The following is a 288,358-nucleotide window of genomic DNA, read 5'->3' on the forward strand; positions in this document are numbered from 1 at the left end:
TATTAAGAGCCACATGCAAATTGGCATAGGGTACATTAAATAAATTAGAGAGATGAACATGTAACTCAAAGACTGGTGTAGGAGAAGTGGGTTCTGGTTTGTGGGACACTGGCACCAGTGCTGGGCAAAGTCAGGGGGTGTACCGTTGGGATGGTCTACACCTGAACTGTGCTGGGAACAGTGTCCTTGTGAACCGCATAACTAGGGAAGTAGAGAGGGTTTTAAGTTAAATAGTGGGGGCTTGGGATCAAATGTGGAAAGATGTGGTATATCAGAGAGTAGACACAAGGTAAGAGAGGAAAATAGTAATACGGGAAGTGAGGGTTGGAGAATGGAAGGAAGAGAGAAAAAGCCAAAGAATGCACCAAGAATCAAGACTAGATGTCACAAAGATAACAATAAGACAAAACTAAAGGCTCAAGAACAAAGTAAATGAATTGATAGCGCACATTGAAGTAAATAGATATGAACTGATAACCATTGCGGGACCACAAGGATTTGGTCCTGAATATTGAGGGGTATCTCACATTCAAGAAGAATTGGAGCTAGGTAAAGGGGCAAAGATGTTGATCATGGATGACATTTGTGTGATAGTTAGAGATGACCTTAGTTCAAGAGATCAGGATGTATAATCGGTTTGGGTGGAAATAAGGAATAGTAGGGGAAAGAAGTCACTAGTGGGAGTGGTCTATTGGCTCCCTAACAGTAACCACAATGTAGGACAAAGTGTACAAGAAGAAATATTGGGTGTTTGTGGTGAAGGGACAGCAATAATCATGGGTGACTTTAATCTACATATAAACTGGAAAAATAAGATTGACTGTTGTAGCCTGGATGAGGAGTTCGTGGAATGCTTTTGGGAGAGTTTCTTAGAGCAGTACATTCCGGAACCAAACAGAGAGCATCCAGTATGAAAAGAAGAAGAGTGGGTGTAAGACTAGTATTTTAAACTCACATAAGGGCAACTATGTGGGCATGAAAGCTGATCTAGCTGAAGTTAACTGGGATACCAGGCTAGGGGATAGATCAGTAGAGAAGCAGTGGCAAACATTTAGAGGGATTTTTCAGAATAAGTATATTCCTACTATGCAGAAAAATTCTAAATGGAGGACCCACCATCCGTGGTTAACTAAAAATGTTAGGGAAAGCATCAGACTTAAGGAAAAAGCATATAACTGTGCAAAGATGAGTGGCAGGTCAGATGATTGGTCAGAATACAATGAGCAGTCGAGAATGACTATAAGGTTAATCAGGAGAAAGAAATTAGAGTATGAGAGGAAATTAGCTAGAAATGTAAAAATGGAGAGCACTAGTTTCTACAGGTAAAAGAGTAGGTAAAGTGAGTGTTGGTCCTCGAGGGAGTGAGAATGGTAAGCTAACAGTAGATAATAAGGAAATGGAGGGTGAAATGAACAAATATTTTGCTTCTGTCTTCACTATAGAGGATACAAAAAACATTCCAGTAATAGCTGTAAATCGGGAGGTGGAGGGGAGAGGGACTTGGTGAAATTACAATCAGTAGGGAAGCAGTACTGAGCAAACTGATGGAGCTGAGGGCTGACAAGTCTCTGGGTCCAAACGGATTTCATCCTAGCGTCTCAAAACTGGTGGCTAATGAGGTAGTAGATGCATTAGTATTAATTTTCCAAAATTCCCTAGATTCTGGAAAGGTTCCATCAGACTGGAAAGCAGCAAATATGACCCCTCTAATCAAGAAGGGGGGGGAGGCAGAAAACAGGAAACTATAGACCAGTTAGCTTGATGTCTGTCATGGGGAAGGTGTTAGGGTCGATCATTAAAGAGGCTATAGCTCGGCATTTAGAAAAACACAAGGTAATTGGGAAGAGTCAGCATGGTTTTGTGAAAGGGAAATTATGTTTAAACAATTTATTAGAGTTCTTTGAAGGAATAACGTGCGGTGGTTAAAGGGGAGCCTGTAGTCGGACTGTACTTGGATTTCCAAAAGGCATTTGGTAAGGTGCCACATCAATGGTTATTGTGGAAAATGAAAGCTCATGGTGTAAGGAGTAACATATTAGCTTGGATAGAGGATTGGCTGACTCTCAGAAAACAGAGTAAATGCATAAATGGGTCTTTGTCTGATTGGCAGGATGTGTCGAGTGGAGTCTCACAGGGGTCTGTACTGGGGCCTCAACTTTTTCAATTTACATCAATGACTTAGATGAGGGGAGTGAAGACATGGTAGCCAAATTTGCAGATGACACAAAGAAAAGTAGGAAAGTATGTTGTGAAGAAGATATAGAGAGTTTGCAGACAGATATAGATAAGTTGAGTGATTGGGCAAACATCTGGCAGATGGAGTATAATGTGGGAAAATGTGAAGTTGTCCACTTTGGCAGGATGAATAAAAAGCTGAGTATTACTTAAACGGAGAACGACTGCAGAATTTTGGGGTATCTAGGTGTCCTCGTGCATGAGTCACAAAATGTTAGTATGCAGGTACAGCATGTAATCAAGAAGGCTAATGGAATGCTATCCTTTATTACAAGACAGAATGAACATAAAAGTAAGGCTGTTATGCTTCAGTTATACAGGGCATCGGTGCGACCACACCTTGAATACTGTGCGCAGTTTTGGTCTCCTTATTTAAGGAAGGATGTAAATGCGTTGGAGGCAGTTCAGAGGAGGCTTACTAGATTGATACCTGGAATGAGTGAGTTGTCTTATGAGGAAAGGTTGAATAGACTGGCTTGTTTCCACTGGAATTTAGAAGAGTCAGGGGTGACTTGATTGACGTGTATAAGATCCTGAACAATATTGACAAGGTGGATGTGGAAAAAACGTTTTCTCTTGGGTGAGTCCAGAACTAGAGGGCACTGTTTTAAAATTAGGGGTCACCCTTACAGGACAGAGATGAGGATAATTTTTTTCTCTCAGGGGGTAGTGCGACTTTGGAACTCTGCCTCAGGAGGTGGTGGAAGCAGGGTCATTGAATATTTTTAACGCAGAGGTAAATAGATTCTTGTTAGGCAAGAGAATCAAAGGTTATCGGGGATAGATGGGAATGTAGAATTTGAAATACAAACAGATCAGTCACGATCTTATTGAATGGCGGAGCAGGCTGGAGGGCCGTATGGCCTACTTTTGCTCCTATTTCGTATGTTTGTACCTACTGTCAGTGAAAACTGCTGTGTGATTATTTACTTGATTGTTGCAAAGTAGACGGGGGCTGGGTCCTCTGTAATCCTTTTGGGAAATGTACTATCTGATGTGAAATTGAAGGGCCTGGGTTTGATTGCTGGTCTCTGTTGGATTATATCTAATCCTAGCGGGACAACAGGAGATGCTTCTTCACGTAGCCTCAGCCAGAGTTGCAGCTCCTGACCACATTCCAGTGAACCCAGCTGGATGTGAAATGTATCTGGATGTTGAGTGAGGACAGGATCAGGCCTAACTGTTATGCCCACACTAGTGAATATCCCATTGAAATTTACTGACATGGATTACACAAAGAATAGCTGTTCGAATGGCATATCGAATCACCTGCTTATATAGAGGCCAGAAGGGAACAGAAGGTGGACATTTTGAACTTTCCTACGTTGAAGATCCATAGACCATTGGTGCCAAACAATCTGTTTCCGTGCTGCAAATGCTATGTCTAAATTCCTTGGGATGTTTTATTATGTTAAAGGTGCTATATAAATAGAAGCAGTTATTGTAAATTCTATGCCAGTGAATTAAACTATCTTATCTCAGTATACAACTGTGTAACAATATTTGGCCATCGAGCTTTTCTATGTAGTTATAAAGTTGGCATTTCTACTTGTGCAAAGAAAGCATGGGCTGCAACAACTTTCTCACTAAACACTATGGCCAGGATTTTCCTGCCCAGTCGCAGGAGATTCTGCAGCCCAGCCAAAAGCCCATTGACTTTTGACAGGATGGGACAATCCCAGTGGCGGGCGGGCCCAGAAAATCCCACCCTGTGTATGTTTCTTTGCTGATAACCATTTCACAGTCAGGTCCTCTGGTCTTGTATGAACAAATGCTTGATCTAGAAGGTTTAATTCCAGCTTGTAATGCACTCCCTTACTGTGGGTGATAAAAATCATTTTTAAACAAGCAAATTAAGTGTCATGTGAATGGCCACAGAATATATAACACATTCAGCTAAACATTGTGCAAAATGCAAATCCTGAAGGTAAGGGGGAACCTATCATCCTCTTCGAAACAGGTTCACAAGATAGGGAGCTTTTCATTTGTCCGTAGGAGAACTGTGCTGCCTGAGTATGACTTGGGGTTTGGAGTGTCTGCATCGCTTCTTGAATGAAGTGGTCATGCTGGAAATAATAAAACTGGGTTTGAATTGAGTGTGTGATTGTGCAAGACACCTGTGCAAAGGAAAGACAGGTTAGCATTTCAGGTGTCTACCTTTCATCAAAAGAAAGATGTCTGACCTTCATCAGGCAGTTCTGATTGAGATGCTCACTCGAGGCATTAATTTGTTTCACTTTGCAGGTGCTGACTGATGTGTTTGGCTCTTTTTTTTATTTTGTTTCCAGTGAAATATTTAAACTTCTGAATTCAGAATGATAAATCATTGCTGTCAACTGTTACTGAAGAGGTTCCACCCCAAAAGAAAGTGACAAAAGTAAATGCAATCAAGAGCTTGTTCTTTGTCATAGCAGAGAATTCACAACTGGGGCAATATTTTGCTCTGATTTCATAGCTCAGCAGCTAATCCCCTGTGGTCTTACATGAACAGCAGTTTTACCTACACCATAAAGACTGCCACAGGATTGTCAGCAGGAGCCCCTTGCTTGTCAATCAGAAATTCCTGTGCTCCAAAATCAAGCAGTAAATTTAGTGGATTAAAAGATAGCAGCAGACAGATTAGTTTTATAAAGATCTGGCTGTAAACATCAAGTCTGACAATCTCACAATGCAATATTCAGCAAACTATGATAATACGAGGATGAGGCTCTCCTTTCAAGTGAAATCTGTTCAAATACGTAAGAATGGATGAACAAAGTTTTTTTTCTCCCCCAGAATATATTATTAGTAGATGCATTTGAAAATAGATTCCAGTGGAAAATGGTGTTCCCAGAAAAAAAATGCAAAATCTGTGAAAATGATGTGTCATCCCAGTGAAAGGGGGATTTATTTCACCCTTTGCCTCAATCACGTTACTCATTTAAAATCTTAAGGGGAACAATGCTTCATCTGGATTGTCAGAAGCATAACCTGGGCTGCAGTTCAAAAGTTCCAACTTGCCTGCTAAGTAAGATAAGTGATTTATGGCACCTCATAATTTGCTAACTCTCTCATTCACTCAAACTGACATGATCTCTGCCTCCAGGAGTTTTTATACAAACTTGTGGCACTCAGGCAGAATATAGTAACACATGCAAAGTTTGTTGCAGGATGTCATGCTTTGCCATATCAACAAGAAGCAAGCACACATTACAGGGCAGGCTTGACCATAACTCAAGTATTTCAGAAACATGCAGTAACATATGAATCAGATTTTCTTTTACAATCGCAATAAAGATCTGATAAAAATGTGTCACCAAGTCTAGGAGTTCAGCCAATGTTTGACCAAACAGAATGACCAAACGTGCGCACACATAGGGATGTGTAACACTAATATTGGTTCCAGTTATTGATGAGACTTCCTGACAAAGAGTAATCGATGCATGGTTATAATGCTCTGTTTGTCATGCCTGACTCTCGTCTTTGCTCCTGGCAATCCTTCTGGGATTCATCCATCCATCCATGTGTCTTCTGGTGCCTTTTATAGTTGTCCCAGTGTCCAGTGGTGTACTCACACTGGGGACATTTGAACGGTTTCTCACCTGTGTGCCTCAGCATGTGGCGTTTGAGATTCATGCTCTGGTTGCAGCTGTAGTTGCAGATGTTGCACTTAAATGGCTTGTCGCCAGAGTGGATGCGTTCATGTCGCTTTAAGTTAGCCATGTTGCCGCAGGCATAGTTGCACCGATCGCACTTGAAGGGCTTCTCGCCAGTATGAATGCGGATGTGCCTCTTGAGGTTGTCGAGATGTGCTGAAGCATAGTCGCAGTGCGAGCATTTATATGGCTTTTCACCACTATGTGTTTTCATGTGCCTCACCAGGTGATTGGAATACTGAGAGACAAAAGTACACAGCTTGCAAGGGAAAACCTTGTCGACTTTTCCTGGGCTGGTTTGCCTTCCCCCCATGTCCTCTTCCTCACCCTCATCCCCTAATTCCTGGGTCAAGCCATCAAAGACACACCTTGGACACAGCTGGCTGACCAAACTATTCTCCTGCGCGCAGTCGTCCAGCACCATGCCACACTGTTGACAAGTGAAAGGAAGCAAAAGTTCCGGGAGGGAGTCAGATTCCTCCTCTCCATCCTCTGTGTCCAGTAGGCTTCCAGGTTCATCGGCATTCTTCAGCAAGTCGGACACATCGGAGTCTGCAAATAAAATGAAGTACTGTCAGTGATTCCCTTCACCAGCAAAATTGTACTGAACCTTCCCAGAGAAAGACCTTTACACTTAAACATGGTTGTGACTACACTAAATTCTGATCTTAAACCATAAAGTTTTTCTCCAGTTGTGTTCTCTGATCTACTGACCAACAACTTATATTTCTGTAGCGCCTTTAAAATAATGAAACATCCCACGGCACTTCACAGAAACATTATAAAACAAAGTATGATACCGATCTATACAAGCGGATATAGGTTAGATGACTAAAAGCTTGATCAAAGAGGTAGGTATTAAAGAGTGAATTAAAGGAGGAAGGCGAGGTAGAGAGGCAGAGGGATATAGGGAGGGGAATTCCAGATTTGGGGTCTGGACAACAGAAAGTACGACCAGCAAGTGGAACAATTAACATTGGGAACACACAAGAGGTCAAAATTAGAGAAGCACAGATATCAAAGAGGGTTATGAGATTGGGGGAGATTACAGGGATAGGTAGGGGCAAGGCCATGGAGTGATTTGAAAACAAGATGAGAATTTTAAAATCAGGACCAGACCCAATGTCGGTCAGTGAGCACAGAGGTTATAGGGACTTGCTGCAAGTTTAGAAACAAGTTGCAGAGTTTTGGATGACCCCAGATTTTATGGAGAGTAGAACATGGGAGGTCAGCCAGTTGGAATGCTGAGTCAAATGAAGCCAGGAATGAGAGTTTCAGAAGCACATGAGCTAAGAGAGGAGCGAAGTTACACATGTTACGGAGGTGGAAATAGGCAGTTTTAGTGATGGCATGACATGAGGTTAAAAGCTCATCTTAGCATCAAACGTGACACCAAGGCCAGAATATTACGCTGGGCTTGCGGGCGTGCACCCGACACGCCCAAGTGTGAAATGATGCGCGATGACGTCGGGCATGCATCCCGACATCATTGCACAGTCTCGCGATGTTTCGTTCGGCGGGCGCGCGTTGGAGTCGGCTGCGTGCCCGCTGATAATTAAAAGGCCTATTTAAGCCGTTATCAACCTCATTAACTTGAAATTTATGCCGCCCGTCCAACCTAACGGTTGGCGGGCAGGCGAAAAGGCCAAGCGGCCTTTACATTTTTTAGGAAACCTCATCCACGAGCAGGATGAGGTTTCCTAAAGCTAATACACATTAAATAAAAACATTATTTTGGAATTGAAAACATGTCCCATCTCATGTGACAGAGCCACATGAGGGAACATGTTTTATTAAATTTTTACTGTCTTTGTTAATTTTATTAAAAAGCGCTTCAATCTCCCTGAGGCAGCTCTGTGCCTCAGAGAAATTGAAGCGCTCTTTCTTGGCGCATGCGTGAACTGCGCGCTAGGCCCGCCTCTCCCTCCTCCCCCACTAGTACAGGCAGCGTTCAGCGCTACCGCTCGTGATCCACGCAGGGTGGGCTTTAATTGGCCCGCCGTGTGAAATCGCGGTGCGGAGCCGATCGCGGGCGGCGGCCAGCTTCCCGACCGCCCCTGCCCACCCCTGCCGAGCCCGCCCAACAAGGGAAAAATTCTGACCCAAGGTTGCGAACAGGACTGGTCTAATTTCAGACTGTAGCCAGGGAGAGTGACGGAGTCGGCAGCTATGGAACAGAGTTTGGGATTGATGAAAGCCAGTTTGCTACTATGATATGGGAGGGATTCAAACACGGAATTCCAGGAAAGATGGGAACAGATTTGGGAGGCGACAGTGCCTTCAAGTGCTATGGAGAAGAAAGGGAGGTTGCAGATGGGATGGTAGTTTGCAAGGTGATGGGGTAATGGGTTGTTTTTTTTTTGAGGAGAGGGGTGATGACAGCAGATTTAAAGAAGAAAGGGACAACACCTGAAGAGAGAGAACTGTTTACACAGAGGGGCCAGGAGGGAGATTGGTTGATCAGAAGCTTATTGCGAATAGGATAGAGAGAACAGGAGGTGGGTCTCATGGACAAGGTGAGCTCAGGAAGGGCATGAGAGGAGATAGGAAAGAAACTGGAGAAAGATGTGAGTTCAGGGCTAGGGTCAGTGCGGGGGGTAGCATTGAAGGATGTTTGATAGGCTGTGCTTTTGGAAGGGAGGGATGTGGCAGAAGCAAATGATCAGATGAGAATAAAATGGGACTTCAAATATTTATGGTGGTTTGTGACATTAGCAGCAGCAGGTTTATATAATATTTAAGCTTTTTGCTATTCTCAATCTCATGTGGAATTGATGAGTTATGTGTTAACATAAAAGGGAGAACTTTCTCCCTGTCGGGCAGGTTGGTTGGGAGCAGGTGCGGGCGGGCGGGCGTGCAGCTGATCGCCGCCCGCGATAGGTTCTGCCCTGCCATTTTACGTGGGTGGGCCAATTAAGGCCTGCCCAGCGTGACACACAGCCGGTAGCGGTCTCAGTACTACCTGTGCGGGCGGGGAGGGGAAGAGGGAGCGTTGGAGCCTATGCTCTTTCGCGCATGCCCGTGAAAGAGCGCAGAAATCTCCCTGAGGCACAGAGCAGCCTCGGGGAGATTAAGTTCATATTGAAATATTTAAATAAAGAGAGGTAAAAATTATTTAGACATGTCCCTTCATGTGACAGTGTCATATGAGCTGGGACATGTTTATGAAATGTGAATTAATTATTTATAGATTTTATTAAACCTTCAGGAAACCTCATCCCGCCCGCGGATGAGATTTCCTGAAAAATGCGAAGGCTGCTTGGGCTCTTTGCCTGCTCACCAACGTTAAGGTTGGATGGGCAGCATTGATAATTAGTTTAATTGGTCTTAACAGGCCTTTGACAGTGCTGTGGGTGTGCAGCTGCCTCCAGCACGCGCCTGCCGAATGAAGGATCTGAATGTTGCGCGGTGACGTTGGGACACACGCCTGACGTCGCCGCGTGTTATTTTATGCGTCGGCGTGCGGGGCCCAACCCCGCATGCCAACATGAAAATTCTCCTCCGAATAACTCACAGTACAATGATAATGATCTGTGCCTGTTCTCCTTTTCCAGTTCATCAAGAACATTAGCATGATGGTTTAATTATGTTATGACTTCATAATTATCCCATCTCTTTTTATTACCAATCACATTGTCTTAGTAATCATTTCTTGGTCATCAGATTACCAAAAATTACTTTTCCAACTTCAATGGGATATCAACTCCTAACTCCAACAGTGTGTTATACATCCACACCAGACCCACACAGGTAATCAAGGGCAAACTGCCAGAGTTCCCATCAGCCTGAAATCCAATTTATGATAAAGCCTGATAATTAACAGTTTTGGCCTACATAAGCTAGGGCTCCTGAGAAATCAAGTGTCAAGTTTTAGTAGATACATGAGTATCAGACCTCAACCAATGCAAGTTTCACACCGAAAGCAATTGTTGCTTTTGTCTCAGTCGTATTATATTGCTTCTACAAATGTGAAATAGTTCAACACTTATACCGAACTCGCAATAGGTTATGAGGTAATTTAAAGTTATACAGAGAGAGGAAGTTTTTGAGGCCTGAAGTGAGAAGAAAGATACTGGTGTTTGTAGAATTGGATCCCAGTGAAAGTCGATGCCTTTGGCAGGATAAAACAGGATTTTTAAAAATAATGAGCAAAGGCTCTTTCATATATGAATTATATTTCTGTGTACAGTGCCCTGAAAGATGGCAGTTTTTACTTTATATTTGAATAGAACTCCCTGCTAAATCCAGATTATTTACAAACTTTTAATGTGCAAAATACACTGTGTATTTCCACATAGTTTCTCTCTATTGTTCTTAATCTCTGGAAATCACCTGTGCAGATCAAACTACATCAACTCTGTTGGTGCTTCAGGTGGCAGATAGCATTTTATAGAAACAGTATTTGAATGTTTCCAGTGAAAGAGAATTGCGATAATATAATAAAGATATGGGCACCAGCCAAAAGTTCAGTTATAATGAGAGGCACAGAGTGATGGTTGGTGGCAAGAAGAACTTCATTTCAGTCAGTAATTTTTGAATGAAGGCACAAAAATTAATGGCACACAATTTGCTGTTCAGTGATGGTTTATGAGTCATTTGATAATATTAACAGGTAAAGGAAGCTGAAATTCAGTGAGAACTGGTGTAAACCTTTAATAAACTCAACTCCATTTCTTTGCAGGTGCTCATGCCGTACTGCTTAGTGCTGGTCACTCGCCAGGAGAATCACAGTCAGCAATTGAAAATGCATTTAACTTCGTCATATGCAGAAATTAAATAGTATGAACCAAAAAAGAGTATCGTGGCAGGCATATCAACATGTCAATGGCAAGATGTAAGCTTCCATTCAAAGAGGAGCTAAGTTGATAGATGTGTGAAAAACGGGAGATTTTAGCATAATTTTATATGAGAGTGAATTTTATGGCTCCCCAATGGCATATTTGAAGGTGGGGGTCATGTAAAATAAAACAGGTGACCAGCCTACCACCTTCCCACCCAGCCCCAAACTGCCCCCCATATTATGGGAGTGTGGGCAGGTAAGCCTTCAGGCATCCTGCCCGCCCTTAGGTCTATGAGGCCCTTAAGCGGTAATTAATTAAATAGGGGCCTCATTCTGCCTCTACCACAATTTTTCGGTCTGCAAGGGAAGGCAGGAGCAAGATGAGCAGTGTTGACAGCAATGGCTGCTGTGAGATAAGGGGAGTGCCTCCTTTAAGGGGGGTCCACTGTGCCACTAAGATGGTACTCCCTACGCCTTTGACCCTCCCTCCTGCCCTCTCTAGCTTGGCTCCCCGCCCCCGCTACCCCCTTACTGGGGTCTTCCAGCTGCGGCACCCAAATATCCAGACTTACCCGAAGTCCAGGAGGCATCTGTTCTTCTTTATGGAGGTTAGTTGCAGTCCCAGCAGTGACCACTACAGTCTTCTGGCGCTGCTGGTACTACAGAGCTGCCAGCCAATCAGATTGACTGGCAGCTCTCTAGGGTGAGACATCTTGTCCCTGAGGGGTGAAGTGTCAGTCTGCACTAATGAAGGTTGCCCCCAGTGTATTATGGCTTTGGGGCAGCCAGATTTCATGTCTGTGAGGTGCTGACCAACTTTTAGGTCGGGGGATGGGAGGGGGCGGTAATATGTCCCCCCATTGCTGTATTTAAAGTGGCCAACTGTCAGCATTTTGCACACATGTCATTGTTTCTGGCCTCCATTCACTCGAGGTCCCAAAAACTCCCCTTTTCTAAGTAATTTTAAATCAACTCATAACGTACTGCTGGTTATCACTTCTTCATAAGCGTTGAAACATTGCACATTTACAGAGGACAAATGATACATTGCATTCATTAGTCCAGTGTCAATGTCACCTGAAAATATTTTCTTGGCATAAACAGTCCAACTCTGACTAACCTATTTATTTTGTTGTTCATTGTCTGTTACCCTTTATTTTTTTTAAAAGAACGCTCATTATTTCAATAGCTGCTGATTGCAAAAGTTCAGTATTCGTCCAAATTGTGGATTGCATTGGGAGAAAGAGACTGAGTGAGGAGGCTGAATATATGATGTTGGTTGCCAGAAACAGTTCAGGAGTTGATGCTCTTTAATTACTGTCTGAGGAATCCCGGCAGATCTCAATTTGACCCAGGGTGGTGGTAGGGTGAGGGACATTAACTAAAGGCAAAAAGATGATACTCATAGACATGTATGTATATGCAGGGCACACAATGAGTTAAGAAAATTCACAAACGTTTTGTAATAAAGTTTTAGTTAACTTAATTTGGGAGGATATGTAAGCCTCCATGGTCCAAAATCATTTTCCCTTCCCCTCCGCTCCCCTTTCCCAATAATAGAAAAAAAGGAAAATCCTTGCATTTACATCACAGAATCACAGAATTGTTACAGTGCAGAAGGAGGCCATTTGGCCTATCGTGTCTGCACCGGCTCTCTGAACGAGCAGCTCACATAGTTCCATTCTCCCACCTTCTCCCTGTAATCCTGCACACATTCTTCCTTTTCAAATAACAAGTCTAATTCCCTTTTGAATGCTTCAATTGAACCTGCCCCCACCACACTCTCAGACAGAGCATTCCAGACCCTAACCATGCACTGCATGTGAAAGCTTTCCCATATCAGCACTGCTTCTTTTACTAATTACTTTAAATCTGTCCCCTCTCGTTCTAGATCCTTTCACAAGTGCGAACAGTTTCTCCCTATCTTTCCAGACCCCTCATGACTTTGAATATGTCTATCAAATCTCCTCTCAGCCTCCTTTTCTCTAAGGAAATCAGTCCTACCTTCTCCAATCTACCTTCATAACTTCAGGAACCATTTTTGGGAATCTTTTCTGCACTCTCTATAATGTCTTCATATCCTTCCTGAACTGTGAGGCCCAGAACTGGACACAATACTTCAGCTGAAGCTGAACTAGTGACTTATACAAGTTCAACATAACCTCCTTGCTCTTGTACTCTATGTCCCATTAATAAAACCTAGGATACCGTATGATTTATTAACCGCACTCCCAACCCTGTCCTGCCACTTTCAGTGACTTATGCACATATATATCCAGGTCCTTCTGCTCCCGCACCCCTTTAGAATTGTATCCCCTATTTTATACTGTCTCTCTATATTCTTTCAACCAAAGTGAATCACTTCACATTTCTCCGCATTGAACTTCATCTGCCACCTGTCCGCCCACTCCACCAACTTGTCTACATCCTTTTGAAATTCTACACTGTCCTCCTCACAGTTCACAATGCTTCAGAGTTTTGTATCATCCACAAACTTTGAAATTGTGCCCTGTACAGCATGATCTAGGTCATTAATATATATCAGGAAAAGCAAATGTCCCAACACTAACCCTGGGGGAACTCCACTACAAACCTTCCTCCAGCCTGAAAAACATCCATTAACCATCACTCTCTGTTTCCTGCCACTCATCCAATTTCATATCCATGTTGCTTCTGTCCTTTTTATTCCATGAGCTATAACTTTGCTCACTAGTCTGTTGTGCGGCACTGTATCAAATGCCTTTTGGAAGTCCATGTACACAATATCAACAGCATTGCCCTCATTAACCCTCTCTGTTCTCTCTTCAAAAAACTCCTGCAAGTCAGTTAAACATGATTTTCCCTTAAGAAATCCATGCTGCCTTTCCTTAATTAGCCCGCATGTGTCCATGTGACTATTAACTTTGTCCCGAATTATTGCTTGTAGGACTTTCCCCATCAATGCAGTTAAACTGACTGGCTTGCAGTTGCTGGGCTTATCGATACACTCTTTTTTGAAGAAGGGTGTAAGGGTGTAACATTTCCAATTCTCCAGCCCTCTGGTGCCACCCCTGAGTCTAAGGAAGACTGAATAATTATGGCCAGTGGCTCTGCAATTTCCACTCTCACTTCTTGCAGAATCCTTGGGTGCATCTTATCAACTTATGAGACAAATATTGGCATTAAAACACATGGACAGATACGGACAGGCAACCAAAAGCTTGATAAAAGAGGTAGGTTTTAAAGGAGGGGAGGAAGGCAAAGAGCTTTAAGCAGGGAATTCCAGAGATAGGGCTGAGGTAGCTGAAGCTACAGCTGCCAAAGAGCGATTGAAATTGGGGTTGCAAAAGAGGTCAGAATTGGAGGGATGCTGAGATCCAGAAAGGGAGCTACACTTTTATCTGTGGGAGGGATCATATGCTTTCTTTTGATTTTGCTCTTTGCAAACCGAAGGATAACTTCCCAAATTTTTCCCTCTCCACCCTGAAGTGAGTTGCAAATCTTATTAGTGTAAATTGGTGGTGAAGGTTTGTGTTTGCTTTATTTTACATAGAGCATCAAAATCACTCAACTCGGTAGGAGAGAAAAAGAGTATCAGATATTGTCAAGAATCAAAAAGTCTGTGCAGTCACTTTGCTTTCAGACAGAGCTGGTACCTGGGAAAACTAGAAAGAGACTCATCTGAAAACTCTACTTTTATAGCCACCAAATTGGCCATCAGGAGAGTTTCAGAATGATGGATACAATATAAAAGCAAAATACTGCGGATGCTGGAAAGCTCTGAAGAAGAGTCATAGGGACTCGAAACGTTAACTCAGTTTTTCTCTCCACAGAAGCTGTTAGGTCTGCTGAGTTTTTCCAGCATTTTCTGTTTTTGCTTGTGATAGATACAATATGTTATCCCGTGAATGATTTTGGTGCAGTTTATGTGATGGTTTTTTTTAAAAATTAGTATTTCTTTTAAATAAAATTAAGTTACCTACTGTGACTTTTCTAGAATCCTATCAATGTTGTAAAGGCACAGCTGGCAACAAATTTGGATTTAACCTGTTTCTCAATGGCCTAAGCACTTCGAGTCAGCTGCACTTCTCCTTCTAATGTAGAAATTTGCAGGTCTAAATTTGCATCCCACAATCCTGCATGTTATTATCCAAATGTTCTTCACCAGTAGAATTCCCATTTATAACTTTCATGACTCATAGAAGCAAAGCATAAACATCCATATTGAGACAGATCAGAATCAAGTTTGGGCTGCATCCTTAACTGTTTGTACAACACATATCTATTGCTGATCTTGCTTAGTTACCAAAATGTAAACAATATTTTAAAAAGCTTAGTTAGAATTCTGACATGACCCACAATTTTGTAGACTGCACTCAAGCAAAAAGAGCTAAATGAAATGACACATTAGCCATTCCCTGAGTTAGGCACACCTTGAGATACTTGCATTGTACAGTAAAGGTTCACTAGATTGGGCGTGGGAATGAGAGGGTTGGCCTGTGGTGAGAGGCTGGGCAAATTGAGTCTATATCCTCTGGAGCTTAGAAGATTGAAAGGTGATCTCATTTAAACATACAAGATTGTGAAGGGACTTCATAGGGATGGCACTGAGAGGTTGTTTTCCCTGGCTGGGGAATGTAGAACATGTGGTCACAGTCTCAGCATAAGACGGTGGGGAAGGGGTGGGGTGCGGTGATCATTTAGGACAGGGTTGAGGAGAGATTTCTTCACTCAATCAGTTGTGAATCTTTGAAATTCTCCACGCCAGAGGGTTGTGGACGCTCCATCGTTGAAGGCTAAGATTTTTAGTCTCTCTGGGAATCAAGGGATATGAAGAGCAGGCAGGAAATTGGAGTTAAAACTTAAGATCAGCCATGACCTTATTGAATGGCGGAGCAGGCTCAGTGTATTTCTATTGTTGTTTGGATTTCCAGCATCCGCAGTTTTTTGTTTTTATCTCAGTGAGCCATATGGTCTAATCCTATTTCTTATGTTCTTATGAGATGTTTCTCTTTCCACACTAATAGCACCAGACCATGGAATCAACCCTAACTCATCATTCCCTACACTGTTGTGTTGACAAAGAGGAATGTACTTTTGGAATGAAAAGTCAGTGCCTACAAAATACTGGAAATGACGTCAAATGTTTTAAAGAATTGTAATATGGCCAATTTCATTTTACAATTGAAGGAACCATTGATCAAATTACCTGAACTGACTTTACGTAGGTATGAAATAAAAACAAACATTAAAAATTCTGAAGAAGGGTCATACAGACTCGAAACATTAACTCTTTCTCTCTCTCCACAGATGCTGTCTGACCTGCTGAGTTTTTCCAGCAATTTTTGTTTTTGTTTTTGTTTCAGATTTCCAGCATCCAGAGTATTTTGCTTTTAGCTTTATGTAGGTATGCTAGGTTCTCTGAAATTCTCATGATTATCTTTGGGAACATGTCTTGTCCCGCCAGGGGTTTTATCCAGAATTTTACTGCATTGCTGTATGTTGTCCCAAATCATTACTAAAAGGCCTGAAATCTGATGTAATAAAAAAAAACAAATTCCAGCTTCCATTAAGGAGTGAGATTGACTATAGGCTATTGTTCAGGGCTGTTTTTCAGTAGTCCTATGTTTTCTTGAGTTGTCAATTTTTATGGCTATATCAGCTTTTTAAAAACTTGTTTGTCAGCTTTTCCAAGTTTAGTAGGTTGGCATATATATAGTTAGGTCTGAGTTTTTATCCTTGCTGCAGGTAGCGGGAGTTTGGAAAATTCCCGGTTCGGAGAAAGTACCCACAAAGGTCTTCAATGCCGGGGTACAGATGTGGGATGCAATTGAGCCAACTGACCCGGGTAGAAGTTCAGGGGCTGCCACAGGGGCTGCCAGGTGCTGAGGCGGGCTGTTTAAAATTTCCACCTGAGTGCTGTGAGACTTCATCCCAGTTAAAATAAAAACACAAAGGCACTCCAGCCCTCACCCTTCAAACCTCCTCACACTCCTCATGCCCATCCATGCTGCCTCATGCCCCCACGCCATGCTATACTCCCTACCCACCCCAATGCCCCCTCACACCCTCTATGTCAAGCTATGGCACTCCACCCACCCCCAGGGCCTCCCATGCCACACATGCTAAGCTATGGTTCTTCTATGCCCATTGATTCATTATATGCTGAATAAAACCAGTGAACCATATAGTGACAGTAGGATGTGTAAAAAAAAACTTTTAAAAAGTCATTGATTCATTACTATAGCAGCAGCCAGGAAGTGTGACTTGGTCTGTCATGGGAAGACCCATGGAAGAATTCGTTCAGTGGAATGACCACTTGAGAACAAGCATCTGCACGCGGGTCTTACTAAGCAACTTGCATTGTGAATATATACTATTGCTTAGTGGGTTAATAAAGGTTCTCCACGTAAAGTGGAAATTGTATCCAAAGTTGTTTCATGTCATATCATTTCATGTCATATCATTTCATATCATGTTTCATGTATGGGGTCTGGACTTTATAGGGTAGTGAGACCCCCTGTTTAAGAGTCCTGCAGATTTCTGGTGACCATGAAGGTAAAGAAATGGCAAAATGGACTTTGGATGGGTTTGTCACAAAATGCATGGCAGGGAAATTGCCTCTAAAACAGAGGTGGGTACAGGTTATCCTGGCAGGGGATGAACAGGTAGACAGGGCTGCACAACAGGGGCCCCCTTGTAGGCGTGCCTTGGGAACAGCAGTTTGGCATATCAGCAGCAGAGTAGGAGGTATGTGGTTAAGGCAGTAAAACTCAAGCACAAGTTGGACGAGAGAGATCAGAAGCTAAGTGATTGTGAAGCAGTTGTGAAGAAGGTAACCTGAAACAGGGTAATGAAAGATTTGAGCTGGACAGGGAACAGTGGTTAACTAAGTGTCTGAGAGTCAGCATCAGGTGTAATTGCAGAAGGGAATAGTACGTACGGTGGGGCCATCCCCAGAATCCCCGGAAGCTAAGAAAAAATAGGATGAGTATTTTTCACCCACCTGTGAGGCAGGATATTTGCCTCCGGCAGCTGGACAGCATAGGGAAACCCTGGAAGGGGGGTGCGGTGTGGGAGTTAGGGTTGCTGTATATAAAAAAATTAGAAGCAGTTGAAGGAAAAGGGAATCAAAACCACTAACATAATTTGTTCATCTAGCTTGCTTGTATTTTGAGTTCTACCTTAGGTTTTAAGATGTTAAGGCAAATGTTGCAAGAATGGAGAATGCAAAGGAAGTTTCTGATAATAATGTATGTGTGTAAGTTTTAATGTGTTATTTAGCACTTTGAGCTCATTATAGTCACATTTCTAGGCTGCATGGAAATATGAAAGTGTGCATGTGATTATTGAGTGTGTCTGTGTCAGTTTAATATTATGTAAACTTAAGCTGTGGCTCTGTGAGGAGCAATTAGTGTTGGGATTTTATGGTGTTAATTTATCTCTTCCAGATAAAAGAAAGGTTGAGGGGAAATGTAAGCTGGCTGTAGTGTTCTGTCTCTTTTGACACTGTGGCTGCAGAGATTGACGTTTTACCAAGCTGCAAAGACAAAGCACTGATTGCGCTGTTCTTTTGTGCAAAAGCAGCCTTCCTTTTGCATTGTGTTAAATATGCTAAGTTTTTTCTTGGCAATTAACTTTGTTTTGAGCTTTTAATTATAGGCACTTTAGAAGTTTAAGGAAAGAAGACAAGTAATGTAATCTGTGACCGGGACTTTCTGTGCCCACTGGCTTCGGGCGAGTTTGGTGGCGTGAGCAGATAAATATGGCAGGAATGCCAAAAATTGGTTTCACGGCATTGTGAAACCAGTTTGCGATTGTCCACTCCACCCGCCGATGGTGGGCTGCATTTCCCGCCATCAGACGTCGGGAATCTCATTGTAATACATCAGCATATCATTATAAGGCTGGTCTGTTGGAATCATTCCCTCCCACCCACCCCGACATGTTTCACAACAGCACATAAAACACACTGCATTTGGTGGGCTGCACTTTGGGGGGAATTTGGAGGTGACTGCACATTAACGTTGCAGAGCGCTCGCCCGGGTCACCTGTTGGACTTCAAGGTTGAGACGTGTTGGGGGAGAGGGCAAGGGTTGCCCTGTGGTTGAGGCAACTTGGGGGTGGGGGCAAGGGCTGCCCTGCAGTTGAGGTGACTTGGGGGGGTGGGGGCAAGGGCTGCCCTGCAGTTGAGGCGACTTGAGGTGGGGTGCAAGGGCTGACTTGAGGTTGAAGGTATTGCAGAAGCATGTGCAGGGTAGGGGAGAGGGGGTGTGGGCAAGAGAAGCGGCCATGCATTAGGGACACCTTCTATAAAGTGACCATTCCTCTGCAGCTGAGGCAGTTCAGATGCAGCCACATTGATATGATTGGAGTCAGGTCTCTAGCTTCTCTGCCCACTCAAGCAATGCAGAGGCATGAAAGTGCCACCAAGTGCTCCAGGGCTTTTCACCCCTCGGGCACAGACTGCAAACTAATGAGTGTTTTAGTGGACTGCAGAACAGTTGGACAACTGGGCACATTGTACAATCTCCTTGCTAAAGCTGGCCATGGAGCAGTCACTGCTGGAGGCGCTCACAGCCCCTTCCAATGTCATCATCCCGGTTTGGACCAGTGCCCCCATGGGTCAAGCTAACAGTGCAGCCTTGCAGCACAGGTTAGGAGAATGCCTGTGCCTGAGCTGAGAGCACTGCATGCAGTCCAGTGGGCAAAGCTGCCGTCAATCAATCAGGTGGAGTGGGACAAAGGAAGTTGGGGTTTTGGGAAGCCATGCAGAGCACTAAACTCTGGCCATCCAAGTGGTAGTCAGCAGTCTCCGGGATGCATTAAAGGGCCTTCAGATTTAACCAAGACAGGTTCTAAGTACACCCAAGCTAACCCATGCATCTCTCTCTTTCATCCTGCAGGAGGAGTACATCAGGATCATGGAGCCCGGTGAACTAGCTGTATGCCTCATGGCCTACAGAGAGTGAAGACAATGGAGAAGAGAGCGACTGAGGTGCCTGGCTGTGCAGAGGGAGGAGAAGCACCCTCAGGAAGAAGGGGCGGCTGGGGCTCCAGCACACGCCACCGAAGAGCCACAGTGAGCCGTTGTCGGTCAGCACCTAACTAAACCCAGGGTCTATAGACGCCACCTTTCATTCCTGCAGATGAGCGAGAACCAGTGTCGTCGAAGACTGCACATGTCTAGGGAACTGGTCAGTGACATCTGCCAGCTGCTGCAGGATTTGGTGCCAGGGGAACATGAACGGCATCCACTGCCAGTGGCTGTGAAAGTGACCGCGGTGCTCAATTTTTACACCAGTGGCTCCTTTCATGGCTCCACAGGTGACCTCTGTGGGACATCACAAGCCTCCACCCACAAATGTATCCATGAGGTCATGGATGCCATCTTTGCGAGGGCACACAACTTTGTGCATTTTGCCCAGGACCAGGACAGCCAGGATACAATTGGATTTGCCCAGATCTCAGGTTTCCCACAGGTACTGCACTCATGTGGCGCTCAGATCTCGTCGCAACACATGGTCAACTATGCTTACTGTAAGGGATTCCATTTGCTGAATGTGCAGCTGGTGTGCAACCACCACAAACACATACTGCAGGTCTGCGCATGGTTTCCAGGGAATGTGCACAACTCCTACGTTCTCAGTCAGTCACAGATCCCTGAAGTCTTCCAGAGTGCACAGAAGCTGCAGGGATGTCTCCTCAGGGACAAGGGCAACCCACAGAGGAAGTGGCTAATGGCACCTGTATGGCGGCCTCAAACTGCAGCAGAGCGAAGGTATAATGAGGCTCAAGCTGCAGCTCGCATGAGTGGAGCAAACCATCGGGATGTTGAAAATGAGGTTCCAGTGCCTGCATCACTCTCGTGCAGCCCTGCAATATAGTCCACATAGGGTGTCATGCATCATTGTTGCCCCCTGCGCCCTTTGCAGCCTGGCGCTGCAATGGGGAGAGGAGATGGCTGAGGAGGAGATGGAGGAGCTGGAGGTCTCCGATGAGGAGGACGCAGATGGGGATGAGGGTGAGGAGGTCCTCAAAGACGACGATGATGGGGATGAGGCCCTTGAAACTGACAAGACGAGGCAGGCACTCATAGCTGCTAGATTTGTGGAGGCTGATGATGACATGCAGTGAGGAGATCCTCACCTTGCATCTATGAACATTTGACTCCAGTCTGGCTTATGGCAGCGCACATACCCTCTGTGAGAATGCTCTTGTCATGGAGACGCAGTGGAGGCCCTAATAGTCACCCGATTACAGGAGGATGATGACATGCAGTGAGGACACTCCATAAATCTTCACATAGCCTCTGAGAATATTTGACTCTTGTCTGGCTGAGGGCAGCTCATTTGTGCTCTGTGATCAGTGTCATATCATAGAGACGCAGCCATGAAACTTTAAAAGCATCTGATCCTTTGTCAGCCTTCAACACCTGACCCCTTCAGGAGCACAGCGTCACTGGTCACAGATGCTGAAGAGGTGGGGACCAGCCCCACCTTAAAGGTGCTGAGAGCACACAGAGAGAATGACGGAACTCTGTGATGCCTGCCCACAACATTCTGGCAGCAATGACAAGCACCATCGAGTTGCAGGCATCAGTAATGTGTCCAGGGAGTGTGAGGCAGGACCATCACTTTGGTCTAAACGCCGCACAAAGCACAGGGAAGAGGCCCTGGACTGAGACACCTGTCTTTATCTTGTGTAGGAAGGTTTCAGATCTGAATGACACAAACACTGCTCATCAGAACAAGGAGCCATAGGCAGGGAGACATTCTTGGGAATTTATTAACAAACTGAATATCATGTACAAGTGATTAACACCCATGCCCAGGCTGCGCAACTGCATCTTTTTAACTTTCCTAACCCTGCTGCAACGTCTTGATGCTCCCCCGACATCCAAAGCAGAGGTGGAGGCAGCCTACTGACTGCTATGCCCTGTCAATGGTGACCTTTAGGCGTCCTCTAAAGGGCCACAACCTGGAGGGTCTCAGCCTTCTTTCAGGGTCCTGCTTGTGGCAGTGGCACCCTCCTTGAGCTGTGGAGCTAGAACTGCTGGAGTCACAGGAAGAGTGGATTCAGTTGGGCTGGACATTACCAGAGTCACTTGGGTGGATGGCCCCAGGATGTGATCTTCCTCTCTATGGGTGCCCAACGGCCTCTGGCTGACTCCTTGAGGAGCAAGTGTAGCTGAAGTGAGAGCGAGCTGCCCCGCACCCCTCTCGCATACATACTGTTGGAGGCCAACTATGGCATCAGCGATCGAGTTCAGCATGTGCAGCAGTGCAGGAGCAACGTCCAAGATTCTATTCTCCATGGCACCACCATCTTACCAGTGTTGACCTCAGTGCATTGGAACCCTGGCGCTATCCCTTCAGACTGAAGGCAAACGGTCTCTTCCATCGTGCCTTGCAATCTGAGGAGTGCAGCAGACATCCCTTCCTGATGTTCCCGAGTTTGCCATTGCAGTTCCTGCAACTGGGGTATGGCCGAATTCAGAGGCTCGTCATCTGACTGAGACTCAGCAAATTTCTGACCTCCAGCAGTCCTCTCAGTGCCGGACACCTGGGAAGTCCCTCCCACCGCCTGCTGTGGATTAGAAAGTGTGCTGTGCTCACCAGATAGTGTGGCTACTCTAAAGCTACGTCCCACCGAAATGTGTGTCTCTGCACTGGTGGAGGGTGTGGATGAGCGCTGTGATGGGATTTCAAGGTGGGTGCCTCCGGATTCCTCTTCAGAGGTTTCCTCGGGGCTTGATTGGAGGCCGTGGGTCATGACCTCTGTCAGTTGTTTCCCAGATGTGCCTGCAGAAGCAAGGGAAGATAATTAGTGCATGGCAGTGGCCTGTGAAACAGGACACATCACTCACAGCATGGTCGTCTGATGGATGTTACACTGCTGGATCCTCACTTGGTAGAGCGCCACTGCCTCACCGCCAGCTCAAGCACAATCCAGATCCTCGCCAGTCAGTTGGATGGCTCTGTTTTCAAAATCCATGCGGATCTTGATTTCAGGCATTCCTCCACCAATGTGCGACCTCTCCCTGTTGTTGTGTGCCAGCTTGTCCTGCATGAATAAAGATGGAGAGTGTAAGCAGAATGCCTACCAGGCCAGATGATCAGTATTCCTGGCATGTGTGGGTGTTGAGTGGTCCCATGGACGGGATGAGGACAATGAAGGTGTGTGAGAGAGTAAATGGTGATGTCCCTTTAACTGACAGTGAGTGAGGGCCCTGTGGATGTGTGATGTGTTTGTGAGTGTTTGAGTTGAGAGCGATGAGAAGAGTGACTTACCCTGGCGGAATGGAGGAGATCATCATTCATCCTCTTGCGGCACTGGGTGACTGTCCTTTTTTGCAGCACATTGGCGCTGACCACCACTGCCACCACCTCCCAAACTGGATTAGTGAGGTTGCTGCCCATCCTGCAGCCAGAGTGGGGGTAGAGGACATCCCAGCCAGCCTCCACTGCGCCCAAAAAGTGCTCGAGGAATGCGTCATTGAACCTGGGGGCTGCAATCATTTTGCCTTTCGGGGCCATGTCTTCTTCTTTGCAGCAGTCATGGGCTGGAAGCTCTGAGAGGTGTGCGGATGGCTACGCTTTAAATATGGCGCCTGGCATGATGAAACGGCAAGATGATGGAGTGGCAGACGAATGAGAGCCCACCCGCCATGGAAATGGCATGTTTCCTGGGAATGCATAATTAATATGGCAGGTTTGGGACGATACGGCATGAAAAGCCGCCATTGTTTTACCTGCCCTTAATGCAAATCTCGGATGATTCCGCCCTGTGCTGCTATTTTTCTCTGCTTGTGTGTGGAATAAATGGATTTTGTTTTCTTGTGTGAATGATTATTGTGTTTTTCAAGCTTTGGCGTTTTTCATCCCAAAATTTGCGATTTTGTGGTTGTAGTTTCAGTACTTCAAGTTTAACAAAAGGAAAGGGTAACTAATAAAGTAACTTGTTCAAGTTATGAACCTGGGGTCATGATTACTGGCCAGAGTCATGATTCCAGGATATTTTGATAAACATGTGGGAATTCTAATTTGGATTCGAATTCACACATGTGAGACCAGGGTCGCTTTTAACATTTGATCGTGTAAATTGGAATCAGGTTGGAGGCCTTTTCCAAAAGTTAAAGGGTTCTTTTTTGTTGGGGGAACCATTGGAGTTCTTGCACTGAAATAGTTGGGCCAAGGAATTTGTAAAAATTTAAAACGTTTTTTTTTCAGATGATAACAGGCTGAACTGGTTTGTGGCTACTCGCGGGATGCATTTTGTTCCTTGATTTAAATAAAAGAGGGGGAGAGAAAAGGGAGAGCTTGGAATTTTGAAACAATACTGAGCAGAACATTCTGCAGAACGCTCTGCAATCTGACAAAGTTGTAGGAAAAAATATATATCACAAGAGTTTGAGACCAAACAAAAAGTCTAAAGGGAGAGATTCAGATATTTACTTTATTAGAAAAAAACCCAGTTCCAACTCTAGCCACAGCATATGCCAATGCCTTTCTTTCACTTTTTTTTTAATAAAAGGGGTTTGGTAATGGCATCACTAGTCCATATAAGGGCTTTTGTCTCACCCTCTTTCAAAACTGCAGGAATGGCGCAGAAGTGACCAGGTGATAGTGCAAAAACTGAGGGGCTGGGTGTGTTTGATGTCCCTACAGCATAGCCTACACAACGGTGTATGTGGTATAGTTGCCCAAGCAGGTAAAATGGTGCTATGTTAGCCAGATGAAGTTAGCAATGTCCCAAACCAAGGTGCCTCGCCAACAGGAAACTCTTGTGTGCATGGTGGGCCAAATCATGACAATAGTGTGGGATTGTGAGGAGCCCCTACAAATCCCACAACAGGGTGATGATGATAATGGTGGTGATCGTATAAATGATGCAAATGCAAACCCACTATCACCCGTGAGACCCCAGCTACAGCTAAGATGGTCTTTGAGGTGGAATTAGGCCATGAGAGCTTCTGGTCACGATCTCCACTCTAGTATCACCACCTACATACATCCCAACACCACCCCTCCCACTCCACCACCCAGAGGAAAGAGCGGGGAAGTATAAAGAAAATCAGCAAGGAAGCTTGAATATGTGTATATATAACCAAGATTGCATAAAGTAATAAGTAACAATAATATGCCTGTGACCAAATCTGCTCACGGGGCAAAATATTGTTTTGTTTTCTGTTTTACAGGAAATGTTAATCTTAATGATAGCTGTGTTTAGAGAAGGAGGTGAAGGATATTGAACCACGACAGTATGGCCAGGATTTTCCCGTTGGTGAGCCGGAGGTGGGGCCCACTCGCCGAAGCGTAAAATGACGCGCGGTGACGTTGGGCGGAACTCCCGGCGTCACCGCGCCCCATTTAAGTTTTCGGGTAGACGGGGGCTCAGCAGAATCAGCTGTGCGCCCGCCGACCTGTCAATGGCCAATTGAGGCCATTGACAAAGTCGTTTAACTAATTAATGGACCTGCCCGTCCAACCTTAAGGTTAGCGGGCAAGCCAGGAGCCCTGTCGGGCATTAGAAAAAGCATGAAACCTCATCCATGGACGGGATGAGGTTTCATGTAGGTTTTTAAAAATTTAATTAATGTTTTTTAAAAAGTTATAGACATGTCCCAACTCATGTGACAGTGTCACATGAGGGGACATGTCAGGGAATTATTTTTTTCTATTTTTAATATTTTTGACAGTAGAGCTGATCTCCCTGAGGCAGCACTTAGCCTCAGGGAGTTGAGTGCGCTCTTTCGTGCGCATTCGTGAAAAAGCACACTCTCAGGTTTAGGGACTCCCCTGCGCCCGCACAGGGAGTGCATAGTGCTTCCGTGCAGATGTCACGTTGGGTGGGCCTTAATTGGCTCGCCCATGTAAAATGGCGGTGCGCCTCCAATTGGGGGTGCCGTTCGGAGGCACGCCCGCACTTCACCTTCCCCCCCAGTGGGGGGAAAATCCTGCCCTATAAATTTGTTCTGATCCAGAGAGATCATAACAAACACCCAGTAGTGACATTCCATGGTGCATGATTATTCGGCTCCAGTTGCTCCCCTATTGCACATGTGGCAACCCTAAGCCCACAAATCTGACACTCACCAGTTTTTGGGAGGAGGTCAAGTGTAAATACCCCAAGTCACAAATCAATTTTTCCAACCAGAAGCTATCCTGAAGCTATCCGGAAACAAGCCACAATAAAAAGAATATTCCCTCCATTAATTGGGGTGGTATACTTTGTTTCTGCTGTTCTGTTTTGTTTTGGCAGCATTGTAAGGGAAGTGGCATGTCCTGTATCAGCATGTCATGTTCATAACTTAATAAACATAAACTGTGCTCAGTGTGGAATCTTTTGGAACTAACTTTTTTAAATGGATGGTCTGCACAAGTTGGCCACCGAGAGTCATCTGATTTGGCTGTGGATTCAAAAACTGTCACACTGTCTCAAAAGGGCAAAATAACACATTCCAGACTAGAGGTGTCACTACCCATCTCCTGAAACCATACAAAAAGGTATTTCCTGACTTGAATGGGTCATTCTGAAAAAAGGTGGTGACTGTATCAAACCCCCAGGGTGAACGTCTACAAACAATAGTCCAGGCTGTGGCTAATCAATGTAAGGCCAACACCATATTTAGAAAGGAGCCGTGAGAAACCACAAGGTAGGATAGCCATGTTGGTCTCCCTATTCTGTCCTGAAGTGCTGTCTGCAAAAAGACACGACAACAACTCAACAACTGCAGAAACAGCAGCATCAGAAAGGGCAGCAACACCTGTGCCTTAAGAAGTGGAAATAGTAACATCATAAGGTCTCCAAGCTTGTCCCCTTTCAAGTCCGCCGATACAGCAAACTGACCTCCTGGTAACAGGACTAAAAGTAACCAACTTTGTGACCAGCTGAAAGTCCATCCCTTCAAGAGAATTCTCCAATGTCTCTGGTATATGCTTTTGGCAATTGAATTCACCTAACTACAGTTCAGAAGTGAAAAAGTTCACCTTCCTCAGGCCCATAACGGGTGGTTTCCAAGATGAGCCAATCTAAATTATGAAGTATTCTTTTGTTTATAACTTGTAAAAGTGCACTAATCTCTTGAACTGTATTTTCCTCAACTGTGTGTGTGTGTGTGTGTGCGTGCGCGCGCATGCAATGGGTGAGTGAGTGACATAGATTTAGATTTTAGGAGTGAACATGTGATTAAATAATCCTCTTTATTTAAACTCATGGAAAGCTTGCTGCTAGCCATTCAAATTATCTACACTCTCAGGGGTTAAAAAACACACCCCTCTTCCTTCTCAAAAAAAACACATGGATTATGCACAGTAAGGGAAGAGGACAGTGGTTTCATTTCTCTCTCATCCTGGTCTGCAAAGGAAGTTTAAGAAAGACAGGCATTGCTACTTTTGTTCTGTAGCATACACTCTACAATATCAACATTCCATTCCATGTTGCAAGCGCGACTGAATATCTTAAAGTGGTTGTTAATCTAGCTCTGTCTATTATGAACAACCGAAGGAACCTGCTGTTTGATTCAATCAGCCAATCATAATAAACAGAGTACAGTCTGTACTCAACTAGCCCGCGAATGCAAAACCCGAAAAAAAATGTCTACTGTTAAATGTGATTCAGTGATTGGGCAACACTTGCTATCCTAAGTGCGCTAACAGCCGCATTAACAATCACTTTGAGATAATCAGCTGAGCTTGTAATGCAGCTTTTTTACACTTGCCCAAAGCGACATACATTCATACACAGCGACACGTTCTTTACAAACAAAAGGAATATGTTCAAAACAAAAACAAAAATACCTGGAAAAACTCAGCAGGTCTGGCAGCATCTGCGGAGTTAACGTTTCGAGTCCAAATGACCCTTCAACAGAACTAAGTAAAAATAGAAGACAGGTGAAATATAAGCTGGTTTAAGGGGGGGGTGGGACAAGTAGAGCTGGATAGAGGTGATAGGTGGAGATAACCAAAAGATGTCACAGACAAAAGGACAAAGAGGGGCTGAAGGTGGTGATATTATCTGAGGAATGTGCTAATTAAGGGTAGAAAGCAAGACAAGCAAGGTACAGATAGCCCTAGTGGGGGTGGGGTGGGGTGAAGGAATCAAAAAAGGCTAAAAGGTAGAGATAAAACAATGAATGGAAATACATTTAAAAATAATGGAAGTAGGTGGGAAAAGAAAAATCTATATAAATTATTGGAAAAAAAGGCGGGGTAAATCGGAAAGGGGGTGGGGATGGAGGAGAGAGTTCATGATCTAAAATTGTTGAACTCAATATTCAGTCCGGAAGGCTGTAAAGTGCCTAGTCGGAAGACGAGGTGCTGTTCCTCCAGTTTACGTTGAACCTCACTGGAACAATGCAGCAAGCCAAGGATGGACATGTGGGCCTGAGAGCAGGGTGGAGTGTTGAAATGGCAAGCAACAGGGAGGTCTGGGTAATGCTTGCGGACGGACCGAAGGTGTTCTGCAAAGCGGTCACCCAGTCTGCGTTTGGTCTCTCCAATGTAGAGGAAACTGCATTGGGAGCAACGAATGCAGTAGACTAAGTTGAGGGAAGTGCAAGTGAAATGCTGCTTCACGTGAAAGGACTGTTTGGGCCCTTGGACGGTGAGGAGAGGGGAAGTAAAGGGGCAAGTGTTACACCTTCTGCAGTTGCATGGGAAGGTGCCATGGGAGAGGGTTGAGGTGTAGGGGGTGATGGAGGAGTGGACCAGGGTGTCCCAGAGGGAACAATCCCTGTGGAATGCCGCCAGGGGGGGTGAAGGGAAGATGTGTTTGGTGGTGTCATAAGCTGCAGTAGGTGGAAATGGCGGAGGATGATCCATTGAATGCGGAGGCTGGTGGGGTGATAAGTGAGGACAAGGGGGACCCTATCATGTTTCTGGGAGGGAGAAGAAGATGTGAGGGCAGATGCGCGGGAGATGGGCTGGACACGGTTCAGGGCCCTGTCAACCACCGTGGGTGGAAAACCTCGGTTAGGGAAGAAGGAGGACATGTCAGAGGAACTGTTTTTGAAAGTGGCATCATCAGAACAGATGCGACGGAAGCGAAGGAACTGAGAGAATGGGATGGAGTCTTTACAGGAAGCGGGGTGTGAGGAGCTGTAGTCGAGGTAGCTGTGGGAGTCGGTAGGCTTGTATTGGATATTGGTGGACAGTCTATCACCAGAAATTGAGACAGAGAGGTCAAGGAAGGGAAGGGAAATGTCAGAGATGGACCATGTGAAAATGATGGAGGGGTGGAAATTGGAAGCAAAATTAATAAAGTTTTCCAGGTCCAGACGAGGGCATGAAGCAGCACTGAAGTAATCATCGATGTACCGGAGAAAGAGTTGTGGGAGGGGGCCGGAGTAGGACTGGAACAAGGAATGTTCCACATACCCCATAAAGAGACAGGCATAACTGGGGCCCATGCGGGTACCCATAGCCACACCTTTTACTTGGAGAAAGTGAGAGGAGTTTAAGGAGAAATTGTTCAGTGTGAGAACAAGTTCAGCCAGACGGAGGAGAGTAGTGGTGGATGGGGATTGTTCGGGCCTCTGTTCGAGGAAGAAGCAGAGAGCCATCAGACCATCCCGGTGGGGGATGGAGGTGTAGAGGGATTGGACGTCCATGGTGAAGAGGAGGCGGTTGGGGCCAGGGAACTGGAAATTGTTGGTATAATGTAGGGTGTCAGAGGAATCACGGATGTAGGTGGGAAGGGACTGGACAAGGGGAGAGAGAATGGAGTCAAGATAGCAAGAAATGAGTTCCGTGGGGCAGGAACAGGCTGACACGATCGGTCTGCCGAGACTATCCTGTTTGTGGATTTTGGGTAGGAGGTAGAAGCGGGCCGTCCAAGGTTGAGAGACTATCAGGTTGGAGGCTGTGGAAGGAAGATCTCAAGAGGAGATGAGGTCAGTAACAGTCCTAGAAACAATGGCTTGATGTTCAGTGGTGGGGTCATGGTCCAGGGGGAGGTAGGAGGAAGTGTTTGTGAGTTGACGCTCAGCCTCTGCGAGGTAGAGGTCAGTGCGCCAGACAACAACAGCACCACCCTTGTCAGCGGGTTTGATGACAATGTCAGGGTTGGACCTGAGAGAACGGAGTGCAGCAAGTTCAGAGAGAGACAGGTTAGAGTGGGTGAGAGGAGCAGAGAAATTGAGACGACTAATGTCATGCCAACAGTTCTCAATGAAAAGATCAAGAGAAGGTAAGAATTCAGAGGGAGGGGTCCAGGTGGAGGGAGAATATTGGAGGTGGGTAAAAGGATCCGTTGAACTGGGGGAGGACTCCTGCCCAAAGAAGTGAGCACGGAGACGAAGGTGGCGGAAGAAGAGTTCAGCATCATGCCGAGCCCGAAATTCATTGAGATGAGGGCGTAAGGGTATGAAACTAAGTCCTTTGCTGAGCACTGAACGTTCAGCGTCGGAGAAGTGAAGGTCAGGTGGTATGGTGAATACAAGGCCGGCGCTGGGATTGGAAGACGGGATGGGGACAGAGGGACAGGCAGGGGTGGAGGGTCCTGGATGGGTGTTGGTGTCGATGAGCTGTGGGAGCTTGTGTTCCTTTGCACCTAAAAGAAAGAGACAAAGTTTCTTGTTGAGGCGTTGGATGAGATGAAGAATAAAATGAAACTGGGGGCACGCGCAGCTCTGAAAAAGGGTGTGGCGGTGTTGCTGGAGGGATATGTTCAAGCCAGGTACCTTTGTGAGTGCTTGGGTAGCCCATAGTTCCCCATTGCTTTCTCCATAGCAATGCCTCAGCCAATTAGATTTGACTTGCCAGCCAATCGACTCCCTTTTCTCCTGTAGTATAAATCGTCGTGACTATTCGAAATTTGGCATTCATGCAAGATGAAAATTTTCAGCAACGTCTCTCTTTTCAGCGATATTCAAGTTCTGTACTATCAAGTGAATATAATATTGTATATATTATAACAAAACTGCAACACAGCCAGTAATTCTGATTATTATAATAACAGAATCAGAATATGCAGGTTCATAAACTGCCTTGTTTTATTTCCAGCAAATCAGTGGAGGTGGGAGAGGATGGTGCTAATGTGAGTATGGAGTGTAAGCGGGCGTGGATGCAATTTTGTACTAAGTGGAAGGCCAACGATGACAGCGTTAAGTAGATGGACCTCAAGGTGATAAAGATATGAACTACGGTTTTGATGAGGTGACAAAAGGTGGGACAGGGGCCTGCAATGTTGCCAAGGCAACATTGTGGTTTTTATATCAGGGGGTAGTGCCTCTGCCTTTGAGCCCGAAGCTTCAGGTTCAAGTCCCACTCCAGGACTCCAGTTCCGAAGAGTCATATTGAACTCAAAACATTACCTCTGTTTCTCTCTCCACAGATGCTGCCAAACCTGCTGAGTTTTTCCAGCACTTTCTGTTTTTATTTCACTCCAGGACTTGTTGTCCACAGAAGGAGCATTCAGGACATGATTCAACAAGTTGATAATCAGACTTCATTACCTACCCACTATTCTCCAAAGGAAAAAATATAAAGCATAAAGATACAAAACAAACATATACATCTGATGCTTTGAATTTCAAGCATTGTCTGTTTCCCTCTCAGTTTATTACTAATAAATGCTCATGCAGTCATTACGGCACAGAAGGAAGCCATGTGGCCCATCGAGTCCATGCCTGATAAGATAATAAGATTTCTTATGAACACATGCATCTGCAGAAAAATTCAATAAGCATGTCAAACTTAGACCTGGTGTGATGCTCAGAATATAATCATGCCTTTGAGCTTCCAATTAAGTTATCTGTTTTATTTTCAAAAGAACAAAGTAACAAGGGATCATGCACTGATTCACTAACTCTGTGGAATACATATTTAGTCCTTGCAATTATTCTTGTGCACAATAAAAACAACTAAGATTTTTCTGATGTCTAGAAGCATATAAACAGGATTTCAAAGCATATCCCATATTAGTGATATCAACTGCTTCTATACAGTATTCAGCACAATTTCTGCCACTTAGGTAACAGCACCACATCTAATCCTTGTCTTCTTCACTAATAGTCACTAAAAGTATTATCTTAACAATAAGCAAGAACCACCAACAGTAAAGCATATAACCCACAAACCCAAGGCAGGTTGCCAACCTGTATGCTTTGATTGCATTGTTATAAGAACCAGACCTACTGGCTCTCATGCAGTATTTTTTTACAATCAAAACTTAGAATAGGTACTTGCACAATCCCAACATATCTACATATTATTAATGCAGTTAAAGCCATTGAACTTTAACAACGTATGGAATAATTCGCACCACCACCCAGTGGGAATCAGGCCGACTTTCCGGCCTGCCACCGCACTTCGTCTCCAGTATGGAAAATTCCACCCACTGTCTGGATTTCTGGTATTAGCTTTTTCAACTATGCTTTCACTAGGAATACTTGATTCTTAACTTTTGGTATTACGCTTTTCAGTATTGGCTGACAAAGATTTAATATATTTGTATGGAATTGTATTCTCTGCTACGTTAACGAAAGATTAACTTGTTTATTTCAAAGCTGGTGCAAAAAAAGATTTCAATCAGTTATGTTAAGCATTTATGGTACCTTTTTAAAGCTTTTTAATTATGTTAGAGCAGACAATTAAAAACTTTATAGGAGTGACTCCGTAAGAGACTCATAATTGTGTTGCTAAAGTTGGAATAGAGCTGTACTGACCAGAAAATTCCACAGTTTAATTCTTAGGGTAGAATTTTACGGTCCCCGCCAATGGGTTTGCTGGAGGTGGGACCCATAAAATTCCCTGAGTGGCCTTCCCGCTATTCAACTGCCTGCCCCCGACCTGCATGCAGTTTTACACAGGGGATGCAAGGCCTAGAGCAGTTTGCCTGCATTTGCCCCATTGAGGCTCTTAAGTAGCCAATTAAGGGCTGCTTACTGCCTGGCTTCAATATTGAGGCTGGTGGGAGGAGTCCAGCAACAGTGGGGAAGCCCGGAAGGTCACCCTGATCAGGCCTCGGGCTTCTCCCTCAAGGGCTGCCTTTCCACATCAGGTATTCAACCCCCCCTCCTCCTTACTCCCAACATCTGCCCCCATGGGTGTTCAATCTCCCCTGGCCTCTCTATCAAGACCCCCACCTGCCCTCCCACCAACCCACTAGGGCCACACCTCACCTCCTCTCCCTGGCGTAACTGGCTGGCAGTTTTCTGAAGCGGGACTTCCTGCTGATTGAGGGGTGGAAGTTGCAGTATAAAGGGTTAATGTTAAATATGTAAATATATAGTCTACATCATCAGTGACTTAAGATCACATGAGAGCAGTAAATGGAGAGGGATAGTTCTACGTAAAGCTTCAGGTAGAGATACCTAGTAAATAGTTAGCATAATGTTCAATAAACGATAGAGTTTGCTAACAGTATCGCCTCCAGCCTTATCTGTAATTCCAGGACTGTGACTACCACATACAAGACCAAAAACAACACTAAGAGATGATAGCAGTGGTTAGACACAATGAAAGGAGCAACCAGTGAAGAGGCCAGTGACTGGAACAAACGGCAAGGAAAAAGACTGTAGGACAAAGATAGTGCAGGAAAATCTTCAAATGTACTCCAGAAGAAGCATCAGTAAAAGGAAGACCTTTACCAGAGTGCTTTAACTATGTGGAAGGTCCAGATCAAGCCAAGAAGTGGCAAAATCAGTGTTGCAGGTTTACCAGGTACAGAACAGCATTAGGATTTGCAGAAAAGGCTAGAAACAAGCAGGTCAGCACCTCACTGTACACCATCGGCCATAGTGCAGACAACATTATGGTCAGACAGGCATAAACGGTGACACAGCATCATATGAAGAAGTTATCAAAGCTCTTTTGATACCTATTTTAATTCGTGGAAAAATACCATTATAGAGCAAGCAAAATTTAATAGGCACATGCAAAGACTGGGAGAGAGCATAGACTCTTTTATTAATGAGCTAAATCAATTAGCAGAAAATTGTGAATATGGAGCCCTGAAAGGCAAATTAATTAGAGATCACATTGTCATGGGAGTCTTAGAAGAGGTTCTTTCCAATTTTTTGCAGTCACGGGAAGAGGCACATGGTCACAGAGGGGAGACTTTGGCCTGAGTGAGACAGAGACTGACTGAGTATATTTCAGAACTTAGTTCAAAGTGGGAATTTGATGCATAGGGAGAAAGAAGTAAGGTTTACTACAAGAAGTGAAGTGTGCTGAGTGAGGAGTTCGGTGAAGGGGGGAGGAGGTGCTTTTTATCTTCTACTCTTTTTCAGCCTCCAGTATTTGATTTCCACTTTAGTGTAGCAGAAGGAGCAGGTAAACCAGTAACTGGCATTATTAGTTTTATCAGTATTGTGAAGTTTACTGGCAGTGCCGAAACCTATTGGGAAGTGTAGGCTTTATTAATTATGATTAATTAATTAGCAATTATTAATTCATTAACACATAATGGAGATGGCAGGGCAGGTGATGTGCTGTGATTGCTGGATGTGGGGGCTCCTGGATACTGGTGTGATCCAGGGTAAACAAATCTGCAGTAAGTGTTTGCGGCTGCAGGAACTTCGGCTCCGAGTTATTGAGCTGGAGGCCGAGCTGCAGACACTGCAGCATATCAAGAAGGGGGAAAATTATCAGGATACTTTATTTCAGGAAGCGGTCTCACCCCTTGAGATAGAGTCTTCTGATTTAGTCAGTGGTCAGGGACAGAAGGGTGTGACTGCAGTTGAGGCAGGTAAGGAGACCCAGGGGGCAGGAGTGCAGGAACTTCGGCCCTTGCAATTATCCAATAGGTTTGAGGTTTTATTAGCTTGTTTGGATGAGAGTGGGGGCTACAGGGTGAATGCGCTAATTAGCCATGGCACCATGGTACAGGAAGCCATTCAAGTGGGAGGAGTTACAAGGAATGTAGTGGTCGTAGGGGACAGTATAGACAGAGGGATTGACACTGTTCTGTGCAGCAAAGAGCGTGAGTCCAGACAGCTGTGTTGCCTGCCTGGTGCCAGGGTTCGGGACATCTGCTCGGGGCTGGAGAGGAACTTGCAGTGGGAGAGGGAGGACCCAGTCGTCGTGGTCTATGTTGATACCAATAACATAGGCAGGACAAAGAAGGAGTTTCTGCAGAGTCAGTATGAGGAGTTCACCACAAAATTAAGAAGCAGAACCTCAAAGGTCATAATCTTTGGATTACCACTTGAGCCAAGTGCAAATCGGCACAGGACAAATCAGATTAGGAAGATGAATGTGTGGTTCAAAAACTATGTGGGAGAAGTGGGTTCCCATTCGTGGGGCATTGGCACCAATACTGGGGAAAGTGGGATCTGTACCGTTGGGATGGCCTACACCTGAACCGTGCTGGGACCGGTGTTCTTGCAAGCCGCATAATTAGGGAAGTAGAGAGGGTTTTAAACTCAGTAGTGGGGGCAAGGTTACAAATTTGGGAAGATGTGGTAAATCAAAGAGTAGAGACAAGGCAAAAGAGAAAGTATTATTACGGGAAATAAAAAACAGGCCATGACAGGAAAGGATAGAGAATACAAATCTAACAGTAAATCAATTGATGAGACTAGAGGTTATAAAAAACAATAAAAGGATAAAACTAAAGGCCCAGTATCTGAATGTATGAAGCATTCAAAATAAAACAGATGAACTGAGAGTGCACATAGAAATAAATAAGTACGATTTGATAGCCATTATAGAGACGTGGCTGCAGGAGGATATGGATTAAGAGGTATCAGACATTTAGGAAGGACAGAAAGCGAGGAAAAGGTGGAGTGGAGCTCTGTTAGTTAATGAAGGTATTAGCACAATAGAGGTGGTTGACCTAAGTTCAGGAAACCAGGATGTGGAAAGATTTGGGTCTAGATGAGAAATGGTAAAGGCAGGAAGTCACTTGTGGGTGTTGTGTACAGGCTTCCTAACAGTAACCACATGGTAGGCTGGAGGATAAAGGAAGAACAAATGGGAGCTTGTCAGAAAGGCATGGCGATAATCATGGGAGATTTTAATCTATATAAAGATGGGAAATGATAGCCTAGATGAGGAGTTCATAGAATGTTTCCAGGATAGTTTCTGAAAACACCATGTTCTGGGGTCAACCAGAGAGCAGGCTATACTAATCCTGGTATTGTGCAATGAGATGGGATTAATTAATGATCTCATAGCGAAGGCACCCCTAGATAGCAGCGACCATAATATGATTGAATTTTACATTCAGTTTGAGGAGAGAGATGTGGGTCTGAGACTATGTTTTTAAACTTAAATGAGGGCAATTATGAGGGCATGAAAGCAGGGCTGGCTAAAGTGAATTGGCAAATTAGGTTAAGGGATAGGTCAATAGAGATGCAGTGGCAAAGATTTAAGGGGATATTTCAGAATACACAGAATAGATACATTCCAACAAGTAAGAAGAATTCCAAGGGATGGACCCACCATCTGTGGTTAACTGGAAAGGTTAAAGATAGTATAAAACTTAAAGAAAAAGGATATAATTGTGCAAAGATAGGTGGAAGGCCAAAAGATTGGACAGAATATAAGGGTCGGGATTTTCCAGCCCCGTCGCGGGCCGGACCCACCGCGGGTGAGGCAGCTCCCTAGCCTGAAGTCCATTGACCGGATGATCCCGGCGGTGGGCAGGTATGGAAAATTCTGCCCAAGAAACAGCAAAGGATGATTAATGAGGGAAAAATTAGAGTATGAGAGAAAGCTAGCCAGAAATATAAAAACAGGTAGTAAGAGTTTCTATAAATATTTTAAAAAGAAACGATTTAACAAAGTGAGCATTGGCCCTGCAGAAAGTGATTCTGGAGAATTGATAATGGAAAACAAGGAAATGGCAGATGAATTGAATAGGTATTTTGCATCATTCTTCACTATAGAGGGCACAAGTAACATCCCAGAAGCAGCTATAAATCAGGAAATGGAAGGGAGGGAGGAACTTAGCAAAATTACAATCACCAGAGAAGTGGTACTGACTAAATTGTTTGAGCTGCAGGCTGACAAGTGCTCGGGTCCTGATGGACTTCCTCCTAGGGTCTTAAAAGAAGTGGCTAGTGAGATAGTTGATGTGTTGGTTTTAATTTTCCGAAACCCCCTAGATTCGGGGAAGGTCCTATTAGATTGGAAGATAGCAAATGTAACTCCATTATTCAAAAAAGGAGGGAGACAGAAAGCGGGAAACTACAGATGGAATTAGTTTAACATCTATCATAGGGAAAGTGTTAGAAGCTATTAATAAAGAAGCTAGAGCAGGACACTTGGATAAGTTCAAGGTAATCAGGCAGAGTCAACATAGTTTTGTGAAAGGGAAATCATGTTTAACTAACTTATTGGAGCTCTTTGAGGAAGTAACAGGTGTTGTGGGTAAAGGGGGGCTGGTGGATGTACTGTACTTAGATTTTCAGAAGGCATTTGATAAAGTGCCACATCAAAGGTTATTGCAGAAAATAAAAGCTCATGGTGTAGAGGGTAATATTGGCATGGATAGAAGATTGGCTAGCTAACAGGAAGCAGAGAGTAGGCATAAATGGGTCTTTTTCAGGTTGGCAAGATGTAACAGGTGGTGTGCCACAGGGATCAGAGCTGGGACCGCAACTGTTTACAATCTATATAAATGACTTGGACGAAGGGATGGTTGCCAAATTTGCTGATGGCACAAAGATAGGTATGAAAGTAAATTGTGAAGAGGATATAAGGAGGCTATAAGAAGAAAGAGATAGGTTAAATGAGTGGGCAAAGATCTGGCAAATGGAGCATAATGTGGGAAAATGTGAAATTGTTCATTTTGGTAGGAAGAATAAAAGAGAAGCATATTATCTAAATGGTGAGAGATTGCAGAGCTCTGAGATGCAGAGGGATCAGGGCTTCTTAGTGCATGAATTGCAAAAAGCTAGTATGCAGGTACTGCAAGTAATTAGGAAAGCTAATAGAATGTTATCATTTATTGCAGGGGGAATTGAATACAAAAGTAGGGAAGTTATATTTCAGTTATACAGAGCACTAGTGAGACCACGACTGGAGTACTGTGTACAGTATTGGTCACCTTATTTAAGGAGGGTTGTAAATGAGTTGGAAGCAGTTCAGAGAAGATTTACCAGACTAATACCTGGACTAGGTGGGCTGTCTTATGAGGAAAAGTTGGACAGGCTAGGCTTGTATATGCTGGAGCTTAGAAGAGTGAGAGGTGATTTAATTGAAACATATAAGATCCTGAAGGGTGTTGACATGGTGGATGTGGAGAGAATGTTTCCTCTTGTGTGAGAATCTAAAACTAGGGGTCACTGTTTAAAAATAAGTGGTCGTCCATTTAAAATGGAGATGAGGCAAAATGTTTTTCTCTCAGGGGGTCGTGAGTCTTTGGAACTCTGTTCCTGAAAAGGCAGTGGAGGCAGAGTCTTTGAATATTTTTAAGGCAGAGGTGGATAGATTCTTGATAAGCAAGGAGATGATAGGTTATCTGCGGTAGGTGCGATGCAGATTTGAGGTTATTAGCAAATCAGCCATGATCTTATTAAATGGCGGAGCAGGCTTCAGGGGCCAAATGGCCTGGGAGATTGCCAAAACCACCACATTGTTTATCTCTGTGAACCACAGATGAAGGCAGAGATTTTGGAAGGAGATGTAGGATCATGTAAATAGTATTTATTGAATCAGGGACTTGGGGGGAGATGTAATATAAAGGGCTGATGTTAAATATGTAAACATCACCAGTGACATGAGATCACCTGATAGCAAAGCACGGAGACAGATAGTTCTATATAGAGCCTTGGGTAGCCTAGAGACTACCTTGTAAATAGTTAGCATAATGTTCAATAAAGGATAGAATTTGCTAACAGTATCCTGGTGATGTCCTGGTGACTGCTCCACTGGGTCGGAGAGCTGGGAGTGGGTTTTGGGGTGGGTCAACATGCCTTCAAGTATCTGGGGTGTTTTAGGGGTCTTCGGTCCACGGCTCATAGTAGTCGTAACCCTGCGTCTGATGGGTGTGAGTGCAGTCAGAGCTCATCTATTTCTTTGGATAGTACCAGACAGTGTCTGGACCAAATATGAGCATGGATACTCCATGCTAATGAGAATGAGGCCTTCTGCTTTTTGGTCCCAAATCCAAACTCGCTGGCCTAGTTTCAAAGATGGCAAAACTTTTGCTCTGCATCTGGTATTTTACCATTAGTGTTGTTTTTCCCAGAGGTTCAACTCCTTTGCTCTCACTGTGTTATGGTCAGCGGGGGAGATATGGTGCTGAAGGTTTGTAGACAATAGAGGAACTTGAGTTTTTAAACAATGGCCCAGAAGGAGTTCATCCGGAGGGAATCCGTTGGCTAGGGTGTAGCCTGATACTGAATGAGAGCTGAACACCATTCCGAATTCTTGGATATCAGCTCCTTACTGGTCTGGACTGTCGCTCAGCCTCCCTGTTGGCTTGCAAGTGAAGAAAGAAGCTGGTAACATAGGAGATCCCATTATTAATAATAGTGAATTGCCGAAAATGGGTGTTTGCAAATTGGGGCCCATTATCTGAAATGATTACATCCAGGAACCCCTGGGTGTAAAAGATGGTCTGCAGTGCCCTGATGATGGACTCTCATGTGATTGTATGAAGCCTGATTATCTCCAACCATTGAGAATAATAATCAATAACCACTTGATGTGGAAGTCAAAAAGGTTAAGCCCTAACTTCTGCCACGGGTGGTGAGGAAAGACAAATGGTACTAGGGTCCCATTGGTGTTGGAGTGTTAATGTGGCAGGTGTGGCAGGATAGGACAAAATCCAGGACCACTTGCGTGATGCCTAGCCACCACACCAATTGTCACTTTGCACTTAGTGATGCCGAGGTGACCACCGTGGAGGCTGTAAAGAATATCTTGTCACATGGGGCATGAAATGACCAAATGATGGTCGTAAATTAGGGGTTGTCCACAACTGTCAAACGGACTCGTTGCTCATAGTATTTGCAGAAAAGGTTGTATTTAGACCACTCTTGGAGACAGAACTACCATGCTTGAACACATTTGGCATCCTCTTTTTGGGCGCATCAAACATCCTGGAGCTTCATGGGCATTAGGCTCATGATGGTGGAGGAAAATGCTTCTATTTCTGACACTAATGTAGAATCAAGGACAATAGATTAGTCAACCGTGGCTCTGGGGAGAGTATCAGACGTGGTTTGTGACTTGCCTGGGACATTGACATATTGGTACCACATCAAGCGAGGTGAAATCATTAAATACGGATGGGCATTTTAACAATTTCCATGGGATTAAAGAGTGTTATGAGGGGCTTGCGGTCTGTTTCCACATGGGAGGCAGCCCCATCAGGTAACCAAAAAAGCGCTCGACCACCCATGTAACCACCAGTGCCTCCTTCTCAATAGTGGCAATCCTTCGTTAAGTTTCCACGAGGGCTCTCAAAGCAAAATAGGCAGGTTTTCTATCACTGTTCTTTAGCAACTGGATGAGAACACTGCTGAGGCTTGTAGAGGAAGCGTCTACAGCGATGACAGTGGGTAAAGTGGGGTCATAGTATCCAAGGAAACTAGTTGATCTTTAATGGACTAAAAGGCCTTGAGTTGTTCTGTGCCCCAGAACCACTGTTTGCCCTCCCACAGGAGATCCCTCAAGGATTCCGTGAGTGTGGTCAAGTTAGGGATGAACTTTCCCAACGGTTTACCATCCCAAGCAAATGTTCAATGTCATTGGTGCACTTTGGTGGGGAAACTCAGTAACGGCCTTTGTTTTCTGAGGATTCACTGTAATACCATGCTGTTGGATGATGTGTCCTAAGAATTTTATGTTGGTCCTGGCGAATTCACACATATTGTTCAGTATGAGGCCTGCTTTCTGGAGAGCCTTGAGGACCTCTCTTACCCGATGGTCATGTTCCGCTCTTGCAGAATCATGTATGAAGATGTCACTCAACGGCCGATAGCCCCTTATTTGCCCTCAAGGATTGTTGACATGGTACATTGGAATATCTTAGGGCAAGCAAAATGCCAAAAGGGAGACGGTTAGTGCAAAATCGACCAAAGGGTCACCAGGAGCCTAGAATCCTTGTTGAGAGGTATTTGCCAAAACCCAATGTTCGCATCGAGTTTGGTAAAAAGGAGTTATTGGCGAGCTTGGCCAAACTGTCATCTACCAACATCATCGGGTGACTTCCCTCTGCACTGCTTTAATCTGCTTAAGACGCACACAGAGTCGGAGGGAGCCATTAGGTTTGGGAACAGTGACCAACCGGAACAGCAGTGGGTTGGTTGTCTGACTGGGGAAATAACGCCCCTGTTAACATGCAGTCAAGTTCCTCCTTAACCTTCAGCAATAGGGGGCGTGGCACTGTCCTACATGGCATGGTGTCTGGGAGCAGAGAAATATGATAATCATTCTTCAGCCCTTGAAAAAGCTGTGGAAATTACTGGCAGAATGTAACCCTGGTATCCGATGGAAGAATCTCATCAACTTTCTGCATGATGCCTAACTGTACCCATGCGTTCCTGCTAAGAAGGGAAATACTTTGATTGGGAATGACATAGTCTTTGATCTGTCAGCCCTTGTGGCATAGTTTGGCTGAAATCTGATCCTCAACAAATAGCTTTGTTCCTCCCGGCTCCTAGAGTTTTTATATCAAAAGGCTAAACAGGAATTATGTAGAGCCATGCAAGGTGAGCGGCTAGTATAGATATACCCATGCCTGTGTCGAGTTTGAAGTGTATTGGGAACCATCATACCCCCAAATTGATGGACCAGAAATCTCAGGAATGATGCCGAACTTCGCGAAGGAAGTGTGAGATAGGCATTATTTTCTCATGGTGCTGTCATTTGCCCCATCTGTTGGAGACTTTAACTGAGCAGAAGCATTGGAGATGTCCCACTATGCTGCATCTGAAACACTTAGTGTGCCCTGCTGGGCAATCCTGTCGCTTGTGCTGTCGCCTCGTGCCAAAACTGTACACATTTCAAGATAGTGGCAGACCGGTTTTCTGCCCTTTGTACCCGTTTTGATGGGCTTTGGCATGGTGGAGTTACTGAGTTTGGACCTGCAGGACAAGTGGATTTGCTTGATGCCTCAGTGTGTAGCAAGGTGGTGGACCAATTTTGCTTGGTTCGGACAGGCCAAACAAGACGATGCTGTGTCGAGGACTGTTGTCGGTAAGGACTAGTTATTGGACCTGGAGTGGTTAAGAGCGAGTGAACAACCCTATCTGAAGCCCGGGAGACATGGGTATCAATGATCTGATTCACGTCCGGCCCCACAAAAGAAGGGAAAGAATCGACCTGGATTGGTTGTGTATGGGTGAAAAGGCCCAAGGTCGCTCTGAGCTGCAGGAAATTTCCATGGCATGTCTTCCAGCAGCAACCTCTATGTGGGCCTTCGAGGCTTGAAAATGGATGGGTTAGGGGCAGTGATTGTTCTTGCAGTGCTGCCATCTCTACCCCTCTGCAGTGAGGGTGTCACTGAGATGTCTGACAAGGTATTGTGCCGAGCCAGGGTCATGATTGCCTTGGACCATGGGGCTTCGTTGTATGGCACCAACAATGGACTAAATTAGTGCCACCACTGCTGCTGCCATGTTGTAGGATGCGCTAAGCCAGGATTCTAACAAGGAAGAGCTGTATCCAGGTATTTACTTAAAAACCAGTTTATTTACAATATGTACATAGTGGATTACAGGGAAGGCACACCGCCCCTCAGGGCTGCCTGGAGTACCTATCACATGACTGGATGATGTCAGTGCTACAAAATCATGTGCCTCATAGATTAGCACATCCATTCTGTTAACCCTTTATACTACACCTGCCATTTGAAAAATCCTGTCCTCAGTGTTTGCTGGTTTGCCTGATCCCAGTCAAGGTCACAGTGAAGTGCTACAACTGATTTGAAGAAGACTAACGCAGCACAAATTCAAGATTCGAAGCTGATCAGATTTCATGCTCCTGATCAGAATCCACCACCCCTGATGGAAATGAGTGTGTGTGGCTATTGGGTGAAGGCAGGATTAAATTCAACCCTGATGTTCCCTGTGGTCAGATAGCCTACTGACACTCACTCTAACAGCTCACACTTGAATAACGCAACGAATGCTAAGCAGTCATCTTCTATGGAAACGGTTGGCATTTCAGGACAACTATCCGCTAACTTGTCATGCTATTGAAAAATTGCCACATGAGCCACCGGGGCTCAGCATTAATGTGCATGTTCTACAGTATAAAATTGGGCAATACTCACTACTCACTAAGTTCAGTACGATAGATTTTTGGCATCAAGCAGAGAAGCCAAGCATTCCAGATAGCCAGCCAATAATGCTGCCTTGAAGTTGGGCCATATTAGCATATATGAGGCAAGCTACAGGCACAAAATGAGTATCCGGATACAGTTCACAGTTCCATTTGGGAGAAAGCTAGGTTGGGGTGAGGGGGTTAAGATTGATGGGCAGGGGTTGGGGTGGAAGGAGCAAACGTTATTCTTCTGGAGGCTGGAGAAGCATATTTGCTCCATCTAGTTGCCCAAAAATAACTTTCGCATTTATCTGGAAGGGCCTCTGCAGTTGTGCTGCTAGGTTTTACTGAACAGAGCACCCGCGGTGAACGCTCCGCCCTGTAGCCAGTTAAACTGGTATCAGAGTCCTATGTACCCTATACACAGGCCAATAAGGCTGCCACCTGATTCAGGTGGCACATTGGCTGCCTATTGTAGGCTTTGAAAAAAATGATAACAGGGTGGGAGAACCCCCTAAAGAAACGTAAACTTATATACAACAAAGTAATGAAGAGGAGTGATTGTCATTAATTGGGCAAATACAATAGGCACCATTCTTGCAGTGAAATCCCAGAAACCAGAATTGAATGAATGACCAATTTATCTTTTTTGATTGAGGGAGGAATGTTGGTGAAGCCACAAGGAGAATTTTCTGTAGCTCTTCAGATAGAAGCATGACATTTCTGACATGCACTTGAACCACAGAAACAGGAGTGTGTGTATGTGTATGGGGAGGGGCTTCTGTTTAACAATTCATCCAAAGGAAAGCATCTTACACAATGTGACATTTTCTCAATGGGACAGTGGAATCTCAGTCTAGATTATATACACAGGTCCTGAGTCAGAGTTCAGAATGCCAACAGCCATGCCAAACTAAAGAAACATCAGTGGCAATTCCAACCAAAAACTTTATGGATATGATTTTCTGAGTAGGGGCTGGGGGCAGAAAACCTCACCTATTGCCAGTGTGGGCTACAAAGTATGGGCATAGTTTCTACGGTTATTTATTATGTACCAATGACAGGCAAGGTCTCCCAGCATTAATAAGCACTCAGAAAGTTTATGCCCACAAGTCTTGTTATTGTTGTTCTATTTGAACAAAACTACCTAATCTTAGGTCCAGACCCCCAGCACAGCTATCATATCTTAATGAGAAGGAAACTAACTGCACTTCAGTGGGAATATGATCAACAAGAACAATAAACTGGAGATCCTATCAAAAGCTTCAGGTGTGGGTTATGGCACCAACCCATTTTAGGCTAAAACATCATTACTTGTTCATGTGGCAGTCAAGTACTCAGGCTCCTGATTACTTACTTATCAAGTTAAGAATTACATTATCCATTGATCTGCCAATGAAAATGTGAAATTTTGATCATGCACACCCACAATCAGCATTTTAAACAGAGACAACAGTTCAGTCCCAGCGTTCACTTGTTCATATTTGCTGATAAAAATCTGTGAGAGTTTAAGCTTCTATGATCCTTTAAGGTGATCCTATGAGCCACTGTGCCTCATTTCCTTTGTGTAATGAGTACTGAGCTACATGGGTTCTGCACTTGGCTGCACAGATCCCTGCTCATTGGTTCAGTGGGAAAGAGCAGAGTTGCAAGTTTACTGGAAAGTTTTGTGATAAAACTGATAGCTGCAAAATGTTTAAAATCAATAATTTACTGGTGTGAATGAAACTGTTAATGATTGTTATCTGAATAATGCTAAATTAATACTTCATTGCAGTGTGAATTGTAGTGTGATAGAAAAGTAAAGTAGTAATACAAATGCAAGTTTACCACACTAAAGCTTCTGGTGCACGAATCCAGTCAAATCACCCAGCCCACTTAATGGACTAGCAAATACAGAAGACAAATTATGTAGCTGGGTGCGTGCAAAGAAACCGAGCCATGGTTTTTTGGAGTGTCAGAAGTTTAAACTTATGCTGAATTTTACTGGAAAATGTGGTGAACTAGACGATGGGCCTTGAAGAAAGAAGACTGAGAACTGACCTGAGGTCACCAGCATTATGAAAGGGGTGGGCTGCCATGTTTGTAATTGAAATGCAATCATGTACTAAAGGTCCTATCTGGCTTGCCATAGTCAAGTGACCTCTGTCATGAGGGACAGGCTGCAGGCAGCCATGTTACGCTCAGTTCTAATAAACATTGTACTAGAAGCTGTGTAGTGTTTGAGCTCATAACATGGTGTCAGAAGTGGAGCCGAGATTGAGTTTTGAAAAACTGGAGAGAAGCCATAGCCACTGAAAGATTAACACAGCTTTTTTTTTTATTCATCCATGGGATGTGGGTGTCACTGGCTAGACCAGCATTTATTACCCATCCCTTATTGCCCTTGTTCAGAGGGCATTTTAAGAGTCAACCACATTGCTGTGGGTCTGGAGTCACATGTAGGCCAGACCAGGTAAGGACAGCAGATTTCCTTCCTAAAGGACATTAGTGAACCAGGTGAGTTTTTTTTAATGACAATCAGCAATGGTTTCATGTTCATCATTAGACTTTTAATTCCAGATGTTTTTTTTTATTGAATTCAAATTCCACCATCGGCTATGGCGGGATTCAAACCCAGGTTCCCAAAGCATTACCCTGGGTCGCTGGATTACCAGTCCAGTGACAGTACCTCTGCTCCACCACTACCTCCCCTGCTGAAAAAGCTACTGACATGGAAAAGCAAACAAAAAGAAGCAGGCTGTAAGTAAATCACTGGGTGAGTCAAAAGTGGCTGTTAATTTTCCTCCCCCAGCTCCTGTTGCAATGAAAGTTGATATGCAGCAGAACTGGCAGCTTTTCCACTTGCAATGGCAAAATAACGAGAATGCAACAAATTTAGTTAACAAACTGGAGCTAATACAAGTAGCAACACTTTTAACAATGTTGGGGAGGGATTGCTACAAATTATATTTTATCCTAAATCTCTCCGAAGAACAGAAAAAAAAAGATGACAGAAATCTTGAAAGCCTTGAAGGCATGCTTTGAACCCCAAGTGAATGTAAAGTTTGAATGTAAAGTATTCAACACTAGGGCTCAAAGTAAAAAAGTCTATTGATTAGTATGTGACTGCAGTAATAAAGCTCGCAGAATCCTGTGAATTCGGGCAACTAAAAGATAATCTCATTAAAGATAGTTTTGCCTTAGCCATAAGAGATCCTGCAGTGAGAACAAGTCTACTGCGAGAGGAGAAACTTACTCTCAAGAAAGTGATAGACATGTGCAGAAGCAGAGATTGTAAAACATCAGCTAGAGCATATGTATGGCAAAACAGACCAGGAGTTGCATTATGCTGATAGATGTTCCAGGCCGAAAGAGCAGTTGTCACCTCGATCATACTTGGTGGACATAAACGGCCAAACATACTGGCACAACCATAGGTATATACGAACAACAGAGAAGCTTTTCCTTCACTGTGGGCAGTGATCAGGAGGAAGGGATCTCACCAGCTGCACAAAGTACAGAATGACCATCACTCCCACAGGTCCACTGGTGTCCAACAACAGAAGTGGAGCAAGAACAACTGTTTCCATGGCAACAGGTGCCACAGGAATGACATTCCCTGAAGTGAGAACATCACCCAGACTAACAGCAAATGACAATGCACACACGTACCATTCAGACACCCGCACAATTTAACGACTATGTATGCAATGCATGTGCAGAGACTGACTAGAGTTTGTTAATGCATGAGAACAGTTGTGATATAGTGGGTAACTTGGGTAATTCACATGATAGTGCATGCAAATTTGTCTTTTCTTCATTATGAGAAAAGGGGTTGTTTGGGATTAAAATGCAATCATGTACTAAAGGTCCTAGTTAGCTTGCTGAAGTCATGTGACCTCTGCCATGAGGGACAGGCTGCAGGCAGCCATGTTACACTCAGTTCTAATAAACATTGTACTAGAAGCAATGTAGTGTTTGAGCTCATAACATGGTGTCAGAAGTGGAGCAGAGTTTGAACTTTGAAAATCTGGACAGAAGCCAAAGCCACTGAAAGTTTAATATAGAAATGTTCAAAGTTGCTAAAAGCTTCTGAAAAGCTACTGACATTCAAGAGGAAGCTAGATAAGCACATGAGGGAGAAGGGTGTGGAAGGATATGTTGATGGGGTTAGATGAAGAAGGATGGGAAGAGGATAGTGTGTGACATGTACACCAACATGGACCTATTGTGCTGAGTTGCCTGTTTCTGTGCTTCAAGTACTTTGTAATACTAAATATCTACATAAAATATAGATAGTTGTCAAGTAGGGTTAAATTCTAAATGGAAAGAAGTGAATGCTGGAAAGTTGTGTTGAAATAACATTTGTTTATATGGCACCTTTCACAGTCTCGGAACACAGCCAATGAAGTATTTAAAAAATTTAGTCACTGTTGTAATGCAGAAAACAAGGTAGCCAATTTGTACACAGCGAGCTCCCAGAAATGGCAAACGAGTATATGATCTGTATTTTAGTGACATTGGTTGTAGGATAAATATGGTGAGACCTCCCTTGTTTTTGCTCATTTCTTAGCTGGCATATATGATGATGATTAGTTGAGTGAGGTAGGACAGGATATCAGGTAGCACCTCAACCTGGCAAAGGGGACAACATCTTCAGGACAGATCTTTGAGTGAGAAAAGATGAGCAAGCAAAACTACAGCTTATATTTAAAAAACGAGAAACAAGTTGAGTAATGAAAAACTAGCACAGTTAGAAATGAATCAACTCAGTGAATTTCCTACTGAGGCTTACAACTATTGGGTTACAATCTCACAACCTCCTACATCTTCCTGCTTTGCATAGTTCAGCTTTGCACTGAATAAATTTGTGGTGGCCATCCAATGTTTTTAAGTTAATAAAGAAGCTGTTCCTTATATTAGCAATATTGTCTTCTCACCCCACCTGCAATGCCAGCACCACACCCCCACCACCCCCACCCAACAACTTTCTTCTGAAAGACTGTTTACAGCAGCCACCAAATTATACAGTTTTTGTTGAGGTAAAATGATTTTAGCTTCATGTCAAAGCTAACAGTATTGCATTATTTGGGTGTTAAGTCACATGATGCATTTCTGAAAGATGTGCGAGAGGAGGGGTCTCAAGTCTCACACAGTTTGAACTTCATACCCGCAGCAGTCAAGTTTAAACAGTTCGCTGGTGCTGCATCTTCCATTGTGACTGTAAATCTTTTTGTATTATAAGTGAGATCTCACCAGCTGCCCAGTTAAATTTAACTGGAATTCAGATTCTGGTGAGTGAAGCTGTATGTGTGGCTGCAACCACCCATGCACAAAACTCCATTGTCTCTAAACTGGCAGTATAGTTCTGCTGGTTCTGTATTGCAACCTCTAGGTACAAGTCTGTGACTGATCCTTGCAAAATAACAGGCCCCTTAATTGAAGGCTTTAATTTAAGTCATTAATTTATTTCTTCTGTGAATTTATTCTTCTCAGTGAAACCAGCAAGCGTTTCTTACTTGTATAATAATTGATTTTGATTTCCTCAAATTGGAATTCTTGGTGAGATTTTCAAAATTTCATGATTAAAGAATTACAAAATTGGGTATTATCAACAGAACTGCCTGCCCTTACTATAAAAAAGCATTTTGATAATGTATTGTTTAGGCTGTTATATACTTGTAAATACAGACATTTAGAAAGGGGAAAATCAATTGATTAGGAACAGCTGTCTATTTACATTGAATATACAGATTGAAGTTTCACTGTCACAAGTTGCATTTATATAACACCTTTAGCATAGGAAAACATTCCAAAGTCAGTGAAGTCCCTCCAGCATTATCAAAGAGGCCCACTGCTGGGAATGGAAACCAGTGAAAGATGCTATCCAAATGCAAATGGCCATTTGAAATGTGAAGTACCATGTTGAACATACTAAAACTGACCTAGATCAAGCAATATACATACATTTTGAAGTTAGAGCCTTAAAAAATGAACAGTAATTACCAATATTAATTGTTCATTAGTGCAATATTGTGATTTAGTTTGATCAGATGTTATGCATTGCACAGGGCTTGAATACTAATGGTTTACTTATGCTGAATCAGTTCTGAACCTGGAACTCATGACTTTCAAAACCATCATGTGACATATGGCTCATATTGGCAATGACTACAGTTTTAAAATGTGTCCTCATTTGCATGGTTTTCTATTTGTAATTAGATTTGTTCCCTTTATTTTCTCTCCCATCCTCAGGGTTCCTTTAGCTGAAAGACCTTGAGTGTATCATTGCCGCCCGGCTCCATGTTAAACACTCCCACAACTCCTTTCAATTTTGATTTCTATCTCACGGATAGCACTGCGACTGTCATGGTCAAAGTAACTAAATGATAACCTCTCTGATTGTGATATCCTTAACCTTTCCACAGAATTGACCAACTAATTCCTCTCAGGCACCTCTTCTCATACAGCCTACCTGTATGGGACTGCCCCTCCATGGTTCCACATGCCCTGACTCAGCCAACCCAACTACAGCAATAGTTTCTCTGGCCACATGCTCTCTAAATACCCATCTACACCCAACTCCACCAATGTATTTCAAAGTTACATCCTTAGCCAACATGGTCATTTTCCATAAGTACATTCATAATAGCAAGTTCTAATTTTCCCATCACATTCCTCAATGCTGTGCTATCAGACAGTCAATCTGATTTCACGGGGTGCATTTTACAGGGGCAGGTGGCGTGCTTGCCTCCCCAGTAGAAAAGTCAGTGGGCAGTTCACCAACTTTAAAACAGGCTACCCCGCAACAAAAATACGATAACATACTGGGGCCAGACTTAACAAGGTGAGAGAGGGACTTTTGACTCCTCAGGGACAGGAAGTCCTGCCTTTGAGAGCTGCTGGCCAATCTGATTGGCTGGCAGCTGAGCAGTCCCAGGAGCACCAGAATAAAGTAGTGATCGCTGCCAGAACTACAAGGGAGTCCTGAGAAGGTGATCATGGATACCAGTGTTTTTGGTTTGGGGAGGGATCAGGGATCCTAGTGAGAGAGGCGAGTGGGAGTAGGGTTCGAGAGGCGATGGGGGGAGGCAAATCAGGAGGTGAACAAGAGAAAGGAACTTGGTAAAATTGAAATCACTAGGGAAACGCTGCTGAGCAAATTGATGGAGCTGCAGGCTGGCAAGTCTCCGGGTCCTGATGGACTACATCCTAGGGTTTTAAAAGTGGTGGCTAATGATCTGGTCGATGCACTGATGTTAATTTTCCAAAATTCACTAGATTCTGGAAAGGTTCTATCAGATTGGAAAGTAGCAAATATAATCCCTCTATTCAAGGAAGGGAGGGAGCCAGAAAACAGGAAACTATAGGCCAGTTAGCTTATATAAAAGCAAAGAACTGCAGATGCTGGAAATCCAAAACAAAAACAAAAACAAAAACTGAAATACCTGGAAAAACTCAGCAGGTCTGGCAGCATCGGCGGAGAAGAGCACAGTTGACGATTCGAGTCCTCATGACCCTTCAACAGAACTAAGTAAAAATAGGAAAGGGGTGAAATATAAGCTGGTTTAAGGTGGGGGGTGGGGGGGGTGTTGGGGCAAGAAGAGCTGGGTAGGCCAGTTAGCTTGATGTCTGTCGTGGGGAAGTTATTAGATTCAATCATTAAGGAGGTTATAGCTCGGCACTCAGAAAAGCTCAAGGCAACCGGGAAGAGTCAGCATGGTTTTGTGAAAGGAAAATCACGTTTAACCAATTTATTGGAGTTTTTTGAAGGATTAACATGTGCAGTGGATAAAGGGGAGCCTGTAGACATACCGTGCTTAGATTTCCAGAAGTCATTTGATAAGGTGCCACATTAAAGATTATTACGGAAAGTGGAAGTGCAGGGTGTAGGTGGCAACATATTAATATGTATAGAAGATTGGCTGGCTGACAGAAAGCAGAGAGAATGCATAAATGGGTCATTTTCTGATTGGCAGGATGTGCCGTGTGGAGTCCCGCAGGGGTCTGTATTGGGGCCTCAACTTTTTACGATTTACATCAATGACTTAGATGAGTGAAGATATGTTAGCTAAATTTGCAGATGACACAAAGATAGGCAGGAAAGTATGTTGTGAAGAGGACATGAGGTTGCAGCAGATGGATATAGATAGGTTGAGTGAGTGGGCAAAGATCTGGCAAATGGAGTTTAATGTGGGAAAATATGAAGTTGTTCACTTTAGTAGGAAGAACAAAAAAGCCAAGTATTACTTAAATGGAGAATGGCAGCATAATTCTGAGATGCAGAGGGATCTAGGTGTTCTAGTAGGAGTCACAAAAAGTTAGTATGCAGATACATAAAGTATTTAAGGCAGCTAATGGAATGATATCCTTTATTACGAGAGGGATTGGACATAAAAATATGGGTAAAAGCAAAATACTGTAGATGCTGGAAATCTAGAACAAAAATAAAATACCTGGAAAAACTCAGCAGGTCTGACAGCATCTGCGGAGAGGGATCCAGTTGACATTTCGAGTCCGTATGACCCTTCATCAGAACTAAAACATATAGAAATGAGATGAAATATATGCTGGTTGAAGGGGGTGGGACAGGAGAGCTCGATAGAGGGCCAGTGATAGGTGGAGGCCAAGAAGAGACTGCCAAAGATGTCATAGACAAAATGGTGTTGATATTATCTAAAAGATGTGCTAATGGGGACATTAAGGGAAGCAAGCTAGTGGCAGATGGCCCTAGTGTGGGTGGGGTGGGGAAGGGATCTAAATGGGCTAAAGGATGGAGATGAAACAATAGATCAAAATAAATTTAAAAATAGGAGGGAAAAGAAAAAAATATAGTGTAAAAAAAATTATAAATTATTGGAAAAGGGGGAATCGGAAAGGGGGTGGGGATGGAGGAGACAGGTCATGATCTGGAATTGTTGAACTCAATATTAAGTCCAGAAAGCTGCAAAGTGCCTAGTCAGAAGATGAGGTGCTGTTCCTCCAGTTTGTGTTGAGCGTTGAGTAAGGATGTTATGCTTCAGTTATACAGGACATTGTTGAGACCGCACCTCGAATACTGTGTGCGGTTTTGGTCTCGTTATTTAAAGAAGGATGTAAGTGCATTGGAGGCGGAGGTTTACTAGTTTGATACCTGGAATGAGTGGGCTGTCTTATGAGGAAAGGTTGGACAGACTGGGCTTGTCTCCACTGGAGTTTAGAAGAGCGAGGAGTGATTTGATTGAAGTATACAAGATCCTGAGTGGCCTTGCCAAGGTGGATGTCGAAAGGATGTTTCCTCTTGTGGGTGAGTCCAGAACTAGGGGGCACCTAAAATTAGGGGTCACCCTTTTAGGACAGAGATGAGGAGAAATTTTTTCTCTGAGGGTTGTGCGACTTTGGAACTCTGCCTCAGAAGGTGGTGGAGGCGGTGTCATTGAATATTTTTAAGGCAGAGGTAGATGATTCCCTTGCCTAACAAGAATCTAAAGATTACCGAGGTTAGGTGGGAACTTGGAAATCGAAACACAAGATCAGCCATGATCTTATTGAATGGGAGCAGGCTTGAGGGGCCAAATGGTCTACTCCCGTTCCTATTTCTTATGTTCTTAGCCTGACCAGCACCAGACCATTTTCTTCCATCTCCACAAAATCACTTGCCACTTGTTAAAAGATTACCTACTCTTCTGTCAACTCCACACCCAATTTCTCCAGGTGTCCTGCCTGATGGCTTCCCAATTGTTACTCTCTCTAAACACCAAATATCCTCCCATCCAAATCCTGCACTTCACAAAATCCAGTTTGCCCATTATTCTAGTCCTTTTCAGTTTATGCTGTCACCCTATACCCAAAGCACCAATTTGAAAATTTATTGTCCTCATTTGCAAATCATCCTCCCATGTCTCTGTAACTCTTCCACCCTAATGTCCCATTCCAAGTCATTCCTTTCTTTAACTTTGCTTTCTGTGCATCACTCCTGCCTCCATTCAATCATTAGTAGCAGAGTATTCATCTGTCTCAGCTTCACTTTGCCACTCTCTCCCTACATCCCTCCACCTCACTTGTATTCACTGTTGTAATGTAGGGAATGCTCATTGTAAGCATGGCAGCCACCTGCTTTTGCATTATGAAATAAATAAAATGTAGCACCTTTACAACACCGACCCTGCAATATACTTTCTCAAAGGACCAACATGGCAGTAGTGCACCAGCCAGTGTGACACTCACTAAAGTGGGTAGGTTGTTGCAGGTCTGCACTAGCTGATCTCAGTTAGAATGGTGGCTGGTATTCTACTTTTTCCTCATATTTGGCTTCAGCATTCAGGGACACTGGGAAGATTGCATTTATTGCCCACCTCTGGCAGCCTTAAGATGCTCGTGATTGGTTTATTCTTGAACCACTGCAGTAATTCCAGACATAATGTTCCCATGATGCTCAGGTAGAAAATTCTAGAACATCAACCCTGCACCAAGGCGTGATAGGATACATCCAAATCAGGATGATGTGTGACTTGCAAGAGGTAAAGAAGTTCCTATGCTCCTGCTGATCTCATCTTTCTTAGTGGTAGAGATTCAGGCGTTGAGTAGTACTGTCAAACTAAAATGATGAATTTCCACAATACATCTTGCAGCCGTAGCAGTCTTCTATCAGTGTAAGTAGGTGCAACAAAACTCCATTTTGGGCACCCTGTGCCCTGAGGACACCTGACAAATGCTCAACCTCAAACCGGGCAACAATGAGCAGGGCAAGCACTAAGCCTGCTCTGCTCGCAATTCTTCAGTGTCCGATGCAGCTGCCAACGCAAGGTACTTTTTTTTAAAAACAAAATCTTCAAAAACCATTCTGTTCTCCCCAACCACAATGCCTCAACAACTACCACAACCCTCCCACCCAGGGGACCTCAGCTATTTACAATCTAATGACTTAGATAAGGAGACAGAAAGTAGTGTATCTAAGTTTGCTGACCATACGTAGGTAGGTGGGAATGCAAGCTATGAGGAGGACACAGTGGTGCTGCAAAGAGATATAGGCAGGCTAAATGAGTGGATTGTGGGAAGTGTGAGGTTATTCACTTTGGTTGTAAAGACACAAGTGAGCAGACATTATGTAAAATAAGTGAGCTGCCTGTGGAAGCGTGCCAAATATTTTAGTGAAGCCCAACTAAAAAAATTTCTCTCAAAGCTGATCAGAATTAATGACTTCCTGTCAAGTTACACATGGAGAATGCACTGTTTCTTGCGCAGAAATATTTGTGTATTGACATTAAATATTAAAACCCTGATGTTAACAGGGAAGTTGTGGGGGGAGTTCAAGGAAAACCCCCCACCCCCCAAACCAAACAGCCAAATGGCAGCCCAGCCAGGAAGGGGCGCAAGCAAAAGTTGGGTCAGCTCCCCTGCATGCTGAGAGTTGGGAATTAAGTTTGCCTTGCTGCAATAAAGAGGCGGGGTAGCCCAGTGGCATTGTGAGGCTGGAAGGAGCTCCTGCCCCACAGAGAAATTTGAAAAATAAATTTTAAAAATTCAATTTCCGGGCCTTTTGGATCCAGGTTTCAGCTCCTGACAAGGTTTGACTGATGGGTCAGCCAGCCCTGCTCCCAGCTCAGGCCTCTGGTAGATATTGCAGGTTAAGTGAGGATGGACCCAGTCTGTATATTTAAAACAGGACCCCACTCCTTCCTGTGGCTCTTAGGGACATGGCCAGAAGGAAACAGGATCAGTGAGGGTTACTGACTCCTTTTAGTTTGACTATCCACTTACTTGCTCTAGTCTCCCCTTGCACCCTGATGTCTCCACCCACCCGCCTCCCCATGCCAGGCCAGTTAAATCCAGAGCCTAGGACTATTTGACAGCTGCTCATTTGCTCTTTAAAGAAACAGCTGGAATCTAAACAACTTAGTGAGTTATAGTTCCATGCTTAAAATGTTGAAAAAGTGCAGACAGGTCAGCATCTGGGAAAGGTTAACAATTGAGACGTGATGAAAAAGGGCCTAAATATTAACCTGTCTTTCTCTTGCACTTCCATGATTTTCAGATATGTATTTATGTGGACCTATTTAACATAAAAGGAGACAAGGGAATTAACAGGAAAAAAACACTTATTAGCTGCAAAAGTATGTAATTTAATATACAAAACTGGCAAATATATAACATTAAAGATCAAGTACTCTATGCTTACACATCCCAATGATAGGAAATTCTAATGTAGAACATTTCATGAAAGACATGTACTTGTCATTGGGATATGCTGCCAAGCATTAGTAGACAGCCTGTTACTTCATTCAAAGTGTTGTACATTTCTGAAAGAAATTAAAATTGTTGCTAAGAAAACTGGAGAAATAAGTGGTTCAGGTGTGGGAAGAAAATTAGTGAAATAAAAGCTTGTATTTGCCTCTGCTCCTCAACTTGCATGGAACAATTCAACCTTCAGTAGCCTTGTTCCTCCTTTAAGTTTATGAGACCAGCAAGCAGAGACATCATTTGTCTGGTATTTTAATGCCCAACATTTGACTGTTATTTCTACTGTTTCCCTCATCACAGAGTTTCCTATACACTGTTGCAGGAAGAAAAATGATGAAGCTTGGTGAAATGAGGGTAGTCCATTAAAACGTCTAGTTGTCATACCGGTCTATGAGCAGGTCCAGTGACTAAAACACCATAATATTATAGGCTTTACAATGAAGAACCAGGATTTCATGTGGATGTGAGCAAGTTTTTTCACTGAAAAATTAAAACCAGTTTGCGCAAACCTGTAGTTAGAATTAAAATGCACTTAGCAAGTGAGGAAATACAATATTTCCATCCACCAAAACACACTTCACACAACCATTGTAAAGTAGAAGATCAGAAGAGCTGCAAACCAACAACCCAACATCTATTATGTAAGGGTTTTCCAGTGTATTCAGCGTATCAGATTCTGTTTTGAATTTTGACCTGCAGACTTGAGCCTGAAACAGCTAACCTTAGTGTCTGCAATAACTAGCTTGCTGATTTTCAGTTCTCAAAAGTGTAAGGACTATGCATAAACTAAAAGAAAATCACATTTTACATGCTAACCAATATAACATATGAACTGGGAGCCTTGAAGTTATCCAGTTCCTGGTCATTTAAAAAAACAGCAAGTGGGAAGAAAGCAATCCTAAATGCTTACAATGTGATCCTGGACTATGTACGTAACAGGCTTTTCATCTTTGTTCATGGCATGCAAGTGTCACTGGCAAGTCCAGCAGTTGTTGCCCATTCCGAATTGCTCTCAAGAAGGTGGTGGTGAGTTGCCTTCTTGAACCAGTGCTGTTAGCAAAGGAATTCCAGGATTTTGACCAGCGACAGTGAAGGAACAGCTATATTGTTCAAAATCCGGGTGTTGTATCGCTTGGCAGGGAGCTTGAAGGTGGTGGTATTCCTGTGCATCTGTTGTCCGTCCTTCCAGGTGGTAGAGGTCACAGGTTTGCAAGGTGCTGTTGAAGGAGCCTTGACAAGTTGAAGATAGCATACACTGTTGCCTCTGTGTATGGTGGTGGAGGGAGTGAATTTTTAAGGTTGGGGTGTCCGTTGAGCAGCCTGCTTTGTCCTGGATGGTGTCAAGCTTCTTGAATGTTGTTGGAGCTGCACTCATCCAGGCAATTCTATCACACTCCTGACTTGTGCCTTGTAGATGCTGGACAGGGTTCGGGGAGTCAGGTGCCACCAAACTCTCAGCCACAGTATTTTTATGGCTGGTCCAGCTAAGTTTCCGGAAAATGATAACCCCGGGATGCTGATAGTGAAGGGTTTAGTGATGGTAATGCTGTTGAATGTTAAGAGGCAATGGTTAGATTCTCTCTTGTTGGAGATCATCATTGCCTGGCACTTGTGACACGAATGTAACTTTCTACCTATCAGCCCATGCCTGAATGTTGGCCAAGTCTTTCTGTGCATGGACACAGACTGCTTCAGTACATGAGGAATGGCAAACTATACTGAAAGCTGTGCAATCATCAGCAAACATCCCCACTTCTGACCTTATGATGGAAAGGAAGTCATTGATGAAGCAGCTGAAGATGATTGGGCCTAGGGCACCACCCTGGGGAACTCCTGAAGTGATGCCCTGGGTTTGAGACGATTGGTCTCCAAGAACCGCAGCCATTTTTCTTTTTCTAAGCAGCTAATTAAGTTTTCCTGATGACCATTGAATTGAATTTTGCGCGGGCTCCGTGATGCCGCACTTGGTCAAATGATGCCTTGGTGTCAAGAGCAGTCACTCTCATGAATTCAGCTCTGTTGTCACGTTTGGACTGAGGCTGTAATGAAGTCCGGAGCTGAGTGGTCCTGGTGAAGCCCAAACTGAGCACTGGTGAGCAGGTTATTGCTGAGTAAGTGCGACTTGATAGCGCTGTCAACAACACCTTCCCTCACTTTGAGGCGGCTGATGGGCTGGTAATTGGCTAGATTAGATTTGCCCAGCTTTTTATGGACAGGTCATACCTGGGCAATTGTCCATATTTTCAGGTAGATGGCGGTGTTGCAGCTGTGCTGGAACAGCTTGGCTAGAGGTATGACTAGCACTGCAGCACATTCTTCAGTACTCCAGCATGGATGTTGTCAGGGGCCATCACATTAGCTGTATTAAGTGCGTTCAGCTGTTTCTTGATATCGCGTGAAGTGAATTAGTTGTCTACTATAGCACACAGCATTTGAATTATTGCAATCATATAATCCTTTTTAAGTTATAAGCTTGGTTCAATTTTTATAACCTATGTACTTTTTTGGTTACAGAAAAAAAATAATATTCAGATTCCATTTTAGTTAAACATAATACACCAAGATCCATCTTTTCTTGAAACCTTAACTGGAAATAATGTAAAGCAGTTGCTCAAGATTTAGCATCCAAGATTACTTTGTGTAGGTGGGTGATACCCAGGGCAAACCAGAACATCACTATGTTAGATTTTATACCTTTGAGAAAATGACATGACAATTATGAAGAGACAGCACTGCAAGGAAATAATTTTAGTGATTTGATCAGAACAAGTCTGCAATCACAGTTCATACTTAAAACAGGGACTTGCAGCTAACTTTAGTGACTAATACCTAGAATGAAGAGCTGTGGGCTATAAGCCGTAATCACAATGTATATGTTTCACTTTTGAGGGCTTTGTTCACAAGTAATCGCTGAGATACAGATCATTTTCCATGGCTTGTTATTAGCCCTCTTCCACATATCAGTCATTTTCTTGATATTTTTGGATAATAGTTTAAGAACCTTGCAAAAGTCCTACCTCTCTCAGATTCACACATTTATCATTTGCATAACAGTAATTGCACTAAGAATTTGGAAATGCAAATATATTAATTAGATGATTGTGTTTAAATGGCTTAAATGCTCACTTTTACAATAGCAGTCAAAATCTTAATCCAGTAGTTCACGCAGAAAAGCTACAAAACATTTCAGTAATGGCATTTCTAATAATCTTTTTCTCTGAAGAGTCGATATTATCTGCATATTATCTGATCTGCAACTACACAGAAATTGTTCTTTCAAAGAGTTTCTTAAAAGAAAATATACAGTACTGTAAATCTGAAATAAAAACACAAAATGCTGGAAATACTCAGCAGGTCAAGTCGCATCTGTGGAGAGAAATAGTGTTAACGTTAAGGACAATGATCTTTCTTCAAAACAGAAAGAAGATAGAAACATAAAAGCTTTCAAGACAGTGGAAGGGGGAGGGTGCAGGAAGAATAAAAGAGTGCGACAGGGTGGAGGGCAGGACAGGTTAACTGGAGGACATGAGAGATTAACTAACAAAAGATTTCATAATGCAAAAGCCAAAGAGTAGTGGGTACAGTAAAGGAACAAAGGCTGAGTCCAGATCAGGTGTGAATGGCTATATAGTAGCCACCTGAATGCAAAGGATAAAGAAAGAAACAAGCCAGCAGACAACAGAAAATACAAGATGGGGGCAGAAGCTATGATCTAAATTATTGAACTCAATATCAAGCCCAGAAGGTTGTAGAGTACTAAGACAAAAGGTGAGATACTGTTCCTTAAGCTTGCATTGAACATATGCAGAGCACAATGGATTAGCAGTTCATCGCTGGGCCACCTCGTTGCCTGGCATTGAACAGTGAGGGGGCTTTTACCTGTTCCATTTCAGACTTGGGCCAGTTCACCCCTCAAGCACACCTGGTGATCCCAGATTCCCCAAGGACTGCCATGTGGATACTGATCTTAGAAGGGGCACCTGATCGGTGCAGACAACAACAGTTCAGAACTCTAAGCTTCAAGCAATCCAGCAGTCTCAACCTCTGAGAAGTGGGATTACAGGTATGTGCAGCAGCACCTGAACAAAGGGCACAACCTTTGATGAACTGAGAGAGCACATAGAAATAAATAATTACGATTTGATAGCCATTACAGAGATGTGGCTGCATGGGGACATGGATTGGGACCTGAATATTGAAGGGTACAGGATATTCAGGAAGGACGGGGAGCGAGGAAAAGGTGGAGGGGTGGCTCTGTTAGTTAATGATGGTATTAGGTCATCCCTCTCTATTGTGCTAAGTTCAGGAAAGCAGGATGTAGAAACGGTTTGGGTAGAGATGAGAAATTGTAATGGCAAGAAGCCACTTGTTGGAGTCGTGTACAGGCCCCCTAACAGTAACCACGTGGTAGGGTTGAGCATAAAGGAAGAAATAATTGGAGCTCGTTAGAAAGGCACGGCGATAATCATGGGAGATTTTAATTTACATATGGACTGGAAAAGTCAGATGGGCAAAGATAGCCTAGATGAGGAGTACATTGAATGTTTTTGAGATAGTTTCTTAGAACAGCATGTTCTGGAGCCAGAGAGCAGCTATACTAGACCTGGCATTGTGCAATGAGATAGGAATAATTACTGATCTCATAATGAAGGCACCCCTAGGTAGCAGCTATCATAATACGATTGAATTTTACATTTGGTTTGAGGAAGAGAGGAGTGGGTCTGAGACTAAGTTTTTAAACTTAAGAAAGAGCAATTATGAGGGCATGAAAGCTGAGCTGTCTAAATTGAATTAGCAAATAAGGTTAAGAGATAGGTCAATAGAGATGCTATGGCTAATATTTAAGGTGATATTTCAGAATGCACAGAATATATACATTCCAGTGAGTTGAAAAAGTCCAAGGGATGGACAAACTATCCGTGGTTAACGAGGAAGGTTAAAGTAAGTATTAAACTTTAAAAAAAAAAGCTTATAATTGTGCAAAGACAGGTGGAAGGCTAGAAAATTGGACAGAATATAAGGAACAGCAAAGTAATTAGGAAAGTTAATAGAATGTTATCATTTATTGTGAGGGAATTGAATACAAAAGTAGGGAGGTCATGCTTCAGTTGTACAGGACACTAGGTAGACCACATTTGCACTATTGTGTACAGTATTGGTCGCCTTATTTAAGAAAGGATGTAAATGCATTGGAAGCAGTTCAGAGAAGGTTTACCAGACTAATACCTGGAATGGGTGGGTTGTCTTATCAGGAAAGGTTGGACAGACTAGGCTTGTAGCCACTGGAGTTTAGAAGAGTAAGAGGTAACTTGATTGAAACATATAAGATCCTGAAGGGTCTTGACAGGGTGGATGTGGAGAGGATGTTTCCTCTTGTGGAAGAATCTAAAACTAGGGGTCACTGTTTAAAAATAAAGGATCGCCCATTTGAAACAGATGAGGCAAAATTTTTTCACTCAGAGGGTCTTGAGTCTTTGGAACGTTCTTCCTGAAAAGGTGGTGGAAGCAGAGTCTTTGAGTGTTTTTAAGGCAGAGGTGGATAGATTTGGTAAGCAAGGAGGTGATAGGTTATCGGCAGTTGGTGGGATGCAAATTTCAGGTTACTATCAGATCAGCCACGATCTTAGTAAATGGCGGAGCAGACTTGAGGGGCTGAATAGCCTACTCCTGCTCCTTGTTCGTATGTTCCTGGCTGTTCCCGTTACCCTTTGGCTTTTACACGGTGAAATCTTTTGTTACATAATCTCTCCTGCCCTCCACCTATCACAGACCTTCCCTTTTGTTCTTCCTGTCTGCTCCACCTTCTACTGGCTTAAAAGCTCTTACACATCTATCATCTATCTTAACAGTGTTTCTCTCCACAGATGCTAACTGACTGCTTGAGTATTTCTAGCATTTTTTTTTTTGTTTTTAAAAATCACATTTTCTCTTTGCTTTAGGGATATACTTTTGGTCAAATTCCATGATTTTGCATCGTCTTTTGAGAGGTGTTGATTGGTCAGCATTCCAGTAACAGCACATCAAACATGCATCCAGACTACAGTATGAAATTTTGCTGGCTATGACATTCCTTGGCTTTTACATCACAATATATATTTCTGTTTCTGCAGCTGTGACAGCACACTAACTGATCAATCTAGGCTACAGATGCAAATGATTAATTATAAAAGGCAAAAATAAATTACCCTTTAAGCTCACGAACAAAACTTTCAAGTACTGATCTCTTATGCAGAAGTCTAGTTTCCAACACTATACCTGGATATTCTATTCCCTCCCCCTTCGGCAAGGAATCCACTGGATTGGCAGTACATGGCCTATAGTTTTGTTATTAACTAACAGTCCCATGGAAAATGAGATCCAAGAAAATCTAACTTTTTAAAAACCTTAAGATTAATACACGCTGCCAATTTTTTTTCTGGATCTTTTTTCTGGGTACCTTTGGATTTAACCAATGTTGTTCTTAATCATTTTGAAAATTATTGGAAATCATGATCAAAGGAATGTTTTTACAATGTTTCAGTGCGAAATAAAAGGAATCTGGTTATCAGCTTGGCTTCATATTATGTCAGTAAAATTGCAGATGTGAATGTGAAGCACAAAGTTATAGCAGCAACCCTTGTCACGAGGGCAGAACTTCATACAGTCCCCCCGCCAGCGGGTTTGCAGGTGGGAGGGGGAGGGCGAGGCAGCCTGTGAAATTCCCCAACGTAAAAGCAAAATACTGCAGATGCTGGAAATCTGAAAAAAAAAACAAAAATTGCTGGAAAAACTCAGCAGGTCTGACAGCATCTGTGGAGAGAAAGACAGAGTTAACGTTTCGAGTCCAGATGACTCTTCTTCGCTGAGTTTTTCTAGCGATTTTTGTTTTTGTTTGTGAAATTCCCCAGGTGGCCTTCCTGCCCAACCACGACCTGTCCACATATTTTGCCTAGGGCAGTCCGCCCGACTGCACCATAATTGACGAGCTTAATTGGCCACTTAAGAGCCGCTTGCCACCAAGTTACAATTTTTCAGTTGACTGGAGGAGTTCAGGGACTAGGGGCAAGGCCAGATGATCCATCTGCTGGAGCCAAAAAGGGAGAGGAGGACGCAGTCATTACTGACCTCCTTTCTAGATCGACTGCCATGCTCCATCTCCAGCTGCTGCTGCCCCCACCTGGCCTTGCCATCACTGCCCCAACCCACCGTAAGACCCCACACCTAGCAGGTCCTGTGGGCTCCGGCACTTATACTGATGGCATTGCTGGTAGTCCTAATAGTGCCCACTGCTCCAAATGATGTTGCTCGAACAGAGCTGATTGGCTGGCAGCACTTGGAAGCAAGACTTCCACCCGAGTGAGGGGCAGAAGTCCCGTCTTCAGTCAATTAATACTCCTTGAAGCATTCAATGGCTGCGGGACAGCCTGGATTGGCGGGGATGTATTCCCCTGCCGACTCTTCAGGTAGCAGGGGACACTAACTCAAACAAAGCAAAAGAAATAAAAATTGGATTGAGATAGAAAAGGAGGCAAAAATCATTAAAAGCTGAAGGAATAAGACTCCATACTTTTAAAGGTTAATTTTCAGTGACAGGGAGTTTGTTTGGCTGTAATTAAAGAGTAACACAATATTAAAAAGGATACTTAGATTTAAATAGAAGAGCCCCAACCTTCTGCATAGATAAAGGAGCTTGATGCTGTTCAATGTACTTCTATGATCAGCCACAGTAGTGAGGTGTCGTTTTCACAGTTTACAGAAAAGTGGCGCAACTCAGGCAACAACCTCCTGATTTTCATGCTTAATTCTGTATCTGCCCTCACCTGAGGTTGCTGTGCAATCTGTGCATGAACAGTGAGCTGTTATATTTTCAGTAAACATAACAGTATGCCCAGTAAAACAAACTGAAAATTACTATCACAGTATTTTGTTAGCTACTGACAATTTCAAGCTGCACTCGCAATTCTGAATAAAATTCTCAATTAGTTCCTTCAACATTTCACTTGCCTTAAATAAGGTTTTATTTCTAATGAAAGTGTTTATATTAATGAAACTACAGGCTACATATGCTCAGAACATGGTTTAATCACACTACTGAAAAAAATCCTACAGCAAGCTGCGTTTCTTTACTGAACAGCAGCAATGTGGTTAAATGCTTGTTTTTGAGAGTAAAATTAATCATTTAGAAAATAAGGTCATGCTCCTTTTTGCAGAAGCCACAAGAATAATTTGAGCAAGTGCTCTCCTGGAGGATGAACTCAGAAGCGAAAAGCTTGTTATTTTTGCAATGGTAATTGTCTTACTCAGCTGAATTTGAATGCAGCTTGCCAGCGCCTCAAGGTAAATGGAGAACGAACTGATCTTGAGATGCAACCTTGATTTGCCAATACAAAAATAGAAAATGCTAGGAACACTCAGCAGGGTTGGAAGCATCTTGTACAGAACAGCCAATATAAGCCACGCCTTTATGATCCAGATCCTTCATGTGAAGGCTTGATAAGTGATAGTGACACAAGTCCAGCATTCTCCTCCCATTTAAATCAACTCCACAACTTTATTCTTTCCTGCACTGGCTGCCAACGCCAAATAATTGCTGTTTAAAATTTTCACTTCAATATGCACTCTCAAAATTTAAGTGAAAACAAATGACCGCTGGCACTTCTTAGCAGAGCTGCATGTCAGTAGGGAACACAACAACTCCTACCTGCACAGATTTGATTGTCGAGCCTAGATTACAGTCCCCAAGTCAAAGCGTAAACAAGTATACTATTCCTGAGCTTTTTCGTACATATCAAGTTTCAATGAGGTTGCACCAATCTGTGATGAATTCAACACATTGAAGGGCACCACCTCTAACTGAAAACCAGATTAAATAACAGTGCTTGATGAATTGGAACTTATTTAGGGTTAGTCCTCAATTATTTAAAATTGAAATTAAAGAATACGTGATTTGCTTTTGGTTTTGCAGATATCTGGCCTGCTGCAGGGCAACTGAAATTCCCAGAGTGCTTCACACAACAACGCATAGGATGTTGTAGTGTTATTGCACAATAAACAGAGAATACGTACACTACACCCCAAATTAATAAGGCTTTTCGCCTTACTAGCCTGAAGCAGACATTCCATTTCCAGTGCATCTCGAACCATTTCCAGTGCATCTCGAACAAAACCAGAACTGTTCAAATTCTAATAAAGTCGGTTTAGATCTACTGTTAGAGCATTCATTCCAAACTGGCAGAAATTGCTAAATTTACAATTCATGGGAAACCCAATTGAGGAATAAAATGATGATATCCCAATGACATGTCTGCTGTAGAAAATGCAGCATTTAATTGACAAGCCGATACTTAGAATCAAAGAATGGTTACAGCACAGAAGGAGGCCATTTAGCCTCTTGTATCTGTGCTGGCTCTCTCTGCAGCAGCAACTCACCTAGCCCTCACCTTTTGCCCACAGCCCTGCAATTTTTATTCTATTCGGATAATTCTCCAATTCCTTTTTGTAAGCCACAGTTAAATCTGCTCCCACCACACACAATGGCAGTGCATTCCAGATCCCAACAACTCTGCCTGGAACTCTCATGTTTTTGAGCACCTTTATCAAATCTCCTCTCAGTCATCTCTACTTAATCACAACTGCTACTGAAAGTGGTTTATTTTGGCATATCAAGATAACAGCCAGGTCAGAATATGCATTTTAGAAGCACAATATTAAATGAAGCTCTCGAATCAAAACTAAATATAAATTGAAAAAAAATCACAATCCATGCTTTATTTTTTTTTAATGTGATTAAACACTCTATTCAGATTTAATCTAAATCAACAACCCCAGTGTAAATCTACTGTAGTATTCCTGGGAAAACTGAAGAGGTTCAGTTTCCCAGAAAAAGTACATATACAGCTTTGTATATTCAGCCAGTCACTGATCAATGCAAGACTATAATGGAACTGCAGTATCTCCCATCTGCTAAAGTACATTCAATTGGGCTATTTAGCTATTAATGCCTATTTACATCATTTTAAACACAATAAAACATAACAGAAGAAAAACCATGGATGAGGGAAAATTAAACCTCCAGTCCATCTCTCCAATACCCTAACTGTTCCATTATATCATGAATGCCCCTTAGTTTTATTCACTAATATACCATCAAACATTTACCATTCTCTCAGTAAAGTTCTTCCTAATAATCTATTTTAAATGGACTTTTCACTGACAAATTTATGACTTCTGGCTTTACTTTTGTGACCGAAACTTACTGGTTGCAACAAAAATGAGTTGCTTAAGACAGGTGGACATTCCACCAAAGTGACCAGACTAACAGGTTTCACTCTACTGTGTTATACAAACAAAACTTATTGATGTGCATAATGATGCATTTTTAAGATTTACAATGATTTCAAGTAAAGATGTATAAGTGGCACACAGCCTCTTGTTCATCAGAAACAAGTTTATACTATTTTGGCCCTGCTGAGTCTTTTCAGTTTCGTGATGCTGCTTGCACTGGAGGATTCCCTCATCCACAAGTGTTCACCACTACAACTTATGTTACTTCACTGTGACATGTAGTAGAAACATCTGCATGGTTCTATACCGCTCCTCATTTGTGTCTACCACGGTTTTGAATGCTGCCATCACTATGGCCCAACTTGTTAAACAGGCATCTCTGTCCTTTCCAATGGAGGCTTTCCCTTTATTGCACAATTAGACTTTAACTTATGTGAACCCTGGCATGTCGCTTGAGGTTGGTCATAGAAGCACATGAGTAGTTGCATTGGTCACATTGGAAAGTTTCTTTCTTTATATGGTTCCTCATATGCCGTTTGAGGTTGCCCAGTTGGGCAGAGACGTAGTTACACTGTGAACATTTATATGGCCTTCTGTAGTTGTGTATGTTCATGTGTCTTATGAGGTTGCTCTGGTACTGCGAGACAAAATTGCACAATTTGCAAGAGAAGACTTTCTGTTCTTTGCTAAGGCTATTCTCATTCTCCCCTTCTTGCTTTATTTCCATTCTTTCCATATGATTCTGTTTGTGGCGTTTAAAGGTTGCCTTGCTATTGGATACAAACTTGCACTGGATACATTGGTAGGATTCCTTTCCTGCATGTGTTCGAAGGTGCCGTTTGACATTGACTAATTGGGTGGAAGCATAATTGCACTGGCTGCATTTAAAGGGCTTTTCGCCTTTGTGGCTCCTGATGTGTCGGTTAAGGTTCCCCAATTCTGTAGTTTCATAATAGCAATGTGAACATTTATACTGTCTCTTCCGTTTCAAATTCCTTGAAACACGGTTGGGGAAAGAGCCACTGACCTCACAGGAGGGAGGGTCATTATCATTTTCAATGTTTTCTTCCTGTGTAGATAGACCATTCTCTATCTCTTTTTTTATGCTAATACTTTCTGGTTGTACCAGATCAGCTATTTCAGAAGGGGAGGAATCCAAATGGCTAGATGCTTGTTTCATATGCGTTTGCAAGTGCCTCTTCAAGTTTGCAAAATTAATGGATGCATAGTTGCACTTGTTGCATTTAAATGGCCGTACACCCAAATGAACCTGGATATGGCGCTTGAAGTTCCCAGATTGCTTGGTGGTATAGTTGCAGTGGGAACACTGGTACTCACTTTTGCTGTTGCTGTGTGTTTTCATGTGTGCTTTCATGTGCATTATGAAGTGGTTGGGATACTGGGTGACAAAACTGCACAATTTACAAGAGAAGATGTTTTCACTACTTTGATGGACAATTCTCTCTTCGGAAGGCGACTGGGGGTCACTGGACACAGAGCCCGTGCTGTGTGTTTTCATGTGCCCCATTAAATCATTCGGGTGTTGTGTGATGAAGTCACACAGATTGCAAGAAAAATGTTTCTGGCCATTTTCACTCTCTCTTTCTTCCTTGCACTGTGGTTCCACTTCATTGTCCATGTGATCCTGCAAGTGCCCTTTCCAGCTGGTTATACTGCAAGTAGAATAGGTGCATTGGCCACATTGGAAAGGCTTTTTACCTGTGCGAAGACGTTGGGCACCCATGTCTTTCCTGGTCACATCAGCATGCGTCTTCATGTGTCTTGCAAGGATGCTTGGGTACTGGGCTTTAAAATTACACAATATACAACAATAGGGTTTCTCGGATTTCACTGAACTGCTGCCTTCCCCCAAGAATGTCTTTTCTGTGTGAATTTGCTTGTGTCGCTTCAAATTCTCCATGCGGCTACAAGTGTAATTACACTCCTCGCATCGGAAGGGTTTTTCCCCAGTGTGGATCAATATGTGCCGTTTAAGGTTACCTTGCTGCACTGTTGCATATTCACAGTAGTGACACTTGTAGGGCTTCTCTGAATTGTGCGTTTTCATGTGCCTCATGAGGTGGCCTGGGTACTCCGAGACAAAGCTACACAGCTTGCAGGAATAAAGTTCTTGGGCTTTTTCATTCCCATTCTCATCATCTTCCAATAACAATTCTTTCTTGACATGACTCTCCTTATGTTCCTTTAATTCCACTGCACTGCTGCAGGTGTAATAGCAGATGCCACATTTGAACGACTTGGGCCGAGTATGCGTTAATACGTGACGCTTGAGATTTCCTGACTGGTGAGATGCATATTCACACTGGTCACATTTGAAGGGCTTTTCTCCCAGATGAATCCGGATGTGCCGTTGCAGGTTCCCTGATAAAGAAGAAACATAATTACAGTATGTACATTTGTAAGGCTTCTTTTCTCCACCTCCGATTTTCTCAGTGTGATTTTGCTGGTGCTGCTTTAGGTCTGCCATGTTCTCACAGACATGGTCACACATGCGACACTTAAGAGATTTTTTGTGTGTGTGGGTCTGTCTGTGCCTCTTAAGGTGCCCTGACTGATAAGTTGCATAGTCGCATTGGTCACATTTGAAGGGTTTCTCACCCAGGTGTATTCGAGTGTGCCTTTGGAGGTTCCCCAACAGTAATGATGTATAATCACAATATAAACATTTGTAAGGCTTTTCCTCCCCAATTTTTGATGCAACTTGCTCGGGGGTATGGTTTGAGGCTTTATTGGTGACACTTGGTTTATCCTGTAGGTCCTTTTCCTTATCTCGTTGAAGCTTTTCCTTTATGTGAGTCTCTTTATGCTGTTTTAAATCTAATAAGTTACCACAGCTGTAGCCACAGTTCCGGCATTTGAACATTTTTTCACGTGTGTGAGTGAGCGAATGACGCTTAAGGTTCCCCATTTGACAGGAGGAATAATCACATTTGACGCACTTGAAAGGTTTTTCTCCCAGATGAATGCGGGTATGTCGCTGGAGATTTCCAAGCAAAAGTGATGCATAGCTACAATACAAACATTTATAAGGCTTCTCCTCACTATTTGCTTTCATTATGATTGCATCTGGTTCATTATTTTGTAGTAAACTTTTGTCGTCTTTGTGGTTTTGTTTGTGCCGCATTAGGTCTGCCATACTGTCCCCTGTATAGTCACACTGGCTACATTTGAAGGATTTTTTCCTTGTGTGTATCAGCATATGACGTTTGAGATTCCCCATCTGACCAGATGCATAATCACATTGGTTGCATGTGAAAGACTTTTTCTGGGTATGAGTTAGCTTATGGCGCTTCAAGTTCCCTGACTGGCTAGTTGCATAGTAGCATTGGTCACACTTAAAGGGTTTTTCTCCGAGGTGAATTCGGATGTGGCGCTGTAGATTCCCCATTAATGATGATGTATAGCTGCAATATGAGCAGTTGTAAAACTTCTTTTCTTCGCTTCCTCCAGTGGCTATGCCACAATCTGCCTGCGAAGGGAAGGGCTTCTTTGAAGCAGTGCTCTCCTTTAGTTCCGATGGAGGTTTGTTTTTCATGTGCTTCTTCTTGTGTCGTGTTAGGGTTATCATATGATCACAGGCAAAATCACAGTAGCTGCATTTGATGGCCTTTTTCTGAGTTTGGGTTTGCACAAGTGTTTCTAATTGGTCAGATGCATTGTCACATCTCAAAGGCTTTGGGCCTTCATAATTCAGGAAATGACACTTAATCTTGTCCAATTGATTAGTTGTATAGCTGCTGTCAGAACATTTATAGAGTTTATCATCCAGCATTTGGGTTTTGTTCAGACTGTCACAATGCATAGAAGTTTCCTCAAAGCTACAATCTTCTTCCAACATAATGCCCACACCAGTTTTCATGCTGCTCTGACTGACAATACCATTTGTCTGCGGAGGGGAACCATCACAACAGGCTGAGAGCATTTTATGCGACTTTGGGGTAGATTCCACTTGGTTACCCGCCATCCCCACATCATTGTGCTGTTCCTTTCCAGTTTTGAGTCGTTTGCAGCTTGGCGAAAACTCCCCATTGTCATTTGCATGAATAAAATCCAATCTATCAGAACCTGCAAATAAAAATCAACACAAACCATCAGTTTATTGGGCACTGCCAGCTGGCAAAAACACCAATATAAATAAAATCCCATTTTACCAACAGAGCTACAGTACCAGAAGTTGTGATGGGCAACAATCACAATGCAGAGTATATTAATTCAGTATTATACTAATATGGTACATTTATTTTTCTGCATTTTCATTTCTAGTGCCTTTTTTAAAAAATGGGTTTAATGATAAAAAAACATAAATGCAATAATTAGAGTAAGTGATGTTTCAAATATAAGCTGCTATTTAGTAAAAGGCAAAACATTAAAAAATCTATTTTTCATGCAATAAATGTTGCATTTATTATGCACCAAGTTGTATTAGATCTAAGGGCCTCTATGGCAGAAAGTTAGGACTTTCATTTCTCATTCAGGTTCAAAGTTAACTCAGACAGATGGGGTGGAAATCTTTGGATTACATAATAGTTACTATATTTCAAAAATGATCCATTAGTTATGAAGTGCTTTGAGATATCCTAAAGGTCATAAAGCAGAATAACAAGCTTTTCTTTGCTGACTTTAAGAGTAATGCAATAAAAAAGATCTTGGATAATCTGCAGTCTACTGAAAACGAATGCAAATCCTGCCTGTAAAACAGCACCCAGAAACTCAAGATGGAATAGTGCCAGGGAAAATAATGATAAGACTTCTGTAACAGTAAGGAGGGAGGGATGCCTTTTAAGGAGTATGATTTGAAGAGGTGGGTGGGCTGGGGTAGTGGGTAGGGGAGTTGCAAATCATTCTTTTGGGGTGGAGTTAAAAGGGGCTTTAATCTAGATCCATGGGCTAGCTGACCCAAGGGTTTCACCAAAGATATTTGGGGCAAAAAAGTCAGTTCCTCACCACCTATGTGGGCCTAATATCTAACACTTTTTTTTAAAAAACCCCAAACAAAATATAAAATATATATAGCAATAAAAAGCAAAAAAGTGCAGCAGTTTATACAATGAGTAATTGTTCCACCTTATTTCTGTCTTCAGTATTCGCATTCAGAAATGCTCATCACGTGACTAGTGAAATCTCTTTACTGTGAAGTACACATATGAAGTACATAATCAGAATATGCCTGGCCAAAGTCAAATTTTAAACTGACAGCACAAATAAATTACCTGGAAAAACTCAGCAGGTCTGACAGCATCGGCGGAGAAGAAAAGAGTTGACGTTTCAAGTCCTCATGACCCTTCAACAGAGGTCATGAGGACTCAAAACATCAACTCTTTTCTTCTCCGCCAATGCTGCCAGACCTGCTGAGTTTTTCCAGGTAATTCTGTTTTTGTTTTGGATTTCCAGCATCCGCAGTAGTTTTTTGTTTTTAGCACAAAGGAAGGTTAGCCCAAATGGCAGTTCAGGGCAGAATGTGGCACACCATATAGGGAAACCAGGTGGGCAACCTGAGCTCACCGACTGCCTATTTCAGGAATTACTACATTTTCGATGAGGACTGGGCAACTCCACTTAGTCTCATTTTAGGGAAAGGGTTCAATTTTTTTTTTTCCCTGGACGATTTTCCAACAGGTATGTTACATTGGGAATTATGCAATTACATCATGCAATTACAGAAATAAGGGTTTTTGCTCTCTTTGTTGTTTCCTCCCTTTCTCAGAGTGCCATACTGGGGTACAATTCCATGGGAAAAAAACAACCTTCTACTATCAAATCCGGTACTAAATGTCAAAAGGTTGTTTTGCCTTGGTGGATAGGCAAAAACAGATGGGTTTTTTACAACAATTGATGACTGCCATCATGGTCACCATTACTAAGTCTAGCTTTCAATTCCAGATTTTTCATTAATTGAATTTAAATTCCACTAGCTGCTGTGGTGGGATTTGAACTAGGGTCCCCAGAGCAACAGCTTGGGCCACTGGAATACTAGTCCAGTGACATTATGACTATGCTATCATCTCCCCCTTATATACCTTGCTATGAGTCACTAGATAATGATCAGTAGTGTGGATCTTTGCTTATTTTTTCCTCCTTGGTCCAGGGACATTGAAGCTCTAGTTATACCTCTGTTCCTGTCCTGATGGAGATCTGTTCTTTCGGTAGGGCCAGGAATGGAAGTGTTGACTTTGCTGCTCTGTATGGCTCAGTAAGAATGTAAGTGCTACATTTAGATAGTGAACCATTGAGAGCGCTAAATATTTTGTAAATGTGTAAATCACTCAACTAGTAGGAGTAACGCTGGAATGCCAGCACTTAATTGGAGGCTCAGACAAAAATTCAAATTAAATCTTTGCTAGCACGTGAATTGCAACATCTTACGGGAAAAGCACTTTGCCAAATTGTTTCTTTAAGATGGCAGTTCCTTGTATCATCTGACAAATAGTTAAAGTAGTAGCATCAGCATCCATAAGTAAGCATTCTGCCATTCCCAGAATCCTAGGGTTAACTGAACAGGTAAAAAGAATGGCTTCAGAAGCGATTATAACCAGAAATATTGCTTCCATTGGGCTACAGGTGACACAAAACAGGGGAAACAATAATTTCCAGTTATGTTATCTGTGAAAATCACATCAACGCATCAAAATTTTCACAGAACTATGAGAGGATAAATTGATTAAACCATTAGCACAGCGCTCAAGCGCATTAAGAGGAGCAAATAAGGCACATATTTGTATTAGTGGGTACAAAAATTTGGTTATATTTGGTTGTCTGAGACACTGGCCAGACCCAATCTTTAAGGTTAAGTCTGCCTTTGAACAACAATGGTGATTCCACACATGAGGAATAAAAGTTTTCAGAACAGTTTAAAAACTGTAGCTTTTCTACTTTAGAAAAGAGAATACTGTGAGTAGTAGTAGTTGAAATATTGAAGGTTGTGGACATTATTGGGAAAAAAAGGAACTCATTGCTCACTATAGTGAAGGTTTCACAACCTACAAGTTAGGAGAATCAGAAGTAGGAATGGAAGCCAGATGACTTCAGAAGTCATTTCAATCAAAGGCCGATCATGCTGCAGAAAGCACTAAAAAAAGGTTATTGAAGAACACAGTATTAATGAGTTGAAGAGATAATTAAATGCATTTCTGGAAGGAGGAGATGAGGAAGTAGCAAGGAGAAGTTGATTTATAAAACAAGGAGCAGGTTGTTGGACCAAATTTCTTTCTCCTGTTCCAAAAAAATCTAGTATTATGATGTGAACCTTCTTAGTGATAGAACTGCAAGGCGAGAAACAATATCAGCGTAAAAAGGTAACAAGTTATACCTCATTACAAAAGTAGCAGCAGCTGGGTAGATAAGATAAGAATCTTATTCTACAACTAAGATAAGAAAAATAATTTACATGTAATAAGACTTTCATGTTGGTGAGATCACAGCTACAACCTAACAGCAGCTTTTAAAAGATACCACTTCAGGCTACCAACAAGGCTTGGTGCTTCAATGGTAAATTAAGCAAATCTTTAGTTACACAAAGCTAAGTCACTTCTAGTAAGGTGTAGTCAAACCTTAATAAAAACTCATGACATAATTAAGAAAACAAAATCATGTTGCCCATCACTGACCAGAAGTAACGCTACTCTGCTGAAATTTACTTTTTAAAAAAATTTTTCACAAAACAGTTAATCTGTAAATGCAAAGAAAATTTCTATTTCAGTTCAGTAGCGCTACTTACCATAGCAGATTGGTTTAGGCCCCGCGTATTGATCCAGGGTCGCTGAAGAACAAAGACCAAATAAATAAACAGTTTGTTTTCCTTGCGCAACCAAATTATTGTAGTTTTGAAAAAGCCATACTCTATATGGTTATACAACTGCCACGTTAGTCTGCTTACAAGTATAGAAAAATTCTTTTTAACATTGACGTCATGCAAGCCACTTCCTTTAGTTGAGTGCATGGAACCCTAGACACATCTCAAATACACTCGCTCCTTTTTTAAAAAAAATTCACAGAATGAGAATCACTGGCAAGGTGAGCATTTATTGCCCATCCTTAATTGCCCTTGAAGTGGTGGTGGTGAGTCACCTTGACAACTGAGGGGTTTGTTGGACCATTTCAGGGGACCAGTTAAGAGTCAACTGCATTGCTGTGGTTCTGAAGTCACATATGATCAGATTGGATAAGGATGGCAGATGTCCTTCCCTAAAACGGCATCCAGTGAGCCAAATGGGCTTTTACAACAATCCGATAGATACATGGTCACCATTCCTGATACTAGCCTTTTATTTCAGATTCATTTAATTAAATTAATTTAAATTCCCCAGCTGCGATGGTAGGATTTGAACTCAAGTTTCTGAATCATGAACCCAGTAACATAACCACATCATCACTGTCTCTGCTACAGGCATGATGGGCCAAATGGCCTCCTCCACAATTCTGTGATGTGATATAAATGCAAGGTTTATTGCTTTATGATGCTATTGGGAGAGGAAAAAGATTTTGGACCATGGAGACTTTCATATCCTCCCAAATTAACTAAAACTTTATTTCAAAACATTATTCTTAACTCATTATATGCTCTGTCTATACAGGTGTGAGCACCCACTCTCCAAATGACCAACTCACCTAGTTCCATTCTCCCACCTTCTCCCCATAACGCTGCACACACTCTGTTTCAAATAACAGTCTAATTCCCTTTTGAATACTTCAGTTGAAGCAGTCTCCACCAGATGCTCAGGCAGAGCTTTCCAGACCCTAACCACTTGCTGTGTGAAAAGGTTTTTCCTCATCACTATTACTTCTTTTATTAATTTACTGTTTTGGTTTCAAATTTCTAGCATCTACAGTATTAGTTTTTAATGTTTTGATCCAAAGAATTAATCCACCATAAATTTTACAACCCGACTGTAAAAAAAAATTCAAATTCCTCAAATAGTAAGCGGACAAAAAAAACTGCTTCTACAGTTTGCATTCCAAGTAATTGTGAATATTGTGATCCATTATTGCAAATTCTTTAGGCTGTGCAAATATGTAATCCTGTGCAATAATAAACTGCATTACAATCTGAAATCACACTAAAAACAATTCCTTTCTGCTGCAAAGATTTTCAAAGTGTATAGTAGGCTAGGTAATTAATATTCATTCATTCAGCATGAAATGTTATACCCAGAAGTTACTGTACTGCAGAGCGTTAGGACAATATTTAACTCGGAGACTTGATTCAAGGGCAACTAGGAAATTTTGCTCAAGACTATGTCAAGTAATTAATAGCACAAGAGACCATGAGATGAGCTGCTCCACATGGTTCAAGAGGCTCCTCATTCCATAGGTCATGAGGGCACTTCCCAAAAAAGATGTAATGTGTCCTCATTTTACCCAAATGCCAATAGATATAGTTACTTCCATGTAAATACACTTTTGATCCCAGAATTCTCCTCAACTGTTCCTATTTAGATTAGTTAATGCCCAAAATTTCTTCCAACGTCAGCAGAAAACTAGTGCCCAGTCATTCCTGTTGTTGGAACAATTTTACCATTCCAATTGCAAAGCGAATACCAGAGCAAATTCTCATATTTGCTTAGATTCAGAAACACAATTTTACTCCTTTCTGCACAAGCATGGTTGCTTCTGAACCAGACAAAGTTATGTCAAGTCTCATTCACTCCTGTTATATGGATTTCCCAGCCATGACACAGAACTTGATTTGTGAAGACAAAAGACCTTTTCAATTATTCATACAATAACACTTGATTATAGAAAAGACCACAAATCATCACTTAATTTAACCCAAAGACAGTAGCACATGACAGTACACTAAGAGATAGCGAGTGCAAAGATGACATGGTTTGACATTTCAATTTGTGAAGACATATGGACTGGAGCTGATACGTTGAAAAAGCTGTTCATACTCAAGCCAGTATGTACGATCATCAAACCACAACCCGAATTCAAGCATAATCTCTCCCAACAAATCAGACATTAATTTCTCAGTTGAAAACTGAAAAATAAAATTGCCTCTCAACTTGTGTCAATGCTGTTATAAAGGTTCTCAATTTTTATCATGAAGAAAAGCAATTAAGAATATCACAAGCTTGACAGGGTACATTGTTTCTGTACATCAAAGTCATCCCTAGCCATAACTCACTTAACACACAGGACAAAGTAAAAGGTTAGAGACATTAAGGTGATGATGGTGTAACGGTGATGTTACTGGGCTGGTAGTGCTCTGGGGACATGAGGTCAAATTTAAATTTAATCCATTAATAAATCTGCAATTCAACAATAGCATCAGTAATCAGTATCATTGTCATAAAAACCCATCTAGTTCACTAATGTCCTTTACAGAAGCCCTGGGAGACTCAACATTGATTCTGGACCCTATGAAGTCTCATGGCACGAAAAGGCAAGGAAACCTTCTGCTGACTGTCACCTATCACCCTCCCCCAGCTGATCAAGTACTCCCCCATGTTGAACTCCAATTGGAAAAAACACCGAGGGTGGCAAGGGCACAGAAGGTACTCTAGGTGGAGGACTTGAAAGCTCATCACCAAGATTGGTCCAGTAACACCACGACTGACCGCGTTGGCAGAGTCCTGAGGGACATAGCTGCTAGGCTGGGCCTGTGGCAGCTGATAAGGGAACTACAAGCGGGGGAAACCTACTTGACCTCGTCCTCACCAATCCACCTGTCACAGGTGCATCTGTCCATGATAGTATTAGGAGGAGTGACCACCATACAGTCCTTGTGGAGATGAAGTTTTGATGTGTGGCATCACCACTGTGCTAAATGGGACAGATTCAGAATAGGTCTAGCAGCTCAAAACTGGGCATGAGGCACCATGGACTATCAGCAGAACTGTATTCTATCACAATCTGTAACTTCATAGCTCAGCATGTCCCTCACTCTACCATTCCCATCAAGCCAATGATGAGCGCAGGAGCAGCACCAAGCATACATAAAATCGAGGTGTCAACCTGGTGAAGCTACAACACAAGACTGCATGCATGTTGAACAGCAGCATGCAATAGGCAGAGTTAAGCAATCCCTCAACCGAAACAGCCAGTCATGAATGGAGGTGAGCAATTAAACAATTAGGCAGAGGAGGCATCTCCACATTCTCAATGATGGGGGAGCCCAGCATATCAATGCAAAAGACAAGGCTGAAACATTTGCAACCATCTGCGGCCAAAAGTGCCAAGTGGATGATCCGTTTCAGCCTCCTCCCATGTGACCCAACATCATAGATGTCAGCCAACTCAAATCACTCCACAATGTTAAGAAACTGCTGAAAGTGCTAGATACTGCAAAGGCTTTGGGCCCTGACAACATTCCAGAAGTAGTACTGAAGACTTGTGCTCCAGAACTAGACATGTAATGCCCTGAGCCAAGCTCTTTCAGTGCAGCTACAAAACAGACATCTACCCAACAATGTGGAAAATTGCCCAGGTATTTCCTGTCCACAAAAAGCAGAGCAAACCCAATCTGACCAATTACCGCCCCATCAGACTACTCTCGATCATCAGTGAAGTGATTAAAGGTACCATCAGCAGTGTTGTCAAGTGGCAGTTACACAGCAACAACCCGTTCACTGAGGCGCAATTTGGTTTCTACCAGGGCCATTTGGTTCCGGACCTCTTTTAACCCTTGGTCCAAACGTGGACAAAAGAGCAAATTTCAGAGGCAAGAGTGACTGCCAGCACTTGACAGAGTGTGGCATCAAGGAGCCCATGCAAAATTGCAGTCAAAGGTAATCAGGGAAAATTATCCACTGGTTTGAGTCATATGCAGTACAAAGGAAGATAGCTGTGGATTGTTGGAGGCCAATCATCTCAGTCCCAGGACATCACTGCAGGAAAAACTCAGCAGGTCTGGCAGCATCTGCGGACAGGAACACAGTTAACGTTTCGAGTCCGAATGACCCTTCAACAGAACTAAGTAAAAATAGAAGAGAGGTGAAATATAAGCTGGTTTAAGGGGGGGGTGGGACAAGTAGAGCTGGATAGAGGGCCAGTGATAGGTGGAGATAACCAAAAGATGTCACAGACAAAAGGACAAAGAGAGGTTGAAGGTGGTGATATTACCTAAGGAATGTGCTAATTAAGGGTAGAAAGCAGGACAAGCAAGGTACAGATAGCCCTAGTGGGGGTGGGGTGGGGTGGGGTGAAGGAATCAAAAAAGGCTAAAAGGTAGAGATAAAACAATGGTTGGAAATACATTTAAAAATAATGGAAATAGGTGGGAAAAGAAAAATTTATATAAATTATTGGAAAAAAAAGGGGGGGGAAATCGGAAAGGGGGTGGGGATGGAGGAGAGAGTTCATGATCTAAAATTGTTGAACTCAATATTCAGTCCGGAAGGCTGTAAAGTACCTAGTCAGAAGATGAGGTGCTGCTCCTCCAGTTTGCGTTGAGCTTCACTGGAACAATGCAGCAAGCCAAGGACGGACATGTGGGCATGAGAGCAGGGTGGTGTGTTGAAATGGCAAGCGACAGGGAAGTCTGGGTAATGCTTGCGGACAGACTGAAGGTGTTCTGCAAAGCGGTCACCCAGTCTGCGTTTGGTCTCTCCAATGTAGAGGAAACCGCATTGGGAGCAACGAATGCAGTAGACTAAATTGAGGGAAGTGCAAGTGAAATGCTGCTTCACTTGAAAGGAGTGTTTGGGCCCTTGGACGGTGACAAGAGGGGAAGTAAAGGGGCAGGTGTTACACCTTCTGCGGTTGCATGGGAAGGTGCCGTGGGAGGGGGTTGAGGTGTAGGGGATGATGGAGGAGTGGACCAGGGTGTCCCGGTTGTAACGATCCCTGCGGAATGCCACCGGGGGGGTGAAGAGAAGATGTGTTTGGTGGTGGTATCATGCTGGAGTTGGCGGAAATGGTGGAAGATGATCCTTTGAACGCGGAGGCTGGTGGGGTGATAAGTGAGGACAAGGGGAACCCTATCATGTTTCTGGGAGGGACAGGAAGGTGTGAGGGCGGATGCACGGGAGATGGGCCAGACACAGTTGAGGGCCCTGTCAACCACCGTGGGTGGAAAACCTCGGTTAAGGAAGAAGGAAGACATGTTAGAGGAACTGTTTTTGAAAGTGGCATCATCAGAACAAATGCGATGGAGGCGAAGGAACTGAGAGAATGGGATGGAGTCCTTACAGGAAGTGGGTTGTGAGGAGCTGTAGTCGAGGTAGCTGTGCGAGTCGGTAAGCTTGTAATGGATATTGGTGGACAGAAATTGAGACAGAGAGGTCAAGGAAGGGAAGTGTCAGAGATGGACCATGTGAAAATGATAGAGGGGTGGAAATTGGAAGCAAAATTAATAAATTTTTCCAGGTCCAGACGAGAGCATGAAGCAGCATTGAAGTAATCATCGATGTACCGGAGAAAGAGTTGTGGAAGGGGGCCGGAGCCTGTCCGCAAGCATTACCCAGACCTCCCTGTCACTTGCCATTTCAACATTCCACCCTGCTCTCATGCCCATATGTCCGTCCTTGGCTTGCTGCATTGTTCCAGTGAAGCTCAACGCAAACTGGAGGAACAGCACCTCATCTTCCAACTAGGCACTTTACAGCCTTCCGGACTGAATATTGAGTTCAACAATTTTAGATCATGAACTCTCTCCTCCATCCCCACCCCCTTTCCGATTTCCCCCCCCTCTTTTGTTCCAATAATTTATATAGATTTTTCTTTTCCCACCTATTTCCATTATTTTTAAATGTATTTCCATCCATTGTTTTATCTCTACCTTTTAGCCATTTTTGATTCCTTCACCCCACCCCACCCCCACTGGGGCTATCTGTACCTTGCTTGTCCTGCTTTCTACCCTTAATTAGCACATTCCTTAGATAATATCACCACCTTCAACACCTTTTTGTCTGTGACATCTTTTGGTTATCTCCACCTATCACTGGCCTTCTATCCAGCTCTACTTGTCCTACCCCCCTTGAACCAGCTTATATTTCACCTCTCTTCTATTTTTACTTAGTTCTGTTGAAGGGTCATTCGGACCCGAAACGTTAACTGTGTTCCTCTCCGCAGATGCTGCCAGACCTGCTGAGTTTTTCCAGGTATTTTTGTTTTGGATTTCCAGCATCCGCAGTGTTTTGCTTTTACCTTTTACATCACTGCAGGTGTTCCTCAGGGTAGTCTCCTGGACTCAGTTGCTTCATCAATGACCTTTCTTTGGGCAGAAGAGCGGATTTTCGCTGATGATTGCACAATGTTCAGTGCTATTTGCAACTCCTCAGATACTGAAGCAGTCGGTGTCCAAAGACAGCAAGACCTGTGCAACATGCAGGCTTGGGCTGACAACTGGCAAGTAACATTTGTGCCACAGAAGGGCCGTGCAATGAACGTCTCCAACAAGAGAGAATCTAACCATCTCCCCTTCACATTCAAAGGCAATACCATTGTTGAATACCTCACATCAACATCCTGAGGGTTACCTCTGACTAGAAACTGAACTGGACCAGCCATATAAATACTGTAGTGGCTACCAGAGCAGGTCAAATGCTGGGAATTCTACAGAGAGTAACTCACTTCCTGAATCCCCAAATCCTGTCCACCATCTACAAGCCGTAAGTCAGGAGCATGATGGAATACTCGCCACTTCCCTGGATGAGCACAGCTCCAACAACATTCGAAGCTCAACAGCATCCAGGACAAGGCTGCCTGCTTAATTGTCACCCCATCCACCACCTTAAACATTCACTCCCTCCACCACAGTGGCAGCAGTGTGCACCATCTACAAGGTGCATTGTAGCAACTCGCCAAGACTCCTTTGACAGCCCCTTGAAAACCCAAGACCTCTACCAGCTGGAAGGTAAAGGGCAGCAGGCGCATGGGAACACGGTCAAGGACCTATCATATTTTTCCTAATATTGTTGTGGGATATTTTAAAGCATGTGTGTGTGTGTGTGCATGCGCGCGCGTGTATAAAATTTAAATTAAACTAGAGACAGTTAGACTGCAAGGTTTAATTTATCAAAGAAGTGAGATGTAAAACAAAGCATTTGGAATGGAGATCAGTAAAGTTAGGGTGAGGTCAGTAGATACAGTGTGAATGAAATGTGCATTTTTACATAAGTGGAGAAATGTTTGATTTTCAAAGGGACCATGAAGAACGTTTACAACTGTTACCCAAAAGTGCTGGCCATAATGAGAACATGAAAGATTGTTATATTCTGGGAAAAATAACTTCTAAAGACAAGTGGAAACAATGGGATTTACAGATCAAAAAGGACGAAACATATTTAAAGAAGGAAGGAAGGCTGTGCGGGGGGTGTCCATGTGAGATCTTGAAAGGTAACTGTGTGAAACAGACTTGGGCAAAAGCCTCTAGCCACCCTGCAGCAGTTTGCTATTCCAGTAACCAAAGTGGTGTTAAAAGCTTTTGGAAATCCATTGTTCAGTGGGTACTTGTGGTAAAATTGCTGGATAACTTGGAATCTATTTGGACTGTTGCCTTAAAAGGGGGGTGTTTAGTTAGGAGTCTGGTTAAGTAGAAATTTTGCAGCCTGTTATAACACTGTAACCGTGTAATCTTGTGTGTTTAAGTTTGTTCTTCTTTAGTTAATAAATTGCAAAATCGTTGTGCTAATGTGGCTAAGTTTCCCTTGTGGATTTTGTCAGCTTCCAGTGGGCTGGGGGGAGGGGGGTGCAGTAGCATAGTGGTATGGGGGGGGGGGGGGGGCAGTAGCATAGTGGTATTGTCACTGACTAGTATTCCAGAGACCAAGGGTTCGAATCCCACCATGGCAGATGGTGACATTTGAATTCAATAAGAATCTGGAATTAAAAGTCTGATGATGACTAATGTCTACTAATCTGCCGTGCTAATCTGAACAAGGGCCGATTAGGGATGGGAAATAAATGCTAGCCTAGCCAGCGATGCCCACATCTCATGAACAAATAAAAAAAAAGAACCTGGCAAATACCTGCCATATCATAACACCACCTCCTGCAAGTTCCCCTCCAAGCCCCACACCATCCTGACTTGGAACTATAATCGCTGCTCCTTCTCTGTCACTGGATCAAAAACCTGGAACTCCTTAAAAAGCTGTGGCTGCACCTACACCAGGTGGACTGCTCCACCAGGCAGTGACTCACCACCACCTTCTCAAGGGCAATTAGGGATGAGCAACAAATGAAAGAATTAAAAAAAAAGTGTAATTTTTAAGACTTGGAAGAGCAGAAATTCCTTGATGAATAAGGTGACTTTCTAATATCTTAGGATCTTTGATTAGGGTTTCAATCTAGCACAGCTAATAGGATGCAAGACTCCCCGGTCTGTTTCCTGCATACGAAATCAGTTTATACAGTCTCAACCCAATTTGCATGAGATGTGGCAAAACTCCCCTAATTCAACACTAACATATAATCTCATTCAGAGAGGCCATAGAGAGCAAAATTGGAAAAATTCATTTTGGTTTACTTTGATGAGAAAGGAGCAGAGTAAAAGGAACTTTCCCCTAGAGTTACCTGATCAGGGAACACTTATTGTTGATAAACAATGACAAAAATGGAAAACGTTCTACTCCTGACACTGAAGTCCTTTATATTACAGTATAAATATTTAATTATCAGAAATATATACATATTTAGAAAAAAGATTGTGTTTTTAGTGGAGAAAACCAAACTAATTTAAAGATATTGAGACAGGGAAATGTTGTAATAACAGAACAAAATCACCATAACTCAGTTATTTGAGGGGATAGTATTCATTTCTTTTTTCCTCTTTTGGAAAAATTAAAATTAAAGCTAAAAAGGCTGGAGAAAATCAATTTTTATGCAGAGCATGCATATAACCCCATATAATCCTTTTAGAAAAATCAATAATGAACTGAAAATATAAACTGGCGAATGTCCTACAAGGCACAATACATCAAACTAAATAAAATATCCCATGTCATTAATAGCATAGCTAACAGGCACATTCGAGATTTGCTGCAGCCATACTGCAATTCTCACCCTGAACTGAACATTTTCAGAAGGTTTTAATGGAAGGTTTACTATAAGGCAAAAGGTATATGGTCACCTTGATGACAAATGGTACACTGTTGAAAAAGAATTAAGCAAAAGCAATTTGTTGAAGAAAAAATATAAAGTGTCACAATAACTATGTAATTCAATAACGGATAATGTTAGCTCTTGGAGTAAGTGGAGATTGTTCTCCCAAGTTTCAAACTGTATCTTATTACAGTCCTTGAAGGTTACACATTGTTTGATGTACAAGCATCATTTCACAAAATCTTAAAATATTAAAAAAAAAGCTCTTCGCAATTCAAAAGCAACCGCACAACCACATAAACGACTTAAATCTTGGAAAATTTCATCCCTCAATATCCAGACACTATACAATAACTAGGAGCAGGAGTTGGCCATTTGGCCCCTCAAGCCTGCTCCCCATTCAATAAGATCATGGCTGATCTGATTGTGGCAATTATTTTACCACAAACCAGATATTAAAACCAATGTTGTACAGGAGCTCTTAGGATTATCTTTATAAAGAGTCCCTTCCTTTGGAATAAGTGTTGGATGTGAGACAGTTGCTTATTTATCAGACCCGATTCAACAGTCTACAGGATGTATGTTTTAACTTCAGTTTCTCCAGAACTGACTATCTGGCCGGAATACTCCAAATGCAGATACAAATGGTTGCAATATATTTTTCAAAAATGTACAATACTAGATTCAACAAAATAATTCAGAGCATTCCAGTATATGATGCATTCCATCAAGTATGGGAGTGGACATACTACAGTCTGAAGAAAAGACCTGAATCTGTAAGTTAAGAATAGCCGTTTTCTTTGAGTTATTGCAAAGAATATTTTCACATCCTCAAAGTTCTCTTTCCTAAATATTTACTGGAAAAACTAATAATAATTTTACCCTTTTAAATGATGACACAGAATCTCAGAGTGCAGAAAAGACCCTTCAGCCCATCAAGTCTGCATCGACACGTGAAAAACACCTGACCTACCTACCTAATCCCATTTACTAGCACTTGGCCCATAGCCTTGAATGTTATGACGTGCCAAGTGCTCATCCAGGTACTTTTTTTAAAGGATGTGAGGCAACCCGCCTCCACCACCCTCCCAGGCAGCGCATTCCAGACCGTCACCACCCTCTGGGTAAAAAAGTTTTTCCTCACACCCCCCCGAAACCTCCTTCCCCTCACCTTGAACTTATGTCCTCTCGTGACTGACCCTTCAACTAAGGGGAACAGCTGCTCCCTATCCACCCTGTCCATGCCCCTCAATCTTGGACACCTCGATCAGGTCGCCCCTCAGTCTTCTCTACTCCAACGAAAACAACCCAAGTCTATCCAACCTCTCTTCATAACTTAAATGTTTCATCTCAGGCAACATCCTGGTGAATCTCCTCTGCACCCCCTCCAGCGCAATCACATCCTTCCTATAATGTGACGACCAGAACTGCACACAGTACTCCAACTGTGGCCTCACCAAGGTTCTATACAACTCCAACATGACCTCCCTACTTTTGTAATCTATGCCTCGATTGATAAAAGCAAGTGTCCCATATGCCTTTTTCACCACCCCACTAACATGCCCCTCCGCCTTCAGAGACCTATGGGGACACACGCCAAGGTCCCTTTGTTCCTCAGATCTTCCTAGTGTCATGCTGTTCATTGAATATTTCCTTGTCAAATTACTCCTTCCAAAGTGTATCACCTCACACTTTTCAGGGTTAAATTCCATCTGCCACTTATCTGCCCATTTGACCATCCCGTCTATATCTTCCTGGAGCCCAAGACACTCAATCTCATTGTTAACCACCTGGCCAATCTTTGTGTCATCCACAAACTTACTAATCCTCCCCCCTACATAGTCATCTATGTCGTTTATATAAATGACGAATAATAGGGGACCCAGCACAGATCCCTGTGGTATGCCACTGGACACTGGCTTCCAGTCACTAAAGTATCCTTCTGTCATCACCCTGTGTCTCCTACAACTAAGCCAATTTTGAATCCACCTTATCAAATTACCCTGTATCCCATGTGCGTTTGCCTTCTTTATAAGTCTCCCATGTGGGACTTGGCAAAAGCTTTGCTGAAATCCATATAAACTACATCAACTGCACTACCCTCATCTACACACCTGGTCACCTCCTCAAAAAATTCAAATTTGTTGGGCATAACCTCCCTCTGACAAAGCCATGCTGACTATCCCTGATCAAACCTTAAAAATTTGGGTCAGAGCCCCTGCGATCTCCTCCCTTCCCTCCCTCAGCAGTCTGGGACACAAATCACCCGGACCTGGAAATTTGTCCACTTTTAAGCCTTGTCACTCGCTATATCAATTTGCTCAAGTACCTCAGTCTCTCTCCCCGAGTTTGATACCTTCATCCTCATTCTCTTGAGTGAAGACGTACGTGAAGTATTCGTTCAACACTCTACCGATGTCCTCTGGCTCCAACCATAGATTGCCCCCTTGGTCCCCAATGGGCCCTACTTTTTCCCTGGTTATCCTCTTCCCATTGATATACTTTAAGAATATCTTGGGATTTTCCCTACTTTTACCAGCCAGAGCTTTCTCATATCCCCTCTTTGCTCTCCTAATTGCTTTCTTAAGCTCCACCCTGCACTTTGTCCTCCACTAATGCCTCCGCTAATTTGCTTCCCTTGTACCTGCTAAAAGTATCTCTTTTCCTTCTCATCGCAGTCTGAACATCTCTGGTCATCCATGGTTCTCTGGGCTTGTTACTCCTTCCTATCACCCTTGAGCTTGTACTCTCCCCATTTCCTTTTTGAACGCCCCCCACTGCCCCTCTGTAGATTTCCCCACAAGTAGCTGTTCCCAGTCTACACTGGCCAGATCCTGCCTTATTTTACTAAAACCCACTCTTCCCTCAATCTAAAACATTTTTTTGCAACTTGCCTATTTCTTTGTCCTTAACAAGCTATCACTAAAATGCTCCCCCACCACCACCTCAGCCACCTGTCTGGCTTCATTCCTCAAAATTAGGTCCAGCACTGCACCGTCCCTTGTCGGACCCTCTACATATTGACCTAAAAAGTTCTCCTGTACACATTTCAAGAAATCCACTCCATCCAAGCCCTTAACATTATGTCTATCCCAATTAATGTTGGGAAAGTTGAAATCACCTAATATAATTACCCTATTGTTATTGTTTTTACACACCTCTGCGAATTGTGCACATATTTGCTCCTCGATTTCCCGCTGACTATCTGGGGGTCTATAATAAACAACAAACAATGTGGCTGCCCCTTTTTTATTCCTAAACTCTACCCACAAAGCTTCATTCGATGCTAAAAGTATCTCTTTTCCTTCTCATCGCAGTCTGAACATCTCTGGTCATCCATGGTTCTCTCCCCCCCCCCCCCCAAAGATATCATCTCTCCTTACTGCAGTAACTGACTCTTTTACTAATAATGAAATGCCTCCTCCTCTTTTACTCCCTCCCCTGTCTTGCCTGAAGGTTCTATATCCTGGAATGTTGAGCTGCCAATCCTGCCCCTCCCTCAATCACATCTCCGTGATGGCTAATATATTACAATTCCACGTGTCAATCCTCACCCTTAACTCATCTCATTTACCTGTAATACTCCTGGCATTAAAGTAGGGGCCATCCAGCCTTGCCTTACTCCCTTGAAACAATGCAGCTGTACTCCCTCTGATTTGATTGTTTTACTGTATTATGATGTATCCCTATTCTGCTAACATTCTATGTCCCCTCCCCCTGCCGAGTTAGTTTAAACTCCTCCCAACAGCACTAGCAAACCCGCCCGCAAAGATGTTAGTCCCGCTCTGGTTCAGATGTAGACCATCCCACTTGTACAGGTCCCACCTTCCCCAGAAACGGTCCCAGTGATCCAGGAATCTAAAACCCTCCCTCCTGCACCAACTCTTAAGCCACGTATTCATCTGCACTATTCTCCTATTTCTGAGCTCGCTGGCACGTGGCACTGGGAGTAATCCAGAGATTACAACCCGAGAGGTCTTGCTTTTTAGTCTACTGCCTAACTCCCTGAATTCTTGATGCAAGACCTCGCCCCTCTTTCTACCTATGTAATTGGTACCAACATGTACCATAACTTTTGCCTTATCGCCCTCCCCCTTCAGGATGCCCTGCAGCTGTTCAGTGACATCCCGGACCCTGGCATCAGGAGGCAACACACCATCCTGGAGTCACATTGACGGCCACAGTAGAACCTATCTGTTCTCTGACTATAGAATCCCCTATTACTATTCCTCTCCTCCTGTACAGACAGGCTGCTTGTGGTGCCAGAAGCTTGGCTCTGTCTGCACTCCCTGGAGGAACCAGCGTCCTCAGCAGCCTTCAAAATGGAATATCGATTTGCAAGCGGGACCCCAGGGGACTCCTGAACTACTTGCCTGTTTCTCTTGGACTGCCTGGTGGTCACCTATTCCCTTCCTTCAAGTCCCTTCAGCTGCGGTGTGACCACCTCTCTAAACGTGCTATCCACGATGCTCTCAGACTCGCCGATGCTCCACAGTGTCCCCAGCCGCCATTCCAGCTCTGAAACCCGAGCTTCCAGGAGCTGCAGCTGGACACACTTCCTGCACACATACTGGTCCCGGGCACTGGAAATGTTCCCGGCTTCCCACATGGAGCACGAGGAGCACACCACGGCTTTGAGCTCTCCTGCCATGACTTATCCCTTTAAATTAAACCTTTTAAATCAATTACTAGGGCCCTTCTTTCCTGATACTCGTTACTACATAGTATACAAACTATAAACCACAAAAAAGCCTTAAACTATAAGTGATAAAAGTAGTAAACACTTAACCGGCCTTACTCACTACTTACCAGTCATTCCTTTCCGTTGTAGCCTCTACTGCTGCAGCAGGGCAAGACCACTCTCTGAAGGTTTAAGAAGTTGGATAGCAAAGAAAAAATGCAAAGAGCACCAAATTCCCACTGTGCACCAAATTACCAATACCCACACTCACTCTGGCTGTGTCTCACTCAGCATGAGGTCTCTCCCCTGTTCGTGTGCAAGCACACTGACATTCCTCAAAAAGAACTAAATAAATGTTTGGAATAAATTAAAAAGACAATGAAAAAAGTGCTTGGATACATTATATTCAGGGGTCTTGAAGGTTGTTTGATTTGTGTTTCTAAGTATGTGGCATTTGAGATTCACACTCTGGTTGCAGCTCTAGTTGCAAGTGTCGCACTTGAACAGCTTGCTGACCAAGTGGCTGCTCTGGTGATGTTTCAGGTTGGCTATGCTGCTGTAGGCATAGTCACATTATTTATATTTGAAGGGCTTCTCGCGCGTGTGAATTCACATGTACCGCTTGAGGTTTACCAGCTGGCAGCTGAACAGTTTTGCTGTTCAGTCAGAGGCGGTGACCTCTTCCAATAAGTTCTGAAGGCTATATTTTGGGCAGTTTTGGTCAGTCATTCTGTTCAGCTGCTGTGGATTACTGTCCTTCACTAGGCTGCAGTTAAGACACGAGAAAAGGATAGACATTTCAGAATTTGCTTCTGCCTCTATATTTTTGGTGCATATGTACTGGTCTGCCTCATCTTGTCTTTAGTATTTTACAAATGGGAGGACATTCATCACTGCCATTTATAAGACAACCAAACTCTGAAACAACTGAATCTGCAAAGACAGTTGGATGTATTGTCTGTCTCCAAATAAAGTGCACTTTACTAAACTGTAATTTTTTTAAAAAAATTGAGCCTTGTTCTGTAGAAGGGGGAAATTCTGCCTTAAAATATTTAAACTAACCTGCATAGCTTTGTTATATGGTTCCACTTAATTTAGTGGCAAAACTTCCTGTTTGCTGAATGATAGTGATCCTTTTCTCTCAATCTGGATAGTCAGCATTTTAGCAGTTTCTCTATTAACAAGATAGCTGTGCTGAGATTTATCTATATAATCACTCCATTTCTTGTAATTTCACATTTGATAAGAAACTTCAACTATTTGAAAATATTTCCTCTTTCCTTTGCCTGAAGGTTTTGACTTATACTTGGGGAAGGCTCTCCGAGTCCCAGGCAATAAAGGAGGGAGACAGAAACTATAGGCCAGTTAGCCTAACATCTGTTGTTGCAAAAATGCTAGAATCCATTGTTAAGGAGGAAGGTACAAGCTATTCAGAAAAACATAATACAATGAGGCAGAGTCAACATGGTTTTGCAAAAGGGAAGCTGTGTTTGACAAATTTATTAAGAGTTCTTGCAGAACATAACAAGCAGGGTGGACAAAGGGGAACCAGTAGATATAGTGTTTCTGGATTTCCAAAAGGCATTGGATAAGGTACAAAGTAAAAAGTTATTGTACAAGAAAAGAGCTCATGGTGTTGCGAGTGATATATTAGCAAGGATAAAGGATTGGTTAACTAACAGGAACCAGAAGAGGGAATAAACAACCTTCAGGTTGTCAAACCAACTAGCAGAGTGCTGCTGAGATTGGTGCTGGGGCCTCAGCTGTTTACAATCGATATTAATGACTTGGATGAAGGGACTGACTGCATTGAAGACAAATTTACTGATGATACAAAGATAGGTAGGAAAGCAAGTTGCAAGGAGGATATGAAGAGTCTGCAAAGGGATATTTAGACAGGTTAAGTGATGGGCAAAAAGTTGGCAGATGCTGAGTATAATGTGGGAAAAATTGAGGTTGTTCACTTTGGTAGTAAGAATAAAAAAGATCATTATTTAAATGGAGAGAGACTGCAGAATGCTGCAGTAGAGAGGGATCTGGGTGTCCTTATACAGGAATCACAAAGTTAGGATGCAGGTACAGCAAGTAATTAGGAAAGCAAACAGAGTGTTGGCGTTTATTGCAAGGGGGTGGAATATAAAAGTAGGGAAGTCTTGCTACAACTGTACAAAGCATTGGTGAGGCCACACCTATAATACTCTGCACAGTTTTACGTAAGGAGACATATACTTGCCTTGGAAGCAGTTCAGAGAAAGTTCACAGGACTGACTGCTGGGATGAAAAGGGTTGACTTATAAGGAAAGGTCGAGCAGGTTGGGCCTATACTCATTGGAGTTTTATTGAAAAATTTAAGATTCTGAGGGGGATTGACAAGGTAGGCACGAGGAGGATGTTTCATCTTGTGGGGGGCAGCGAGAACAAGGGAGCACAGTTTAAAAAGGGATCTTCCATTTAAGACTGAGATGAGGAGGAATTTCTTCCGAGAGTTAGTCTTTGGAATTCTCTTCTACTGAGACCAGTGGAGGCTGGGTCATTGGATATACATATTCAAGGCTGAGACAGACAGATTTTTGATTGACAGGGAGTCAAGGGCTACGGAAAGGCAAGTGGAGCCAAGGCCACAATCAGATCAGGCATAATCTTATTGAATGGCGGAGCAGGCTCGATTGGCTGAGTTGCCTACTCCTACTTCTTAGGTGCTTATGGCACACTGCAGAATCTCACCTAAATCATGTACAAGCCCATGTGGAGGCATCAGTGTCAATCAATGCAGCCTTTTAGCTGAGACTGAACTTGTTTCCATCTAAATGGACACAAACATTCTAGTTGTAGCCCCTGAATAGAAATGAGGAGGAGGAACCTGGCACAATTCCCTTCTATCCTGTCCTGAAGCACCAAAGTCAACAGTAGTATCCAAAATGCTGCTTTACTAGAGCTTACCATAGACTAAGGATCAAAGCAAAGAAAGCAAGTATGGAACCAAGAACAGCAGATTGGAGCAGAAAGTTACAAAGGAACATGGACATAAGTAAATGAACAAAATTATGGCAGATGGAGTTCAATGTGGGCAAATGTGGATAATGCTATCTATCCCCTTTTCATCCAAGAAAGATGGATTGGTATGTTTTTGAAAGAGTGAGAAACTGGGATCTGCAGCTGGACAGAATGAGTGATCAAAACACCCAACATGTAGCTTACGTTTAATCAGAAGAGGACATACCTCTGATTGAATTACAAAGTTGTTCAGCTGCCAACTGTGCTGCTTCAATTCACAGTTACTGAGCCACCTAGTGAGGCACATGAAAATGCAGAACGATGAGGAGCTATACAAGTGCTTCCACTGCAATTATGCATTTGCCCAGCTGAAAAACCTCAAGAAGCACTTGTGAGTTCACATGGATGAGGAGCCCTTCAAATGTAAATACTGTGCCAATGCCTACCTGATAAGTCACTAGAGCAGCCATTTGGTCAGCAAGCCATTCAAACGTGACAGCTGCAACCAGAGCATGTCCAAGTAGACAAATTAAAAATTAGTAGATGGTTACAAAAAAAAAATCATCAAAATAGCTAAGGAAATGTTAGCCTTTATCTCAAGCTGGCTGCAATATTAAGGGGAGGAAGTTATGCATAAGTTGCATAGAGTTTTGGCCAGATCCCATCTGGAGTACCACGTTCAGTTTACAGCACTGCACTTCAGGAAAAACAAATTGGCCTTGGTGAGGGAGAACACAAAATCATGGTATAAAGGCTAAAATTAGGAAGACAGGTTGCATAAACTTAGCTTGTATTTCCTTGAGTAGAGAAGGTTGAGAAGTGATATGACTGATGTAAAATATTAAAAAGGATTTGATAGGGTTGATATGGAGAAACAATTTCCTCTGATGGGCAAATCAAGAGCGAGAGGACACAATGTTAATGTTAGAGTTAATCCATTAGGGAGCAAAATCACGAAGCACATTTGCACACAAATGGTCATGCGTATCTGGAATTCTTCTCTTCCCTCTCCACACCCCCAAAAAAGTTCGGGATGCTTGGAAAACTGGAACTTTCAAGGCTGAAATTGATATTTTGTTGGATAAGGTTACTTTGGGATATGGAGCAAAACAGAGTTAAATGTACGCATTAGCCATGATCTAATTCAATGGCAGAGCAGGCTTGATGGGGTGAATAGTATTCTTCCATTTATGTACTATATTCAACTCAAGAATACTCTCTCCATCATTACCTGGTCTGGCCTACATATCATTCCAGACCCACAGCAACATGGTTGACTCTTAAATGCCCTCGGAAATAGCCTAGCAAGCCATTTTGTCCAAGGGCAATTAGGGATGGGCAGCAAACACTGGCCTTGCCAGTGATGCCCAAATCTCATGAAAGAATGAATAAAATAAAACCAAACCCAGCATATTTAAAGAGGTGGCTGTAGAGATAGTGGATTTGTTAGTGGTCATCTTCCAAATTCTATAGATTCAGGAACGGTTCCTGAAGATTGGAAGGTGGCAAATGTAACCCCACTATTTAAGAAGGAAGGGAGAGAGAAAATGGGGAACTACAGGCCTGTTAGCCTTACATCAGGAATTTTAATGCTGGAATCTACAATAGAGGGTGTGATAACTGGGCACTTAAAAATTAATGGTAGGATTGGTCAGTCAACATGGATTTATGAAAGGGAAATAATTTTTGACAAATCTGTTGGAGTTTTTTGAGGAACTAATGAGCAGAATAGATAAGAAAGAACCAGTGAATGTGGTGTACTTGGATTTTCAGAAGGCTTTAACAAGGTCCCTCACAAAGGAACAAAATCAGGTGGACTACCTAGCATCGAGCTAGGCACCGGAAATGACAACAGCAATCTCAGCCCTGTTGACCCTGCAAAGAACTCCTTACCAACATCTGGGGGCTAGTGCCAAAATTGGGAGAACTGCCTCACAGGCTAGTCAAGCAACAGCCTGACATAGTCATCCTCACGGAATCATATCTTACAGATAGTGTCCCAGACACCACCATCACCATCCCCATCCCTGGGTATATCCTGTCCCACCGGCAGGACAGGCTCAGCAGATGTGGCAGCACAGTGGTATACAGTCGGGCGGGAGTTGCCCTGGGAGTCCTCAACATCGACTCCTTCCCCATGAAGTCTCATGGCATCTGGTCAAACATGGGCAAGGAAGCCTCCTGCTGATTATCACGTACCGCCCTCCCTCAGCTGATGAATCAGTGCTCCTCCATGTTGGACACAATTTGGAGGAAGCACTGAGGGTGGCAAGGGTACAGAATGTACTCTGGGTGGAGGACTTCAATGTCTACCACCAAGAGTGGCTCGGTAGCACCATGAGTCCTACGTGACATAGCTGCAAGACTGGGTCTGTGGCAGGTGGTGAGGGAACCAACAAGAGTGAAAAACATGCTTGACCTCATCCTCACCAATCTGCCTGCCGCAGATGCATCTGTCCATGACTGGGCGGTGGTCACTCCTACCCGTACTGTCATTGTGGAGACAAAGTCCCGCCTTCGAACTGAGGATACCTACCGTGTTGTGTGGCACTACTACCATGCTAAATGGGATAAATTTTGAATAGATCTAGCAACTCAAGACAGGGCACCTATGAGGCGCTGTAGGCCATCAGCAGCAGCATTGTACTTGAACACAATCTGTAACCTCATGGTCTGGCATGTCCTCCATTCTACCATTACCATCAAGCCAGGGGATCAACCTTGGTTCAATGAAGAGTGCAGGAGGGCATGCCAGAAGTAGCACCAGGCATACCTAAAAATGAGGTGTCAACCTGGTGAAGCTATAACACAAGACTACTTGCATGCCAAACAGCATAAGCAGCAAGAGATATACAGGGTTAAGCGATCCCACAACCAACGGATCAGATCTAAGCTCTGCAGTTCTGCCACATCCAGTCATTAATGGTGGTGGACAATTAAACAACTCACTGGGGGAGGAGGCGCCACAAATATCCCCATCCTAAATGATGGAGGAGCCCAGCACATCAGTGCAAAAGATAAGGCTGAAGCATTTGCTATAATCTTCAGCTAGAAGTGCTGAGTGGATGATCCATCTCGGCCTTCTCTGGAGGTCCCCAGCATCACAGATGCCAATCTTCAGCCAATTCGATTCACTCCACATAATAACAGAAACAGCTGAAGGACCTGGATAGCACAAAGGCTATGGGCCCTGACAATATTCCAGCAATAATACTGAAGACTTATGCCTCGACCCTAGCCAAGCTGTTCCAGTACAGCTACAACACTGGCATCTACCCGGCTATGTGGAATATAACCCAGGTATGTCCTCTGCATAAAAAGCAGGACAAATCCAGCCGGGCAAATTATCGCCCCATCAGTCTACTCTCCATCATCAGTAAAGTAATGGAAGGGGTTATAACAGTGCTATCAAGTGGCACTTGCTTAGCAATAACCTGCTCACTGATGCCCAGTTTGGGTTCCACCAGGGCCACTCAGCTCCTGACCTCGTTACAGCCTTGATTGAAACATGGACAAAAGAGCTGAGCACCCGAGGTGAGGTGAGACTGACTGCCCTTGACATCAAGGCCGCATTTGACCGAGTGTGGCATCAAGGGGCCCTAGCAAAATTGGAGTTAATGGGAACCAGGGGGAAAACTCTCCGCTGGTTGGGGTCATACCTAGCACAAAGGAAGATGGTTGTGGTTGTTGGAGGTCAGTCATCTCAGATCCAGGACATCACTGCAGGAGTTCCTCAGGGTAGTGTCCTAGGCCCAACCATCTTCAGCTGCTTCATCAGTGATCTTCCTCCCATCATAAGGTCAGAAGTGGGGATGTTTGCTGATGATTCTACAATGTTCAGCACCATTCGTGACTCCTCAGATACTGAAGCAGTCCATGTCCAAACACAGCAAGACCTGGACAATATCCAGGCTTGGGCTGACAAATGACAAGTAACATTCCCATCACACAAGTGTCAGGCAATGACCATCTCCAACAAGAGAGAATCCAACCATCGCCCCTCGATGTTCAATGGTATTACCATCACTGAATCCCCCACTATCAACATCCTGGGGGTTACCATTGACCAGAAACTGAACTGGACTAGCCATATAAATACTGTGGCTACAAGACTGGGTCAGAGGCTAGGAATCGTGCGAAGTAACTCGCCTCCTGACTCCCCAAAGCTTGTCCACCGTCTACAAGGCACAAGTCAGGAGTGTGACGGAATGCTCCCCACATGCCTGGATGAGTGCAGCTCCTACAACACTCAAGAAGTTGGACACCATCCAGGACAAAGCAGTCTGCTTGATTGGCACCACATCCACAAACATTCACTCCCTCCACCACCGATGTACAATAGCAGCAGTGTGTACCATCTACAAGATGCACTGCAGGAATTCACCAAGGCTCCTTAGACAGCAACTTCTAAACCCACGACTACTACCAACTAGAAGGACAAGGGCAGCAGATAGATGGGAACACCACCACCTGGAAGCTCCCCTCCAAATCACTCACCATCCTGAATTGAAAATAGATTGCTGTTCCTTCACTGTTGCTGGGTCAAAATCCTAGAATTCCTTCTCTAACAGCACTGTGGGCATACCTACACCATCAGAACTGCAGCAGTTCAAGAGGGCAGCTCACCACCACCTTCTCAAGGGCAACTAGGGATGGGCAATAAATGCTGGACCAGCCAGCGAAGCCCACAATTAAAAAAAAAGTGAAGTTATCCATTTTGGTGGGAAAACAGGAATGCAGACATTTCTTAAATGGTAAGAGATTGAGAAGTGTTGATGTCCAAAGGGACCTGGGTGTCCTTGTTCATGAGTCACTTAAAGCTAAAAGGCAGGTGCAGCAAGCAATTAGGAAGGCAAACAGTTGGGGATTTGACTTTTGGAGTAAAGAAGTCTTGCTGCATTTGTACAGAGCCTTGGTGAGACCACCTCTGGAGCAGTGTGTGCAGTTTTGGTCTTCTTACCATAGGAAGGATATATTTGCCATAGAGGGAGTACAACAAACGTTCACCAGGCTAATTCCTGGGAAGCTAAGATTGTACTACGAGGAAATATTGGCCCAAATTCTCTTCAGTTGAGATGAGAGATGATCTCATTGAAGCATACAAAATTCTTACAAGGCTCGACAGTTTAGATGCAGGAAGGATGTTCTCCCTGGCTGGGGCTTGCGGTGGGGGGGCGAGGTGGGGTGATCTAGAATTAGTAAACAGAGTCTCAGGATAAGTGATAGGCCATTTAAGACTGAGATGAGGTGGAATTTCTTCAATGAGGACGATGAATCTTTAAAATTTTCTACTCCAGAGGGCTGTGGAGATTCAGTCATCAAGTATATTCAAGACAGCAATTGATAGATTTCTAGATATTAAGGATATAGGGATAGTGCTGGAAATGACACTGAGGTAGAAGATCAGCCGTGACCTAGTTGAATGATGGAGCAGACTCGTGGGGCCAAATGGCCATCTCCTGCTCCTATTTCCTATGTTCTATAACTATATCTACTCTGTTTACCTCTATGGCCATAACATGGCTCATCTCCACTTTAGCAGTTCTCTTGCTGCAACCTCCCATCGATGCTTTTGTCACCTTCAGATTCAACCACTGGAATGCTCTCCTGCCCCACCTGCCATCCTCTATACTTCATGAAATTTGGCTCATGCAAACCTCTGTTGCCCATATCCTATTCCACACCAAGTCATACTCACCTATATCCCTGTCCTTGCTGACTGACAATTGACTCCCAGTCCATCAACACCTCCCACTTAAAATTCTCATTTTTGTTCCCATTCTTAAACCTCTTCATAGCTTCCCCCTGTTGTGACTTAAATAACATGCCTTTTGAGATGGGGGGAGCCCATATAGGCTATGCATAAGCACCCAATGCACCAAAGGTAATTTAATTGTTCAAATGATATCCAATTCATAAGACACCTAAGTGTAGACCAATATTTAGTCAGAAATGTACCACTGGTGAATATTTGATTCTTAATTAGTTTGAAGGCAAGTGGAAGAGGAAGAACTGAGTTTGATTAAACTTCAATATTTACTACATAATGGTTTGCCTGCTAAACTTGCCTGCATTTGCTTACATGACCTAATAGATTCCTGTTCACATATAAAGTAAAAAACAGAAAATGCTGGAAATACTCAGCAAGTCGGGCAGTGCCAGTGGAGAGAGAAACAAAGTTTTATAATTACTTGTTGACAATCGGTTCCACTTGCTTACTCTTCATACCTGGACTACAACGTCAGACATGTGATGTCTGTTATTCTTTGTTAACTTGTTTTTAACCATCCTCAAGGTCCCTTAGCTTATTAGCAGTCTACTGTTTTCAAAAGTTAATTAGTCGTGTTGAGTACAGATGCCAGGCTGCCTGCACTCTTCACCACGTGTCTCCACCATCCAATATTCTTCAGTATTTTGCCATATCACATACACACAATAGCACTTCACTCCCATCTTCTGCAACCTCTTATCCTCAACCTACCATAAGTTGTTTTGGCCCTATGCCCTGCAATTCTTCCCCAAATCCTTTCATGTAACCAGCTTCAATCACCTCCTTTAAGGGCCTCTTGAAATCTCATCTCTTTGACCAAGCTTTGGTCCACCCTCCTACTGTTTCCTTTGACTCTGTTTTTGTCTGATTACTCCTCTATAAGACCTTAGGGATGTTTTTCTATAGTAAATGCAGACTGTTTCTAAATATATCCTTCTAAGTTTCAATCACATTTCTAGCCAAACACTTATTTTCTTTTTTTAAAGTTGGTCTATTTCAATAACCTCTATACATCTCTGGCTTGACTATTTTATACAAGCGCATTCTGGTCTCATGAAAACAGTGAAAGTTGATAGCCTTCATTGAGTGTATAAGTGGGAGTAATCACACTCCCAAAATAACTCAGTACAACTTTATAGAGTGCACGGAGAATCCACAGTACTCGTCATCTCAATCGTCTATTTCCAATTTCAGTTCTCTCGGTCTAACATTACAATTTAAGATAGAAGCAAAATACTGCGGATGCTGGAAATCTGAAATATAAACAGAAAGTGCTGGAAAAAGTCAGGAGGTCTGGCAGCATCTGTGAAGAGAAACAGAGCTAACGTTTCAAGTCTGTATGACTCTTCTTCAAAGCTGAAGAGAGGCAGAAATGTGATGAATTTTAAACTGTTTAAGAGGGAGTGGAGCAGGTGGAACAAAATAGAAGGTCAGGGATAGGTGGGAGCTATGGAGAGATTTGACAAAAATGTCATGGATACAAGACAAAGGAAGTGTTAATGGTAGTGGTAAAGACTAAAGAAAGTGCTGATAGTGGCAGAAATGTAAGATAGCAGAATGTATTAATAGCAGAACAAGGGTCAATGCTTTGTGAAAGCAAAACATAAAAACAAGTGACAGATGGCCCTGTGTGGTTGCGGGGAGGGTTGGGGAAAATGATAAAAAATATTTTTTTACAATGAAGAAAATATACATAATAAAAATATAATTTTTACTCCTTTTTCCAACAGCCCCCACAACACAGCCATCCGAAATAAAATTCATTGCTGCTGGACTGTCATCAAAATTAAACTGGTTCACACATGTCCTTTCTTTAGACAAGGAAACCAATCAACATGACTTGACCAGGCATACAAGTGACTTCACACCCATTCTGCATGATTGGCTTGAACAACCTAACAAGTCACTCAGTTGTACTAAGGCCCACCAGCACAATGTCAGGGGAACTGGAGAGGAGTACCCATAAAAGAGACTGCGATTTCACCACTATCTGTTCATGGGCATGAAAAGTCAATTCCATTGCCAATGACAGAATCAGTAATATAAATAACTCTAATGACAAAAATCTGATATTTTTTCTTTCCACATTAACAGCAACTAAACGTTAGATTTATAAATCTATCACTTATGACCTCAAGAAATTATTCTTAAAGGCATTCCTTTCTTTCCATGTCTGCCTTGAGCTCAACTATATCCAGCTTAAGCAATTCCATTTGTTTGTATTTGATACAAATTCTTGTATCTCACCAAATGGCAAGCTGCATTGTCAAACTGTGTGGTTCAAATTTCAGACAATCATTCTTTGCTTCTCAACTTGCTCAAGTTTACTTATCAATTAACCCTTTAGGGCTAAACACCAATTCCCCTTTTTTATGTTGTAACCAATCCATTTTTAACACTTCACTCAATTTATATGTACATTCTATGTCAGCTTGGATCGGTTTGTAGTGCTGCCACCTGAGTTAGTAATGGGATTCAAGCGCGGCTTCAGGACTCGAGTGCAATACTGAGAGAGTGCTGCATTGTCAGAGATTCAGTGTGCTGGATGAATCATTAAATCAAAACCCTATTTTGGTGGTTAGGTTAGACATTAAAATCCCAAGGCACATTCAAAGAAGAGCACTGTTCCGAGCAACATTCTTCCCTCAGCCAACAGTATCAAAAGATCAGCTCATTGATCCCACTGCTGTTTGGATGCATTGCTTTGCACAAGATGGCTTCCACATTTGCCTGCATTACACTGACATTACTCAGAAATCCACTGCATGTTAAATACTTTGAGACATTCCTGACACAGTACAGCACATACAAATACAAGTGATTTCTTTTGTTGATGTGTCTCATCTTGCATTGTAAAGTTTAAGAATATGGTCTTCTCTTAGCTATCTTTTATCTTTGTGTTACTATTTCTCTATACATCTTTCCTCTGTTCTCTTTCACTTCCCTGTCTTAACTGCTGCTGAAACTCTCATGTATCCTTTTGTGACCTTCAGGCTGCAGTTTCTGATTGGAATTGAGGGGAAAATTTGGCTTATAGCCTTCAGCAGTTCCCCTCCCATCCCCTGTTATGTATTTCCCATTCCCTCACTGAATCTTTTATCTATTTTTTTTAAACAGTTTATCAAAATGAAAAGACTGAGTTGGAGCCAGTTAACAGTCAATTTCACAAAAAAAAGGAGAATTCATTTTTGCCACAATGGGAAGATAAAGAGGACGCTTTTGCATTTTGCTTGCAGAAAATATTAACATTTTTCAGTAACTGAATATTTAAGTTCACTGCACAGTTTTTAAAAATTCATACATTCCCAATTTCTAGCCATCATAAAAATGGCGTACAGGTTTTGGAATTAATAATTGCAATCCTTCATAGAAATATAGAGAAGTTACAACACAGAAACAGGTCATTCAGCTCAACCTGTCCATTTTAGCATTTACCCTCCAACAAGTTAATATTTCTAATCATATATAGCCATGAAGGCAGCATGCCACCACCTTCTCAAAGGGCAATTAGAGACGGGTAATAAATGCTGACCTGCCAGATGCCCATATCCCATGAACAAAAAAAAAAGTCTCACTGTTCCCATATTGCATCATCCCCTTTTCCCTCAACAATATCTAAAATCTAGCCTTAAATCTTGACATTATTCCTACTTCAACTACCAATCCTGGAAGTGAATTCTACAGCCTCATAACTTTATGTAAAAAAAGATTCTTCTCTTTGTTCATTGCTGATGGCTCCTCATTCTAAAGGACTGGATGATTGGAAATTGTTTGCTTCTGTCAACCTTGTCCAACCCATTTATGTCCTGCAAACTATATTGTTCTAAGAAAAAGTCCCAATCTTTTTTCAATTGTCTTCATTTTCCTCTTACCAGGCAGCATCCCAGTGGATCTGCAAAGTATCCTCTGTAAACCTTATTTTAATTCAGTTTGCTATTCTTCCCTAGATCCACACTATATTCCTTCACATTGAGCGTGGTATCTTCTTGAAGTATTTCCTCGTATTTACATCCACTGAATTTCCCCCATCTACCACATCTGTTACCTCCTTAAACAATTCAAAAAGGGAGCACAATTATTCTTTTTCAAATGCATTGAAATATTTCTAACTCTGCTCTTGATAGTTGTTTGGTCGCACAGATCTTGACTATTGCCAAAACAAAAAAAGAGACATGCTGTCGAAGCTTTTCGTGTTGCACTGATCAGGACTGAGTCGCAAGAATACCAATTGTAAAGGGAATAACAATTTATACTCCATGAGAAGAAAGTGATGATTGGTTGGCAAGTAGACTCCAATTGGTAGAGGCATCGCCACAGAGAATACCCCAGGGAACGGTTAACTACCAAGTTTTTAAAAAAAATCCAAACCAGGCAAATCGACTGATTGGTCAAGGCATTGCCCTGAGGAATGAACCAGGGAATGGCTGTCCCTCAAGCTTTCGTTTAGTTTAAAAAGATGCAATGCATGGGCATGCTCGTTCTGTCTGCAAAGGACAAAGCTCTGTGAATATATGTAGTTTAATATTAAATTGCTCGTCAGTGTAATTCCTAGCACAATCAGGATTGTTTAGCAAATGCTGTCCAATTACACAATGTTAGACACTACATTTTGACTTTTGCAAACACTGAGTGGTTGGGTTCGGTCAGTACTTTGCCTGTTGGGAACAGCCGAAGGGATGTGTTGTTTGATACGAACCTCCAGTCATTGGGAATTACGACCTACATACCTGGCATCGCACCAGCACAAAGCCATATACTACATTACTCATTTGTGATAGGTCGGGTGCCTTTTTGGCTCGACGGCAGCAGCTGTTAGTGGAGAATACCACTCGTATTGCTACTGCATAGGAGGCGCGTGAAACGGCTAGCTTCACCTGTTGCTCAAATTTTTGATACACCTTACACTTCCAGGGTAATCTGCACTTTTCAGGGCTGAAAGTAGTGGCCTTAGGCCCATTCATGAGTTTGTGCAATATACAGTGAGCAATGATCTGACCAGGGTAGCCATTACCCCACAGGACAGCTTTGACGTGCCTTATTTCAGCATCAAGCTTGCATGGTGAGCAAATGGTTCAGGCCCTATTTACAAAATTGCCGAAAAGGCCAATTTTATAGCATGTGGAACTGTAGGAATCCCAACTCATATTGACCAGTGAAGGTAGGTTTGCAGTAGACAGGAGGGGAGAACCCATTGGCACATTTCTCAAGTAGCACGTTGAGGAAAAAGAGCTCATTTGACAGGTCCATTTCAAACGTAAATTTGAGCGCAAGATGGAGCCAATCAAGGTCTGTTCTGATGAGTGCAAGACGAAAGGCTTTGCTAGCATGTTTCTTTTTTTAAAGCAATATCTTCTCTTTATCTGGATAGATCTTAATTAAAGGCTCTAATTTCCTTACCACAGAAGTAGTAAGTGGACTGTAATTAGTCAGACTTGCTGCCTTCCTTTTTTTTATTCAAGCACTGCATTTTCCACTCCCCAGTCATCCAGCATCCATCCACACAATTGAGCTTCAAACCATGATCAGCTGGGAACTCTATGCAGACTCAAAATCAAACTATTTGTGCTCTGTACTATATGCCCATATCAACCATATCTAAATGAAAAGCAGACTGATTTAATGTGTTTCAGTTATTATACCTAATCTGAGCTTAATCAGAGCAGCCCTGGGCAAATCAAGATAGTGTTGTTGGGTGGGCAGCATCCGGAGATAAAGAAACAACCAATTTTTCCATCAACTCTCAGATTTTATTTGAAGATCACCTGAAAAGGAGTTTCAATTGTCTTCAATCCTCCGCCTAGACACAAAAACAGAGCCTCCTTCATTCAGAATGATAGGATAGTTGGGTTTCACCACTAACAGTGCATCTATATAAATGATCAACAGGAGCAATGTTTACAAAGAGGTGAGTATAACTGCCAGTTCTTCCCTACCCTCGAGATATGGGTCCCACCCTACTTGCATTAACTTTCCATGAACATAATACAATATACAATGATGAAAATAAACTGAAGGAGATTGTATTTTTTGCATAGCATTGTTAATTTGGCTGACTGTTTTGTAGCTTTTATATAAAGGGGGAAGGGGAGAGACGCAGCTTTAGTTTTCTGCAATGCAAGCTATTTTTATATTAGCTCCAGCATTATCATTACTACCCTCTGATCACCACCATTTTTCATTTTGTTTCTAGCAGTGATTAAGTACAATATAGATTTAGCTAATCCAGAGAAAATCAAAAAGTGAATAACAGCAATGTGCAAGGGACAAATTGCCCTAGGTGTTATTCATCTAAACACCTGGTCCAGAGAAGATAAGTGCTCCCTTCTGTTACTTTGATTCATGGACGTCAAGTCCCAGAAGTATGACTCTCACAATCACATTTTGGGAACACACAAAAAAAAATGTTTTTCAAACCTTTTGAATCTTTTTCAAAGCCCATGATCTTCTCAGAATCTTCGAACTCCAGTTCTTGCCCCAGCATCAGGTCACTCTCCAGGACCAGTCCTTCAGGCCCATTCTCTTCACAGCCATCCTCTGACTCAACTGCAGAATTAAAAGAGCTCACTGTTCAGTCAACATCATCATGGGAGTATTCTATCACTTACTTTATTACCCAAGTATCTGTTTTGAAGTATAGAACTTCTAGTTAAGTTGAAGGCATTCTCTGGGGAACAGCAATGGTGATAGAAATTAAGAATGAGGGTCATGTACTTAAGTCCTAGGATAAAGTCAATCTCATAGGTATGGGGGGGGGGCAAATTGGCTTAGGGAGATCAGGAAATTAGGCATGTTTTTTTATATTCTTTCATGGGGTGTGTGTTGCTGGCAAGGTCATTATCTGTTGCCCATCCCCAAATGCCCTTGAGATGGTGTTGGTGAGTAACCTTTCTTGAACTGCTGCAGGTGGTACAGGTGCACCCACAGTCTGTTAGAAGGGAGTTCCAGGATTTTGACCAGCAGCAAGGGAACGACGATATAGTTTCAAGTCTGGATGGTGTGCAACTTGAGGGGTGAACTAACAGGTGGTAATGTTTCCAAGCTTCCGCTGCCCCTGTCCTTCTAGGTGGTAGAGGTCATGGGTTTTCAAGGTGCTGTTGAAGGCAGCTTTGCAAGTTGCTACAGTGCAGCTTGGAAGATGGTACACACTGCTGTCTTGGTGCAGGGGTGGAGGGAATGAATGTTTAAGGTGGTCAACAGGCTACTGATCAAACAGGCTTCTTTGTCCTAGATGATGTCGAGTGTTGTTGGGGCCGTAGTCATCCAGGTAACTGAAGAGTATTTCATCACATTCCTGACTTGTGCCTTGTAGATGGTGGACAGGCTTTAGCGAGTCAGATGGTGAGCCACTCACTCTAAAATTCCCAGCTTCTGACCTGCTTTTGTAGCCACAGTATTAATATGGTTAATCCAGTTAAGTTTCTGGTCAATGGTAACTCCCAGGATATTAATGGTGGAGGATTCAGTGATGGCAATGCCAATGAATGTCAAGGGCATCCTTGTACACAAAACAAAATTAACATACAGTACAACAACTTGTATTTATATAGTGCCTTTAACGTAATGGAATATCTCAAGGCATTTCACAGAAGTACTATTATGCATATTTTAGTACCAAGCAGATGACCAAAAGCTTGGTCAAAGAAGTAGGTTTTAAGGACTGTCTTAAAGGAGGAAAGATAAGTAGAGAGGCGGAGAAATATAGGGAGGAAGTTCAAGAGCTTAGCGTCTTGGCAGCTGGAAGCACTAACACTAATGGTAAAGGATTTAAAATTGGGGTGCTGGAGACACCAGAATTAGATGAACACAGAAATCAGAGGGCTGTGGGCTAGAGGAGAATACAGAGATAGGGAGGGATGAAGCCATGGAGGGATTTGAAATCAAGGATGAGAATTTATAATTGGGAACCAATGTAAGCTAGTGCACACAGCAGTGATAGCTGAATAGGGCTTAATGCATATTAGGATACGGGCAGCCTAGCTTTGGGTGACCTCAAATTTACAGAAGGTAGAATATGAGAGGCCAGCTGGAAGTACATTTGAATGGTCAAGTCTAGAGATAACAAAGACATGAATGAGGGTTTCAGCAGCAGATGAGCTGAGGCAGGGCAGAGTCTGGCAATGTTACAGAAGCGCAAATAGGCAGTCTTAGAGACAACGTGGATATGGGGTCAAAAGCTCATCAGATGAGGATTGATGAGGGTAGTGCAGAGGATGTCTATATGGATTTTATTAAGGCACTTGACAAGGTCCCATGTGGCAGACTGGTCAGAAAAGTAAACGCGTGGGAAGGTGGCAAGTTGGATCCAAAATTGGCTCAGCGAAAGGAAACAAAGGGTAATGGTTGATGGATGTTTTTATGAATAGGAAACTGTTTCCAGTGTATTTGGGGAGGGCAAACAAAGCTAGGGAATACACAATAATTGGGAGGATATTAAGAGGGGTAGAGGAAGTGAGAGACCTTGGTGTGCATGCCTACAGGTCCTTGCAGTACAGGTGGATAGGGTGGTAAAGAAAGCATATGGAATGCTTCCCTTTGTTGGACGAGGTATTGAATATAAAAGCAGGGATGTAATGCTGGAACTGTATAAAACGCTGGTTACGCCACAACTGGAGTTGCGTGTAGAGTTCTGGTCACATTACAGAAGGACGTAATTGCTCCAAAGAGAGCACAGAGAAGATTTACAAGAATGTTGCCAGGGCTTGAAAATTGCAGCTATGAGGAAAGATTGGATAGGCTGGGGTTGTTTTCCTTGGAACTGAGGACACTGACGGGTGACCCAATTGAGGTGTACAAGATTCTGAGGGGCCTAGTTAGAGTAGACAGGGATGCCATGTTTGCCCTTAGTGGAGAGGTCTATTACCAAGGGGCACAGGTTTAAGGTGATTGGTAGAAGGATTAGAGGGGACATGAAGAAAAACTGCTTCACCCAGAGGTTGGTGGGTGTTTGGAATTCACTGCCTGGTGGTGGTGGCAGAAACCCTCAGCTGTTTTAAAAGTTACCTGGATCTGCACCTGAAGTGCTGTGACCTGCAAGACTACAGACCAGGTGCTGGAAGGCAGGATTAGAATGGGCAGCTAGTTTTTCACTTTTTCTTTTTCGGCCAGTGCAGTTATACGATGGGCTGAATGGCCTCTTTCTGTGCTGTAAATTTTCTGTGGTTCTATGGGTCAAATATAATGTCAAGGTTGTGAATGGTCTGGTTCGGCCTTGAACAGTTGCCAGTTAAATGGATGGAGTCAGTGGCTAGGAAAGAGAGTTTGTCGCAGAGACAGAGGACAAAGACTTCCAAATATTTAAATCGGAGAAAATTTCTGTTCATCCATACTTGATGCTGGACAGGCAATTTAGAAACAGTGGAAGGGTCGAGAGAGCAATGTGATGAGGTGCAGCTGGGTGTTGTCACTGAACATACGGACACCAATGCTGTGCATCTGAATGATGTTGCTGAACAGCATCATGTAGATGGGAAATAGAGGGGACCAAGGATAGATTCTTGGGTGACAGAGATAATGTTACACAAATGGGAAGAGAAAACATTGTAGGCGATTCTCAGGCCATGATTAGATAGATAAGAATGGATCCAGCTGTGTACAGTCCCACCCAGCTGGATGACGAAGAAGTGTTGGAGGACGGTATGGTCAACCATGTCGAAGGGTGCAGACAGGTTAAGAAGAATGAGGGATAATTTACCTTGCCTTTTGTGACTAACTGTCATTTGTGACTTTTATAAGAGCCATTTTGGTACTGTGGCAAACACGGAAACCCAATTGGAGGAGGGATTCAAATACCTAGTTCTGAGGAAGATGGGCAGAGATGCATGAGGTGACAACATTTTCAAAAGACATTGGAGGAAAGGAAGATTGGAGATGAGGCAGTAGATTATAAGGTCAGAGGGTGCCAAGGGTTAGTTTTTTTTTGATGAAAGGGGTGATGACAGCAGATCTGAAGATCTGATCAGCAGATCAGATTAATTTTTGGTATGTGAGCATCGCAGGCAAGGCCAACATTTATTGCTCTTCAATAATTATCATCGAGAAGATGGTGAACCGCTACCATCCATATGGTGCTGATACACCCACTGTGCTGATTGGAAGGAAGTTCCAGGATTTTTACCCAGAGATAGCAAAGGAGCATTGACATGGTTCCAAGTCAAGTTCGTATGTGTCTTGGAGGTGAACTTGCAAGTGGTGGTGTTCCTATGCACCTGCTGCCCTCGTGGTAGGTGGTGCAGTTGATAGAGCCTTCATGAGTTGCTACAATGCATCTTGGATACGGTCCACACTTCTTCTATTGTGGTAGAGTGAGTGAATGTTTATGGAGGTGGGCGGGGTGCCAATCAAGTAGGCTGCTTTGTCCTGGGTGGCATTAAGTGGGAGTGCTTTCCAACACACTCCTGACTTGTGCCCTGTAGTTGTTGGACTAGCTTTGGGGAGTCAGGAGGCAAGTTATCACCTCAGAATTCCCAGCCTCTGACCTGCTCTGGTAGCAAAAGTTTTATACGGCTGGTCCAGTTCAGCTTCTGGCCATTGGTCTGAGAAGTTTTGAATAGTACTGAAACAAACAATGAACATCCTCCACTTCTGACCTTATGATAGAGACAAGGTCATTGATGAAGCAGCTCAAGAAGGTTGGGCCTAGGACACAACCTGAGGAACTCCTGCAGCAATGCCCCGGGACTGAGATGATTAGCCTCGAACAACCACAACCGTCTTACTTTGTGCGAGGTCCGATTCCAACTAGTGATTCCCCCGCTTCCCATCAACTTCAATTTTACGAAGGTTCTTTGATGCCACACTCAAATGTGGCCTTGGTGTCAGATCACCTCTTGAATTCAGTTTTCTTTTGTTCATGTTTAGACCCTGGATGTAATGAGCTCTGGTGTAGAGTGACCCTGATGGAACCCAAGCTAAGCACTGGTAAGCAAGCTATTGATGATTAAGCTTCATAGCACTGTCCACAACACTTTCCATCACTTTGTGGATAATTGAGAGTAGACTGATTGGGGGAGGGGAAGGGGGTGGGGTGTTGTAATTGGCAGAATTGGATTTGTCCTGCTTTCTGTGGCCAGGACATATCTGAGCAATTTTCTACATTCTCGGATAGACGCCAATGCTGTAACTGTACAGGAATAACTTGGCTATGAGTGCAGCTAATTCTGAAGCATAATTCTTCAGTGCTACAGCCAGGATGTTGCCAGCACCCATAACTTTTGCTGTACTCTGCGCCTTCAGTTGTTTCTTCATATGTGGAGTGAATCGGATTGCCTTAAAACTGATATCTGTGGTGTTAAGGGCCTTAGGAGGAGGCCAAGATAGATCATCCACTCGGTACTTCTGGCTAAAGACAGTTTCAAGTACTTCAGCGTTGTCTTTTGCACTGTCGTGCTAAACTCCGTCTGAAGAAAACTATTAATATCAATTAGTATGGAAGCCAGGAAGGGATGTTGGGTGGTCAGCAGTTTAGTGGGAATAGGGTCAAGGGAGCAGGAAGTGGTATAGCCAGCAATTAGAAAGGCAAATGACATGTTGGCCTTTATTGCAAGGGACCTGAAGTACAATAGTAAACAAGTCTTGCTACATGGAAGGCTATGTCGAGTTTTGGTCTCTGTACCTGAGGAAGGGTCACCAGATTGTTTTCTGGGACGAGAGGGGTGTTCTATGATGAGGCCTTTAGTAGACTGGGCCTGTACTCTCTGGAATTTACAAGAATGATAGGTGATCTCACTGAAACACACAAGATTCTGAGAGGGCTCGACCAGGTAGGTGCAAAGGGCCTGTTTCCCCTAGCTGGAGTCCAGACCTAGGCAGCATAGTCTCAGAATAAGGGATTGCCATTTAGGATTGAGATGAGGAGAATTTTCTTCATACGAAGGGTTGTGAATCTTTGGGATTCTCTAACAGCTGTCGATGTTCAGTCCTTGAGAACATTCAACGTTTTGGTCTTTAAAGGAATCAAAGGGTATGGGTATCAGACAAGAAGGTGGAATTGAGAACGCGAATCATCCATGATCTTATTGAGTGGCACTGAAGGCTCAAGGGGTCATATGGCCCACATCTGGTCCTTTTTTTTTATGTTCATAATCCTCAGCATATGTAAAAGCCAGCTTCATGCCTTCAGAAATCATCAGGGGTATATAAATTAAGAAGAGAAGGGAGCCAAGGATAGTACCCCAAGATACACCAGGAGTGATCATGCACACATACAAGGAAAATCTATTTGTAGGCACTGGTGAAGTGGGTGTAGGGACAGGTAGTATTGAGGAGGCGGGGAGGCTGCAGAAGGATTTGGACAGGTTAGGAGAATGGGCAAAGAAGTGGTAGATGTAATACAATGTGGGGTCAAAAGGTCATGCACTTTGGTAGGAAGAATAGAGGCATAGGCTATTTTCTAAACGGGGAGAGAATTCAGAAATCTGGAGTGCAAAGGGACTTGAGAGTCCTAGTCCAGGATTCTCTTAAGGTAAACTTGCAGGTTGAGTCGGTAGTTAGGAAGGCAAATGCAATGTTGGCATTTATTTCGAGAGGACTAGAATATAAAAGCAGGGATGTGCTGCTGAGGCTTTATAAGGCTCTGGTCAGGCCACATTTAGAATATTGTGAGCAATTTTGGGCCCCGTATCTCAGGAAGGATGTGCTGGCCCTGGAGAGGGTCCAGAGGAGGTTCACGAGAACGATCCCAGGAATGAAAGGCTTAACATATGAGGAACGTTTGAGGACTCTGTGTCTAAACTCGATGGAGTTTAGAAGGATGAGGGGGGATCTGATTGAAACTTACAGAATACTGAAAGGCCTGGATAGAGTGGACGTGGGGAAGATGTTTCCATTAGTAGGAGAGACTAGGACCCGAGGGCACAGCCTCAGAGTAAAGGGAAGACCTTTTAGAACAGAGATGAGGAGAAACCTCTTTAGCCAGAGAGTGGTGAATCTATGGAATTCATTGCCACAGAAGGCTGTGGAGGCCAGGTCATTGAGCGTATTTAAGACCGAGATAGATAGGTTCTTGATTGGTAAGGGGATCAAAGGTTATGGGGAGAAGGCGGGAGAATGGGGTTGAGAAACTTATCAGCCATGATTGAATGGCGGAGCAGACTCGATGGGCCGATTGGCCTAATTTCTACTCCTTTGTCTTATGATCTTATGATCACAGTGCTACAAAGCTGGATGGTACAAGACTGAGGAGAGATTGCATAGTCAGAAGCTGGGATGCTGAGGTGGAAAGAAGCAAACTGAAAGGGGAGGAATGAAAATAGAGCAGGGGCTATGGAAAGAGAGAAGTGTGTGTTTAGAGAAGGCAGAAGCCTTCTCAAGGGATGGACAATAAAAGCTACCCAGCCAGCAAAGCCCACATCCCGTGAATGAATGAAAAAAAAACAGCAGGGTAGTAACTTTGGCTTTAGACAGGAAAAAATTAATGAGCCCCTTGGATGTCTGAGGTCAGACTGGAAGAAGGATTTTGCTTGTATAGTAAACTGAAACTCTGCACAGAATTGATGAAAAGATCAAGGCAAGGGGAGTTCAGGGAAGTGGATGTGTGCAGTGAAGTGTTATAGAAGGGAAGCATATCAATACTGTTATAAATGCGAGACTTTATAAGTCAGTTATGTTTTAAGCTGTCTATAAAGCAGAGTAAGAGACTGTTTTGCATTAGCCAAGTAGGATGCCGAGGGGAACTGATTTTCTGTGGGAAGAAACAGGACTTGGAGAGTTAGGGACCAAGGAGACATCAGAGTGGACCTTACAACTGCAAGTCAGTTCATGGATACTCAAAAGGCTAAATAAAGCAGCTTTCAAAGGACATTGGAAGATTCACCCTGATGTGGTAGAGAGAAGGGAGCCTGCTGACAAGTTGGGAAGAGTGAGAGATTTAAATATAAGACGACATAGATCTTAACAGTGTGGTGTAACATTCAAAAGGGTCATAAAGTATTTTGATTGTGCTAATTAGTTAAGAGGAATATACATCTTCTGTAGCTTGGTGCAATATTTTCTCATTAATATTTGCTTTATCAAGTTTATGTTAATTTGTTACACAAGTTTTAAAAAGTGAAATCATCTTGTGGGTTCTTTCCATCAGTTGCTGGGAAATTCTTAACTTCTAAAAAAGAGATATCAGTCTCCATGGGGGGTCATAACAATAGCATTGTAATAGCTTACTTCTGATCTTTGAGGCTATCAAGTTTTAGATAACTTTTCAGGCACTATATGCCAACATTCTAAAATTCTGATTGCAAATAGAACTTCTTTATTCATTTATGGGATATGGGTGTCACTGGCTAGGCCAGCATTTATTGCCCATCCCTAGTTGCCCTGGAGAAGGTGGTGGTGAGCTGCCTTCTTGAACCGCTGCAGTCCATGTGGTGTAGGTACACTCACAGTGCTGTTAGGGAGGGAGTTCCAGGATTTTGACCCAGTGACAGTGAAGGAATGGCAATATATTTCCAAGTCAGGGTAGTGAGTGGCCTGGAGGGGAAGTTCCAGGTGGTGGTGTTCCCATCTATCTGCTGTCCTTGTCCTTCTAGATGGTAGTGGTCATGGGTTTGGAAGGTACTGTTTAAGGAGCCTTGGTGAGCTCCTGCAGTGCATCTTGTAGATTATACACACTGTTGTCACTGTGCGTCGGTGGTGGAGGGAGTGCACGTTTGTGGATGTTGTGCCAATCAGGCAGGCTGTTTTGTCCTGGATGGTGTCAAGCTTAGGGTGTTATTGTAGCTGCACTCATCCAGGCAAGTGGAGCGTATTCCATTACACTCCTGGCCTTTGTCTTTTAAGTGGTGGACAGGTTTGGGGAGTCAGGCGGAGAGTTACTCGCTGCAGGATTCCTAGCCTCTGACCTGCTCTTGTAGCCACAGTATTTGTATGGCTATTCCAGTTCAGTTTCTGGTCAATGGTAACCGCAGTATGTTGATATTGGAGGATTCAGTGATGGTAATGCCATTGAATGTCAAGGGGCAATGGTTAGATTCTCTCTTGTTGGAGATGGTCATTGCCTAGCACTTGTGTGGTGTAAATGTTACTTGCCACTTGTCAGCCAAAGCCTGGATATTGTCCAGGTCTTACTGCATTCTTACATGGACTGCTTCAGCATCTGAGGAGTCGCGAATGGTGCTGAACATTGTGCAATCATCAGCGAACATCCCCACTTCTGACCTTATGATGGAAGGAAGGTCATTGATGAAGCAGCTGAAGATGGTTGGGCCAAGGACTCTACCCTGAGGAATTCCTGCAGTGATATCCTGGAACTGAGATAATTGACCTCCAACAACCATCTTCCTTTGTGCTAGGTATGACTCCAACCAGCGGAGAGTTTTCTCCGATTCCCATTGACTCCAGTTTTGCTAGGGCTCCTTGATGCCACGCACGGCCAAATGCTGTCTTGATGTCAAGGGCAGTCATCCTCACCTCACCTCGGGAGTTCAGCTCTTTTGTCCATGTTTGAACCAAGGCTGTAATGAGGTCAGGAGCTGAGTGTAACAAATAAAGTGTAAAAGAATAGAGCAGCTGTAATTTTAAAAGACCACAAGATAAATTCATGTTTAAATCACCAACATCTACGCTGTCACTGTGATCCGGAAAGAACTTCCTCAATGTCCAATTACTTTTCTATGTTTATATTTTCAAGCATGTACCAGCATCCAAGAACCAGTGTTTCATCTAATAAACTATCCATTTCTCACCTCTAGCCTTCAACTTCTCCCGACATCTATTTTCTCGCTATTAACATGATAATTTCTATGCCTTCCTCTCGTGCTGCTCAATTCTTTCTTCCTGTATTCTTACTGCTTTGAAAACTAATTTCCTACTCAACTCATTCTTTTCTGGTACCTCATTGTGGTACTCCTTATATCCTTCAGTATTGGACTTCCATCAAACCTCAGGCTTTTAACACCAAAACTTGGTGTTATCAAAATGTCAATATTTCAAAAATTCTGATTCCAAGCAGAACTTATTGATTTATTTCTCTCCATTCAACCTTTATGTCCTTCACTATTGTGCCTTCACTTAAGGCATCTTACTTAAAGACAAGCCTGTGACCTAAACCACCAAGTATTTCTGCCCCAAAATACAAATATAGCCTAGGAACGTGCTATAATTATAGTTTTATACAAAAACATACTGTCTTTTTTTTTCTGTGATTTACCCTTGCTTCCAAAATGACATTTTAGTCAATCTATTTTACACTCAGTAGGGTTTCTTTTAGAAACAGGGTACAGCAAAATTGTTCCTTTTTATACTTATGCAAATAGGTCGTTAGTCAGTGGTCATTTTCATGGAACATGATTCACAGCTTAAACATCTGGGTTTTCCTACTCCAAGTTTTAGCTTAAATATGTAATGAGCTCCTGAATATGAAAGCTTAATTAAACAGGGAGGATGTCACTGGGGAACACAAGGAACAGTGTGCCGAAACGCCTGCCAACAGCATCTTCTTTTGAAGAGTAAAGAATGGAAAATGCTAAAATTCCAAGCCCTTCCTACATTTCAAGGCTACAGTTCTGCTACAACCAGTGGAATTTCTTTGGTGGCCTGCAGCTGGTCAAGGTTGAAGTGTAAATTCAATTCCCTTGTTTCATCCCACAAGCTTCCAGAAGAAATTTCAGACCTGTGTTTTCTTGGACATTTTTTCCACTATTTATGCTCTCAGGAGATGGTCATTTCAGGAGAAGTCCATGGGAATGTACCCATTTTTTTTTGGAAGCAGCAGATTCAAAAGGCTGAATGGTCTTTCAGCTTTCTTCTGTTGCTTGTCCTCTAATTCTCCCAATTATGAGCAGAAGGGGCAATGTTTAAATTAATATTGTCACAGTGGAATTTGCCTATGCCAGGTGCATTTTAATCTTAAACATTCAAATATTTCTACTATCATTCAAATCATTTTTTAACTCTGAAAATCACAAAGTACATGATCTCTAAACAGATGTACAGCACAGAAGCAGGCCACTGAACTCATTGCAAGTGCACCAGCTTTTTGCTAGAGTAATCCAAACTTAACCTCACTAAGACAACGTTCCCCCACTATTCAGAATGAGAATTACAAGAAACAACGAGACAACACTCAAAAGCCCAAATTAAACATTAATATCTTCATTCCGTTTGATAGGAATACTAGTTAACCATGCCATACACCCATTAGTCACAAATACATTAGGAATGATACATACGATCATCCAGTAGGAGTGATACATACGATCATCCAGTAAGCGGTCACCTCCTGTCGATGGTATTCTTCAGCAATTGACCAAATCGCATGGCTATAGCATTGAATCAATTATTTTTACGCTTTTCTTTCCAAGGTGGGCAGGATGTTTCATTGACAGCTGCATACTGCCCGATCAAAACCCAACTTAGGCTGCAGTTGTCCAATGGGACGTCTAATCCTTTGTTGAAACTATGGTTTTTAGAGTCCACCTTGACGTTGTACTGCTGTTTTTCTTGCATCTTTCTCTGCTTCGATTAATTATCTACTTTTCCCTTGAAATTTGTCAAGGTCTGTTCCTCATTCATTCCTTGTGGAAAAGCATTTCATGCTCCAAAAACCCTTTGCGCTAAAAAAATTTATCTGAGCCTCTCTCCTCACTCTCAGTAACTGAAAGTTGATCCCCTTCTCAGTAGGCAGCATTAAAATACTTCTTATTTTGGGAGTAAAACTGTACTTTTGACTCCATTGTGGGAGGGGGAGATCAGCAGAGATATGAATGTACCGGGAAGACAGTCAAATTTTATCCTGTTTTACGATTGAAGTGCCAATGTATTAACGTATATAATCTTACATTCAGTTATCCCCCCAATCTATCTGATAAGTCACCACATTAATGCTCAGACTGGAAGGATGATTATTAGCAGGATAAGCCCAATTTCCTTTCCTGGGTTTTTGAATTAACAATTGTGTAATGTGGATGATGCACATTCGTGTGGAGACTGAAAGAGTTATACAGAAGACAAGTTTGCTGCCAAAATTCTAAGTTGAAGGAAGTTGAACACAAGCAGGAGTATATGAAAGAAGAAATAACTTGTTGGCCAGGAATGGGTGGGACAAAAAAATTAACAGTTGTCAAAAGTAATAGTGTACTTCCAAGAATCTAAACGCTAAAAGCCAAGCAGAATGGTAATTAGTTTTCGATGACTAGCTTTAAATACAGTCACTTGATAGTAGACGGGGCTCATATTTATGATGAGAACAAAAGCAATCATGTGATAATGCCTCTTCTTTGTCACAGTCATATTCAAGATACCAGTTTGACACAGTGAATACTATTGCCCCCATGGTTAGAAAAGACGATCACAAAGTAAGTATAGACGATGAAAGACATGCTGTCCACATTCAGGAAAACGTATAGCCCTCACTCTTTATCAATGCAACCAGCCATCACTTTCATGGTTTACTTCCAATTATCCTAATCATCCCACGTGCGATCACTCTTTGCATCAACAATTTCCAGAGATTTATCCTAAGTTTGTCTTCCATCAGTTCGCACTTGTATAATCTTTTCCGGTGACTTAACTTGAAGCAGTGCTCCAGATTTACCATTTCTAGATAACTTTCTATCTTGTCCATCTGTTTGAGATCCTCCCAGAATCATTTTATTTGAAGATTTAACCATTCAAGTCCTTGCAATCTTTCCTCATTCCTAATCCTCCTGGTTCCATCTCTGCATTGCCTACAAGACTTGAATGTCTGAATCACCAAAATGGATGCAGTATTTAAGTTATACTGTGACCAGAGTATGTAGTTTTAGCATCTGCTAATACTAAATATAGCTGAGCACTCTACTCGCCCAGTTGAGGGTTACTGTGTAGTTTAAGTGCTGAATCTGGATCTCTTTTCACTTCACTATTAGCCAGTTGAATTGGTTGATTATATACAACTAAAAGGGAGTGGCAATCAAGCAAGATAAGGAAGCCAAACATCAAAAAAACAACGGATATACAATATACTCGGTGTGTATGTCATCCACTTTTCCATCTATTGCCCAATAGAGCGCAAAAATCTATCTATCTCAGCCATATGTATAATAGGGTGTACAAGATTATGAGGGGCCTGGACAGGATGGATAGGGAGCAGCTGTTCCCCTTAGTTGAAGGGTCAGTCACGAGGGGACATAAGTTCAAGGTGAGGGGCAGGGGGGGGATGTGAGGAAAAACTTTTTTACCCAGAGGGTGGTGACGGTTTGGAATGCGCTGCCTGGGAGGGTGGTGGAGGCAGATTGCCTCACATCCTTTAAAAAAGAGCCTGGATGAGCACTTGGCACGTCATAACATTCAAGGCTATGGGCCAAGTGCTGGTAAATGGGATTAGGTAGGTAGGTCAGGTGTTTCTCACGTGTCGGTGCAGACTCGATGGGCTGAAGGGCCTCTTCTGTTACTCTGTGATTCTGAACTCCAGAGAATATAGACCCAATTTACTCAGCCTACCATAGAACAACAATCTCATCCCAGGGACCAATCTAGCGAACCTTCACTATACTGCCTCCATTGCTCGTGTACCCTTCATTAAACATAGAGACCAAAAACGCACACACTACTCCACTGATTGTCTCAAAGCTCCATACAACTGTAACAAAGACTTACTTATTCTTGTACGCGAATCCCCTTGCAATGAAGGCCAACATGGAGCTGGAGGAGATTAGAGAGAGGAGAGGTGGGGCCATGGAAGGATTTGAAAAGGTGAGAATTTAAAAAAAAATTAAGATGTTGCTTGACTAGGAACCAGTCAGTCAGAAAGCACAGGGGCAATAAGTGAATGGGACTTGGTACGAATTAAGACACAAAAATGGTTTTTGGTGACCTCTAATCTAGAGGGTAGAATGTGGGACAGCAGCCAGGAATGCGAAGCACTGTACTCAGTATTTCTGACTACCCTGGCATCACTCTTCTAATGAAGATCCCATACTAATTTTTCTTCAGCCAATTTAATACTTATTGTCTAATCTTACTATTAGTACCCAGTACTTTATGTTTATGTAGCAATCTAATTAAGGATGTCATGAAATATTAATACCTACACTAGATTTATTCAAGAAACAAAAATTGGCAATTTCCAATTCCATAATAGTTAACATGGTTAGTATACATTGGCAATGTGTATAAATGCATCATGAAGTTATTTTTATATAAATATTTATACTCGGATACCCTTATTGTTCACACACACACGACTGGAACTCCCTCCTTAACAGCACTGTGGGTGTACCTACACCAGGTGGGCTGCAGTGGTTCCAGAAGGCAACTCACCACCACCATCTCGAGGTCAATTAGGGATCAGAAACAAATGCTGGCCATGTGGGAGCCCACATCGCATGAACAAATTAAGAAAAGAAAAAGGCTAAAGACAAAACCTATCACGTCAGAGTGGCGGATAGGTTGGGGAGGAAAAACTACTTGGAAAATAAAACATTACTTAAGAACATAAATTCAAATCAAGAATCCAATTACCAAATCACTGATACCAACACCCCGTACTGAGGTCTGCTGAAATACTTTTGCAGCACCCTCAATGTTCTTTCTGCCTTGCTCACCTGAAGGCACCTGTTCCACGGACAGCATTTTACTGTGCTAAGGGGCATTATTCGCAGCACCCCAGCTGATGCAGTCAGCATCGGCAGGCCATTGATCCACAAAGGACATCACAGCCAAGGCCAATCGTGGCCTCACTCAAAGTCTGCATGGCTGTACTTCCAGAGGAGTCACTGGGCAGACATCAGGGCTGCAAACCCTGGGCAATTTGCCCTACCCTATGCTACCCTCAGTTGTGATGGCTTGTAGTGTCTGACTGCTCACTCAGTGAAAACTGCAGATTAAAACTGGAATCTTCCTGATCACAAAACAGTATTTACCTTTGAGTCAAGTGGGAAGCCAGCTTCCAATCTTTAAAAGAATAGAAATACAACAAAATGCTAGGTTCGTGTCTAAAAATTGCTCCAACAGTCCACATCTACACAATCACTAAAAGCTAGTGCACCAGTAGACGAACAATCAAAAAAGATAATGCAATTTTCATCTTTAGATCAAGGAGGTACAAATTAAGTGCGCAAGTGATGCTTCAGTTGTACAGAGACGTGGTCAGATGCTCTACTGGAGTACTGTGTTTAGTACTCTGGCCACCATACCTGATGAAACATATCAACTTTGGAAATATTACATCACAGATTCACCAGAATGATGCCAGTAATTAAAGGGTTACATTTGGGCAGGCTTGCCTTTAATTCCCTTCAGTTTAGAAAGTTGAGGGGTGATGTAATAGGAACATCGGAGCAGGAGCAGGCCGTTTGGCATGCCCCTTATCCTGAGACTGTGTCCCCTGGTTCTAGACTCACCAGCCAGGGGAAACATCCTCTCTCAATTAGGTCTTTGAAATGATAAACATAAGAAATCGGAGTAGGCTACACAACCCCTCTAGCCTGCTCCACCCTTCAATAAGGTCATAGCTGAAACAAAAACAGAATTACCTGGAAAAACTCAGCAGGTCTGGCAGCACCGGCGGAGAAGAAAAGAGTTGATGTTTCGAGTCCTCATGACCCTTCAGCAGAACTGAGTAAAGTTAGGAGAGGGGTGAAATATAAGCTGGTTTAAGGGGAGGGGGGGGGGGCGGTGTGGTAGTAGAAACAAGCAAGCAGTGATAGGAGCAGATAATCAAAAGGTGTCACAGACAAAGGAAGAAAGACGTGTTAAAGGTGGTGATATTATCTAATTAAAAATGGATGGCAGGACACTCAAGGTACAGCTCTAGTGGGGGTGGGGTGGAAAGACTGACAGGGCATTACAGATTTAAAAATAATGGAAATAGGTGGGAAAAGAAAAATCTATATAAATTATTGGAAAAAACAAAAGGGAGGGGGAAGAAACAGAAAGGGGGTGGGGATGGGGGATGGAGTTTAAGATCTAAAGTTGTTGAATTCAATATTCAGTCCGGAAGGCTGTAAAGTGCCTAGTCGGAAGATGAGGTGCTGTTCCTCCAGTTTGCGTTGGACTTCACTGAAACAATGCAGCAAGCCAAGGACAGACATGTGGGCAAGAGAGCAGGGTGGAGTGTTAAAATGGCAAGTGACGGAGATTTGGGTCTTTCTTGCAGACAGACCGCAGGTGTTCTGCAAAGCGGTCGCCCAGTTTACGTTTGGTCCCTCCAATGTAGAGGAGACCGCATTGGGAGCAACGAATGCAGTAGCTAGGGGAAATGCAAGTGAAATGCTGCTTCACTTGAAAGGAGTGTTTGGGCCCTTGGACGGTGAGGAGAGAGGAAGTGAAGGGGCAGGTGTTGCATCTTCTGTGTTGGCATGGGGAGGTGCCATAGGTGGGGGTTGAGGAGTAGGGGGTGATGGAGGAGTGGACCAGGGTGTCCCAGAGGGAACGATCCCTACAGAATGCTGCCAGTGGGGTGAAGGGAAGATGTGTTTGGTGGTGGCATCATGCTGGAGTTGGCGGAAATGGCAGAGGATGATCCTTTGAATGCGGAGGCTGGTGGGGTGATAAGTGAGGACAAGGGGGACCCTATAATGTTTCTGGGAGGGAGGAGAAGGCGTGAGGGCGGATGCATTGGAGATGGGCCGGACACGGTTGAGGGCCCTGTCAACCACCGTGGGTGGAAAACCTCGGTTAAGGAAGAAGGAGGACATGTCAGAGGAACTGTTTTTGAAGGTAGCATCATCAGAACAGATGCGACGGAGGCGAAGGAACTGAGAGAATGGGATGGAGTCCTTACAGGAAGCGAGGTGTGAGGAGCTGTAGTCGAGGTAGCTGTGGGAGTCGGTAGGCTTGTAATGGATATTGGTGGACAGTCTATCACCAGAAATTGAGACAGAGAGGTCAAGGAAGGGAAGGGAAGTGTCAGAGATGGACCATGTGAAAATGATGGAGGGGTGGAGATTGGAAGCAAAATTAATAAATTTTTCCAGGTCCCAATGAGAGCATGAAGCAGCACCGAAGTAATCATCGATGTACCGGAGAAAGAGTTGTAGGGATCGTTCCCTCCGGGACACCCTGGTCCACTCCTCCATCACCCTCTACTCCTCAACCCCCACCTATGGCACCTCCCCATGTCTACGCAGAAGATGCAACACCTGCCCCTTCACTTCCTCTCTCCTCACCGTCCAAGGGCCCAAACACTCCTTTCAAGTGAAGCAGCATTTCACTTGCACTTCCCCTAACTTAGTCTACTGCATACGTTGCTCCCAATAGATAATATCACCACCTTTAACACATCTTTGTTCCTTGGTCTGTGACACCTTTTGATTATCTGCTCCTATCACTGCGCCCCCCACCCCCCAAACTTCTCTCCCCCCGCCTTAAACCATCTTATATTTCACCCCTCTCCTAACTTTACTCAGTTCTGCTGAAGGGTCATGAGGACTCGAAACGTCAACTCTTTTCTTCTCTGCCGATGCTGCCAGACCTGCTGAGTTTTTCCAAGTAATTCTGTTTTTGTTTTGGATTTCCAGCATCCGCAGTAGTTTTTTGTTTTTATCTCTAAGGTCATAGCTGATCTGATCATGGCCTTAACTCCACTTCCACTGTATGCCCTCTGGAACCCTCGACTCCCTTAACTATATTCACAGATTTTAGATCTACAGGGCTAAGCTACAATGATCTAGCCTCTGGTGCTCTCTGGGGAAGAGAATTCTAGAGATTCATGACCTCCAGAAGAAACTCCTCATCATCTTAAATGGGGAGATCCTTTATTTTGAAACTGTGTCCCCCAAGTTCCAAATTCTTGTCAGCATCTACCCTGACAAGCCTCTTAAGTTTCAAAAAGATCACCTCTCATTCTTTTAAACTCCAATGAGTATGGACCCAATCTGTTCAACCTTTCCTCATAAGGCAATCTCTTTATCCCAGAAATCAACATAGGTGAACCTTCTCTGAATTGCTTCTAACACGTGTATCCCTCTTTAAATAAAGGAGACCAAAACTGCACACAGTACCCCAAGCATTGTATCACTATTGCCCAGCATAGTTGTAGCAAGGCTTTCCTACTTTTACACTCTATCTCCCTTGCAATAAAGGCAAACATTCAATTTGCCTTCCTAAATACTTGCTGTACTTGCATGCTGACTTCTGTAATTTGTGTACGAGGACAGCCAGATCCCACTGTACTGTAGCATGCTGCAGTGTCTCTCCATTTAAATATTTTGCTTGCCTATTCTTCCCACCAAAGTGGATAAACTTGCTTTTCCCCACATTATACTCCATCTGCCAAATTTCTGCCTACTCACTTATCCTATCCACACCCCTTGGCAAACTGTGTCCGCCTCACAAGTTGCTTTGCTACCCATCTTTGTATCATCAGCAAATTAAACTACAATACACTGTCCATTCATCCAAGTCATATAGATTGTAAATAGCTGAGCCCCCAGCATGAATCCCTGTGGCACTCCACAGTGTGCAAACCTGAAAATGACCCATTTACCCAGACACACTGTTTCCTATTTAGCAAATCCTCTATCCATGTTAATGTATCACTCTCAACACCATGAGCTGTTATCTTGTGCAATAACCTTTAATGTGGCAACTTATGGAATGCCTTTTGGTAATCCAAATACACTACAACTGGTACTCCTTTATCCACCCTGCTTGTTACATCCTCAAAGAACTCAAATAAATTTATCACACATGATTTCCTTTTCATTAAAACCATGTTGACTCTGCTTGATTGTATTATGATTTTCTACATGTCCTGCTACTACTTCCTTCATAATGGAATCCAGCATTTTCCAATGACAGATAAGGCTTGTAGGGATTTTGGAGTAACTATTTCCTCTAGGGAGGGAATCCAGAAAAAGTGTGCATAATCTTAAAATTAAGATCTCAGCCATCTAGGAGTGAAATCAGAAAGCACTTTTTCACGCAAAGGGTAGTGGAAATCTGGAACTCTCCTTCTAAAGGTTGTAGATTGTTAATAGTTAAGGATATTGAGAGAAAGAGCAAAGGCAGGTAAATGCAGTTAAGGTACAGATTAATCATGATCTAAAGACTTGAGGCTGAATAACCTAGGTATCCTATCTGGTTATGTTCCTATCCTCAACACCTCCACCTCCAAGAGTCCAGCTAATTGGCCATATTACATGGCCAATCACAAAGAAGATCCTGTATCTTAACACAGAGTTACCTGTGGCTAACTTGATAGTAGAAGGTTCTGGGTTGAGTCCCACTCCAGGACATGTACACAACCATGTAACCAGTGCAGGACTGAGTGAGTGCAGCGCTCAGAGGTGCCATTTATCAACTGAGATCCTCTCAGATTAATGTAAAAGATCCCTTGGCAATATTCAACGAAGAGCAGGGAAGTTCTACCCAGTGTCCTGACCAATATTTATCCCTCAATCAACATCACAAATTAGTTGCTGCATTTCCAACATTATTGCAGTGACTACACTTCAAAAGTATTTCATTGACTGTAAAAGTGCTTTGAGACATCCGGTGGTTGTGAAAGGTGCTATAAAAATACCAGTCTTTCTTTTTCAGGGAAAATATGCACTATTTATTGAGCCAAGCTGCTACGTGCTGCAAAGATCAAAGCCACTAATTCCATTCTCATCCCTGGCCACTCACCGGAAGCAAAGCAGACACTATGACCTTGGAATACAAACAGAAAATGCTGGAAATACTCAGCAGGTCATGCATCACCTGTGGAGAAAGGAACACAGTTAATGTTTCACATCATCCTTGAAACATTAACTCTGTTTCTCTCTCCACAGATGCTGCCTGACATGCTGGGTATTTCCAGCATTTTCTGTTTTTATTTCAGATTTCCAGCATCTGCAGTATTCTGCTTTTCGACTGCGAACTTAGAATCCTGTTTGGCCCAAAGCTAAGCTTCAAAACCCACATTCTATGCATCACCTAGATCACTTACTCTAGTGTCTGTTATGTCTCCCATCTCGACCCTACTGTTGTTGAAACCATTATCCAGGGTTTGGTGAACCTGACTCAATTTTTCCAATTTTCTGGTCTCAACTCCCTTAGGGGCTCTAAATATTTTCAAAATTCAAATGCCCACACCTTGCTCTGGACTAAATGTTTAATCTATTACTCCCATCATACTGGGCCCCTTGGCCCTCAATGCAATGAACTGAAAATCCCATGTTCTCTCCTTCAATCCCACAATGGCCTTGTCCCACCCTGTCCCTGCAACCATTACATCTTCTTCCGCACCCTTAAAATCTGGTGTTTCCCACTTGGCTTCCTTTCTTCCTCCTCCACCACCGCTACCCCAAAACACTGGCTGTACAACCATGAATCAAACTTATCACACTGAAATTGCCTCCCTAAATCCTTACTTTTACTTACAGTCTATCTTTCTGATTGTGCTTTTAGAGATTCGAAGTCTTGCATTCTGACTCCTTATCCATTCCTCTGACTTTTTTCTGTCTGCCATATAGAAGGTTTATAGAAATTAAAGATACTGTTGATAAAGTACACCACTATCACGTGTCACTGGACTACTTAAACCAATCCAACTTTAACCCCATCACCTCCCATCACCTCAGTTTCCAACTCAAAGTCATTACAGGCCTCCATTAGTACATTACTTACAGACAGTGATACAGAAAAGAAATGCTGCAGATTCAAGTCAGACATGGTCTAAAAACTATATTCAAAAGTGGGAAGCATTTCCTCCTAATCTCCAGCAAGAACGAGTGAATAAACCTTAGTTAAGACTTTTGTTTTTCTGTTTATCAGAACCATTTTAACTTTAGATCAAGTCAGAATTCAGTTTACCAGGAGCTGAAGTAGCCCCACTCCTACTTCGCTTTTCCTCATTTACACAGACTGCAATGACTACTTACTTTTCACAGGTTGAGGATTGGACTGCTTTCTTCTGGGCATTTTTCACTTCAACTTAAGTTTGCGTTGAAACGTGTTGAGTTAAAAAGCAACATCCAGACACATCCAATATTTATCAACCAAAAAAAAAGTTGAGCTTAAATCTCATTTACTTCCTGTTTTAAACTAACAGCCATTAATGAAACACCAGTCCCTAGGAGAGCGAGTCCAGGAAGGAAACCCACCACTTCCTCTCTCCCTTGCTCTCCCTTCTCTAATGACCTCACTACGCACACACGCTACCGGCGATGACTTCAGCGCGCACGGCCGAGGCATGTTCTCTAACGTCATCTGCAGGACCCCTCCGTCCCAATAGACTTATGGGTATTGTAGTCTTCTGACCTAGGCTGTCAGCTGGAATGGTAGACTCCAGCCGGAACAAAAACCTTGAGAACGGAAATATCGAGTCGTTTCTGTAACGCACAAAAAATATTTTCTTTAATATATTCCCCCGGAGGTGAACTCGAGCTGTCGTCGCCACCCCAACGACTGCAATGACCAGAATGCATTGCGGCATGACGCCCCGCGCACCTGAGAATCTAATTACCATTAAAAAAAAAATAACGAATACAAAAACACATAATTAATAATCCAACTCCACTTCCAAAAAGTTGGGGATTTTTTTTTAAACACCCCGACCCCGGGTTGGCAAACCGGCGACCAAGGGAATCTTTGGAGCGGACGCAATGTTTACACACAGCGTGATGACGCGGATGGGTGCGCGGGTTTTGATGACGTTTTGTGGGCGGTGGATCAGCTGTTGCAGAATGTGAGCTGCTGGATCCTGAGCAAAGACAAGAACAGAGCAAGCAGCTGGGGGTGAGTACAGTACTGAACACAGCAGGCCTGGTTGCAATTGCAGCTTTGTTCCTCTCATTAACTATTAGCCTTAGTTTAGGATGGCTCAGAATTAAAACCAGTAGGTTTCTACGTTAAATGGGTAGATTTCTACGTTAAATTTTACGGATGCATTTTCTACCCATTAATAATTTCTCTCCCTTTCCCCCCCCACCCCCGCCTCGAATTGTGCTGAAGTGAAACCCAGCCGAATCTCATATATATTTCTTCACCAGTTTTACTGTGGCACTACGGATGTAACCTTTGATTTGGTGACCTGACGAGGAATGGTCTAGCAGGGGTTTTTTTTTGTTAACAGTTGCATACTGCCATTGACTTGATCTGATCTATCCCATTACTCGCTGTAGTCTTGAGGGTTTCTGTAGGTGCGTAAAATGCTGCAAAGGAGGCTCCCTTTGAGCTAAAATATTCGGTTAGTTCTGACTTCTGTTAGACGTTGGATTGACTTCTGTGACAGAGATTTAGGTTTGCGAAGTAACGAATGCTGGTAGGATAGTTCCTTTTATTGCCTGGGTGTTAGAATATATTTTGTATCAGTAAATTATTCATGTTAATAATCTTTACTCTGGGCAAGTAAATCTAATGACAATCTTCAATACTCTTGCTGCATCCTGACTAGATGCCAAAGATCCAATCAAACATTTGATTTTCTGTGGTATATCGTCTTTCACCTATTTAAAGTAAAGTAATTTTTGTCCTGGCTTATTTAAAGTAAGACCTTTGAATGAAGTAACAGCAAAAACTGGTATAACACAATAGTTATGAAATAAAAGTTCATATTTAGAAAAAAAGCATTCACTCGTTATATTTTAAATCACTGAAGGACAGCAGCTGCTTTGTACTTTGTAATCTCATGTGTTTCCGAGTGCTTAAGGTGTACGCTGATTATCATTATTTCAAGCTTTTAGTCATCCATGCTGTTGAATACAGAGTGTGAAGAGGAGTCACAAGGTAACAAATGTCTAGGGAACCTGAAATCTGATGATTAAATCACTGACAGCCTCTTCTTTGTGCAGATAGTTGTAGAAAGTTCACAGTTGTATCGTTTTGACCAACAAGTGGTATATAATATTGTACAAGAAAAATTAGAACAGGGCAAAGCCTTACTGAAGGAATCATCTTTTTTGACACATGGTTATGTCTATAGATCCTGAAAGCCCAATTATTTAGGCATAGTAGAAATAGACAATTCTTAATAATGGATATAGGATGTACAAATAGTAATTTGAGGACATAAAACCCGACTGTTCAGTAATTCTTAATAACTAACTCTCTGGTTTCTTCTAGAATTATATACAAGATGGGCATGTCTTTGTCTACTGATGAACTTTAGAAAAATACTTGGGGAAAATCTTCTTGTCTATAACTGACTGCCTTTTTTTTTACCTCTGCAACATTGCATGTTTATGCATCACCATTATCACCATCACCTTCACAGCTACTGGTTTGGTTTCTCTGAAGCTCTCCAGCCAGTCCCTTTGCCTCACTCTTTCACTGGTTTCCACCTATCCAAAACATTGCACCTTTTCCTACACAGTTCCACATTCCCATCAGCTCTCGCTCCCTGTGTCCTGGTATTTGACTTCTAAAATCTCATCCTTGCTTAGAAACTGATGACATTTTTATGCTCCCTTAGCATTTTCGTCCTGCTTTATGCCTTCACACATGCCTTTGTCCTTCTAACACTTCACCCATCATCCTTGCTCCAAAGGACTTTACCAACTTCTCATAGTGGTTGTATATGCCTTTTATTCTTTTCATGTATCTTTTTCGCTCTCTCCTTTTCCTTTCACCCCACTCTGAAAAAAAATACTGTGGGCCATTTTCTACATTAAAAGCCTGTTAGAAATGTAACTTGTTGAAGGAGCTGTCCTTTATATTGAAGCCTTGTTAAATGTTAAGAAGCACGTCTTCTTTATAAGCTGTGTTTTATATGACCACTTGTAACAAGTAAAACACTTGCCTGTTACTTTGTGTTATTTTTGAAATGTGCAAGGCAATATGTAATTGATCGTAAATACATTTGGATACTTAACATGATCCTGGTGTCAGCAGCTGTTTGATCAATGAATAGGTTGTATGTTGTGATGAATATAATGTGGAAATAGAGATTTGCACTTAAGATGATACTTTAATTTGTTGTACTTTTGAAGCATTATTTTTAATTGCTGTAACCATTAGTGACAGACCTGTAACCGCTAGTACTTCACCTTCATATAAGAGCCCAGAAATGTTTCCTTTGAACATAATCTTCGGTTGAAAGGATAATATTTTTGATCGTACTGCAGCCTTCTTCAAATTTCAAGTGGATATGTGGAAATACCTCATCGTTGTATTTCACTGAATTTCTGTTGACAGCATGGGAACACAGTGGGAATTTACTGAATATTAAGAGGCTAAGCTTGGGAGGTTTGGTTCAGTGGGGTTTGCATAAGTTTGTCCTCAAAGGCTAATTGGCAGTCATAGTCGTGGAGTTACAATATAGCACCAATGTTTTGAATTTGAAGTAATGATTTGCGCAAAAATGGTTTAATATGGTTACAATTTCATATCTGTTGGATAATCATGCTATATGTGCCATTTCGACTGTCTATTTAATAAAAAGGAAAAGATCATTAAAGACAGATGCAATGTGCATTTTACATTTCAGACCACGTGAATGCAAACTAAGGGGACCTGCTGTATTTGGAGACTAAATTAAAACTTTCAAAATAAAATGATATGTACTGTGGGATCCTATTTTTATATCTTTATCATAAGGCAGGATAGCTGCTTAAAAATGCTAACCTATCAGCAACAGGGCTCCAGGCAAGATGAACAATTTGACAGGACCCTTAGTTTCCAAGTCAGCTAGACTCCAAACCATACTCAAGAGTTGCATCAACTCTTAGTTACAAGTTGCTCCTAATGCAGTAACAAGCATGCATCAAGAAAAATGTATCAATGTACCCTGTTTCCTTATCACCCCTGTGTTCATTGGCCTGCCTTAGCCCTTGGTCAAGCAACATCTTGATTTTAAAATTCTCACCCTTGTTTTCAAATCCCTCCATTCTCTCGCCCCTCCCTAACTCTGTATGTCCTCTAGCCCTCTAATCCACCGAGGTATCTGCACTCCTTTAGTTATGGCTTCTTGTGTATCCCTGATTTGAATTACTTAACCATGAGCAGCCGTACCTTTAGTTGCCGAGCTCTGGAATAAACTCCCTACCCCTCCTTGGCTCGCTACCATGGTTTCCTCCTTTAAGACACTCATTAAAACCTACCTCTTTGACTTAAGTTTATGGTCACCTAACCTAATATCTCCTTACGTGGCTTGGTGTCATATTTTGTTTTATAATGCTCGGGTGAAGCACCTTGGTGCTTCAAGGCTTTATAGTAATATATGTTATAATCATGATACAATTGTGTGGAATTATCATACATTTTAATTGTATCAATAAACCCTTGAAATTTTCATTCAAGATTAAATAGCAGCATGATGCATTGATGCAGAAATTCATGGTACCATGGCTTCCTGTTACAAACTAAGGGGGAACACAGATTTCTCCAAGTACAGCAAACAGCTCTCAGCCGATGAGGAAGTGATGGCAAGTGAAGCCCATGTACTTCCTGGCAGAAAGAATTGGAGAACTGGATGGCAATCTGCACCTTTGCCTGTTTATTTTTCTTGATAAGTGGCTAAATTAACAAGAATCCTGTGATAATTGGCTTGCTGATTATTTTCAGCCAAGAAATTGTATGGTACATATAAGAAAAGGAAACACAGGAACTTCCATTCAAAATTGGTTGAGTTTTGAATACATGAATTTTTAAATTTGTCCTTCACAAAGCAAAAGGTCACTTGTGTTCAAGTTTTTTTATTTTGCAATAGTTTTGAGTTCCCAAGAACATTGCAAAAATTGGGACTGCACCAGCACTGCTGTTGTGCAATATTTCCTGGCATGCAGGCAGACCTATAGGGAAATAGATGTTGACCTGGTGTTGCTGGATTTTCAACATTTTATTTTGGATACCAAACAAAGTGGCACTTGCTTAGCAACAGCCTGCTCACTGACACTTGGTTTGGGCTCAGCCAGGGCCACTCAGCTCCTGACCTCATTATACCAGCCTTGGTATAAACACGGACAAAGAGCAAAACTGGAGTCAATGGGAATCGGGGCAAAACTCTCCACTGGTTGGAGTCATACCTAGCACAAAGAAAGATGGTTGTGGTTGTTGGAGGTCAATCATCTCAGTTCCAGGACATCACTGCAGGAGTTCCTCAGGGTAGTGCCCTAGGCCCAACCATCTTCAGCTGCTTCATCAATGACCTCCCTTCCATCATAACGTCAGAAGTGGGGATGTTTGCTGATGATTGCACAATGTTCAGCACCATTCACGACTCCTCAGATGCTGAAACAGTTCATGTCCAAATGCAGCAAGATCTGGACAATATCCAGGCTTGGGATGACAAGTGGCAAGTGCCAGGCAATGAACATATCCAAGAGAGAATCTAACCGTCACCCCTTGACATTCAATGGCATTACGATCGCTGAACCCCTCACTATCAACATACCATTAGACCAGTTCAGTTTCTGGTCAGCCATATAAATACCATGGCTACAAGAGCAGATCAGAGGTGAGGAATCCTGTGGTGAGTAACTCACCTCCTGACTCCCCAAAGCCTGTCCACCATCTACAAGGCACAGGTCAGGATTATGATGGAATACTCCCCACTTGCCTGGATGAGTGCAGCTCCAACAATGCTCAAGAAGCTTGACACCATCCACGACAAAGCAGCCAGTTTGATTGGCACCACATCCACAAACATTCACACCCTCCACCACCAATGCATAGTGGCAGCAGCATGTACCATATACAAAATTTACTGTAGGAACTCACCAAGCCCCCTTAGACAACACATTCTAAACCCATGACCACTGCCACCTAGAAGGACAAGGGCAGCAGATAGATGGGGACAGCACCACCTGGAAGTTCCCCTCCAAGCCACTCACCATCCTGAATTGGAAATATATCACCGTTCCTTCACTGTCGCTGGATCAAAATCCTGGAACTCCCTCCCTAACAGTACTGGGTGAATCTACACCACATGGACTGCAGCAGTTCAAGAAGGCAGCTCACCACCACCTTCTCAAGGGCAATTAGGGATGGGCAATAAAGACTGGCCTAGCCAGCGATGCTTATATCTCATGGGTGAATAGCAAAAAAAAATTAATTTCCATTTAAATCAGATGGCTGGTCCACAATGCCAGTATCTTGACTGAGCAGCAAATATTTTGGAGAAATCTAGCGCCATGACCTCGTCACTATGGAAGAGTGATGAGCAATAATAGAGGCTTTTCTGATGGCAGAGGGCAGATTTGACAATTTATTAGGTTTAGAATATTGACATGTGGTTTTGTATTGGTTTGAATTTTTAAAATGTTTTTCACAACAATATTTTCTTCAAACCCTGTTTGTGATATTGCCACATTGTGTTTCTCATTTGCAATGTTCAGCCTTCACCGTGGATGGTGTCAAGCCTCTTTTTTTAAACAGAAAAACTTTTTAGCGGCCTATAATGATGGACCTACATGTCAGCCGTGTGGTTTTCATTGTTTCAATTCCGACCTCTGTTGCATCTCGATCCAACACCGTCCCTCCCCGCCACCTTTAAACTTCAGCATCGTCACACTGCTCATCTCACAACTAATACTAAATGAGAAGAAATCCCCTCAATTAAGTATTGGGAAGACTGAGGCCATTGTTTTCAGTCACCAATTAATTGTCTGCTGCTGAAAGACATATTTTTTCTCTTTATGATTTGTAACCAGTTCAATCTTTTATGTCCTCACCCACTCTCTCTCCCCCCACCCCCCACAACCATCCTTTTTGTGTTTTTATAGTTCTCGGGGCGAAGGGGGATCAAGGGGTATGGGGAGAAAGCGGGAGCAGGCTATTGAGTTGGATGATCAGCCATGATCATAATGAATGGCGGAGCAGGCTCGAAGGGCCAAATGGCCTACTCCTCCTATTTTCTATGTTTCTATCTCTGTAACCCTTTCCAGTCCTACATCCCTCTGAGGTCTCTTCACTCTAACTCTTTTGCATCCCTGATTTTACTCCAGCATTGATGACTGTTCCTTCAGCTGCCAAGGCCCTAAGATTTGAAATTCCCTCCCTAAACCCCTCTGCCTCTCACGCGTGCTCTCACTCTCATCCTTAAAAATTACTACTTTGGCAAAGCTTTTGTACGTCCCTTTTTAAAAATTTACTCTTAGGATTTGGGTGTCGCTAGCAAGGCCAGGTCTTTTTACATATCCCTAATTGCCTTTGAGATGGTGGCTCAGTGTCAAATTTTGTCTGATCTAATGCCTGATGCCTGTTGGAGTTTTTTGAGGATGTAATTAGCAGAATAAATAAGGGAACCAGTGGATGAGGTATATTTGGATTTTTACAAGGCTTTCAATAAGGTCCCACACACTAAACAAAATTAGAGCACATGGGATTGGGGATAATATATTGGCATGGATTGAAAATTGGCTAACAGACAGAAATCGGAGAGCAGGAATAAACGGGTCATTCTCAGGTTGGTAGGCTGTGACTAGTGGGGTGCCACAAGGATCAGTGCTTGGGCCCCAGATATTAACAATTTACATCAATGACTTGGATGTGGGGATCAAATGAAATATTTCCAAGTTTGCTGATGGCACAAAAGTAGGTGGCAGTTTGAGTTGTGAAGAGGATGCAAAGAGGCTCAAGGGGCTTTAAACAGGCCAAGTGAGTGGGCAAGAACATGGCAGATGAAACATAAGGTGAAAAAATGTGAAGTTGTCCACTTTGGTAGGAAAAACAGAAACGCAGTGTATTTCTTAAACAGTTAGAGATTGGGAAGTGTTGATGCCCAAAGGGACCTGGGTGCCCTTGTTCACGAGTCACTGAAAGCTAGCATGAAGCTGCAGCAAGCAAATGGTATGTTGGCCTTTATTGCAAGAAGATTTGAGTACAGGAGTAAAGAAGTCTTGCTGCAATTGTATAGAGCCTTAGTGAGACCACGCCTGGAGTATTGTGTACAGTTCTGGTCTCCTTACCTAAGGAAGGGATACTTGCCATAGAGGGAATGCAACAAGGTTCACTGGACTGGTGGGATTGTCCTGTGAGGAGCGGTTGAGGGTACCAGGCCTGCATTCTCAGAAATTTAGAAAAATGAGGGGCGATCTCATTGAAACACACAAAATTCTTACTTGGCTCGGCAGAGCAGATGCAGGAAGGATGTTTCCCCTGGCTGGGGAATCTGGAATCAAGGGATATGGGGGTGGTGCGGAAAAATGGCGTTGAGGTAGAAGATCTAATTGAATAGTGGAGTAGGCTTGGGACCAAATGCCCTACTCCTATTTCCTATGTTCCGGTAACTCCTGTGAAGTGCTTTGGCACATTTTCTACAAAGTTAAAAATGCTACAAAAGCGCATGTTGTTGCTTTTGTCGAGTCACAGAGCCTTCATTCATTTTTGTCTCGCACTTTGGAATGCTTTCCCTAAAATCCCCCAGCTTACTACTACCGCTCCTTCAAATATCTCCTCAAAATATACATCTGATCATTCCTCTGGCCACCTTGGTTAACTCTTTTCCCCTCACTGCACATTATTCAGCTTTACCTCTTTGAAACACTTTTGGAATGTTGTATTCCATTCTATCTGTGACAGTAAAGGTGAATTGTTGTTTTGAGAATGTTTCATGCAATGGCACCTGTTTCTGTCACTAATATCCTGGTTCCATAGTAATGGGATAAGACAGTAATGCAGGCTTTAAGACAGAAAATTTACCCTATTGGTCACGTTACTCAGAGGAACAGTAGTAGGATCATAATGGCTAGAATTCAAGCCATTATGCCAAATGCCAAAACCTGAAAGGAAAAATTAAACTTAAAAAAACATTGACAGTATCAACTGTGCAAGAGACAACTTAGATATTTTTGTTTGTGGTAGTTTCATTGAAAAGTACTGTTAATTTTGGCTTCAAGCTTCAAAACATGATTTGCTCTGTTTAAAAAAACCTGGTCCCCATATGCCAATCCCAGTGCACATTTAATTGAGGAAAGTTAAATTTAAGTACAGATTTTTTTAAAAACTCATGGTTACAGTAAACCTGCCAGATTCCACACGGGTAACTGGGCCATCGGTCATGGTGCCTTTTATCAGATCAGTTCTGAAAGTAAAATCTTTCAACATCCGATATCTGTTTGTCACATTAGTATAAAATGGTAACTAACATTGCATCAGCTCGTGACACTGAAAGCTTCAGTATTCCAAGTGTCATTGCTTCCATGAAAGCTTTTTTCCCTCTAAAGAGAGGAAGAGGGGCTTAGAGATTTTTGTCATGGTGTCTTTATAATGTAGTGATTTTGACACATTTTATATTGTATTTGCAAATAAGGGGGAGAACATGTTCCAAGTACTTCAATTTCAATGAGAACATTGGGTTAGAGTTTTTGTTTTGGGTCAATTATGCTTGAAATTGCGTTGGTTAAATTGTTTCTAGATTCTACTGAAAATTGCATAATAAATTTAAAATCATCTTTAAACCAGGTAGCATAATTGAAAGTAATCATTTTTGTTATTTATTTTATTTCAATTAAAATGCAGTCTTTGTATTTCAGAGTGGTAAACTGATGAAGTTTCATTGATACTGCTTTTTAAAAAATGGTTTATAATGAAAATTAAACATGTTAGCAAATGTCTAATCCTTCAACTGTGAGTAATGTTATTTAAACTCACTGAAAATGACTTAAACTCTCATGAGTCATTGAAGTTACATTGGTGTACACTCGTTAGTTTCTTATTGAAGAAATATTTTTTGATATGAGAAAAACTTTTAAAAGATGTCTACGGTGACTCTGTACTCCCAAAAGAGTGCAAATTGAAGAACCTTCTTGATCTGGTAGAATTTCACAATGTCGACCGGGGAAGGGGTGGCCAGTTTTAAGGGTGATCAATTTTGCCTGGTTGGGGCCTAATTCTGGAGAATTTAATCTTATACCAGCATAACAGATTGCGGATGACGTGAGTATAAGTGGTTTTAACAGTTTAAATTTCCCAATTTCTTTGTGTTGGTTGGACTGCTTTTAGACCCATTTGTGCTAACATAACATGGAAATTCTATCCCTGTATCTTTTAAGTTTATGCTTCCTCATTTGTGTATATCCTGTTTATGGATCTTCTCCTTTAGTGGCAAGGTGAAGTGCTGGAGCTAATAAGTTTTTCCCCAGTGATACCTTTTTGTGCTTTTGGTTCTGAAATCACATATTCTTATATCTTACAGTCATTGAATTGTTGCTACTTTGACTAGCTTATTAAAGGCACAAGTATATTCTTCATCTCTTCAGTGTCACAATAATTTGATTTATCCCCATTCACTCTAAATCACTGTAACATTGGAGGTTAGTTTGCTAGTGAGAGGAGTTAGTCTTGATGCTGAGATCTCCGTCCTATTTTGTATTTTCAACATGAATGTTGCTGAAAAGAGAGACATGTTGGTGGAGCTTTTCATCATGCATTCATCAGGACAAATGCAAGAATGCCAAATGTCAAACTATTACAACAATTTATACTTCAGGAGAGAAGCGGTGTTGATTGATTGACAAGGCAGCTCTTATTGGCCAAGGCATTGCCAACGGGAACTATAGGCTTCCAATTTTTCCAGGTAATTCAAAAAAGGCGCAAGGCTTAAACATCTTTCTGATGAATGCAAGGTGAAAAACTTCAACATGTCTTTCTTTTCAGCGGTATTCAAGCTCTGTACTACCAAACAAAATAAGCAGTGCAGCTGAAATGTGTAATTTTTTGCTTGGTTACCTTTAGGCATGACCTCCATGGAAGAGGAGGATTTCATATATCCTGTTTCTTTTTTTGATCCAGCAACCTAAACTAACTAATATAGTTGAGGCCAAAACACTGTATGTTTTCAAGAAGGAGTTAGATATAGCTCTTGGGGTGAAAGGGATCAAAGGATATGGGGAGAAAGCGGGAGCAGACTATTGAGTTGGATGATCAGCTATGATAATGAATGGCAGAGCAGGCTCGAAGGGCTGAATGGCCTACTCCTGCTCCTATTTTCTATGTTTCTAATATTAACTGTAGCCTTGAATAAATGAAGTTATATGATGAGGCCCATATTATTCAGTGTATGGGCATTTCATTCTTTAGAGATAGTCAATACAATTGCAGATGGGTTAATTTGGCATTGGAGTGTATGAAGAAGATGCATGTACTTCCAAGTTTTAACAGCTCCTTGTGAAAGGTAAAATCCAAGTTGTCTTCAATATTTCTGTAGAAGGTGTAAAGATTATATTGAACCCTCGCATTTTAGTCATTACAATTTTGTGCTTCAGAAATTTTTTTACTGTTGGTATTAAAATATTTAGTACAATAAAATCATGGCCAAGTAATATTTTATTTTTAGTCCAAACTTGCAGAAATCCATGTTTCACTTGCTTGTTGTCTGATCAGTTTCTCTTGTAAAACATGCACAATTTGGAATAGTGCTTTTTTGTCATTGACTGCTTGTAGCAGAATGAAGAACATCAGGTCATGTTCAAAACTCTGCTTCCTATAGTTCTTCAAACATTAAATGTATTAGTGATTTGAGCAGACTAAAATTTATTTAATTTTCAACAATTTTTTGAGATTTGATTTGTGGATATACTTTGAGTTCACTTCTGCCTCCATTCTAATGTAATGTGAATATTGTTCGGTAGTTCTGTGTCAACTGCTTTTATTTCAATGTGCTCTTACTCTTGACCAGAGCAGCTCAGACGATTCACTGATGGAGAAAAGGGGGTTCATCAAGTAGTACATCTAGCAGATGGTGGCTGGTGGATTAGAGCATTGAGTGACAGCGTGTATATTCATGGCCAGAGTGTCTCCCTTGAACAGTGGGAAGGTGCAGAGTGGAGACTACTACTTTCCCACAGGGAGGGAGGAAAGCAAACTGGAGACTTGTTTTCTCAAGATTTCTAGAAGCTGCTTCACTGGAATTAATAGAACCTAGGAGTCATTCATCCATCACTGGGATTGTGTAAATTGCACAATTACAGTGACACATCAGAGCTGTATTGAGAATGCTGCATTGTCAAAGGAAACGTCTTTCGGATGAGAATTGGACATTATTTAAAGAAGAAATGGAAAACTCTCCCTGGCGACCTGTTCCATACTTAATAACGCTAAAACAGAATAATTATCTGGTTACGGAGGCTGGGTCACTGAGTATATTCAAGAAAGAAATTGATAAATTTTTGGATATTAGGGGCATCAAGGGGTATGAAGAGAAAGTGGGAATATGGTGTTGAGATAGAGGATCAGCCATGGTCATATTGAATGGCGCAGCAGGCTCAAAGGGCCTGTTGGCCTTCTCCTGCTCCTAGTTTTTAGTTTTCTATGTTTCTATGTCATTATTGCATTGTTGTTTGTGGGGCCTTGCTATGCAAAAATTGACTGCTATATTTCCTACACTTCAAAATTACTTAATTTTCTGCAAAGCACTTTGGAACATACTCACGTCATGAAACATGTAAGTGCAAGTTTTTTTCTTTTACTTAAAGAAAAAGTTTTTTTCCTCTTTCCCTCATCTCTTCCAAACATTCTCCTCACTTGTCCTGCAAACATTGACTTATCCTTTCTTTGGGAAGATACCCCAGCTGGCTCCTTTGATATGCAGACTGTCTTGAGTGTCTAGGTGATTATACTTCATGTAAGATGGCAAGCAAGGCAAATTAACAGGAGCAGTTTTGCCCTCGTTTGGAGGGGAAAAGAGCAGAATTTGGGCATCTCTTCCACACAAAGGGACAGAAGTCCAAGGGTCAACTCGCCATGGGCTTCTCTCATCCCCATCTAGTGGTTGATTGTTATTTGTTGAGTAGTACAGAGACCAGGTGGCTTGGTTGCCCTTGGGGGCCCTTTCTTGCACTTTCTTTCATTTAATATGTGGTAGAACAATAACTGAACAGTTCATGACTTAACTTTGTGTAACTATTTACGAATACAGCCATTAAGAGTCGTACAAATTTGACAGTTCGTATGCTCTTCCCAGTTAATGGCTTCATTATGTTTTCAAGCAGTAGCTCAGTAGCCCATTGCAACAGTTCTTTGTAACATTGCATTTGCATTATAACATTGCCACCACTGGCAACTCTGCAAGTGAATGACAGGGTGCTGGATCCTCTGGCACCAAGTACAGAGTCAGGTTTACCTGGTGCTGCAGAAAATAAACAGCTGCACTTGCCAGTGTTGAGTGATGTCAGGGACCGCTTTTTCCTGGCTCTTGGCAGACTTTGCATTTACAAGCATTAACTTGATTTTATAAGCCTTTAAATTTGTGAATATTTTTCAAAAACCCTTGCAATACTTCCATGAAGTGCATTCACTATTAACGCGTTTTTCACGGGATTTGAGTGTTGCTGGGCATTTTTGCCTTTGAGGAGGTGGTGGTGAGTTACCGCCTTAAATCACTACAGTCCCTGTAGCATAGGTACACATACATTTCAGAAGGAAGTTCCAGGTTTTTTGACCCAACAAGAGTGAAGGAATGGCAGGACAGTTCCAAGTCAGGATGGTGTGTGGCTTGGAGGGGAGCTTGCAGGTGATGGCCTCTACCCTTTTCCTTCTAGGTACAGAGGTCACAGGTTTGGAAGGTGCTTGGCAAATTTCTGCAGTGCGTCTTTTGATGGTACACACTGTTGCTCCTGAGCACTGGTAGTGAAAGGAGTGAATGAGGTGGTGTCAATCAAACGTCCTGGATGGCGTCCATCTTCTTGAGTGTTGTTTTGAGCTGCACTCACCCAGGCAAGTGGAGAATATTCCATCACATTCCTGACTTGTGCTTTGTAGTTGAACAGGCTTTGGGGAATCAGGAAGTGAGTCACTCACCATGTGATTCCAAGCCTCTGACCTCTTGTAGTTTGGGAGCAGAGTAAAAGACCTCAATGTGTTGATCTAAAACAGGTTTTTTTTTGTTGAATAAAACCTAATATCAAATTAACAGAACTCTTAAGCACGTTCAGTTAACAGACTACCATTAGATGTCCAATAATAATTTGTCATTTTTTCCCACTATTTAAAAAGAATGTGACCTGATTTCATTGGTTAGGATACTTTTAGAAGTTTAACAATTTCTTTCAGAAATTACTATCAGTATTGGTCTTCGAGCATGGCAATGAATTGGGAATTAATGGAAGACACCATGAGTAATTGATGTGGGCTACATGCATCAATACCTCCACATGATTTTATGTATCGAGTTAATTCATCAGTGCTGTATTTTTGTGGGGACACTGATGCAGTGCAATTCTAGGGAGTTCCTCCTGGAACTCTGGTTTGTACTTTGTCCAGTAAGATTAAATGGATTCCTCACTGAGTGGTTTGAGTCCTGGATGGAACAATAACTTTTTGATTTCTGCCATGTTCCTATGTTCCTTTTCTGCATTAGGTCTTAAAATGCTTGCTCAGTGGAAAAATGCCTTTTGAAAAAACTGCTTCTTGTGTTTCGTATTTAGATTTTAGCATCATCCATTCATCAAGAATTTTTCATAAACTGTTCTCTAAATTTACACTGAGTCATTACATATTTGAAAACATTATCATTGGGAGCAAGGCTACGTGGTAATATCACTTTACAGAATCAAGAACAAAATGTGTTTCATTCTCTGGTCTGGCCAGTTTCCAGTTTGAATTGCAGAGGGAGGAAGGTTTGGAAGCTCCAGGGCGAGAGAAACTTGGACTACTTGCTGTGGCATATTATGTGGAGTATTTTGTGGCCCTTTGGTTTCAGTGACAGAGGAGCATTGGCTTATCTACCATCTGCACCAGTGCAATTGGGCCTGGAGCCAACTTGTGAAGGAGTGAAAGCTGAGTGGGGTGAGGCAAGGATGTCCAAGTGTTGATTGTCTTTTATGAGGTAATTCTGCTCTTTCTTTGAGACTTTCTTTTGCTCTTTATGATCTGTAACCATGTTTTCAGCCACCTGGGAGAAACCCAAACTTAATAGTTGCATGACTGGAACAGATTCAGATGAAGAGGCAAAATGTATCGAAGGGTGACTTTGAAGGGGAATGTAGCTTTAAATGTATTACTTATTAGCAGCTTTGTGTCTGTGCCTCAGTAATTTGATAAAGAACAGTGCATTTATTTTTTGTTCTCCGTACTAGGAGCATTACTGTGAAATAACAACAGAACATTTCTAACACTCTGAGTAAAAACTTAGAAGGTCCCAAGTCTTAATCCTCACCACCGTGCTGTTTCCTGATGTCTTAAAAAGGTAGCCTCTGGAGTTATACAATTGAAGCTACTGTGCTTCATCCTGCGTTCCCGTTCCCTATTCCTGTCCATGCTGGAAATTGCAGATATATTTGGGAGTAGGCACTGAGAACAGAATTTGAGTTTGTTGCCATTTATGTTGCTTACACTCACTATTTCGTCTTGTACAGCACCTGTGGATCAGACCTTAGTAAGAGTGGATGCCTCCAAGAAGAGAGGGGGAAACAAACCTTTCATGTTATTACTCATTACCCCAGCGACCAAGTCCCGAGAAGATGTTTCTAACTTAAGCAAAAGATGTTTCTTCAAGTCACCAGAAATTGACCTCTAGGAGATGATTTGAGTTGCTGATTCTTAGTAAAGTGGTGTTTAGGGGTTGTTTGCTAAACATAAAACCAGAAAACAAGGACTTGGGACAAGGAGAGAGATTTCAACTACAGATGTTATCAAAACTTTTGTGAAGATGGGTTGTTTTGCCAATTGATGGGATGCCCCATATTTGGATTGGAATTGACGCTATCTCCTCTTAACTCCTTTTCTCCAGTAAATTATTCTAACAGCCTGATCAGGAAATGATTTTGATTACCCAAAGCAAGTAAACAAAATGCCTTCCCCTCACGCACATTAGGATTTGAATTTGCAGCCCTGTAGTCAGAAGGCTACACTGACCAACTTCTTTCAGCATTTAATATTCTGTCGATAATGAATTGATTATTTCAGTACTGTAGCCCAAACAGGTTCTGGACTACTAATGAAATCTTGTTGAGCAGTTCATGCATTTTTAACCCAACAGAAATATCATGTATCTTATTAATAAACTGAAGTTAATCTGCATCTCACTGTTTATGTTTTGTTGGAATGACATAAATGCTGTTTTGCAAAATAGTTTATTTAGTCTGCAGCTTTATTAGAGATCAAAACAGCCTTGGACAACCCTTCCATCAGCCAAATTGAGGCAACAAATTTACTAACTTAATCTTTGATTGCAAATTTATATCTGTGCTAGTCATTAATGAACTAATTACGGAAGTGTTTGCCTGTTTCTTAATCTTCATTGTATTGTTAGTGTAAATGAACATGGCCAGTAAATTGCACATATTCTTGAATATCGGACTGCAGTAATGTTTTATAGCACACATCCCATAACAGTTGTGCAGTTGAAGTATTTCAAGGCTGATCTGATCCCTCAAAAAATGTTTGTCAACTCTCTCTTGTAGCAAGGCTTTTGTTCAGTAATTTGTGGACCAGGTCATCCAGTGCCAGAGGCCAATAGCCTGAGCTTTGGACAGTTTAAGAAAAGCTTTCTGACCAACTAATCATATCTGATGATTCTCATTAGTTCAGTGATGTCAATCAAAAGGACACATTTCAAGTGCAGGTTTAGGAATTGGAGCTGACTGGCCCTTGACATTGGCATACATGATTAAATTTTGTTTCCCCCTCCCCAAACCATTTTAAGAACAAAAGATTTAGAAGAAAAGGGATCCAAGAAAACCTACATGTGCTTAGAGACCAATTTTGGTATAAAACAGCAAAGAACAATTGTAAAGTATACTGGTGGAGAAAGGGCAAAGGAGGTCAGAAAACCAAGAAAAAGCTGAAACTAGGAAATAAAAAAAATGAAGGGGAACTAAAACAGGAAATGGTTAAGTAGTAAAAGACAGATGATTAAAGTGTGCAGGAACCCAATTAATGGAAACTATTGGTTTTTATAGAACAGAGATACTATTTACTGGACAATGGATTTAGAATTTCTAATAATCAAACGTAGTGGTGGGGCATGCCCTTGTCCCCTTTTATCTTTTCCTCTTGTAGCTCCTCCCTGCCTTCAAAAACTGTACTGCTGAGTTGCACGTCTCAGCTGTGTCATTGTTAGAAGTGCCACGTGGAGTCTGGGCACTTTTATGCACTGAGGATGGGAAATTTGAGCAACAATTTTCCTGTCGTGTCCCTTCTGGTTGCCCTTTTAAGGCAGCACTGGTATGGGCCTGGGAGAACACACATGGTATATCTATTAATCAATATTTTTAAAAAAGCTTGCATCTAAGAGAGATTTGTCAACTTTTCCACTTGTAAATTCCTATGTCCATATTTGTAATGGAAACTGTCTATGTAAACTTGTCATGCTTTAATTATACTGTCCCTTGGGTAGAATTGCAGCACCACACTGTTGGGGGGCTGTAAATGAACCCAGCACAGTTTTACGCAGTTTAGCAGTCGTTACTGTTGGATTGTTGTTTTACAATTTTAAAAATGTTATTTATAAAAGTACGCTTGACTTGATAACAAAATGCAAAATGTTGGCAAGGTAAACTAAATGCTGTGTAGAAAAAATGAATGTCTTCAAATATAGTAACAAAAACTGAAGCCAATTAACTTCCACAAACAGCAAATACTCTGGAATCTTAAAAAACATATATTCTCTTCATTCAACTCAACTTGCAGACTAAGATTTTAAAGCCTGCTCATGTTTTAAAGATATCAAATCTTGTGTGTCGGGAAGCGTCAACCCCACACAAGTCGTTACTTTTGAAGTCTCATTTTTAAAAATCACCCATATAAATAAATATGAACAGAGCAAAGCCGACTTTTTCATTCGTGATGTAATTGTAAATTAGTTGGACAAATTATGTCCTTAACCCCAGCTATTAACTTCTCTCCAACTGTATAAATGTATATTCGTTCTGAACAATACTTTATACTTTTAAGTACTCGAGAGTTCGGCTGAAACCAAAGATCTAAAGAAGTAATCAGTTTCACTTCATACAGCATCTATAAACTTTTGAAGCAAATTTCAGATTTTAAGGTTGTGCCCCATTGTTCTGGACTCCCCCATCAGGAGAAGTAGTTTCTGCATCTACACATCATCATTTCAAAGATCTTTACTAGATGGCCACTTACTTTCTAAACTCAAGGGATACAAGCAACTTTTATATAGATTGACCTCACACTTTTAACCTTTTTAAGCCCTGGTATCATTCTGGTGAATCTTTGCTTTACCCCTCCTGAAGGCAGTTGTAGTCCTCTAGATGGGACCTGACCAAAACTCTCTGAAGCAACACATCCTCGCCTTTGAATTCAAGCCCCCCTTTGAGATAAAGGCCCTTTCAATTAACTTTTATTCTCTCTACATTTCTTTTCCCGTGATATGGATACCTAAATCATTTTGCTCCTTCACATCTAGACTCTCACCATTAAGAAAATATTCCAATCTATCTTTCTTAGATCTAAAGTGGATGGTCTCACAATTCTCCACCTTCAACTCCTTTTCCCGTTGATTTTCCCACTCAGTCTGTTTATGTTGCTTTATAGCTTCTCTCATTCACATAGCTTAAAGCAATCTGCAATTTTAGGGATACAACTCTCTCTCTCTCTCTCTCTTCCTCTCTCCCCCTCTCTCTCATCCAAGTTATATACATTCCATTGATCTGAGGGCAGCTGTTTTTCACTATTTTATGTCCTCTACCCCTCAAAAAGAATAAATACCCATGCTACAAGGTTGTTTCCAATTCCACGGGCTCTCATGTTTGATAAGGTTCTGCATGAGAGATTATCATCAAATGTCTTGGGGAAGTGTTTATAGACAGCATCCACTCCTCAATTCACTATACTTATGACCTTCTCAAAGCAAAGAACTAGATTAGTCAGATGCACCCTTTTTATATAGGAATGTTGGCAATCTGTGATCAGTTAGTACTTGCCCAAGTTCTCACTCACTGTCTCCAATTGTAGATTCTAGGAGTAAAGGCAAAACACTGCAGATGCTGGAGATCTGAAACAAAAAACATAAAATGCTGGGAAAACTCAGGTCTGACAGCATCTGTGGAAAGAGAGAGAGAGAGAGTTAATGTTTTGAGTCCATATGACTCTTCAGATCTAAAGGGAGGTAGGAATGTGGTGAAATATATACTGATTAAGGCGGGTGGAACATGTGAAGGCCAGCAATTGGTGGAGGCAAAGGATATATTGCAAAAGATCGCATAAACATAAGGTCAAAGGATTGTTAATAGTGGTGGTACTGGCTAAATGAGGTGCTAATGGTGACATTAAGCCATAGATTCTAGGAATTTGCACACAATTAATGTTAAAACAATGGAGGGGTTTCTCTTTCCTTCTCTTTAAATAATAGCAATTTTTCAAGGCCAAGGAACAATTCTTGAAACTAGAGAGCTTTAGAAAATTATGACTTGTGCATCTGCAATTTCCTCACTTTTGTAATAAGGTGGAGACCATCTGATCCTGGAGATTTTTCTACTTCTAATCCCATTATTTTCATTTTCTCCACTTTATTTAACTTGTGTTGAACTATTTTTGGGTTCAGTTGTATGGCTGGTATTTTATTCTCTTGCTTCGCTGTAAAAACAGATGGAAAACACTCATTTAACAAATCTACTTTTTCCTTAATAGTCATTATAGTCTCACCTATATCTATCTTTATTGAATCCACATTGCCTCTTACTTCTCTATTTCTCTTAATATAATTATGAAAATTATTCCTGTTAGCTTTGATATTCCTAGCGAGTTTTTTTTTCACATTGCATTTTTGGACCTCTTGTTACCTTCTTTGTATCCCCTTAGTGCTTTTATAGCTCTCCTTAGTTCCATCTTTCCTTGCATTTGTGTAAACATTTGCTTTTGGTAGTCTCTCAGCTCATTTGTATTGTACTAAATACTGCTTTGAATATTTCCCACTCTTTGACTCTAGGGCTACTAGTTAATAGTTCAGCCCAGTTTACTATCATCAATTTATTTCTCTACCCTTCAAAGTTTGCCTTAATTAAATTTAAAATCTTAGGTTTTTGACTCTCCTTTCTCTGCTCCAAGCTAATGAATTCAACCATATTAATAGTCATTTGGGAGTACAGAACTTGAGTATTGCTGAAAAAAAGAGACATGTTGAAGCTTTTCATTTTACACTCATCAGGACACTTCGCAGGTGCAAGATGAAAAGCTTCGGTATGTCTTTTTTTCAGCAATACTCAATCGTATTATTTTCAAGGTGCCCCCTTGAGGTCAGTTTGTCAACTAATACTTCTAGCGTTCTCTTTTCCGGAGAAAAGAGTCCCACCTTGCTTAGTCTGTCCTGATAGTTGCACCCTTTCAATTCTGGTAACCTCCTTGTGATTCTTTTCTGTACAGAGAGTGCTTCAATTTTTTTTGTGTAGCACGGAGACAGGAACTGCACCCAGTAAACCCAAGTGTGGTCAAAATATAATATTACCTAACACTTTTCTACTCTATTCCTCTAAAAATGAGCCCCAGTACTTTGTTTGCACTCTTCACAGCTTATTAACTTTGTGTTGCTCCCTTTTATGCCTGTATTCCCAGACCTTTGTTCCTCTATTCCATTTAATTTTTAGCTTCCAAGGAATAAGTGGCCTCCTTGTTCCTCTTCCCAAAATGAGCTACCTCACACTTCAGTATATTGAATTTAATTTGTCATTTGTCTGTAACTCTGCACATTTGCTTGACTTAAGGCAGTCAAATTTAGGAAGCTAGGTAGAAAATTAGCAAGCAGGACCTCAAATGTAGTAATCTCCAGATTACTCCCAGTATCACGTGCCAGTGAGCACAGAAATAGGAGGATAAGGCATATGAATGCATGCCTGGAAAGATGGTGCAGGAGAGAGGGCTTTAGATTCCTGGGACACTGGGACTGGCTCTGGGGGAGATGGCACCTGTACAAGCCAGACGGGTTGCACCTAAACAGAGCTAGGACTGAATTCCTTGTGGGGTGCTTTGCTCGTGCTGTTGGGAGGACTATAAACTAACTCAGCAGGGGTGTGGGAACCAAGAGAAAATATTAGAGAGGAGCACCAGGTTGCACAAAATACTGGGAGGGAGAAATAGCGTTAGTATTGAGAACAGTAAGTTAACAGGTGAAGTCAGGGTGAGGGAGAAAGTAACAAAATCTAAATCAGGGTTACTATGCATGTATGTGAATGCATAAACTATAGTAAATAAGATTGGGGAATTAGAGGCACAGATTTCCATGTGGAAATATGATGTTGTGGCGATAACAGAGACCTGGCTCAAGGAAGGGCAGAACTGGGTGTTAAATATTCCTGGGTACAAGGTGCTCAGAAAATATAGGAAAGGAGGAGAGGTGGTGGTATTGGTTAAGGAGAGCATTGCAGTGCTGGAGAAAGAGGACATCCCAGAGGGTTCAAGAATAGAATCAATTTGACTAGAGCTAAGGAACAAGAAGGGTGCAATTACATTGCTCGGTGCAGCCTATAGACAGCCAACTAGTGAGAAGGATGTAGAAGAACAAATGTGCAGGGAAATTAGAGAGATGCAGACATTATAGAGTAGTTATAATGAGTGACTTTAATTACCCAAATGTAGACTGGGAGAGTGGTAGTGTAAAGGGTGGCGAGGGGCAAAAGTTCCTAGATTGTGTTCAGGAAATTTTTCTACAGCAGTATGTTTCCAATCCAACAAGAAAAGATGCACTGTTGGACCAGGTTCTTGAGGGAAATGAGGTGGGCCAAGTAGACTAACTGTCAGTGGGGGAACATTTAGGAGACAGTGATCATTGTATTGTACGCTTTAGGATGATGATAGAAAAGGATGATAGGCAATCCGGAGTAAGAATAATTAACTGGACAAGAGCTGACATTGATGGGGCAAGAACGGAGCTGGGCCAGATAGACTGGAACAAAAGATTGGCAGGAAAATTGTAGCTGAACGATGGACTACCTTCAAAAAAGAATTGGCTCAAGCACAGTCAAGGTTTTTCCATCAAAAGGGAAAGGTAGGGCAAACAATCCTGGATGAAAAAGGAGATTGAAATTAAGATTAAAAAAAGAAAAAGTGTGCTTATGACAGGTGTCAGGTAGAAAATACAATTGAGAACCAAGAGGAATACAGAAGGTTCAGAGGGGAGGTGAGAAAGCATATTAGAGAAGCAAAGAGGGATTGTGAAAAAAGACTGGCAGCCAACATAAAGGGAAACCCCAAAGTCTTCTATAGGCATATAAATAGTAAAAGGGTGGTAAAAGGAGTAAGGCCGATTAGGGACCTAAAGGGGAATTTACACACAGATGAAAGGGCCACGGCTGAGGTACTAAATGAATACTTTGCATCCGTCTTTACCAAGGAGGTAGATGCTACCCAGGCCATGGTGTCAGACGAGGAAACTCTGTCACTAGGAGTGTTCAAAATTGATGAGAAAGTGTTGAATAGACTGTCGGTACTTAAAGTTGACAAGGCATTGGGACCGGACGAGATGCATCTAAGGATATTGAAGAAAGTGAGAGTAGAAATTGCAGGAGCAATTTCAGTCTTCCCTAGACTCTCAGGAGTTGCCAGAGGGCTGGAGAATTGCAAACATTACACCCTTGTTCAAAAAAGGTTGTAAGGATAAGCCCAGCAATTACAGACTGGTTTAACCTCAGTGGTGGGCAAGATTCTAGAAACAATTATTTGGGATAGAATTAGTAGCCACATAAAAAATATGGGTTGATAAGGAAGAGCCAGCATGGATTCCTTAAGGGGAAATCGTGTTTAACTGACCTGCCTTAGTTTTTTGAAGAGGTAACAGAAAAGGTCGCTGAGGGTAATGCTGTTGTTGTGGTGTACGTGGACTTTCAAAAGGCACAGTGAGATACAGTGCCACACAACACACTTGAGAAAAATTATTGCTCATGGAATAAAAGGGGCAGTAGCAACGTGGACACAAAATTGGCTGAAAAATCGGGAGCAGAGAGTCATGGTCAATGGATATTTTTTGGGCTGGAGGAAGGATTGTAGTGGACTCCCCCAGGGGTCAGTATTGGGACCCTTGCTTTTCCTGATATATATCAATGATCTAGACCTTGGTGTGCAGGGGCAATTTCAAAGTTTGCAGATGATACAAAGCTTGGGAGTGTCGTAAACTGTGAGGAGGACAGTGTCGAACTTCAAAAGAACATAGACAAGTTGGTGGAGTGGACAGATAGGTGGTAGATGAAGTTCAATGTGGAAAAATGTGAGGTGATGCATTTTGGTAGGAAAAACATGGAAAGACAATATCAAATAAAGGGTGAAATTTTGAAGGGGGTACAGGAGCAGAAAGACTTGGGTGTATATGTGCATAGATCATTGAAGGTGGCAAGGCAGGCGGAGAGAGCAGTTAATAAAGCCCAGGATAGAATATGCTTTATGTACAAGAGCAAGGAGGTTATGCTGAATTTATATAAAACACTTGTTAGACCTCAGCTGGAGCATTGTGTACAGTTCTGGGTGCCATATTATAGGAAGGATGTGAACACTTTGGAGAGAATGCAGAAGGGGGTTTACAAGAATGGTTCCAAGGATGAGAAACTTCAGTTACGAAAATAGATTGGAGAGGTTGGGACTGTTCTGCTTGGAGATTTGATAGAGATGTTCAGAATCATGAGGGGGCTGGACAGAGTAGATAGGGAGAAGCTGTTCCGCTCATAAAAGGATCAAGAACAAGAGGGCACAGATTGAAAGAATCTGCAAAAGAAGCAAATTTGACATGAGAAAAAAGCTTTTTCGCTTAACAGGTGGTTTGGGTCTGGAATGCACTGCCTGGAAGTGTGGTGGAGGCACATTCAATCGAGGCATTTGAGGGCAAAAGATGAATTTTTCAATAGAAACAATATGTCGGGGTAAAGGGAAAAGGCAGAGCAGTGGCACTAGGTCATAATGCTTATTTGGAGAGCTGGTGCAGACACGATGGGCTGAATGGCCTCCTTCTGTGCCATTAAAATTCTGTGATTCTGTGACTTGGTCTACTTTGATGCATTCATTTGCAAAGTTTGACACCATGCCTCCAATTCCTGAAGGTAAATCAGTTCTATAAAAGGTGAACAACAGTGGCCCCAGACGGAACCCTGTAGAACACCACTTCCACTTGCTGCCTGTCCTCTATTTTCAATTTTGTAGCCACTTTTCAATCCATTCTGCTACCTGGCTAACCCCACACTTTGACCTTTGTCATGAGCCTATGTGGCAACTTCTTGAATGTCTTCTGAAAGCCAATGTATGCCACATCCATTCAATAAGGTTGGTTAAACACGATCTATCATTCTGAAATCCACATTGACTCCTTTATTGTATTTAATTTATCACTTACATCAGGGTTTCTGTATTATGCATTAAGCTATGATACCACTAATGATTTATCCAGCATAGTTTCAGCATAGTTTCCCACCCACGGTCGTTGACAGGGCCCTCAACCGTGTCCGGCCCATCTCCCGCGCATCCGCCCTCACGCTTTCTCCTCCCTCCCAGAAACATGATACGGTCCCCCTTGTCCTCACTTATCACCCCGCCAGCCTCCACATTCAAAGGATCATCCTCCGCCATTTCCGCCAATTCCAGCATGATGCCACCACCAAACACATCTTTCCTTCACCCCCCTGGCGGCATTCCGTAGGGATCGTTCCCTCCGGGACACCCTGGTCCACTCCTCCATCACCCCCTACTCCTCAACCCCCACCTATGGCACCTCCCCATGCCCACGTAGAAGATGCAACACCTGCCCCTTCACTTCCTCACTCCTCACCGTCCAAGGGCCCAAACACTCCTTTCAAGTGAAGCAGCATTTCACTTGCATTTCCCCTAACTTAGTCTACTGCATTCGTTGCTCCCAATGCGGTCTCCTCCACATTGGAGAGACCAAACGCAAACTGGGCGACCGCTTTGCAGAACACCTGCGGTCTGTCCGCAAGAAAGACCCAAACCTCCCTGTCGCTTGCCATTTTAACACTCCACCCTGCTCTCTTGCCCACATGTCTGTCCTTGGCTTGCTGCATTGTTCCAGTGAAGCCCAACGCAAACTGGAGGAACAGCACCTCATCTTCCGACTAGGCACTTTACAGCCTTCCGGGCTGAATATTGAATTCAACAACTTTAGATCTTAAACTCCCTCCCCCATCCCCACCCCTTTTCCGTTTCTTCCCCCTCCCTTTTGTTTTTTCCAATAATTTATATAGATTTTTCTTTTCCCACCTATTTCCATTATTCCATTATTTTTAAATCTGTAATGCCCTGTCAGTCTTTCCACCCCACCCCCACAAGAGCTGTACCTTGAGTGACCTACAATCCATTCTTAATTAGCACATTCTCTTAGATAATATCACCACCTTTAACACGTCTTTGTTCCTTTTGTCTGTGACATCTTTTGTTTATCTGCTCCTATCACTGCTTGCTTGTCCCTACAACCCCCCCACTCCTCTCTCTCTCTCTCTCTCTCTCTCTCTCTCCCCCCCCCCCCCCCCCCACACCTTAAACCAGCTTATATTTCACCCCTCTCCCAACTTTACTCAGTTCTGCGGAAGGGTCATGAGGACTCGAAACGTCAACTCTTTTCTTCTCCGCCGATGCTGCCAGACCTGCTGAGTTTTTCCAGGTAATTCTGCTTTCGTTATAGTTTCTCCAATTCTTATTCTCCTCAGCATCTACCTGGCCTAACTTTGAGAAACATTTGTCCTCACTGCAATTTAGTTGGCTGATGCATTTCTTAAAACAGTGTGGTGTTCTGTTTTAAGATCCCTGCAAAACCCTTCTGTATAAAGTGTGATTTGCCTATATGCCTATGGGGGAATGCACTTTGGTGCTAGACTATATCTTGTCTGTTTTTTTTATCATACTTGCACATGATTAGCTATAATTTTATAATCCTAAAATAGTGCTAAAGGTTTAACTGCGTGTGGAAATCACCAATTGCAAGGAACAGAAGAGATGCCACTAATATAGATTTTGTTCAAATCATTTTGGTTGCCGCCTTGTTTTTTTTTGGCTAAGCTAGGTTCACAACGCATCCAATGGCTGCAAAATTCACTAAATATATATATTTACATACGTAGTAGCAATTGATTTGTTCAGAAGGTCTCCACTGATGGTTTCTGTTAGCCCTATGTTTGTCTAAGCAAATTAATAATTGGAGAAGGACTTGGGCAAGAAGGACTTTTAATTGGTCTTGATATTTTGTCATATATCTTGAATGATTACAGAGCTGCATTTATTTTCTTTATTTTTGAACTCTGAAATAAGCGGTGGGATGATTTAGAAGTACCATTCAAGTTCAGAAGGGAGTCTCGAGTCCTGAATTTAAGTGCACTTCTTTAGGCAGGATGTTTATACTAAGATATTTGGTGAAGAAAGAAAGATTCAGATTAATTTTATGTTAATGTCTCGAACTTTGGTGTAAAAGCACATTTTAAACAGGTGAATAATAAAGGTAAATAAACTATTTATAGGAGGGGCACAAACTTATTTATCACCCTGTAGTGAGTAACAAGACACCAGGAACGAAAAAGCAGTTACTTCCATTTAAAGGGAGATCTCTACAAACTGATTTCCAAAACCTTTCAATGGAGACTCCACTCTTTGCAATAGCATAACTACTGACTCCATACAGATGCAAAGCCATCTTTTTAAATGAAACAAATAGAAAGACGGTCCTTAACCAGAAACCAGAAATTTAGAAGTGGTTACAATTGACCCCAGCAGTTTATAAGAAGCTTCAAGCACATGAATTGCTTAATTAGTACTAAATGTCACTGCCATGCTAGAGGGACAAGGCACCTTTGAGTAAATTCATGGCAGGTTTGTGCTCTTTCGTTATGAACCATTTGTTTTTCTTCCCCCACTCTTTGTCCATATATTTTTTTTAAATGTCTTTTATTTTAATAGTGAGCAATGATGACCTTGAGGTAGTCAACCACGCAAGGCAGATGATCTAACATAAGTAATTGAAACTGCAGAATTGCAGAAATGATGACTGGCTAATGACTTTCTGCTGATACGAGGCACCCTAGTACTGCCTGGCTCAGCAGTTCATCCACATCAGTTTCCCACCGAAGCCATTAACGCTCGCTGTTCAAAAAAAAACATGCCAAACAGCTGTTAGAAGTTAGAGTACAGTAAACAGGGTTGCTACTTGTTAACATTTGCCAATGATTTACAAAGCACATGTGCATGAATAATCCATTTTGATTTCATAATTTTGGCTAGGTGTGTTTTTTATCCTTTTTTATTTGTTAAAAATATTTAACTTTTTAACAATATTATTACACCTTTATAATGCATTCACACTTAAAAAAATTACAGACTGGTTTTAACCTTGCTTTATAGTTCTAATCTTCATTGCACAAGAGTATGGTTGTTGAAACCTCTTGAAGGCAGCCTTTATAGCTCTTTCAATTTGGAAACGAAGATGTCTAACAGCTGGTATAGTTTCATCATTCATTGTGAGTGTTGCTAATCAAACTCTTGTCCATTGCAGGAAACTTTTTATTGAGCTGGATGAGGGGAGGATGGTAAATCTATTTTCTTACTTTAACCATGCCTCCAAGCCAGCTAGCCTGTCTTCCCCTAGCTGGGGTGACTGATATGAGACAGTAAGATTATGTTGTGGGTAGGCAACATGAAGCTGCAGTCTGCTCAGCCCTTCTACATTTAGGAACAGGAGTAGATGGTTCAGCCCCTCCAGCCTGTTCTATCATTCAAAAAGATCATGATTGATCAGTACCTCAGCCCATCTACTCATGTTTGCTTCATATCCTTGTCTTACAAAAATAAATTGATGATCTCTTGAAAATTTCAATTGACCCAGCAGTCATAGCTTTATCAGGGTTCAAGTTCCAGGTCTCCAACAACTTTGTATGAAATGGTGCTGATTTTGCTCCTAAATGACCCGGTTTAATTTTAAGGTGTCTTGTTCTGGATTCTCCCATCAGAGGAAATAATTTCTGTGTATCTGCTCTAGTGCATTTCTTTATCATTTCCAAGATATATTTGACATCACCCCAAACCTTTTAAACTCAAGAATACAAGGCAAGTTAATGCAAGTTGTTCTCATAGTTTAACCTTTTTAATCCTTAGTATTTTCCTGGATTTGCCCTGTAAGTTTTCCTCCTTAGTATTTTCCTGAATTTGTCCTGTGGTTTGGTGTCCAAAACATCTTGCAGCCCTCTGGATAGGCTGACCAATGCTCTGTGCATCACTTGCTCACTTTTGAATTCCAAACTCCTTGAAGTAAAGGTCAACATTTGATTAACCTTTTGAAAAATTATCTTTTTGTCCCTGTGCATTAGCTTTTAGTGGTGTGTGTACATGGCCACCCACAGTTCCTTGGTTACTCCACAGCTTCCTATAATCTTGCCGAACTATTTTAACACCTTAAAAAAAAAAACTTTTTTGAAATAAAATGTTGATATAGTAAAAGCTGATTGTTTCTACATTTGTTGCTTCATTATCCATTGAAATAATTTCACCTTTCACCCATAATTCAATATCGACAATTGTATTCACCTTGTACAGTAGCCTCAGTTTTCTGGTTGGTACTCTTCACACTCGTTGTTGGAAAATATTTTTTTTCACATTTGTATGACAATTTGCAAGCACCTGAGAATTTACAGATTTCTCATACTAACGGTAATTGACTTCAGGACCTACTAACACTACTTCCTGACAGTTCTTGAGCAGTGACCTTTTACAGAGCAATAAAGAATTTGTATTTGCCTAGCATTTTGGCGTCAGCTGTCCCTCAAGGATAACATCAACTCAGGGTCGTGAGTTTCTGCCATGGGTCTTCATGGCAGACCCATAGCATTTGCATTTTATTTTTGAAGTATGGAGCAAGATTTAAATACATTGAAAATCCATCCACTCGCCCAGTTAGAATTTGGCCAGTATGTTTAGTATATAGGCAAGTGGCAGCCAATTTGCACACAGGAAGATTCCAAAATCAGAAATAAAGCAAGTTGGCATTGAATTGTATTTTTTGGTACTGGTGGCTCTTGGCCAGGACATAGCGAGAGCTCTTTGATTTTTTTTTGATTCGTGCTGTGGATATTTTACATCCATTGGAACAGGCCTTTGAGCTGCAGTTTGACATTTCATCTGAAATCTGGCACTCCTACCAATGCAGCATCCCTTCAGCACTGCACTGAAGTGTTTGTCTAGATTGTATGCAGTGGAGCTTGTGCCCGTGACCTTCGGACTTGAGCAAATATTATCAACTGAGGCACAAAGTCATTTAGTAGCATTCTCGCCTCTGCCTTTAGTAGTTCATGTGTTCCACTCCAGAACATGAGGACATAACCTAGATTGAGCTTTGGAGTCAAACAACACCTCCTCTAATATATGTTGGGTGTCCGATTCATTTAAGCACGCTTTACCTTAAAAGTTTTTTTTGTTTGGCCAGGCAAATGTGAGATTTTAAAGAAGGCAACTCGAGTGGCATGTGTGGTACCTTCCAAGTCGTTGTACTGCCACAGAGGTGCACAGCTTTGAGAGGACATTGGTGTCAAATTGGAGTCAGTGGCTAAACATGAATATCAAACTTTGAATAGCTAGAAGATTTATCTGAATGCATTTGCGTGGACTCTTGTTATGTTGGACCTGAGTACCACAAAAATAAGCTACATCTGTTTTTGAGTGCGGGAAGCTGGTTAGGTAAAATGCTTCATAATGTTCTGTAGAAAAGTTCGAAATCTGGGCTCAATAGCTTAGTTGTTTCAGTTTTGCCTATTGTTTTGTCTTAATATTAATTTTAAGAGTCCAAAGCTCTCTGGGTATAAGAATAATCTTGCTAGAATTATTAGAATACTTCAACTATGTTATTACCCTATGCAATAGTTGTATAATTTGTATCTGCTCCAACTTTATGTGGTGGGGAGGGAGGTGGGTCTATTTCCATTCCTTTCTTCCTGTGAAGCAGCTTCCTGAATAGAATTATGTTTCTATATATAAATATACTAACATTAATGTTATCCAGTTGACTAAATGACATCCTTATGACTAAATGGGCTTAAGGATATTTTGTTTTTTTACTAATTCTGCCCACTCCTAGCAAACTGCTTGAAAGAGGGAGGGGAAATGAGATTGATGGTGTGCGTACCTTTTATACCATGACACGAGACTGGCTTAATAGACCAGCATTTTCTGTTTTTATTTCATTTTCAACGTCCGCAGTATTTTGCTTTTGTGTTGATGGATCAGCTGATCTTTGCCTGTCCTCTTTGGTATTTTCATATCTTGTTAGTTTAATCTGCATAATTTGTATCCAATCCACATGGTATGGCACTGGCACACCCATTACTGTACTAATTGCCAAAATGGTCCCGCTCACAGCAAGTTTAAATTTTAAGTGTTAATCTTGAGAAAAATAGCTCAAACTATTAACTGTTTATCCTGGCCAGTAATGCATCATAGTATTGAAGTCATGTTGACAAATTGCTCAAAGGTCACAAGTGATTTATAACTTGATCTAAACCTGTGGTTGCCTCTTTCTTCTTTCTGCCCACCCCAGTAAAACAGTTGTGGCCTTGTACCACACTCCATGGTACATGTTCTGTATCCTGCGGGAAATACAGTTAAAAGAAATCCAGTGTCATTCCAGTTCAGTGTAAACTCGTTTTAAATTTTACAAGGTGTTGGAATCTAGCTATTTCTATAACTTCAAACAAAAAATGGGTCGGACGAGCGAACGCCTCACTGTATCAGGAGCCACGGTTTTTGCTGTGTGTGTATTTTTAGATTTGCACGCAGGTTTCAGACAGATAAACCTTATTTCAGCCAGTCTTTCCATGTTTCACTGTACTTGAACAAATTATGATATTATGACTTTTTGAATATTATATGCAGGAAAGATAAATAATGCTGCTAATGTGCTATTATCGAGATGAATTGAATAATACTTGTAGTTTTGTACTTTTTTATTCAAAATTGATTCGATGAAATTTATTCATTCATGGAATGTAGGCATCACTGGCGAGGACAGCATTTATTGCCCACCCCAAATTACCCTCAGGGTGGTGGTGAGCCACCCCCTTAAATCACTGCAGCCCATGTAAGTCACATAATTCACAAGAAAAGATGCATTGCACGCAACTGTTGTCCATCCTGACTTGTCACTTGTATCCAATTAAATGTACTTTGTTACTGTAGTTCAGTTCATTGATTATCTGTTACATTGTTTTTGCTTTTATTATTCATCTAATAAACTTAATTTAAATTACGAATCCACATGCAGAACAATATTAGTAAGACATACTGCAGGCTCCAATTACGATTGATTGTAGTTCATGCTGTATAATTATGGAACATTAACTGGCTGCATCCTCCTAGGTAAACGATGATGTTGAACACTATTGCTATACCAGCAAGCCACTGCATTAAATACAGGCTAACTGTGTGAACTCTACATATTCCTATGGCCTAAAATATTCCTCTTATTTCCTGCCAAATCCACCTCCCACCACACCACCAACTACCCCCCACCCCAACCAGTTCACATCCCAGTTAGATGGTGACAATTCACTTTCACATTGGTCATTTCAGCTTACAACAACAATCATTTATATAATGCCTTTAATGTGATAAAACGTCAACAGTATGGAATGTAATACAAGAACACAAAATAGGAGCAGGAGTAGACCATCTGGCCAGTCGATCCTGCTCTGCCATTCAATATGATCATGGCTGATCTTGGGTTTTAACTCAATTTTTCCACCCATTCTCCGTATCCCTTAATTCCCTGAGAGACCAACAATCTGTCTATTCCAAACTTAAATGCATTCCAAGATGGGGTATTTGCAACCCTTTGGGGTCAACAATTCCAAACTTTCACAACCCTTTTGAGTGAAGTAATTGCTCCTCGTCTCCATCCTAAATGATTGACTCCTTATCCTGAGACTGTGCCCCCGTGTCTTAGACTCCTCGACCAGCAGAAACAATCTCTTAGCATCCACCCTATCAAACCTCTTCAGAATTTTGTAGGTTTCAATATGATCGCCTCTCGTTTTTCTAAACTCCAGAGAATATATGTTCAGTTTACTCAGCCTCTCGTCATAGGACAAACCCCTCATCCCAGGGACCAATTTACTTACTCTTCACTGTACTGCCTCCAGTGCAAGTATATCCTTTCTTAAATGTGGATACCAAAACTGCACACATTTTTCCAGATGTGGTCTCACCAAAACCCTGTACAATTGTAACAAGACTTCTTTATTCTTGTACTCCAATCTCCTTGTAATAAAAGCCAACATGCCATTTGCCTTCCTAATTGCTTGTTGCACCTGCATGCTAACTTTCTGCGTTCCTTGTACAAGCACACCCAAGCCTCTTTCGAACATCAACACTTAAAAGTTTCTCACTTTTTTGAATAGAAAAACAGAATTTTTTTTTCAAAGTGAATAACTTCACACTTCCCTATATTATGCTCAGTCTGCCATCTTTTTTGCCCCCTCACTTAACCTGTCTATATTTGTTTGCAGCATCTGTGTCCTCCCCATGGCTTTCCTTCCCACCTAGCTTGGTATCATCAGCAAACTTTGATACGTTACTGTCTGTCTCTTCACCTAAGTCATTAACATAAACTGTAAATAGCTGACGCCCCAGCACTGATCCTTGCAGCACTCCACTACTCACTGCCTGTCAACTTGAAAAAGGTACAAAAATGATAAAAAGGTAATAACAAAAGGTACAAAAAATCAGACAAAAATGACAGCTTAATGAGGAAATTGTGAGGTAAGGCGAGGGGTGTGAAGAAATGCCTTTACATTCCTTGGTGTACTGATGTGGCCCTCAAAGTGGCCATAAGTAGGCCAGCCTACACTGCATCATGGATGCTGCATGGGCTGAAGAAACAGGAGGAAGTACCTCAACTAATATAACTTTTTTTCTGTTCCTTATTCCTTGATGTCAATAAATAAGAATTTAGGAGAATGATACTTAATACTACCATGTAATTAAATACTGATCCTTTTTCAGGTAAAATTGGAGTGTTAGTATATTCTACCTAATTATCTAAGAAATTTAGCAGCATTTTTGAATAAAAACTTTATGTAATCGATGGTTTCCTTTTTACACAATCAAGTCAGTTTTTTTCTTTGAACAAAACATCTTATATAAAACTGAAATAGATTTGTACCTTGGCTGTTCAGTAAGACATCAATTCCTGTTATGAGAAATTGAACAGGAAATAATGGCCTTTTGAATTGCCTTTTTGGAGCCCTTGTTTATAACGTAGGAAACTGGCAGATTAGTGGGCAAGGCACCTGCATTTGAACATTACCGTTTACTGCAGTTTTGCTATATACGTAGTAAATGATTAAAGATTTGTTTTTTATGATGTTGCTTTTATTAACCCATTAAATTCTGAATTATTGACCAGAATAGAAGTGTAAAAACCCGCATAGCACTGTACTGTTCAATATCATGCTTGCACTGCTTGCTCTGCATAAAGCTACTTAATTATTATCCATGTTTTGAAGGGGTGAGATTTAGTGGAATTCTATGCACCATTGAGTTGCAAGTTTACAATAAACGGAGGATTATCCCCAACCACTGCACTGCATCTCACCCCACCCCAACACCCATGCCTTGTATAGTATATGCATTAAGTTAAGCTTTAGATCCAGAGTATAGGTTTGGCTGCTGGGGAAGAACAAGTTTTAAAAAATATTGCGAAAAAGCTGAATCAACACAGATCAACAACAAACTGAGACCTTGAATCTTTTTTAAAACTTGGTATAGTCTGAGAAGCTTGTACTGTCTGCCAACCACGTTCTACAATGGCAAAGGACCACAGCCAAGTGATGGTATCAGTTACTGTATCTAGGGAGTAAATGCAAATCCCAATCCCATGAGAAATACTTCTGGACTGATAGTGGAGCTTTTATTTCTCAGCAATTTTCCCTCCAGAACAAATAAAATATTTGCCAGGCTAGTCATTCACACTGCACTACTGTGTGTTTCAATTGAATTTTCCCAATGAATTTCCTTATGCAGTTGCCCAGAATTATTCCCATTTCATCAAAATTTGCATTTTGAGAACTGATCAAAGTACAAAATGGGAGAAGTAGAATACCTTAGCCGTTTGCATAATTTCACTTGACTGGAGTTTGGAGTTACCATTTCATAGTTCTTTGCAAATTTCATTCAAGTAATTAGACCACATTATCACAGTGTTTGTTAGTTTTAGTAGCTTTATGGTGACCGGCTTCATAAACATTTGAAGAAGAAACATAAATACATTTGAAACCTTGCAGTAGCAAGAATATGGCTTGCTTCAACCCTCGTCCAACAAGGTGGGTTGGGAAATTAAATACCAAGTGAATTTTGGCTTAATGTAGTTCAAATATATACAATGCAAATACGATTTTTAAAAAATCAATTGACTACTTGAAAAACTAATCTGTTGGGGAATCTACTCCTTCCAGCCTCACTGTGTACCTTAATCTTTTAAAAGATTGGCAGTTGTGGGCCAAACCCATTTTAACAGACTAAAACCACCACAAATAAAGCAATGGGTAGTATTAATAGTCTTTGCACTCCTGTATATATTTATTTTATTTTATTTAAGCTTATCCTCCATGACAATTTAGCTTGTTTTATATTGCATTAAACAATTGCTTCAAATGCAAGCCTCTCATGTGTTACTTAATTTTTAGCTCCTGCTATAAGGATGGGCTACTCTGTGGCAGTCATCTGTCTAATGAAAGAAGTCTTGACATTCTGTCGCACTGTCGAATGTTTATTTTTAAAATTTTACGGGGGAGCAGAGAGGGAGAGACTGACAGACAGCGGAGAGGGAGAGACTGACAGACAGCGGAGAGGGAGAGACAGACGGACAGCGGAGAGGGAGAGACAGACAGACAGCAGAGGGGAAGAGAGGGAGAGACAGACAGACAGCAGAGGGAAAGACAGACAGACGGGGAGGAGAGAGAGACAGGCGTGGAGAAGAGGGAGAGAGAGACAGGCAGGCGGGGAGCAGAGGGAGAGAGAGACAGACAGCCGGGGAGCAGAGGGAGGGAGAGACAGATAGGCGGGGAGAGAAGGGAGGGAGAGGCAAGTGGGGAGCGGAGGGAGGGAGAGAGAGGCAGGCGAGGACCGGAGGGAGGGAGGGGGAGGCAGGCGGGGAGCGGAGGGAGGGAGAGAGAGGCAGGCGAGGAGCGGAGGGGGGGAGGGGCAGGTGAGGAGCGGAGGGAGGGGGAGAGGGTCAGGCGGGGAGGGGGGAGGGGCAGGCGGGGAGCGGAGGGAGGGGGGATGGGCAGGCGGGGAACGGAGGGAGTGGGGGAGGGGCAGCCGGGGAGCGGAGGGAGGGGCGGAGGGAGAGGGGCAGGCGGGGAGCAGAGGGAGGGGAGAGGGGCAGGCGGGGAGCAGAGGGAGGGGGGAGGGGCAGGCGGGGAGCGGAGGGAGGGGGAGAGGGGCAGGCGTGGAGCGGAGGGAGGGGGAGAGGGGCAGGCGTGGAGCGGAGGGAGGGGGGAGGGGCAGGCGGGGAGCGGAGGGAGGGGGGAGGGGCAGGCGGGGAGCGGAGGGAGGGGGGAGGGGCAGGCGGGGAGCGGAGGGAGGGGGGGAGGGGCAGGCGGGGAGGGGGGAGGGGCAGGCGGAGGGAGGGGGGAGGGGCAGGCGGAGGGAGGGGGGAGAGACGGCAGGAAGATAGAGAGACGGACGGCGACAGGGAGCGGAGGGGGGGAGCGAGTGGCAGACGGCGACAGGGAGCAGAGGGGGACGGCGGGGGGAGCAGGAGTGGGAGGCAGACGATCAGGCCTTCTTAACCAGGAATGCTTTTGGTGTCATTGGGCACAGGTTCAATCAAGGTATTCAAATGTGAATTGGACTGTTCCCTGGGAAGGAAGAATTTGCAGGGTTATGGGGGAAGGCGGGGGAATGGCACTAAGTGAGTTATTAATTCGGAGAGCTGGTGCCCACACGATGGGCCGAATAGCCTCCTTCACTGCAACAATTCTGTGCTACTGCAGACTTGCATGTTTACTTCAGCAAATTAATCAATATTTTGCCTCAGTTTTCACGGTGGGGGACACTAATACCACCCCAATAGTAACAGGTAGTGGAGAGGGTATAGAGAAGGAGGAACTTAGAACAATCACCATCACTAGAGAAAAAGTACTGAGCAAACTATTGGGATTAAAGGGTGACAAGTCCCCAGGACCTGATGGCCTACATCCCAGGGTCTTAAAGGAAGTGGCAGTGGAGATAGTGAATGCATTGGCTATAATATTCCAAAATTCCCTGGATTCTGGAAAGGTTCCAGTAGATTGGAAAAATGCCCTTATTCAAAAAGGCAGAGGAGGCAGAAAGTAGGAAACTATAGACCAGTTAGTTTAACGTCTGTCGTTGGGAAATTGTTGGAATCCATTATTAAGGAAGTAGTAATGGGGAATTTGGAAAGTCAAAATGCAATCCATCAGAGTCAGCATGGTTTTATGAAGAGTAAATCGTGTTTGACTAATTTGCTAGAGTTCTTTGAAGATGTGACAAGCAAAGTGGATAATGGGGATCCTGTAGATGTAGCATATCTGGATTTCCAGAAGGCCTTTGATAAGGTGCCGCACAAAAGATTAATACACAAGATAAGATCACATGGAGTTAGGGATAATATATCAGCTTGGATAGAGGATTGGCTAACCAACAGAAAGCAGAGAGTCAGGATAAATGGGTCTTTTTCTGGATGGCAAGCTGTGACTAGTGGGGTGCCACAGGGTCTGGTCCTTGGGCCCCAACTATTTACAATCTATATTCATGACTTGGATTCAGGGATAGAGGGTACTATAGCTAAATTTGCAGATGACACCAAAATAGTGGGAAAGTAAGTTGCAATGAAGAAATAAGAAATTTACAAATGGATATGGAGAGGTTAGGTGAATGGGCCAAAATTTGGCAGATGGAGTTTAACGTGGATAAGTGAGAGGTTATCCATTTTGGTCGGAAAAATAAAATGGCTACTTATTATTTAAATGAAGAGAAACTTCAGAATGCTTCAGTGCAGAGGGATCTGGGTGTCCTTGTGCATGAATCACTGAAAGCTAGTATGCAGGTACAGCAGGTAATAAGGAAGTCAAATGGAATTTTGGCATTTATCACTAAAGGAATAGAGTATAAAAATAGGGAAGTGTTGTTGCAATTGTACAAGGCATTGGTGAGACCGCACCTGGAGTACTGTGCACAGTTTTGGTCCTCTTACCTGAGGAAGGATGTAGTTGCCTTGGAGGCGGTTCAGAGGAGGTTCACCAGATTGATTCCAGAGATGCGGGGCTTGTCTTATGAGGAGAGATTGAGCAGTTTAGGCCTATACACGCTAGAATTTAGAAGGATGAGAGGAGATCTAGTTGAGGTATATAAGGTGCTAAAGGGGATAGACAAAGTAGACATGGAGCGGGTGTTTCCCCTTGTGGGGCATTCTGGAACGAGAGGCCATGGTTTTAGGCTAAGGGGTGGTAGATTTAAATCAGATGAGGAGGAATTATTTTTCTCAAAGGGTCGCGAATCTGGAATTCACTACCTCAGAGTGCAGTGGATGCCAGGACGCTGAATAAATTTAAGGAGGAGATAGACAGATATTTAATTAGTAGCGGTTTGAAAGGTTATGGGGAGAGGACGGGAAACTGGAGTTGAGGCCGAAATGAGATCAGCCATGATCGTATTGAATGGCGGGGCAGGCTCGAGGGGTTGAATTGCCTACTCCTGCTCCTAGTTCTTCTGTTATGTCCTTATGTTATAAATTCTCAGTTGAGTCTGAGCTGAATCCCAGTTATGAAAGCTGCAGCATTTTAGTGGACATGTAACTGTTGTCATCTTAATAGCAAAATAAAGCAGCCTGCAAAAGGTTCTTTATCTTGGAGAAGGAGTTATTAAGCCAATTGAAAATTACCCCATCGCAGAGTGTGCTCCCTCTCAACCAGTAGGGTGACCTTGTGGAGAAAGACCTTAGCATGAAGAATATTTTCCTTTCCCAGCAGGAGGTCAATCTTGTGTAGGCTATGAGGTGTTTTTTGGGAGATATTGCTGGCGAGTGATCCCAAACATTTTCAAGCTCTTCCCACTTCAAAATATTGTGAAGCAGTTAGCAGAAGGAAACATCCGTGACACAATGACTTCAATTGGTACTAGTTTGCCAAATTTCTATGGTGTTTGTTTCAGCTGACTTTACATGAATGAAGGCAAACATCAACATTTTAGAGTTTGCCAAAAATGATGAGTATTTGGCCGCATATCAGAAAAGGAATCGAAGACCAGGTATGTCACAGAATTTGTCCAGTTTAGCTCAAGCTGTGCAGTTCCCATTTTCAAAATTGATTTTACCTTTTAATGCAGTTGTCAGCACACATTCAACTGCAAAAGAAAGAAATCCCTCCCTTTATGGACTCTGAACTGTCTGCATAAGTTTCTGAAGAGAACTTGGATTCAGATGAGTTGTATTTAAAGATGACAAATGTGCAAATGATTACTTCCAATTCACTTTGGAATGTGTTGATCGACCCACCAAAAACAAAATAGATGATTTCTGCAGCTTTTTAACAGTAATTTTACAGGTAAGCTCTTTTGGGCACAATAGTCTAGTGGTTATGTTGGTGGACTAGTAATCCAGAGAATGTTCAAAACCTACCATGACAGTTTAAATGCTACCTGAACAAAAAAATGAGGCCTGATGTTTTTTCACCACCCTGTACCCAATGAGATCAAGGGCTAAAATATTGGCAGCTGTGTACTTACCTCGCCCAAGTCGCACTTGTGATCCACAGCAATTGGGAAACATGTGAAGCCCTTGACCCAGGCAGACAGTGGTCTCATTGATGTACAAAAGTTGAGGTCTGATGACCTTCATGTGATTTTTTTTTTACATCACTTTGCGCTTTGCACTCAGACAGTTTCACCAGCAATACCTGGTACCAAGGAACAGCAGGCCGAGAAGATAAATTAGTTTTTCATGGCTTTCGTGGCCAGTAGAAGCACATGTGAATGCCCCACCTCCACCTCCACCAGCCAAGTTGAAGCAGAGGACGTGGTTCAGTTTAAAGAAAAATGACCACTGGGCAATCCGGCTGTTATAAAAACCCAATTCGTTCATTCGTAGCTTTTATAGAAGTAAACCTGCAATCCTAGCTCAGTCTGGACTATATGTCCAGCCCACAGTAGTTGACCTTTAATTCCATTCTGAAGTAGTCTTGCAAGCTTCTTAGTTGTGTCAAAAACTATTGTTAGCGCTTTGCCAGAGTTACCCAAATCCTGAGAATGTTTTTCTTTTATGTTCAAAGATCGTAGTGTGGATTTTCACTGTGCAGATACATGTTTACCTGTTGCTTTGACTAGCTAAAACCACAAACTAAACAGATTTACGGTTCAGTTCTCATAACATGCTCTCCCAAACTTTCAGTATCTGTCACTTAGATTAAAACTGAAGTTCTTCAAATGATTAGTCGTATTAATTCCTTGTAGCTGTTTGTATTTAAGGTATAGCTCGTTATACAGTAGGGTGTGGGCGGTGTGTAATTATTCCTCCTTTTATTCTTTTGCTGGCATTGAATACTAATGAGTGCATCAAGAAACGTGATGCTTGGAGAGGCTTTCTACTAATTGCAGCTAAAAATCGTATCCTGATCTTTACACAATAGTCTACTTACAATGCACTCAGTTCCATCTAATGCAAAATAATTGAACAAAGTTTCCCCATTAACTTTCTAAAATGCTCCTTTGATTTTGGTCTTCAAGACATTTGAGGCACACAAGCCCTTTCACTGCCTCTTGGTTGCAGTTAAGGAGAAATTATTGGGCTGACTTTTTAAAAAGTGGGAATACTAAGGACAGCTAGCTGAAGAAAAGATTTTGCATCGGTGGAATGAATGGATAGTGATTTGGTTTCTTCTAAAGTTCTTTGGGAGCAGATATTTGTCTATATGGAGCTGACTGTATTTTTGACTGATGGGTCAAATTACAGAACTGGTTCAGTTATGTGTTTCTGTTGTCACTCTTCTGGATTTGCTGTTCACCTTGGGCAAAATCCAAATTATTAGTTGCACTGGGAAAATCACTAGTGGCAAAAGTTTGCATATTCATTGTTTAAAGGTCATGATTGTGATTTTTGCTTCAAAAACTTGTTTCTTCCCTGCACTGCTGACCCACACTAGATGGCTGAGCATTGAATCTCTCTATGCCAGGAGAAAATGTCAACTTGCCACACCTAGCAGTGGTGGTAGCAGCATCTATTAACCTGTGCAAATATGTGTTGAACAAAACTGCTAGCTAAGGTAAATCTCCACAAGATGAGTGATGTTGTCAGCCACTCTTTCTGCATAGCACTTGTCATGTTGGACTGCCAACTGTGGCAGCTCTATTACAAGATGAGTCCAAGATTCATTAGAACCATGGATAAGTTTTACCCAGCAGAAAAGAAGCTGTGAACCATCGCTCATAATGTATTTTTGTGTGGTTGCAATGGACAGAGCTTCAGTAGAAGAGAGGTGGAAATTCTAGTACCGTTCTGTCGACATTTTATTCCACTTGATTCAACTTTACAAACTGCTTTGTCACTGGAATCAATTACACAAAAGATAGTTTAAAACCATTAGTTACTTTGTCTCAGTGGCACTAACAGGACACTCTGTTCTATGCCCATTATGTTGCTTTTTTCTGTATCTATTACCAGATAAATAACTTCAAAATTAACATATTGTGGTTGATTCAAAGGGGATAATACAGCCTGAACAACAACTTGAGCAGATTATTTTTCCCACAGTGTAAAAAATTGGATTGAATTGGATCACTTGTTGCAATTAGGATATCTTAATAATTGATTCTGTAAAAGTTGACTGCTGCAAGAGAAATTTAAATAAAAGCCTGCAGTTGATGGTGAAAGCATATAAACTGTATGATGCAGTTTTTGATTCAGTAGTACTACAACAATGGGGGAAGGGTGTGGTGATTACACTAGTGTGGAGAGCTCTAATTGTCTGCATCAGTGGGGAGTAAATTAAGTGAGCAGATTTTCATAATTCAGACATACATTCAATCAATTCAATCATGAGTAAATACATTCTGATTCTGACCCATTAAGTAAAATTTGTTTTATATCATGTTAATGGGTCAGTACTTATTTTTGGCCAGGCTATTGTAGCTCACTCTCCAGCCCAAAGATGTCACCAGTTCTTGTGCTTGCCACTGCGATTTCGTAATGATTGTTCTTAGAATTTTAACCTCTTCCTGTTTAATCAAGAGTGTGCATTTTTTTCAACTGTGAAGCTCTTATAATTTGTGATCAGTTCTGTTTATGTGCTATTGCTATCTATAGAATTGTAGAAATTGTTTTTAAAAGATTTTTGAAATTAATTTTGAGGTTTTGAAAAATTTTAAATGCTAGACCATTTTTGAACTCCAGCATGTGCTGCATTTTTCTTGGTGTGTGGTCACTTGTTTTGTTCCTTGTTTTTTCTGGAGGGAATGTTAAATTGAAAGCAAGTATATTAACTGCAGAAATTGATTATTGAACTGTGAATGCCAATAAATTCTGCAAACTTCTGTCCTGGCTCTTATCCACACACACACATTTTTGTGCCTTCCAACAATCCATGTTCAAATGTCTTGAGGAACATGACCTTGTAATGCTGCGGGTTTTATAGTTTCTTGCAGATAGAGGCATTCTGCAATGTAGAATAATAAATATATTATTCTAGTTCCTCATTCCCATTCCCAACATGTTGACTGAACATATCCTCTTGGATTCATGTAATCATTTCATCATTACAAAAGAATTTTAACATATGTGGACACTCCTTTTTAAAAAAAGCACTACATCCTAACTATAAATTGTGGACAATTAAGATGTTTATTACCGTAAAGCAAAAAAATATTTTATAATCTATGAAAGGTAACATGTCAGAAAATATGTTATTGTAAAGAAGAAAAAGTTTTATGCTTACTTCAATGTTAATAGTTGCTGACAACTGTAACATAGAGTAGAAGTTGCAGTGATTTCAGTGATCTGGAGTTGAAGACAAGTTTGGGTTCTTTCCTCTGAACATGCTGTTTTCCTCTCCAACCAGATATCAATAAGTAACTGAGCAGAAAGTGAAAAAGCACTTGCGTTGCCTGAAAATCCCTTGGAAAAGCGAAGGCTATGAATGAAACAGGGTTTTAGGTTTGTTGGCAGAACAAGAAGGCATCACCAGACCACACCTGATGGTATGTATGTTGTGTTACAAATTATCTACAATTAAGGGATTATTGGGGAGCTGCAAAGTTTCATCTTGGGCCTGGCTTAAGCTATCTCAGAGCACTTTTGCTGTTGGGGTCGTTACATTTGCTGATTTTCTAAACTCTGCCGGATTAGTGTGCAAATAATTTCTACTCAACATTCCAAGCAACCATTTGTATCTTGTAGTTGGTGACAGAGTAAAGATATTTGGTTGTTTTGTTCCTTGATCAGTCTGGCCCGACACAACGGTATTTGTATTTCAGTATCTGTTTGCATCTTATCAAATATATGTGGATTTTGTTCTTTTATTGTACTGTGATATTAACGATTCAGAATTTTGGAGCTTGAAATGAAATAAATTGGTATTTGTGACGTTTTCTGAAAACAAGAAATTCCCATGCAAGGAAGCTAAAAAATCTTGGTTTAACCCAAGATTGTGACTTTTTGTTTATGAAAGACTTTATTAGGTAGTGGAGTCTTTTTTAAACTACTGTCGAGAGGGAGAAAATAGGGTTACTGATGTCACTTGCATCATTAGCATTTCTTGCACTCACGTTTTGAAGCATATGGATGCTATGAGGTGTGACATCGCAGGGAAGCAGGTCGGTGATTAGCTTTGTTTATCTTTCAAAACTAATAATTCATTAGTAACTGAAAGGTTTTATTAGTGGGAGCAATGTTTACAAACAGTAAAGCTTATTGAGAGAGGCAGGTTTCCTTAATAATACATTGATTAAGGAAAATTAATTAATTAAAGCATAATAAAGTTGGGAGGGCAGGTGATGTGTTGCAACTGCAGAATATGGGAGTTCCTGGACACAAATGTGATCCAGGGCAAACACATCTGTAGTTCCTGTGGCTGGAGGAGTTCCTGTGGCTGGAGGAGCTCCAGCTCAGAGTCATTGAGCTGGAGGTCAAGCTGCGGACACTGCAATGCATCAGGGATGAGGGTGGGGAAAGTTACCTCAACATAGATAATAGACATAAAGGCTGACAAGCCCCCAGGAGCCGATGATTCTCGCATCTTAAAAGAAGTGGCTGCAGAGAAGGTTCCTTAGATTCTGGAAGAGTCCCAGTGAATTGAAAAATAGCTAATGTAGCACTTTGATTCAAGAAAGGAAGGAGACAGAAAGCAGGAAACTACAGGCCAGTTAGCCTAACATCTGTCATAGGGATAAAAGCAAAATATTGTGGATGCTGGAAATATGAAATAAAAACAGAAAACTCAGGTCTGACAGCATCTGTGGAGAAAGAAACAGTTCAGATTTTGACTCCGCACGACCCTTCTTCAAAGCTAAAAGTCATAGGGAAGTTGCTATAATCCATTATTACGGAGGTTACAGCAGGATACTTAGAAAATCCGAATTTGATCAGTCACAATCAACATGGGTTTATGAAAGGGAAATCGTGATTAACTAATTTGAGTGTTTTGAGCAAGCAACAAGGTGAATAAAGGGCAACCTCTAGATGTGACGTATGTGGATTTTCAGAAGGCATTTAATAAGGTGCCACATCAAAGGTTACTGCACAAGATAAAATTACATGGTGTAGGGGGTAACATATTAGCATGGATAAAGGATTTGTTAACTAACAGGAAGCAGAGAGTAGGGATAAATGGGTTATTTTCAGGTTGTCAATCTGTAACACGTGGAGTGCCACAGGAATCAGTGCTGGGGGCTCAACTATTTACAATCTACAGCAATGATTTGGATGAAGGGACTAAATGCATGGTAGTTAAATTTGCTGATGACACCAAGATAGCTAGGAAAGTGAGTTGTCAAGAGGAGGTAGCGAGCCTGCAAAGGGCTATAGATAAGTTAAGTGAGTGTACAAAAATTTGGCACATAGGGAGAATAATGTGGGAAAATGTGAACTTGTCCACTTTGACAGCAAGAATAGAACAGCAGTATACTATTTAAATGAGAGGGATTACAGAACCTCATGGTGCAGAGGGTTTTGGGTGTCCTGGCACCTGACTTGCACAAAGTTAGTATGCAGGTACAGCAAGTGTTTGGGAAGGCAAATGGAATGTTGGCATTTATTGCAAGGGGAATGGAATATAAAAGCAGGGAAGTTTTATAGCAGCTGTACAGGGCTTTGGTGAGACCACATCTGGAGTACTGTCTACAGTTTTGGTCTCCTTATTTGAAAAAGATATAATTGCATTAGCAGCAGTTCAGAGAAGGTTCATTCGACCCTCTCCTTGGGTGAGGGGCTTATCTTATGAAGAAAGGTTGAACAGGTTGGGGCTATACCCTTTGGGAGTGTGATGACATGTGTATATTTTTATATTTCTGTATGTATTCTATGTAGGTAAGGATAAAGCAGTGTCTGTGTGTCCATGGTTAGTCAAAGGTGAGGTTGTTGGAGTCAGATTGTCTGTAGAAAGTAAAGAATGAAAGACTAAAGGTGTTATCATCTTGCATTTTGTATTGAGGCCTTCCTTATGGCGGCTGTTAACTTAAGAGGAAACAGTAGATCAGAAATTAGTATTTGGAGATGAGTTTTGAAATTCATTTGTAGCTGTTGAATTTCAAAGGTATCTTCAAAAGAGCATTCACATTTTACTGAAGATTTGAGTAAACGGGCAGATGTTTTGAATTTTATTGATTCAAAATAGAGAGGAGATAGGAACAAGAAAGGTTTTAATATTTGGGAATGATATTTTAAGAAAATGGAGAACTAAGATGAAAGATGTGAAAAGGCTATTTATGAAAATATGGTTTCAGCTGTAGTGAGTTGCTGTCGGGGGAAGTCCCACTCTAGGCCAATTTTTGTGTCTTTGGAGTGTGCTGAAAAAGCTATCAAAGTCTTTTAATTGGAAAGAGCAACTCAATTTTGGGCCAGGAGACTGTGAAAGTTTTTTTTTTGATTTCCCTTTGGAAAACCACAGCAGCGTAGATAAAAGCAAAATACTGCGGATGCTGGAAACCTGAAATAAAAACAACGTGGAGTTGTTCTGGGGAGTCACAGACCATACTTGTGTTTAAAATGAAAGCAATTTCTTGGTTTGGGTCATATTTCCTGGACTTTATGTTAAAGAATCCGTAAGGGTTGTTGCCACAAGATGGTTTTATTGTGCACCTTTGATAAATCATTTTGGGGGTTATTTTTGTAAGATTTTTCTAATGGTGTATCTTTTATCTTGTGTATGTTAAAGTGTTATCTTTTCTATATTTTAATAAACATTTAATTCTTCAAATTTTAAAAGTCTGGAGTTCAGTGCTTTTGTTTTAAGTAGCTTTCCCTCGTTTCTACAATACAAAAAAAATACGATCAGACGAGGCAGATTTCAATCTGAGACCTGGCTTGTTCAGCATTAACATCAGCTGCGAAAGTAACAGGGGTCGAGAAGAATGGGAGGTGATCTTATTGAAACAAAGACTCTGAGGGAAACTTGATAGGGTAGATACCGGAAGGATGTTTCAACTTGTTGGGGAGACTAGAACCAGGGGACACAGTTTAAGAACCCAGGGGTCTACCGCTTTAAGACAGATGAGAATTTTTTTCTCTCCAAGGGTCGTTAGTGTGTGGAATTCTCTTTCCCAGAATGCAGTGGAGGCTGGTTCATTGAATTTATTCAAGGCAGAATTAGCCATATTTTTAAAAGACAAGGGAGTCAAGGGTTTTGGGAGGCAGACAGGAAGGTGGAGTAAGACCACAACCAGATCAGCCGTGATTTTATTGAATGGTGGTGCAGGCTCGAAGGGCTGAATGGGCTACTCCTGCTCCTAAATCCTATATTCCTATGATAACATTACACTACACGAGCCCTTTAAATGGTACAGCAGCCTGAAGTCAATTTCTTGTACTAAAGTAAACCTTCTTTGTTTTTATCAAAAGTTATCAGATAATAGTGGAGAAATGCGCAGGCAGTGTACTAACTCCACACTCCACTGCTGACTCCAGATCTGATTGTGTAAATGGGACAGACCTGTATGGAGGTGTATGAAGGATCTAGACTTTTAGCAATCTACTTTCATGACTGATCAACAGCTTAAGGTCAGCATTTATTGCCTATCCTTAATCGCCCTTGAGAACTGAGTGGCTTGCTAGGCCATTGCAGCAGGCATTTAAGAGTCAACCACATTGCTGTGGGCCTGGAGTCACATGTAAGCCAGACCAGTTAAGAACAGTCAATTTCCTTCCTTAAGGGTCATTAGTGAACCAGTTGGGTTTTTACGACAATCGACAATGGTTTCATGGTCATTATTAGACTTCTCATTCCGGTTTTTTTTAATTGAATTCGAATTTCACCGTCTGCTGTGTTCCTGGGTTCCCAGAGCATCTCTGGATTACTCGTCCAGTGATAATACCACTATGCCATCGCCTCCCCAAGAGTAATCATATTTAACAAGAACAAATAGATAAGGAATTGAGTAACTTTGGTGTTGTTGGTATTGTTCCTGATTTTAGTAGAGAGATTTATTTCAAGTGGGGATTTATCACTAATTCCATTTTATACAGAATTGATACCTCAAGTGTTGCAAATTAACACTCCTTGGTCTCTAGTCCATGATCTTTATTTGAAGATTGTGCTTAGATTCAACTAGAAAACCTGCACTAGTAGAACTAACTATTCTGAGTGGTGTTATCCACTTTCACATGGGATGTCTCTTTAAGTGAACTACCATAACATTATTGGATGAATAAGCTTGATACATTATTTGGAAATATTTGAGCATTTTGTGATGCAAGAATTTTTGTGTAACTGTTTTCCCCTCTGCTTTTGCTTTCAACATTTTCTAGGTTCCACGACGAAAATGGAGAAAACAATGAACATCGCAAGGTGACACAATCTAACATCCAACATGCACTGCTGTTTGATTCTGGGACTACTTAATATCTCAACTTGCTATGTGTATCCGTTCTGTGCGAAGCCATTTAAAAATTGGTGTTGCGATTCATGCTTCATGTAAGCTCAGTTGGACAAAACACTGGTTGCTTCAGTATTGCTAATTATATTTACGAACAACTTGCATTTCCTAAGTGGAAAAAGAAACTTGCCATGTTTTCTTTTACACTGTACCCTTGTAAGGATTTTGTCTTTCAATGATCGGTTGCTATTTGATTCCAAGATTGGTAGACGGTGGTCAACCCCTTTGGAAAACCATAAAAGTAGTAATCTTGACCAATTTTGTAACTTTGTAGTATATTTAAGATCATGAAAAGACCAAATAAACATCGACAGCTCCAATTCTTCAGCCTCTTCAGCAGGAAACCTAAATCAAAATCAAAGCTGGAGATGTCCACAGTTACAATTGAAGGAGTGCACACAAAAATGGAAAATGAGGATGAGAAAAAGATGTCCTCCACCAACAGGACAATGCAATCATCCAGTAATGAACAGTTGTTAGGCACTCTGGAGTGTCCACTCTGCCTTCTTAGCCAGCCTCGATCCCAGTTCCCAGAGATCATTTCTTGTCATCATCGTTCTTGCCTGGATTGCTTACAGCAATATTTGAAAATTGAAATTACAGAGAGTAGGGTCAATGTTGCCTGTCCAGAATGTTCTGAGTTGTTTCATCCATCAGACATCCGCATGATTCTCAACAATGGCACTTTGATGGAAAAGTACGAGGAGTTCATGCTGCGAAGGTATCTTGCATCTGATCCAGATGCCCGATGGTGCCCTGCGCCTGATTGTAGGTATGTCCTGCATGATAATCAATTTGATTTGTGTGTGTTTTGTTTTTTCCACCTAATTACAATATAAATGGGGGTAGAGGGAAGGATGATGCAAATCTAAGCTACTTTTGTGAATGACTTTCACCTACAACGAGCAGATAACTGAGTGTGCAGGTCCATAAAGTCAAATTGTTGATGTCAGTAATAGAATACAAATGTAAAGTAAGAAAATAATATAAGAAATATGAACAGAGCATGGCTGATTTTTGACCCCACTCCATTTTCCTGTCTGATCCCCGTGTCCCTTGATTCCCTTAATATCCAACAATCTATCGTTCTTGGTCTTGAATAGACTCATCAACTGAGCATCTCCAACAGTGAGGTAAAGAATTTGCAAAGATGCACCACTGTTTGAATCAAGAAATTTCTCCTTAGATTATGCCCCTGGCACTAGACACTTGGCAGTGGATTTTTAGTGTGGAAAACAGAACTGCTGCTGTCACATGTATGCATAAAATCCAGTGTGATGCCATCGGGTCATGAACCCGACATGAATGCACTGATTTCCCATAATATGGAAGTAAGGCGGGCGCCAAAATTGGCAGCCCACCTGCCATTGAAAAGAAATAAAGGGCAATTGAGCCTATTGACAAACTAGCAGACCCAAATAATACACTGCCCATACCATAATGTGGTTGGCAGTGGAAGGCAGCTGAGAGTGGGCAGGCCACTTTTTCACAACTCTGCTGGAAAAGTGGGAAGGAAGGAGGGGTGGAGGGGTACTCTGTGGGCATCAGAGGCAACTTCTCTCTCCCCAACCACCACCACCAGCCCCCAAAACCTGACTTCCCACTCCTTTCCGTCCCAAAAATCCTGGACTTATTCGAGTCTGGAATCCATGCTGTCTTCTTCCTGGGACTGCCAGCCAATCAGACTGTCAACAGCTCTCGCTGAGGGGTGGGAGTCCCACTCTGCTTGGTAAGGCTGCCCACAGTTCAATATTGCTTGGGGGCAGCTTTTTTTAAAGTTGGTTGGTTTGCGAAATCTGTGACATTGGGCCTTGCGCTTCATATGCTGGATTACAATATAAGACCATAAGGCGGAGGAGCAGAAGTGGGCTATTCGGCTCATCGAGTCTGCTCCACCATTCAATGAGATCATGGCTGATCTGATAATCCTCAAATCCACATTCTTGCCTTTTCCCCATAACCCTTGATTCCCTTACTGATTAAAAATCTGTCTATCTCAGTCTTGAATATACTTAAAGCCCAGCCTCTACAGTCCTCTGCGGTAAAGAATTCCACAGATTGACTACCCTCTGAGAGAAGAAATTCCTCCTCATCTCTGTTTTAAATGGGCGCCCCCTTACTCTGATGGACAGGCATAGGATCATGGTGCAATTTACCTTGGCGATATTCTGAATATCTAGGCCTTTGGAACATTTTTCATGTACAGCTACATCTTAAGAGAATTTGGAAAAAGTATTTGCAAACCTCTATATTGAAACGGAGAATGTTTTGTAGTGTAGAATGTGCTAAATTGGCCTGCCTTGCTTCTGCTATATTTAGGACTCCCTTGGTTGCTGATATTATATGGTCTAGTTTTCCTACTTTCTTATCAAAGCCATTTATATTTTTGAACTACCCATTGTCTTTTTCAGTGTTGTAATCTATTTGGCATTGTTCACCCCTCGTGGTAAAGCATTTCCGTATTCTGATAACATTGTTTTTAAAGGTTTTTTTTTCTAACCCAGAGAAGAAACAGAAACCTATAACTTTTAATTATGAACTCTTTGATTCATCTACCAATTGAAATAGTCTGTGTTTGATCAATCTATTTCTTTTTCATTTAGAACGCTTCCATCAAATTCTCCCTCGCTCTTGGTTTCAGGGAATACAAGCTGTAATATTTCTAACCTTTCTCCATAAGTTTGGAACCCTCATTTCTGGCTCCAAAATCTGTATTGCACTGTCTGGAGAGCGACGGATCCTTCCTATCTGTGAACAATCCTAAAAATGCTTGCAGTACGTCAGATGCGATCTGTCATATTGTACGTTATAACTGCTTTGCATTTGTATTCAATCTTCTCGATATAAATTCCAGTTGTTCCTCTCCTGGCCACCCACTTGTAAGGACTTATGCATGTGCACATCCAGTTTCCTTTGCTTCTCCACTCCGTTGAGGAATGTACTGTTTGAGGCATATTTCCATTCTTCACTATTCCTCCCAAAATGTATCACATCACTTTTTTTTCTGTATAAATGATAGCAGCCACTCACCTGCCCGTGCTTCCATGTTTACATCCCCCTGTAAGCTCCCACATAGTTCTTGAAAGTTTTCTACTTTTCCTAGTTTGTGATTGTCATCAGAGTTTCATATTTGTCCCTTTGTATCTAAGTGCAGATTATATCACTTAGTATTGCATCAGTCTCTGGTGCACCTCACTGGCCACTGTCTGAGAAGTTTCAGGTTACAGAACCCCTTTTCTGTTTGCATTTAAGCAATCTCTATTTACTTCATCACATTTTCTTATATGCCATGGCAACCCTAATTCCCTCACCCAATTTCTCAAACTTGCCAAATAGCTCCTGCAAGTCCACATAAACTATATTTACCCTTCCCCCTCCATAAGCGTTTTTTTTTACACTGACTATATTGTTCAGTCAAACTTGACCTGCTCCTCGCAAATCCGTGTTGACTATCTCTAACCAGTTCCTGCCCTTCTGAGTATTTATTTATCTCCAATTATGGTCTCTAGTAATTTTCCTATGCTGATATGAGGCTAACTAATTGCCTGGTTTATCATTGTTCCCTTTTGGATTAGAAGTGTAACATTGCCAGTCCATCCTCTGCAACTACCTGAATTTGCAAAAAAAAGTGAAAATTTGAAAAAATCTCCCTGCTACTCCCTCACTATCTTGCTTGTGTGTTCTAGGATTCATACAATTTAGTCTCAGACATTTAGGAATTTTCAGCATCTTTAGTCTTTTTAAAAAAAAACAATATCCTGACTGAAAGATAAAATATCGCAGATGCTGGAAATCTGAAATAAAAACAGAAAGTGCTGGAAGTATTCAGCGAGTTAGGTAGCATCTGTGGAGAGAAACAGATAACATTTCAGGATAACCCTTCATCAGAACTGAGGAAAGATTCCCCATTTCCTTTTTGATGCTAGTTGCCCTTTTCCTCCCTCATCCAAAAGTTTTTGAATACTTTCTTCAGTCTCGTTTGCAAATACTGATACAAGCTATTCATTAAATAACTGCCACTTTCCTACCTACTGTGATAAATTTGCAATGCTCATTTTTGACCAGTCCCACCACTCCATAATTGCTTTTACTCAACTTGCCTACAAAAATATTGGCCTTTCCTTTATGTTGCCAATGAAATTTATGTTTTGCCACTTCGAGCTCTCACCTCTTTTTTTTATTCATTCAAGGGATGTGGGCTGGGCCAGCATTTATTGCCCATCTCTAGTTGCCCCTGAGAAGGTGGTGGTGAGTTGCCGCCTTGAACCGCTGCAGCCCATGTGGTGTAGGTACACCCACAGTGCTGTTAGGAAGGGAGTTCCAGGATTATGACCCAGCGACAGTGAAGTTACGGCAATATATTTCCAAGTCAGGATGGTGAGTGATTTGGAGGAGAACTTCCCGGTGTGGCGTTCCCACGTGTCTGCTGCCCTTGTCCTTCTAGATGGTAGTGGTTGTGGGTTTGGAAGGTGCTGTCTAAGGGGCCTTGATGAATTTCTACAGTGCATCTTGTAGATGCTACACACTGCTGCTGCTGCTGTGCGTCGGTGGTGGAGGGAGTGAATGTTTGTGGATGTGGTGCCAATCAAGCAGGTTGCTTTGTCCTGGACGGTGTCAAGCTTCTTGAGCGTTGTGGGAGCTACAAGGCAAGTGGGGAGTATTTCATTACACTTCTGACTTGTGCCTTGTAGATGGTGGACAGGCTTTGGGGAGTCAGGAGGTGAGTTACTAGCCTCTGACCTGCTCTTGTAGCCACAGTATTTATATGGCTAGTCCAGTTCAGTTTCTGGTCAATGGTAACCCCACAGAATGTTGATAGTTGGGGCTTCAGTGATGGTAGTGCCATTGAACATCAAGGGGTGATGGTTAGATTCTCTCCTGTTGGAGATGGTGATTGCCTGGCACTTGTGTAGCGCGAATGTTACTAGTCACTTGTCAATACAAGCCTGGATGTTGTCCATGTCTTGCTGAATTTGAACATGGACTGCTTCAGTATCTGAAGAGTCATGAATGGTGCTGAACATTGTGCAATAATCAGCAAACATCCCCACTTCTGACCTTAAGATGGAAGGAAGGTCATTGATGAAGCAGCTGAAGATGGTTGGGCCGAGGACAGTGTTCCGAAGAACTCCTGCAGTGATGTCCTGGAGCTGAGATGATTGACCTCCAACAACCACAACCATCTTCCTTTGTGCTAGGTATGACTCCAACCAGGAGAGTTTTCCCCCTAATTCCCATTGACTCCAGTTTTGCTAAGGCTCCTTGACGTCACACTTGGTCAAATGCAGCCTTGATATCAAGGGCAGTCACTCTCGGCTCACTTCTGCGGTTTAGCTCCTTTGTCCATGTTTGAGCCAAGGCAGTAACGGGCTGAGTGACCCTTGCGGAAGCCAAACTGGGCACCAGTGAGCAGGATATTGCTAAGCAAGTGCCGCTTGAAAACACTGTTGATGACCCCTTCCATTACTTTACTGATCGAGAGTAGACTGATGGGGTGGTAATTGGCCAGATTGCATTTGTCCTGCTTTTTGTGTGCCGGACATACCTGGGCCATTTTCCACATAGCCAGGTAGATGCCAGTGTTGTAGCTGTACTGGAACAGCTTGGCTAGGGGCATGGCATGTTCTGAAGCACAAGTCTTCAGCATTATTGCTGGAATATTGTCAGCGCCCGTAGCCTTTGCACTATCCAGTGCCTTCAGCCGTTTCTTGATATCACATGGAGTGAATCGAATTGGCTGAAGACTGGCGTCTGTGATGCTGGCGACCTCCGGAGGAGGCCGAGATGGATCACCCTCTGCACTTCTGGCTGAAGTTTGTAGCAAATGCTTCAGCCTTACCATTTGCACTGATGTGCTGGGCCCCCCCGTCATTAAGGGTGGGGATATTTGTGGAGCCTCTTCCTCCAGTGAGTTGTTTAATTGTCTACTATCATTCACAAGTGGATATGGCAGGACTGTAGAGCTTGGATCTGATCCATTGGTTGTGGGATTGCTTAGCTCTGTCTATCACTTGCTGCTTATGCTGTTTGGCAGGCAAGCAGTCCTGTGTTTTAGCTTCACCAGGTTGGCACCTCATTTTTAGGTATGCCTGGTGCTGCTCCTGGCATGCCCTCCTGCACTCTTCTTTGAACCAGCATTGATCCCCTAGCTTGATGGTAATGGTAGAGTGGGGGATATGAGGGGCCATGAGGTTACAGATTGTGTTCAAGTGCAACTCTGCTGCTGCTGATGGCCCACAGCGCCTCATGGATGCTCAGTCTTGAGTTGCTAGATGTGTTCGAAATCTATCCTATTTAGCACAGTGGTGTGCACACAACACGATGGAGGGTATCCCCAATGTGAAGGCGGGACTTTGCCTCCACAGCGACTGTGGGGTGGTCACTCCTACCCATACTGTCATGGACGGATGCATCTGCGGCAGGCAGGGTTGGTGAGGATGAGGTCAAGTATGCTTTTGCCTCATGTTGGTTCCCTCACCACCTGCCGCAGACCCAGTCTAGCAGCTATGTCCTTTAGGGCTCGGTTAGTAGTGGTGCTACCGAGCCACTTTTGGTGATGGACATTGAAGCCCCCTACCCAGAGTATATTCTGCAACCCTCAGTGCTTCCTTCAAGTGGTGTTCAACGTGGAGAAGCACTGATTCATCAGCTGAAGGAGGGTGATACGTGGTAATCAGCAGGAGGTTTCCTTGCCCACGATTGACCTCATGGGGTCTGGAGTCAATGTTGAGGACTCTAGGGCAACTCCCTCCCGACTGTATACGATGTGCCTCTGCTAGGCCTGTCTTGCCGGTGGGACAGGACATACCCAGGGATGTTGATGGTGGTGCCTGGGACCTTATCTGTAAGGTATGATTCCTTGAAGAAGACTGTCAGGCTGTTGCTTGACTAGACTGTGAGGCAGCTCTCCCAATTTTGGCATCTCTAGAATTAGAATTAGAATTTTTTTCTATTCAGATAATGATCCAATTTCCTTTTGCAAGTCTCAATTGACCCTGCCTCCACCACAGTCTCAGGCAGTGCAGTCCAGATTCTAACCACTGACTGCGTGAAAATGTTTTTCCTCATGTTGCCATTGCTTCTTTTACACTTAGCCTAAATCTGTGCCCTCTGGTTCTTGATCCTTCCACCAATGGGAAAATTTTCTCTGCTCCTGCAACCTGTTTAGAATAGTACCCTTTATTTTATATTGTATCTCTACATTCTTCCTGCTAAAATGAATCATAGTTAATGTGTTGCTTTTAACTGCTCTTCTGTGCACGCTCTCCTTTCTTTACCTCATGGATATCAAGTACAATATACCACAACAATATAAGTACACATAAGTACAATATACCTGTTGGACAACTCAAAATTCTGGTCCCTTCTGCTGGCTCCCATATTGAACCCTCATTTCTTCATGGATAGGCTGCCATACCTCTGCTTCCCTATTTAGGTGATAAATATGTATTCCTGGAATATTTCATCCCTGGTATACTGCAGAATACATTCAACTAATGCTTCACTTCATTATCCTTCTGATACACTTTACATGTATATTCCTCTTGGATACTCTGTGGATCAGGAAGGTCCACATCACATAACCAGACTTATGCACATCAACTGCACAATATGCAAGCACTAAAGAATGTCACTTATCGATCAATCCTGGCCCTCTAGCTTCAGGTCAATATTGCCCTTAATGCCAGATTGTGAATTGGGTCGAGCACCGTCTGTTAAAAGTCTCCCATGTTTGTCCGTTACCAAAATACAGTAGGTATTGCTTTTTTTTAAATTAGCAGGAGGGACACCAATAATCTAGTAATGGATTGTTTAGGCTATAAGGAAGAGAAAGAATGGGTCACTCACTGCAGTCACCTTTTCATCGCAACACTTAATGCAGCTAAGTATTTTGAATACACGTGTGTTGTGTCGTTATTTTTGTCAGTTGGAAGACTATTCTCATGAAAGAATTAAAAAATGTATTCAACTTTTTATATTTCATCTTTTGTTTCTGCATATTGTACTGGACCTCCATGGAATCAAACTATATTAACTAATTGATTTATTACAGTCCATTCAAACTCAGTAATCGATCTCCCTGCAGTGTAACATTCCCTGTAAGGACGCTTTTGTGTGTAGCTATTGAACTTCCTTTTTTTAAATGCCTAAATTCACTGATGGATCCTCCTTAAATACTTAGTTCCCCAAGTGAAATTTTGTTTAAGGCAAACATACTTTTAAAAGAAAAACAAAACAAAAACCCTGCTTTATACTTTATAAAAATAATTCTGACACTTTGACTATTAGATTTTGAGCCTGGGAAATGTGAACCATAACTGCTTTTCAAATTCCAAATTCTTGGCTGTCTTCTGTTGGAACCCATATGGTTTTAGCTATGGCTTAGTCATGCCAATTAGTTCATTCTTAAATGTTCTACTACCTGGCCTTGTCAATCATAATATCACAATATCAAAGCAGGTTAAAACGATTTCATGCTAGAGTAGTAACTATGCATATATCAGCTGCTCAATCATAAAATGGAGCTTCTGGACCCCTAATCTTCGTATGTTTACGTTGGATGGATCATTAATCTAATAATTTAGGAAATCACAGTGAATAAATACCAATCCTGATGTAGAGTGTTTTTGTGTGTAATCCAGTGGGCTGCCAAAATATCGTATTGGCTAAGCAAAGTAAACTGATCTTTGTTGAGCAGATATATTTTGAATGGCATCTCTCACTGCCAACTAATCTGTGTCATCTAAGGATCAAAGGGTTCATTTTGAGTTCATAGAATCATAGAATGATTACAACACAAGAAGGCTATTTGGTCTGTCATACCCATGCTGGCTCTCTACAAGTGAAACACAGTTAGCCCCATATAATCCCCTCTCCTCGACTTTCCCTGTCCCTTCCAGTGCTTATTGAATTCCCTTTTGAAAGCCCTTTTGAAAGGATGGAATCTGCCTCCACCACACTCTTGGGTAGTGCATTCCAGATCCCAACCACTTGCTACATAAAGTTTTCCCTTGTGTTGCCTTTTTTTTGCCATTCAGCTTAATTCGATGTCTTCTGATTCTCAATCAATTTGCCAATGGAAACTATTTCTCTCTATTTTATCTAGACCCTCATAATTTTGAGCACCTATAACAAATTTCTTCTCAACCTTCTCTTTGTGAAGCACAGTTCCAGCTTCTCCAACTTATCCACATAACTGAGTCCCCTCATTCCTGGAACCACATTCATAAATCTTTCCTGCACCCTATCTTAAGCCTTAACATCCTTCCTAAAGTGTGGTGCCCAGAATTGGAAACAATACTCCAATTAAAGCCAAACCAGTGTTTTACAAAGATTCACCATAATTTCCTTACTTTTATTTTATCCCTCTATTTATGAAGCCCAGGATCCCATATGCCAATTTAACTACTTCTTCACACTGCCCTGCCACCTTCAGCAATTTGTGCACTTTTTTTTTCATCATTCATGGGATGTGGGCATCGCTGGCTAGGCCAGTATTTATTGCCCAACCCTGATTGCCTTTGAGAAGGTGGTGGTGAGCTGCCTTCTTGAATTGCTGTAGTCCATGTGGTGTAGGTATACTCTCAGGAAGTCAGGGATAGAGTTCAGGATTTTGACCCATTGACAGTAAAGGAACAGCAATACATTTCCAAGTCAGGATGGTGAGTGGCTTGGAGGAGAACTTCCAGGTGGTGATGTCCTCATGTGCCTGCTGCCCTTCTCCTTCTAGATGGTAGTGGTCATGGGTTTGGAAGGTGCTGTCCAAGGATGCTTTGTGAGTTCCTGCAGTGCTTCTTGTAGGTGATACACACTGCTGCTACTATGCGTCCGTGGTGGCAGGAGTGAATGTTTGTGGGTGGGGTGCCAATCAATCGGGCTGCTTTGTCCTGAATGGTGTCCAGCTTCTTGAGTGTTGAGAGAGCTGTGCTCATCCAGGCAAGTGGGGAATATTCCATCACACTCCTGATTTTTGCCTTGTAGATGGTGGACAGGCTTTGGGGAGTCAGCAGGTGAGTTGTTCATCGCAAGATTCCTAGCCTCTGACCTGCTCTTGTAGCCACAGTATTTATTTGGCTAATCCAGTTCAGTTTCTGGTCAATGGTAACCCCCAGGATGCTGATGGTGGGGGATTCAGTGGTAGTGCCATTCAATGTCATGGGGTGATGGTTAGATTCTCTCTTGTTGGAGGTGGTCATTGCCTAGCACTTGTGTGGTGTGAACATCACTTGCCACTTGTCAGTCCAAGCCTGGATATTGCCCCAGGCCTTGCTGCATTTGGACATGGACTGCTTCAGTATCTGAGGAATCGAGAATGGTGCTGAACATGGTGCAATCATCAGCGAACATCCCCACTTCTGACTCCATCAAATCTGACTCCATGATGGAAGGAAGGTCATGGATGAAGCAGCTGAAGTTGGTTGGACCTCGAACACTACCCTGAGGAACTCCTGCAATAATGTCCTTCAGGTGTTCCTGTTCTTGCTGCACTTTTAGAATCACACCCTTTCTTTTATATTGCTTCTCCTCATTCTTCCTAACAAAATTTATCACTTTACAATTTTTTGCGTTAATTTTCATATGCTACACATTCATCCATTCCATCAATCTGTGTCCATTTGAAGTCTATTACTATCCTCACGGCTCACAATATCTTTTCAAGCTTGAATCTTGCCGATTAGAAAATATAGATTTATTTCCTTGAAAACCTTTTCTTTGTCACATTTCATGCCAAATATAAACCAACTTTGGGGGAAATTTAGCATAAAAATGCCTCGACTAATTGAGTCAACCTTGCTGGTTTAAAGCTGAACAAGAGCTTGACAGTTAACTGTTCCCTAGTGCATTCTCCATGGGAATGCCTCCACCAATCAGAGTGCACTTGCCAACCATTCAGCACCCTCAGGCAGTATAAATTGTTGTTCCCTTTACTATTGGTATTCTTGTGAGTTGTTCTGATCAGGGCAAGACGAAAAGCTTCGACAGCATGTCTCTCTTTTTTTCAGTAATAAAAATTAAAATTTTATTCCTACTCTTGGGATTTTGGCTTCACTGAAGTGGTGGTGTCGTCATCCGGTTATTGGAGCCAACACTGCAATTCTTATCATTCTGTGAGTGCTGTGAAGCATATTAAAATTAATCCCTATTCTACCTGGTTGTCTGAGTTGGGCACCTTGCCTGTAAACCCATGTCAGTAGGTAGTTTAATCTGAGTTCAGCCAGGTATTACTTGCTGGGTGCACGTGCAAAACCTGATGCAGGCCTAAAGTGGAAGTTTGAGGGCAGTGATGCAAGGAGCAGGCTCATAAAACAGTACTAGATGTAATGTGGCACGGTGGCATTATGTAATGCTTTCTATGTGTCCTGCCATAGATGACGTTTCACACACAACTCACTAACGCTAATGGGTAATGAACCAAAGGTGAAGTTTAAGTATGTGCATCTGAAGTCCTCCACACTCCCTCTGCCTACTTACAGGTGAAATGCTCCACTTTGACATGATGTTTCACCCAGAAAGGCAAAGGAGAAGACTGACAACAATTAGCCTAGGACAAGCAGGTTGAAATGTCAACACCTCTGGGCTTGAAATCAAAGTTTAAGTTACTTGAAGTGCTGACAGACTGAATTGCTAAAACCGTTTTAATATTGGGCTAATTTTTTTTTAATGAATAATTTTCTATATTGTCCTCTTCCAGTGAAATCAAAGCCCATCATTTCAGCCATAACTTGGGTGGTCAGCCTAATGGTGGATCAGCTGATGTTTCTGCATTCATTGTAATCTATGACATAACCTGACGGAAAACTCGAGCTGAGAAAACTGCCAATTGAAATTGGACACCACTACTTAACGGTTTTAAAACCTGGCACAATGTGCCAGCTTAGTACAGATACTCAGGTAGTCCATTCCAGACCTGATCCTCAGCTACTTGGGCTACTGGGAATAGGTGATTGTGATACAGACTAACATGCCCAATTTTGCCTCATTTTTAATTTTGAATCATGGTTGGTAGAGGTGGGAAAGTTGTCGCTCGAACTGACTCTTTCAATTTTTCCATTCTGCTATGGTAAAATTACTTTTCAAGGAAGCATGTTTTGGTCTGGACTTTAACAGTAGAATAGAGTCATAAAGGCACAGAAGGCTGTCATTCAGCCCGTCAAAGTTCATTCTGGCTCTCCTTAGAGCAATCTAGTAAGTTCCATTCCCCTGCTTTATTCCCGTAGCTCTGCAAATCTATTTCCTTCAAGTTCCATCCAATTTCCTTTTGAAATCATTGATTGTTTTCACTTCCACCACCCTCATTAGCAAGTTTCAGAATATATTGCAATTTTGTTCATAGCTACCAGCAACATTCACCTACTTATTGAAAGCAAAGATCCAGCAAGCCATTTTTTTTACTGTGGTTAGATTTAAATTGTAGCAACTGTGATTTCCTGCGTTCTGTTTAGGCCAGTTCAGTGTATTGAGATATGCAATACCTCAGTGTATCTGACAGTGATTTTTGTAGCAAACCTAATTGCTTTTTTAAAAAAAAAGAAACATCTCAAGTTGCCAATTAATATCTGGCAGTATTTTATAGAAGCTTCCCATTTTAACCTCTTGTGTTCTAGCAATGCTGGCTTCTGACAAAGTAATTGAAGTAACAAAACACAAATACTTCAGAGCTTATTTCGTAGGCCAGACTGACTCTTTGCTGCATAACTACATATTGGTCAATAAACTGCTGCAGATTACCCGTTTGTGTAATGCTTATGTTTTTGTGGATATTAAGATGGTGAATGAGAATATGTAACACATCTCGTCTCTACAATAAGATTTTAGTCACTTACAATTTACAACTGATGTTTTGTGCACTCGGACTCTCTACAGTTATGGAGTAATTGCCAGTGGCTGTGCAACTTGCCCAAAGCTGACATGTGAGCGGTCAGGCTGTGCGACTGAATTCTGTTACCACTGCAAACAACTTTGGCATCCAGACCAAACCTGCAGTGAGGCTCGTAAGCAGAGAGATGTGTTCGTGGCGGGAATAGAAAAACACTCTACCTCTCTTATTCACAGTGAAGAATCAGACAATGGTAAATATTGCTTTTCTTGCAAGGCAAAAATTTCATGGAAGGTATTTTCTTTAAAACTTGATATGTAAAGTGTGTTAAAATACATTGCTTCTAACAGGATCTAAACAAATAGATTACAAGTGACTAGAATCACCTACTGTGGTTCATCAGCAAGGTTAAATATTAGCTAGCCTCTGTGTATAATTATGTTTATGTTTTGTGTCCATCAACTCTAAATTGTATTTGGTTAGGTTCCACTAAAAGTTGTAGGAAGGTGACTGAATTGTAGAAGTCAACAATAAATGAGACTTTTATACAATTTTACACAATTGTGTAAGTTTATTTAGAGGCATCTAGGTTGCTACCACTCAGGCTTTTGGAAAGAAGTCACACAAACTGTCAAAGAACCTGGGACTAGAGTAGTTAATATTTTCACTGGGCAGAAGGCTTATCAATGTGTGATTGGAGAGATCATTAGACTGTATTGCAGTCAGCATAAATCTTCCATTTTTCTTTTCTGAGACTGATATACTGTATAGAGATATTCCTCCCTGTTCATTGTGAAACAGAAGTTGAAAGATACAATCTAGAACAGTTCAGTCAGACAAATTTTCCCAATGTTACATGCAACAAGAAATGAAAAAAATTTGTGCTAGTGACATTTTTTTCTGCCATATTCAGTATTTTGTTTCTACCTCGCTTTGCATGAGTATTAGCCAAAACTATTAAGAATGCCAAAGACAAACGTCTACATTCCATTGATGAAATCGATGTTAATCTAAACAGGAAAGTTTGATTTGTTTTTGCTTCTCACATATGAAATAGGAGCTGGAAAAGGATTTGCCTCAGCCTTAATTTCAAGTTGATCTCTCTATCATCTTTGCACCATATCCCTTCACCCCCTCGTTCTCCTGTTGACTCTAATGGTAATAACCATTAGTTACAGATTATCTAATTGATAATTTGATTTCAAAATATTCAGTCATGGAAGCAGATTCGGTAGTCACAGTCCTGTGATCAGATCAAGCCTGATTAAGGCACCTGTGATTCCAGTGGTCACAGGGATTCCCATCTCATGGTGCCTACTGTCTAAGCTTTATGAAGGTTTGATTTGTCTTCATCTTACTGACCTAAATAATTCTAACTGCTGCTAGTTGGACTCTTGCCCTCATTGAAACACTGTTTCCTTGTTCCCAGACCCAGAAGGAATCCTCACTTGGTTGTTCCTGCCAGCACTGCCAGCATTTTGACTGGAGGCCACCAAATTTTATTTGCAACTTGTGGCAGATATTTCAGTCTGATTAAAGCTGTCTCTTTACCATGCTGGTAAAGATGGATTTCCCTACCCGCCACCCGCCTCCACCCCACCCCTACACTCTACCCCACTCCCACATTCCACCCCACTCCAAGGCTAGAATCACACTTAAGGGCAGGTTGAAGGTAGTTCAAAAAAAGGAGTCATCCAAATCTCTGTTTGGTCTCCCCAGTGTAGAGATTGGCGTCAGCACAACGTAACAGACTGACGAAAGTCCATGAATTGATGCCCTACATGAAAGCAGTTGCTGCCCTGTGTGAAAAGAATTTTTGGGATGCTGAGTACATTGTAACTTGTCTATCCTGCATCACTTGTTCAGGAAGACACACCCAAGAATGAGAGAGTATCAAAGAGAAGAACAACAGTGATGTGGGAAGGTGGCTGAAAAGTCCTTTTGTTTATTCACTTGAGAAAACATCACTTTCTCTTTTCTTCTAAACTGAGCAAAAACAGGGAGAAAATTTTAAGGCAGAAAGGGAAAGCAGGAAATTAACAGTCTGAGAGAGGCTGTTGCCAGGATTTAGTGCTAGCAATGGGGGTCCTCTGCAGTGGGAGCCCCATATCTCTTCTGTGGAGGAGGCCCAATGCAATTTAAGTGCCAAACTGAACATCATAGGGCCTTCCAAGCAATCAAGCACCCAGTGGGGTGGAAATCCCACCCCTGAGAGCTGCTGGCCAATCAGGGGGCTTCTGTTAGGAATGCTCCAAGCCCCAGCCTGAGGACTGATGCTGGATCCCTGGACATAGATGAGTGGAGTGGGATGGGGTCGCCAGAGAGGGTAGGGGCAAGGGTCAGAGGCAAGACCCCCCTCTCTCCCCTTCCTGATGCTAGGGGTCTCTATCGGGACTGAGTGCCTATCAACGTAGAGTAAAACCCACCCCCACAGCCTCCCAAGGAAGCCGCAGGCAAACCCAACAGGGCTTGCCGGGCGGTCTTATGAGACATGAGAGAACCATGCGAGTTCCGTTAAATCCATGAGCCACCATTAAGTTCTGGTGGGCTCAAGGATAATTTCTGTCAAGTGGCTTATTAATGAGCCTACCACTGGCAGACAGGATTGCTGCATTGGGCCCTTCCTGCCTCCAACTTAACAGGAGGCAGTTTTCCTGACACCGGGAGTCTGATGTGGGCACTCCTGCCATGATGCCCGCTCCAGCAGGCTCCATTAAATTCTGTCCTGTAAGTGCTTCTATTGACCCCATAAAACCATGATCGTTGAATAATTTTAAATGTAATTACATTATGTGTGATGAACACTTTAATCACAGAAAATGGTTCATCTTCAAGGACTAAGGACATTCTGGAAGAATTTGTGTTTTAAAAGACACTGTTCCTAAAAGGGTTAATGCAAGAATTCTGCTTTTCTTGAAAGAGACATCCATTTACAAGAAAAGGTAATTAAGCAGTTGTAAAGAAACTGGAAACCTCTTGACCCTGGTGGACTGTGTACAAAAGGGGTCACATGGTAGTTTATGGCTCCGGGGGAAAAAAAGGCCATGCCTGGAACTGTGTTTAAAAATTGGTCTTGGTTTTGCTTTGAGAAGAAGGAGGACCAACTGCTTGTGAAGGAAGATAGCAGCCATTTTGCAGTATGGATCCAGTCCACAGCCGAAAGTGAATATAAGCTGCTTCTAAGTTGATCTAAATGCTGGAGTTGAGTACCTGCAGGTTTTCCTCGAGTCCGCCTGAAAAACGGTGCAAGAATCATCGATTGTTTTGTGGGTCAGCGCCGAGAGATAAACTGCATAACCTGGACATATTTCAACAACTCCATCTTTCCTTTCCCCTTGAATCATTGCCTTTTAACCTTTGGAAGACTTCCTCTTTTTTTCGGTGTGTGTGGGGGTGTGACTTAGGCCATCTTGAAAGAGTAATTGGTATACTAACATATTTCATACTGAATGTTAATAAGCTTTGCCTTTATTTGACAAGACTGGATTTATAATAAACTAATAATTTTGTTGTTTATTGAAAGAAGCCTGGTTAAAGTCTCTCTTATTCTGGGTAGCAATAGCAAAGGTAAACAATTGGCCATTTGGGAAGTGAATCAAACTTTTAAACTAATAATGCGACCTGGTGAGTTAGTGGGGCTAGTTAAACTGTGCACTCCTCCCATCCTGGTCATAACATATGTTTTATGTACTGGAGTAAAAACAACAAAACTGGAGATAAAAATAGAATGCAGGACTTCACTCTTCCATAGGGTAATGTTGTCTCCAACTCCCTTCCTCCCTCTTACCCAGAATTAAGAACCAACTGTTTGTGTTTCTCTACTGGTGTTCTGGAGAGTGATCTAAACCTCTTGAGCTACCCCAAAATCAGATTTTTTTTTTTCCACAGCCTCTTGAAACATCACTCCATTGTTTCATCAAGGCTATTTTGTCAATGATACAACAGCATGATTCTTGATTCCTTTCTTGCAACACCCAAAAAAGTGTGGAGCAAACTAGTTAGCAGGATCTCATATGGTCATAAGATCTGTGCCAGAGAGATAATGTATTAAACAGTAAAACCTGTTTTTCAATTATTGACCTTCTTCCTCGTTTATCCTTCCCCATTGTTGAATATTTGTTGGTAGCTTCCCCGCTGCCTCTTGTTGTCACCTATAATTAATTGATACAACAATGGACCATTAAACTTCAAAAATGGCAATATTTGGTAAACAGCTACTCAAATGTTCACCTCAATATCTTCAGTTTGCTCTGAGAAGACCATCTATTCCTGCTAAGCAAGTTAATCAAGTGTAAAAGCAAAATACTGCGGATGCTGGAAACCAGAAACAAAAGCAGAAAATGCTGGAAAAACCCAGCAGATCTGACAGAATCTGTGGAAAGAGAAAAACAAAGTTAACATTTCGAGTCAGTATGACCCTTCTTCGGAGCTGAAGAGAAGTGGAAATGTGATGAAATTTATACTGTTTAAGGGGGGTGGGGCAGGTGGGGCTGGATAGAAGGCCAGTGATACGTGGGGACAAAGGGATTGACAAAGATGTCATGGATAAAGGGATTGTTAAAGGTAGTGATTAGTGCTAAAAAGGTGCTAATAGTGGCTTAAAGGTAAGAAAGCAGAATGTGATTATAGAAGAACAAAGGTAGCATTGTGTGAAAGAACAACATGGAACAAGTGACAGCCGGCCCTATAGGGAATGGGGAGAGGGCAGTGGTAGGGAAAGAAAAAGGATAGAAAATGGGATAAAAAAGGGGATAAAACTAAGGATAAATGAATAAAAAATAAAACAAGTAGGTAAAAAATAAAAATGAATGTAGAATAAAGGGGATAAAAAGGGGGTGAGGATGGAGGAGAGAGTTCATGGTCTGAAGCTGTTGAACTCAAAGTTAAGTCCAGAAGGCTGTAAGGTGCCTAATCGGAGGATGAGGTGCTGTTCCTCCAGTTTGCGTTGGGCTTCACTGGAACATTGCAGCAGGCCAAGGGTGGACATGTGGGCATGAGAGCAGGGTGGTGTGTTGAAATGGCGAGCGACCGGAAGGTCTAGGTCATGCTTGCAGACAGACCGGAAGTGTTCCGTAAAGCGGTCACTCAGTCTGTATTTGGACTCCCTGATGTAGAGAAGACCTCATTGGGAGCAGCGGATGCAGTAGGCCAAATTGAAGGAGGTATAGGTGAAGCGCTGCTTCACCTGAAAGGAGTATTTGGGCCCTTGGATGATGAAGAGAGAGGAGGTAAGGGGCAGGTGTTGCACCTTCTGCGATTGCATGGGAAGGTTCCATGGGAAGGGGATGAGGTGTTGGAGATGATGGTGGAGTGGACCAGGATGTCCTGGAGGTCCCTATGGAATGCTGATGGTGGGGAGGTGGTTAGGGGAAGATGTATTTGGTGTTGGCATCATGCTGGAATTGACAGAAATGGCAGAGGATGATCCTTTGAATGTGGAGGCTGGTGGGGCGAAAAGTAAGGACAAGGGGGGCCCTATCATGGTTCTGGGAGGGAGGGGAAGGTGTGAGGGCAGAGGCACAGGAGATGGGTCGGACACGGCTGAGGGCCCTGTCAACCAGAGTGGCTGGGTAACCTCGGTTAAGGAAGAAGGAAGACATGTCAGAAGTGCCATATGGTATGTTCATAAGTATGCACGGCACAAGGGATTTTTAAGGGAAATCTCGTGACCTGGCTGAATTTCGTTTCAACCCAAACAGCAATAAGACCTATCTTTCTTATGAATGTTGTCTTTAGGGATGCAATATTGCAGATGTATTCCTTGTATTGTTCCTTTAAGGAAAGAAAGTCTGTGGATGGGAAGAATAAGAAATTACTGATGGAGATGAAGGGTGGGATTTTCCCCTCAGTGCACTAAGTGCGGTGATGGGCGTGAAATTCGGCGCTTTACCCGCTGGCTGCAATGGGGGGTTTACGCACCATATTGTCTGCTTCCCGCCTCATTAAATATGCATGCATGGGAAACATGCCAGATCGCTGGCGGGTGGCCTCTGATTCACCTGGGCCGCTGTGAACTTTCCGTTTCCTTGCTCCGGGCGCCATATTTAACGTGCAGCCGCACACAGCGTTCTCTCTGAATGCACCCCAGGACTGCTCCACTGGAGACACAGCCCCGAAAGCCAGGAAGAGGCAGCCCCCATGTTCAGTGACGCTTCACTGGACGCAGTCGAGGCCTGTCATGATGTCCTCTATCCCGCTTTGGCCGCAGGAGGCCCAGCAAGCTCACCAACCTGGCTTGGGAGGCGGTGGCAGCGATGCTTGGTGCCAAAGCTGCACAAAAGATGTCAGGCACCCAGTGCAGCAAGAGCATAATTGATCTTATCCATGCCACTAGGGTACACTGGTTCATATCCCAGCACAGCAGCTGGTTAATTAAAATCAATTGAAAAATCAGGAGTATAAAGCTAGTCTCAGTAACGCTGACCATGAGACTATCATTGATTGTTGTAAAAGCCCAACTGGTTCACTAATGTTCTTTAGGGAAGGACATCTGCCATCCTTATCTGGTCTGGCCTACATGTGATTCCAGACTCTCAGCAATGTAGTTGACTCTTAATTGCCCTCTGAAATGGCCTAGCATTCCCCTCAAGGGCAATTCGGGATGGGCAACAAATGCTGGCCTTGCCAATGACGCCCACACCCCATGAAAGAATGAAAAAATTGAGTGAAAGAACCATTTCAGCACTCTCAATTCATATGTTCACAAGCCCATCACATTGGGATCTCACTCACTGCCAACTCAAAGGACCTCACCACTCCCTCTCACACACATACCCTCACATCTCCATCTGGATTCATCTCCTCTGGAGATTGTGTCCTCATCCCATCCATGGCTCCCCTCACCACCCACAGATGCAAGGCATCCTATCATCTGCCCTGGCATGTAGCTTGCTAATACTTTCTCCATCTGTCTTTATGCAGGACAAGACAGCACACTAGTGCAGAGAGAGGTCCCTGATGGGGATTGGTGTTCTGGCACCCAAGGTCATCTCTCAGTTCGGAAACTGAGCCACTGAGCTGGCCGGAGAGGATGTGGATCATGCCTGCAGTGACAGTGAGGTTGGTGGCAGACACTTACTTGAGGATCATGCACCAGCTCATCCCTCAGACAAACATTCTGTTGAGTGCATTGTCCTGTTTGAGTTGACTTCCATGCTCTAATTATCTCTCCTTTCTTTCATACTAACCTCAGCTAAGCGCCCAACGGCCTCCACAGCCAGGCCCTTAGCTCGAACCCTGACAATAACTCGGATGAGAATCGTGAGGGCACCACAGCAGAAAACCCATCACAGCGCTCACCTACACCTTCCACCAGTGCAGAGATGCACACCTTGATAGGACCTAGTTCTAGAGCAGGCTCAGGGTCACGATCTGGTAAGCATAGCACACAATCTGGTCCACAGCAAGCGAAGGCAGGGACATCCAAGGTCGCTGGCACTCATGGACTGCTGGAGGCCAGGATCCTGTTGAGTCTAAGTCAGAAGATAAGCCTCTGGGCTTGGTCCTAAATCAGTTGGTGGAGCTGCAGTGACAATCACAGCAACATCAGGAAGGGATGTCAGCTATGTTCCTGAGATTGCAACAGATGATGGAGGAGTCCACCTGCCTTCAGTTTCCTGTGATTTTTAAAAAAATATTCATTCATGGGATGTGGGCGTCGCTGCCTAGACCAGCATTTATTGCCCATCCCTAATTGCCCTTGTTCAGAGGGCATTTAAGAGTTAACCACATTGCTGTGGGTCTAGAGTCACTTGTAGGCCAGACCAGGTAAGGGCAGCAGATTTCCTTCCATAAAGGACATTAGTGAACCAGATGGGTTTTTGCAACAATCGGCAATGGTTTCATGGTCATCATCAAACTTTTTAATTCCAGATTTTTATTGAATTCAAATTTCACCATCTGCCATGGTGGATTCAACCCGGGTCCCCAGAGCATTACTCTGAGTCCAGTGACAATACCACTATGCCACCGACTCTACTAAAGGGCCAGCATGCCAATGCACCAAGGTCAACACTGGCAGGATGGCAGCTGCTATGGAGACCTTGGTCCAGGGCATTGGTCCTGCATTGGTGCACAAGTTGCACTCCATCACTGTAGCCCTTGGCATCCATCAGTGGGCATGCAAGAGAGGTGCAAATCTCCTTGATATCACTCCAGCTGCCCCTTCTCAAGGAGTCAGACAGGGGACCTCCAACACCCATAAGGAAGAGGACCAGCAGGTGGGACACCCTGGGGCCATCCACCCAGGTGACTCCAGGAGTGTCCAGCCAATCCCCATCCCCTCTTCCTGTGACCCCGTCACCTCCAGCTCCACAGACCGAGGAGGGTGCACCTGCTCCACAGCAAGACACCCAAAGCAGGCTGGGGGCCCTCCAGAGTATGTCTGCCAAAGTAATCACAGACAACAGGGTGTAGCAGTCAGCAGGCTGCCTCCAGCTCCACTGTGGATATCGGGAATGCACCCAGGGGTAGGGCTAGCAAAGTTAGAAAAATGTAGGAGCACAACAGTGGCACAGGTGTTCACAACATGTATATCATGTTCACAAATGTAAGTATAATTACACTCATTTCACATCTCCTCTTCTGTATGTCTCCTTTTTATGATTGGCTGTGTTGCTTTCAATCAGGTGTGATACCATGGTGCCTCCCCCCACTGATCGGAGATGTCACTTTCATGGGCCTCTCGTCTATGTAGTGTGCTTCCAGATCACCACAATATGTGCCCCTTTTTTTTTAGACCATTCTCTACATTAGTGATGCCTCAACCTTAATGTTAAGTGTGCATGTGAAAGGGACCTCGTTCACATGCTTTGCAGGGTCATGTCATTTTTTTTGGCTGTGTAAGATTGAGGCAGAGGTGTTCTAATATCTTATATCTGCATTCTTGAAAGGTGAAAGTGTAGTGTACAAGGCGAGCTATGTTTACGCATGGAGAAGGGCCATAAATCATGCAACTCCATGTGTTTTCTGGCATCCAGCAGGGTTTCCATGCTATGAACCCGTACTCAGAGCTCATGTGCGCTGCTGTCTGTCAACTGCGTTTCCGACTTTCCAAGTGTGCATCTGCTAAGCTCACCAATAAGTGGAAGCACCTTGCCATCTGTAATTGTTTGTATTGAGGCTGCAAGGCGCTCATTGCATGTTATGATGCAGCACTGTCGGTCCCATCACCTAAGCACTCGCCAAAATGTGTGATGCTAATTGCAATTGGTGGTCAACAGAGCCTTTGAACGTGCTCTTGAAGTACACATCGTGACTTTAGATAATGCTGAGAGGAGCAATGGGATAGGAGAGAGGATGTACTGAAGCTGAAGCCTGCTCTTTATTAGTAATGACTTGTCACCTTGAGGGCCTCATGGTGTCTGAGCATTTTGGAGTTCACAAGGTCCAGGGCTGTCCACGAGGGCACAATGTATATCTTAAAAGAGGAGGCATTTCTGGCATGCAAGTGGTTCAACACCGCATTTTCAAGTGGTCCATATGCATAGTAAGGTGAGGATAAAAATGAGCCATCATTCCTAACTGAGAGTGCTGGATGCTAATGTGATAGAGAAGAAGGTGACACAGAGGACTGCATCATCTCTGAATAGATGCACACCTACAGAATGTCCTCAGGGCCTTGGCCCAAGTGTGACCTATCAGTTTCACCATCAAGGTTACACAGAATGCGTTGTCCTGTTGGTGGAGATAGATCTCTTTGAGGAGCTTTGTCAAACTGAAGGCAAACAGCTACGAGCCCACTGAAGATAGTGGAACAGCTCCTGGCTCTTGTAGGCTATTGTTGCGACTGGGATGCTGGAAAGATGCTTGAAGAGGCATCACCTTCTGACATCTGATGTCGGGACTCTCTCCTCCAGTTAGGACCTCATCTCAGCAAGGACACATGCACTTGAGGCCTCATCATCCTTCAAAGAATCAGGATCATGTGAGTCTGATGTGTAATGTGATCGAGAAGAAGGATAGAAGGAGGAGGAAAGATTATTAACTCTAAAATTAAAGTGCGTGGTTGAAATGAGAGGAATAGCAATGCTGGTGTTAATGTTGGCCCATGATGGATGGCACTTGTCCATGAGGGTACTCAATGTAACTCGTCATCCTCCTCATGGAATCTGGTGGCTATGATGGCTCCATGCGCCCACCTACCTCATCTAGCCCATGCTATGGCCTGTTCCCCTGCAGCCTCGGCTTTCTCGAACTCAGTGCCCTCATCCCCTTTGATGTCTTCCTCATCGGAGGAGACGTACAGCCCCCCCAGCATCTGGCAAGTCCTTCCCCTTTGAAGCGCCAGGTCGTGCAGCATGCAGCAAGCCACAGTGATCCATGTGACCCTCTGGGGACTGTACTGGAATTCTCTGCCTGATCTGTCCAGGCATCAGAATCGCAACTTTTAAGATCCCTATGGTCTGCTCCACCAACGCTCAGGTAGTGGCATGAGCATTGTACCTTCTCTCTATAGGATTCTTCAGCTGCCACACAGGCATCATCAGCCATGTCCTTTGTGGGCACCCTTTGTCACTAAGGAGCCAACCCTGGATCCTGTGCAGTCCTGCGAAGATGTCTGGGATCTATGGTGTACTCGAGATATATAAGTCATAGAAGTTTCCTGGGTATCTGGCGCAAACGTGCATGATCAGTTTCTTGTGATCACAGACCAGCAGAACATTGAGCGAGTGGTAGCCTTTCCTGTTTATGTATTGCAGTGCCCACTGTTGCCAGGGAGCTTTTATAGCCACATGAGTGCAGTCGATGGCACCCTGCACCTGTGGGAATCCAGCAATGCCTAGTGCTCTGGAGTCCTGGCTTGATCTCTGTCGAAATTGACACAATTGTGGGTTTTGGCAAAAAAGGCGCCTGTCACCTCATGAATACATTTTGTGCATGGATGCTTGAGAGATCCCACAGAGGTCCCCAGTAGAGCCCTGGAAGGAGCCACTGGCGTAGAAGTCGATGTGGCCACTACCTTCAGAGCCACTGGCAATGGATGCTTTCCCAGGACCCATGGCACCAATTCCTGGAGGATGTGGCAAATGTGAGTCACCAGATCCCTTGACACGTGGAGCCGTCGGTGACACTGTCTCCCACTCACCTGCAGATAAGACATGCGAGTTGTGTACACCCTTGGTCTTGCGAGGCGCCTATGCATGATGTCCCTGTGAGCCTCACCCTCTATCTGGAGGGGACCCTGCTGCCCCTTCGCATTGAGGGTTTACCTCCTCCCTTGGGAGCTGACACCTCCGTAATAACCTTCTCCTTCTCTCCTGTCCGTATGTGATTATGCAGACAGCGATAAATCCAGGCTTCATCTTCCTGATGGCCTCCTCTCTGCAGCATCAATGAGTAACAGACATGAGTCAGCATCAGACTGCAAAGGTCCTATTTCTGCCAATGACTCGTCAGTGAATGTGGGTTCAAGGGCTTTGTTCCAGTGTTGGAAACTAATTGCCCCAAAAATCTAGGCCAGTGCAGGGCTCATTTCAAGGCGCGCCTCCCAACCCACCCCCCGTCTGCCACCCTTTACATAGCTCTTCATTTTAATTTTGCACTGCTGTACTGCATTATCACTACAGGTTAGAAGATGGTGGTACTGTGGTCTCACTACCAGACCAGCTTGGACCCTCTCTGTGTGAATGTGGAAACTCCTCCCATTGTCCCGGAGGAGCTTAATATTCAGGGTTCCCTCCCTCCAAGAACCTTTCCTTCCCCCGTATTCCTCGATTCCATTGTGATTGTAATAGATATCCCTTTGTTACCCCCAGAACATGGTGAGCTAGATGTGCTTGTGCCCCATGTGGACCTCACCCCTCTCCATCTTGAGGGCACTTGCACAGTCTGACATACGCCCCCTCTCACAACCCCCCCCCCCCCCCCCCCCCCGACACCCTTGAATGTCCCTACAATACCTTTTCCCCATCCAAAGGCTGCACATGCCTCCCCTGACTGTATGATATCTGCAACCCAGTATGATGGCAGATACCCACTGGACCAACGCGCATTGCCCTGCGTACAACATCCTGCGCACGACTGAGACTGGACTGACATGCCTTCGCCCTGCCTGGACTGGGACAAGGACAGTCTTTGCAAGCTCAACATTGAAGCGCGTCTTCACTTAGCGATTCTTCCATTCTGGCCCAAAGTCATTTATGCCATTCTGTGACCAACACTCTCCCCAACCTGATGCTGAGGATGTTTCCCGACCGCGCTATGCCCCCAGGTCATGTGTTGAGTGCAACCTTCCCCAGTCTTGCCCCCCAGTAGAACCCTTGCCCTGTAGTATGTTAAAAGCCACCCCCACCTTACCACTGGTGTGGTAAGTAGGGACTTGTGTAGGCAAAATGTAGGATGAATATGTCTATTTTAGTTGGTTACTTTTGTGTTCTGTAAGACCAGACAAGAATATTGCTGTAAGGGTGAATGGATAATGAGCTTGCGGATTTTGGTCTTCTTGGCCCACCTTCGGGCTAGGAAAACAATAGAATTGTCCTTCAATTTTCTGTCCATTGAGTCAATTGTCGTGTACATAGGATTAATATTATTTGCTTATTTAAATGATCTACCTTTCAATTTTTACTCAATTTCCAGAGCAGGAAAACGAAATGGTAGAATGTCAATTTAAACAATGTACAGATATTCTCGTTTTAGCAGCTCATTATCAAGAGAAAAATCAACTGTTCATATTCTGTCTGTATAATGGCAATTTTTGAAATGCCTGATGTACTCTTCTCAGCTTATACAGCAATCATCTATGTTTAGTCAACAGAGGCTACAGCTGTAGCAACATGCATGCTTCATTTACTGATGAAGGTGCTATTCATAGACAGTTTGTACATACCTTCATCTCTGTATTTAAGATGTGATATTAAGGTGAAGCATGGAAAATCTGAGTTATTTTTATATCTTTGCAACACATTAACTTCGTATGTTGCACAATAATCTTAGTAACCGATATTTAATGAATTTTGCTTGTATTTTTCCTTACTTAAATATAGACTTCAGTATTTTATTTAAGCGTGCACGTCTTTTTATAACCCTTTCTCAATTGTTTCCCTCCCCAAACTTGGAATTTTCCAACTTGTTAACAGGCTTGAATCCTCGACAATGTATCCGTGCAACCAAATGGCTACAGAGAATTGAATAGCTTAGGAAAGAGACAAATTGAGCAAATGGCATTCATCAAAAGGTCCTCCTGATATTCCCACCTCCCAGTGAACTCCCTCATCCTATTATAGCTTAGTCTAGACTAGAATTTCCTTGAACAGAAGAAATTCCTTATGAACGGAAACCTGCATGTTAAGTCTCTGCCAAGCATGCTTTAGCTTAGGCCATGTCTAATGATTAAACCCTGCACCATGCTAATTAATTTACTGAAAAATATATGTGATTCCCACCATGCTCTCCTGTCACCTTGGAAGATGAAAAATAATACCTCTTTAGCCCACTAAGTACAGGCTAAAAATAATTGTACAATGTTATTTATGGCTTAAAATAACTGTGCAGTGTTGTTTATTGATAAAATTAATATAAAGAAGCAGAAAGACTGCAATATACTAACTTTACCATAAGCAAATGTCATTTTATGCAAATGAGGGTGACAGTTTTAAACAAGGATCACATCAGATGTGTAATTCTTGTAGGTCCCCTCAGTATGTTATTAAAATCACAGTCAATACTTGTAAATACCTATAATTCTTTCTTTCTTGATTCCTGTTATCCCATGTATGTATAGAGACTTGAGAAGACTGAAGTAATCGAGAGGATCCCTGGATTATAAGAGTAACTTTTCCTTTTAAAGTTTAAACAGAATTTTTGATTATATCACTGATCTGCTTTGATTTAATTAGCAGCAAATGAACAATGACGTCTCACTCTGACAATGATACTAATCCTAAATTACACTCCACAATAATTTTCACTTTTTACGCACCCTTCAGTAGGAAATTTGCAATCGCGGAGCACCACAGAAATTGCATCTCTATTGGCAAGCTGTACATAGTGACACCTTTCAAATCTTTTGCCCTATCCATCAAAGTATCATGTCTTAATTGATCTCTGATCAAAAGGCATTTGCCCTTTCTTTGCACACTCTTCTTCCTTCCATTTTGAATTTGTGAGGGACAGGGGAAGAGAACAACCTTAGCTATTTTAAAATCATATAAAACAATGGTGCAAAAAAGCTTGTGTTTGTCAAAACCCTTCTTCCCCAGCTTGTGGGGTATGGTTCCAGAGACACAGGTGATCCAGAACCTTACCTGTGTGTCCATTCTTTGGGAATGAATCCAGAAGTGAATTTCAGTAAGTCAATCAGTTCAAGAGTATTGTAAATGTCCACAAGGCTCTTCTCACTTGATGCCCACATATGACCACGTCCACTGGGTGTTGTTGATAAAAATCAAGGGGTGAATCTTTGACTGAACCCCTCTTCTGTCTGGGATTACTGCCTTGTAAAATTAATTGGGCTAAACTAAGACTGAGGAATTCCCAGTCTGCATAGCTGTTACATCACATGATATATTTAGCATTTGAGCTCAATGTTTGTACCAGTTTTGAACCCATAATATTTTACATGTTAGGCAAATGTGATGGCCAGTCTATAATGAAATTATGTCCTTAGTGGGCTATTGTATTAAGTTTTCCCTCAGTTTAGGAAAGTTAAATCTACTCTGAAAGAGAAAATGAAGATGTTCTGGCTTGAGGGGAGTGGGGAGGTGGGAGAGGATCAATTAGCATAGATTTGTCATTGATGTTTTCTTTTAATTATGATTTTAGATTTGTTACTTATAAAGTAAGACTCTGTTTCCATCTCCCAATCCCTCAATTTTGTAGCGGAAGAAATCAAGCCTTGTGCACGTTGTGGTGCTTTTATCCTGAAGATGAATGATGGAAGCTGCAATAGGATGACATGTGCTGTGTGTGGTTGCCAGTTCTGCTGGCTGTGCATGAAGGAGATTACAGATCTGCACTACCTCAGGTATGGCAACAGACTTACAACAATATTTATGACTGCTACTAAATATGTTGCTTTCATCCCACACTCACTCACTTTTCCAGAACTGCTTTATCCAATTCAGGTTTGCAGGGAATCGGAGCCTATCCTGACGGGCAGCGGGTGCTAGGCGGGGTACGCCCAGGAGGGGATGCCAATCCATCTAGGGTGCACGCGCACACACAAATTCATTAAGGGGCAATTTAACTGTAGTCAATCTACCTAACCAGCACATCTTTGGATGTTGGGAGGAAACCAGAGTACCCGGCGGAAACCCACGCAGACAGAGGGAGAACGTGCAAACTCCACACAGACTCCTAAGGTCAGAATCGAACCCTGGTTCCTGGAGCTGTGAGGCAGCAACACGAACCACTGCACCACCTAAGCCCTTGTTTACACCTCTGTGACTCGAAAATGGGAACTGTCAGTATTCTGTACTGTGACGGAAGTGAATGGAAGCAGTCCCATTGCCATGCATGGCCCTGCTGCTTTGAAAGATAGGAGAAAAGCTGTACTGTATTTGTTACATCTTCCTGTCCCTGCCCAATCATCACTCCTGTGTAGCAGGGCAGGGAAAATGCTACCTTCACTGCATCTAAATATTTTCTGTGAATGTGCTTTCTTGCATTTGATTTTTCTCTTTCTACCTCCTCCCCTTGGTTGCAGAAACGAACCCATTTCTAGCCTTCACTGCTGAAGTGTCTCGCCATCTGGCACTGTATTAAAACTCATTCTGACTGCAGGCACATGGGTAAAAAATATTGGTCAATAATGATTTCTAAGGAGCACTGGATAAAAGTATTGGTCAATAATAGTTCCTTAACTATAGCTGGAAACTATGCTGACTATATCTGGACAAATTATATATGATGAAGAAGGTACTATGACAGTGCCAGTCTGAACTATTCTGTTGATGGTCAAGAATTTTCTTTTTCTTCTATTAAAAAATACTCCTTTTTAATTCAAAAAATCTTTCTAATATTCTCTGTATAGTCTAGTAACCCATTCTGCTTGCTTATAATTTCTAGGAGGGGGAAATCATGTAACTCTGGAGCACTGCTGACACAACTAAGCTATGTCAGTGTAATTTGGTTTAGCTTTCATATGCCACCCCCTGCGAGACAACCTATTTATACAGTACATTTATATTTCTAGCTAAGGATTAGGCCCTTTTGTGAGGTCAGCTGATATGGTTCTGTATGTGATTCATCCTTCTCCAGTTCTCATACCGGACCTTGGATGGGGTACTTTGTACATGGAATAAAGTTTCTATGTTTGGAGTGTGAACAAGATTTTACAATAGAATTGGTTTGAAATATGAGGGCAGATCTTACATGTGCTATTGCTGGGACTCATGCCCATTGATTGGACATATTTGGTGATCACCAGTGTACTGTGATATTATTTTAATGGATAGAAAATTTTGATTTTAGCTGAGACTTCCCACCAGTAGATTGCATTGGTAACTTGGTGTGCACAAGCTGGTTCAATGATATGTTCAAGGCAACTAATGCAATTCTGTTTTCTGGATCACTCTCTGCCTCTCTTTGAATTTGCCTCTTTCACCCCCACTTCTCTGTCACTCTTTTGCCACCCTTTTTTCTCTCTCTCTCTCTGTGCCTCTCCCTGTGTGCGTATCTCTTCCTCCCTCTATGCATCTCCCTCCCTCCTTCTGTGCGCCTCTCTCCCTCCCTCCCTCTGTGCGCCTCTCTCCCTCTCTCCCTCTGTGCGCCTCTCTCCCTCCCTCCCTCTGTGCGCCTCTCTCCCTCCCTCCCTCCCTCTGAGCGCCTCTCTCCCTCCCTCCCTCCCTCTGTGCGCCTCTCTCCCTCCCTCCCTCCCTCTGTGCGCCTCTCTCCCTCCCTCCCTCCCTCTGTGCGCCTCTCTCCCTCCCTCCCTCCCTCTGTGCGCCTCTCTCCCTCCCTCCCTCCCTCTGTGCGCCTCTCTCCCTCCCTCCCTCTGTGCGCCTCTCTCCCTCCCTCCCTCCCTCTGTGCGCCTCTCTCCCTCCCTCCCTCCCTCTGTGCGCCTCTCTCCCTCCCTCCCTCTGTGCGCCTCTCTCCCTCCCTCCCTCTGTGTGCCTGTCTTCCTCCCTCCCTCCCTCTGTGCGCCTCCCTCCCTCCCTCCCTCTGTGCGCCTCTCTCCCTCCCTCCCTCCCTCTGTGCGCCTCTCTCCCTCCCTCCCTCCCTCTGTGCGCCTCTCTCCCTCCCTCCCTCCCTCCCTCTGTGCGCCTCTCTCCCTCCCTCCCTCCCTCTGTGCGCCTCTCTCCCTCCCTCCCTCCCTCCCTCTGTGCGCCTCTCTCCCTCCCTCCCTCTGTGCGCCTCTCTCCCTCCCTCCCTCTGTGCGCCTCTCTCCCTCCCTCCCTCCCTCTGTGCGCCTCTCTCCCTCCCTCCCTCCCTCTGTGCGCCTCTCTCCCTCCCTCCCTCCCTCTGTGCGCCTCTCTCCCTCCCTCCCTCCCTCTGTGCGCCTCTCTCCCTCCCTCCCTCCCTCTGTGCGCCTCTCTCCCTCCCTCCCTCCCTCTGTGCGCCTCTCTCCCTCCCTCCCTCCCTCTGTGCGCCTCTCTCCCTCCCTCCCTCTGTGCGCCTCTCTCCCTCCCTCCCTCTGTGCGCCTCTCTCCCTCCCTCCCTCTGTGCGCCTCTCTCCCTCCCTCCCTCTGTGCGCCTCTCTCCCTCCCTCCCTCTGTGTGCCTCTCTCCCTCCCTCCCTCTGTGCGCCTCTCTCCCTCCCTCCCTCTGTGCGCCTCTCTCCCTCCCTCCCTCCCTCTGTGCGCCTCTCTCCCTCCCTCCCTCTGTGCGCCTCTCTCCCTCCCTCCCTCCCTCTGTGCGCCTCTCTCCCTCCCTCCCTCTGTGCGCCTCTCTCCCTCCCTCCCTCCCTCTGTGCGCCTCTCTCCCTCCCTCCCTCCCTCTGTGCGCCTCTCTCCCTCCCTCCCTCCCTCTGTGCGCCTCTCTCCCTCCCTCCCTCCTCCTGTGTGCCTGCCTCCCTCCCTCCTTCTGTGCGCCTGCCTCCCTCCCTCCTTCTGTGCGCCTTCCTCCCTCCCTCCTTCTGTGCGCCTCCCTCCCTCCCTCCCTCCTCCTGTGTGCCTGCCTCCCTCCCTCCTTCTGTGTGCCTTCCTCCCTCCCTCCTTCTGTGCGCCTGCCTCCCTCCCTCTGTGCGCCTCTCTCTCTCACTCTGGCGTATTACTTGGACCATTTTGACCCCAAACAGCCCTCACTTAGCTGCCAGGAGAATAGTTGTAGACTGAAACATAGAAAATAGAAGCAGGAGTAGGTCATTCGGCCCTATGAGCCTGCTCTGCCATTCACTATGATCATGGCTGATCCTGTAGCTCAGTGCCATACTCCAGCACTCTCCCCATTCTCTTTGGCACCTTGAAGTATAGAATTCTATCTATTTCCTTCTTAAACATATTCAGTCACTTGGCCTCCACAGCCCTCTGTAGTAGAAAATTCTACAGGTTCACCGCCTTCTGAGTGAAGAGGTTTCTCCTCATCTCAGTCCTGAACGGCCTACCCTGTATCCTGAGACTATGACCCTGTTTTGGTAGACGCCCCTCCCCCCCCCCCAAACCAGAGGAAACAATATCCCTGCATCTAGTCTGTCCAACCCAGTTAGAATTTTATATGTTTCAGTGAGATCCCCTCTAATTCTTCTAAACTCCAGTGAATACAGGCATAGTCGATGCAATCTCTCCTTGTACGACAATCCTGCCATCCCAGGAATCAGTCTGGTTAACCTTCGCTGCACTCATTCAGGTTCACAGGTGAACCTGTGGAATTCTCTGCCATAGAAGGCTGTGGAGGCCAAGTCATTGAATACACTTAAGAAGGAAATAGATAGATTTCTAGATCTCAAGGTGCCAAAGAGAATGGGGAGAGTGCTGGAGTATGGCGTTGAGCAACAGGATCAGCCATGATCAGCCGAATGACCTACTTCTGTTTTGATTTTCTATGTTTCAGTCTACAACTATGGCGAGTACATCCTTTCTTGGGTAAGGAGACCAAAACTGCGTGCACTAGTCCAGGTGTGGTCTCACCAAGGCCCCTGTATAGCTGCAGTAAGACATCCTTGCTCCTGTACTCAAGTCCTCTTGCAGTCAAAGCCAACATACGACTTGCCTTCTTAATTGCCTGCTGCACCTGCATGTTTGTTTTCAGTGATTGGTAATCAAGGACACCCAGGTCTCTTTGTACATCAACATTTCCAAGTCTATTACCATATAACTGATACTCTACCATTCTGTTTTTCCTATCAAAGTGGATAACTTCACATGTTATACTGCATCTGCCATGTATTTGCCCACTCACTCAACTTGTCTAAATCGCTTTGAAGCCTCTTGACATCCTCCTCACCACTCGATCCCACCTAGTTTTGTGTCGTCAGCAAACTTGGAAATATTACATTTGGTATCCTCATCCAAATCATTGATATATATTGTGAATAACTGGGGCCCAAGCACCGACCCCTGTGGTACCCCACTAGTCACCCCCTGCCATTCTGAAAAAGACCCATTTATTCCTACTCTTTGTTTCCTGTTTGCTAATCAACTCTCAAACAATGCCAATATATTCCCAGTGCCACGTGCCAGCAAGCACAGAAATGGGAGAATAGCATAGATGAATACGTGGCTTAAGAGTTGGCGCAGGGGGGAGGGTTTTAGATTCCTGGATCACTGGGGCTGTTTCTGGGGAAGGTGGGACCTGTATAAGCGGGACGGTCTACATCTGAACAAGAGCGGGACTAACATCCTTGTGGGTGGGTTTGCTAGTGCTGTTGGGAGGAGTTTAAACTAATTTGGCAGGAGGAGGGAAATCAGAATGTTAGCAGAATAGGGACACATCATAATACAGTAAAACAATCAAGTCAGAGGGACTACAGCTGCATTATGTTTCAAGGGAGTAGGGCAAGGCTGGATGGCCTCTACTTTAATGCCAGGAGTATTACAGGTAAAATGGATGAGTTAAGGGTGAGGATTGACACGTGGAATTGTGATATAGTAGCCACCACAGAGATGTGGTTGAGGGAGGGGCAGGATTGGCAGCTCAACATTCCGGGATTTAGAATCTTCAGGTGAGAAAGGGGAGGGGTTAAAAGAGGAGGCGGCGTTGCATTATTAGTTAAGGAGTCAGTTACTGCAGTAAGGAGAGATGATATCTTGGAGGGGACATCAAATAAAGCTTTGTGGGTAGAGCTTAGGAATAAAAAAGGGGCAGCCCCACTGTTAGGTGCTTATCATAGACCCCCAGATAGTCAGCGGGAAATTGAGGAGCAAATATGTGCATAATTTGCGGAGGTGTGCAAAAACAATAACAATAGGGTAATTATATTAGGTGATTTCCACTTTCCCAACATTAATTGGGATAGACATAGTGTTAAGGGCTTGGATGGAGTGGATTTCTTGAAATGTGTACCGGAGAATTTTTTAGGTCAATATGTAGAGGGTCCAACAAGGGACGGCGCAGAGCTGGACTTAATTCTGGGGAATGAAGCCGGACAGGTGGCTGAGGTGGTGATGGGGAAGCATCTTAGTGATAGTGACCACAACATGGTACAATTTAAGCTTGATATGGACAAAGAAATAGACAAATTGCAAAAAAATGTTTTGGACTGGGGGAGAGTGGATTTTGGTAAAATAAGGCAGGATCTGGCCAAGGTAGACTAGGAACTGCTACTTGTGGGGAAATCTACAGAAAAGCAGTGGGGGGGCTTTCAAAAAGGGAATGGGGAGGGTACAGGCTCAACATGCTCCCTCTAGGATGATAGGAATGAGTAACAAGCCCAGAGAACCATGGATGACCAGAGATATTCAGGATACGATGAGAAGGAAAAGAGAGGCTTTTAGCAGGTGCAAGGGGAGCAAATCAGCGGAGGCATTAATGGAGGACAGAAAGTGCAGGGTGGAGCTTAAGAAAGCAATTAGGAGAGCAAAGAGGGGATATGAGAAAGCTCTGGCTGGTAAAAGTAGGGAAAATCCCAAGATATTCTATAAGTATATCAATGGGAAGAGGATAACCAGGGAAAGAGTAGGGCCCATAAGGGACCAAGGGGGCAATCTATGGGTGGAGCCAGAGGACATTGGTAGAGTGTTGAACGAATAATTTACATCCGTCTTCACCCAAGAGAATGAGGATGAAGGTATCGAACTTGGGGAGAGGGACTGCGAGGTTCTTGGGCAACTTGATATTGGGAGTGACAAGGTATTGGAGGTGTTGGCAGGCTTAAAAGTGGACAAATCTCCAGGTCCGGATGATTTGTGTCCCAGACTACTGAGGGAGGCAAGGGAGGAGATCGCAGGGGCTCTGACCCAAATTTTTAATTCCTCTCTGGCCACGGGGGATGTGCCAGAGGACTGGAGAACAGCTAACGTGGTTCTGCTATTTAAAGGGTTGTAGAGATAAGCCAGGGAACTACAGCCTAGTGAGTCTCACATCAGTGTTAGGGAAACTATTGGAGAAAATTCTGAAGGAGAGAATCTATCTCCACTTGGAGAGGCTAGGTTTGATCAGGGATAGTCAGCATAGCTTTGTCAGAGGGAGGTCATGCCTGACAAATTTGATTGAATTTTTTGAGGAGGTGACCAGGTGTGTAGATGAGGGTAGTGCAGTTGATGTAATTTATATGGATTTCAGCAAAGCCTTTGACAAGGTCCCACATGGGAGACTTATAAAGAAGGCAAATGCACGTGGGATACAGGGTAATTTGATAAGGTGGATTCAAAATTGGCTTAGCTGTTGGAGACAGAGAGTGATGACAGAAGGATGCTTTAGTGACTGGAAGCCCTTGTCCAGTGGTGTACCACAGGGGTCTGTGCTGGGTCACCTATTATTTGTCATTTATATAAACGACATAGATGACTATGTGGGGGATAGGATTAGTAAGTTTGCGGATGACACAAAGATTGGCCGGGTGGTTAACAGTGAGGTTGAGTGTCTTGGGCTACAGGAAGATATAGACGGGATGGTCAAATGGGCAGATAAGTGGCAGATGGAATTTAACCCTGAAAAGTGTGAGGTGATACACTTTGGAAGGAGTAATTTGACAAGGAAGTATTCAATCAATGGCATGACACTAGGAAGTTCTGAGGAACAAAGGCACCTTGGCGTGTGTGCCCATAGATCTCTGAAGACGGAGGAGCATGTTAGTGGGGTGGTGAAAAAGGCATTTGGGACACTTGCCTTTATCAATCGAGGCATAGATTACAAAAGTAGGGAGGTGATGTTGGAGTTGTATAGAACCTTGGTGAGGCCACAGCTGGAGTACTGTGTGCTGTTCTGTTTGCCACATTATAGGAAGGATGTGATTGCACTGGAGGGGGTGCAGAGGAGATTCACAAGGATGTTGCCTGGGATGAAACATCTAAGTTATGAAGAGAGGTTGGATAGACTTGGGTTGTTTTCGTTGGAGCAGAGAAGACTGTGGGGCGACCTGATCGAGGTGTACAAGATTATGAAGGGCATGAACAGGGTGGATAGGGAGTAGCTGTTCCCCTTAGTTGAAAGGTCACAAGGGGACACAAGTTCAAGGTGAGGGGCAGGAGGTTTAGGGGGGATGTGAGGAAAAACTTTTTTACCCAGAGGGCGGTGACGGTCTGGAATGTGCTGCCTGGGAGGGTGGTGGAGGTGGGTTGCCTCACATTCTTTAAAAAGTACCTGGATGAGCACTTCACATGTCATAACATTGAAGGCTATGGGCCAAGTGCTGGTAAATGGGATCAGATGTTTCTCACTTGTTGGTGCAGACTCAATGGGCCAAAGGGCCTCTTCTGCACTGTGATTCTGTGATTACCCCCAATCCCATGTGCTTTAATTTTGCACACTAACCTCTTGCGTGGGACTTTATCAAAAGCTTTCTGAAAATCCAAACACACCACATCCACTGGTTCCCTCTATCTATTCTGCTAGTTATGTCCTCAAAAAAAACTCCATTAGGTTTGTCAAACATGGTTTTCCTTTCACAAATCCACATTGACTTTGTCCAATCCCGTTGATATGTTCTAAGTGTCCTGTTATCACAGCATTTATAATGAACTCCAGCATTTTCCCTACCACTGATGTTAGGCTAACCGGTCTGTAATTCCCTCTTTTTTTTTCCCTCTTTTTTAAATAGTGGGGTTACATTTGCCACCCTCCAATCTGCTGGGACTGTTCCAGAATCTACAGAATTTTGGAAGATGACAACGAACGCATCCACTATTTCCATGGCCACCTCCTTTAGTACCCTGGGATGTAGATTATCAGGCTCTGGGGATTTATCACCTTTCAGTTCCATTAATTTCACCAGCACTTTTTGTTTTAGTAATATTAATTTCCTTCAATTCCTCCTCCTCACTAGAACCTCGATTCCCTAGCATTTCTGGGAAGTTATTTGTGTCTTCCTCCGTGAAGACAGAACTAAAATAGTTGTTTAGTTGCTCTGCCATTTCCTTTTTCTCTATTATAAATTCCCCTGCTTCAGACTGTAAGGGACCTACATTTGTCTTCACTAATCTTTTTCTTCTTAATACTTACAGAAGCTTTTACAATCCTCTTGTATGTCCCTTGCAAGTTTACTCTCATACTCAATTTTTTTCCGTCCTAATGAATTGGTTGCTGGACAACTGACAAGCATGGGTTTTAGCCCTCACTAGATGATTAGCAGGCACCAAAAGCACCTCACAGGTAGCACAGTTCATTAAATGTGTTGGTGCCTAGACATAGCTTTTCTGACCATAGTATGGACACAATCACAGCCACCTTGTATCCCATTGTCCAGTGATTCTGCTAGTTAGCAAAGTGAAGCTTTGATAACAGCAGCTTGTGGCTCTGCAACCCAGTTGTAACAACATTGTCCGTGTTTTCTTAATGTTCCAGCTATCCAAATCCAACATATACTTGCAGAATTCAGGTCCTCACATGGGGTGCTTTGGTAAAGAGCTGTATGTTTCATGAGTGACTCTTCTCTAGGATGCTAAATGATAGCTTGGTGTAGTCTGGGACTATCCGTCACACACTGAAGACATTTCCCCTTTCTTTAAAATCTCAAGCATCTGCCAGCTTGGTCCTAGAGGATTGTTTGGATATAAAAACAAAAAAACTGCGGATGCTGGAAATCCGAAACAAAAAATAAAAAATACCTGGAAAAACTCAGCAGGTCTGGCAGCATCGGCGGAGAAGAGTACAGTTGACGTTTCGAGTCCTCATGACCCTTCAATAGAACTAAGTAAAAATAGGAGAGGGGTGAAATATAAGCTGGTTTAAGGAGTGGGAGAGAGAAAGGGGGGTGGTTGTTGGGACAAGCAAGCAGTGATAGAAGGAGATAACTAAAAGATGTCACAGACAAAAGAACAAAGAGGTGTTGAAGGTGGTGATATTATCTAAAAGAATGTGCTAATTAAGAATGGATAGCAGGACAAGCAAGGTAGCTCTAGTGGGAGTGGGGTGAAATAAGACTAAAAGGGCATAAAAGATGTAGATAAATGATCGGTGGAATACAATAAAAATAATGGAAATAGGTGGGAAAAGAAAAATCTATATAAATTATTGGAAAAAACAAGGAGGAGGGGGAAGAAACGGAAAGGGGGCGGGGATGGAGGAGGGAGTTTAAGATCTAAAATTGTTGAACTCAATATTCAGTCCGGAAGGCTGTAAAGTGCCTAGTTGGAAGATGAGGTGCTGTTCCTCCAGTTTGCGTTGAGCTTCACTGGAACAATGCAGCAAGCCAAGGACAGACATGTGGGCAAGAGAGCAGGGTGGAGTGTTAAAATGGCAAGCGACAGGGAGGTCTGGGTTATGCTTGCGGACAGACCGAAGGTGTTCCTTGTTTGGACATGTCTTGTATACTATTTTGAATAATGGTGTGAAGGACCAAACTGCCATTCTCAGTGCAGGGTGTGTCCCGAATTAAGTTGGCATCCTTTGGAATCTAGTTAAATCAACAATTGCTGAAGATGCTCCTTGTGTCCTTCAAGCAAAACCTTGTTCAGATCCCCTGGTGAGGAGAGCAAAACTGTAATAATTTGAGAGCACCCACGAGTTTGACCCATTGTTCAAGCTGGTGGGTAGAGCACAAAAGACAGGCAACTGAGTCTGCCCACAAATATTATCTATGAAAAGAAGTGCTACAGCACATTGAGAAATGTTCAGACCAGGCACACACACCCATTATCTCCCTTACGGTAATATCTATCACAGTGTTAATGAGATGGGTGATGTTGGAAAAGCATACCTCTGACTTTTGAAAGAAATGGTTCAGTAATTTTTTAATCTAATCTGTCCTAAAATAGATATTGGATTTTATCAAAGACTGGAGCTCTATCTCCAAGATTTGTCCATGTATTCCCATAGTTTTTAGCTTTTCTATGAGACATTAGGCCAAAAGCATTTTGAAAAAGGCTAAAAACGTTACAATTGTCTTTCCTCACACCTTCTGATGCTCTGTAATTTCTCAGAAAGGCACCAACTGTCTTAAATGTTAATCCTAGTTGAAATCCATCCTCCTCCTCTTTGATTATCCAGGTTATCTGATAAATTGCAGTAATCTATATACATAATGACAATGGTTTGTACAGGAGAAATCCATTTTGTCCAACTCCTTGGTTATTTTTATTCTGAGATTCTGGAACTAATAGCCTGTTACCCTCTTTTCTAATAGGAATGTGTCCAGTCTTTTTAAAATAAAAGACTGCAAAATTCAATAAATTGCTGGCAGTCTCCTCCACAGTTTGATTATACTCTGATTACTCTGTCCCCTAGTCCTTAGTCATTTTTTTTTCATATCTATGAGAATCTTTTAACAGTTAAATAAACTGTTATAAAAAAACACTACACCATGGCTCAGCTTAGTATCAATTAGCACTCTTCCTTCTCCACTTTCACTTCCTGTCCAGGGGAAAAAAGAATTTCAAACTGAGAACTTGACTAAGGTCACTGAGCTTTATAAATTTAGTTTTGAGTATCTATTAAACTGTCATTTACTGATGTTTTCTTTGGGACACAGAAGAACATTCACTTCCTGATGAACGCTACACAGGAATTAATTCAGGTGACTTAAAAGTATCTGAAGTCAATTTTAGTAACATATTATCTGCCATCTATAGGCCACCGTGATGCCTTGTTGTGCAGACGCTTGGATGTCTGTTTAGCAGGCGGCTTTAGAAGGAGAAGGGAAATCCAACCTGCACAAGGAAATGTGTAAAATATGAGGTAAATGAGAAGGTTTGAGGATTCCAAGGTTTGGCTTAAGATTGTTCAACAATTAAATCAGTACCTTTAGCCTAAGACTATAACAAACCCCAGCCAAGCCACAGTGTGTATATTATTTGCCTATCCCAGTCCAGCTAGTAGTTTGCGCAAGAAAATGTTCTGACTCCAGAATAGACCCCATGCTCAACCATTGATATTGTAAAAATTAATTTTTACCAGTTCACTAACTGAACTAAGAAACCACTATGGAAACAATGTTCTTGACAGGAGTAATTCTGCAGCATTTGTAGTAATTGTTGGGGCCCTGAAGTAGAGAACAACCAAACACTACTCGAGAACACATAAGCACACACAAAACGTGCACTTCAGCTTCCAATATAGCAACATTCACCAACTTATTGGAAAACGCTCCTATATGGGTGACAAAACCTCATGTCTGCAACAGACATTTGGCCCTTTGCCAAAGCAAAATATGCAAACATCTGTTTGAAACCCCTTTCCTGGATGCAGCCAACACCAAATCTGCTGTGCTCAGAATAACCATATCCATGCAAGGCAGCCACCAAAAAGGTAAGTCCCAACCACCTTGCAGACACCGGATTGGTGTCCACGGCTTGCTAGCAATATGCTGATGAGCCCCAAGGTGCATTTTCAGGTGATAAGCTTCAATACCATTGTACTTTATGTACCACTTTATTTCCTTTTTAAGTAGGTTCGCTAATACACATACTTCCTGCATTCATGGTTTGTGGAAGTCACAAGACTTTGTTTCCTTAGGAACACGAACTCATGTTAACTTTATTTGTTTCCTTATTTTCACAGTCCCTCTGGCTGCACATTCTGGGGCAAGAAACCCTGGAGCCGGAAAAAGAAAATTCTCTGGCAAGTGGGCATGTTGGTTGGTGCTCCAATTGGAATTACGTTGATTGCTGGCATTGCTGTTCCAGTTATGATGGTTGGGCTCCCCATCTATGTTGGCCGAAAGGTAAGAGAACATCCGATCAAATAAACATGGGCCGTCATTAAGGCCCTTTAGACTTGGCAAACTTTCTGTTAAATTATCATTGGAATACCTTCCTTCTGCTTTGTTGGCGCTGTGGGATTGCAGTATTGCATTTCTCTATAGACTTGAAGCTGCTGCAGTTAGGAGTAAGTGTTAATGGGTGGAATTTAATAAGTGTGACGTGAGTCTCACCCACTGGTTGGAGAACAGGTGGGAACTCCACATTGCTTTTCTCTGGGAGGTCTGATTAAATTATCAGGTAATCATGCATTTACTTGGATAGCGTCAGGCCTCCCACTTAAGTAAGACCTTAGGGTGGAATTCATGTCCCTGAGACCTGCCGGCCAAACAGAGGCCAGCAGCTATCTGGTACCAGCAGTAGTGGCCTGCAGGAGAGTTTAACCTTGCATCCCCAGGCAGGCGAGTGTGGGTATCTTTGGGGAGTAGATCGCAGCTAATGGGAATGGAGGGGACTTGACTGCAAGGCCAGGGGGCTGGCTTCCTGCAGGGGGCCTCCCTTCCCAATGCCAGGTCCCTCTATTCGGCACAGAGTCCCACCCCCGTCCCACAATAGGCCACTGGCAAACACGGCAAGGTTTGCTGGGTGACCTCCCCAGATGGCAACTCCCCTGCCTTGCGCTGGTTGAATACCAACGGTGGCGAGATGAGGCCCCTAACTGACTAGTTAAGGGCCTCCAGGAGGTGAGGCCATCCTCCATCCATCCCACCCAGAGCTTGAACGAGTCGGGGGGTGGGGGTGGGGGGAGGAAGTTGGGAAGGCCGTGGGGTCCCCACTGCTCACTCTCCCCACACCCAAACGAACGCCACCCCCACATCTCCAAACTCACTTTCAGGATGTGGGGGGTACTGTGGAGGCATGAAATTCTGCCCAATGCCTTTCCTTCCTCTGTATATTTTACAGCTGCCAGCAAAGGAGAAAGAGCTGAGGGAAAGAGGGAAACCTGCAGACTCTGATAGCAGCATACACTTTGTCTTCCCTAATGTATCCCCACCATCCACGCTCCAAGTAGAAACTTGAAAATACCGCTTCGCCACTTCCCCTCACTGAGAATCACTGGAGCCATTTGTCTTTCTCTTTTTTTTTTTGCCCTGCTAATTTAGCATTTGCCACTTACTCAGCTAAGTAACATTTTAGCATGAAAATAAAACAGAAAATGCTGTAAACACTCAGGTGAGGCAGGATCTATGCGGAGTGAACAGAGTTCATGCTTACCCTTGTACAGCTATTGCAACATTCTGCTTCCTGACCTTAATGCCACTATCAGCACCTCCTTTAGCCAGTACCACTGCCATTTACACCCCTTTCTCCTTTCGTTCATGACATCTCTCCTTTGCCTTCACCTATTGCTGGCCTTCTATCCAGTTTCACCTGCTCCACCCCCCTAAAACAGTATAAATTTCATCACATCTTTACTTCTCTTTAGCTCTGAGGAAGAGTCATACCGACTCGAAATGTTAACTCTGTCTTTCTCTCCACAGATGCTGTTAGACCTGCTGAGTTTTTCCAGCATTTTCTGTTATTGTTTCAAATTTCCAGCATCTGCAGTATTTTGCTTTTATCTTAGAACAGAGTTCATGTTCATAATTGTGCTCATTTTCTCTGACCTCAATTTGAGCTTCATCTACTGTTACTCTTTAAGTAGTTTTCTGAATTTGCTTTCATAATGTCGACTGTGGCTCAGTTGAGTGCACTCTCATCTCTGAGTCAGAAGGTTGTTGGTTTAAGCCCCACTCCAGGACTTGAGCGCAAAAATCAAGGCTGGTGCTCCAGTATTGAAGGAGTGCTGTGTGACAAGAGGTGCTGTCCTTCAGAATAAATGTAATGGGAAGCCCTGACTATTCTCTCAGGTGGATGTAAAAAATCCAATGGCACTATTTAGAAGAAGGGTAGGGAGACTATTCCTGGTGTCCTGGCCAATAGTTATTCCTCAATCAATGTCATACGAACAAGGAGCAGGAGTAGGCCATTCGGCCCCTCGAGCCTGCTCCGCCATTTAATAAGATCATGGCTGACCCGATAGTAACCTCAAATCTGCATCCCACCTACCCCCAATAACCTATCACCCCCTTGTTTACCAAGAAGCTATCCACATCTGCCTTAAAAATATTCAAAGACACTACCTCCACAGCATTTTCAGGAAGAAAGTTCCAAAAGCTCACGACCTTCTGAGAGAAAAAACTTCACCTCATCTCCGTTTTAAATTGGTGACCTCTTATTGTTAAACAGTGATCCCTAGTTCTAGATTCTCCCACAAGAGGAAACATCCTCTCCACAACCACCCTGTCAAGTCCTCTCAGGATCTTATTTTCAATCAAGTCACCTCTTACTCTTCTAAACTCCAGCAGATACAAGCCTAGCTTGTCCAACCTTTCCTCAGAAGACAACCCACACATTCCAGGTATTAGTCTGGTAAACTTTCTCTGAACTGCTTCCAACTCATTTACATCCTTCCTTAAATAAGGTGACCAATATTGTACACAGTACTCCAGATGTTGCCTCACTTGTACTCTATATAACTGAAACATAACATCCCTATTTTAGTATTCAATTTCCCTCACAATAAATGATGACATTCTATTAGCTTTCCCAATTACTTGTTATACCTGCATACTAGCCTTTTGTGATTCATGCACTAGGCCACCCAGACCCCTCTGCATCTCAGAGCTCTGCAATCTCTCATCATTTGGATAAAATGTCTTTTATTCTTCCTGCCAAAATGGACAATTTCACATTTTCCCACGCTATATCCCATTTGCCAGATCTTTGCCCACTCACTTAACCTATCTGTCTTTTTGTAGCCTCCTTATGTCCTCTTCACAACTTACTTTCCTACCTATCTCCGTGTCATTTGCGAATTGGGCAACCATCACGTCCGTTTGGGGGAGGCGATGGTGTAGTGGTATTGTCGCTGGACTAGTGATCCAGAAATCCAGGGTAATGAATCCTGCCACGGCAGATGGTGGAATTTGAATTCAATAAAAATCTGAAAATAAAAGTCTAATGATGTCTATGAAGCCATTGTCGATTGTCATAAAAACTCATCTGGTTCACTAATGTCCCTTCCCTAGGAAGGAAATCTGGTCTGGCTGACATGTGACTCCAGACCAATAGCAATGTGTTTGACTCTTAAGTGCCCTCTGAAATGGCCTAGCAAGCCACTCAGTTGTATCAAACCGCTACAAAGTCTCAAAAAAGGAATGAAACCGGACAGACCACCCGGCATCGACCAAGGCACTGGAAACGACAACGGCAAACTCGGCCCTGTTGACCCTGCAAAGCCCTCCTTACTAACATCTGGGGGCTAGTACCAAAATTGGGAGAGCTGTCTCACCGTCATCCTCACGGAATCATATCTTACAGATAATGTCCCAGACACCACCGTCACCATCCCTGGGTATGCCTTGGCCCACTGGCAGGACAGACCCAGCAGAAGTGGTGGCACAGTGGTATACAGTCAGGAGGGAGTTACCCTGGGTGTCCTCAACATTGACTCCAGACCCCAAGAAGCACCAGGTCAAACATGGGCAAGGAAATCTGCTGATTACTACATACCGCCCTCCCTCAGCTGAGAATCAGTGCTCCTCCATGTTGAACACCACCTGCCATTCCTGCACATTACTGAGAACCAGTGTCGCTGACGACTGCAGATGTTTAGGGACCTGGTGGCTCACATCTGCCACTTACTGCAGGACTTGGCACCGAGGGGACATGGAGGGTATCCACTGCCAGCGGTTGTGAAATTGACCACGGCGCTCAATTTCTATGCCAGTGGCTTCTTTCGGGGCTCCACAGGTGACCTCTGTGGGATTTCACAATCCGACACCCACAAATGCATCCATGAGGTCACGGATGCCATCTTCCCCATGGCACACAAACTTTGTGCATTTCGCCCAGGACCGGGACAGCTAGGATGCAAGGGCCATTGGATTCGTCCTGATCTCGGGATTCCCACAGGTGCAGGGTGTGATTGACTGCACTCATGTGGCGCTTAGGTCTCCAGCACTACACTCAGTGGACTTCATCAACTGCAAGGGCTTCCACTCACTGAACGTGCAGCCAGTGTGCGACCACCAGAAACGCATCCTGCAAGTATGCGCATGGTTTCCAGGGAGCATGCACGACGGCTGCATCCTCAGTTGATCGCAGATCCCTGCAGTCTTCCAGGGTACACAGATCCTCACTTGGTAGAGCAGCGCTGACCTTGCTGTCAGCACAGGACTGCTTCCGGTCACCGCCAGCCTGCTGGATGGATGTTTTCAAATTCTGTGAGAAATTTGAATTCTGGCATCCCTCCACCTGTCCGCGACCTTTCCCTCCTGTTGTCAGCTATCTTGTCCTGCGTGGTTAGAGATGGGGAGAGTATCAGGACACCTGCCGGGGTCGATGATACGTATGCCTGGCCTGTGTGAGTGGTGAGTGGTCCCATGGACGGAATGAGGACAGTGACGATGTGTGTGAAACAGTGAATAGTGATATCCCTTGCACTGGCAGTAGGTGTATGGTGGGTCTGTGAGTGTGTGAGTTGGGAGTGATGAAAAGAGTGACTAACCCTGGTGGAACAGAGGAGATCTGTCATCCTTTTTGCAGCACTGGGTGGCTGTCCTCCTCTGCAGGGCGTTCACACTGACCACTGCTGTCACCGCCTCGCAAGCCGGGCTGGTAACATTGCCACCCATCCCACGGCCAGAGTGGGGGTAGAGCACGTCCCAGCGGGCCTCCAAGGCATCCAGCAGTCATTCGAGGGACCCGTCGTTGAAGTGGGGGGCTGCAGTCTTTTTTCCTTTCGCCGTGTATCCTAGGTGGCTGGTGGAAAAGAGCGCTTTGCTGGTGGCTGCCTTTTAAAGATGGTGGCCGATGTGATGCAACAGCGGGGTGATGACGAGCGGGCGAATGAGAGCCCGTCCGCCATGGAAATGGCACGTTTTGCGGGAGTGAATATATAATGAGGCTGACTCAAAAAGATACCATTTTCATTGGCTGGGAGGACTCCATTTTACCCTCCCTCCACCGCACTTAGTGCAATTCTGGGAAAATTCAGCCCATAGTCTCGGACCCACTCCTCTCTCCCTCAAACTGAATGTAAAATTCAATCATATTATGGTCACTGCTACCTAGGGGCACCTTCACTATGAGATGATTAATTAATCTATCTCGTCGTACAATACCAGGTCTAGTATAGCATGCTCTCTGTTTTTTTGGCTCCAGAACATGCTGTTCTAAGAAACTATCCTGGAAACATGTCACAAAAAAACAGATTATCTGGGTCATTATCACAATACTATTTGTGGGAGCTTGCTGTTGTCAAATTGGTTGCCATGAACACTCTTCAAAAGTACGTTGTTGGCTTGAAAGCAGGGTTCAAAATACATGGGGGCAGTAGGCAAATTCGCTCTCGCATGCCCCTAAAACACCCACAAAAAATCAATATCGGGAGTGACAAATGAGAGATAAGTCACCTCCATACATGGGAAAGACAGAATCTGAGGAGCTGGTCCTCCAATCACAGATTCTGTCTCTCCTTTGCTCAGTGCTCCACACACAGGTTCCCTCTCTCTTGCTCTTGCTGCTGCTCAAGTGAATAGAATCCATGATTGGAGGAGGAGCAAAGGTGGGAGAGAAGGAATATGTGATTCGAGGAGCTGGAGCTATTATTCTAGCTGGTCACGCTGCCACCATCACTAATCACTTGAGAGGAAGCTATTTTCAACTACACAAGAATTAGGAGAAGGATTAGGTCATTCAGTCCCTTGAGCCTGCTCCACCATTCAATAAGATCCTGGCTAATCTGATTATGGCCTCAACTCCACTTTGCTGTCTGCCCCCATAACTCTTGACTCCCTTGTCGATCAACTGGAATGTATTTTATTACTGGAATGTTTTTTATATCCTCGAGAGTTAAAACAGAAGCAAAATATTTGTTCATTTCATCCACATTTCCTTATAATCTTCTATTAACTCCCCACTCTAAGTCTCTAGAGGACTAGCACTCACTTGACCTACACTTTTCCTTTTTAAGCATCTGTAGAAACTCTTGCTATCTGTTTTTATGTTCTAGCTAGCTTCCTCTCATATTCTAATTTCTCTTTCTTCATAAACCTTAGTCATTCTCTGCCATTCTTTATATTCTGACCAATCATCTGACCTGCCACTCATCTTTGCGCAGTTGTATGCTTTTTCCTTGAGTTTGATGCTTTCCTTAGCTTCTTTCATTAATCACAGATGGTTGGCCCTTCCCTTAGAATCAATGTATTCCTACTACAAAGAAAAATTCTGATTATTCTGAAATATACCCTTAAATGTCTGCCACTGCTTCTCTACTGATGTATCTCCTAGCCTAGTATCCCAATTAACTTCAGCTAGCTCAGCTTTCACCCCCACGTAGTTGCCCTTATTTAAGTTTAAAATACTAGTCTTAGACCCACTCTTCTCCCTTTCAAACTGGATGTAAAATTCAATCATTTTGTGGTCACTGCTACCTAGGGGTGCCTTCACTCTGAGGTCAGTAATTAATCCTGTCACATTATATAATACCAAGTCTAATATAACCTGTTCTCTGGTTGGTTCCAGAATGTGCTGCTCTTAAAAAAAAAACTATCTCAAAAGCAATCTAAGAACTCCTCATCGAGGCTACTACTACCAATCTGATTTTTCCAGTTTGTGTAGAGTAAAACCATCCATGATTATTGCTGTCCCTTTATCACAAGCACCCAATATTCCTTCTTGTATACTTTGTCCTACATTGTGGTTACTGTTAGGGGCCTGTAGACCTTTCCCACTGGTGACTTCTTTTCCCTACTATTCCTCATCTCCACCCAAACTGATTCTACATCCTGATCTCCTGAATCAAGGACATCTCTAAATATCACACCAATGGCACCCTTGATGAACAGTGCTACCCCTCCACTTTTACCTAGCTTCCTATTCTTCTTGAATGTCATATACCCTTCAATATTCAGGACCCAATCCTTGTCATCCTGCAGCCATGTCTCTAATGGCTATCTGATCATATTTATTTACTTCAATGTGCGCTATCAATTCAGTTACTTTGTCATGAATGCTATGCACATTCAGATACAGAGCCTTTAGTTTTGTCTTTGTTATCGTTGTCTTGACTATTTGTGTATTCCTAGGTTTTATCTCTCTGTCTCTTCCTGCTATTCTATAACCTTCATTTGCCATATTACTATTGTGGTCTCCTGCGTCAAATCTACCTCTTGATTTGCCACATTGACCCGAGCTTGATCCCTCACCCACCTTGTTTGGTTTAAAGCCTTCTCAACTTCCCTAGTTGTGCGATTCGCAAGAACACACATCCCAGCACAGTTTAGGTGTAGACCATCCTAACGGTATAGTCCCTACTTTCCTCAGTAGTGGTGTCAGTGCCCCACGAACCAGAACTCAATTCTCCCACACCAGCCTTTGAGCCATACTTTCGACAAGAGTGAATCTAACCATTGCCCCATGACATTCAAAGGCATTATCATCGCTGAATCCCCCACTATCAACATCCTAAGGGTTACCATTTACCAGAAACTGAACTGGACTAGCCATATAAATATTGTGGCTACAAGAGCAGGTCAGAGGCTAGGAATACTGTGGCGAGTAACTCACCTGACTCCCCAAAGCCTGTTCGCCATCTACAAGGCACAAGTCAGGAGTGTGATGGAATACTCCCCAATTGCCTGGATGAGTGCAGCTCCAATAACATTCAAGAAACTCGACACCATCCAGGTCAAAGCAGCCCACTTGATTGGCACCCCATTCACAGACATTCACTACCTCCACCACCGACTCACAATGGCAGCAGCGTGTACCATCTACAGAATGCACTACAGGAACTCACCAAGGCTCCTTAGATATCACCTTCCAAACCCACGACCGCTACCATCTAGAAGGGCAATGGGTCGCAGATACATGGGAACACCACAACCTGGAAGTCCCCCACCAAGCTTCTTACCATCCTGACTTTGAAATATATCATCGTTCCTTCACTGTCACTGGGTCAAAATCCTGGAACTCTCTCCCTAACAGCACTGTGGGTGTACTTACACCACATGGACTGCAACGGTTCAAGAATGCAGCTCACCGCCACCTTCTCAAGAGCAATTAGGGATGGACAATAAGTGCTGGCCTAGCTAGTGAAGCCCACATCCCCTGAATGAATGAATAAAAAAAAGCTCATGTTAGTTTCAAGCCCCATAATTTTCAAAGAGTGAAGCCCATGTTGCATGAAATGCTTGTTGATAATTTTGTGCTTGTTGCCTGTTCTAATGGTACTAACTTATCCTGTAAGTCCAGTCCTTAAAGTATTTCCTGTTTCCCCTCTATACAAGATCTGGAACTGTTTGCTTGGGATTGCATAGACTACATTGTGTTATTTGCATGTAATCTTTTGATTTATAAAGGCAGTTTTCCTTGTTTGTGTTTTGTGTCTTTTTTAAGACCTTTTAAGTGTTTGCATGTTTCACATTGTGTCCTCACTCTGCCCCTGTTTTTTTATTGGACCTAAATGTAGGGAAGGGGATTATAGCTTCATCTTGTCTGTCAGGCTGGGGAAATGGTATTATGCATATTTCATACAGCCAGCATACCTCTGTCTGTTTCTATATTTGTGTACATACTTTTAACAATGGATATTTGGAAGTATGGCATTAGGGAGGGAGTTACTGTTGGTCAGTTAACCACCTCTCTCAAGTGATATGTGTCTTTAACATAACTACGGTGCTTCTGTGATAAGAGGTTTTAATCCATGTCTCATTAAGGTACGGATGATCATATGAGGAGCTGCATTAGCATGGGGGAAAAAAAATCACTGGAATGTGCAGTATATGTGAATTAAACCATATGTCATCTGATGGCTGTCTTGAATTAATTTGTGTGTATACCCCTTGTTGCACTGTTGGATCTTTGGAAGTCAGTACCCTGATGTGTTTATCCGCACTCACTTTAACCAGAACTATTGAGTGGAAAGAAACTTGAAATTGGTCCAACAAAACCAAAGAATATAGGCGAGTGCTAATTGCTTGCAATTAATTTTTAAGAAAGATTGCGGATGTGAGACTCATTCCCAATAAGTTACCTTGTGCCAAATAGCTAGAATTTTCATTTTGGAAACAGAGCATGGGGGATTTAATACAGTCTTCGGTATCTGTGCTACCTTATCTATCTAAAGAAGAAAACCCAAAAAAAAAGTTCAAAACAAATACAGAAGCTAATGCTACTACATGACTGCATCACCTAATAGTGAGAATGAAAAAGGAGACTCTGAATATCAAGAAGTAGCCCTCAAGAAAAGCCCTGAAAAAAAAACACATTTTGACCCCTGCTGTAAAGGTGGCCATGAAAGGCACTATGTAAAAGCAAGACTTTCTTTTTTGATTTTCTAGATGGAGATTGTTTCATGTACTTCCTATGCAGCACTGCCAGCTAGCTTCTGCTGTGTTTAATGCTCTTGATTGTGGTAGTATTTCACCAAAAAGAATCCAGTAAACCTGCAATGCCCTCTTAAATGGGTGTTACCAATAGGATCTTAGAAGGGGCTACGTAGTTATTAATATGTGCTACTTTGCTCAGATTTGAAACAATGTGGATTTTTAAGATAATTTAAAACTAATATAACTAAAGTTCATTCTTGTACCTTTTTAGATTTACAGCCGTTGTGAAAGTAATAAGATATCAAAACATAGACGGAGACTTGCTGTAGCTGGAGGAGTGGTTCTATCCATTATTGTGTCCCCTGTGTTAGCTGCAGTGACAGTCGGTAAGGTTAAACTTCAGGACCAGAATATTAAAATGGTTCTTTAACTAGATAAAATGGCAAATGATGGGAGATAATTTTTTGCTTTCTTCTAAATGAGGAAAAATTTTATGTGGACCCTTATCTTGTATACTTGGTGATGCATGCACCTAAAAGCTCCGCAGGTTACCATGCTCCCAATTCAAAGTAATAGCGATGTAAGGTTTTTCCCTACTTCATTTAAATAATGTATTTGTCTTTGCATATCACTGTTAACACAGTTACTTGTTGAAGTTACTCTCTCCAGCAAAATATTTCTTTCTTCTTTTGCATTTAAGGTATTGGTGTGCCTATAATGCTTGCATATGTTTACGGTGTTGTCCCAGTGTCGCTGTGTCGCAGTGATTGGTGTGGAGTTACGACTGGAAATGGGAAAGGAGTAAAGATTGAAATCGACGAAGATGCTGCCTCTGGTAGGTGTGGCTAACATTTATTTCAGAAAAGTTGTGCAGTTAGCCTTATTCTAAGTACATTACAAGCATTTAACTCCCTTTGTCATAAATGCATTCAAGTTTCAAACTATAAAGAGTGGAAATCCCGCACCTTGGTCACAGATCATCATCATAAGTAACTTCAATGTTTTTTTTATTCATGGGATGTGGGCATTGTTGGCTAGGCCAGCATTTATTGTCCATCTCTAATTGCCCTTGTTCAGAGGGCATTTAAGAGTCAACCATTGCTGTGGGTCTGGAGTCACATTGAGGCCAGACCAGGTGAGGATGGCAGATTTCCTTCCCTAAAGGATATGAGTGAACCAGATGGGTTTTTACGACAATTGGCAATGATGGTCATCATTAGACTTTTAATCCCAGATTTTTGCTGAATTCAAATTTCACCATCTGCAGTGGCTGGATTCGAACTGGGGTCCCCAGAGCATTACTCTGGGTCTCTGGATTTCTAGTCCAGCAACAATACCACTGCTCCATCACCTCCCCGTATAATCTGTGTCGCTAGTGACAAAATATTGCAGGGTGCACAGGAAAACAGTCTAAAAGCCATACAGAAAAGTACTCCCATTCCATATTTCATGTTTAACATAAAAGAAAGGTTTTGAGTTTGTCAGGCCCAACAAGGTGGACTTTTTTTTACAGATCAACCTACATGCCACCTCAACATAGTGTTCAATCCCCTCTGTCTCAAAGCATTCAATAGTATTTGTATTTTCAATTCCGTTACCTTTGTTGATAACTTATTCCACGACTCTAATATCTTTCAGATGGAAAAGTTCTGCTTGGCTTTTATTCCCAGTTAAAATGGTGACACATACTAAATAACACAAATATACTGGATGTAGCTGTAGAATACCATGAAATAACTGCGTACCTGTCAAGTAAAGTATCAAAATCAGTCAAATATTTCAAATCTTCCGCCTCCCTAGTAAGGAATGCAAATTTTAAACATAATATAGGTCAAGTGGAGAATAATTCTTCTTTTGAACCCATCTCCTTTCCAAAGGAGCTTTCAGGATATAATTATCTTCTATCAAAGTCCTATTTATGAGCATAAAATGAACAAAAACAAACCACTGGCTGATTTCAGGATGTACTGTGGACAAACTCCCATGGTCCCTGTCTGCCAAAACCGTGCTTTACCTGAATATATAATGTGTATATATTATAGATATTGAATATACCTTGTACATTGCTCACTAAACTAAGAGTGTCACTTTTAAAGTTAGTATCCCATTTATCCTATCATCTTGCTTCCTAGCTCCCATTCAGCCACATAATAAGCATAGGAAACTATCTTCAATTCCATGTACTTCAATATTAGCTGTCAGTCTCCTTCTGCAGGACCTACCGCTTTTCCTTCAATTGCTTCTGAAGAAATGTATGTTGCCTTTGCCCTGAAGCTAACGATTAAATAACACAATATACTATCCTGTGTAATTGTTGCTAACTCGAGAAGAGGCTTCATTTTGTTATGCCCATAAACAAACATAATTTGCCTAGTCCTCCAGCTTGTCAAATAATGGGCGAGGTTGCCTTTGAACAAGAAACAGACCTTGTTATTTGTGATCGCCACATGATTATCACCTGAAAACATGGCATCAGTTTCCACACATATGCTGACAACGTGCAGCTCTTACTTTACTATCAATGCTCTTGATCCCACCGCTATCTTTAAATTGGCAGCTTGCTTATACATGCAATACAGGATGAGCAGAAATTTCCTCCAGTTAAATATTGGGAAGATCAAAGACATTATATTTGGTCCCTGCCATTAACTCCGTTCCACAGCCACCAACTCCAACAAACCTCTCCCTGGCAACTGTCTAAGGTTAAACCGGGCTGTTTGCAAAAATGAAATATTGCGGAAATCTGGAATAAAAGCAGAACATGCTGGGAATACTCAGCAGTTCTGGCAGCATCTGTGGAGAGACAAACAGTTAATGTTTCAGGTCTGTGACTTTTCATCAGAACTGGAAAAAGTTAGAGATATAGCAGGTTTTAAACAAGTACGAAGACAAAGGGAGGAGCAGAGAGAAAACAGCAACAACTTATATTTATTTGGCATCCCAGAATATTGGCCTTGGCAGCATACAGCTTTTTAAAAGTTGTGGTATAACATTAGGGTGTGTGTGGGACAGCCACTCACCTTTTCCATTGAATTTTATACTTCCTTGTTTCTGAGAAGCCTTGGAACAAAGCATTATTGAGATTGCAAAAACCCAAAGACATTCTAGAGTCAGAGTGAAGAAGCACCAGATCTCCTGTCATCCTTTCTCCCAGCCTAAAAGTGGGCTCATTGCTTTATGACAAACTCTACTGTTTGGTCTAAATATGGTGCAGAGAACGTCTGTAAAATTTCAAAGTCAATTGTAACATCATAGCTTACAGAATTGGCCAACTACATAATTTCCAGAGCAAGACTGGAACATGACAATGGTGTAAATGCCTTGCATCACATTATTTCCATCCAGTTTATATTTGACTTCTTATTAACCTTGAATTAAAAAATTGACCATATGACCATATGACTTTTTTGTACTTGAACCTCTGACATAATTGTCATACGTTTTGAAAATAGAATACCCCGATGTGTCCTTTTTTGGTTGGAGGGTATCTTTCTTTTATGATTTCTTTTGTCTGGTCCTAAACTTTTTTAATGTTGATATTATATAGAATGGTGAAGAGAGCTTATGTTGTAAGCTGACATCATTACAAAGTCCATTGTTAAAACAAGTTGTTTCTGGAAAATGTAGGCTTACCTTTTATAACTGTTCCAACTGTATTAAGTATGAATGCCTTAAATGTTCTACAGTTAACGAGCCACGGCCTAGACTACATAATCACAGCATCAGTGGGAGCAGTGTGCAAGAGGTGACCAGTGGCCTGAGTGCAAGTGGGAGCAACCTAGACAGAGCAGGTGTCAAATTAGAAAACGATCAATCAGCGAGCACAGTAGCATTAGCAGGAAGCATGCTGAGTGCAGAACAGGATTCTTCAAACAGGTGAATATATATTAAAGTCATTTGAAATGCTTTTATAAATTTACCTGAGTAAATTGCCCTAACCATAAGCTTCTGGTGAGCCAGGAATCGCAGATAGCATTTAAAGGCTCTGTTCTGAACATGGATTGCATGAATTATATTTAATCATTACTTCTGTCAATGAATTGATTTGTCACTTGCAAGACTGATTGTCAAAGCTGTTTTATTTCGAATAAACTGTACTTGAGCTCTGCCTAAGCTATCCAACAAGCTACAGTTGGAATCCCAGAACCAAGCCCCTGCCAGCCAAATGACAACAATGAAAAGAAGTTATTTCACCCCTTTCCTCTTTGTTCTTTTCACCCAGGCAACATAAAACAAATGTTTTTTTTAATGTAACTACATCCTATGTAAGTGTTTTGTGTGGGTTACTAAGATGCAAAATGCCCTAGTACTGCCAAGCCTACATGATTTAATGTACAAAAATAGAAAATGCTGGAAATTTACAACAGGCCCAGTAGCCAAGAGAAAGGGAACATTTTGTCTGGAATCACTTCACCAGGTCTGACTCTGTACCTTTGATTTCCTGTTCCAGATGCAGATTGACTTGATGTTTCCTGGCAGCATTTTTCTGTTTTTAATTTCAGATTTGCAGCATCTGTGTTTTCTTTAACCTTTGCTCTTAGCTTTTCTGTTGTGTGTACTTAATGATGCCGCAATGCGTTGTGCCTTTGGCAACTTAATAAATGTTGCTTTTGTTTTAGGGAAGGAAAGAACATAGAAGTCCACGTAGATATTGAAACAGAGCCCGGCGGAGCAAAAGATCGCAGCAGCAGTAGCTACCTATCTGTTCACAGTTTGTCTATGGAGTCACCAAACTGCTCAAGAGAACTGTTGTGTGGCACCAGTCCAAATACCGAACGGATTTCCATTCAGACCTGTGTTTGAAAGAGTTTAAGCCTTGTTCCTTTTTAGGTGCAGTAGTTTCTACCCCCATAAATCAAAGATTAAAATTAAACGAATATGCGGAATTGCTGAGTTTTCACATCTGTAAACACTGATTAATATCTCGACACACCTAGTTACAAAACAACTCCAACCTGCCCACATACGTGCAGCATTCATCGTGAGCTTCCTTATTTTTTTTTTAAATTCTTGAATTTTAATATTATTCATCTGATTTTTGCCTGAATGTTGACAGACTTCCCAACCCACAGGAATGTTTTTGTCCTGCCTGTTGCACTTTGTAGCACTCCACTTTCAGCTGCATGTGAGGCAGCATTGAACGTAATTTCTACTGTTTGCCACCATCTCCAGTTGAGCAAAATGTTGACTGTTTGTCTAACCCAAGTTCAAATAAGTATTTCAGCAATAAAAAGGTAAGAAACTATTATAGAAATGCTAACATTAGTTTGATTTTCCACCCCATTAAAACAGCAAAGTTATGTTCTGAACCAGTTTAGCACTTGTTCGCTGATACTGGAAGCATAAATTATAACTCAAAATCCTTGATCCATTTTTTTTATTCCCCTCCATCATTGGTGTTCTGATAACATTCCTTTTCCCTGATTTTATTTTTCTGAATTTAAAGTTCCTTAAAAAATAGCCCTGAAATATCTAGGAACTAAAAAAAAAAAAATTAAAAGCCTCTTGTATTAAAAGAGGACTTTAGTTTTCACCCTTTCCCCAAACAGAATCTTGTTGCTACTGGTTGCTTTGATTTGGGTATAAAGGCTATAAATTGAGGGAGCCAGTGGAATGGGAGAAATTCTCACTGTTCTGCTCAAATGACAGTTTTATTCCATAATGTGATGAGGACTTCAATATTTTAACAATAATTGGTTCAATATAATTAGAGAAAAACAAATCTGTGTATGTTTATATTTAATGGGAAACTACATAATGAAACATTGCAGATTTTGTGCACAATTTGAATAAAGCTCTGCAGTCATGGAATGAAAATCCTGACTATGCTTCAAACAGCAATTTCTTCAGTGGCATGAGATAAATCATGGTGTTTATCTTCTACAGATGAGCATGTACGTATCATGCAGGTTTCCCCAACCTCCTCTGGAAACCCCCATGAAACAACTGTTTGGAGTCCATTACATTGTTTCCAGGGGTGCCCAGCTTGTCTTCCACCAGAGTTACAGTGGGGAATTGACATTACGCTCACAGAATTTAGGGTAATAAAATGTATGCACTTTGTGTTCTCTGTCTCGCGCACACATGTGCTTGCACATGCATGCGCACACACCCACAGTATCGTCAGTTGCTTGCTATATGCAGTTGCTGACTGATTATTCTCAGTTTGTACACTAGTTATGCTTCTTGTATTAGAAGATCTGTGTTAGTTGTGCATTGCATGAGTTCAGTGATATAGATTTATGTCCATTGGGGCTTGGATCCCAGATGGATCACTATTGAGAATTCAATAATAAAGCAAAATATTCTATCCCTTTGAGCCTAATTTAAAATTTAGCTCTTTGAGGACAAATGACTGTTCCAACACATCATTTGTCCTAAACTAAGCTTTGTCATCCTTGCCAACAACATATGTGCTTCCCTTCCCTTCTCAAAGAATGGGACAAATTTGTCCTTAGTTTTAAGAAACACTACTGATTATTGATGTAAAAACTCAGCTTAACATTCGGTATATTCTTTCCAAAGTCTATAATTATTTTCTGATAATGACCACTGGAGGGGGTGGTTGTTCATTAAATTACTGCAATACTTAAGCTGCAGATGTAACAGTGATTTTCTGATCATCTTCAGGATTGAATGTGCCACCTTCTGGCTGTGGCTCAGTGAAAATCCGTCAGAATCCACTTTAACCTCTGTGCTCGATTTCAAACCATGACAACAGCATGCTGGCTTTTTAGTTCTGATACTGTGCTGTGAAATTTGTCTTCTGTGTGCAATGAGAAAGAGACTAAATGCAAACATGCAGTTTCATTACTGGCTGAGCCTGGAATTGTATGACCAGTGTAATTTTTTTCGTGCCAACTTTAAAGGCCAATTTGCTGGAAAAGTATTGCTATTGTGTAACCAGAAGTACTCATGAAGTATGGAATCTTGAGTTGGCGCAGCCTTTCCATGAAGTGTCAGATTGCAGTTCGCTGTAAATCCAGAGACCACAAAGTGCCAGAAATGTTTGTTTTGGTATGTGGAATTCTTATAGAGAAGTTGAATAGACTCGACTTTAAAAAGACTTAAATCGTTATTTGAATGTATGCCGATTAAAGTGAAAGCTTCAAATGCTCAGCAGATAACATTAAGCTGCAAGAGTTTGGAACAGCATGTTTAATATCTCAAATGTGCGTAATAACAGCAAATAAGTTACTGGGTGTTATTGTTGAATTTAATATGTCAGCTTTAGCCTTATATCAGCTAGGAGAAAGTGTTATTTATGTGATTAACCCTGATTCTGGGAGCCAGATGGTCCCCTGATGATCTTTGTATAATAATTGGCACATTACAATCTGCATATCCTAAATTATAAAACATTTTGGCTGCAGAACATTTTGAGCATGTCTCATCAGAGTTGAGGACCCTTATTCTGCTGCCGTATTGGATTGTGCACCACATACACTAGTTCTATCTGCAAGATACCAGTTCCATATCTTAAAGAAGCATTCCTTCATAAACAGGACATCAAGTGCTCACATTGTTAGTGTCGTACAATGAAAACAATTCTTTAGAATTTCAGTAGTATTGCTTGTTTTAGAAACTGCTACATTTATTTAAAAAAATGAATAACAGTGCTCAACACCCAATATTGCCAGGTGTACATTGCATCATATACTAACACCTGATATGCTGCTACCTTAGCCCGTGAGGATTATATTCGGGCCACTGTGTGTCACATCCAGGTTGCAAAGGTAAATGGTAAACCCTAAAAAAATTGTGGATTCTTTAATTAAGGATGCCTTGCATTAGCTAAAATTTGATAAACAGCTTTTCTTCATGACCATTTATAAGCCATCAAGTGAACATTTTGCAGTACTTTTGTGTGTTTTGCAAAGTCTGTTATCAAGGAATGCTCCTCATAAAATGCATGATTTGCTTAATTTCCATTCTCATGAACTATTAAAGCATAACTCAATTTTTAAAAACATATATCGTCACTTTTCATTATAACCTCTGCTTTGCTATGATCTGAGCATAACCAATGTGCACATGTCAATATGGCAGCTGAGATGTTAAAGTTATTTGCCATTAAACCTGATATCATAATTGTAAGCTGCTCCTCAATGTATATTACATTAGTATAAGAACTATATGTACCTATAATTCTCTAGTTCATACACTTTTGAGAGTGGATGCAGTCGTAAAGAGGTAGTGCAGTCTGAATTTCTATCATAAGATGCACATTGTGTAATATATAAAATCTGAAATGGAAATGCCTTTAATATAAAAAAACTTGAGTGAGAAAAGTTTTGAATGCATGTCCTCGTAGTACCTGAAATATAATGTTGACTTTGTTCTGCTGAGGGCTTTAAAACTATTGTTATAATATACTGTAGTCTTTAATTGATGAAGTTGCAATGAATTCTGTACTTCTCCTTAATTTTATTTGTGAACTATAAGAATAATTCCTGATAAATATCAAAAAGTATGAATTCGCAAAAAACTTGTTCAATATTCTAAGTGATGCCTTCATTTTAAAAACTTGTATAAATATGTATTAGTGATCAATGGATTTTTTTCCATAAGCAATATTTTTAAAATCCAGCTCTAAAGGATCATCTGTTGTCACTAAACTGTACAAGGTTGGAAGTGTACTCAGTTCAGTCATTGAGCAGTTTCTGCCCAGATTCAACACATGTTCAACTTGCTTCAACATATTTTTCTGGACATTGAAGTTGAACTGTCTGGGACAATTTGAGTGGAGCAATTTGGATTGAGATCTAAACAAAGCTATTTCTGATCTGGGCGTAATTGATTTTACTGGTTATAGTTTAATGAAAAATGTACCTCCTGGTGTTCCTCCTTCTGATGAAATCATGTGCACAACAAAACTGGTATCACTTATATTCATAGTAAATTGATTTTTCACACTCAAGTTTGTTAAATTTCTCTTTCCTCACCTGGAAGATAAATTAAATCCATCTAATGATGATGTCTGTCCATGAATATTAAATTTTCAATTCTAATTTTTAAATGCTTCTCTTGACTTAATGATTGTTGTTGTCCTCTCATCAACAATTGAGCTCCTTTCTGACTGGGAAACATGATTTCCCTCCATCTCAACTGTCTTGATCTCAAACTTGTTACGTGCATTTTTACTTTTAAAATTCCACTTTAGATTTTAACTTCAGAAGGTTGTTTTTCACTCACTTTAATCCCTTTGAGAACAGACATACTAGAATTTGTTGAACACCCATAGATAAAGTTCTTTTCTGTTCTTATTTTTTATCATCAATAAATACCTTGATTTAAACATTATTACCTGTTTTTTGTTCCTGTTGAAGCTAAAAATTAAGCAGACCTGTCAATTTTTAACTCCTCAATGTTTCTACTTTTGATGCTTTCAGGAGATTTAAATATGTGACCCTTGTTTGTCTAGCATGGGCATAGGAATGGCAGTAGGCCATTCAGCCCCTCTAACCTGTTCTACTATTCAATCCAATCAGAGCTGATCTCTATCTCCACTCCATTATCCATATCCTTGGATACACTTGCCTAACAAAAGTCTATCATACTCGGTCTTAAGTTTCAATTAACTCAGCATCCAGTATCTTTTGAGGAAAGAGTTCCAGATTTCCACTCACCTTTATATGAAAAGGTGCTTTCTCATTTCATTTCTGAATGGTTAGCACTATTTGTAAGACTCTGCCTCCCTATTCTCAATACTCTCCTACCTTATTAAATCCCTCGATCATTTTAAACATCTCAATTCGATTTTCCTTCACCTTTCTAAAATCAAGAGAATCTCAGCCTTAGTCTGTAGAGTTTTCTCACCTTCCACTATACAAAAATTATTTGTCTAACAACTGAAGTAAATGCGGAAGTGTTTTTTCAACAAAACTGAATATGGAAAGAAGCAGGGTAGGGGAGGCAGAGGTGAGGGAGACTTTGATATCTTTCTGGATGAATGAATTAGGATGGGCTGAATGGTCTGCCTTGTTTTTAATTATCTTCTGGAATGATTAACAGCAAAAACATGAATACATTAATTCTACTTAATACCTTAATTTTGTTATGAATTGCATCTTCATCCACAGTTGTTAAAAAACAAAGCTATGTATTTTGTTGAGTCAGCATTGAATTTCTATCTCTTTACAATTTTAATCTGGGAATTCGATTGTTTTTGTTTCCTTTCTAATGAAAATTATCTATAACCTATCCATTCACATTCTGAATGCATGGGAAGCTTAAAAACTGCTTTATCAAACTATCTCCAGATTCAGCAAGGGTATCCTCGCCTCCTTTGGAATTTTGTTTCTTCTTTGTGGCTAGGCAGTCCAGAAACCATGGGTACGTTAAAGGACTATAAATGGCTTATGCCCCCCAAAATCATCATCTGGATTTTCAAACTTTTTGCAAGTGTTTTGTATTTTTTGTTAGACGCAGGTAGAAGCAGGAAGGATGTTCCTGATGGTGGGGGGAGTCCAGAACCAGGGGTCACAGTCTGAGAATATGGGGTAGACCATTTAGGACTGAGATGAGGAGAAATTTCGTCACCCAGAGAGTGGTGAGCCTGTGGAATTCGCTGCCACAAAGTAGTTGAGGCCGAAATACAGTATGTTTTCGAGAAGGAGTTAGATATAGCTCTTGGGGCGAAAGGGATCAAAGGATATGGGGAGAAAGCGGGAGCAGGCTATTGAGTTGGATGATCAACCATGATCATAATGAATGGTGGAGTAGGCTCGAAGGGCCGAATGGCCTACTCCTGCTCCTATTTTCTGTTTCTATGTTTATTACCTTGGTAGGAACTTTCCATTTATGTAAATATAATTACTCATTAAGCTCTTGAATAGTGCTAAGTGAGTGCAATACCAGAAGTGCTCCTGAATGCACTAGTACTAGTAACAGGGTAGTACAATAGTACAAACTCGTATTGAATCATAATACCATGTACCATGGATCCATCCCTTTGCTTGTTGCTTGGGTAAACTATTTTTTAATTTGCAATGATATTTGCATGTCTGTGCCTTTTCTTCACATTACAATTTAATTCCTTTTTGAACGTTAAGCCAACTCATCTTACCAGGTTATTAAAGCATTTTTTTTTTATTTAAAAGCTTTTGTATTCTTACAAAATAATGTTTTTATATTCATTCATGGAATGTGAGCATTACTGGCAAGGCCAGCATTTATTTTCCATCCTTAATTATCATCACCACCTTGAACTGCTGCAGGCCATGAGACGTTTGTAAACTCAGTTCTATTAGCGAGTGGGTTTTCAAGAAATTTGACCCAGCAATGATGAAGGAACAGTGAGATATTTCCAAGTCAGGATGTTATGTGACTTGAAGGGGAATTTGCAGGTGATGGTGTTCCCATGAGCCTGCTGCCCTTATTCTTCTGGGTGATAGAGGTCTTGGGTTTGGGAGGTGCTGTTGAATGAGCCTTGGCGAGTGGTTGCAGTACATCTTGTCAGTGATGCATGCTGCAGCCAATGGAGGGACTGAATGTCTAAAATAGTGCATGGGTGCCAATCAAGTGGGCCCCTTTGTCCTGGAGAGTGTTGAACATCTTGAATATTGTTGGAGTCACACCCATCCAGGCAAATGGAGAGCATTCCTCCACACACCTGGCTTGCATCTTGTAAGACAGTGAAGAGGCTTTGGGGGAGTCAGGAGATGGGTTGCTTACTGCAGAATACCAAGCTTTTGTCCTGCTCTTGTAGCCGCATTTATGTGTATTTATGTGGCTGGCCCAGTTAAGTTTCTGTTAAAAGCTATATAAGGATCCTTTCTCCGTCTTTCTGAGCTGGGGGGAAATAAAGGATGTTCTGCAAGTATAAATCTGTGTAATAATAACCCACTGAAGATGCACATTTAATTGCAGTGTATATTTTTTCAATTTTATTAATTAAAGGAAAATAGATCCTGAATAACACAGTAGTAAGTGTTTGAATTTGTATGGATGGACTATTGGCAAATATGAATTAAGAATGCAATGTATAAACTCCAGATTGTATGGGTAGATTCTTTTTGTTAAGCTGCAGCATGGCACTTCACAGTTTGGAAATACAATTTGCTCTGCCGCTTTTCAGCATTGATCTGTATAAAACAATGTGAAGCTCATGATTAGAAAATATGGCACCTTGAATACTTGGGGGTTGATAGTCAATATTAAGATCATACTATCTATCAGTTTAAATTCAGGACAGTACATTATATATGAAATATTTGACTTTGGGTTGCGTTCTGCACCGCATTGGCATCCAAGTTGTCTTTGTTCTTACTGATCTCTCAGTAGAAATTGCAAAAGAAATGCAATAGACCTTCAAGTTTAAATTGCTACAGCGCTGATGGTTCACTAGAATTTTGTTTTCCGTGTAACTGTTTGCTTGTCAGCCCAAGCATGTACCTGTGATGGTGTGCTCTGCTCCTTTACTAGTAGCAGTAATATTAATAGTCGTTTGGTAGTACAGAACTTGAGTATTTCTGAAAAAAGAGACACATCTAAGCTTTTCATCTTGCACTCATCAGGACACTTCGCAGGAATACCAATATAAGGGGAAAACAACAATTTATACTGTATGCGATGTGAGTGCTGATTGGCTGCCAAGTGGCATTGCCATGGAGAATGCACCAGTGATAGTGACCGACAGTTAACTGCAAAAACAAAAACAAAAATACCTGGAAAAACTCAGCAAGTCTGACAGCATCTGCGGAGAGGAACACAGTTAATGTTTCGAGTCCATATGACTCTTCAACAGAACTAAGGAAAAATAGAAAAGAGGTGAAATATAAGCTGGTTTAAGGTGGGGTGGGACAGGTATAGCTGGATAGAGGGCCAGTGATAGGTGGAGATAACCAAAAGATGTCATAGACAAAAGGACAAAGAGGTGTTGAAGCTGGTGATATTATCTAAGGAATGTGATAATAAAGGTACAGATATCCCTAGTGGGGGTGGGATGGGGCGAAGGGATCAAAATAAGCTAAAAGGCAGAGATAAAACAACGGATGGAAATACATTTAAAAATCATGGAAATAGGTGGGAAAACAAAAATCTATATAAATTATTGGGAAAAAAGTGGGATCAGAAAGGGGGTGGGGATGGAGGAGAGAGTTCATGATCTAAAATTGTTGAACTCAATATTGAGTCCGGAAGGTTGTAAAGTGCCTAGTCGGAAGATGAGGTGCTGTTCCTCCAGTTTGCATTGAGCTTCACTGGAGCAATGCAGCAGGCCAAGGACAGACATGTGGGCATGAGAGCAGGGTGGAATGTTGAAATGGCAAGTGACAGGGAGGTCTGGGTCATGCTTGCGGACAAGGTGTCTTCAATGTAAAGGAAACCGCATTGGGAGCAACAAATGCAGTAGACTAAATTGAGGGAAGTGTAAGTGAAATGCTGCTTCACTTGAAAGGAGTGTTTGGGCCCTTGGACGGTGAGGAGAGGGAAAGTAAAGGGGCAGGTGTTGCACCTTCTGCGGTTGCATGGGAAGGTGCCGTGGGAGGGGGTTGAAGTGTAGGGGGTGGTGGAGGAGTGGACCACGGTGTTCCGGAGGGAATGATCCCTGCGGAATGCCGCCAGGGGGGGTGAAGGGAAGATGTGTTTGGTGGTGGCATCATGCTGGAGTTGGCGGAAATGGTGGAGGATGATCCTTTGAATGCGGAGGCTGGTGGGGTGAAAGGTGAGGACAAGAGGGACCCTATCATGGTTCTGGGAGGGAGAGGAAGGTGTGAGGGCGGATGCGCAGGAGATGGGCCGGACACGGTTGAGGGCCCTGTCAACCACCGTGGGTGGAAAACCTCAGTTAAGGAAGAAGGAAGACATGTCAGGAACTGTTTTTGAAAGTGGCATCATCAGAACAGATGCAACGGAGGTGAAGGAACTGAGAGAATGGGATAGAGTCCTTACAGGAAGCGGGGTGTGAGGAGCTATAGTCGAGGTAGCTGTGGGAGTCGGTAGGCTTGTAATGAATATTGGTGGACAGTCTATCACCAGAAATTGAGACAGAGAGGTCAAGGAAGGGAAGGGAAATGTCAGAGATGGACCATGTGAAAATGATGGAGGGGTGGAAATTGGAAGCAAAATTAATAAATTTTTCCAGATCCAGACGAGAGCATTAAGCAGCACCGAGGCAATTATTGATGTACTGGAGAAAGAGTTGTGGGAGGGGGCCTGAGTAGAACTGGAACAAGGAATGTTCACATACCCCATAAATATACAGGCATAACTGGAGCCCATGTGGGTACCCATAGCCACACTTTTTATATGAAGGAAGTGAGAGGAGGTTAAGGAAAAATTGTTCAGTGTGAGAATAAGTTCAGCCAGACGGAGGAGAGTAGTGGTGGATGGGGATTATTCGGGCCTCTGTTCGAGGAAGAAGCGGATCCCGGTGGGGGATGGAGGTGTAGAGGGATTGGACGTCCATGGTGAAGAGGAGGCGGCTGGGGCCAGGGAACTGGAAATTGTTGATATGATGTAGGGTGTCAGAGGAATCACGGATGTAGGTGGGAAGGGACTGGACAAGGAGAGAGAGAAAGGAGTCAAGATAGCAAGAAATGAGTTCCGTGGGGCAGGAACAAGCTGACACAATCGGTCTGCCGGGACAGTATTGTTTGTGGATTTTGGGTAGGAGGTAGAAGCGGGCCATCCGAGGTTGGGAGACTGAGGTTGGAAGCTATGGAAGGAAGATTTCCAGAGGAGATGAGGTCAGTAACAGTCCTGGAAACAATGGCTTGATGTTCAGTGGTGGGGTCATGGTCCAGGGGGAGGTAGGAGGAAGTGTCTGCGAGTTGATGCTCAGCCTCTGCAAGGTAGAGGTCAGTGCGCCAGACAACAACAGCACCGCCCTTGTCAGCAGGTTTGATGACAATGTCAGGGTTGGATCTGAGAGAACGGAGTGCAGCAAGTTCAGAGAGAGACAGGTTAGAGTGGGTGAGAGGAGCAAAGAAATTGAGACGACTAATGTCACGCCGAAGGTTCTCAATGAAAAGATCAAGAGAAGTTAACTGCCAAACATTGTTTGAAATTTAAACCAGACAGCTTGACCCTGTTTGGTCAAGGCATTGCCCTGAGGAATGAGCCAGCGAATGGCTGTCACTTATTTTGCTTAGCTGAAACAGGCACAATGTGTGTACGTGTCCTTTCTGTCTGCAAAGAACAGGGCCCTGTTTATTAATATATGTAGCTGCCAATATACACACACATGACACATTGAGAGCCTGACTGACAATCTTAAATTGGTTGTCAGAAATTCTTAGCACACTGAGGATTATGTAACAAATGTTGTCCAATTGTAGAACCACATCTAATATTGGACATTGCTTTCAGTTTTGCAAGCACTGGCTGGTTGGGTGCAGTCTGTACCCTGCCCATTGCGAACAGCAACGGGGACATGCTGTTTGATATGATCCGCCTGTCTTTGGGACATACATACCTAGCATCACACTGGCACTGAAATTCATATTACTCATTTGTGTGATAGGCAGGACGTCTTTTTGGCTTGACGGCAGCATCCTGTTGTGGTGAATACCACTCATGTTGTTACTGCATAGTAACAGCCTGAAACAGCCAGCTTCACCTGTTGCTCAAATTTTTGGGGTGCCTTGCCCTTCCTTAATAATCTGAGGTATACTGAGCACTTTTCAGGGCCCAAAGTGATGTACAGTGCTCAAGCAGTAATATTGGTGAAAAGTGGCCTCAAACTGGAGGTTGTCTATGGGGCATGGTGGAAGGATCAGTGACTCTCCATGATGCTGGCACATGAGGACATGGAATCCCTTAAATGGTAATTTGATAGGGCTCCCAGCCTTCCAGTGTGCCACCATGCAATACGTGCGTGACATTGGGACAAGCTGCTGACAAGAGTTCCCATGTGCTTTCTCTTTTTTTGTTCTTTCACAGGATGTGGACGTCACTGGCTAGGCCAGCATTTATTGCCCATCCCTAATTGCCCTTGAGAAGATGGTTGTGAGCTGCCTCCTTGAACCACTGGAGTTGGCGCTATTCTTGGGTTATTGGTGATGGACCTCGCCTTGGGGCCACCAGAAATCTGAGTGGAAAAATAAAGTGCATCTGTGAGATGAAAGAAACCCTCCTTTATGGTTAGCCATGTCCTTTTCTCAATGATCATCAAGGCTTAACTGAAACCTGCATTAAGCAGCCAAGCTATCTATCTGCTGACTAAGTCCCATGGCACGGGTGGGAACGGGCAGAGGCCGATGGGAAATCTCACGGTATCTTCCATCCCTGGCACCATTAATTATGCAGCCAGTGGTTTCCCAACGTCTTCTGTGGTGGGGTGGGCTGAATGGCGTCTTCATATCCAGGCGCCGTATTTAAAAGGCGCCCGGACCTCTTCACTGTCAATACAAAGTACAGAGGTGTCTGGAAGAGGAGGTGAAGGTACAGTGCTGAAATTTAGTGATGCCTCACTGCGCGTCCTCCTGGACCATGTCCAGGCACAGAGGAATATATTGTACCTGGCTGGTGAGGAGGCTGAGCAGGGAAACGAGCAGGTAGCCGATGCTGCGTGTGCCCAGACTGTACAGAAGAAGTGAGCAAAAGGATGGATGACCTTTTCTCATTTGCTCCACCAGACTAAGTAAAGCCTCAGCTTGTTGCATAAACCACAACAAGATCAATATGTCAGTGGCAATGGCATATTGGTGCCTCAGTGCCCCCCTGCAATGCATCCACTCCGTGGTAGAGTGAGCACTGTGCCTCATTCACTGCTGGACATACAGAGAACACTGTTTGGAAAGGAGGGTGGGGGATGGGTGGAGAAATTGACCTTAGGTGCAAAGGGCACCAGCAACCTCTGCAAATCAGCTGCCTGTCTGAGCCGCCTCCTCGCATGCGGATGGGCTCAGCACTCTGGAGGGAGCTGGCCCACAACCCTTCCGGACAACTTGCAGAGCAGTAATGCCCTGCCACACAACAGTACGCTATCCTGTGGAAGTACGAGAATGAAATCAAATTGCAATGTTCAAATGGATGCAACATGTAACTCCTCTCAAACCCATCTTTTCTGTTGTCTTTGAGCAGGAGAAGATAAGGCACAACCAGTGAGAACAGGAAAAGATGGGAGGTGGGGAGTGTCTACATCTGAGGCCTCTCATGGAGTTTGAAAGAGGGCAGCTCAGCTGGCAGGCGTGGTGCAGGACCGGACAGTGGATGATGGGGAGCTCGGACTTGGGCATCCACCCAATAAGGATCCATCCATGGTATAGAAACCTGAGGGTCAAATGTGCCTCCATGTTGGAGGCAGCTCATGCTGTTACTTGCACTCTGCTCTCTCATTTATAGCTACCATGAGAAAGAGGCCAAGGCTCGAGGATGAGGACTCGCTGTCAGGCCTCAGCAAAAGCCCTAGCCCAGAGAAGAACCAGGAGAGAGGAGTACAGAGGGGTCACAGCCGACACCTGTAGAGGTGTCACAGCAGACCCCTGCATCCTCCACCAGCCCAAGGACACATGTCTCAGTGGGTATTGCTTCTAGCTTAGAAAGGCTCTCATAATCTGGTGGTCACTACACAGACATATGTCTGCAGCAGGAGAAGGCAGGTTCAGTCAAGCTCTCTGAGGACTGCTGGGGAAGAGGCATCTGCAAGGTATGAGCCCAATGATGAGTCTCTGGAATCGGCCATCCAACTCGTGGTGGAGGGGTCAGCAGGAGGCTGAGCAAAATCAGGCAGAGGTGTTGGAGCAACACGCAAGTCGAAGGAATCCATCCACCTGCTCCCTGAAGTGGTGCCCATGTGCATGCACGAAGGCTGCCATGGGAAGAGTGGCAGACGCCATGAAGAACCTGGTCCAGCAGAACGCCCATTTTCTGCCGGAGAAGTGTGCAGACCTACACTCCATCACTGTAGTCGTGGGTGAGTTTTTGCAGTGGCAGCTCAAGAGGGGGACAGGCACCTTTGATCTCCCTCCAGGCGCCCCCTTCCTCTCAAGGAGTCAGGCTGGGGCCTTCAAGAACCCAAAGGGAAGAGCAGAAACAGCTGGACACCCCTGGGTCATCTGCTCAAGCATCTGAGGTTGTCCGCACCCTCCGAATCCCCTTTGCCTGTGACCACTTCAACCTCATCCTCTGAGACCACATAGCAAGCAGCTGGCCCACAGGAAGGCAGCTAAAGCAAGCCGGGGTCCTCCAGGCCTTGGGTCTTCAGGGGACAACTCTGCGGATGTCAAGGGGAGCAAGGTAGTACGCCTTGGAAAATAAAGAAATTTTGATCACAAATGGTTGCACAGGTGAACACGATTGTCACAATTCTACCTTCTGTAAATAGAATCAACTCACACTGCTATATTTTCTCTTGTCTTTTCTCAGCGTGGTTCTAAGGCTTTTACCACTCCCCCCCACCCCCGCCACCCTGCAGCTATCCTGCACACACCCAAACCCCTCCCCACCGCCCAAGGGAGTCTGCAGGGAGAAGGGCCTGTAGCGGGTCCTTTGCAAGCCATGTGCAAATGCTGTACCACGCCCGCTGAGCCTTCACCAGCCAAAATCTCATATCCCAGGTCCCTAACTTAGTCAAAACTGCCTGCTGGGCTTCCCTTTTCAGTTGTCCAGTTGAGGTGACCTGCATTTCCGCCCACCCACTTTCCCAACTCCCATGCGCATCACAGCCCACCCAACAGGAGGCTCTGTTTACCTTCGATTTGACCAGCATGGTAGCTGTTAGCTTTTCTCTTTACTCCAGCACCAGCTCCCCTCCCTCAGTCACCCATGCCCTTTCCCCCATTACCATTGACCACCCCTCCAGCATCACCTTCGACCTCCCAACTATCACCCTCCGATCTGAACTGTTTTCCTTTGAAAATGTTCAGGCTAACATTCATGTTCCCTTGCCCAAAGATTTCACCCCCGTGCGCATTGACCTGCCCAACCTTCTCCTGCCCAACCTTCCCAACTCCACGTCTATCTCCGAGTCCACAAGAACGACCCTCACTGCCCCTTCGCGCAACACTATTGCACCCTCACCGTCCCACTCTACCGGCTCCCTCTGCCCCCATAACCTTGACCATTCCCTCCAACCGTGCCCACCCTGGAGTTCGCTCTCCAGGAGTCAACGGTTGACTCCATTAATCCCTTCCCTTCCTGTGAGCTCCTTCAGCTGGACATTCCATCCCCCATCTTCACACCCGGGTGACATAATGCCGCCCCCCCCCACCCCCCCAACACCTGGATGACATTACGTTCCTCCCTTCACACCTGGATGACCTTACGTTCCCCCCTTCACACCTGGATGACATTACGTTCCCCCCTTCACACCTGGATGACATTACGCCCCTCTCCCCTTCACACACCTGGATGACATTACCCCACCCCCCCCTTCACACACCTCAATGACGTTCCAACCCTCCACACCCCTTAATGCACCTGGACATTACCCACACCCCCCCACCTAGTAGCCAACACAGTCCTTACCCAACCTCTCCATCCGTTCCCTATACCACCTGGCTACGCCCCTGCAAAATCCTTTCTTTCACCCCACAGCCACAAACACCACCCCTCCCCCACCCTCGAGACCCCACCACATCTGCAATCCCCTTAGCCTTTTTTAACCCAACACCACCTCCCCTCCCAACAACACTCCATTACCACCCAGTGACACCTCCTGCTGCCTTCCATCCCGCAGCTCGAGGATCCGATCCCACGGCGATGTCCCTGGAAGAAGATCCGAAGTATGAGCAAGGTTACTGCGTGGAGAACTCCCACCTCCTGGAAGCCGCTTCAGGAAGGAGACATGTGGATGAAGCTCCACACACCCTGTGCTCCACGTGGTGCTCCAGGGTCCGCGAGCTGGAGGCCTCCATCTTGTCCTCAGATGTCCACGAGTTGACCAAGGTCCTGAAGATAAGTCCCGATTTTTGCATGCCATGTTGGTCCAGCCTTGCTCTGCACTGGCGTGTTTTCCTCATCTACAGAGGTTTCCAAAGTTTTTAACATTGCTTAAGTTTTTCATTTTTGAGTTTATAAATCTTCAGCTGCCTGAGGCAGTTCTGTGCCTCAGGGAGCTTTCATTGCGCACACCTGCGCAGACTTCCACGCTCGCCCTCCTCCCGATTGCGGGCGGCGGCCTACTTCACGACCGCTCCTGGGCCCGCCTGCCTGCCCGACACGGTGAAAATCCTGGCCTTAGTGTTTTTCAAAAAAGCAATATCCTCAAATTTGCTCTACCTAACAGATGTAGGTCTGTTTCTTTTGATTAAATTTACTCAAGAATACAGATGCAAATCTAATGCCATAAAGCACTCACAGCATAACATCATGTAACTATCAGTCACTTGTTGACTTTGCCTTATAATGAGTCTTGGAGTGTGGCTAGGTAATCAGGAGGAAGACCTCAAACCAAAACATTTTCCCCTATAGGGGAAGAAAAATCCAAGCCAGCACACTGATCTGATATGGTATGCAATGGTGTTCTAACTCGTACTACCAGTGGCATCACATAAGTGAGAGAATGAGAGTTGATTTTTCCAAGTTCAGTCAGTTTATGATCTGAGCTGTGCCAAATGGAAAGGTGCCAAGAAGCTTTTCTTGGTTGGGGGGTGGAAAATCTGTTTCTAAGTGGCCTTTGTGCTCTCAAACAAACACCTGAAGGGCATATGAGAGGGCGGTTAACTGGAGACTTGGCAAAATGCTACCCACCCTCTTTACAGATCAGAGGGATGATTCCCTGGAGACTGCAGAAATGCTGAGTATAACTAGCACAAAGAAAATTATATAAAAGCACTAGGTGGATCATCAGGCTGGCACTTGGGTAACTCAAAAATTTTTGAACTCTCGACTGAATAAGTTCCTTAACTTTTGGATTTGGAAGCCACAAAACATTGATGTTGTCATGCGATGGGGAATATTTTAGAAGTACCCATTTTAATAGAATGCTTTTGATTATAATTTTGTTGTTTGGTTTTAATTATTTGCGTAATCAGCTGCAGTTTCTTTCTCACAGTTGCACTGAGAATTTAAATGCAATTGATTAATAGTCTGGAATGGTAAGCTAGTCTCAGTAATGGTTCTATGAAACCATCATCAATTGTCATCGTTTAGGGAAAGAAATCTGCTGTCCTTAACTGATCGGGCCTACGTGTAACTCCAGACCCACAGCAATGTTGTTGACTCTTACGTGCCCTCTGAATTCTGCCCTCAGCTTATCTATGTTTCCTACGAATTTTCCTCATTTTAAATGTTTGTATGCAATACTTTTCATTTTAAATATTTATGGCCTGGATCTCCTGCAAAGCGGCAATCTTTGTCAGATTGCCGCACTACTCGCAATTTTCAATCCCTGACAGTGTTCTACGTTTCTGGCCAGGTCTTCTGAGCCTGGATTCTCCAGAAATATGGAGGCTATAGTCCCATAAAGAATTCCCTCACAGCTTTGTAAACTCAGGGGGAAAGACACCACCTTTTTATGGCACTAGCCTCTGTAAGATAAATTTAAATGTCCAATGTGAACGTTGATGAATGAGTGAGTAGTTGAATGAGTGATTGGGCAGGGTGGCAGATGGGGGAGGTAATTGGGTGGTGAAGTTTGTCAGGTCTGGTCGGGGGGTGGGGTGAGTAAGTCAGGTGACGGGCGGTAGTCAGGTCGGGCCAGGAGAGGTAGTCAGTTTGGGGATGGTCAGGGGAGACAGTGGCGTAGTGGTAACTGAATTAGTAATCTAACAACCCAGGCTAATGCTCTGGTGGCATGAGTTCAAATCCCATCAGGCAGCTGGTGTAATTTGAATTGTTAACAAATCTGGAATACAAAGTGAGTCTCAGTAATGGTGACCAGGAAACTATCATCGATTGTCGTAAAAACCCATCTGGTTCACCAATGTCCTTTATGGAAGGAAATCTACAATCCTTATGTGGCCTGGCCTACATGTGACTCCAGATCCACAACACTGTGGGTGACTCTTAACTGCCTGCTGAAAGAAGCCACTCAGTTCAAGAGCAATTAGTGATGGGAAACAAACTGGCCTTGCCAGTGACACCCACGTCCCATGAAAGAATAAAGAAAAGGGCAAGTCAGGTGGTGGGGGTTGTCAGGTCTGGTCGCGGTGATAGTTGGATGTGGCAGGGTATAGTTAGGTGGTCAAGTGTTATTGTGGTCAGGGCGGGGGTTGTTGGTCAGTCAAGTTGAGTCGGGGGGGGCGGTGGGTTGGTAGGGTAGTCAGGGGAGTAGTCTGATGTCGGGGTGCAGTCATGGAGGTCAATGTGAGTGATTGGAGGGTCAGTTCTGTAGTTACCCAAGCATTAGAGTAGGATTTTTCTTAGAAACATTTCCTGGTTAACTATCCATGTAAGTCCCACAGACTTTTGCAGAGGGTCAGGAGCCAGGGAATTACCTGTCGGAAGTTGAAATATCCTGGGCAATTCCCACGGAGGTCAGCTGATCCTTTCGCACACCTTGGGACATATGTCCTGTCTATGAAGAACTGGAGATGGGAAGGTTTGGGTCAATGTTTTAAATAATCAAAATAACTAATCTAATATAAATTATATAGATGTATTGGGTAGCATAATCCAATATAAATTAAATACAGAATATAAATTAATATTGTGTGAATACTTACTTATATAATTGCATTTAACAGCATTCACCAAGGAATTCACCAAGGCTCCTTAGACCTTCCAAACCTACGACCACTACCATCTAGAAGGGCAAGGGCAGCAGATAGATGGGAACACCACCACTGGAAGTTCCCCTCCAAGCCACTCACCATCCTGACTTGGAAATATATCACCGTTCCTTCACTGTCGCTGGATCAAAATCCTGGAATTCCATTCCTAACAGCACCGTGGGTGTACCTGCACCACATGGACTACAGTGGTTCAAGAAAGCAGCTCACCACCACCTGCTCAAGGGCAACTAAGGATGGGCAATAAATGCTGGCCCAGCCAGCGAAGCCCACACCCTGTGAATGAATTTTTAAAAAATTCTTAAGAGTTTCACCTCTCATTTAATTTTTCATTTAAAAATCATAGCTGAGAGCTTACCATATAATTTGTGATGGCTTTTCCCACTGCTGTGTAAATAAATTAAACATATTTCCATCCCACACCAGCCTGCTGCATAATTAATTTAGAAAGCATTTTTATATTCTTAATGTGTTTTAGGAAGGCCATGTAATATTTGTTCCTTTTAATTTAATAAATCCTCTAAACTAAATGCCTGTTCATGCTGCAAAGGCAAGTTCGGGAACATCAGGAAGGGCTTTCTGCTGCACTCCTCAGATTGCAAAGCACGATGGAAGAGTTCGTCCACCTTCAGCCTGAGGTGATAGCGCAGGCATGTCAACGCACCGAGGTCAACACTGGTAGGATGGCAGCCGCTATGGAGACCTTGGTCCATGACTTTGCACGGGCTCAACTCTATCGCTGATGCCATAGTTGGCCTCCAACAGTATATACACAGGAGGGGTGTGGGGCAGCTCAATCTCACTCAAGGAGTCAGCCAGAGGCCCTCTGGCACCCTTAGGGAGGAGGACCTGCAGGCGCACACTCCGGACCCATCCATCCAGGTGACTCCGAGAATGACCAGCCCATCTGGCTCCCCTCTTCCTGTGACTTCAGCAACTCTAGCTCCACAGGCTGAGGAGGGTGCCACTGCCACCCAGCAGGACCCTGAAAGCAGGCCGGGGCCCTGCAGGTCTCGGCCCTCCAGAGGGCGCCCGCCAAAGTCATCACAGACAGGGCTTCCACACCTCTGCTGTGGATGTTCAGGTAGCGGCAGGGTTAGGACGGTTAAGGAGAATGAGTTGCACAGCCTGGGAATGGGTATTAATCACTTGTACATACTGTTCACTATTGTCTATAAACTCCCAAGAATGTCTCCCTGCCTATGGCTCCTTGTTCTGATGAGCAATGTTTGTGTCACTCAGATGTGAAACCTTTCTGCACAAGATAAAGGCAGGTGTCTCAGTCCAGGGCCTCCTCCCTGTGCTCTGTGCGGCCTTCAGAACAAAGTGATGGTCCGGCCTCACACTCACTGGACACATTACTGATGCCTGCACCTCGCCGGTGCTTGTCATTGCTGCCAGAATGTAGTGGGCAGGTGCCAAAGAGTTCTCTCAGTCTCTCGGTGTGCTCTCAGCACCTTTAAGGAGGGGCTGGCCGCCATCTCTTCAGCATCTGTGAACACTTATGCTGTGCTCCAGCTCCTGAAGGGCTCAGGTGCTGAAGGTGGACAAAGCATCAGATGCCTCAAGTTTCATGGTATGACCCTGATCACGGAACGCAAGTGAGCTGCCTTCGGCCAGACAGGAGTCAGACATTCTCAGAGGCTGTGTGAAGATTTGTGGAGTGCTCTCAATGTATGTCGTCATCATCCTCCAGCAATCGAGTGACTTTTAGGGCCTCCACTGTGTCTCCATGACAGGAGCATTCTCACAGAGGGTATTCACATTGCCATAAGCCAAACTGGCGTCAAACGTTCACAAATGTGATGTGAGGAACTATGGGGTCACTTCACTGCATGCCGTCATCTTCCTCCACAAATCTAGCAGCTATGAGGGCCTCCCGAGTGTGCCTGACTCATCTAGCCAGTGCAAGGGCCTCATCCCTGTCATCATCACCTCCAAGGATGACCTCAGCTTCATCCCTGTTGGCATCCTCCTCATTAGAGGAGACGTGCAGCTCCTCCATCTCCTCCTCAGCCAGCTCCTCTCCACATTGCAGCGCCAGGTTGTAAAGAGAGCAGCACTTGACGACGATGATGCATGACACCCTCTGCGGACTGTAATGCAGGGCTCCACCAGACCAGTCCAGGCACCAGAACCTCATCTTCAGCATCCTAATGGTCTCCTCCGCCAAGTTGCAAGCTGCAGCATAAGCCTCATTATATCACCACTCTACAGTCTGAGGCTGCCTCACGGGTGTCATCAGCCACAGTCTCTGCGGGTAGTCATTGTACCCGAGGAGACAACCCTGCAGCTTCTGTGGACCCTGGAAGACTCCAGGGATCTGTGACTGACTGAGGATGTAGGTGTCGTGCACACTCCCAGGAAACTGTGTGCACACCTGCTGGATGCATTTCTGGTGGTCACACACCAGCTGCACATTCAGCGAATGGAAGCCGTTGCGGTTGATATGTAGTCCACCATGTGTAGCGCCGGAGACCTGAGCGCCACATAACTGGTAGGTGTGACAGACTAGTAGTCTTTGGCGACACGAGCTCTTGATCATCTACAAGAATGAAAGACGGCACCTATAGACCCTGGGTGTCGCTAGGCGCCAACCAGCAACTGCTCGCTGTGGCTCTTGGGTGTTGTGTGCGGCAGTCCCAGCCGCCCCTTCTTCCTGAGGTTGCTGCTCCTGCCTCTGCGCAGCCAGGAGCCTCAGTCACTCTCTCCTCCGTCGTCTTTGCATTCTATAGGCCAGCAGGCATACAGCTAGGTCACCAAGCTCCATGATCCTTATGTTGTGCTCCTGCAGGATGAAAGAAAAAGACACGTGGTTAGCATGGGTGTACTAAGAACGTGCCCTGGTTAAGTGTGTTGGCCCCTTAATGCTTCCAGGAGAGTGCTGGCCACCACTTGGAAGCTAGAGATTAGTGCACCGCATGGCTGCCCTGTTAGCTTGAACCATGGGGGAGACTGGTCCAAATCGGGACGCTAACATAGCCAGGGGCTGAGTGCGCCTCCAGCTGTGACCATTACATGGCCAGCTTTAGTGAGAAGATTGTACAATATGTGCCGGGGCTGGGGGTGGGGTGGAAGCTCTGGAGCACTTGGTGGCACTTTGATGCCTCTGCGTTGCTTGAGTGGGCTGGTAAGCTAGGAGCCCGACCCCAATCAGGTCAATGTGGCTCCACCTGAACTGCCTCAGTTGCAGAGGAATGGTCACTTTCCACAATTTTCCCAAATGTGTAGCCACTTACCTCATCCACCCTACACCCTCACCCCGACTGCTTGTGTGCTACATTCAACAGCAGGGCTGCCCTTGCACCCCCCCTTCCCCCTGTCACCAATCGCCTCCGAGGCAGGGCTTCGCTTAACTGCCATGCCCCCCGCCACCAGAAGCCTCAACAGCAAGGATGCACTTGCCCCCCACCCCCTCAAGTCACCTCCGAGGCAGGGTGGCACTTAACCCCAACCGTGATGTACAGGCACCCCTGAAGTCTGCAAAAGCAACAAGCGACCCTGGTGAGCTCTGCAGAACGTTGCTGTGCACTCACCTCCAGTTCATCCAAAGTGCAGGCCGCCAAGTGCACATTGCCTCTGTGCTGTTGTGAAACACATCGGCGCGCTTTCCCACCGAACGGAACGGACGATCCAGTGGGAGTGCAAGAGCCTGCTATTCCGAAAAAGACCCATTTATTCCTATTCTCTGTTTCCTGTATGCTAACCAATTCTCAATCCATGCCAATATATCACCCCCAATCCCATGTTCGTTAATTTTTCACACTAATCTCTTATGTCGGACTTTATCAAAAGCTTTCTGAAAATCCAAATACACCACATCCACTGGTTCTCTCTTATCTGTGCTGCTAGTTATGTCCTCAAAATAGGACGTAACTAATGGTATATAGTGGTCAATAGTGGTATTGTCGCTGGACCAGTAATCCAGAGACCCAGGGTAATGTTCTAGGGACCCGGGTTTGAATCCTGCCATGGCAGATGGTGGAATTTGAATTCAATAAAATCTGGAATTAAAAGTCTGATGATGACCATGGAATCGTTGTTGTAAAAACCCATCTGGTTCACTATTGTCCTTCAGCGAAGGAAATCTGTTGTCCTTACCTGGTCTGGCCTACACATGACTCCAGACCCACAGCAATGTGGTTGACTCTTAAATGCCCTCTGAAATGGCCTATCAAGCCATTCAGTTGTAACGAACTGCTACAAAGTCACAAAAAAGGAATGAAACCAGGCCGGACCACCTGGCATCGACCTAGGCACCGGAAATGACAACGGCAATCTCGACCCTATCGACCCTGCAAAGTCCTCTTTACTAACATCTGGGGTTAGTGCCAAAATTGGGAGAGCTGTCTCGCAGACTAGTCAAGCAACAGCCTGACATAGTCATCCTCACAGAATCATACCTGGCATATAATGTCCCGGACACCACCATTGCCGTCCCTGTGTAGGTCCTGTCCTACTGGCAGGACAGGCCCAGCAGAGGTGGTGGCAAAGTGGTATACAGTAGGGAGTGGGTTGCCCAGGGAGTCCTCAATATCAACTTTGGACCTCATGAAGTCCCATAGTATCAGGTCAAACATAGGCAAGGAAACCTCCTGCTGATTACCATGTACCACCCTCCCTCAGCTGATGAATCAGTGCTCCTCCACGTTGAACACCACTTGGAGGAAGCACTGAGGGTGGCAAGGGTGCAGAATGTACTCTGGGTGAGGGACTTCAATGCATCACCAAAAGTGGCTTGGCAGCACCACTACTGACCGAGTTGGCCGAGTCCTAAAGGACATAGTTGCTAGCTTGGTCTGCAGCAGGTGGTGAGGGAACTAACAAGAGGGAAAACATACCTGACCTCAGCCTCACCAACCTGCCTGCCACAGATGCATCTGTCCATGACAGTATTGGTAGAAGTGACCATTGCACACTCGTTGTGGAGATGAAGTCCCACCTTCACATTGAGGATACCGTCCATTGTGTTGTGTGGTACTATCACCGTGCTAAATGGGAAAAATTTCGAACAGATCTAGCAACTTGACGAGGCATCCATGTGGCACTGTGGGCCATCAGCAGTAACAGAATTGTACTCGACCACAATCTGTGACCTCATGGCCTGGCATATCCCCCACTCGACTATTACCATCAAGACAGGAGATCAACCCTGGTTCAATGAAGAGTGCAGGAGGGCATGCCAGGAGCAGCACAAGGCATACTAAAAAATGAGGTGTCAACCTGGTGAAGCTATAGCACAGGACTACTTGTGTGCCAAACAGCATAAGCAGCAAGTGATAGGCAGAGCTAAGTGATCACACAAACAACAGATCAAATCTAAGCTCTGCAGTCCTGCAGAGCTTAGATCTGATAGTGGTGGACAATTAAATAAATCACTGGAGAAGGAGGCTCCACAAATATCCCCATCCTCAATGATGGGGGAGCTCAGCATATCAATACAAAAGATAACGCTGAAGCATTTGCTACAATCTTCAGCCAGAAGTGTCAAGCCATCTTGGCCTCCTCCGGAGGTCCCCAGCATCACAGATGCCAGCCTTCAGCCAATTCGATGCACTCCACGTGATATCAAGGAACGGCTGAAGGCACTGGATACTGCAAAGGCTATGGGCCCTGACAATATTCCGGCAATAGTACTGAAGACTTGTGCTCCAGAACTTGCCATGCCCCTAGCCAAGCTATTCCAGTACAGCTACAACACTGGCATTTACCCGGCAATAAATGCTGGCCTAGCCAGCGACGCCCACATCCCACGAACGAATTAAAGAAAAAGACTGGCGGATCATTATCAAGCAGCATGTCCCAGCCATTGTTCACAATGGGCAAGGTACAGACCATACCCGACCAGCCCCTGCTTGCAAAACTCAAAACAGTGTCCAGCATTAGATGTGATTCCACGATTGGACAACATTTGCTAAACAATCCTTGGTGTGTTAAGAATTACAATGACAATCAGGCTTGCAGTGTGGTGCATTTGTGTGTACTGGAAGCTATATAATTAATACACAGGGGCCTGTTCTTTGCAGACAGAGAGAACATGTACACACGGCATCTGTTTCAGCCAAACAAAATAAGCGACAGTCATTCGCTGACTCATTCCTCTGGGAAATGCCTTGACCAATCAGGGTCAAGCTGCCTGGTTTAAATTTCAGCAATGTTTGGCAGTTAACTATCAGTCACCATCAATGGTGCATTCTCCATGACAACGCCTGTACCAATCAGAGTTCACTTGGAAACCAATCAGCATTCTCCTCTCATATAGTATAAATATGTTGTTTCCCCTTATATTGATATTCTTGCGAAGTGTCCTGATGAGTGCAAGATAAAAGGCTTCAACATGTCTCTTTTCTCAGCAATACTCAAATTCTGTACCAAATGGCTATTCAGCAAATTGTCAACTGCAATCTGAGCTTCACACTAGATGTCAGCATAACACTATACTGAAAACCATCTGCCTCCCTGCAGCAGGCTTCACTTTGTGAATTAGAAGAGTCTTGAGTTACTATCAATAAAATGGAAGCCGAGAAGCAATTCAAGCAATTGAATCCACGGAAAGTATGTGGCCCAGATTAAATCTATGGATAATTTCTTAAGGAATGTGCTCATCAGTCAGTAATTCTTTTTTTTCTGGTCTTTCATTTGACACGCATGCTGTATCTCACTGTTGGAAATCAACCATCATTCTCCTGATTGCTAAGAAGCCATGGCCAGCTGAGCTGAATGATTACCGACCAGTTGCTCTTACATCGATAGTCATGAGCATATTGTGTCAAAGCATCTTTTAGATCCTCTTGTTCCACATATTGATCAGTTACTGTTTGTCTGTCAATCTCATAAACCAGTGGACGATGCGGTTCTAATCTTGGTCCATTTGATACACCAGCAAATGGATAGATTCAGCAACTATGCCTGTGCTACCTTTGTTGATTTCTCTTCAGCTTTTAATACTAGGCAACTATTTAAGTTCATTGAAAAATTGAAAAACCTTGATGTCAATCCTACTCTCCTAATTTGGATCAATGATTTCCTTCACAACAGGACTGTTACGACCAGTCCCCGGGCTAGGTTTTCCCAGAAAATTAATATTCTTTTGATTAGATCCGACAAATATAAAACTCTTCTATACGGCTGTAGTTGAGAGTGTATCTTTTTTGGATGCCTCACCTGGTGTCTTAGGAAAGTAGACTTTAAGGATACAGAGATTATTGAACCAGGCAGGAAGTGTATTTGAAGAGCAGACCTTTCTTGAATAAATTGGTCTCGAAGAATTTTGATGAAAGTAAAGAGTGTCATGAGCAATGAGAACCATTCCTTGTTTCAGTGTTACTGCTGGTTGTGTTCAGGGAGAAGGCTACAATCTCTCAGATGTAGGATAGATTGGTTCCTGAACTCATCTGTGCCCTTCTGTATAAGAACTTCTAACAAAAATTTGATGTATGAATGAGGATATGCACTCAGGGTGGGACTCACTGATTAATTTAATGCATTGGAATAGTTTTTAAAATACATATTTTAATAAAGTTGTACTTCTTTGACAAGGTAACCGAAATGAACTTACAAATGGCTAATAAAGTGAAATTGAAATGAAAATTGAATTGAAAGCTTTCAGAACCCTCGCAGCACTTGCTTCAAGACACTAGGTCTGATTAACTAACTGGGCAAAATTAAACATGGCAGTTCACTTTAAAGCTATAGGAGAATTTCTCCACTAGGTGATTTGACTCAATTACCATAGCCTTTCAGTTCATCTTCAGAGATTATTAAGATTAAGCAAGAAGATATCAGATAACATGCTGAAAACAATTTCTCACCTGATTATATGACAGAAAGCATGCTTGTTTTAAAAGCTACAAAAGCAAATTGAACTCTTACAAAGTGACACTAGTTAGTACAGTTAAGAAGGGAACAGGTCCAGGGAGCAATAGAGCAGTCAGCTTAACATTAGTAGTAAAAAAAATAATAGAATGCTGACAAAAGGAGAAGATAAAAACTAAACGCCTGGAACCGACATCTAGAAACCAAAACAATAATATTGAATATCAACATGGATTTCCAAAGAGAAAATCTTGTTTGACCACTTTATTGAATTGTTGGAAGAGATAACAAAGAGAGTAGACAAGGAATGTAATGGAATGTAAATCTCCAGCATCCGCAGTAATTTTTTGTTTTTATCTAAGGAATGTAATAGGTGCAATATCTAGATTTCCAAAAAAATCTTTGGTGAGGTAAAAAGAAAGACTTGCTTGTCTATAGCGTTTTCACAAGCACAAGACATCTCAAAGAGCTTTCCGGCCAATGAAGTGCTTTAGCACTGTAGCCCCTGTTGTAATGTGGGAAACACAGTGGCCAATTTTTAACACAAAAATAAAAATACCTGGAAAAACTCAGCAGGTCTGACAGCATCTGTGGAGAAGAATACAGTTAACGTTTCGAGTCTGTATGAATCTTCAACAGAACTTCTTTTATCTTTTATCGTTTTGCTTTTATCTTAGTGGCCAATTTTTAATATTTGTTCAAGGGATGTGGGCGTCGCTGCCTAGGCCAGCATTTATTGCCCATCCCTAATTGCTGTTGTTCAGAGGGCATTTAAGAGTCAACCACATTGCTGTGAGCCTGGAGTCACATATAGGCCAGACCAGGTAAGCACAGCAGATTTCCTTCCCTAAAGGGCATTGGTGAACCAGATGGGTTTTTACAACAATAGTTTTGTGGTCATCATTAGACTTTTAATTCCAGATTTTTATTGAATTCACATTCCACCATCTACCATGGTAGATTCAAACCCGGGTCCCCAGAGCATTACCCAGGGTCCGTGAAAATATCACTATGCCACCACCTACCCCTAATTTATGCACAGTAAGCTCCCACAAATAGCAATGTGAAAACGATCAGGTAATTTGCTCTTGGTGATGTTAATTGAGGGATAAATATTAATAAAAAGTGCACTTTGGATAACTCCCCTGTTCTTGTTTGAAATAATGCCATGGGACAGTTTACATCCACCTGAGAGGGCAGACTGGGCCTCAGTTTAACCTCTGATCCAAAAGATGACATCTCCTACAGTGCAGCACTCCCTCAGGACTGCACTGGAGTGTCAGCCTAGATTTTTGCTCTCAAATCCTGGTCTAGAGCTTGAATCCAGGACCTTTTTTCTCAGAGGCCAGAGTGTTACCAGCTAAGCCATGGCTGAATGGTACTATATAGATCCAGCTTGTCCAACATTTTCGTGTGTGGGACCATGTTTAAATGTTTTTTTCTGACTCAAGGGGCCAAAGAACAAATATCAGCAAGATATAGGTTTGGCATAACATTAAACATTGATTTTTTTTTCTTTTTAAATTCATGTCAAAGCAATAAATTGATCATTTTTTTTAATGAAAAGAGTAATTAATAAAAAATGACCATTAAAAAGTGCTAAGCAGCAGAGTTAACCAATAAAACCTTTTTTGCCTTTTCGCTTAAGAAGCAGAGCTAGAGAAACAGACTAAGCCCTAAGTCCTGGACACCGGGGAAGGGCTGGGGACCGATGCCTAGCTAATGAGTTGGGTTTAACTAACACTGACCTTGCGTTCACCTTTTTATGGCACATACTTTGTGCTGGCCTTGGCGGAACTCATATGAAAACAGCAGTCGGAAGCAGGTTGCCTTTTGACCTGGGTTTTCTTCCTCTCCTAGCCTGCTTTGTGGAAGGGTTTTTGAAGAGGGAGGCAGAGTGGGGGCAGGGCATAGACTCCTAGTCTCAGGGATAATACTCGATCTCACCCACTCACTCGCCCAGATTCACTCACTCAGGCTCACTCACTCACACTCTCACCCAGACTCACTCTGCCAAACTGTTCCAGCTACCCCAGAAGAAAAAAAACAGTTTGAACCAGTACTCTTATTTCCCAGTTTTTACTGGTGTTCCATTTTAAGGTATACAAGACCAGTTCAAACGAGTATTCTTATTCCCCGGTATTTACTGTTTTTCCCTGCTGGGACTCTGGCATCTACCCAGCAATGTGGAAAATTGCCCAGGTATGTCCTGTACACAAAAATCAGGACAAATGCAACCCAGCCAATTACCACCCCATCAGACTACCCTCAGTCATCAGTAAAGTAATGAAGGGGGCATCAACAGTGCTATCAAACAGCACTTGCTTAGCAATAGCCTGCTCACTAGCACTCAGTTTGGGTTCTGCCAGGATCACTAAGCTCCTGACCGCATCACAGCCTTGGTTGAAACATGGACAAAAGAGCTGAATTCGAGAGGTGAGGTGAGAGTGACTGCCCTTGACAAGGCATTTGATGGAGTGTGGCATCAAGGAGCCCTAGCAAAACTGGAGTCAATGGGAATCAGGGGGAAAACTCTCCGCTGGTTGGAGTCATATCTAGCACAAAGGAAGGTGGTTGTGGTTGTTGGAGGTCAGCCATCTTAGCTCCAGGACATCATAGCAGGAGTTCCTCAGGGTAGTGTCCTCGGCCCAACCATCTTCAGCTGCTTCATCAATGACCTTCCTTTCATCATGAGGTCAGAAGTGGGGATGTTCACTGAAGATTGCACAATGTCCAGCACCATTCACAACTCCTCAGACAATGAAGCAATCCATGTGCAAATGCAACAAGACCTGGACAACATCCAGGCTTGGGCTGACTAGTGGCAAGTAACATTTATGCCATACAAGTGCTAGGCAATGACTATCTCCAACAAGAGAGAATCCAATCCTCACCCCTTGATGTTCAATGGCATTACCATTGCTGAACTACCCCCCAACCAACAACATCCTGCGGGTTACCATTGACCAGAAACTGAACTGGACTAGCCATATAAATCCTGTGGCTACAAGAGCAGGTCAGAGGCTAGGAATCCTGCAATGAGTAACTCACCTCTTGACTCTCCAAATCCTGTCCACCAGCTACAAGGCACAAGTCAGGAGTGTGATGGAATACTCCCCACTTGCCCGATTTCTTCTTAGCAAGAAACGTGACACTGTCCAAGACAAAGCAGCCCACTTGATTGGCACCCTGGGCAGGCGAGGGGCCGGGCAGGTGTTGTTGCTGCAACTCTGCTGGTCTTCGTGGCCTTCCAGCCCACTCTGCCATTTGGACCCTGTGCTCCTTTAGGGGCTGACGGGAGAGAGAGCATGGCAGAAGGCAAATCAAAAGCACGCGCTGTGGAAACAAAGGGAAGCGACTCATCCTCCCACTGCTCTCTGCTTCTTCAATCAGAGACTGTTTCACTCTCGAATTTGCTACATCAGCAGCAAACACAGGAGAGAAACAGTGATTGGAGGAGCAACTCCTTGCAGGACTTTTCATTGAACTTTACTTGTTTTTGGAACAGTAGATCTGCGGGCCTGACACAGAGGGTTGGCAGGCCAGGTTGTGGCCCGCAGGCCATGGTTTGGATAAGCCTGATATAGATAGACTAATGAATAATGTCAGAACATGCAAAGTCAGTGAACAAGTAGCGTAATGATGGCTGCTGGCTGAAAGACAGGAAATAGAGAGTGGGAGTAAAGGAGAGCTGTTCAGAATGGTAGTAGGTGTAAAGTGGGGCCCATTTTATATTAATGATTTAGCCTTTGAAATTAAAAACACAGTTTCTAAATTTGTGGATGACACCAAAATGGGAAGGATAGTCAACTCTTAGCAGTACTGTGACATATTACAAAAAAAATTAATCAACTTGAAGAATGGGCATCTAATTGACAAATTAATTTCAACACAGATAAATGTGAGGTACAAAAAATAAGGAGGTCACATATTACTTAGAAAATCAAAATCTAAGTGGGGTAGAGGAGAAAAGGGCTCAGTGAAAATAAATAAACAAATTGCCATAAGTTATTATGCAGGTCAGTAAGACTATAAGAAAAGCAAACCAAGCACTAAGATTCATTTCTAGAGGGATAGAATGGAAAGCAGAGCAGCTATGCTAAACATATATTGAACTAAGGATATAGGTATTGCAGAGGTTGCAAAAGAAAGATTTACAAGGGTAATACCAGAACTGCAAAGTTATACCTTTCAGGAAAGGATGAACAGGCTGGGGCTCTTTTTTCTCTTGAAGATAAAACTGAGGGGTGACTGAATAAAAGTCTTTATAATTAGGAAAGGTTTTGATAGAGGGTCTACTTTTAACTCTGTGCAAGTAGGTGGGTTTTGAATGACTGAGCGTCAACTCGCAGACACTTCCTCCTACCTCCCCCTGGACCATGACCCCACCGCTGAAGATCAAGCCATTGTTTCCAGAACTGTTACTGACCTCATCTCCTCTGGAGATCTTCCTTCCACAGCTTCCAACCTGATAGTCTCCCAATCTCGGACGGCCCGCTTCTACCTCCTACCCAAAATCCACAAACAGGACTGTCCCGGCAGACTGATCATGTCAGCCTGTTCCTGCCCCACGGAACTCATTTCTTGCTGTCTTGACTCCATTCTCTCTCCCCTTGTCCAGTCCCTTCCCACCTACATCCGTGATTCCTCTGACACCCTACATCATATCAACAATTTCCAGTTCCCTGGCCCCAACTGCCTCCTCTTCACCATGGACGTGCAATCCCTCTACACCTCCATCCCCCACCGGGATGGTCTGTTGGCTGTCCGCTTCTTCCTCGAACAGAGGCCCGAACAATCCCCATCCACCACTACTCTCCTCCGTCTGGCTGAACTTGTTCTCACACTGAACAATTTCTCCTTAAACACCTCTCACTTCCTCCAAATAAAAGGTGTGGCTATGGGTACCCGCTATGCCTGTATATTTATGGGGTATGTGGAACATTCCTTGTTCCTGTCCTACTCCGGCCGCCTCCCACAACTCTTTCTCCGGTACATCGATGATTACTTTGGTGCTGCTTCATGCTCTCGTCTGGACCTGGAAAAATTTATTAATTTTGCTTCCAATTTCCACCCCTCCATCATTTTCACATTGTCCATCTCTGACATTTCCCTTCCCTTCCTTGACCTCTCTGTCTCAATTTCTGGTGATAGACTGTCCACCAATATTCATTACAAGCCTACCGACTCCCACAGCTACCTCGACTACAGCTCCTCACACCCCGCTTCCTGTAAGGACTCCATCCCATTCTCTCAGTTCCTTCGCCTCCATCACATCTGTTCTGATGATGCCACTTTCAAAAACAGTTCCTCTGACATGTCCTCCTTCTTCCAACCGAGGCTTTCCACCCACGGTGATTGACAGGGCCCTCAATCGTGTCCGGCCCATCTCCCGCGCATCCACCCTCACACCTTCTTCTCCCTCCCAGGAACATGATAGGCTCCCCCCATGTCCTCACTTATCACCCCACCAGCCTCCGCATTCAAAGGATCATCCTCCGCCATTTCCGCCTACTCCAGCATGATGCCACCACCAAACACATCTTCCCTTCACCCCCCCTGGCGGCATTCCGCAGGGATCGTTCCCTCTGGGACACTCTGGTCCACTCCTCCATCACCCCCTACACCTCAACCCCCTCCCATGGCACCTTCCCATGCAACCGCAGAAGGTGCAACACCTGCCCCTTTACTTCCCCTCTCCTCACTGTCCAAGGGCCCAAACACTCCTTTCAAGTGAAGCAGCATTTCACTTGCACTTCCCTCAATTTAGTCTACTGCATTTGTTGCTCCCAATGCGGTTTCCTCTACATTGGAGAGACCAAATGCAGACTGGGTGACTGCTTTGCAGAACACCTTCAGTCTGTCTGCAAGCATTACCCAGACCTCCCTGTCGCTTGCCATTTCAACGCTCCACCCTGCTCTCATGCCCACATGTCCGTCCTTGGCTTGTTGCATTGTTCCTGTGAAGCTCAATGCAAACTGGAGGAACAGCACCTCATCTTCCGACTAGGCACTTTACAACCTTCCGGACTGAATATTGAGTTCAATAATTTTAGATCATGAACTCTCTCCTTCAACCCCACCCCCTTTCCGATACCCCCCCCATCTTTTTTTTTTCCAACAATTTATATAGATTTTTCTTTTCCCACCTACTTCCATTATTTTTAAATGTATTTCCATCCATTGTTTTATCTCTACCTTTTAGCCTTTTTTGATTCCTTCACCCCACCCCACCCCCACTAGGGCTATCTGTACCTTGCTTGTCCTGCTTTCTACCCTTAGTTAGCACATTCCTTAGATAATATCACCACCTTCAACACCTTTTTGCCTGTGACATCTTTTGGTTATCTCCACCTATCACTGGCCCTCTATCCAGCTCTACTTGTCCCACCCCACCCCTTAAACCAGCTTATATTTCACCTCTCTTCTATTTTTACTTAGTTCTGTTGAAGGGTCATTCGGACTTGAAACGTTAACTGTACTCCTCTCCGCAGATGCTGCCAGACCTGCTGAGTTTTTCCAGGTATTTTTGTTTTTGTTTTGGGTTTTGAATGAGTTTTGCTTGGAGAGTCTGTGGGAAAAGGCAAAACTGGAGGCCATCAATATAAGATAGTCACCAAGAAATCAGTTAGGGAATTCAGTAGAAACTTCTTTACCCAGAGACTGGTGAGTGGTAAGAATTATCACAGGCATTAGTTGAAGCAAATAGTATTGCCTCATTTAAGAGAAAGCTAGATAAGCATATGATGGAGAAGGAAGTAGAGGGCTATGCTCATAGAGCTAGGAAAGGAGGAGGCTTGACTGGAGCATAAACATCAGCATGGACTCGTGGGGCCAAATGACCTGTTTCTGTGTAATTTCATGTAAAAGAGAGAATTTGGAACACATAGAATCAGATATCTTTAAGATACGTTAAATGGGTGTTGATTAAAATTCCATTTCTTTTATAAATTATGAGTGGGTCTCATATGGTGTTGCTCATGGTAAGGCAGAGGGCATAAATAAATAATAACAACAGGACTATTAGAGCACATAATACACAATGCATGGGGAGGTGGTGGCATAGTGGTATTGTCACTGGACTGCTAATCCAGCAACCTAGTGTAATGGTCTGAGGACTGGGGTCAAACCCCACCACAGCAGATAGTGGAATTTGAATTCAATAGAAATCTGGAATTAAAATTGTCAATTGTTGTAAAAACACATCTGGTTCACTATTGGCCTTTAAGGAAGGAAATCTGCTGTTCTTACCTGGCCTGGCCTACATGTAACTCTTAAACGCCCTCTGAACAAGGGCTATAAATGCCGGCCTAGCCAGCAATGTCCAAATCCAATGAATAAAAAAACGATTATTGATATATAACATGTACGTTGGATGAAATGCAGTTCTATGTTATGACTTTCAGTTCCTGCGACTTGTATCAATGATTAATGAGCATAAGATCACAATGAGCACTGTCTGTCACATGCCCTGGAGGCACTGAGTCATGAAGCATTACGTTTACCAGCTATGACTCTAAACCAAGTTTCCAAGTTTTATGTATGGTTGTTTGACATCTCCCATTAAAGTAACTTTCCTCTTCTCACATACAATTTTCATTTACATAGAATTACATTCTATCCTTCTTCATGTTAACCTTAGTTCAATAGGTTGCACTCTTGCCGGAATTGGAAGATTATGATTTCCAGATTCATGGACACAAAGTCCAAGTTGACACTCCAATGAAGTACTGAGGGAGTACTGTTGGAGGTGTCTTTCAAATAAGTTGCTGAAGCCCCATCTGATCTCTCAGGTAGATATAAATGATCCCACAGCATTATTTTAAAAGAAGAAAAATAGTTCTCCCGTGTTCTGCCAATATTTATTCCTCTATAAGAATTACTGAAAAAACAAATTATCTGGTCATTATCTCATTTATGTTTTTGGGAGAGCCAGCTATGCGCAAATTGGCTGCTACATTTCATAACACAGCAGTGACTGCGCTTCAAAAAATACTTCATTGGCTGTAAAGCACTTTGGAATGTCCTGAGGTTGTGAAAGGTGCTATATAAATGCCATCCTTTCTGTCTTTTTTATGATCTGGAGATTGGCTGCCTTATGCTTTTGGACAGCAGGAGAAAGCCTCAGAAGTAGTATTTCTTCTCAACTCCACAGCTATAATTGGGTAGTTTTGTAATTGTAATTGGATATTTTTCACATTTACGGGACAATCTCCTCATCTGCTACAAGAAGGCAGGTCAAAAATATAGATTACCTAAGTTTTTCCCCATTCTTGATTGTTTTGCAGGCATCTGTCTGAATCGGGAGATGGACTGCACCCTTGGTGTATGTCATTTCTGGATTGAATATCGTCTGTTGTGGCTTTGTGATTAGCACTCACTTCCACAGCTGGCCCGAGGTCGACTGATGTTTTTTCCTGATGGCAGTCTCTTTTTTCCGGCCAACTGGTCATTTCTTTTGTCCTCTATTTTTTTCATGCCCTTCCTGACTGCTTGTTTCCAGGCACTCCAGTCAGCAGTGAGGACTTCCCCTGCACTGACTCAGATCTTGGTCAACTTGAGGTCTTGCTTGCAGACGTCCATGTATCGCAGGCGTAGGTGACTTGTTGTCTCATTCCAATAGCAAGCTCACCATAGAGTGGGTCTGTGGGAATGCGGACATCATCCATTTGGCTCGCATGACCCAGCCAATGATGTCACCAATGAATCAAGAGGGCATACATGCTGGGGGGTCCCTGCAGACCGATGTACTTCCATGTTTGGCTCTCAGTCCTGTCAGGAGATGCCCAATATTTATCTGAGGCAGCATTCTTGATCCAAAGTACTGTTATATCTAAGGATATATGCTGCTCCATCCAAAGAATGAGATTTTTACCCCATGGCTCTCTGGTTCTGGCTATAAAGATACCATAGATAGATGTTTTTCTATTCTTTCTCCCTTTCTTCATATTTTTCCATTCCCACAACCATATCTCAAGTTATTCTACAGCAACAACTTGTATTTATATAGTGCCTTTAACATAATAAATCATCCCAGGGCATTATAAAATTAGGCACTGAGCCACATAAGGAGGGATAGAGCAAAGAAATCTTGGTCCAAGAGATGGGCTTTAAAAGTTTCTTAATGGAGGAAAGCGAGGTAGAAAGGTATAGAGGCTTAGGAAGGGAATTCCAGAGCTTAGGACTTAAGTAGCTGGAAACATGGCCACCAATGGTGGAACGATTAAAATTGAGGATGTTCAAAAAGCCAGAATTAAAGAAACGTAAATACATTGGTGTAATACATAAGAATGTAAGAAATAGGAGCAGGAGTAGACTATGTGGTCCGTTGAGCCTGCTCCACCATTCAGTACAACAATGGCGCATCTTTTGCCAAAACTTCACTTTCTTGCTTGCTTCCTGTATCCCTTAGTTCCCTTAGAACTTAAAAATCTGTCTATCCCAGCTTTGAATATACTCAATAATGGAGTATCCACAACCTACTTGGTCAAGGATTCCAAAGATTCACAACCTTCTGAGTGAAGAAATTACTCATCTTGGTCCTACATGATTGACCCCTTATCCTGAAGCTGTGCCTAGGCGGTCTTAGTGATGGTGTAGATATATGGTTGTTGCTCACCTGAAGGTCAGGTATGACACCGAGGTTGTGAACAGTCTGGTTCAGCTTTGGACAGTTGCCAGGACAGGGGTGGGATTGGGAGCAAACTTTGTGGTGGGGGCAGAAGACAATAGCTTCAGCCTCCTCAATATTTAATTGGAGGAAATTTCTGCTCATCCAATAGTGAATGTTGCAGAAGAAGGCTGACAATTTAAAGATGCTGGCGGGGATCAAGAAAAGTGGTGGTGATGATGTAGAGCTGAATGTTGTCATCGAAATTGTGGAACAAATACTGTGCCTTAGGTGATGTTGCCAAGGGAAGAAATTTAGATGAGAAATAAGAGGGGGCCAAAGATTGATCCTTGGGGGATGCCAGAGGTAATAGTGCAAGAGTGGGAAGAAAAGCCATTGATGGTGATTCTCTGGCTACAATTAAATAGTTAAGAATGGAACAAAGTGAGGGCAGCCCTACTCATCTGGATGACAATGGATATGCATTGTAAGAGGATGGTGTGGTGAACTGTGGCAAAGGTTGCAGGCAGGTTGGGTGAGGAAGTCTAGTTTGCTTTTATTATGGTTACATAGGATAACATCTGTGACTTTGATAATAGCTATTTCAATACTGCGGCAAGGACGGAAATCTGACCAGAAGGATTCGAACATAGAGGGCCGAGAAACATGGTCACAAATTTTGGAGGTGACAACGTGTTCAAGGACTTGGAGAGAAAATGGAGTTTGGAGATGGGGCAATAGTTTGCAGGGACAATGTGTAAAGGGTTGGTTTTTGACATGAGGGGTGATGATGACAGATTTAAAGGATAGAGGTACAATAACTGAAGAGAGAGAGCTGTTAACAATGTTAGCCAACACGAGAGGCAAGGGGGAAATTGGGTGGTCGGCTGATTGGGTAGTCTGAATCTTGGTGACAAAGAAATTCAGGAGCTCCTTTGCACTTATTGTTGGACATGAGGATGGAGGAGACATGGAAGAGGGGCTTAAGAAGACAGCTTGGAGAAGAGAAAAGGAGTTCGGAGTTATCTTTGGATTCCAGAATGATCCTGGAATAGTAAACGGCAGTTTTTGCAGATGGGAGCAGGATCCAATGGCGCTTCATGTAGTCCGGCTGGATATACAAAATGCACTGCAGGCTCCTTAGGCAGTACCTTCCAAACCCACAACCGTTACCATCTAGAAGGACAAGGGCAGCAGATAGATGGGAACACCACCACCTGGAAGTTCCCCTCCAAGCCACTCACCATCCTGACTTGGAAATATATTGCCATTCCTTCACTGTCGCTGGGTCGAAATCCTGGAACTCCCTTCCTAACAGCAATGTGGATGTACCTACGCCATGTGGACTGCAGCGGTTCAAGAAGGGAGCTCACCACCACCTTCTCAAAGGCAACTACGGATGGGCAATAACTGCTGGCCCAGTCAGTGAAGTCCACATCCCATGAATGAATGTTTAAAAAATCTGTTCGTGAATGGCTAAACCACTTGTCCGTCATATCCATGTCTCTTGGACTTGAGGGAACAGAGATGAGAGTTGTACCAGAGGGAATGACCAGGCTGAGAGAGATTAATTGTTTTAATGGGGACTAGGGTATCAAAGGTAGAGGCGAGGGTGTAGTTGAGCTGATTGGTAGCTCCAGAAATGGTATGGTGAATGGAAAACCAAAGGCTGGACAGTAGGGAATTTGAGAGTACCGTTGTAAGTAAATTGGAGGAGAGTTTTTTCTTGGGGCGGATAGAGAAGGAAGTAGGGTGTGGGGTTGAAGTGGGTTGTGGGCAGTGAGAGTTACAAGGAAGTAACCAGAGAAGGAGCTATCTTTGATTGATGCGACAGAAGAAGCGAGGTCAAGTGAGGTGGCGCTGAATATGGTTTAGGGAGCTTACATGGAGGGAGGGATTAAGGGAGGATAGGAGGGCAGTGAACTCAGAGGAGAGATAGCATGATAAATTGAGATGGAGGTTAAAATTACCTATTCATTTGGTGCAGAGATCAAGGGAGGAAAGCAGTGAAGATAACTTGGTGGGAAAATTGGCCTGGCATTTGGGTGGGCAGCAGAGAATGGGGATTTTAAATGAAAATGAAAGGGGTGAAACGAGGTGAGATGCTCAAAGGAGAAGATAGTGGCAGAGGAATAAGGGGACAGACCGATGTGAGTTTTGGTTTAAGAGCTACATCACCACCACGATAGTCAGGGCAAGGCAGGCGATGAGAGGTATAGCCAGGGGTAAGAGAAGCTTACATTAAGGGAGAAGGTGCCATCACCCCTCAGCCAGGTTTTCCTCAAACTCATGACATAGTTGCAATTGTCCACAATATGCTCATGAATTGCAAGGGCTTGTCCATGAGTGAATGAATATTCTGGAAAGAATGTGGTGTTGGGCAGTAATAGCTGGATCACTGGCAGAGTCCACAGTATTAGAGCTGGGAAGAGGGAATTGGACAGGGAGGAGATTGCTAAGATCAGTCCCCAACCGGCGCACTGGGCAGGAAGGTCAGTGAGAGAATAGGAAAGGGCAGTTGGGGTTGCTGCTTGTGAGGAGGCAGCACCAAGTGACTTGATGGGGTATTCAGGGAATTCCAACAGAGGGAATCTCAGCTTATCTAAGAGGAAGCCAAGCCTGGGATGGTGGCAAGAGAGTAGGGAGATTGAGGAGGACTGGGTAGGGAATTGGAAAGGCAGTTACTAAAAGGAGAAAAATATGAAAGTAGGCATGACAACATGGAGAAATGTCTAGATGGGGTAGACAGAAAAGAAGCAAATAGAAGGAGGAAAATGGAAGTGATGAGCTTGGGTCCAGAGCAGCAGCCAAAGCACATACACAAATAGAAACAGCATCAATTAGGATTCATATATCCGAGTAGTAAACAAGAAATAGAGAGGGGATAATAGGGGAGAGTCCAGAGTTCAAGTCATTAGGCCCATGTTTAAAGTCGAGGTATGTTATGACATGGCAGGCGATGTGTGCCAGGCTGACCAATTCCACAAGGGAAACTTGGCCATGCTATTGCATCAGTTTTGCAATTTGTATTTATTACAAGAAGATTTGTGCACTGAATTCTGAAGTAATGAGCCCACTATCACCTTTAGAGTTTTTAAAAACTAAATTAAAACATTTATTAACAAAAGAAAAGATTTCAAGCACACATATAAGATTACAGTTACTTAATAATATAACAAATTCCAAAATTCCTGATTAACCTGACTCACAACTACACACCTCCTTTTAAGCAACAGTTCAAAATAGATTTTAAATTTAACTAAAAACAAGCCAGCAAGTTTACCACAGCACGCACTCAACAGTGGAATTCCAAAAGCTTCCTCCACCTTTGGTTACTGGACACAGCAGACTTCTGCAAAATTGGCTGCAGGCTTCCCCAAGGCTGTTTTCCATGGTACCTTTAGATTTTACATGGTTCCCCCAACATAACTTTCCATTCTCTTTATATATTTTCCTTCCCCTTTATCTGCAAATTCCATTGTTCTATATGTCTTTGGAAATTTACTATTCCCATAATATAAAAATCTTTCATGTTGCCAATATGGTCAGTACCTTTGGGGAAAATAAACATACGGCTTAGCTTTGCCTTATCTTGTTAGTTGTAAATACCCTATCATCCCTTTGAAACCCAAACAACTCTTCACTTGTGCAAAAATGCAAATTTCCTTCGCACCTTGTATGCTGAGCCCTCATCCATGTTTACTCATTAGCATTTCAAATGCCTTTTGCTCCTAACTTCTTTTGATAATTTCAAGCTTGCAGTTTATCTGACTCTAATTCAACTAATTCACCCAAACAGAACCATCTACACTCACACACATAAACCTACTTTACAATAAATCACAATAATATAATGAAAATATGTTAGTTTCATGACAGGTGGAGGTAGTGAAGAGTCGGTGTGGTGAGCAAAGGAAATCCAGAAGTTATTTGAAGTGTGGAGGATGCACTGAAGGAAGAATTCCCGTTGGAATGAAGATCCAGGAGACATGCAGAATCAGGGGTTGCAGAGCAGAAAGATGACAGCAAAGGTGGAGGTCACTGTATGATCTTGAAGTGGCAGCGAAAGTGCTTTGATCCAGGACAGAGTGACTATGGCCAGAAAGAAGGCTGTAGATGAAGATGAAAAACCAGTACAGCCAGTCAATGACCCTTAGTCAATATCATTTGCGTGCATATTTGACTGAACATTTAAAAGAAGGAACTAAGAAAAACGGAGTCAAACCCCAAAACAGCCACCATAAATGAAGCGACTAGTCATAGAATCATGCAGCACAGGAAGAGGCCATTAGCTCATCATTGTGCCTAATCTTTAAGTCATTTAATTTTGCTCCATGTAGGAACAAAGTCTCTCCAATATGTGGTTTCAGCAAATATTTTGTAAACATTGTGTGATTTTAGCAACTCTAACACTAACCCATGTTGACCATGAGAATTGGATACAGACTGGGTAGGAAAAGATCCCCAAAACCATACAGTAAAACTGTATGAAATCAAATAGCATGCATTTTGTTTGGATTTGCACGATACTTACATTTGTTACAAATGTAACCTTCCATGTCCTGTGACATTAACTGAATGCCCTTTACTTATTGAAGAAAGTAATTTTTTTTAACTTGAAAATCTAGACAACTGATGCCAACTTTCGCTAAGACTTTACTCTCATTGATACAAGCAAAGAAAACCACAGAGTGATAAATGGTAGATTTACAACTCAAATGAAACCTGAAACATGGATTTTACAAGCAGCTGATTTACAGTAGAAGATTGGAAGATTCATTTGATGTCACTGAATGACAGAAAAGGGTGCCTGGTGAATGTTTAAATGACGCATCACACGTAGCAAAAATGTTTCTTGATTCATTTGAGGAAAGTGTTTGGCTGATTCACATCTTGTACAGTTTTTTTTAAGTAGTATCAATTGGCATTATTACAACCCTTGTGCTTTCCAGTATTTAGTGCTAATTATTGGAACTTAATGATAAAACAAGTTTCACTCTGTTCACCCTTCAGCTTGCCTATTTGCTAGAAAATCACAGGTTACTAACACTTTCCAAAACAAGATCCGCTATCAAAGTTAAGATATCTGTTCATACCTGAATATATACAGCATTGGAGACAGGTGAATAGTAAAATTCCAAAATCAATACATTCCAGTTATTTATTCATTACTATAAATTTTGCCTAATTCAAATCATTTTTGGAGGAATGAGTGAATTTAAAATTCAGTGGCACTCATAAACAGAGGAGCAAATTATCTTCACCAATTTTTTGCACACCCTCCAGTGCTTTCTCAGCCATTACAGTTTTTTGCTTAAAATAATAGTTCTTGGGATGTGGGTGTTGCAGGTAAGGCTGACACTTATTGCCCATCCCTAGTTGGATCTGACAAGGTTGTGGTGGGCCACCTTCATGAATGATGGTTGTTGGTTTGCTGACCACTTCAGTGGGCAGTTTAAAGTCAACAACCTTGTTCTTTGTTATTTGTTCATGGGATGTGGACATCACTGGGTAGGCCAGCAGTTATTGCCCATCCCTAATTGCTCTTGAGAAGGTGTGGGACAAGAGTCATAAATAGTTCACTTTAAGTAAGAACAAAATTGGTGAACCAATTGGGTTTTTATGACAATCCGACAGTTTCATTGTCACCTTCATTGACTTCTGGATTTTTTTTTAACTGAATTCAAATTCTCAAGCTGCCTGGTGAGATTTAAACTTACGTTCCCTGGGTTATTAGTCCAGGCCTCTGGATTACTACTTGAGTGAAGGGCTAATGTATGAGGTTGATGCACTATGTTGCTGAACTGAAAAGAAACCCAAGTTCTTCAGGCTTTTCCAACACTCGATTATAGTCAAGAGCACTTTAAATCAAATCTTTCTAAAACTCTCGATAGAACTTTAAGGGCTTCTATTCCTGAAGTTTTAAGGGGGCTTAAAAACAGACCGAATCAAATGGGCACAAAAGGTCCACAATAGCACTGCCAGACTGAACCATGATGGAATGTTGCTGGCCACTGTCTTAGCTTCCACTGCAGCACAGGTGGAGGCCTCCTGACATCCCATTGCTACTGTGGAAGCTCAGTCAGAGACCATAAGGTTTATGGCTGCTGGCATCCAGGCTCAGACAGCTGCTGTCTTGCGCACAGATTGCAGTGCTCAATGGCCATATAAGCTCTCACAGCAATATGGAGATCCCGCCCTGGGGGAGTGGCAGTGGCACCATGGGGCACAAACCTGCTATCCTCTCTCAGGATGACAGCATTTGTGCTCCCTCCACTGCCACCTTTCAAGTGCCCTTGTTGCCTATCAGTCAACAAGCCTGCACTGTTGACATGCATGCTGAATTTGCGTGGTCTCAAGGCCCAGAGCTGCTCAAGGGTGTCCTGCAATGCCATCTGCAATCACCCCCATGAAAAGTCAACAGCCTTGCACCAGCCATGCTGCAGCCACTGGGATAGTACAGCATAGAAGCTCTAGGTCAGGCTGCAAGACAGGAACTAAAGGAAAGTACAAAGGTTGAATACTTGTTTTTTTGTATTATTAATGTGTTGCTGGATAAAGCTTCTGGGTTAATATTTTTGCTATTGGTTTCTATTGAGTGATGTTGACCAGAGGTGTTTTGTGATGGGGAGTCTGATATGAATGTTTGGGAAGACCTTGTTGGGTTGGGAAAGTTTTTTTTTTAAAAACGAAGCCTCACAATACCATCAATTTCACTATGTTTAGCCCATGTGGTGGATGTGGTCACCTCCCTACCTTCTCCTCCTCTTCCACTTCTGTTATATTCCTTCTATCAGGTCGCTTTGCTCAGTGAACACGGTTGCACGCCTATCTCCTTGTGAGTGAGCTGGTAATCAAGATGATGCCAACAAAGAGACCAACGTGAGGTGAAACACATGTTCTTTATTAACATAGTAATGGAGCACTAACCCATGTGTGCATGCAAACCCAAACACTATTCTACAGCTGCTGATTAACAATGTAGCTCGTGCTACACAGCAATTGGGTAATACGTTCACATGGTCAATCTGCTCACATTCTCTTAAAGGTTTATTGCACCACAGATTACCACATCCCTCCCCTTTTACTCAAAGGTACAATTTGCAATCTTTACAATATATCAACTATTTACATAAATAAACCATTTACAAATTCAGTCTCTCTGGAGGCTTCTTCAAATATGTTGAATGTCATAGTTCTACATCTTCAGATGGTTTATCCGATGCCTCCCTCTTAGGAGTCATCTGTCCATTAGGATCTCCAGGAGGAACCTGTAAGTTGGTTTCTTCAACTCTCTCAAGCTCAACGGATCCTGCAGGTACTTCCAAACCAAGGGGAGTTCCTTCCACATGTAGACTCAAACAGAAATGCTTGGTGTATCCTTTCTTGTAGATGTTTCCCTTTTCCTGAGGTGATCTACGTGTCTCCTAATTATCCGACCTTCGACCAATATGTGATAGGAAAGAGGTCATGTCACTGCACTAGCTTCACCTGATAGCCATTTGGGCCCATCTCCAAAGGTCTTTGCAAAATTGTGTCTCCAACAGTGAAATTCTTTCACAACTGTGGTAATTGTGTCCATTTTTCTGGGCCTCCTGACTTCCCCCTACCCTCCCCTCTAAATTCTGCCTTATGAGAATCAATCGTGTCCTGAGTCATCTCTTCACCAATAACTCTGCGAGGGCAATACCGGTGGTCATATGTGGCATAGTCCTACAGCTGAATAGGATATGTCACAATCTAGTTGCAATAAAGCCTCCATCCAGTTTTTTCATTCCGGACTGGAAGGCCTGGACTGTCCTCTCGACCAACCCATTGGATTGGTGGTATGGTGAGGTCTTAACATGTGTTCACCCCGCTGGTGAATGACAATCCATTATCAGACACTATTATCTCCGGTAACCCATGAATCGCAAAACTCTGACCCAATCAGTCTATGGTGGCAGCAGATGTGGGTGATCTTACGTCGTATACATCCATCCACTTCGAGTTAGTGTCTATGATCGAAAGGAATATTGTGCCCAAAAAAGGCCCCATGTAGTCAACATGGAGGCAGACCCATGGCCTACCTAGTCATTCCCAGGGGTGCAATGGAGCTGAAGGGGGAAATTTCTGTACCTGTTGGCACTGTATGTAGCTCTTGGCTAAGTTTGATTTCTGTATCCATCCCTGGCCACCATAAGTAGCTGTGCACCAACATTTTCATTCTCGAGATGCTGGGGTGAGTGTTATGCAATTTGGTCAATAATGGCTTTCTTCCTCTGGGAGGCACAATGACTCTCACTCCCCACAGCAAGATGACATCCTGACAGGTGAACGCATATCTTTTATTAAAATAGGGCTTCATTTCATCAGATGCATACAGAGGCAATTGTGGGTATTGCCTTAACTTCATCGAACAAGTCCAGTAGTGGCTTGTGGTTGGACACAATGGTAAAATGGTGACCATGGATGTATTGGTGGAACTTCTTAATGTCAAGCACAATGGATAAGCCTTCTTTCTCTATTTGTGAGTATCTTTGTTCTGCAACACTGAGTGTTCTTGAGACGTAACCAATGGCCCATTTGGAGCCATCTGCCACCCAGTGGGAGAGTACTGCCCCTACTCCATAAGGGGATGCATTGCAGGTCAAAATTAAGTCCTTTTTTGGGTCAAAATGTACCAACAGGGCTGATGAATGTAGTAACTGCTTTACCATCGGAAAAGCCTCTTGTCATGGAGTTGGCAAGACCACCTGTGGATCTTTTTGAGCAAACAGTATAATGGGGCCAGTACTGTTGACAAATTTTGGAGAAAACAGCCATAATAGTTAATTATTCCCAAGAAAGGACTTGAGTTCTATGGCGTTTTTCCCCTACTGGGTGAAGGCCATGTGAGTTGACCCTATGACTCAGGTAAACCACTTCTTTTGCCTGGAAGATAATTTTTTCTCTTTTTAAACCTACTCTAGCTTGTAAGAAATGCTTCAATACTTCTTCCAGGTTGGCCAGGTGTTCTTCATCAGTTAGTCCTGTTACTAGGACATCATCAAGATAAACCACAACTTGAGAAAGTCATTGGAGTAAATTTTCCATGGTCAGTTGGAAAATGGCACAAACCAGTGAGGCTCTGAAGGGTAACCGGATATATTGGTATAACCCCCTATGTGTGTTGATAGTCACCAAGTCCTGAGAGGACTTTTCTAGCTCAACTTGCTGGTAAGCATGGCTTTAGTCGAGCTTCCTATATGTGGTTCCCCCTGCCAGCTTGGAGTATAATTCATCAATTTTTGGTATAGGATGCCTGTCTAGTCTGGCCACTTTGTTAATGGTCAACTTGTAGTCCCCGCATATTCGCACACTCTGGTCAGGCTTTAATACTGGAACTATGGTTGCTGCCCATTCGGAAAATTGTAGAGGCTATAAGACTCCCAACCTTTCCAGCCGGTCTAATTCGACATTAACTCTTTCTCACAGTGCATAAGGCACTCGCCTCGCCTTCATGAACCTGGGGGTTGCCTCATGATCCACATGGATTTTAGCTTGCAGCCCCTGAATCTTTCCAAGCTCCTCCCTGAAAATGGAAGCATATTTCTGTAATACTTCTTGCAGATCTTTCACTCTGAGTTGAAAAATCTCAGTCCACTACAACTTTATTTCCTTAAGCCAGTTCCGACCGAATAGACTTAGACCCTCTCCTGCTACCGCTATTAGGGGTAGATTAACAGACTGATTCCCATACTAATACTGGAACTTTGTATATACCTCTTACTCATATGTCTTCACCAGTATACGACTTTAATTTAGTATCTGAATTTCCAGATTTAATGGGTGGTCTCCTCCATTCAGATATTTGAATGTTTGTTCCCCTCTAGCTATCGTGGATGCTCCTATATCCACTTCCATTTGGATGGGTTTCTCGTTGACTCCCACTGTCACGTAGATTGGCTTCGTTTTACCCATTTTTAAGTTGTATAGTGAGTAAATGTCTGACTCTGTTTCTTCTGGTTCCTCTATTATGTGGATTTCACGATTTCTACCTTTTTGCTTAAAGTTTTGTCTTAATCTGACTTTACAATGTTGCATAATGCGTCCATTATGATGGCAGAAGACACATTTAATTCCTTTAAATTGTTGTTCATTTTCAGGCTGTCTGGTTCCATTTCTGTCATTATTATTGTAGGTTTTCTCTGTTAAGCCATTGCTTTCTGCTGGTTTGTTAATGGCAGCTGTTTCCCGCCTTTCCGCGGAGCCCAGCGCTTCTGCGCCATTTCTAACCAGTGCTTCCCTCCCGACGTGAAGTACGGCGCCATTTTGTGCTCCCTTGATTGCTTCTGAATTCCTGACTGTGCTCTCCATTGCGAGCACCAACTCCAGCGCCTTGTTGAAGTAGAAATTCATTTCTGACAACAAACTTTTTTAATGGTATCTTCATTAATCCCACATACTAATTGGTCTCTTAACATCTCGTTAATCAACGTCCCAAACTCACAATGCTCTGTCAGCTGTTTTAAGGCTGCTACGTAGCAAGTGACTGTCTCTCCATGGATGTGACACCTCGAATTAAATTTAAAATGCTGCATTGTAACCGAGGGTTTCGGCTGATAGTGGCTTTTCACCAGATTTACCAACTCATCAAAACTCTTGGAATCTGGAGCATTGGTGCCGTTAGATTATGAATTAGGCCGTATGTTTTACTGTCACACATCAATGAGGGTTGCTCGCCTCTTCTCCTCCCCCGATATATCATTGGTCAAAAAGAAGAATGCAAGACGTTCAATGTAATGTGACCAGTCGTCGGTGCTCTGAACAAATGGTTCGATACGGCCAAAATGTGGCATACTGGAGGGAGATAACTTCAACGACTATGATGAAGGCTGTACTTGCAATCACCTTGCAAGGTACGGCTGATTTACTTCTGTATAATTTCCGTAGCTTCCTTGGGTGTCATCGACTTGTCGTGTTTTTCCTCGTCGCCAGTTGTTATATTCCTTCTATCAGGTAGCTTTGCTCAGCGAACAAGGTTGCCCACCTATCTATTGGTGATGCCGACAAAGGGACCATTGTGAGGTGAAACACATGCTGTTTATTAATATAGTAACAGAGCACTAACCCATGTGTACTTCTCAAACCCAAACGCTATTCTACAGCTACTGATTAACAATGTAGCCCACGCTACACAGCAACTGGGTAATACAATCATATGGTCAATCTGCTCACTTTCTCTTAAAGGTGTAGTGCACCTCAGGTTACCACAGCTTCCTTCTCTTCCTTCCCAGAGATGGGCTCCTAATCGCTGGAGGTGGTGGCAGAGCCCTCAGAATGGCTAGGTTGTGGAGGATGCAGCACACCAAGCAAACATGGCAGCTCTCCAGGGTGGGTATGGTAGAGATCCTCCAATGATCTAGGGATCAAAACCTTCACCTGAGGAAGCTGATGGTTTGTTCCACGGAATTGAAGGTCACTGCATGGCTCTCATTGAAAGCTCTCTGACCTTGTGTGGTGACGTGTGGAGAGGGTAGGCCTGTTTGCCAATCAACCACCCTCCCTGGAGGCCTGAGGATGGTATGTATTGCAAACAGGCACAGAATTAATACATTGTGGGTGCTGCTGAGCTAGCAGGCATTCATAAAAATAAACGTATTGATACGGTCATGCGACAACTGCACATTCAGAAGGTGGTAGCCATAGTGATTCCTGTATTACTCTCTGTTTATTTAGAACCATGTGTGCAGCTGATGGCGCCGTACACCATCGGGAAGATGAATCCCCATGCCATTTTATCCTAGTCTTCCCTCCTTGGGGAGAAGAGGATGAAGTTGCTTCTCCTTGCATACAAGTCACATATCTCTGTGACTTCCCAGATGGGTCTATGAATAGCAACCTGTGAGGCATAACTGATGTCGCCTGCTCTAACCAGGAAAAGATTAATTGGCGTAGACCGTCAGGGTGATGGTGGTCTATACAGCTGCAAAGAGAGCCGTCCTAGGCCTGCTTTGAGGTTCCAGGCCTGTCTGAAGGAGATGCACAACTCCGTGATGACCACCTTGTTGAAGCGTAGCCTCCTCAGGCGTTGCTCCTGGCTCATTGCTAAGTAGGAATGGTGTGCACAGAGCTTCCCCTCTCTGCCCTCTCCTCTCCATGCCTTAGTCATGTTGCAGACCAGGTGTTACTGCAACAATTCCTCCCATTTGTAAAGCGCTGGTCTTTCTCCCTAACTGGTAGCAGCAAATTACTCCAAATTGCTCAGCAACTCACCACAATGCTTCCACCAACTTTGCCTTTTGCAAATGTAAGTCAAAAACAGCTGCAATTTCTTGAATAGCTCTTTAATTAGCCCCAGAACAGGACCTATCCTGCTTCATAACAGCTCAAGCCAGTCCAGCCTCCTGGACAGACACAGGCTCCTGGCTTCACCTAAGTGTGAAGGAAGCTGCTTGTGATTAAAGTTCACCATTATATTTCGAATATCATTAATTTTTGAAGCATTCTGCTTCATTACACTTGTTGCTTCATAAGTGATTAGTGAAGACGCTGCCTGCACAAATTTGGTGTCCTGACATTGCATCAGTCTGTTTGTCTGACATACATGATGAAGTCCAATCAAAGTCTTTGGAAACACCCACGTCTTCCAGTTTTAATTCAGTAACACCATGTGGGCCATGCAAGAAGTGGCTAGCGATGAACCGTGAACACGGAAATCTGCAGTAGGCCTCCAGCGGTGCCACTCTACTCAATTTTGAGCCCAATATTTGTAAGAAGCAGCTTTTGTTCTACCATGTGCCATTAGAATGCATTAGGTATGGTAATGAGCCTTAGTTTAGCACCAAAACTATTGTGTTAAAAGTGAGGCTCCTTGGCTCTACAAAAAATGCTTTTCAAAAGAGGAAGGTATCATTTTAAACCTAAACTCATTTGCATATACACAAGGACAAATGTCACATGTGAATACTAAACTCACTACTAATGCCGCTTCAAAAACATTGCTTCATGCAGCGTTAAAAATATTCTTCTAAGTTCCAAAAAGATAAAGCGAGACCAAATTAGCAGTTTACAGTTGCTTACAAAGCAATAAATTATTTAATTATGCTGCATACTGTAAAACAAAACCAGAGTAAAAAACTCAAAAGTGAAATGGAAAATTGAATCATTATAATTACTAATTTTTACAATCTTATTTCAGAGATATGAGATCAGTGGAGAAATCCAACCAATTATGAAAGATGTGTCAGTCTTTACTGGTAGTTGTTGGAGTGCTCACCATAGCAGACACCTGTCACACTTCACTGCAGCTCTTTTACATATATGATGTGTACTTCAAGAGCATGAGACCTCATGTGACAGTGTGACAGTGAACGCACATCCTGTTGTACACTGATTAAGTCATGGGCTTCCCTGGCCTCTAACATGAATTTAACAAGAAGCATGGTGATAAATTTATCACAAGTCTGCAGCCCACGCTATTCCCTGAGCTTGACCACCCCAGTAACTTCTGATCTAATCACACAAACCCATTGTTAATAAGATATGGCAAGGCACCAAAATTCATGCCCAGTTCAGAGCAATGAGGTAAAAATTTGCTTTCTTAATCCACTTCTGTGGTAATCTGAGGTGTAATACACCCTTAAGAGACTGTGAGCAGATTGACCATCTGACTGTAAGACCCAATAGCTGTGTAGTGTGGGCTACCATGTTAATGTTAGCCGAGAGTAGGGGTCTGGTTGGAGAAGCACACATCACGTGTTTGTGCAAATAAATAGTATGTGCTTCTTTTCATATTGGTCTCTGTGTCTATCGTATATTGTAATTGACTCGCCTGCTGACAGATGAGTGTGCAACCGGTTCACAAGCAAAGTGACCCATAGTCAAAACATAACAACTGGCGACAAGGCAAAACACCACCAGTCGACGACACCAAGGAAAGCTACGAAAACTCAGCAGTACTGAAGTAGCTGTGCCCTGCAGTGCAATACAATCTTAAACCTTCATCGTAGTCAGCGAAGCCATTCCCCTCTAATATGCCACAATTTGGCCGCGTTGAACCATTTGATCAGACCACGGATGACTGGTCACATTATATTGAACGCCTCATGTTTCTTTTTTTGACCAATGACATATCGGGGGAGGAGAAGAGGCGGGCGATCCTCTTATCGAAAAGTGGCAGTAAAACGTATGGTCTAATTCATTGTCTATCGGCATCCAACACCCCAGATCCCAAAAGCTTTGATGAGTTTGTGAATCTAGTGAAAGGCCATTTCCAACTGAAACCCTCGGTAACAACGCAGCGTTTTAAATTCAATTCGAGGAGTCACGCCCCTGGAGAGACAGTCGCTTGCTAAGTAACAACTTTAAAACAAATGACAGAGCACTGTGAGTTTGGGACATCGATTAATGACATGTTAAGAGACCAACTAATGTGTGGATTTAATGAAGATGCCATTCAAAAAGGTTGCTGTCTGAGACAAATTTGGATTTCAGAAAAGCCCTGGAGTTGACACTTGCAATGGAAAACGCAGTCAGGGACTCAGAAGAAATCAAGGGAACACAAAATGGCGCCATTCTTCACATCGGGAGGGAGGCACCAGCTGGAAATGATGCAGAAGCGCAGGGCTCAGCGGAAAGGCAGGAAACAGCCGCCATTAACAGACCAGCAAAATGCAATGGCTTAAAGGGTAAAAACTATATTCATAATAGCAGGATTGGAACCAGACAGCCTACAAACGAATGACAGCTTAAAAGAACCGAGCGCTTCTACTGCCATCGCAATGGGCACATTATGCGATATTGTAAAGAAAGATTGAAGGCAAAGTTCAAACAAAAAAGCAGAATTCGTGAAATTTATGTAATGGAGGAACCAGAAGAAACAGAGTCAGATATTTACTCGCTGCACAACTTAACAATGGGTAAAACAGAGCCAATCTACATGACAGTAGAAGTCAACAGAAAACCCCTTCGAATGGAGGTGGATATAGGTGCATCCACGATAGTCATTGGGAAAACACGTTTAAGTATCTGAATGGAGGAGGCCGCTCACTAAAATTGGAAAACTCAGATGCCAGACTAAAGACATATACTGACAGAAAGATACGAGTAAAAGGTATATACGAGGTTCCAGTACAATATTGAGGCCAGTCTACTAGCCCACCCTTGATAGTGGTAGCAGGGGAGGCTCTAACTCTACTTGGTTGGAACTGGCTTAAGGAAATAAGATTGGAGTGGACTGAGATTTTCCAACTCAGAAATATGCCTCTGTGTTCAGGGAAGAGCTCAGGAAGGTTCGAGGGCTGCAAACTAAAATCCATGTGGATCCTAGGGCAACCCCCAGATATTTCAAGGCAAGGCCAGTCCCCTATGCATTACGAGAAAAGGTGGATATTGAATTGGACAGGCTGGGAAGGTTGGGAGTCTTACAACCTGTACAATTTTTCAAATGGGCAGTGCCCATAGTTCCAGTACTAAAGCCTGACCAGAGTGTGGGAATATGTGGGGATTACAAGTTGACTGTTAACAAGGTAGCCAGACTTGATAAGCACCCTATACCAAAAATTGATGAATTGTACTCCAAGCTGGCAGGGGGAACCACATGTACAAAACTCAACATGAGTCACGCTTGCCAGGAAGTTAAGCTAGAAAAGGCCCCTCGGGATTTTGTGACTATCAACACACATGGGGGGTTATATCAGTATACTAGGTTACCCTTTGGAGTCTCATCGGCTTATACCATTTTCCAATGGACTATGGAAAGTTTACTCTAAAGTCTACCCCATGTGGTGGTTTATCTCGATGATGGCCTAGCAACAGGACTAACTGATGAAGAACTCCTGGCTAACTCGGAAGAGGTATTGAAGCATTTCTCACAAGCCGGAGTACACTTGAAAAGAGAAAAATGTATCTTCCAAGCAAAAGAAGTGGTTTACCTGGGTCATAGGGTCAACTTGCAGGGCCTTCACCCAGTAGAAGACAAGGTGTGAGGTATTCGTGAGGCACCAGCCCCAAAAAATGCCACAGAACTCAAGTCCTTCTTGGGAATTGTTAACTACTATAGTTGTTTTTTTCCCTAATTTGTCGAAATACTGGCTCTATTATACGGGTTACTCAAGAAAAACCACAGGTGGACTTGGGAAGCCTCACAACAAAAGGCTTTTACGATGGTAAAGCAGTTGAATCCAATGGCAACCCGGCAGTCTGTTTAAAGGAAGGCCTGGCAGCCTCCTGTAGGCTGCTCACAAAGGCCACGTCGAGGTCACAGCGCTGGGGGTCGGCTGAGCAGGGCACACTGGAGGGAAGGGCAGAGGAGCAGGGCAGGCTGCAGGGTCTGCCACAGGAGCAGGGCAGGCTGCAGGGTAGGCCAGCGGGGAGCCAATGTGCCCCTCATTTTCTAGATGACTGCCTTGCTGCCCTCCTCCTCCCAGCATGGTGGGATGTGTTGGTCCCCCAAGATGGGAGGAGGAAGCCCCTCCACATGACGAAGCGTGCCTGGGAGGAGGCAGCGGAGGTGGTGAGCTCCCGTGCCGTGGTGCGGCAAACCTGGACCCGGTGCCGTAAGCTATTCAATGATTTGTTGCATTCTGGAAGGATGAGGACCATGTTGGCATTGGGCATTTAACCCAGCATGTAGCCTGAGCCTTTGAGGGCCCCCCCAAGTCTTACTGTCATGACTGCATTGAATCATGTTGGGCATTTCTCGTATGTTGGGTGGGCAAGCAGAGAGTGCCCATGCTTACATCAGCCTGAGTGGTTCATGAGCAGATGAGTTCTCCCCTGCACCATGTGTTGCTCTTTGTCACACATGACTAATCTGGGGGCAACCTGCAGGAGATGCAGCTAGGCGCATACTCAGAACTCCAACACATGTCCTATTCACGGTGATGAGATTATGGAAGGGGAGCCTCAAGGTCTTGTGGCCAAGAGACATCTGCTGCCCTCGACGCTGCACATAGTTGTGCCTCCTTGCTATGGTGCTAAGACCGTGTGTTTGCTAAAGTGATGGATGCAAAATGTGTCCAAGGTGGCTGTTGGGGTGGGTTGGGAGCAGGCACATTATCTTTGTGTGACTGATCAGCAGTAGCAGGGAGAGGAGGCATTGGAGACCTGAGATGGGCCACTGTGGTTGGGGTGCGGTGTGCATATGCAGAGTCCATGTGCGAGTAGCAGCAATGAATGGTCTTCTCTGTTTTTCAGGAGAAGAATGTTCACAATGCGTGTGAGCGTTCGCCAGGTCCAGCTCATGATTTTAAGCCGTTTTGAGCAGGTGGCCCTGGGGCTTGAGCGGCTCCATTCGCCCAGGTCCACTGGTGTCGGTGAGGCTGGGGTGGAACAGCCAGGTATTTGAGGCCAACAGTGAGACCCACTCTGTCTTCCCACCATCCATAGCACTGATGGTTGTTTGAATTGTTATTGTTGCAACATTGCTCATTCACAGACTGATAGAGTCAGAGGTGTGGGTCAGAGACAAGGGTCCCTCGGCCCTTAGAAAATGCGCGTGTCAAGCACCTTCCAAAGTTGTCTTATCCCATTTCCCATCACTATCCCCATGGCCTTGTATGCCATGGCATCACAACTGCATATCCAAATACTTATTACATGTTAGGAGGGTTTCTGCGTCCACCACCCTTTCAGGCAGTGTGTCCCACATTCCCAACATACTCTGTGTGTAAAAGTTGTTCATCACATCAGCTGTCAACCTCATGCCCCTTACCTTAACTCTATGTCACCTGGTTACTCATCCCTCCGCCTAGGGGAAAAATTCCTTTCTGTTGACCCTATCGATGCCCGTCATAATGTTATAAACCTCAATAATGTCATCCCTCAATCTCCTCTGCTTCCGGGGGAATATCCCCAGTCTATGTTATGTCTCCTCATAACTCCAACTCTCCAGCCCAGCATGCATCCTGGTCAGCGACCTCTGCACTCTCTCCACTCCAAAAACATCCATCCCACGTAGTGCCTATCACAACTGCACGCAGAACTATAGCTGTGGCCTCGGCAGCGTTTTCTGCACTTGCAGTATGACCTCCTTATTCCTACATTCTATTCCTTGGCTAAAAAAGGCAAATATGGCATTTACCTTCTTAAACGCCTTATGTACCTGTACCGCTACCTTAACGGGCCTGTCGATATGCCCAGCAAGGTCCCTCTGATCCTCCTTACTTTCCACGGTCCTACCATTCCTCGTGTATTCCCGTACCTTGTTTGTCCTGCCCAAGTACATCATCTCACACTTATCCACATAACATTCCATTTGGCATTCCTGAGGCCATCTGACCAGCCCATCTGTATCAGCCTGTAATGTAAGGGTATCCTCCTGACTATTTGCCACCCCACCAATATTCATCTCCATCGGTTCTGGAAGGTTGAGTGCAAAATGAGCCAGGGGGAAAGGGATGAAGTGTGTCACTGTGTGCACGCTAACTGATCCACTGTCCTTGTTGTTAATTTCAGCATCATCAGAGCCTGTCCACCAGGAGCAATTCCAGATGCTCCTCTCACACCTGAGGGCTCTCAACTGTCACCTGCGTCACACCATTTCTGCGAGGCAGGCACCAGCGCAGATACTAGCACCTCGGTGGGCATTGCAACATCAGCTAGTGTCCCGGGACACAGTGGAGAGGGCACTTCACAATCGCTGGAGGAGCTGGCTGAGACAGAGAGTGCCCATAATGCCAGCAGTCGGAGGACTGCAAGGGACCAGGCACATGCTCAGTCGATGCCTGATGATGTGCCTCTGGCGACGTCTGCGACGCAGCAGCTGCAGGAAATGCAGCCGGGTCTGCGGAGCATCTGGGAGTGTTGCATGAGACTGTACTTCGCTTGGTGTCCATAGTGAAGGAGTCCGTGTGGAGCATCAGTGATGCAATGAGCCTCCTGGGGTTAGGCTCAGACCTGCAAGCCCTCACAACGCCAGTGGCCACAGCTGGTCATTGCCAATGTGGGAGATGGTGTGGGCTTCAAGCTTCCCAGCTCACTGCCCATCCATCGACGGTGAGCAGGGAGGTCCGGGGCGACCTCATGTCGGCGAAGCAGCTGCCTGTCATATCTGCGGGCTCCTCTTAGGGTGCTCCGGATGAGGGCAACAGCTGCTCCGCCCCTCTCCCAGTGACCGCTTCATCGGGTGAGGCTGTGACAACTGGGGAGATGCCAGCTGTGGAACTGGCCACTCCCTCCCAGGCGGGGCCAGCACAGGCTCCACGGGCCAGAGGACGACTGCCAAGGTCATCAAGGCCAACAGGACAGCAGAGTCAGCAGGCTGTCTCACAACCACTCCGAGTGATGGGGCGGCATCTAGATGTAGCACCTGTAAACATAAGCATAAGGCACCTTAGGCACTCTACGGGTTTGTCACTGGTGCTTTTTTGTTGGCCCTAGTTTAGGGAGTTATTATTTGTTTATGCTTGAATAACGATTTGTTTTGACTTTCTATGACCTTATGATGGTGAAAATTAAAACTAGGTGTGTTACCATGGCTGAGGGTGGCTCCTTTGTTCTGCATTTGTATGTTTTACATACATGTTTGAGTGGACATTGAAGTTTATGTCCAAAGCCCTTAGTTGCAGCTGATGAAGTGGCAGATTTAGCTCTTTAGTGCTGAGTATGGAAGTGCCAGGCAAGGCTGGTCCTGCTGATCCATTTGTGTGGAGCTAGCTGAAGGTTCATTGGATTAAAGTCTCCCGGGTGCCCCTGCCTCCTTGGTGTAGTCCTGGGTCAGCGTCTAGCCCCTCAGCATTCCCCTGTGCCTCCTCATCCTCAGAATCAGTGCTGGACTCATCGTGTGCAGCCGCATCCACTGCATCAATGTTTTCATCGTCCTCTGCGCCCCCCCTTTCCAGGGCAAGATTGTGCAGAGCGCAGCATGCTACCACTATCACAGAGACACGATCTGGGGGATACTGGAGTGCGCCACCTGAGCGGTCCAGGCGTCAGAAGCATATCTTGAGAAGACCACTGGTTCTCTCCACCACAGCCCTTGTGGTGCCCTGGCTCCTATTGTACCTCTGCTCAGCTTCTGTTCTTGGATGGCGGAGATGCATCATGAGCCACCTTCTGAGGGGATAACCCTTGTCACCCAGCAGCCATCCATCCAGCCGGGCTGGAGCAGTGAAGAGCCCCGGCACCTGGGAGTGTCTGAGGGTGTAGGTGTCATGGGAGCTGCCTGGGTACCTTGCACAGACTTGTAAAATTAGCATCCTGTGATCACACACTATCAGCACGTTCATGGAGTGGAAGCCCTTCCTGTTGACGAAGGCACCGGGCTCACCTGCTGGCGCCTTGATGGCCACATGTGTACAGTCTATTGCACCCTGGACACAGGGGAAGCCAGCAATGGCCACGAAGCCTCTGGCTCGCTCTGTCTGGCTGGCCTGGTCCCAACGGAAGTGGATGAAGGTCAACGCACATCTGAGCAGAGCATCTGTAACCTGCTTGACACAAGTGTGCACAGGTGATTGGGAGGCACCACAAAGATCACCCACCGAGCCCTGGAAGGAGCCAGAGGCATAGAAGTTGAGGGCAGCTGTGACCTTTAGAGCCACTGGCATGGGGTGGCCACCCATACAGTTAGGAGAGATCTCAGGGCCAGTCATCTGACAGATATAGTTGACTGTCTCCCTTGACAGTCGGAGCCTCCTTCGGCACTGCACCTTAGACATATTTGAAGTAGCAGCTTCTCCGCCTGTATACCCCGGCAGCAGGATAGTGGCGTCTTCTGAGGCCCCTTCCACCTTGCACTACCTCTTGGCCCACGCCCCTTGTGCCTGCGCCTGTCCTCTCAAAGGTGGCTCCCCTGGAGGCTGATAGTGCACTCCTGGCCTCCTCCTTATTCTAGCCCTCCCTTCCTCCTCAGAGGAGCTGCCTCCAGTGGACATGTCAGAACCCATACCCAGGCTAAAGGGAGGTCTCCGGAAAGCTGCAGGCCCGATAAAGATTACTGACTGTAGAGTGCTGACCTGCAGGTTCAAAGTACACAGAAAGCTGCTGGAATTTGTTCTGAACTGCTACAGATCACACGGGCAAGTTTCAAAAACTTTCTGCGATAAATACTGACAGGCCAGATTGACAAATCCACTGAGTTCTCTTATCCCTCCCGTGGATGAGTTTTATTAAAAAGTCTCTTACCCGCCTACCCATTGCACCCGTGCGCCGAGCTGAAGATTGCACGGGTGGCTGAAAATCGGCATCGATTGATGATTTAAGGGCCTTAACTAGACCGTTAATTAATGGCGGGTGCGTGTCGAACTTCATTGCGCACCCGCCCTGCGAAATATTGTGAAGGCGCGTGGTGATGTCGGGACGCTCGCCCATCATTTTACGCACTGACATGCAGGGCTCGTCCCCCGCACATCAAGCAGAAAATTCTGCCCCATGTTAATGCTCAGCTGTTTGTGTAAATAAATAGCATATGCTTCAGTTCATAATGGTCTCTGCGTCTGCAGTATAATGTAATCGACTCACCTGCTGACAGATGAGTGTGCAACTGATTCGCAAGTAAAGCGACCCATAGTCAAAACATAACAACTTTCTACTGGGATAATGGCATCGAAAATAGAAAAGCTCTTTGGGTTGGAGGAGGTAACAGAGAGACGATGCAGTGAGGCTGTGATGGATTTAATCAAAGGGGTGAGAATTTTAAATCAGAAACATGTGTTTAGAAGGCATTTATCTGATTGAGACTCCCAGTACCCCAATGTCCTCCAAGCATTATTCACATTTACAACATTAAATGTCACTAAAATGGGCAAGTAACTAAGCAAATAACCATCTTATTCTTTAACAGAGCACTTTTCTTGTTAAGAAACCATGCTAAAGGGCCAGTACTCTAATTGCAGGCCATCATGCAACTCGAAAAGTACAAAAGAGAAAATATAAATCACAAACTGGTGATCAGAAGCTTGGATTCTAAACCTGGAGATTACTATGTGAAGGAAAGAAAGAGGGAAGTAAAGAGTGAAATGATCGGTGAGATTTCAGTCTTGCATTATGTTTCGTATGGGGCAGAATTTCCTGCCTGTCGGGCGAGCGGTGCGGGAGCTGGCGCCGACCCGATCGCCACCATTTTATGCGGGCGGGCCAATTAAGGCCCAGGGTGAATCACGGCTCCTGAGGACAGCAGGAGTGGGCGGGCGGCGGCGGGACTGCAATGACCATCGGGTCCAATGGCGACCCGGCGGCCTATTTAAAAAAGCTGCTGCAGCCTTTCAAAGGCTGTGAATCATGGCCAGTGGAAGGGCTCCCCAGAGCGCTGCTGGTGAGCAGGCCAGGCAGGAGGGTAGGGCAGGGGGGCACTGTGCCCCTCATTTTTCTTCGTCCTCGAGGAGGTGGCAGCACGGTGGGAGGCCCTCGTACCCTAGGACAGGAGGAGGAGGCCCCCCTCCACATGACCAAACGTGCCTGGGAGGAGGTGGTGGAGGTGGTGAGCTTCCGCGATGTGGTGCAGCGCACCTGCATCCAGTGTCGCAAGTGCTTCAACGACTTGTTGCGCTTGGGAAGGGTGAGTACCATGTTGGCATTGGTCACTTAACCCAGCAGGTAGACTTTCTCCCCTGGCAACCCCACCCAAGTCTGAGTGTAGTGGCTGCATTGAATCATTGACGGCATGTGTCCCTTGCTGGGTGGGCCAGCAGATATTGCCCATGCCAAGGTCACCCTGAGAGGGTGGTGAAGAGATGGGTTCTGCACCCGCAGCATGTGGTGCACTGAGACCCACATTACTGTTTTGGCGGCAACCTGGAGGAGCTGCACCTAGGCTCAGTGCTGGAATTCCAGGATATGTCAAAGTCAGGGTGATGACATGCTGGGAGGGGAGCTTCAAGGTGGCGTGGCACCAATCGATCTGCAGTCCTCTGCGGTCCATGTGCTTGTGCTTCCTTGCTGTAGAAGGATAGACCGTGTGGCGCCTAATGTGATGTAGGCAGCATTTGGCCAAGGGGGTGGGTGGGGGTGGGGGGAACAGGCCTAGCATCTTTGTGTGAATGTTCGGCAGCTGCGGGGTGAGGAGGCCCTGGAGCCCTGCAATGTCCCACTCTGGTTGGGTTGGGCCATGCACGAAGAGAGTCCAGGTACAAGAATCACTAATCAATGCTCAGCTCTCCTTTTCAGGAGAAGAATACACATAATGCCGCCGAGCAGATGAGGACTGGCGGAGGGCCGGCACAGTTAGCAATTCTCAGCCGCTTCGAGCAGGAGGCCCTAGATTTGGAGAGGCGCCAAGCGCCCAGGTCCATCAGTGTCAGTGAGGCTGGGGTGCCACGGGCAGGTATGCGTGCCCAGCACTAAGTAATAGTCATAGAGTCATAGAGGTCTACAGCACAGAAAAAACCCTTCGGCCCATTGAGTCTGCGCTGGAAGGAGCCAGAGGCATAGAAGTTGAGGGCAGTTGTGACCTTTAGAGCCACTGGCATGGGGTGTCTACCCATACAGTTCGCAGAGATCTCAGGCCCAATCACCTGACAGATATAGTTGACTGTCTCCCTTGTGATACAGAGCCTCCTTCAGCACTGCACCTCAGACATATTGAGGTAGCTGCTTCGCCACCTGTATACCCTGGGAGCAGGATAGTGGCATCTTCTGTGGCCCCTTTCGCCTAGGACTACCTCTTGGCCTGGCGCCCCTTGTGCCTGCGTCTCTCCTCTCAAAGGTGGCTCCCCTAGAGGCTGAATGTGCACTCCTGGTCTCCTCCCTCTCTAGCCCTTCCTTCCTCCTCAGAGGAGGTGCCTCCAGTGGAGAGTTCAGCTCCCATTCCCAGGCTAGGGGAAGGCTCCCTGAAACCTGTAGGCCCAAAAAAGATTCCTCACTGCAGAGTGCTGACCTGAAGATTGTGAGTCCAGTACAAGCAGCTGAGTTTTGAAGTATTGCAGATCATACAGGCAAGTATCAGTAACTTTGAAACATCAATACTTGACAGAGCACACTCGTGACCCCACTGAGCCCTCTTATCCTGTCCATGGATGAGGTTTATACAAATGTGTCTTACCCACCTGCCCGTTGTGCTCGTGCGTCAACCCGAAGATCGTATGGGCACTGAAAAATTGCTGTTGATTAGCGCCTCTAGAGCCTTAACTGGCCCGTTAATTAATGGCGGGCGTGCATCAGATATCATTGCGCGCCCATCCAACAGATATATCACGATGGAGCGCGGTGATGTCGGGACGCTCGCCTGATGTCATCGTGTGTCATTTTAATGTGTCGGCGTGAGGGTCCTGCTGCCGCACGCCAACGGGAAAATTCTGGCCATGGTGTTAGATAGGGTCAATATCATGTTAAAATGATTTCAGCTTGCTGATACTTTAAGGAAATATCTGAGATGGGGAGGGGCGGTGTGGGGGGTGGGGGGTGTGGGGGGGTGGGGGGTGTTGGATAGCCACTGCACATAACTGACCAAATCCACCCACCTATTTCATAAGACTTGTCTACCCTTTGTTGATATTGGCGCCTGCATTAAGAAATCAATAAAGTCATGATTGCTTAGTGGCAAGCGCTGTCTCATCCTGAAATGTCAATGAATATGAGCCACCGAGTGGGAGTAGCTCATGACCTCTGCTAGTTGAACCATCACAGCGAATATTTCAGTGGATGACAATCGAGGATTTTCCTCTACTCCTCCTGTGGTGACAGCCATGCTACTGAGGTGACCCATCCTGTTTTCTTTGCTCAGAGCTCAATAGGGGTGCCAAGTGTGTTCTCAACAGGATCTCCACCAGCAAGGAGCAGCCTACTGCTTAAATGGAGGAATGTTCTGTCAATACATCCAAAGAAGCAGGACACGTTGAAGGGGGAAGAAGAGCTCTAAAGATTGAAGAGGGAACCCTACAGCTTCTAGATAAAGCCTTGAGAAGGAACGGGTCTGAGGGCACCTAGGGGGTCTTCCGGCGCTGTCCTAGAATTCATTGCCACACCTCTCCTGCAGCCCTAGGGGCAACAGAATCAGTGGCAGAAAGCCAGGAAATGAGGTGGTTTATTGTCCTCTGCTTCCCTCACCATAATTGGTGAGTGGAGGGTGGGGAAGCACCATCTGGTGACTGGCATCCAGATCAGGGCGGGAAGGGAAGGAAAATTGAATTTTGGATGGGAATGAAGTAGTCGACCACAACACCCAGATTTCTTATCTTTCTTTCAGCATTGGGACTTGGTACAAGTTAGGATTTGGCCGGCAGAGTTTTGGATGTGCTCAAGTTTATGGAAAGTGGAAGATGGAAGACTGGAATATTGGAATAGTCCGAATTTGGAGCTAACAAAAGCATGAATGCGTGTTTCACAAACTGATGGGACTTTTATTTTAGGTCAGGCTGGGGTCTGAAACACGAGGAACCCCAGCACCATGTTTCAGAGCCTCTCAAACAAGCTGCTGAGAAATCTATGCCCACATGTAGTGTTTTGTTTGCCCAATATAATCACATAGCCTCTCTATATCACACTCATCCAAGTCCAGAGTGTTCAGATGCATGCTAATTGAACTAAGACATAGTGACCATTGAGCATGTGCAGGGGTACGACTGGCGTTTAACCAACTAAAACTCTGCTGCTTACCCAGCTGGGACCACTCTTAGCTGTTGAGGTATTGGTTTACAGGGACACCTGTGGAATAGTCCTGGCTCCCTTCACATTCTGTTATAAACCAGATGGGCTGATCAATCACTTAACACTTTTATGGAATACTGTGGGGTACTGTGGCTAATATAACAGCTATAGATTTTACCACAGAGTTCTAATTTAGTTCTGAGCTTGGGCTGGAATTTCACATTACCCATACAAAATTACATTGCGAGGATCCAGAAATATGGTTTCACCCACAATGAACTGTGCAAGATGTTTGCACTGGAAAAGGGTATTTTAACCATCGTTAGAAGATTGGCTAGCTAACAGGAAACAGGGGATAGCCATAAATGGGTCTTTTTCTGGCTGGTAACGAGTGGTGTACCACAGGGATCAGTGCTGGGGCATCAACTTTTAACATTTTATAGAAATGACTTGGCTGAAGGGACAGAAGGTATGGTTGCTAAATTTTCTGATGTCACAAAGATAGGTAGGAAAGTAAGTTGTGATGAGGAAACAAGGAGGCTATAAAGTGACATAGATAGGTTAAGTGAATGGGAAATAGTGGCAAATAGTGTATAATGTGGACAAATGTGAAATTATACATTTTGGTAGGAAGAATAAAAAAAGAAGCATATTATCTAAATAGTGAGAGATTGCAGAGCTCTGAAATTCAGAGGGATCAGGACATCCCAGTGCATGAATCACAAAAAGCCAGTATGCTGGTGCAGCAAGTAATTAGAAAAGCTAATAGAGTACTATCATTTATTGTGAGGGGAATTGATTACAAAAGTAGGGAGGCTATGCTTCAATTGTACTAGTGAGACCACATCTGGAGTGCGGTGTTCCTTATTTAAGGAAAGATGTTAATGCATTAGAAGCAGCTCAGAGAAGGTTTACTAGGCTAATACTTGGAATGGGCAGGTTGTCTTATGAGGAAAGGTTGGACAGGTTAGGCTTGTATCTGTTCGAGTTTGGAAGAATAAGAGGTGATTTGATCAAAACCTTCAAGGCCCTTAAAGATCTGGATGGAATGGATATGGGGAGGATGATTCCTCTTCTGGGAGAATCTCGAACTTGGAGTCACTGTTTAAAAATAAGGGGTCGCTCATTTGAGGAGAAATTTTTTTCTCTTAAAGGGTTGTGAGACTTTGGAATTCTCTTCCTCAAAAGGCAGTGGAAGCAGGGTCTTTGAATATTTTTAAGGCAGAGCTAGATAGATTCTTGATTAACAGGGGGTGAAAGGTTATCAGGGGTAAGCGAGAGGTTACAATCAGATCAGCCATGATCTTATTGGATTGTGGAGCAGGCTTGAAGGGCCTAGTGGCCTACTCCTGCTCCTAGTTCGTATGTTTGTATAAGAAATAGGAGCAGGAATAGGAGATTCAAACCTTTGAGCCTGTTCTGTCATACAATAAGATCATGTTGAACTTATTGTGGCCTAAACTCCACTTTCCTACCTGTCCCCATAACCCTTGACTCCATTGCAGATCAAAAATTTGCCTAACTGAGCCTTGAATATATTCAATGACACAACCTCCACTGTTCATTGGGGAAGAGAATTCCAAAGGTGCATGACTCTCTGAGAGATTAAATTCCTCCTCACCTGTGTCTTAAATTGGTGACCTCTTATTCTTAAATTGTGCCCCCTAGTTCTAGGTTCCCCACAGGGGAAACATCCTCTCAGCACCTATCCTGTCAAGGCCCCTCAGGATCTTACTTGTTTCATTAAGATCACCTCCCATTCTTCTAAAGTCCAATGAGTAATAGGCTCCATTTGCTCAACCTTTCCTCATAAGACAACCCACTCATTCCAGGTAGCAACCTAGTAAACCTCCTTTGAACCGCCTCCAATGCATTTATTTCCTTGAATCCTTAAATTTACATCCCAGGAATCAGCCTAGAGAACCTTCTCTGAACTGAGATAAAAGCAAAATACTGCGGATGCTAGAAACCTGAAACAAAAACAAAAATAGCTGGAAAAACTCAGCAGGTCTGACAGCATCTGTGGAGAAGAAGACAGTTAATGTTTCGAGTCCATATGACTCTTCATCAGAACTGATAGGAGACTTTGCAATGTGTTCTGATTGCAGATTATAGATAGGGAAGCCAAAGAGTATTTAAGATTGAAGATTTGGAATTTAGAAGGAACAAGAGAGAGAAATTCAAAGGTGCATTGGTCACAAAGGATGTCACAGAGAGAATGAGCTTAGTGGTTAGCAGTGAGACAGGATTACATATCAGATGACAACTTTTTAAGTACATATCCTGTCCAGAAATGCAAGAATGGTGCAGAAAAAAGTTTGAGCTTTAAGAGTTGTTGAGGTATAAATGATGGTATAAATGATGAAACCAAACTTGACATACTAAAGTAGCTTTAACAATGGAAGGCTAAAATGCTGGGACGCTAATTGCTGAGAGCTCACAGTCAGTTTATTCCCACGTCTCTACCAATGCTGAGGGCTAACCAACTGCCTAAAAGATGTGAAGAGTTGCTCATGAATTTTCCCTCCCCACTTTCCAGGAAAATAGTTACACTTCATGTGATAATTCCCTAACCAACATTGAGATAAAAATAGAAAATGGTGGAAATAGCCATCACGTCTGGCAGCATTTGTGGGGAGAGAAACAGAGTTAACATTTGAAGCCTGTGACCTTTCGTCAGAGCTGGGAACAACATTGGGAGCATTCTGGGTGGGATATTGCAGGTTTGAAACTATATCCTACATTTGACTAGCGGGGGGAGGATGTTGTTACACGACTATGCTGCCCCACATTGCAGCAAACTGTCCATTATGTTCATAAAATTTTGCAAGTTCAAGATAAAACCCCAAATAAAGTAACAGGCTCTATACAATGAACACAGCCTCATACTTTTGTTTGAATCTTTCCTGGTTTTGATACAAATGTTTATTTAATTATATCTAAGTACAAAGGCCATTTTATTTTACCCATATTTGGTTATAACGCTACACCAAAAATACTTATTTTATTGCGTCATTTACTTCCCCTGAGCGACTTCAAAGCAAGTTTTAGGAATTCCCCTACCTTTCTCAAGCAGTTAATTAACTACATGCTGCTTCCTTTACCAGACTCATCTAGGTCACTTTTGTCTTTTTGTGGTTTTTCTTCCTTTAGTGCCTAAGATTGATATTTCATAATTATCATATCATGTACTCCTGCCGGCTGCTTAAAAATATTTGTGAAGATTCATTCCTTCATGTTTCCACAAACTCTTTATCCCTGGAAACACTTTCCCTGATGCCAGTCGGAATCCATTTCCAATATATTTCAACAGAAAACACCTCAACCACTGCAAGCTTGCAATTTTTTTTTTTGATTGTGGCACAGGGGAAAATATTCATGACCCATGGCAGAAAACATCTTTATATATAAAGTTTTGAAATGCGTTTGCACATCGTTCCATTGTCTGAATAATATTGCAACAGTGCAACTGCCAAGCTGTATCAAGTAGGAACAGCTTGAGATCATTAGGAGGTGAGTTTGTGCAATGAATTGTGAGGTTTCCTTTGCTGCTGGTGAAAATTGATTGAAAACCTTAAAGTCCTTCATGGCTCTGCAACATAAAACACAGACATGGGCAGAGGGATGGACTTCTATTTAAGAAAAATAAATTTCTAGTCCTTTCAAAAATGGACTCCCTGGTCAATAGCCAGGCAGGTTGTGATCTTATAAGTACAGTGTTTGTAACAGAACTTAGCAGCAAAAGCATATTCATTTTTACAATGCATTTATTTTCAATGTACAGAAAGCAAAATAACATTTGGGAAATACATATGGGATTAAGGGAGAGATATAAATGAGGGAGACAGAATAAGTAAATAAAAAATGTAATTTTGTTAAGTCTCCAAAACTAATTTTTTTCTGAGGATTTGAGGCTCCACCTTTGTAAAATTACATTTGCAGGGCCAGAAAAGCTGCACAGCAG

The 288,358-nt window shown here is 43.2% G+C and overlaps 2 protein-coding genes and 1 long non-coding RNA gene across 4 annotated transcripts; 1 reads left to right on the forward strand and 2 right to left on the reverse strand.

Annotated features, from left to right (window-relative positions):
* Positions 1-5,311: 5,311 nt before the first annotated feature.
* On the reverse strand, positions 5,312-122,737 carry LOC144681129 (uncharacterized). Its single transcript, XM_078542858.1, has 5 exons — positions 122,485-122,737; positions 102,122-102,250; positions 72,997-73,038; positions 65,691-69,347; positions 5,312-6,422 (listed from the first exon to the last, which is right to left on the reverse strand). Exons 1-5 carry the CDS (start codon positions 122,522-122,524, stop codon positions 5,662-5,664), a joined length of 4,629 nt encoding a protein of 1,542 aa, XP_078398984.1. The 5' UTR covers positions 122,525-122,737; the 3' UTR covers positions 5,312-5,661.
* LOC144680860 (uncharacterized) lies at positions 54,857-59,936 on the reverse strand. Its single transcript, XR_013576636.1, has 2 exons — positions 59,205-59,936; positions 54,857-58,406 (listed from the first exon to the last, which is right to left on the reverse strand). It is a non-coding gene; the product is annotated as an uncharacterized LOC144680860 (long non-coding RNA).
* A 527-nt stretch (positions 122,738-123,264) lies between the features above and the next one.
* On the forward strand, positions 123,265-228,165 carry LOC144680859 (E3 ubiquitin-protein ligase RNF19A). Of its 2 annotated transcripts, none has more exons than XM_078542332.1 (10): positions 123,265-123,340; positions 164,467-164,605; positions 169,368-170,267; positions 182,360-182,565; positions 197,133-197,277; positions 209,286-209,448; positions 219,134-219,248; positions 219,563-219,697; positions 222,549-222,738; positions 223,482-228,165. In XM_078542332.1, exons 3-10 carry the CDS (start codon positions 169,783-169,785, stop codon positions 223,663-223,665), a joined length of 1,623 nt encoding a protein of 540 aa, XP_078398458.1. In that variant the 5' UTR covers positions 123,265-123,340; positions 164,467-164,605; positions 169,368-169,782; the 3' UTR covers positions 223,666-228,165. The 2 variants fall into 2 exon arrangements, with proteins under 2 accessions (XP_078398458.1, XP_078398459.1); XM_078542333.1 differs by lacking the exon at positions 123,265-123,340 and adding an exon at positions 123,553-123,791.
* The last annotated feature ends 60,193 nt before the right edge of the window (positions 228,166-288,358 follow it).

This window comes from Cetorhinus maximus, chromosome 5 (genome assembly GCF_964194155.1).
Source record: "Cetorhinus maximus chromosome 5, sCetMax3.hap1.1, whole genome shotgun sequence".
Classification (NCBI taxonomy): Eukaryota; Metazoa; Chordata; class Chondrichthyes; order Lamniformes; family Cetorhinidae; genus Cetorhinus; species Cetorhinus maximus.

Bases quoted from the DNA above. Each gene is read 5' to 3' on its own strand.
- LOC144681129 (XM_078542858.1), bottom strand. From the start codon at position 122,524: ATGCCCAGAAGAAAGCAGTCCAATCCTCAACCTGTGAAAA. The intron at 102,251-122,484 runs GTAAGTAGTCAT...TTAATTCTGCAG, and splicing joins CAATCCTCAACCTGTGAAAA to TTGAGTCAGAGGATGGCTGT. The intron at 73,039-102,121 runs GTTTGAAAAACA...TTTGTTCTTCAG, and splicing joins CTTTGAAAAAGATTCAAAAG to CGACCCTGGATCAATACGCG.
- LOC144680859 (XM_078542332.1), top strand. From the start codon at position 169,783: ATGAAAAGACCAAATAAACATCGACAGCTCCAATTCTTCAGCCTCTTC. The intron at 182,566-197,132 runs GTAAATATTGCT...TCAATTTTGTAG, and splicing joins CAGTGAAGAATCAGACAATG to CGGAAGAAATCAAGCCTTGT. The intron at 197,278-209,285 runs GTATGGCAACAG...TTATTTTCACAG, and splicing joins ACAGATCTGCACTACCTCAG to TCCCTCTGGCTGCACATTCT.